This window comes from Bos indicus, chromosome 6, assembly GCF_029378745.1.
Source record: "Bos indicus isolate NIAB-ARS_2022 breed Sahiwal x Tharparkar chromosome 6, NIAB-ARS_B.indTharparkar_mat_pri_1.0, whole genome shotgun sequence".
In the NCBI taxonomy this organism is placed as follows: domain Eukaryota; kingdom Metazoa; phylum Chordata; class Mammalia; order Artiodactyla; family Bovidae; genus Bos; species Bos indicus.
Genome location: NC_091765.1, coordinates 95,190,060 through 95,478,417, shown reverse-complemented (window position 1 = coordinate 95,478,417; position 288,358 = coordinate 95,190,060). Strand labels below are relative to the sequence as shown.

General features: G+C 38.4%; 1 protein-coding gene across 1 annotated transcript; it reads left to right on the top strand.

Annotated features, from left to right (window-relative positions):
- Positions 1-58,499: 58,499 nt before the first annotated feature.
- On the top strand, positions 58,500-238,831 carry ANTXR2 (ANTXR cell adhesion molecule 2). Its single transcript, XM_019962996.2, has 17 exons — positions 58,500-59,441; positions 60,099-60,170; positions 62,283-62,354; positions 81,436-81,517; positions 82,231-82,338; positions 82,462-82,530; positions 83,900-83,980; positions 102,040-102,100; positions 104,179-104,277; positions 106,272-106,341; positions 122,132-122,210; positions 134,337-134,432; positions 151,140-151,184; positions 152,625-152,717; positions 158,907-159,074; positions 159,369-159,449; positions 235,304-238,831. Exons 1-17 carry the CDS (start codon positions 59,290-59,292, stop codon positions 235,340-235,342), a joined length of 1,467 nt encoding a protein of 488 aa, XP_019818555.2. The 5' UTR covers positions 58,500-59,289; the 3' UTR covers positions 235,343-238,831.
- Positions 238,832-288,358: the final 49,527 nt, after the last annotated feature.

The following is a 288,358-nucleotide window of genomic DNA, read 5'->3' as shown; positions in this document are numbered from 1 at the left end:
CAGGTAGGACAGGCATCAGGGGCCAAAGCAGTAATCAAAGGCAGAATGAACAAGACACTCAGCATTGGCTAGTGAGGACAGTAGGTAGCAAATTTCTTAGGCATTCCTGACCTAGAAATTATACTGGAAACATAATATGAGCTTTATAGAATTTAGATTATCTCACTGTGTGTGCATGTGTGTGTGTGTGTGTGTGTGTGTGTGTGTTAGTTGCTCAGTTGTATCCAACTCTTTGGGACCCCATGGGCTGTAGCCACCAGGCTCCTCTGTCTTTGGGATTTCCCAGGCAAGAATACTGGAGTGGGGAACCATTCCTTTCTCCAGGGGATCTTCCCCATCCAAGGATTGAAACCAGGTCTCCTGAATTGCAGGCTGATTCTTTACCATCTGAGCCACCCGGGGGCCTGAGTTCAGTCCTTGGTCAGGAAACTAGATCCCACATGCTGCAACTAAGGGAGACAAATAAATAAATAAATTATATATATATATATATATATATATATATATAGTATGTGTGTATGTGTGAAAGTCAATGGAAAGTCCTACTTACATGTGAAAAACCATTTTTTTCATTTTGTAAAAACTGAAAAAATAATGGTTTATCTCAAAACCAAGTTTCTTAACTGCAGTTCATTTCCTTTTCTATAATATACACATTGTCTTCCATTTCCTGAATTCTTTCCTGCCCCAGCTTACTGTAAGATGACAGCATCAGATGATGGTGAAAAGGAAAGCATTCAGGTTCTTCAATCATTAGGTGTCTGTTAATAAAAGCTTGAAAATCTGTCACTGGGCTGTGAGTATTTTCTGAAGTTTATAATTTTTTCAATTTAATGTGAGATATTTTATAGGGGAGGGTTGAGTAGGAGAAGCTGATCTAACTGCATTTTCTATTGGTTGTAATCATGCTTGTCACTCACCTGCTTGAACTGCTATCACCCTCCAGGAGCCTGATTACTGAAGCCTCTTGTTAAGTGGGGGAAAGTCTTCTCTGCCTCTTAGCAAATCATTGTAAACATGTCAACACATTATGGAATGTGGTAAACTTGAATATGTGAACATCTGATGAGGAGATCTTTTTGATCGGAACTTTTATGTTGGTTCAATAGGCAGGGCTAGTTATCTGCTTTGTTTATGTTCAGGTATCTGAGACAGTTACACACACATGCTGGAATTTGAGGTCAGCTTCCTGTGAAATGAATAGAAACACATTTAATGCATGGGCTTTCAAGTCTCCTGCACCCCTCCTGGTATTTTTAAGTGGGAGGTCCTGCCTCTAGGATGGTGCCTAGATATTCTAAAATAGAGACAAAAAATCTAGTACAAATGTGGTTAGATTTTTTTTTTATGGGTGTTTGTAGCACATTTGTACAAGTTGTGAAAAGACTTGTTTTGCTGAATTTTCATTAGCACATTCTTAGTGAGACAGTAACATTCAATATCCACTGACAAATATACTGGGCATCTCTAGTAAGAGTTTTTCTAATTATTGGATTTGTAGAGATCAAGGTGTTGGCAGAAATTCTAAATGCTGATAATTTACAGAATCCAACTATTATTGTGATGACCCTAATATTTCAACTAATATGAAAACCCCAGCTACACTTTTTTTTAGGATTTCTTATATTCTAGGAATTGTTCACAGTGTTTTCCATATGTTACCTTAGTAGTCACAACAACCCTATGAGACAGTTGCTACTATTATCCCCATTTAAAAGATGAGGAAGCTGAGGCACTGAGGGATAACTACTTTGCTCTAAGTTTCATACCTGGTAAGTGGCAAAACTGTAATGTGAATGCAATCAGGCTCTATAACCAGTATTCTTAACCACCCTGTTAATTATATCCCACTTTCTTTATTCTTCATTTCATTTTTAAGACATTTTTAGAGCAGTTTTATGTTCACAGTAAAACTGAAAGTACAGAGATTTTCTACCCCAACATGTGTATAACCTCCTTTATCAATATACCTCACCAGATAATACATCTGTTACCGACTGATGAAGCTATATTGACACATCATAATCACCCAAAGTCCATAGCTTACATTAGGGCTCATTCTTGCTGTTGTACATTATATGGGTTTGGACAAATATATAATTACATGTGTCCATCATAATCATATTATTCAAACTGCTTTCGCGGTGCTAAAGATTGTATTCATGCCTTTACCGTCAACCCCTAGCCACTGATTACTTTAACTGTCTTCATAGTTTTCTCTTTTCCAGAATGTCGTATAATTGGAATTATACAGGATGTAGCCTTTTCAGGTGGGCTTCTTTCACTTAGTGATATGCATTGAATGTTCCTACATGTCTTTTTAGGGCTTGATAACTCATTTCCTTTTTAGCACTGAATAACAGTCCGTTGTCTGAATGTACTACACTCTATTTACTCATTCATTTATTAAAAGACAACTTTGTTGCTTCCAAGTTTTAGCAGTTATGAAGAGAGCTTCTGTGAACATCCATGTGCAGGTTTTAGTGTGAACATAGTTTCAAGTCCTTGGGGTGAATATCAAGAAGCACTATTAATTTTGTGAGAAATCACAAAACTGTCTTCTAAAGTGTCTGTACCATTTTGCTTTCCCATCAGTGATGAGTTCTTGTTGCTCCACATTGTTATCAGTATTTGGCTTTGTCAGTTTTCCAGAATTTGGCCAATCTAGTAAGTGTAGTAGATTGGGAGTATCTCATTTTAATTTATATTCCTCTGATATAATATATATATATATATATATATATATGGAACATCTTTTTGTATGTTTATTTGCCATCTGTATATCTTCTTTGGTGAAGTGTCTGTTAAGATCTTCGGCCCATTTTTAAAAATTGGGTTGTTTTCTTATCACTGAATTTTAAGGGTTCTTTCTAAATTTTTGGATAACACTCTTATTCTGTAGTTTATCTTCTCATTCCCTTGACATTGCCTTTTGCAGAGAGAAGTTTTTTATTTTAATGAAGTCCAACTTATCAATTATTTCTTTCATGGATCATGCCTTTGGTATTGAATTTAAAAAGTTATTATCTCATCTAGGGTTGTCTAGATTTTCTCCTATATTATCTTTTAGGATTTTTATAGTTTTTATAGTTTTGTACTTTACATTCGGAGAATGCAATGGCAACCCACTCCAGTATCCTTGCCTGGAAAATCCCATGGATGGAGGAGCCTGATGGGCTGCAGTCCATGGGGTCTCGACAAGTCGGACACCACTGAGCGACTTACACCACTGAGTGTATGTTGTGCCTAGATTCACTTTTTTTCATGTGAATGGCCAATTACTTCAGACTATCTTTGCTCCATTACATTGTCTTTTCTCTTTTGTCAAAGATCAGTTCACTCTACTAATATGGATCTATTTTGGGGCTTGCTATTCTGTTCCATTGATCTATTTGTCTAGTCTTTCACAAATACCACCATCTTAACTACTGTAGCTTTATACTAAGTCTTTTTTCCCTCAATGCTTTATGAAAGGAGGAAATTTGAACTTGAGGAAGGTTAGAATATGAAACTAATATTACACTCCTCCTTCTTTCCTGCAATATTTCTAAGTCTTCTTCTTGAAGGGACTTTAGAACACTGTGGATATCTAATGAGAAAACTGTCCTGAGGTTTACCAACATAAAACTCACTGTTTTGAGGCTACTCAAAGTAGTTTTTTCACCAATATCTTTCCATCAGTGGAGAACTTAGATTCTGAGTCTCAGTCAATGGCTGGGCCAATGATGCTCTCAGAATTCCACAAAGTTTTAACTGGATTAAACATAGAGTTAAACTCCATCCAATTTTCAAGAACATCTTGGTGATAATCTCATCTTCACCTGATGCTGAGAACAGATGCTATCTAGAACTTATATGTGCTCAAAAGAGCTTTCTGAATTTTTCTTCTCAACACTTAAAATACTATTTTCTTGTTTATTTCTTTATCTAGATTTAAACTCTCTGAAGTTCAGTTCAGTTCAGTTGCTCAGTTGTGTCCGACTTTTTGCAACCCCATGAATTGCAGCATGCCAGGCCTCCCTGTCCATCACCAACTCCCGGAGTTCACTCAAACTCATGTCCATAGAGTTGGTGATGCAATCCAGCCATCTCATCCTCTGTCGTCCCCTTCTCCTCCTGCCCTCAATCCCTCCCAGCATCAGAGTCTTTTCCAATGAGTCAACTCTTCGCATGAGGTGGCCAAAGTATTGGAGTTTCAGCTTCAGCATCAGTCCTTCCAATGAACACCCAGGACTGATCTCCTTTAGAATGGACTGGTTGGATCTCCTTGAAGTCCAAGGGACTCTCAAGAGTCTTCTCCAACACCACAGTTCAAATGCATCAATTCTTTGGTGCTCAGCTTTCTTCATAGTCCAAGTCTCACATCCACACATGACCACTGGAAAAACCATAGCCTTGACTAGAAGGACCTTTGTTGGCAAAGTAATGTCTCTGCTTTTGAATACACTATCTAGGTTGGTCATAACTTTCCTTCCAAGGAGTAAGCGTCTTTTAATTTCATGGCTGCAATCACCATCTGCAGTGATTTTGGAGCCCAGACAAATAAAGTCTGACACTGTTTCCACCGTTTCCCCATCTATTTGCCATGAAGTGATGGGACCAGATGCCATGATCTTCGTTTTCTGAATGTTGAGCTTTAAGCCAACTTTTTCACTCTTCTCTTTCACTTTTATCAGGAGGCTCTTTAGTTCCTCTTCACTTTCTGCCATAAGGGTGGTGTTATCTGCATATCTGAGGTTATTGATATTTCTCCCGGCAATCTTGATTCCAGCTTGTGCTTCAGTTAGAAGTAGTATATTTTTGTGATTGTATATCTAATACCTAGTCATATTAGTTGTCTAAAATGAAGGCCTTTATCAGGTAAGATTCCTTCAGTTGCTAATAACTGAAAATCCGACCAAGGAAATCCTTAAGGAAAACTAAAACACACCTCCACCCTCCTCCGCCAAACTCTTATCACCTTACTAGTTTATAAATAACAATCAATACATATGCACGATAATTTTAAGTTGGTTTCTTAAATTCAAATTCAGTTTAACAACCATGCACTTTAATTTCTCCATGCAACATTTATTGTGTTTATTTATTTATCATGCCACACAACTTATGGGAATCTTAGTTCTATGACCAGGAATTGAATATGGGCCCTGGGAAGTGAAAGCACAGAGTCCTAACCACTGGACCACCTGGTAATTCCCTGTTTATAGTTTTTGGCATCATATTTTACATCTTTACATTTTGTATATTCTTTAACTGCTTATGATGATTTTACTACTTTTGTATTTTCACATTCTTGCTTTGTAAATAAGTGGTTCATCTACTACCTTTACTGTTTATTTTTATCAATAAAGGTTTTTCCTTTTGTATATTTCAAATTTTTGTTGTGGTCTTTTCTTTTCCACTTAGAGAAGTCCCTTTAATATTTCTTGTGCAGCTGGCTTAGTAGTGCTGAATTCTTTTTAGTGTCTGCTTATTTATAAAACTGTCTCTCCTTCAGACTTGAATGATAGCCTTACCAGGTGAAGTAATTCTGATTTTAGATTTCTCCTTTTTTTTTTTTTTTTCTAATTTTATTTTATTTTTAAACTTTACATAATTGTATTAGTTTTGCCAAATATCAAAATGAATCCGCCACAGGTATACATGTGTTCCCCATCCCGAACCCTCCTCCCTCCTCCCTCCCCACACACAACTAGAGAGTAACCCCTGCTCACCATGAGTAGAGAAAACCCATGTGCACCAACAAAGACAGCACAGCCAGAAATTAATAAATAATTTTTGTTTAAAAAAAAAAGGAGAAACCTGATTGTAAAGGAGAAACCTGATTGTAGGTTTCTCCTTTTTTTTTTAAACAAAAATTATTTATTAATTTCTGGCTGTGCTGTCTTTGTTGGTGCACATGGGTTTTCTCTACTCGTGGTGAGCAGGGGTTACTCTCTAGTTGTGGTGTGCAGTCTTCTCACTGCTGTGGCTTCTCTTGTGGAGCATGGACTCTAGAGCACACAGGCGCAGTGGCTGCCGCTCAGGGACTCTGGAGCCTGGGCTCAGTAGTTGTGGCACACTAGCTTAGTAGCCCTGTAACATGTGGAATCTTGCCTGACCAGAGGTTGAATCTGTGTACCCTGCACTGGAGAAGTCCTAGTTTTTTTCCTGTTATCATTTCAAATATATCATGCAATTCCCTCTGGTCTGCAAAGTTTCTGCTGAAAATGCTTATGTTCATGTTATTATAACTCCCTTGTATGTAACTAGTTGCTTTTCTCTTTTTGTTTTTAAGATTTTCTTTTTATCTTTGGGCTTCCTTGGTGCCTCAGCAGTAAAGAATCTGTCTATAATGCAGGAGATGTGAGCAATGCAGGAGATGTGGGTATGATTCCTGGGTCTGGAAGATCCCCTGGAGAACAAAAATGGCATTTTTTGCCATTTCAATTATACTGTATCCTAGTGTGGTTCTCTTTGGATTTATTTTGTTTGGGACTCTGTTCTTCTGGACCTGGATATTTACTTTCTTAGGTTAGGGAAGTTTTCAGTATTATTTCTTTAAATAAATTCTTTGCTCCTTTCTCTCTTTCTTTTCCTTCTGGGTCTCCTATAATGTAATTGTTAGTGTGCTTGATTTTATTCCAGAGGCCTCCTAAGTTTTCTTCATTTTTAAAATTCTTTTTTCTGTTAGCTTAGATGATTTCTACTATTATGTTTTCCAGTTTACTGATCTGTTCCTTTTTATCATCTAATCCACTTTTGATTCATACTGTTGTATTTTTTATAATTTCAATTATTGTATTCTTTAAATATCTTTGGTTTTTCTTTATATTTTCTAACTTTCTGCTAAATTCTTCTCACAAGGTTATTGAGCATCTTTACTATCTTTACCTTGAAGTCTATATGAGGTAGGTTGCTTTTCACCCCTTTGCTTAGTTCTTCCTCTGGGGTTTTACCTTGTTACTCCATTTGGAACACAGTTGTTCATCTCATTTTGCCTAATTCTCTGTTTTTATTTCAATATATTAGTTAGGTGTATTACATTTCCAAGTCTTGAAGAAGTGGCCTTATGTATGTGATTTTCAATGGGGCCTAGCAGCACATCCTGCTCCAGTCACCACAGCTGTATGCTCTAGAGATACCTTTTATGTGGGCTGTGTGGGCCCTTGTGTTGTGGCAAGGCCACACTGGGTACATTGGTAGGTATATAGGTATGACTTTCTCTTGACCTGGTTTTTGTCAGGCTCTTCCTCATGCAGAGGCTGCCAGCCCACTGGTGGGTGGGTGGGACTGAGCCCCCATATGCCTGGCTGCTTGGTTTTGGGGCTTTTGTTAGTGGTACCAACCACCGGTTGGGTATGGAAGGCCCTGGTGCTGATAGGCTAGAGAGAGGATTTCAGAATTGTGTTTGTTGGCACCAGTATCCTCATGGTAGAACAAGCTCCCCCAAATGTGTGCTGCCAGCCTCTATGCCCCTAGAAGGAATTCCCATTGCTTCTTGCCTTGCTGGAAGGCTCTCAAGATCAACAAGTGGATCTGACCCAGGGTTCCAAATTACCTCCTCTGTGTTGGGTCTCAGATTGTGTAAGATTTTGCGTGTGCCTTTTAAAACCAGCATCTCTTTTCCTGTAGCTCTCCACCTCTCCCATAAGCAAAGCCCTGCTGGCTTTCAGTGACATTCATTCTGGGTCCTTATCTTGCTGGTGTAGGACCCCTGAGTTGGGGAGTCTAATGTGGGACTTGGACCCCCCACTCCTTGAGGAGAACCTCTGCAAGTGACTGTCCTCTTACATGGTTCACACTCCAGGGCCGTGGGTCTTAAATATATCCCACAACCTCCCATTTCACCCATCTTGTCTTTATTCCTTCTTTATATCTTTAGTTCTGAAAAATCTCTGTATTGGTCTTTGGGTTGCTCTTATTGATAAATGGGCTTCTCTGATAGCTCAAGTTTTTAATTATGGTGTGCCTGTAGGACGTGGCTAGTTCAAAGTCTTCTTACTCAGCCATCTTGGAAACTCCCCCCGTTTGCTTTTTATTTTTGATGATTCTATTGATATATTCTCTAGAACGGAGAGTCTTTTTTCAGCCATGTCCAGTCTGCTAATAAGCTCATCAAAGGCACTTTTCATTTTTGCTGCAGTGTTTTTATCTCTAGAACTTTTTTTCCCCCTTTAGGATTTCATCTCTCTGTTTACATGGATCGTCTGTTCTTGTATGCTGACTATTTTATCTATTAGAGTTCTTAGCATGCAAATCATAGTTGTTTTAAATTCTCAGTCTGATAATTCCAATATGCCTGTCATGTCTGGTTTGGGTGGTTGGTCTGTCTTTAAAAAAAAAAAAAAAAACAGAGTTCTCTGGCATATTTCAAAATGGTTCCTTTTCCCCTCCCCTTTCTAGAAGCACAAAAAAATTTTCTCTGATATTTATTGGCTTCCTTGGTAACTCAGCTGGTAAAGAATCCCTCTGCAATGCAGGAGACCCCAATTCAATTCCTGGGTTGGGAAGATCCCCTGGAGAAGGGAACAGCTCCCACTCCAGTATTCTGGACTGGAGAATTCCGTGGACAGAGGAACGTGGCAGGCTACAGTCCATGGGGTCACAAAGAGACGAACATGGCTGAGCAACTTTCACTTTTACTTTCATGGGAGCCTGGTAAGCTTCCGCAGGTAACTCTCATCAATATTTGGGGACCTCTCCCTAACACTCCCTCTGGAGTTTTAGCTGCCCTCACTGAGCCTCCAGCAAATTTATCAATTCAGCTCAGGTTTTCCTACTCCAGCACTTGTTCTCAAGGTGGTTTCTACTTGTGAGTCTGCTCTTGTTAAGCCATGAATCCCTATATCCACCTGTTTCTCCACTTTTGGGGGCAATGGTTTTCCCTGTGCCTTCCTCTCTCTTATGGACCCAAGAAGAGTTGTTGATTTTTCAGTCTGTTCAATGTTTTACTTGTTAGAACAGAGGTACATCTTCTAAGCTCCTTATACATGGACTTAGACACCAGAAGTCTAGTCTTTATTTTTGTTTTCCACTTTTCACTAATCATCCCTAATTTTCTTTGATATTCTGTTTCTCTTTTTTCTACATCCTCATCATCCCCTTTCTTCCTTTTTACTGGCTCCTTTTTCTTCTCATCTTCCCCTTTTCTTTCTTTCTTCTTTTTCTTCACCCCACTTCTTCTGTTAAAGGTTACATTTTCCAAAGTATTCTCCATGTATACAGTGTATCACTAAACAAATGTAAATATTGGTACCAAAGGTTTAAATTAGAAATTTTAGAGAATAGATTAAAACTGTGAGTTCTAACATTGGGAGATGCAGAGGAGGAGGTGTTTTACCATTTGGGTTGAGACTCCATTCATTTGAGGCCTTGAATTTCCATAGGTATCCACGTTTCTGGTCTTCCCTGATGGCTCAGCAAGTAAAGAATCTGCCTGCAATGCAGGAGACACAAAAGACACTGGTTCAATCCCTGGGTTGGGAAGATCCTCTGGAGAAGGAAATGGCAACCCATTCCAATATTCTTGCCTGGGAAATTCCATAGACAGAGGAGCCTGGTGGGCTGCAGTCCAAAGGGTTATAAAGAGTTGGACACAACTGAGCGACTGAGCACACACACCATTTTTTAGTCACGAATGGCTTTTTTTTCCCCTGTTTTTTTCCCCCCCTCCAGGGAATTATGAGGGTAAAAAGCAAGTGATAAGGAAGGATATATAGGTGATTCATTAACCATAGTGTGGTTTAAAATATGAAATAGACTGGGAGTAGGGAATGACTCAGTGAGAAGCAACCCAGGGAAAATCTCCCATGAGAGAAAGAAGAAAAGTACTTGAAAAATGGGTGTCCTTTAGGAAAGTTGTAAAAGTAAGGTATTTAATAGACAGGATACCTGGAGGCTTGAATAATAGCTCTCTTGTTCATGCCTAAAGTTTCTTTATTAGTGGTTCTCTTCCCTATTTCAAGATACAGAAATAAGCTGTAAGAAATAAGTAGGTAATATTCATCTAGAATATCTTACTTTGACTTACCTTCAAGTTCATTAATCTTCTATTTACCTTATCTAATATGCTCGCAAACCCCTATATTAAGTTCCTAATTTTGGTTATTATATTTTTATTTTCTAAAGTGTATTTTATTTAAAAATAAATTTTAATTCTCTGTCAAAATTCTTTTATTTCCTTGAGCATATAAGGCATAGTTATTTTTAAATTATTGCTGACATCTATATGGCTCTCTTTTTAATTTCTCGTGTTTTTCTTGTTTTTAATCAGGTTCTTATTTTGTCTTCTCTTATACTGCTTTAATTTGGATTGCATGTCTGACGTTGTATATGAAACATTGTCAAGATAATTTGAGGCCTAAGAAATGGTATCTTTTGCCAAGAGATTTTATATTGACTTCTTGGATTTAAGGACATTTTTCTATGGTTTTAATTCATTTGGGGGTTAAGATAATTTGAAGCTGAACTACAAAAAGACCTATTTTTTTCTTCAGCCATCAGTGACATTGCTCTAGTATTCTGAAAACAATCTTCAATCCTTGCTCCATCACCTGCTCCAAATCTTCTGGCTATCGATTGACCCAGAGCTGAAAATTTCAAATTACAGTGGTGGTATTCACAGTTCTCTTAATTATGGCCCTATTTACCTTCCAATCTTACCCTCCACTGTTCTTCAAGGTGTACTTCAATTTTGTGAAATAATTTGTTTTGCGCTGAAGTCATGCACCCTTCCACTTTCTCATTTCTGAGCTAGCATTCTGCCTGAAAAGCTTTCTCTGTTATCCAAAGTCTCATCCTTTTCACCCACTAGGACTTCTCCAAATTTCATCCTATTTATGAAGCCCCTTTTTACAACCAAGCTCATGTCATTGTCTGCCTCCTATAGGTTTTGTCCACACCTTTTATTTAGTAAATATAACGCACTGTGCTGTGCTTAGTTGCTTAGTGGCTCAGTAGTGTCTGACTCTTTGTGAGCCCATGGACTGTAGCCCACCAGGCTCCTCTGTCCATGGGATGCTCCAGGCAAGAATACTGGAGTGGGTTACCATATCCTCCTCCAGGGGATCTTCCCAACCCAGGGATCAAACCCAGGTTTCCTTCATTGCAGGCAGATTCTTTACCATCTGAGTTACCAGGGAAGCCCTGATTGTGTTATTAGGACAATAGTGATTAATTTTTCCAGCTAAGTGCTGATTTCGTGATAGCAATGCTTTGACTCTCCAACTTCGTTATTTCTGCAGCATCTGAAGTGTTCTGTGTATATATTACGCATATAATAGGTGCTCAAACTATTTTAACTCTTGGAGGTTTTTATAAAATCTTGTGCTGCTGCTAAGTTGCTTCAGTCATGTCCGACTCTGTGCGACCCCATAGACGGCAGCCCACCAGGCTCCGCCGTCCCTGGGATTCTCCAGGCAAGAACAGTGGAATGGGTTGCCATTTCCTTCTCCAGTGCATGAAAGTGAAAAGTCAAAGTGAAGTCGCTCAGCTGTGTCTGACTCTTCGTGACCCCATGGGCTGCACCCTACCAGGTTCCTCCGCCCATGGGATTTTCCAGGCAAGAGTACTGGAGTGGGGTGCCATTGCCTTCTCTATAAAATCTTGTAGAGACATTCATTTCGGGTATACTTTATAGCCTGAGTCAACCTTTCTAAGATTTAAGTCATGTGGGGATTCCTTCTGAAAGGACCCTTATGGACCCTGAAAGGGTCTTCCCAGGTAGCCTAGTGGTAAAGATCTGCCTGCCAATGTAGAAGATGTAGGAGACACGAGTTTGATCCCTGGGTCGTGAAGACCTCCTGGAAGAGGAGATGGCAACCCACTCCACATTCTTTCCTGGAAAATCCCATGCACAGGGAAGACTGGCTGGCTGCAGTCCATGGGGTCACAAAAAGTCAGACACAACTTAGCAACTGGGCATGCACGTGCAGATCCTGAGAGGTGAATTAAATTACTTTATTGTAGTAATTCTTAACTAGTTAAAACAGAAATGTTGGGAATAAATTCTCTATGCTTATTGTTCTTATATTAATAAAAGCAGATTTGCCAATCAGGAAAAAAGTTAGAAAGTCAGTAACATTAATTTAATATAGCAGATGACATTGTTTTTCTAAGACGGACTCTTTGGTACAGATTTCTATGGAGCAGGGTTTTATGGAGTTGAGAGTGCTTACACTACATTATATTTGAGATGTCTCAATTTTCTATCACTTTGTTTTTACTCAAACTTACAAACACTTTTTAGAGCATCCTGTAACATAACATGACTTTCACTTGTCAAAAATATTAATATTTTTGATTTTTTAACTTGTTAACTTTGTACTTGTCATTCAAACAGGATTTGAATTTTTAAATTTAAAATTTTAAATATGAAAGATGATTTTATGCTTTGGGCATCTCTATAAGAAAGTGGTCATCAAGATGATTCAGAATATATTTACTATGGAAACAGTGTCAGACTTTATTTTTCTGGGCTCTAAAATCACTACAGATGGTGACTGCAGCCATGAAATTAAAAGATGCTTACTCCTTGGAAGGAAAGTTATGACCAACCTAGATAGCATATTCAAAAGCAGAGACATTACTTTGCCAACAAAGGTTCATCTAGTCAAGGCTATGGTTTTTCCTGTGGTCATGTATGGATGTGAGAGTTGGATTGTGAAGAAGGCTGAGCGCCAAAGAATTGCTGCTTTTGAACTGTGGTGTTGGAGAAGACTCTTGAGAGTCCCTTGGACTGCAAGGAGATCCAACCAGTCCATTCTGAAGGAGATCAGCCCTGGGATTTCTTTGGAAGGAATGATGCTAAAGCTGAAACTCCAGTACTTTGGCTACCTCATGCGAAGAGTTGACTCATTGGAAAAGACTCTGATGCTGGGAAGGATTGGGGGCAGGAGGAGAAGGGGACGACAGAGGATGAGATGGCTGGATGGCATCACTGACTCGATGGACGTGAGTCTGAGTGAACTCCGGGCATTGGTGATGGACAGGGAGGCCTGGCGTGCTGTGATTCATGGGGTCGCAAAGAGTCGGACACGACTGAGCGACTGATCTGATCCGATCTGATATAGCATATACATGTATATTATATATGTGTATGTGTGTATATAATATATATAATATACATATATCCTTCAACCTGTGAATTCCCCCAAATCATGTCATTAGACTTTGAGAAGATTAAGTCTAGAGATTCAACTTGAGAAACACTTGCCTCTTCCTTTTGTATCAAAATGTCACACATTTTCAATCCTTTATAAAAAGCTATACCGGATTGCATTCCTACAAATTATGATTTTAGATTTAAAATCTTAATTATTCCTAAATTCTTATTTCAGTCTTCAGGTGGAAGTTAATTTAACGATATACTCTGGGCTTCTCTTTTCTATTTGAGCATATGGTTTAAGAATCTTATCATTCAACTTGTGGCATCTCTGTATTTGAACTGATGTTCGGTGTCTTTCAACTTTGTTGCATAACTGAAAGAGGACTTGCTGCACTTGAGACCTTTTTCAAGCTATCAGAACATGATCTTCTTCCCAGATTTCCAAAATTTCAGAAATTCTTCCAGTTTTAGAAATTAGGAGAATAAATGCCATGAACTTCTCTTTCTTTTGTGTTGGTGGAGCAGATGTTTTGGTTCTTTGTTTCACATCCTCTCTTTTCACGCCTAATTTTAGCTGTTGTTATCATGTTTAGTTTCCTGTAAGCTCAGGCTCACCTCATCTTGCTAGCATCTACCAGCCTGTATCTTTCTAGTTTCTTCTTCAAGGCTTTCTCCAAAGCTATGTGAACCTACTTGTGCTTTTTGGAAGTGTAGGGATATTGACACTCCCAGGGTGGCCCTCTATCAACATAGCCCACAGATAAACGCTCCAGTATCCTGTTTCTTAGGTGGACCCTTCTGTGAGTGTTCTAGGGAAGTTGAGCTCCTACTACCTAGAGGGCAAACCTGATTCTTAAATGTTATATTGGCTTTTCTCCTCCCTTAATTTATTTCTCTTTCTCCCTCATGCCTATTTCCAGGGATCATCTTCCATAAAAATGGCTTGGAATTAAGTCCTTATCTGATGTTCTGCTTTGGGGGAATCCAAATTCAGGAAGTATATCCTAAAGGAAACCAACCCTGAATATTCAGAAAGGACTGATGCTGAAGCTGAAACTCCAATACTTTGACCACCTGATGCAAAATGCCAACTCATTGGAAAAGACCCTGATGCTGGGAAATATTGAGGGCAGGAGAAGAAGGGGACAGCAGAGGATGAGATAGTTGGATGGCATCACTGACTTAATGGACATGAGCTTGAGAAAACTCTGAAAGATAGTGAAGGACAAGGAAGCCTGGCATGCTGCAGTCCATGGGATTGGAAAGAGTCAGACACGACTTAGCAAGTGAACAACAACAACAAAATTTAGACAGTTAGATGGTTCCTTTATGAGTTTAAGGATGTAATACAACCATATGCATTTAACAAATATTTAGTGATGCCTACCGGAGAAGGCAATGGCACCCCACTCCAGTACTCTTGCCTGGAAAATCCCATGGAGGGAGGAGCCTGGTAGGCTGCAGTCCATGCTAAGGGTTGGACATGACTGAGCGACTTCCCTTTCACTTTTAACTTTCCTGCATTGGAGAAGGAAATGGCAACCCATTCCAGTGTTCTTGCCTGGAGAATCCCAGGGACAGGGGAGCCTGGTGGGCTGCTGTCTATGGGGTCGCACAGTCGGACACAACTGAAGTGACTTAGCAGCAGCAGCAGTGATGCCTACAGTGTTCCAGGCACCACTTAATATTCTGCTGGAAATGCAGAATGAAAAAATTAGACTAAGAATCCTTCTTCTTTGGAAGACTCCTTTGTAGCGCAAATTAGATAAGTCTCAAAGTTTCTCGGTAGTGAATGAATCTGGATTAGGTTTGTAAAGTGGTAGATTAGGTAGTGTCAGGAAGCATTCAACAGGAGGCTTCCTGTGTGCTGTTTTGGATCTGTCAGGAATCCTCTGTTCCTTATTAATTCCTGAATATTCAGGAATTAAGAATATTCAGGAATTAAGAGGAGAGGCAAGCCTCTCCCAGGCTGAGGGATCCAGGCATTTCCTTCTTTAGTTTTTCTATATGGTGATAAGTACCCTCTTTTTTCTTGTGAACCATATGGTAAAAGTGATTATTTACAACTCTCTCTCTCTCTTTAATATGGATCGCCTATGTTTTGTAAGTCTGGAGTTTTAATCTTTATCTTTGCTGAAAATAACTACAGTATATATGCCCACACCATGTTGATTAAAACACCTTTGCTCCATCAGAGCTCTGGTCCCCATGGCTTTCTTTCTCTTTTTTTCTTTCTCTCTCTCAGGCTATTTCTTTGGAGCACAGAGGCCCCCTGAGTTCACTTTACTGCCCGGGCTTTTAAGACCCTCTCGAGAAGGCACTCTGTGCCTTCACCTCATCGAGAGGGTGCCTGAGGCTTCCATGAACAGAGCAAACCCCATGCCAGGGGCTTTATTGGCTTTCTACGTAAACCAAGGAATATCGACCTCTTTCTCTCCTTTACTTTCTTATTGTTGATTCTGGAACACCAGGTTCCGGTCAATTAAAGATCCTCAACAAGGTAGGACTTGAGAGAAGACAGGAAAGAAAGATCTAGAACTTGGGATAGAGGTGCCTAAGTCTGTTCTTCATACACAGAAAAATAGGAAGCCACTAGTTTCCTGGAGTGAGACACAGTCTCAATTTGTTAGATGTTTGAGATGGGGAGGGGCCAAACTCAAGCTTTGCTCTGTCATTACCTTTCATAAGGATCAAGCCTAATTAATTCAGTTCAGTTCAGTTTACTCTCTCAGCTATGTCCAACTCTTTGCAACCCCATGAACTGCAGCATGCCAGGACTCCCTGTCTATCACCAACTCCTGGAATCCACACAAACCCATGTCCATTGAATTGGTGATGCCATCCAACCGTCTCATTCTCTGTCGTCCCCTTCTTCTCTTGCCCTCAATCTTTCCCAGCATCAGGGTCTTTTCAAATGAGTCAGCTCTTCGCATCAGGTGGCCAAAGTATTGGAGTTTCAGCTTCAACATCAGTCCTTCCAAAGAACACCCAGGACTGATCTCCTTTAGGATGGACTGGTTGGATTTCCTTGCAGTCCAAGGGACTCTGAAGAGTCTTCTCCAACACCACAGTTCAAAAGCATCAGTTCTTCAGTGCTAAGCTTTCTTCACAGTCCAACTCTCACATCCATACATGACCACTGGAAAAACCATAGCCTTGACTAGATGAACTTTTGTTGGCAAAGTAATGTCTCTGCTTTTGAATATGCTATCTAGGTTGGTCATAACTCTCCTTCCAAGGACTAAGTGTCTTTTAATTTCATGGCTGCAATAACCATCTGCAGTGATTTGGGAGCCTAGAAGAATAAAGTCTGACACTGTTTCCACTGTTTCCCCATCTATTTGCCATGAAGTGATGGGACCAGATGCCATGATCTTCGTTTTCTGAATGTTGAGCTTTAAGCCAACTTTTTCACTCTCCTCTTTCACTTTCATCAAGAGGCTTTTGAGTTCCTCTTCACTTTCTGCCATAAGGGTGGTGTCGTCTGCATATCTGAGGTTATTGATATTTCTCCTGGCAATCTTTATTCCAGCTTGTGCTTCCTCCAGCCCAGCATTTCTCATGATGTACTGTGCATATAAGTTAAATAAGCAGAATGACAATATACAGCCTTGATGTATTCCTCTTCCTATTTGGAACCAGTCTGTTGTTCCACGTCCAGTTCTAACTGTTGCTTCCTGACCTGCATACAGATTTCACAAGAGGCAGGTCAGGTGGTCTGGTATTCCCATCTCTTTAAGAATTTTCCACAGTTTATTGTGATCCACACAGTCAAAGGCTTTGGCACAGTCAATAAAAGCAGGAATAGATGACAGAATGTGATCCACTAGAGAAGGGAACGGCAAATCACTTCAGTATTCTTGTCTTGAGAACCCCATGAACAATATGAAAAGGAAAAAAGATAGGACACTGAAAGATGAATCCCCTAGGTCGGTAGGTGCCCAGTATGCTACTGGAGAATAGTGGAGAAATAACTCCAGAAAGAATGAACGGATAGAGCCAAAACAAAAACAACACCCAGTTGTGAATGGGACTGGTGATGGAAGCAAGGTTCGATGCTGTAAAGAGCAATATTGCATAGGAACCTGGAATATTAGGTCCATGAATCAAAGCAAATTGGAAGTGGTCAAATAGAAGATGACAAGAGTGAACATTGACATTCTAGAAATCAGCAAACTAAGATGGACTGGAATGGGTGAATTTAACTCAGATGACCATTATATCTACTATTATGGGCAGGAATCCCTTAGAAGAAATGGAGTAGCCATCATAGTCAACAAGAGTCCAAAATGCAGTACTTGTATGCAATCTCAAAAATGACAGAATGATCTCTATTGATTTCCAAGGCAAACCATTCAATATCACGGTAATCCAAGTCTATGCCCCAACCAGTAATGCTGAAGAAGCTGAAGTTGAACAGTTCTATGAAGACCTACAAGACCTTCTAGAACTAACATCCAAAAAAGATGTCCTTTTCATTATAGGGGACTGGAATGCAAAAGTAGGAAGTCAAGAAACACCTGGAGTAACAGGCAAATTTGGCCTTGGAGTACAGAATCAAGCAGAGCAAGGGCTAATAGAGATCTGCCAAGAGAACGCACTGGTCATAGCAAACGCCCCCTTCCAACAACACAAGAGAAGACTCTACACATGGACATCACCAGATGGTTGACACCAAAATCAGATTGATTATATTCTTTACAGCCAAGGATGGAGAAGCTCTATACAGTCAGCAAAAACAAGACCGGGAGCTGACTGTGGCTTGGATCATGAACTCCTTATTGCCAAATTCAGACTGAAATTGAAGAAAGTGGAGAATACCACTAGACCATTCAGGTATGACCTAAATCATACCTGACTCTATGACTCTTATGACTCTTATGAGACCCTTATGACTCTACAGTGGAAGTGAGAAATAGATTTAAGGGACTGGATCTGATAGATAGAGTGCCTGATCAACTATGGATGGAGATTCGTGACATTGTATAGGAGGCAGGAATCAAGACCATCCCCAAGAAAAAGAACTGCAAAAAGCAAAATGGCTGCCTGAGGAGGCCTTATAAATAGCTGTGAAAAGAAGGGAAGGGAAAAGCAAATGAGAAAAGGAAAGATATTCCCATTTGAATGCAGTTCCAAAGAATAGCAAGGAGAGATAAGAAAGCCTTCCTCAATGATCAATGCAAAGAAATAGAGGAAATCAGTAGAATGGGAAACACTAGAGATCTCTTCAAGAAAATTAGAGATACCAAGGGAACATTTTATGCAAATATGAGCTCAATAAAGGACAGAAATGGTAGGGACCTAAGAGAAGCAGAAGATATTAAGAAGAGGTGGCAAGAATACACAGAAGAACTGGTTCTTTGAAAGGATAAATAAAATTGACAAACCATTAGCCAGACTCATCAAGAAACAAAGGGAGAAAAATCAAATCAATAAAATTAGAAATGAAAATGAAGAGATCACAACAGACAACACAGAAATACAAAGGATCATAAGAGACTACTATCAACAATTATATGCCAATAAAATGGACAACGTGGAAGAAATGGACAAATTCTTAGAAAAGTGCAACTTTCCAAAACTCAACCAGGAAGAAATAGAAAATCTTAACAGACCCATCACAAGCACGGAAATTGAAACTGTAATCAAAAATCTTCCAGCAAACAAAAGCCCATGTCCAGAAAGCTTCACAGCTGAATTCTACCAAAAATTTAGAGAAGAGCTAACACCTATCCTGCTCAAACTCTTCCAGAAAATTGCAGAGGAAGGTAAACTTCCAAACTCATTCTATGAGGCCACCATCACCCTAATACCAAAACCTGACAAAGATCCCACAAAAAAAGAAAACTACAGGCCAATATGACTGATGAACATAGATGCAAAAATCCTTAACAAAATTCTAGCAGTCAGAATCCAACAACACATTAAAAAGATCATACACCATGACCAAGTGGGCTTTATCCCAGGGATGCAAGGATTCTTCAATATCTGCAAATCAATCAATGTAATACACCACATTAACAAATTGAAAAATAAAAACCATATGATTATCTCAATAGATGCAGAGAAAGCCTTTGACAAAATTCAACACCCATTTATGATAAGAACTCTCCAGAAAGCAGGAATAGAAGGAACATACCTCAACATAACAAAAGCTATATATGACAAACCCACAGCAAACATTATCCTCAATGGTGAAAAATTGAAAGCATTTCCTCTAAAGTCAGGAACAAGACAAGGGTGCCCACTTTCACCATTACTCTTCAACATAGTTTTGGAAGTTTTGGTCACAGCAATCAGAGCAGAAAAAGAAATAAAAGGAATCCAAATTGGAAAAGAAGAAGTAAAACTCTCACTATTTGCAGATGACATGATCCTCTACATAGAAAACCCTAAAGACTCCACCAGAAAATTACTAGAACTAATCAATGACTATAGTAAAGTTGCAGGATATAAAATCAACACACAGAAATCCCTTGCATTCCTATACACTAATAATGAGAAAACAGAAAGAGAAATTAAGGAAACAATTCCATTCACCATTGCAACAGAAAGAATAAAATACTTAGGAATATATCTACCTAAAGAAACTAAAGACCTATATATAGAAAACTATAAAACACTGGTGAAAGAAATCAAAGAGGACACTAATAGATGGAGAAATATACCATGTTCATGGATTGGAAGAATCAATATAGTGAAAATGAGTATACTACCCAAAGCAATTTATAGATTCAATGCAATCCCTATCAAGCTACCAACGGTATTCTTCACAGAGCTAGAACAAATAATTTCACAATTTGTATGGAAATACAAAAAACCTCGAATAGCCAAAGCGATCTTGAGAAAGAAGAATGGAACTGGAGGAATCAACCTGCCTGACTTCAGGCTCTATTACAAAGCCACAGTTATCAAGACAGTATGGTACTGGCACAAAGACAGAAATATTGATCAATGGAACATAATAGAAAGCCCAGAGATAAATCCACGCACATATGGACACCTTATCTTTGACAAAGGAGGCAAGAATATATGATGGATTAAAGACAATCTCTTTAACAAGTGGTGCTGGGAAAACTGGTCAACCACTTGTAAAAGAATGAAACTAGAACACTTTCTAACACCATACACAAAAATAAACTCAAAATGGATTAAAGATCTCAACGTAAGACCAGAAACTATAAAACTCCTAGAGGAGAACATAGGCAAAACACTCTCCGATATACATCACAGCAGGATCCTCTATGACCCACCTCCCAGAATATTGGAAATAAAAGCAAAAATAAACAAATGGGACCTAATAAAACTTAAAAGCTTCTGCACAACAAAGGAAACTATTAGCAAGGTGAAAAGGCAGCCTTCAGAATGGGAGAAAATAATAGCAAATGAAGCAACTGACAAACAACTAATCTCAAAAATATACAAGCAACTCCTACAGCTCAACTCCAGAAAAATAAATGACCCAATCAAAAAATGGGCCAAAGAACTAAATAGACATTTCTCCAAAGAAGACATACAGAGGGCTAACAAACACATGAAAAGATGCTCAACATCACTCATTATCAGAGAAATGCAAATCAAAACCACTATGAGGTACCATTTCAAGCCAGTCAGAATGGCTGCGATCCAAAAGTCTACAAATAATAAATGCTGGAGAGGGTGTGGAGAAAAGGGAACTCTCTTACACTGTTGGTGGGAATGCAAACTAGTACAGCCACTATGGAGAACAGTGTGGAGATTCCTTAAAAAACTGGAAATAGAACTGCCTTATGATCCAGCAATCCCACTGCTGGGCATACACACTGAGGAAACCAGAAGGGAAAGAGACACGTGTACCCCAGTGTTCATCGCAGCACTGTGTATAATAGCCAGGACATGGAAGCAACCTAGATGCCCATCAGCAGATGAATGGATAAGAAAACAGTGGTGCATATACACAATGGAGTATTACTCAGCCATTAAAAAGAATACATTTGAATCCGTTCTAATGAGGTGGATGAAACTGGAACCTATTATACAGAGTGAAGTAAGCCAGAAAGAAAAACACCAATACAGTATACTAACGCATATATATGGAATTTAGAAATATGGTAACAATAATCCTGTGTACGAGACAGCAAAAGGGACACTGATGTATAGATCAGTCTTATGGACTCTGTGGGAGAGGGAGAGGGTGGGGAGATTTGGGCGAATGGCATTGAAACATGTGTAATACCATGTATGAGACGAGTCGCCAGTCCAAGTTCGATGCAAGATGCTGGATGCTTGGGGCTGGTGCACTGGGATGGCCCAGAGGGAGGGTATGGGGAGGGAGGAGGGAGGAGGGTTCAGGATGGGGAGCACGGGTATACCTGTGGTGGATTCATTTCGATGTTGGGCAAAACTAATACAATATTGTAAAGTTTAAAAATAAAATAAAATAAAAAAAAAAAAAAAGATTTTCATGATGCAGATAATCACGATGGTGTGATCACTCACCTAGAGCCAGAAATCCTGGAATGTGAAGTCAAGTGGGCCTTAGGAAGCATCAGTTCAGTTCAGTTCAGTCGCTCAGTCGTGTCCGACTCTTTTCTACCCCATGAATAGTAGCACGCCAGGCCTCCCTGTCCATCACCAACTCCCGGAGTTCACTGAGACTCACGTCCATCAAGTCAGTGATGCCATCCAGCCATCTCATCCTCTGTCGTTCCCTTCTCCTCCTTACCCAATCCCTCCCAGCATCAGAGTCTTTTCCAATGAGTCAACGCTTCGCATCAGGTGGCCAAAGTACTGGAGTTGCAGCTTTAGCATCATTCCTTCCAAAGAAATCCCAGGGCTGATCTTCTTCAGAATGGACTGGTTGGATCTCCTTGCAGTCCAAGGGACTCTCAAGAGCCTTCTCCAACACCACAGTTCAAAAGCAGCAATTCTTTGGCGTTCAGCTTTCTTCACAGTCCAACTCTCACATTCATACATGACCACTGGAAAAACCATAGCCTTGACTAGTCACACTATGGAGCAAAGCTAGTGGAGGTGATGGAATTCCAGTTCAGCTATTTCAAATCCTGAAAAATGATGCTGTGAAAGTGCTGTACTCAATATGCCAGCAAATTTGGTAAATTCAGCAGTGGCTACAGGACTGGAAAAGGTCAGTTTTCATTCCAATCCCAAAGAAAGGCAATGCCAAAGAATGCTCAAACTACCGCACAATTGCACTCATCTCACACGCTAGTAAAGTAATGGTCAAAATCTCCAAGCCAGGCTTCAGCAATACGTGAACTGTGAACTTCCAGATGTTCAAGCTGGTTTTAGAAAAGGCAGAGAGGAACCAGAGATCAAATTGCCAACATCTGCTGGATCATCGAAAAAGCCTAATTAATAAATGGATACTTAAAAAATAATTGTTGATTTACATACAAATTGTCATTTAAGTCCCTGGTGGCTCAGCAGTAAAGAATCCACCTGCTAATGCAGGGGCCTCGGATTGGATCCCTGGGTTGGGAAGAATCCCTGGAGAAGGAAATGGCAACCCACTCCAGTATTCCTGCCTGGAGAATTCCATGGACAGAAGAGCCTGGTGGGCTACAGTCCATGGGGTCGAAAAAGTCAGACATAACTTAGCGACTAAACCACCACCACCAGGGTAAGTGCTCTGCTATTTACTTTGAACGTGTAATTTAGCATCTATGTACTTTCTACATCTATAAATAAGGATAATAACACTGACCTCATAGGATTATTGTGCAGTGTAAATGAAGGATTATAAGTAAAAAGCACATTTTAAATTGAAAAGCAAACATGAATATCAATTGTGGGGTGAGAAATGTAAATAAGTGTACTTATTAAAATCCAGGTTAGTAAATATCCCTTTAGTTGTGCCAGAAAAGTTCAAGGCCTCACATGGAAGGCTCTATGACTATTGAGCTGGTCATGTTTTGCTTTATCCCTTCCAACTATCATACCATTCGATCTAAGCACCTCAGTGGTCAAGCTCTTTGTTAATTTTTTTTTTTTTATTGGAATACAATAACTTTACAATGTTGTGTTAGTTTCTGCTGCACAAGGAAGTGAATCAAGCATATGCATATATATATCCCCTTCTGCTTGGACCTCCCTCCCATTGCACTCCCACCCACCTCTCTAGATCGTCACAGAGCACCGAGCAGCTGAGCTCCCTGTGCTTTATAGCAAGTTCCCACTAGCGATCCATTTTACACATGGTAGTATATTTTGTCAATCGCAATCTCCCAATTCATTCCACCCCTTCCCCCCTTGTCCAAGTATCTCTTCACATCTGCTTACTATAGCTTATAATCCGTGCCTAATCATAAAGGTTGCTGTTTTTTGTTGACTGGAACTTAAATACAGCGCCAGAAAACTGCCCTTTCAAGAAACAACTGTATACCGGTTATTTTCATTTGTAGACTGTGGTGGAAAAACCTTGTTAATGTTAAACAGCACGACTCTATCACAAGGCCTATTTTCTTTCTTTTTCCCCCTGCGTGTTTGATAATGCCCAATGAAAAAAGAAAACAGCATTCTCGTGAGCCATTGTCCTCAGAACTATTCGGCCCACGAATGAGTATTTCACAGACTTAACGCGACAATGAATTACACATCCAAAGCAGGTTGTGTGTGTGGTTTAGCAAAACAAAATTAAGAGTCATTGGAGGGAAGGACATTGCCACAGCTTTGGCATAATTAGGAATCATCATAATCAAATACAGGAAATTGGCACATCTGCTTTTCAGGCTGTTGATCCAACTGTGAGGCTGCCTGTGCGCACTGGCACAAGCGGTTCCGATGTAGCTCACTGTGTTCTGAAAAGCTGTCTTTGCATAAATATTTACATAATTTTCTCCAAACACCACGATAAGCAGTTGTTTTTTTTATCACTTTTTTCTCCCTTGGGTGATGATTTCTTCCCGTCCCTACTCCTGGTGAAGGAGTGATCACTTGTTATTCTAAGGGTTTCTCTTTCTTCAGGGGAATTTTGGGGAAACAACTTGGAGCCTGAGAATTTTATAAAAAGACAGTGAGATGGAAGAGTCCCTTTCATTTGGTATATTTCCCTAGGAGTACAAGAAGAAAAACTGCACTCCAGCCAGATGTGGGAAACACAAAGCAGAGAATAACAGGGAGAGGAGAGCCGGAGAGGGAATCCACTCGGGGTTTGAGATTGATGGAGAACAGAAAGTCAGATGAGGTGAGGAGGACTAGCAGGGCCTTAAAGAAGCCATTGTCTCCACCCCACCCTCTATTTCCTCCGTTGTTAAAAAGGTCTCTTACAGAAGCAGTGGTTGAGTTCTTTGACTTCTAGTTACTTAATAATTCCCATAGTTTCCTTTTCCTTAAAATGATCTAAAAGATCTCTCTTGTCTCTTCCAGTTTTGACGTTCTATTCTGCATTGTTGAAACTACTGCATGTTTTAAAACGAAACATATTTCATGCTTTAAGAAATCCCATTTGAAAATCTAACATCTCCTTTATTTCAAAGCATTGTTTTGCCCACCAGTGTGCATGTGTCCTATTTTTAGTAATAGCATATAAACTGCAACAAAATATTTTATAATGTTCTAAATATTTACAAAAAACATTCCTTCAGTGTGTAAGGCATATTTGTTCTATTTAAATATGAACTCCTTGATTCTCATGCAGACTCTTGCTGACACATTCCAGTGAGTATGGGATTTGTACATTGGAGGGTGGTTTAGGATACGTTTTTATAATAAAATAATTGGAGAGTTTACACAGGGAAATATGTGTTCGCTTTTCCTTACAACATTATTATAAAGAGGCTACTTTTCAACTATTTGCAAATAGGAAAAGAAAAAAGATTCTAAGCAGGAAGAGGTAAGAAATCTCCCTCAATCATATCCCCAGCTACAACTTACAGTAATATATAAATTACGAGGTATCACTAGTCATCAGTTGTGTGGTTAGTTGTGTGTATATGAATGCTAGATTGTGAATGGGGTGCTTGTGTTAGTTGCTTATTTTATTTAATAAACTTTTTAGTGAGTTTTGCGTACTTTAAATACAGAGTATAAATAACTTTTTTCAATGAATCGTTCTTTTATTTTAGATCATATTGAACCATAAGAATCTTTTCAATAATACTAAGCAGGCATTTTCCGCTTTCCCTTCTGCCCTTCTTAAAGCACAGTTTTCGTTCCATTGCGTGTTTCCTCACAGATCCCAGATAACTTCTGCAGCACCAAAAAACACAAGGGAGATGAAGGGTGAGAAGTAGGCTCTTTGATGCCCACACTCCTGCTGAGAACCCATTTCTGCTCTTTTACTCTCTTTTCTCCTAGTATCTGTCGTACTATCATCACCCACATCCCATACTTGTCCTCCCTTTAGTTTTCCAGATGCATTGATCACAGCTCCCTGTCAATAAATGGGACCATGGGGTGCTTTCATTTTGCCTGCAGAAGATTCTGGGAGTATAAATACTCAAAATGATCCAATGAATCAGATTTAGTCAACTTAATCAGATTTAGGAATAAAATCATGTGTCCACTGTTTGATTCATAGTTATCTTATACTGATAACTCATTCAATTTTTTTTATTAGAGTTTAACTGGACAGAATGTTTTTGTATGATGTACATGAACACCTGTGGATATTTTTGAAACCTTAAAACCCCTCACATATGTATGGTGGTGGTCACTGTGTGTGTGGTAGTGTATGTGTGTTTACAAATCATTTTTATCCTTCTATCAATGGCATGCTTAAAGTTTTAAATGTTCTCTTTCCTCCTAAGTCTGATAACTCTGGATTTTTCCTCATTTCTTGTCGAGTCCTGGATTAAACACCTATATTGTCTTTAACTGATCGTGATTATGATCTGATTTAACAGCTAAGGAATTGACAACAGTTTTTTTGACCATATCTAATCTCACTGTCAGCTAGCAATTGAATCTTTTTCTGCTTGTATTATCTATGGCAAGAATTTTAAAAATTCCATGTATGTCTTATTTGTATTCCATAATATAGTTATAATCATCTCTATCTCTACTCATAGTTATTCTGATAATATATAGTTTATTATATTAAGTTTGAGTAACAGTGTTGAGGGGGAAAAGGGGTCTTTCCTGGAAGTCTAATGTTCGTATTCAAGAGCTCCAGTTTCTTATCTGTAAAGTAAGGAAGTTGGACGAGAGAAAATTTTAGTTGGCATTTATTGAGCAACTGTCATGTGCCAGCAACTCTTGTAGGTAGGTGCTTGTGAGAAAAAGAGATTCCCAGTTCAAGCTTATGACATTATTTGGAGAAGAATCAATTAATAAGTCATTAGAAAGAATTATAAAAAGTCTCTATTAGGAGATGCATAGAGGATTAAGGTACACAGAGGGTGCGTTCATCTTCCTCCAGAGGGAGTTAGGGAGAACTTCTGGGAGTAAATTATGTTTAAGTTGAAAACAGAAAATAAGTCGCACTAAGATCAAAACCTGGACTGGGTATTAAAAAACAGAGACATCACTTTGCTGAGAAAGGTTCATAGAGTCAAAGCTATGGTTTTTCCAGCAGTCTTGTATGGCTGTGAGAGTTGGATCATAAAGAAGGCTGAGTGCCAAAGAACTGATGCTTTTGAGCTGTGGTGCTGGAGAAGACTCCTGAGAGTCCCTTGGACTGCAAGGATATCAAACCAGTCAATCCTAAAGAAAATCAGTCCTGAATATTCATTGGAAGGACTGATGCTGAAGCTGAAGCTCCAGTACTTTGGCCACCTGATGCAAAGATCTCACCTATTGGATGAGACCCTGATGCTGGGAAAGATTGAGGGAAAGAGGAGAAGGGAGCAGTTAAATTTTTTTCTGGAGAAGGGAGTGACAGAGTATGAGATGGTTGGATGACATTACCACCTCAATGGACATGAGTTTGAGCAAACTCTGGGAGACAGTGAAGGACTGAGAAGCCTGGCGTGCTACAGTCTATGGTGCTGCAAAGAGTTGGACATGACTTTTCAACTGAACAACACCAACCTTTTAGAAATGGAATTTGGGGCTTGATTTGTAATGAGAGATCCTTAATTATTTTTAATTTCATGTTATATTTGTCTTCTCCAAGTCCTCCGTCTGGGCCTGCTAGCTCAGAAAAGAAATTTTTATAGCAGGAACTAAATAACTGATATAATAGAATGTTCAAGCTGGAAATAATCTGAAAGTTTATTCAGACCAGCATCATTCTGGAGACTGTTTCTCTAAGGTAGAGAGATCAAGCAACTCATCTAAATTTTCATAGCTGATTAGTGGTTGAGTTCACATTAAATGTAGTCTTATTCCTGGTTTAGTGATGGTTCTACTAGCTCCTGTTATGACAGAAGGATAAATAAATGTACATTTCCATAGTATTTTATATCCAAGTACCAGGAGAAGAAAATCATAAAAGAAGAGGGGTGAAAATAAATTAACAGTTTTTTGGGTTCATTTATTTTGGTTCAGTTTCTGTTCTCTGGTTAGTGGTTTCACTGTTGTGATGTTATAAATTGTCTCCAAAGTTTAAAAAATGGACCTATTCACTGCTGCTTTCTTCAGGATACATTTTGGTGTTAATTATATATCTGTGTGAGAATTTTAATTGAGAAATAAATATTTTAACCTAGAAGAGTTAGCATAAGTCTAAATTTCTCCTTTCCTCATGATACCTAATTTTCTGTTGCTATCTGTATCTGTAGTTTGAAACTACATATACATTCTTACATCACTTTGGTTGGTCAAAGATGGTAAAGTTCAGATTCTGATAAAACTCTTAATTCTGGACTTGGTATTTATATAACTTAAGGCAAGTAATGTAACTACCCTCTATGATTCTGTTTCTTTAACTGTAAAATGTAGATGAGATTGTGATGAGGATTTAGTGAGATAGTTCATGTAAAACATTTAACCTAAGTTTAGAACTGTATGTCAGTTGCTATTATTGTTATGATTCATAAAAGTCAAGTTCTTGGTACAGAACATGGTTGGAGGTGGTCTCCAGAAATACTGCTTGCAGGAGTACTTGTCAAAGCAAATAAAAAAACAAAATTTTACATTTGTGGAATGGAGCAAACTAATTTTGATACTGATGTTCCCACTGCTGTTGCTGGAAACCAGATTTAGTTTCTGGGTCTTGGCTGCCAGATGAATGAAGCAGAGAGCCAGTTTTCTGTAAGTGGGCCCCACATGGTTCCTGGGAGTGTCCGGAATGTGAGGAAGACGCAGTGTGTTACTGCTGCAAACCTCTCTTCCTGCCAGCAGGACATTATCCGGATAGCCTGGCTTAGCGTGGTCATCCCACCCTACTGGCAGCAGGACAGCTGTGAGACACAAACAAAAAGCCTGGGCCAGGCAAAGTAAGCCCCTGGGGAATGTGGGGATGGGGAGGGAATGCAGACAACTTGTGGGAGGATAAGAACCAGAAAGAGGTTTGGGTAAGGATGTGATCAAATAAAAACTGGAGTAGATCAACCCCATGGGATTCCAACTGGGAAAGATGGAATAATATTTTTGAGATATTAATCAAATTTTTCTTGGCATTTTCCATTTCCACTGTCTTTCCTCTTAAGCTCATCTTCCCCCTCTTCCCCTTTGCAGATTGAAGCTTGTCGATGCATGCCATGGGGACATGACACTTAGGATGAGATTCTATCTGTCCATCCTCCACTATTTCTGCATGTGTAAATACCTTGGTACTGAAGATGTCCTTTTGATTGTAGATGTACCCTGCAAAGGGAGTGAGGAGTCACAAAGATTGACCAAGATTGTTTAATTACTTTCTACCCTAGTAGGAATTTAGTAGCTAGAACAACAGAAATAATATTAAATTTCTTCAACATCTAGATTTTGGGATGAAATTCAAATGTGAAACATATGTGCAATTTATATATTTTCCTCTTAAATTTCCAGTTTCTATCCAAAATAGACATTAGGTATAAATGCCTTAAGAAGGATTCTTATTTGTGCTATACTTGTGAACAAGGAAATATGAGGATGTTTCTCATGAGGATTTCACTGTGTTCTCTATAATCATGAAACCAATATTGATGCAAAATAAATCTATTTGAAAATAACAATGACGATAAGCCTTAAAACTTTCTTGCTGTGCTGAACTAAAATTCTCTCTGTTATCTATCCTAACACAGGTCTTTGTGTTCATTCTCTCAACAAACATTTATTGAAGCACTAATTTGTGGTTAGGCACATGCTTGGCACTGGAGATTTACTGACAAGGATCATAGATGGTCCAGGGAGAGGGATGTTTGCAAGCAGATCAGCTAAGATTTTATGTGACATTGTGATGAGAGTATGTTCTTACAAGCAATTTTCACATAAGATTATTTAATCATAGACTTAAGTGGAAACTGTATAATCTATAATTTCTTCTCTCAACCAACATTCTCATTCCCTAAATTGCTTTAGAAAAGGCCAGGATACTGAGAACACTATGGGTAAGTGTGTTCTCATTGGTTGATCTGGCATGTATAAGACCTCACCTCTCAATTACTCACTTAACATTCCAGTATATTTTTGGAACAACAGATAATTTTGGAGGCTGCCAAGCAGATGGATAAATGGTAAGGGACTCAGCAGATCTAGGAAAGCTGAAATCTAAGCCTACCAATAAGCTAATTCAGTCTGCTGAACCCTGGAAATGTTCCTGCATTGAAATCACCAGGTGCTTCTGAAGGTGAGAATGCAGGGTGGGGCTCAAAGCAGGAGACTAGGTCGACAGTGCTGTGTTATGAGGAGGGGCTCCCATTCCCCCTCTTCCATCTCCTCCCCAAGCAATAGCCTGCAGGTTAGCTGGTTGAACCAAGGATGTTTTGCTCATAGAGATTCCAGACACAGTTGAGAGTGAAGGAATTTCCCGAGTGATCCAGTGGTTAAAAGACTTAGCCTTCCAATGCGTGAGAGTGCAGGGTCGATTCTTGGTTGAGGAGCTAAGACCTCACATGCCTCTCAGCCAAAAAACTAAAACATAAAACAGAAGCAATATTGTAACAAATTCAATAAAGACCTTAAAGTAGCCCATATCGAAAAAATATTTCAAATAGTGGATATGGAGAGCTGATACCATAATAAAGATGGGGAAAATGTGAAAGCCTGCAGTACGAAAAATGAGACCCTCAGAACACTCTTCCATGGGGTTCTTAACATCTAGAATATTGGAGGCTAAATTTATATTCCTCAGGTATTAGATTGTAGGGTTCCTTGGAAAAACACAGCCTATGAAAAAAGACCTAAGGATATTATAGCTCTTTTGTAAAGGTGGGAGCAAGGAGGGAAATGGCTACATGCAAGGCAGTGGTATAAGGGAGTCAAGGCTCATCTTTTATAGCATGTAGTCATTTGTGATAAATCAGAACATAATGAAATAAGTATGTTATTTGCTATTACAGAGTATTGGAAATATACAGACAGTACCAGAATCTGCTGCTAAAGTATTTGAAAGTGAATTTTTCCATTTTTCTCTTCTTAGCAAGAATTAGAAGTGGGTTAAGAAAATGAGAAATGTATTACTTCACAATGATAAAAGATAAAAAAATATATCTAATCTGTATGGACCTAGAGAATATTATGCTTACTGAAATAAGTCAGAGAAAGACAAATACTGTATGATATCATTTATATGTGGAATCTAAAAAAATATTACAAATGAATGTATGTGCAAAACAGATTAACAGATGTGGAAAATAAACTAGTGATTACCAAATAAGGAAACAGTATAAAGTGAAAGTGAAGTCACTTAGTCGTGTCCGACTCTTTGCGACCCCATGGACTGTAGCCTACCAGGTTCCTCCATCCATGGGATTTTCCAGGCAAGAATACTGGAGTGGGTTGCCATTTCCTTCTTCAAAGGAAACAGTAAGGGGAGGGGCAAATGAGAGGTAAAGGATTAAGAGATACAAACTGCTATGCATAAAATAGATAAGCAACAATGGTATATCGTATAGCTCAAGGAATTATAAGCATTTTCTTAATAACTTTTAATGGAACGTTATCTATAAGAATATTAAACCTCTGTGCTGTACACCTGAAACTAGTATAACATTATAGATTGCTATACTTCAATTAAAAAATGAATTAAAAAAAGAGAAATCAGTGGAGTTAAACATAGCATATTTCAGCTTCTCTGTCCATGAGTTCCATGACTTTGGCCGTGTTGCTTAAATTTTCTGAACTTCAGTTCTCTCTTTGATAAATCAAAAATTAGGACCAAGCAAGCATAGAGTGAGCAATAAATAAATAATATCTGTATCTTAGGATTTTTTTGAATATTAAATGAGATAATATATTTAGATACTTAGTGTAGTATCCAATGGGCTTCCCCAGTGGCTCAGCAGTAAAAAATCTTCTTCCAATGCAGGAGACATGGGTTCAGTCCCTGATTTGGGAAGATCCCCTGGAGCAGGGCATGGCAACCTACTCCAGTATTCTTGCCTGGAAAATCCCATGGACAGAGGAGCCTGGCAGCTACAGTCCAGTGGGCCAAAAAGAGATGGATGGACATGACTGAAGCGACTGAACACTCACCACATATAGTATTCAGTGAAGCTTAACGAACACTATTATGACAATGCCTTTGAAAGATGGGAAGAAAAATCAATCCAGTGTAAGGAGAGGAATAAATATTTGGCTTTCAGTACACACACACACATGCATGAAGTATATAAAAAGGGGAGTTGAGTGAGGGGTAGACACAGTGAAGACAATTATATTTTTCCTTTATGTTTAAATTAAAAGGGACAGATTAAAACAAAGAGTGCCAATTGTAGGGAAGAAGAAGAAAGATAACTTTCCTAACTAATCTTTGATTGACTTACCTTAATTTTTTATGTGGAACTAAGTGGCAAACAAATAAATATAAAGATTTGATAAGTACCTATAATGTGCAAGGTACTCATTTCAATTATAAAACCACATAGTTGCTACATTTAATAAAAGTTGTTGTTGTTATTTAATTGCTAAGTCATGTCCCACTCTTTTGCTGCCCCATGGACTGTAGCCTGCCAGACTCCTCTGTCCGTGGGATTTCCCAGGCAAGAGTACTGGAGTTGGCTGCTGTTTCCTTCTCCAGGGGATCTTCCCAACCCAGGGATTGAAAAGTACCTTAATTTATATTCTTTCACTTACAATTTTCATAATTACCCTATAGAACAGGTAGGATAACCTGTTACAGTTGATTTTGTTAGGAGGCGAGAAAGGGAAGAAACAATAGGAGTTGCTTAAACACTAGCATAGCTATAGAAGCAAAGTTAGAGATAATAATTTTGTTATGGGTGCCTCAATGTGACCATTTATTAATTTTCAGTGGAAAGTACAACTGCCAAGTGAATCAACATACTGATATCACCCAATATGCACATTCTCTCCTTTGTAAAAAAATATTTCCATGGAAATTCAAATTAGTTGGTAGAAATGCAATCACAGCACCGCTATGGGATGGTTTTCATGCCTGATATCATCAAATGATACCACTTGATGTCCCCCAACACCCGGTAAGGCAATATTTGCCAAGCAACCAGAATGTCCATGTCAGCTGGCCAAGTCACCTTCATCTCTGGGTGATGCTGAAACTACAGAATTGTGTTATTTGACTTCATGCAGACCATCTGGTGACACTAATTCTTCAGTGATCTTTCCGTACAGTTGGTTAAGTTGAAGCCTTCTCTTATATCAAGCCACATTCCAGTCATGCCTTCTTGATGAGTATCACATATTAAATGACAATTAGAAAGCCCAGTTTGTGCATAGATTAAGAATGAGTAATGTATCCATATGGTTTTCAAATATCCTTATGAGTGCCTTATAAGAAAACCCAATAGTTAATGAAAATGAACTCAAGTTCATTTTGATAAGAATGAAGCTAAAGCTGATTATTGGATTAAACAAATATGGCATTAGAAACATAGGTGCTAGTGTCAGAATATAGAATGCACAGTCTGTGTTCTTCTTTATATTGTGTACATTTAAGATGCTATCAAACTCTTTTAATCACTACCCTTATGTTAGAAGCTTTGTTTGTCTTAGCTAGTGAAATGTCACTTCAACAAAACCAAAAGAATTTTTAAAAATACCCACATGGTTGGAAAGCAGAAAATAGCAAAATGTGGGAAAAAAGTCATCTTTGCAAGGAAAGGTCAGCAGAAACATATGGATCCCAAGTGAAATTGAAATAAGGTTTCTGTACAGACTAGATACTGTGGCAGATAATGGTGCCACAGGCCAGACAGAAGGTTCCCAAGGCCCCAGGCTGCTTTCTTACTTCTGCTCGGCTCAAGACTTCATCCAACATTATTTTAGTGATAACACTTGTTATACATCCTCTGGGTCCTCAGATGGTAAATCATCCTATAATAGACTTCATCCAGGAAACCTAAAGGCCAGCCATATTTCATCATTTTTAAAGTTCCAGTGATTATAAAACAGCCATCTGTACATGTCTGGAAGCATATTTTTATTTGGGCTATTATTTGATAATGTACAGACCATCCAACCTTCAATCCTCTCTAATGTGTCTGTTTTTTTAAAATCCCATAAGAAATTTTTAGTTACATATTTTTAATTTATATTTTATTTAGCTGAAATGCACGAAAGACTTCTTTTATCCATATTCAATAGGAAAAGAATAATTACATGGAATAACAAAGAATATGTTCATTGAAAATTATTTGACTATATTATCTCATTGAAAAAAAAACTGTTTTTGATTGAGCCAACTGCCTATGTGATAAGAGTTGGCGATCATACATAGTCATCCTATATATAGAAAGCCCCCTGGAACTTTCCATCTATAGCACACTCTTTTGCTCTTGTTTAATATTAATGTATTACTTACCAATTTTTATCTATTAGATGCTCTTATCACCAACCAAATTCAATGCAGGGAGAGAATGAGTTAGATGCTGCAAAAATAACTTTGAAACTCAGCTCTATCCAATAGTCCCTCCACTTAACTATGGTCCTTTGAGCCTACATGGTTTAAAAAAAAATCTGACCCTAAGCCACCTGCAACAGATGGCTGGCATTCTGCCATTAGATATTTATTCTTTGAGATTAATGCAAATATGCAAATATTGTTGGTCAGCTTAGAGACAGGGTAGAAGGAAAGGTAATACATTAAATATTTATTAGTGCTGCATATATTAGTGTGAATTTTTTTTTTACCAGATTATTTTGTCTTTATGAAGAAAGCCTGAAGAACCTGTTTGTTTTGAACAAGAATTGCAGCAAGGGATACTTTAAAGGAAGCAAGTCAGAGAGTAGTTGAGATGGACCTGGTAGAAATGGGAGAGGGGTTGGTCATTGGAGAGTTCTCTTTAGGGGTGAGCCATATCAATCAGGTTCCCAGCAGGAAATAGACTAAAAACATTCCAATTGGATAATCTAATGGAGAGGTGATTTACAAAGGGGAAGGCAGGAATAGATCAGGAAGCAGTTATACCTAGAGCTGTGCAGAGAAAGTTGTCTGACAAAAGCTATGCCCTTTGATGGGGAGACCCTGCAGAAGAAGGGCCAAGGTATCGTAGAAAGAAAAGTACACAGAACATCCATCAAAAGATCCGCCCTTAAATCTCCGCCCTTCAGTGTACTAGCTACCTCTCAGCTCTCTATGCATCAATTTTCTCATCCAGAGGATACCGTACCTTTTCCAGAAATTCATTGTCAGATGACATTATTTACATAAAAACTCCAAATATAGAGCCCTACAGAGAAGGAAGGTTGGAAGAAACGAATGTTTACTCTGGGGAGTGTAGTCATTAAAGGCACAGGTAAAAGGAAAGGAAGACCTTCCTCACCTGAGATAAATCTTAAGGTTAATATATGGAAGGTGATTAATATACATATATCATTCACGGACAATGTTTCAGAGCTATCTGTGTGTAAATATGGGATCAATTGAATCAGCAAGTTCGAATCAGTGAGAAATAAATTAAAGGTGGGTGAACAGAGTGAGAAAGGGAAAATACCAAAAAACAGTCAAACCTTTTACCTGAATCATCAGGCTCAAGAATATTAGCTATGTGTTTTCTAGTGGAAGTCTGACTAAAGAGAAAGTCGATAACGCAGACACAATCGAAAGGTTCATTTCTCCATATATTGGAAACGGAATAGCCCATAAATTTTAACAAAAGGGTGATCGCAAACATTTTGTCATATTTCTTTAGAAATTTATTTGATACTCATGTGCACACTTTGAGTTTGCACCGTTAACTTACTTAGTAAGCCACAGTAAGGAGACTTGGAAAGGCTCTTTTTCTCCTTTCCCTATGGAACTAGCTTTCACTTTAAATCCAAGTGTAAAGTAATGTATGAAGAATGTCAATGCACTTTACCTCTTACAAGATACTCTTGTAAGAAAAATTACTAGTTAAAAAGGATGATACACTTCTCAAGTCTGCATCAGGGAAAAGAGAAATTATTTGATCTCATGAGTTTGGTATTGTGTTTTGATACCATCTAACATGAATGCAGTTTAAAATTCTATGTGAAGTCCCTCTGTTTTGACTGTCAATTCAGGGTGGAAAACCATTTTGTTAGAAGTGTCAAGGATAAGATGAATGGTGAAGATATCAACTTTGTTAGCTTATTTTTTTGACTGCCGCATGATTCTTCTTGTACTATATCATGTATACACAAAAAAGGCATTAATTCAAAGACTAGAAATTCAATGAGCTTTAAACTAATCACCTCAAGGTGCAATGAATTTATCTGCGCTATCCTTCACATATTGATGTTTGTGCCTACCCAGGCTCCCTTGGTTTATATTCAGTATTAGTGCCACAGAAGGGAAATCATTAATGAGTGTCTTTAAAATGCAAATTTGTCAAGGTCAGAGTTTCAAAAACAGAAGCTTGTTGGCTGAACCATGCATTGCATTTTATTTCTTTTTAATAGTTGGTCAGGTTATCAATCAAAATGTTGACTGTAATTGTTTGAAAATTAATTTATAAAAGTCATTTTCAGACTTTTCTTTGTTTAATTGAGCTTTGTGTGAGAGAAAAATCTTTTGGACAGAAAAGAGATGACCGCTATAAGCAATACAGACACTGTACTGTGTGGAACTGAAGTCTCCCAAAGAACTTGCCATTAAGCAGAATTTTTGTAAAGTGAATCTTGCTCCCTCGATGACTCTCTTTATAAAAGAGGGGCTCCTCTTCTTGCAGAAGACACCTTTTAAGGTATCTTCCTGGTGTGTCGTCTCTAGAAAATGTCCTCTCACCACCAGGGTGGGGCCCTGTCTGCCGTGTGTCAGGTGTGTCAGTTACATGCTCCTGCCTCTGCATTTGAGTTTCAGTCAAGGGTGGACATCTGGACCAAATGACGTCAATGCAACAAAGCCTTTCTTTCTGGAAATGTGAAATTGGAACCTGGATCTTCAAGTTTAGACTCTAGTCCCATCCCTAAGTGCCATTACAGTCTGCTCTGGAGTTTCTATAAGACACTCTGTAGCTAAATGATACTTCTTTTTGTCTCTACCTGGTTTACCTCGCAGAGAAGGCAATGGCACCCCACTCCAGTACTCTTGCCTGGTAAATCCCATGGACGGAGGAGCCTGGTGGGCTGCAGTCCATGGGGTCGCGAAGAGTCGGACACGATTGAGCGACTTCACTTTAACTTTTCACTTTCCTGCATTGGAGAAGGAAATGGCAACCCACTCCAGTGTTCTTGCCTGGAGAATCCCAGGGACGGGGGAGCCTGGTGGGCTGCCGTCTATGGGGTCACACAGAGTCGGATACGACTGAAGCGACTTAGCAGCAGCAGCAGCAGCAGCAGTTTACTTTGGAATCTGTTACTCTAATCAAATTTACTTCTTCCTTGGGGTGAACCCTATGGATGGAATTGAAGACTTTGGTTTAGAAATGGCAGGCTTACTACCTACCATGGAGACTTTCCAGGACTGAATTCCAGCAGTGCGATTTGCCACGTGTTGTTTCCTCAGAGCCTTCTCAGCCACAGTCCTACACAGTGCTGCTCACTCCCCAGCTTCTTTCCAGGCAAAGCTTACATCCTGACTACATGTATTTCTCTAAGGCATAGAAATTTCTATACCTTTCCATTCTTTTGTTTGTTTGTTTAAGATTTTTTTTAATGTGGACCATTTTTAAAGCTTTTATTAAACTTTTTATAATATTGCTTTTGTTTTATGTTTTACAATATTGGCCACGAAGCATGTGAGATCTCAGCTCCTTGACCAGGGATCGAACCCACACCCTCTGAAATGGAAGGTTAAGTGCTAACCACTGGACCACCAAGGAAGTCCCATACCTTGTCATTCTTAAAAGTGTCATTCTTCTGATTTTACTGCCAACTTTGCAGCTTTGAATCAGTCTAGGCCTTAGTATTTCATTGAATACAAGATAAAAAGCAAGAAAAGAATACCAGATTTTATCTCTTTTGAAAACAGTTTTAAGTGTTCTCAGCTCTTTTGCACCTTTCCTCTCTAATTTGTCTTGCCAAAAGCAACCTGGTTATCCTTCTAAATGCAAAGCTTTGTTTGAACTCCTCTGGTGTTTAAAAGTTACTATTATCTACACTTTGTCTACTGAAAAGTTCATACATTAAAAGTTTTTTAAAACAAAGGTTGGACTTTTTTTCATAAAAATCCAGTAAATATTTTAGGCTTGTAGGCCATATGTTTTCTGTCTTAACTACTCAGATATACTATTGTAGCACAAAAGTAGCCACAGACAATATGTAAACAATTGGGCATGACTGTGTCCAATAAAACTTTATTTACAAAAACAGATGGTGGACAGTATTAACCTAAAGCCTTCTACATATTGGACCTTACCTAGCTCAGTCAGCTTTATTTTCTACCCTCTCCCTTCATACTCTCAGGACTCAGAACACTGACATTTTTTCCATGCCTATTATGTACTCTGTACATGCACTACTCTATGCTTCTGTTCCCTTGGATGGAGGCTGGAGTAGGGCTCAGGAGGACTATTGTATCTCCAAGCATGTTTTCCATTACAGGTGTCTTAACATTAAGTTTAAGGTATCATGTAGTCATACTACTTGTTAAGAGTATGATGACAATACTCTGGAGAAAGCATTATTAGGTTTTGCACGATTAAAACACAATACAAATCCTGTGAAACAGGTAAAGAAAGTAATCAAAGGATCGTGCCTTAAAAAACACATGCTTGTTCTTCTACACATGGTTTTTTTTAATTTACTTATTTTTAAATAAAGAATAATTGCTTTACAATATTGTATTGGTTTCTGCCAAACAACAACGTGAATCAGCCATAGGTATATGTTCCCTCCCTCTAGAACCTTCCTCCCACCTCCCACCCCATCCCACCCCATCCCACTTCTCTAGGTTGTCACAAAGCCCCAGTTTGAGTTCCCTGAGTCATACGGCAAATTCCTACTGGCTATCTGTTTTACACATGATAGCTATATGTTTCCATGCCATTCTCTCCATTTGTCCCATACTCTCCTTCCCTCCACCCCATGTCCATAAGTCTGTTCTCATGTCTGTGTCTCTATTGCTGCCCTGCAAATAGGTTCATCAGTACTATCTTTCTAGATTCCATACATATGTGTTAATATACGATATTTGTTTTTCTCTTTCCGACTCTGTCTAATAGGCTCTAGATTCATCCACCTCATTAGTACGGACTCACATCCCTTCCTTTTTATGGCTGAAGAGTATTCCATTGTGGGCTTCCCTGGTAGCTCAGCTGGTAAACAATCTCCCTGCAATTCAGCAGACCTGGGTTTGATCCCTGTGTCGAGAAGATCCCCTGGAGGGGGGCATGGCAACCCACTTCAGTATTCTTGCCTTGAGAATCCCCACAGACAGAGGAGCCTGGTGGGCTACAGTCCATGGAGTTGCAAAGAATCAGACACAACTGAGCATCTAAGCACAGTAATCCGTTGTATATATGTACCACAACTTCTTTATCCATTCATCTATCTATAGACATCTAGTTTGCTTCCATGTCCTGGCTATTGTAAATAGCACTGCAGTGAACACTGGGGTACATGTGTCTTTTTCAGTTATGGTTTTCTCAGGGTGTATGCCCAGTAGTGAGATTGTTGGGTCATATGGTAGTTTTATTCCTAGTTTTTTAAGGAGTCTCCATACTGTCTTGCATAGTGATTGTATCAATTTCCATTCCCACCACCAGTGCAAAAGGATTCCCTTTTCTCCACTTCCTCTCCAGCATTTATTGCTTGGAGATTTTTTGATGATGGCTATTCTGACTAGTGTTAGGTGATAGTCAGACAGGTGACAGTCAAAACTACCTCACTGCAGTTTTGATTTGCATTTCTCTAATAATGAGTGATGTTGAACATCTTTTCATATGTTTATTAGCTATTTGCATGTCTTTTTTTTTGAGAAATGTCTGTTCAGGTCTCTTGCCCACTTTTTGATTGGGTTGCTTGCTTTTCTGGTATTGAGTTGCATGAGCTGCTTATTTTATACATTTTGGAAATTAACTCTTTGTCAGTTGCTTCATTTTCTGTTATTTTCTTCCATTATGAGGGCTGTCTTTTCACTTTATTTATAGTTTCCTTTGCTGTACAAAATCTTTTAAGTTTAATTAGGTCCCACTTGTATATTTTTGTTTTTATTTCCATTACTCTAGGAAGTGGGTCATAGTGTATATTGCTTTGGTTTTTCTGGTCTTACATTTGGGTCTTCAATCCATTTTGAGTTCATCTTTGTATATGGTGTTAGGAAGTGTTTTAATTATTTTACTTGTAACTGTCTAGTTTTCCCAGCATCCCTTATTGAAGAGATTATCTTTGTACCATTGTATATTCTTACATCCTTTGTCAAAGATAAGGTGCCCATAGGTGTGTGAGTTTAACTCCAGGCTTTCTATATTGTTCCATTGGTCTATATTTCTGTTTTTGTGCCAGTATCATGCTGTCTGGTGACTGTAGCTTTGTAGATGATCTCAAGTCAGAAAGGGTGATTCCTCCAGCTCAATTCTTTTTTCTCAAGATCATTTTGGATATTCGGGGACTTTTGTGTTTCCATACAAACTGTGAAATTTTTTCTTCTAGTTCTGTGAAAAATGCCATTGGTAATTTGATAGAGATCACACTGAATCTGTAGATTGCATTTGGTAGTATAGTCATTTTCACAGTATCGATTCTTCCAATGCAGGAACATGGACTATCTCTCCGTCTATTTATAGTCTCTGAGTTCTTTCATTAGTGTTTTATAGTTTTCTGCATATAGCTCTTTTGTCTCTTTCAGTTCAGTTCAGTTCAGTCGCTCAGTCATGTCCGACTCTTTGCGGCCGCATGAATCACAGCACGCCAGGCCTCCCTGTCCATCACCAACTCCCGGAGTTCACTGAGACTAAAGTCCATCGAGTCAGTGATGCCATCCAGCCATCTCATCCTCTGTCGTCCCCTTCTCCTCCTGCCCCCAATCCCTCCCAGCATCAGAGTCTTTTCCAATGAGTCAACTCTTCACATGAAGTGGCCAAAGTACTGGAGTTTCAGCTTTAGCATCATTCCTTCCAAAGAAATCCCAGGGCTGATCTCCTTCAGAATGGACTGGTTGGATCTCCTTGCGGTCCAAGGGACTCTCAAGAGTCTTCTCCAACACCACAGTTCAAAAGCATCAAATCTTCGGTGCTCAGCTTTCTTCACAGTCCAACTCTTGCATCTATACATAACCACTGGACGTAGCCTTGACTAGACAGACCTTTGTTGGCAAAGTAATGTCTCTACTTTTGAATATGCTATCTAGGTTGGTCATCACTTTTCCTCCAAGGAGTAAGGGTCTTTTAATTTCATGGCTGCAGTAACCATCTGCAGTGATTTTGGAGCCCCCCAAAATAAAGTCTGACACTGTTTCCACTCTTTAGGTATGTTTATTTCTAGGTTTTTAAACTTCTTTTTGTGGTAATGGTAAATAAGACTGATTTCTTAATTTTTCTTTCTGATTTTTTGTTAGTAGTGTATAGGAATGCAAGCAATTTCTGTGTACTGATTTTGTATCCTGTGACTTTACTAAATTCAGCTTTAGTAATTTTCTGATAATATCATTACAGTTTTCTATGTATAGTATACTGCCCTTTGCAAACAGTGAGAGTTTTACCTCTTTTCCAAATTGGATTTCTATAATTACTTTTTCTTCTCTGATTGCCGTAGTAAGGACTTCTAAAATATGTTGAATAATAGTGGCAAGAGTGGGCTTGCTTGCCTTGTTCCTGATCATAAAGGAAATGCTTTCAGTTTTTCAGCATTTAGGATAATGTTTGCTGTGGGTTTATCATGTATGGCCTTTATTATGTTGAGGTAGGTCCCTTGTGTGCCCATTATTTGAAGAGTTTTTATAAATGGGTACTGAATTTTGTCAAAAGCTTTTTTTTTTTGTCTATGGAATATTATGCGGTTTTTATCTTTCAGTTTCTTAATATGGTGCATCACATATATTTGCATATATTGAAGAATCTTTGCATCCCTGGGATAAACCTGACTTCATCATGGTGTATGATCTTTTTAATGTGTTGTTGAATTCTTTTTGCTAGAATTTTGTTAAGGATTTTTGCATCTATGTTCATCAGTGATATTGGCCTGTAATTTTCTTTTTTTGTGTGATGCCTTTGTCTGGTTTTGGTATCAGGGTGATGGTTGCCTTGTAGAATGAGTTTGATAGTGTTCCTTCCTCTGCAAGTTTTTGAAAGAGTTTCAGAAATATAGGCATTAACTCATCTCTAAATGTTTGACAGAATTCACCTGTGAAGCCATCTGGCTCTGGGCTTTTGTTTCTTGGGAGATTTTTGATTATAGTTTCTATTTCAGTGCTTGTAATTGGTTGCTCATAATTTCTTTTTCTTCCTGGTTCCGTTGCAGAAGGTTGAACTTTTCTAAGAATCTATCCATTTCTTCCAGGTTATCCATTTTATTGACATATAGTTGCTAATAATAGTCTCTTATGATCCTTTGTATTTCTGCATTGTCTGTTGTAACCTCTCCTTTTTCATTTCTAATTTTGTTGATTTGATTATTTTCCCTTTTTTCTTGATAAGTCTGGCTAATGTTTTGTCAATTTTGGTTTATCCTCTAGAAGAACCAACTTTTAGTTTTACTGATCTTTACTATTGTTTCCTTCATTTTTTCCCCCATTTATTTCTGCTCTGATCTTTATGACTTCTTTCCTTATACTAATTCTGGGGATTTTTTAGTTGTTTTTCTTTTTCCAGTTTTAGATATAAATTTAGGTTGTCAATTTGATGTTTTTATTTTTTCTTGAAGTAAGATTGTGTTGCTCTAAACTTTCCTCTTAGAACTGCTTTCGCTGCATCCCATAGGTTTTAGGTTGTCGTTTTTTTTTGGGGGGGGGGGTCATCTTTCTAGAAACTTTTTTATTTCCCTTTAATTTCTTCTATAACCTGTTCTTTATTTAGAAACATATTGTTTAATCTCTATGCTTTTGTGTTTTTTGCAGTTTTTTCCCCCTGTAGTTGATATAGTCTCATAGCATTGTGGTCAGAAAAGATGTTTGATACAATTTCAATTTTCTTAAATTTACTGAGGCTTGATTTGTGACCCAAGATGTGGTCTATCCTGGATAATGTTCCATGTACACTAGAGAAGATAGTGTATTATTCTGCATTTGACAGACTGTCCTGAAGATATCAATTAGGTTTATCTGGTCTGATGTGTCATTTAACGCTTATGTTTCCTTATTAATTTTCTGTTTTAATGATCTGTTCATTGGTATAAGTGGGGTGTTAAAGTCCCTTATTATTATTGTGTTATTGTCAATTTCTTCTTTTATGAGCCTTATGTGTTGAGGTTCTCCTATGCTGGGTGCATAGATATTTACAACTGTTATGTCTTCCTCTTGGATTGACCCCTTGATCATTATGTAATGTCCTTCCTTATCTCTTGTAATGGTCTTTATTTTAAGGTCTATTTTGATTGATATGAGAATTGTTACTCCAGTTTCTTTTGATTTCCATTTGCATGGACTATCTTTTCCACCTTCTAACTTTTGGTCTGTATGTGCTTCTAGATCTGAAGTGGGTCTCCTGTAGATAGTATATATATGTGTCTTATTTTTGTATCTATTCAGACAGTCTGTGTCTTTTGATTGGAGCATGTAATACATTTACATTTAAAGTAATTATTAATATATATGTTCATTTTGGCATTTTCTTAATTGTTTTGGCTTTGTTTTTGTAGGTCTTTTCCTTCTCTTGTGTTTCCTGTCTATAGAAGTCCCTTTAACATTTGTTGTAAAGCTGGTTTAGTGGTGCTAACTTCTCTTAACTTTTGCTTGTCTGTGAAGCTTTTGATTTCTTCCTAGATTTTGAATGAGTTCCTTGCTGTTCAGTACCTTAAATATATCCTGCCATTTTCTTCTGGCCTATAGAGTTTCTGTTGACAGATCATCTATTAATCATATGGGATTTTTCTTGTATGTTACTTGTTGCTTTTCCCTTGCTGTTTTTAATAGTCTTTCTTTAACACAAAACACTTTCTTTGTATTTAATCTTTGTTAGTTTGATTATATGTATCTTAGCATGTTTCTCCTTAAGTTTATCCTGTATGGGACTCTTTGTGCTTCTTGGACTTGATTGACTATTTCCTTTGTTGGGGATATTTTTGACTATCAGATCAGATCAGATCAGTCGCTCAGTCGTGTCCGACTCTTTGCGACCCCATGAATCACAGCATGCCAGGCCTCCCTGTCCATCACCAACTCCTGGAGTTCACCCAGACTCACATTCATCGAGTCAGTGATGCCATCCAGCCATCTCATCCTCTGTCGTCCCCTTCTCCTCCTGCCCCCAATCCCTCCTAGCATCACAGTCTTTTCCAATGAGTCAACTCTTCACATGAGGTGGCCAAAGTACTGCAGTTTCAGCTTTAGCATCATTCCTTCCAAAGAAATCCCAGGGCTGATCTCCTTCAGAATGGACTGGTTGGATCTCCTTGCAGTCCAAGGGACTCTCAAGAGTCTTCTCCAACACCACAGTTCAAAAGCAGCAATTCTTCGGCACTCAGCCTTCTTCACAGTCCAACTCTCACATCCATACATGACCACAGGAAAAACCATAGCCTTGACTAGATGGACCTTTGTTGGCAAAGTAATGTCCCTGCTTTTGAATATGCTATCTAGGTTGGTCATAACTTTCCTTCCAAGGAGTAAGCGTCTTTTAATTTCATGGCTGCAGTCACCATCTGTAGTGATTTTGGAGCCCAGAAAAATAAAGTCTGACACTGTTTCCACTGTTTCCCCATCTATTTCCCATGAAGTGGTGGGACCAGGTGCCATGATCTTTGTTTTCTGAATGTTGAGCTTTAAGCCAACTTTTTCACTCTCCACTTTCACTTTCATCAAGAGGCTTTTGAGTTCCTCTTCACTTTCTGCCATAAGGGTGGGGTCATCTGCATATCTGAGGTTATTGATATTTCTCCCGGCAATCTTGATTCCAGTTTGTGTTTCTTCCAGTCCAGCGTTTCTCATGATGTACTCTGCGTATAAGTTAAATAAACATGGTGACAATACACAGCCTCTATAGTCTCTTCAAAAATTTTCTCAGATCGTTTCTTTTTCTCTTCTTCTAGGACCACTATAATTAGAAGGTTGGTGTGTTTACTATTTTATCAGAGGTCTCTGAGACTATCCTTAATACTCTTCATTCTTTTTCCTTTATTCTGCTCTTCACTTATTTCCACCATACTATCTTCCAGCTCACTTATCCATTCTTCTGCCTCAATTATTCTGCTATTGATTCCTTGTAGAGTATTTTTAATTTCAGTAATTGTGTTGTTCGTCTCTGTTTGTTTCTTCTTTATGTCTTCTAGGTCCTTATTAAATGTGTTACTTGATTCTTGCACTTTCTCCATTCTGCTTTTGAGGCTTTGGATCATCTTTACTATAATTATTCTGCATTGTTTTTCAGGTAGTTTGCCTATTTCCTCTTCCAAATAAATTTGCCTATTTCCTCTTCCAAATAAATTTGGCCTTGTAAGTTTCTACCTTGTTCCTTCATTTGTGGAATATTTACGTCTTTTAATTTTTTTCTAAGTTACTGTGCTTGAGGTCACCTTTCCCCTGGTTTTAGGGTAGTTTTCCTCCTTTCTTTTGGTTTAAGCCTTTGGTGGATAAGGTTGGTCCAGTGATTTGTGTAGGCTTTGTGTTGGGAGTGACTTGTGCCTACATTCTGGTGGGAGAAAGTAAGTTAGTTTTTGTTCCTCCTCTGATGTGCAAGCCTGGGTGAGGTGGTATGTTTTGGAATGTCTGTGGGAATCCAGTCTGCTGATGATTTGACTTGGTTTTTGTCTTGCTTGTTGTTTGGGTGAGGCATCCTGTACTGTGTTGCTGGCAGTTGGGTGATGCTGGGTCTTGTATACAGTTGGAAGCCTTCATGGGAATTCTCACTAATTAATACTCACTGAGGTTAGGAGTTCTCTGGTGGTTTAGGGTCCTGGACTCAGGTCTCCCACCCCAAAGGCTCAGGCCTGCTCTCTGGCTGGGGAACCAAGATTCCACAAGTAGTTTTTATGGCATTACAGGGGATTAAAACAAACACACAAAAACACGATAAGAAATAAAGATGAATCCCAGACAAATGGTAAATACAAAACCAGACAAATAAGAACAGAAACTATGGAATATACACATACACACAAACAAACAAAATCAAAATACTTCAAAGAAAAGAAAACAAGAGAGTGACCCAGCAAACAAAGAAAACCAAAAATGATATCAACCAATTAAAAACGGACTAAAGCACAAACTGGAAAACAAAACCGAAGTAGGGTGCCAACTGGCAAATAAGATAGAGAAAAGAAACAAACGTTGTGAAAAAAGGAAGAAAAGAAAAAAGTAGAAAAGCAAAGTTAAATAAAAGTATATAAAAAAAGATTTATATATTTTAAAGAGTAACTACAGCAGAAAGGAACAGAAAAACAAACAAAAGATAAGAAAATCAAAGAAAAATGAAAAAATGAAGAAACCAAAACCAAACCCCTACCCAACCACAAAAGGCTAATGTAGAGGTAGTCACATATGAACGAAATAAAAAGTGTGATTCTTAAAAAAAAGCCTTCTCAAAAGCTTAAATATAGTTAATAGTAATAATAAAACCAACAGTCACAGCTACAGAGGAAATAAAAAGAAGAAAAAAAATCTAGAACCAACTACAGAGCAAATCAAAATATAAGAATAATAATAAATGTTTTTCTCAAATCTCAGCTCACTGAGTCACAGTCCACCTCCACATCCCTAGGATGTCCTCCAATACTCGGTTGGTTTCTGGACCTGCTGTGGGGACAGCTCAGACTCTAATCTGGTCTTACTCTTGCTTGTTCTTGCCTCCAATGTCTACAGCTGCCAGAGCTAGTGTGTTTTCTTTTGTGGGACCTCTCAATGTCCTTTCATAGACACAGAGTTTGCCTACTTGATTATGTGGATTTAATCTGAAGCTTGTACAGCTGGTAGGAAGGTTTTCAATCCTCTTCCTTAGCCACACTGCCTCTGGATTTCAACTGTGGTTTTATCTCCACATCTGCGTGTTGATCATCCACAGGAATTTGCTCCTGAGGCTGCCCTGGAGGACTTAGGTCTGCCTCAGTGAGGTCTGGGTGTGGAGGTGGCACAGTTGCTTGGATTGCAAGGACCCTGACAGTGCCAGGTATTCAGGGGAGCCCACAACCAAGAGACGCAGGAGATATGGTGCTTTTAGGGTTTTTTTCTAGTCTCTGGCAGCTCTGCCCCAGTGAAGACTGAGCATGGAAGTGGCACAGCTGCTTGGATCGTGGGGACCCTGGTGGTATCAAGTGTGCAGCAATGAGCTATGGTACTATCAGAGTCTTTTTCTAGCCTCTGGCAGCTGGCATTCAAAGGTCCTCTTTGGCTGGTCTTTCTCTGTTGCTTGGTGTGTTTAGGTACTTAAAGCACCCCCCTGATTGGAGTCCTTCTCTATTCTCAGTGTGTCAGGGACTTAAAGGGCCATCTTCTTTGGGTCTTTCTATATTGGCACTGGTGTGTGGGGAGACAAAGGCTACAGTGATGACTCCACCCACTGTGCGTGACTCAGCAGTATTGCCTTGCCTCCATGGCTGCATAGTTTTCCTTTAAAGTCATTTCCCACTGCAATCTCCTCCTTCGTGTCCCCTCAGGTCATCTCCCCGCAATCGACAACAGACCTCACCCTGGGATTTCTCTCCAACCCCTATGCTCCAGCTTCCATCCATTGTGTGTTCCAGGGGACTTGTGTCCCTGTCCTGGATATGTAGAGCTGTGGCAAAGATTGTCTGTGTGGATCTCATTCCATTCTGACTGTCACAGACCTGCCGCTGCACTCTCCAGCAGCCTCAAATGCTTCTCCTCTGTCCCAAACAACTCCCCAGTGTGGGGATCTGACCCTGCTTCAGCTCCCCCACTCCTGGGTGCAGGTGCAGTCCTGCTCCTTTCCTCTCCTTCCTTTGTTCTACTGAGTTTTGCATGGGTCTGTACATTTCTTTCCGGTGGTCAGGGATTCCTTCTTGTACTCAGCTGGTGTTCTATGTGGTCTTCTGTGTCTAAAGGTGTAATCCAAGTACATCCGTGGAGAGAGATTTTTCTCCACATCCACCTACTCCTCCACCATCTTCCTTCTACACATCTTAATTGATAATGCCATCTTTTACCAACCCACCCCCATCGTCAGACACGAGCTGGTTATGCTTTTTTTTCTGCAGACATTTCTTCCCTTCATCTGGGCTAAACTAAAAAGACTATCCTTCTCTCAAAATGCAGATTAGATGCTCTGTCCTCCATTGATCCTGATCTTTCCAGCTATGAGTAACTTCTCAGTCTTTGGAATTCCTATTACACTCCATCACATAATTTTAATCTTGGTATTATGGGTATTTAATTATCTTAGTTCAGTAACTAGAATATCTCACTAGAGTATCTCTTACTAGACTCCATCTTCCAAAGAGCAGAGATCAGTGCTTAGCAGAAAGTGGGCATTAAACATTTGCTTGATTAATAAATTTTAAAAATTTGTAAAAATGAATTTCTTCAAATTAAGACCCTTCCTTTATTTGATGAACAAGTGTTAACTCTGTATAAATATAAGGGTCAAAAGCAAACCTCTGGTTTAGTAAACTTTGAAAAATATCCTCAGGCACTTGTGGTCCAGTGTTGGTGAATACCAATGTTAAGCTGGTATTTTTGCTAGCCAAATTTGCTACATATGAAACCCATTGGCCATTTGGGGATTGACAACTTTCCTACTGCTCCTTTCAAAGAACTTCCCAAGAAAACTGGGATGGATAATCTATGTGCCATATGTGCTGTTAAAATAAAGTTGGATATGCACCCATCAAGTGGTTTCCATGAGAAACGCAAGGACTCCAGAATATGAAAAATCTTTTTAATTGTAGTACTTATGGTAGGCACTCCAAATAGAAGAATTACATTTCAAACTTTTTTATCTTAAAAAAAATAGTTTATACCACAGCTTAAATATCTTGGAGCAGAAACAATGTGGCTGTTTAAAATGTTATATAAACAAGTTTGGAAGAAGCAAAAAAAAAAGTTTCTTTTTCTTTTTCATGTTGCCTACAAAGTCTTTAAATATAGTGCTTAGCTTAAAAGAGGGACTTTTTTTTTTTTTGCTTCTTGAAAATGGTGGAGACATAGGTATGGGGACCCCTTCTCCCACAATGATTTAAGGTAAGGGAAAATGGGCAACCAAACTTGAATTCCCTCAACTGAATGGATGGGCTAAGAAGACCTTCATTTGGTATCATCCACAGGATAAACCTGGGGGTTTATTTGTCTGTCTCTTTTGAGGAAGGTGTTGTTCTTAACTGTAACTTGTTTTGTCTCCCTTCTGAGTTGTCTGTTTCTATCTATAGCCACTTCCATTCTTTGAATTTTGTTATTTAAAATTTCTGCTTCTGTGTTCTTAAGAAAGCTAAAGAAATTTGTACTTGTCTTATGATATCCTCAAAGAAGTAGATTGGGTCTTCTTCTTCTACTTTTTAAAAGAATATTTTCCAGTATGTAAAAATTTATTGATTTTGCTTACTGTGAAGGTTACTTTTAAAAAATGTAAGTTAATGTTTTTGGTTGTGCTGGGTCTTCATTCCTGCATGGTCGTTTCTCTAGAGTGGGGGCTGCTCTATAGTTGTAGTCTGCGGGCTTCCCATTGCAATGGCTTCTCTTGTTGCAGAACACAGGCCGTGTGCTGTGTAGGCTTCTGTAGTTGCAGATCCTGGTCTCTGGAGCATAGACTCAGTAGCTGTGATGCCTGGGCTTAGTTGTCCCAGGGCTTGTGGAATTTTCCCAGACCAGCGATTGAACCTGTGTCTCCTGCATTGGCAGGTAGATTCTTTACCACTGAGCCACCAGGGAAGTGCTATATATATATTTTTTTTTTGAATGAAAGATTCTTTAAATTCTATAGTGCTTTACAATGTTCAATTTTATGCCAAGTGGAATAAGTCAGACAAAGACAAACACTGCATGATATCATTTATATGTAGAATCTAAAAAATACAACAAACTAGTGAATAAAATCAAAAAGAAGCAGACTGACAGAGTGACTGACCAATGGGGAGAAGGATGGGAGGGGCAATATAGGAGTAGATTTTTCAGTAAGTGTTATTAGGGGATTATATGAAATCATGTGTGTGAAACTTTTGAAGAGTGTAAACCCCTTTTGAAAACCTTTCTCTTTAAAAAAAAAAAATTAGGGCTTCCCTGATGGCTCAGTTGGTAAAGAATCTGCCTGCTAATGCAGGAGGCACAGGTTCAATCCCTGGTCTGGGAAGATCCCACATGCCTTGGAGCGACCAAGCCCATGTGCCGCAATTATTGAGCCTGTACTCTAGAGCCCGAGAACTGCAATTGCTGAGCCCACACACCGCAACTACTGAAGCCTGAATGTTCTAGAGCCTGTGCTCTAGACAAGAGAAGCCACCACAATGAGAAGTGTGACCACCGCAACTGGAGAGCGGCCCCCACTCTTTACAACTAGAAAAAAGCCCGTGCAGCAACGAAGATCTAGTACAGCCAAAAATAAATCAATAAAATTATTTAAAAAACATTTAAAATTTCCCATTTCCTTCAGAATTACTTTACCAACAAAGATCTGTCTAGTCAAAGTTATGGTTTGAAGAATTGATGCTTTCAAACTGTGGTGTTGGATAAGACTCCTGAGAGCCCCTAGGACTGCAAGGAGATCAAAGCAGTCAATCCTAAAGGAAATCAGTCCTGAATATTCATTGGAAGGACTGATGCTGAAGCTGAAATTCCAATCCTTTGGCCACCTGATCTGAAGAACTAACTCATTGGAAAAGACCTCGATGCTGAGAAAGATTGAAGGCAGGAGGAGAAGGGGACAACAGAGGATGAGATGGCTGGATGGCATCACTGACTCAATGGACATGAATTTGAGCAAGCTCTGGGAGCTGGACAGGCAAGCGTGGCATGCTGTAGTTCATGGGGTCGAAAAGAGTCAGACATGACTGTAACTGAACTGAACTGAACTTCCTGCAGAATATTTGCATTTACCAAGGAGAGGAATAATATCAAATGAGTGCAAAGGATAATTTAAAATTTCACAATTTCTTATCTCTTTTCTTCCACTTACAATCTTTTATCGTAATTATAAATGCCAGCAAAATGACTAATGTAAGATTCACAGAGATTATAGAATGTTAGGACTTGTCTGTGTGCTTGAAAACAGAATTGCGGCTAAGAGAAAGGGATTTATTAAGAAGTATAAAGAGCTCACAGAGTCATTTGAATTGCTGAAGAAGGAGGATGAAGGCCAAGCATTCAGGGACAACTCCCCAAATACACCCAGCATAGGGGTGCAAGGGAGCTGCTCACTCTACTGAGATTAAGGTAGTTAATCCTGAAGCCACTAAATGAGGTCCAGATGCTGCCTCCTGCACACAGCCTCTGTCATGACCTGCACCAACAAAAGGACACTGCAGGGACTTCCCTGGTGGTCCAAGTGCTAAGACTCTGAACTTCCAATGCAGGGGTCCTGGGTTCGATCCTTGGTCGGAGAACTAGATCCCTCATGCCCCAATGAAGACTGAAGATTCTGTCTATTGCAACTAGGACCCAGCACAGCTAATTAATTAAACAAATGACACTGCATGCTCTGTTTGTCTCCTCATAGAACTTAGTTCTGATCCGAAGTCCAGCCTGAGCATATATGGGTGGATTCTAAACCATGAGGAAAACCTGTAAGGGAGTTTAGGAAATGTCCATTTTTAGCTTTTTCTAGCATGCAAAAGACACACTGGAGGGGAGTTGGATCAGTGTTGAGTGAGTTCAATTAGGGTCCACCATTTTAGGCAGCTTTTCTATTTTCCTTGATTTCCACCACTCCCTGAGCTGGGATGTTGAAAAACAGCAAAATGACTAGAATTTGAAAACTGGCGTGTGAATCAGGTTGTGTCAAGATGTATCACAGACCTATGAGAAGAGTAATTACTTTCTCATTTCCTTATTTGTAACTTCCTTCTCAGACGGTGAAAAGTGTGTTATCTGTGTACTCAATCTATCTATCCCTCTGCACGTAGCTGCTTTCTCATCACCACTGTGACCGGCCCCCAGGACTGCTGCCCTCGTCCTGCGGGAGTTCTGACACTGTCACCATCTGCTGCTCCCACTAAGGCAGTGACACACTCTGAACATGGCTGCCACCCTGCCCTGGGGTGGCTCTTTCTATAACCCTTCTGGGCTCTGAAATCCTATGGAGGTGACTCCTGAATAAAAGCCTCCATGTGCTATTAATACTTAGGCTTCAATATATCCAGCCAGGTGCTCCCCAATCTGAAACTTTCCCTGCTCTGCTTTGGTCCAGTCCCACAGCAGGCTGGCTCCCTTGTGCAGAATTCCTTTACACACTTCTCAGGCTTGGAGAAGGAAATGGCAACCCACTCCAGTATTCTTGCCTGGAGAATCCCAGAGACAGAGGAGCCTGGTGGGCTGCTGTCTATGGGGTTGCACAGAGTTGGACACGACTGAAGTGACTTAGCAGCAGCAGCAGCAGCAAGCTCTTACACTCAGCTCTGCACTGCCCCACCCTCGGCTTGTCTCCCTCATGCTTCAACATTCTGGACAGCTGGTGTTCCAGTTTAGTCTCTCTTCATGCTCTATCTGTGCTCTGACATCCTGCACTGGGGGACTTCCCTGCATGGGAGTCTGTGTGTAGGCTCCAACTGCTCCACGGTGGGCTTCCTTCCCTGAACAGAAGTCTTCTTGTCCTCGCTTAGGCTCAGAAACCACACATCGGGTAGTGCCCCCTACACACACACACACACACACACACACACACACACACGGGTAACCTCCTCACCTGGCTGATTCTTTGACGCCTCATGCTGGGCCACTGCCCTCCCATGTGGAAATCTCCCTCACCATTTTTGGTTCAATATTCCGTGCCAGGCTGCCCCTCCCTGCACCTGGGAAATTCCTTACTCTGCTTGGCCTCTGATATCCTGCCTTCGAGTACTATAGATCCTCTCCACCAGAACACTGTTTGCTTGGCCTCGTCTAATGGCTTTTGACCTGAATTGTTCAGTAACAGAATGGAAGGGAAGTGAAAGAGGAAATAGAATCTGAAACCTGAAATATGGTGTCAGGGAAATGGAAATACAAAATGAGGCAAGTCCCAAAGGCATATTTGTGTATATGGGGGCATGGTGATTACCATGGTTTCTCTGGAGCATAGAGTACATGAGGGGGCTTAACTTATTCGAGGTAAAGATATGGAGCTAATCTGTGATGCTATTGTGGAGGGCCTTAAGTAACTAGGAGATGGTATCTCACTGGCAATTATTACTTAGGTGATTAGCATGATTGGTTTGCACTTCAGAAAAATAATTCACCCTGAAGTGTGTAGGAGGTATGGGAAGACAGGACATAATTAGAATAATTTCACTAAGCATTGAGAAACTGGCCTGGACCAGGTCTGCTCTAGAGTGAGTGAGAAGAAAGGGTGTCATCACAGGGCATTATCACTCCAGGATGCCATTCAGAGCCTGCGTTGGTTTGTGAACATCTGACATTTCACACGAGATATGACTTTCATCAAACAAGCTGCCAGGTGTTTATCTTTTTATGGATGTTCTGGATGCTGTGGTCCTCCTTCAGGATTGAGGTACTCATTTCCACAGCCAGGAGTTTTGACTGCTGGCAGCTCACATCTCCTTCTTATAAACGTCCTAAGTCAGAGGAAGCTGTCTTGCCCAAGGTTACACTTATTTTTAAAGGGGTGTCCACAGGGACACAAAACTCTGACTTCATTCAATTCAGGACAGCTGTGAAAGGCCATTCCAGCTCCAGACTACCACTGGGGTGGGCTGAGACTGCCTCTGCAATTGTGTTATGTTTCAATTTTTCCTCTGACTAGTTCTGCTTCTTCACTCTTCAGAGGTTTTGCTTCTGAGAGCATGACCCAATATACCTCCTGCAGGAAGATCTCAGAGTCTCAGCTCTGTTTCTGGGAAACTGGATTTAAGACACACCCAGTCCCAAGCAGCTTCCCTAATAGCTCAGTTGGTAAAGAATCCGTCTGCAATGTAGGAAACCCTGGTTAGATTCCTGGGTTGGGAAGATCTGCCGGAGAATGGATAAGCTACCCACTCTGGCTTCCTTTGTGGCTCAGCTGGTAAAGAATCCTCCCACAGTGTAGGAGACCTGGGTTCAATGCCTGGGTTGGGAAGATCCCCTGGAGAAGGGAAAGGCTACCCACTCCAGTATTCTGGCCTGGAGAATTCCATGGACTGTATAGTCCATGGGGTTGCAAAGAGTTGGACACGACTGAGCAACTTTCACTTTCTTTCAGTCCCAAACGCAGATGTTAGTAACCATTTTCTGCCATTGGTTGACATCCCCTGTTGTCACACACAGAGATATTAACTTAGAAGTAATCGGCACCTTCAAAAAGCATTTTGTTCACTGTCAGGAACTAGTTCAGACATTGGGGAAATCTAGCTCTTTAGTGACTATACTGATAAAAGTTTGAATAAACTCTGTCATCTATAGGTACTTATTGTCTTCCTGTGAATCATGGTAGTTATATAATGAATCACTCTACAGGTACTGTGGATATGAATCACTTCCGTTGTGGTACTTTATTTACATGTCATAAAAAGTTATCAACTTGTAAATAATATAGATTATATGACTTTTTACACATAAAGGATACATTCATTTCTATTTTCCTGTGTTTATTATTGTAGCTTATTTGTCTCTTCTGTTTATTCTTTGCTGGCGTCAGAGGAGACAGAAATAAATTAATGATAGGATATTGGAAAGATGAACTCCTGAAAGCATAAGTTATATGCTTAGAATATTACCAAATACCTAGTGGGTATTGATAAATACTTGTTAAATAAAAATTAGTAAATAAATAAATAAAATTTAACATAAAATCCATAGGAGCTCTGTGGGTGTAAGAGATGGGATGTGACCAAAGGCCTAGTGGATACTTTTAATCAGGTGTCAATGTCAAGCTACTCTAAGTGCCTTAAACTGAGTTTAAAATGTTCTTGGATTTATTAGTATGTTTTACAATAAGGTAATAAACTCTAATGTTGAACTAGAACTTCAGTTTGATACAAAGAATAACTTTCAAAGAGTGGGGGCTTATATGGATTATGAAGCAAACTACTTCAGCAGAAATGCAGATAATTTGATCAAAAAGAAGTATTTTAGATTTATTTATCTAAATCATTCAGTTTAAGTGTCCCTCCTCTGCTAAAAATCTGCATTTCTTATCTCATTTTTGATTTAAAATAGAAAGTTAGGGTCTTCCCTGGTGGTCCAGTGGCTAAGACTCTGTGCTCCCAATGCAAAGGGCCTGGGTTCAACCCCCTATTGGTGAACTAGATCCCACATGCTCTAACACCTGAAGAAGCAAAATAAAAATAATAAATTAAAATAAATAAAAGAGTTAAACAGTGTGCCAGAATGTTTGTAATGGTGAAGTGAAGTGAAGTCACTCAGTTGTGTCCGACTCTTTGCGACCCTATGGGCTATATCCTCTGTCCATGGGATTTTCCAGGCAATAGTCTTGGAGTGGATTGCCATTTCCTTCTCCAGGGGATCTTCCCAACCCAGGGATCGAACCTGGGTCTACCCATATTGTAGACAGATGCTTTACTGTCTGAGCCACCAGGGAAGTCCGTTTGTAATGGTACAGAAGTCAATTTGAAGCTCTACCTGGCTAGTATCCAGCTGACATAAGGCCTGAGTCCTCTCTCCCCCGAGTGGGGGAAGAGAAAGTTTTACTGTTGTGACCTCTCCTACTTCATGGCTTGTTGCGATTCCTGTCTGCCCTCGCTGTCACCTTCCCTCATTATTTCTTGGAAATAGTGTGACTAACAGCCCTCTTTAGGGACCACCCCAGCGTCTGCCCCAGTTTCAGCACTGAAAGTTGCATGTCCCTGGACACTCTTCAGTCTGGGACAAATTGGGACAGTTGGTTGCCCCAGCAAATTAATGACCTTCCCACTCATTTATATTAGATGAAAATGATTCCATTAATTATTGGCCTGTGCTAGATGAAGCCACATCCTTGCTGCAATGATAAAAATTTCAGAACTGGGCTGGATTAATTACTCAAGTAAATCAACAAGGATTAATCTTTCCTTCTTTATCAGGAAAGAAGAACTGAATGAGAGAAGTCTAGGAGGGCCTAGGAATTTGGAGGAAGAACGAGTTTTAATTGCAAAGTATTTTGCTTTAGTTTGTTCCTAGCACAAGATGGATCCTTAAACTAGTTTGTGGAGTCCCAGAAATTGAACAGAAATGGGTGAAGGAACCTGGGGAAAAGAAGCCAGTGTATGTGAATTTAAAATACTTCATCATGAGGATAGAGTGCATGAGACACTTAACTTCTGTCATCTTCTAACTTGAAAGCAATGGTTATTGCTTTTTGGCAATCCCCCACAACCCTGATTTTATTCAGTCATGTACTAATATGATATTCATTGCTAAAGATATATGGTATCTCGGATTCTATCTTGATTAAAATGAAAGTTGAAAATGGAGATCAGTTTTGACCAACAGTAAATGATAAAAACCTTTAACAAGCTGTTAATATAAGTTTCCTGAAAGTCAACCTGTGTCAATTCTGCTATGGGAAGTCAAAGAGATGAATGTATCCATTACAACCCCATGGACTGTAGCCCACCAGCCTCTACTACCCACTGAATTCTCCAGGCAAGGATACTGGCATGCGTTGCTATTCCCTTCTCCAGGGGATCTTCTGACCCAGGGAATGAACCCAGGTCTCCTGCATTGCAGGCGGATTCTTTAGAGTCTGAGCCACGGGATTTCCAGTGTATCCACAACAGGGCCTAAATCTGAAATGAGAGGTGGCAGCATATTCCTGGAGGCCTTATGGCTGCAGAAAAATCAGAATTTCAGAAACTTAAGAGAAGATGAGACCAAGGAGCACAGAATTAGGATTCTGATAATATAGCCATCCCTCTCATTGGACTTTTTTTTTTTTTTCCCCCTGGAGCTCACTTACTTGAAAACAATGGAGGATTTGTATTTCTTTCTAACAAAAGTGTTATCTTCTACTCAATCAGCCACTTGGCCCATCAGTACCTGCCTTACCCTATCAGGTAAGAAGTGGTAGGTCCGGTGGATGATAGTGGAATTTCCATCTCTAAGTGGCAGACATTTCCGAACTGGGGATCCACCTGTATTTAACGAAGTTCTTACCTGTTTCTATCTTTATGTTCAGACACTACAGAGATGCTGGTCCAAGGTACCATTTTATTGTGCCCTGGTACTGCACTAGTCTGCTAACTGGTTTTCTTGCTTTCATTCTTGCTGTCTTCAAATTCATTGTATCATATCAGCTATAACGATCTATAAAAAACATAGATCATAACAATTGATCCCCTTCCCCACCCCTAGAACTCCTTGAATGGGCTTTAGTCGCACAATATAAAATATTTGAATTCTTTACCACAGTTTATGAAACATATACTAGCTAGCCCCTGTCTGGCTCTCTTCCTCTTTCTCATAAAACTCCAGTTACACTGTTTTTCTTTCTGTTTCTTGAATGTGCTAAGCTAATACTTCTGGAAAGATGCAGTCACGGGAAATGTTTCCTCCTCTAGCTCTTGGAATGGCTACCTTCTTGTTAGTCCTTTAGTTGGTCTTTCTCTATCATATGACCATATTTTAAATCTCTGTGAGCTACCTTCTATATAGACATTTACTTATGTATTTCTGCCTGCTTTTCCTCCTCATCCAGACTGCAAGCTTCATGGAAACTGGGGCTTGTCATCTTATTCTGAGCTTTAACTCTAGGTCCTAGAACAGTGCGAGGCATATTGTCGTTGTTTTAGGCGCTAAGTTGCGTCCCACTCTTTTGCAACATGGATTTATAGCCTGCCAGGCTTCTCTGTCCATGGAATTTCCCAGGCAAGAATACTGAAGTGGGTTGCTATTTCCTTCTCCAGGGGTCTTCCCGACCGAGAGACTGAACTGAGTTTCTTGCATGGGCAGGCAGATTTTTTACCTAAAGTAGATACTAAGGTGATAGATTTCAGTCTTCAAACAGCTTGCAAATCTGGTTGTAGTCAAAGACAATGTAAACGAAAAGTTAAATGTGCACCACAACTATTCAAACTGCTGAGACAACATGTAATGTAGTACTATATGAACTTTTTATCATAAAGCCTTGACTTGATTCAAATGAAGAGGAGGTGACACTGAATGTTACTCTCAATCACTGGTGTGTATACCAGTGGGATTCCCTGTTGGCTCAGTGGTAAAGAATCCGCCTGCCAATACTGAAAACTCAGGAGAGGAGGGTTCAATCCAGGGTGGGGAAGATTCCCTGGAGGAGGAAATGGCAACCCACTCCAGTATTCTTGCCTGGGAAATCCCATGGACAAAGGAGCCTGAGGTGGTACAGTTCATGGGGTCACAAAGAGGTGGACACGGCTGAGCGACTAACATACCGGTCAGATGGTTAGTCTCTAAAAGCCAGTTTCCACCGGGGGAAGGCATGTTGCGGTGGGGGCAGAGAGAGGTTGAGTGCAGAATGGGTAAGCAGAGAATCCAAAATGCATGCAAACTCTCGCTCCTGTGCAAGTTTGCTCCGAGATGAAATTCTTAATATCTGGAGCTTGAGATCAATGTCAGTGGGATGCAATGTTTTGAGGTACAACTGTTCACTCCTGAAGAGTTTCCCACCCTTACTCCCCCCAACACCCCACACAGAGAAGTTTCTAGTCTGTGAGATGAAACAATGAAGTAGGTTTATTTAAAAAAAAAAAAAAAAAAGAGGAAGTTGCCTTCCTTAGATACCAGAGCAGCAAGTGCGCTTGTGATAATGGGGGTGAGGCAGAGAGAGGGGGTCATGCCCTTTCTCGAGACCGCTAGACCTCAGTCTCCCAACCTCGCCACGGGCTGCTCTGCACAGCTGCTGCAACAGGCCGAGTCTGCAGGGTACAGGAAGGGGGGTTGTTTAGTTTCTAGAGGACATCTGTTTTTCTAAACTACTTCTCTCCTTTCCAAAAGCTGGCAAGCCTTAGTCATCTCGGCTCGGCACGAACCCACAAGTGTGCGTGTGTGGCTCGGCTCAGGCCCCGCCCTCGGGCGCACACTGCCACCGCGGAGACCCGGCCGGATTGCGGTTCTGGCCTTGGCTGCGAGTGGCTTCTCCGGAGCCGCCCGGCCTCCTCCCCTAAAGAGGACCGCCCGGCCGCCGCGCGGTGCCAGAGCCGAGTACGAGGAAGAAAAGTTTGCAGTGCCCGGCGGAGGCGGGGAACCCGAACCGAGCGGTCCTCCGTTTTTAAGTGTACGCGGCGGCGGCCGCGTCCCGGGCGGCCCTCCTGGAGGACCCGAGCTCCGTAGCGGAGGCTGGAGGCTCGACCCAACGCGGCGGAGGAACTTCTCCTGCGAGCAGTCGCCGCGGGCCACGGTCATCTGCAGGAACTCTCCGGAATCGGGAGGGGGAGGGCCGGATCGCTCTTCCACGGGGATTCGTCAAGAGTTCCGGCGGCAGCTGCGGCGGCGGCGGAGTCTCCCTTTGTCCTCCTAGGACCTCCCTCCTTCCCTGTCTCCCTCCCTCTGTCAGTCAGTGGGTCCCTCTGACCCAGGCGCCGGCGCCCTAAGGGACTCGCTAACCCCCACCTCAGGGTGCGTCCCTGGTCACTCCCACCACCCTAGCGTCGCCCCCGAGTGGAGTCTAGCCGAGCCGAGGGGGGCTGCGAGCAGGAGGGAGCCGCAGACCCCCGGCCGCAGGATGGTGGCGGGGCTCTCCCCGGCCCGCTGTCCCGGGCGCTGGCTGGTCCCTGGGCTGTGGCTGCTAGCTCTCAGCGGTCCCGGGGGGCTGCTGAGCGCCCAGGAGCAGCCCTCCTGCCACGGAGCCTTTGATCTCTACTTCGTCTTAGACAAGTGAGTGCGGGAAAAGGGATCCAGGGTCTCCTGGGGAGAGTGGCCCTGGGTGGTGAGCTGTGGTGGGGGGAGGCTGAGATGTCTGTGTGACCTGGGGAGGGGTGAGGGGTAACTCCGGTGATGGGCGCCCTGTTGCTATCTCTGTCCGAAAGGCGAGCGCTTTCGGATCTGTGCGGGCTGCGGGGTAATAGGAGGAGCCCGGAGCTGCTAGGCTCTCTAGGGAGATGGGCAGTCACTGCTGGCCAGTGGCGGGGTTTCTTAGGAAATGGGAGTGCGGTCACTTGGGGTAACCTTCTGCGACCCTGGGACCCACATAAGACTCCTTCTGAGTCCCCCAGTCCTCAACGCCTCACGCTGGCTAAAGTTTGCCGGGTTTTACCCTGAGCACAGCACTTTCATTGTAGCTTGGCAGTCTAAAGTTAACGTACTCAACTGTGGATTGCATTTCCTTCTAAGGAAGGCTGTGTTTATTTGAAGAGCTGGGATCTTACTCCAGACAATTAGCAGGCAGGTGATCCTTGAAGATGGGTAGACTTCCTAGGTTCTTGTAGCACCTACCTTTCAGTTGCTAATACTGTTAACTTGGCTTGAAGAAGAGGTCAGCTTACACCCCTGTAAATGTGTTGTTTTTCTGATTCGTTCAATTTTCTTTTTCAGGTCTGGGAGTGTGGCAAATAACTGGATTGAAATTTACAATTTTGTCCAGCAACTTACAGAGAGATTTGTAAGGTATTTCTCCTACTTTTCTTTCCTAAGCAGGGGACTTTGAGTTGGAGGCAAGTAGACCAAAGGCTAGATAGGGTATCCTTTTTTGGAAACCATTTGCAAGGAAAGCCTTTACTGAAGTGTTGATTTTTAAGTGCCTCAAGGTCTTATCACACACATGCTGTTATTAGGACAGCCCTTCAGTTGTTGAGGCCTTATTTCATCTGGATCCCAGAAACTTGGCTCAGGCTCTGGGGAAGTATCTTCAGACATGATTCCAAATGTCTTTTCCTTTCTGAGTTTTCATCTGTTTTGAATTTCACTTATGCTTTCTCAAAATTTATCACTTTAAAAGTTTATGCTAATAATACCCATAATATATTTGCCATTCCACACAATTCTTAGCATTATTGAGGTCCTCATTAAGAAAAAAAAGTGTTGGTAAACTTCAAATGAGCATGTGTTAATAACCCACTACCAGAAAAGGCACTTGTGTGTGTGTGCCTTTAAAGAAATGACTTGTGTTTACACAATGTGTGGGTGTGTGGCTGGTTTAAAATTTAACTGTTCTATATATGCAATAAGCCTTACTAGGAAAGATTGGTTTGTCTCCTATAAAAAGCATAACTGCTATGATAGCCAGCTTACTCTCTTATTTAGAGGTAACCAGAAATTAGTGGCTTTCTTATTTAAAAGTGACCCTAGGACACTAGGCTTTTGAGGCTTTTTTCCTCCTCCTCTTTTTTTTTTTTTTTTCTTTTTAAAGAAGAAAAAATGCAACGAGGAAATGCAAGTTTATCAAGATAATGGAAAGGACATGAAAAGGAGCTGTATCATTAAATATTGCTTCTTTCAGTCGTGTTAGCCCAAATGTTTTCTTTAAAACAGGCTTGGATGATCAAAACATTTTGAAAGTCATGTTGCAAGTAACTTCAAACAATCTGTAGAGGCCTAGGAAATCCTTGCTTTCAGTTATTGGCAGCAGTAAGCTTATCCCTATAAAAATGTATGCTTGTCCATGTTCAGTCATCAGTCTCCTGTTTAAGAAGCCAAGTATAACACTCATTTCTGGACAGGGTCTAAGGTAAGCTTGTCTAGGAAAGAAAAGTAAATGAGGCTCTATATCGTTAAGTGTCAAAGGCAGGAGAGAGAGTTGTTGATAAATTTTCTGATTTAATCCAAGAGTGTGCAGAGTGTCTCATAGATTTTGATCAAACGCAGTGGGTCATTTCAGTAGATTTCCAAGAAGTAGGGCTCTTCTTTGGTCTGGTTTACAAATTGGAATTCTATAGTAAACAGTTCTCTGGCACAAGTTTAGTTGTTCAGTTGCTAACCCATAATATATTGTAGGAAATGAGTAAAGGGTGACTACTGAAGTGAATGACTTTTCAAATATGTGTAACCCTTGGGCATCATTCTGCTCTTCAGTTTATAGAGCTGAGTGTTACAGCCTCAGGTTCAGATCTTAAGAAACATTGCATAGGGTGTCTTTGAAACAGGAATCATTCTGTGAGATCAAGGCTTAGAGCTTAAAAGGTGTAGCTAACTAGGGCAGTTGTTGCCAGTCGGAAGTATGATGCTAAAGACTTAGAGAACTGAGCATGTCTAATCAAAATGTGATTTGTTCTTCTCTTTAACATTGTCCTTGACACTCCTTAAGTAATCCTACCTCAGGATAACTTGTATGAACTCCTCTCATAGTTGTGGTAATTAAATCAAACCTGCTTGTCTCCAGCCCTAAACTTGCTATGATAATCATTCTGAAGGGATTGGCCTCCTTGAAGAAGATGAGGTAGAAGGCCAAAGAAAGAGCTTTCTACAAAAAAAAAAAAAAAAGAAAGAAAGAAAACTTTCCACTGGCCTGGGATTTATCTTTCTAGGTAATTTGTTCCTAAAGTGGCCCTGTGGGTCAGAGAGGAGTGCCTGAGTGCTGAGCAGCACTGACTAAATCCAGAATGACTTATGTGATAATGGTAATGTTGAGCAGAGTTCATGTATCTACTTAGGGGTTCCATTTAAAAGAAGACTGGACTGTTCAGTGAGACTGATTTTAAATGAGATTCCCTAGCTATACATCTGTATTATATCAATATTTCTTTTAAAAATGTTTTAACTGCCTCTTTTCTTGTTTTGCAGCCCTCAAATGAGATTATCTTTCATTGTGTTTTCTTCTCAAGCCACCATTATTTTGCCATTAACCGGAGACAGGTTAGTGCATTATCACTTTGCTGCAGGCTTTTAGTAGAGACTAATCTTAAAGGAATGATGGATATTTCCAAGTGGTGATTCAGGCCTCTCAGTGGAATCAAGCAAGTACGCAGACAGTTTAGTTCTCTTCACTAATAGAGGGAAAAGGAGGTATGAATAATAAAAAAGAGTAGCTAATCTGAAAATCAATATCATTCACATTGCTGTGGAATGTACAATGAGACCCAGATCTCCGCCTTAGTTGTGTGTTTACTGCCTCCCACCTTTCCCCCTCTCTGTTACTGTAAGTAGTTCTACATCTTTCTTGTTTCGATGTAATATATTAATCAACTAGGAATTTGAAGAACATTAAGGAGGAGAAAGATATGGATCTATTTGGATAATTTACTAGATGGAGCAGACATCCTGCATCTTCAGACTTACTCTGAGGTCCACTGATGCAGAATAGGTTTACCTTTATGAAAGAACTCGCTTTTGATTTCATAAATATATATATTTATGAATTTGAATTTAATTTCATATATATATATATATATATAAATTTCCCCCAAATCAATGTCATAATACTTTATATGACCATTTTGGTGTCGTTTGAACTAATCATTGTGGCAAGTTAGAAGTAGTCATTGATGTTAGGTGGCAGCCTGCATGGGAGGGGAGATTGGGGAAGAATGGATACATGTATATGTATGGCTGAGTCCCTTTGTTTTCCATCTGAAGCTATCACAACATGGTTAATCAGCTATACTCCATCATAGAATAAAAAGTTAAAAAAATAAGTAGTCATTGACATTTTAAAGAGTGGTACTTTCCATAGTGGGAAGGGAGATTTTCTACTTCATTTAACATGAAGTACACAAGGTAGTTCTTAATCAATTCTTGAATAAATGAGTGGGTTAGTTTTATTGTGAAATCCAATTTCTCCAAACTGTAGTGTCAGCAAAGAAGGCTGTTGTACCTTGTTCAGTGTAATATGTGGATTTCTGAGGAGTTTTGTGTTTATAGTTCCTTTAAATAAAGTATTTTTTTTTTACTTTAAAAATGTCGAGAACACATAATTTTTAAAAGAGCTTACAGAGGTAACTTATTTAAAATTCCCAGAATTGATTTGGAAAATCCATCAAACTTCTAACATATTTGTGCTTTAAGTTTTACTTTTCCTGGAGAGGAAATCTCTCTGTAGGTGGGGAGTCCAGCTTATGACCTCAGTCTCCTCTCTGATACTTCGTTTCATACTTTCTCATGTGCATCTGGGTCTCATCAAAGGCCGGGGCAACAGTAGTCCCTAACAACCCAAATACAACAGCTGTTTATTCCCATTGATATAACAGTCCTTGCCTTCATGAAAAGAATTTTTTCCATTGCCTAGCTTAATTTCCAAAGAAACAGCTTTTGATTCACCCCAGGTCACTCAGTGGTAAAGAATCCACCTGCCAATGCAGGAGCTGCAGGTTTGATCCTGGATTGGGAAGATCCCCTGGGAGAGGAAATGGCAACCCACTCCTGTATTCTTGCCTGGGAAGTCCCATGGACAGAGGAGCCTGGGGGGCTACAGTTCATGGGGTCGCAAAGAACTGGACACGACTGAGCAACTGAGCATATACATAGCATGTAGCACAAAAAGAGAACCATGCTAACATTTGTGGAGTGCATATGTAGAGAAAAGCATTTAGAATATTGCCAGACACACTATAGACTCTCAGTAATTGTTAACTGCCTACTTTGTGCTAGGTTCTCTGTTAGGTACTTTATATGTGAGTTCTCCAGCACTTTGATAAACTGTAATCACAGGTCAGCAAGATTGGTATTGCATCAGCAGGCATGGAAAGGGTTTAAATTGTGTTAATCTCACTAACACAATTTTTACTATTACTATACACTATAATAATAGTAAATTTATATTATTGTACACAACCTCACTAACACAATTTTAACCCAGGAGTTGGTGATGGACAGGTTAAAGCCTGGCGTGCTGCTGTTCATGGGGTCACAAAGAGTTGGACAGGACTGAGAGAATGAACTAAACTGAATCTCACTAAAGATTTTCTGTTATCATTGGTTGAATCTGATAAGGCAGAGGTTGGGATAAAGAGGCTTCTGTTTCCAGAGGCAGCAGAATATTGCAGCTGAAAGTTGCTGAACCAATTTCCTAGCCAAATGGTCACAGACAAGTGACAACCTCTTTATGCTTCACTTTTTTCCATCTGAATAATGATGATGATGATGGTCATAATAATAATACCTACCTCATAAGACTGCTGTAAAAATTGAAGTCAGTGCGTGTGGACAATGTAGGACAGAGTCTGGCATATATGTATCAAGAGAAGAGAGCTTTGTTGTTGTTAGTATCTGCAGTTAGGCAGTGTGCAGTATTTTAATCATGGGGAGGCATTATCCTTATATAAAGGGATTATTGTACTGCTTGAAAGGATTTATAATAGTTCAGGAGGAATTTTAGTATAATGCTATTTGCAACTTAAAACATAGTTGGCTCTTCTTTCTCTTTTTAAATAGAAATAAATTTAGTTTTAACAAATTTCCCTGTTTGCCAAATTGCATTAGTTTGGGGTAGCAGAATGTACACTAACAAGGCCTGGGTTAGAGTTCCAGTTTTGCTACTTATTGGTTAGAGATGGGATAAATCATCTTCTCATTCTGTCAGTATTTATGTCTATAAACTGCAGGCATAATCTACTGTGTTTTCCTTCTTTCTTTCTTTCTTTTTTTTTTTAACTGTGTTTCCTTAAGAGATTTGTGGGGATCAAAAATAAGACAATGCATACAAAAGTATTTTGTATATTACAGAACAGTTTCCATTAAAGGATTAAATTCTGAACCTAGTTGTTCTTTTACCAATTTTATTTAATTAGTAACTTTTCAAATTTCTGTGGTCCTCTATATTTGGATATAAGGTCACTTTTCATTCATTATACCCCCCCTTTTAAAAAAAAAATTGGGGTATTCTTGCTTTACAGTGTTGTATGTTTCTGCTGTACAACAAAGTAAGTGAGCTATATGTATGCATATAACCCCTCCCTCTTGGACCTCCCTTTCCTTGCAACCCCTTCCCCCTCCTCCCCTCCTTCCACCCACCTCCTGCCCCAGCATCTCACCCCTCTAGGTCACCACAGAGTATCGAGCTGAGCTCCATATACTATACAGCAGCTTCCCACCAGCTATCTATTTTACACATGGGTGATATGTTTATGTCAAGCCTAATCTCTCAATTCAACCCACTCTCTCCATGTCCACATGTCCATTTTCTACATCTGCATCTCTATTCCTGCCTTTTAAGTGTGTAGAAATCATTCACATATTTAGATGCAAGATCACTGAACGAATGTTGCCACAGCTATTGGGGATCCTTGTTTCAAAGTCTAGAAAGGGGAATTCTACTCATGAATTTTCTTGATGTCACACTTAGAGGTCTGAGCGCATAGGAAAAGCAAAGGTCAAACACATCAGGTTTCACAATTTTGTTTCTATGTCTCATAATTCTTCTGTAGCTTGGTAAATATGAGAAGTACCTCTTTCGTGTTTCAAAGTGTTGCTAAATATCTTCAGTAGAGAGGAAGCAAGATTAGAAGGCAGTAAGTCCTTACAGTTGGACTGTGTCTTCTGTTAGGGTTTCATCATGAAGTCTGGTACTATGTAAATGCATAAACAGAATAATAAACATGGCAAGAAATGATCAGTTATCCATTTTATATGCTCATGATTTAAAACCATTATTTTTTAAAAAATGTATTTATTGGCTGCATTGGGTTTTCGTCGCTGCACGTGGGCTTTCTCTAGTTAAGGTGAGTGGGGCTACTCTCTAGTCACCGTGTGAGGGCTTCTCATTGTAGTGGCTTCTCTCATTGTGGAGCATGGGCCCTAGAGCCCACAGGCTTCAGTAGTTGTGACACATGGGCTTAGTTGCCCTGTGGCGTGTGGAATCTGCCTGGATGAGGGATCAAACCTCTGTCCCCTGCATTGGCAGGTCCAGGCAGACTTTCCTGGACCACCAGGAAAGTCCTAAAACGTTATTATTTTGAATATTTCAATTTGAAACATTCTCTTCTTTTGCCCTCATGATTTTTATTTTATTTTATTTTCATTGTTGTTGTTAAGTTGCTGCGTCCTGTCTGACTCTTTGCGACCCCATGAACTGTAGCATGCCAGCTTCTTCTGTCTTCCACTGTCTCCGGCTCAGATTCGTGTCCATTGAGTTGGAGGTGTTATCTAACCATCTCATATTCTGCTGCCTGCTTCTCCTTTTGCCTTCAGTCTTTTCCATCAGAATCTTTTCCAATGAATTGGCTCTTTGCATCGTGTGGCCAAAGTATTGGAGCTTCAGCTTTAGCATCAGTCCTTCCAATGAATATTCAGGCTTGATTTCCTGTAGAATTGACTGGTTTGATCTTCTTGGAGTCCAAGGGACTCTCAAGAGTCTTCTCTTTTATCCTCCCTATCTGGTAATCCCTCCACTCACCTACCCACCATCCTGCTCTGGCTACCCTGTATACCATGTTTTGAGCATTATGTGCTCTGGAGGTAACACAAGGATGGATAATCTTGTGTGTGATAGTGAGGAGTGTATACAAACACATATAACTCAGGGCTGTATTATAGGATCCAGTAAGAGGAAAGTGCTGAGTGTTGACTCAATATGGAAATATCCAGCCTCTCGGTGTTAGAGAATTTGAATCAAGACTCATTTAAAAGGATATTTTTAGTTATTGTGTTGAATAATTGGTGATAGTGAATTATGCTTAGTTCTGTTCAGTGTAATCTTAATGAGGTAAAAGCGATTTAGTTGGAAACATTTAGTGAACATTTTTATGTGCTAGATACTGTGCAAAATGCTTTCCATTCATTATTTAACCCTTATATCAACTCCATGTCATAGATACTATTATCTCAAGTTTATAAATGAGGAAACTGAAGCTGAGAAAGGAAATGTAGCTTGTCCAAGGACACACAGTTAATCAGTGATGAGGAGTATATTAGCCAGAATGGTCTCTTGAAATGTAGAATAGATCATGCCACTCTTGCTCTTAAGACAATCTGATGGCTTAGAGTAGAAAGCATTTCCCAGTGGCCTAAAAGCCCTACCTGACTGCTCACCCAATCCTGTCCTAACACTGCATGCCCCAGTCTCGCCCACTCGCCACCTTTCCCTTCCCTGAACGGGCCGAGTGTGTTTCTATACTAGCAGTTTTGCCCTTTGTCTTCCCCATGTCTTGCCTGGCCTCATCCCATGCGTCACCTCCCTGGAGAGGCCTTGCCTTGGTATCAGGTGTGAAGCAATCCTACCCCACCTTCCCAGTAGTGTCTCACAATTCTCTATTTGGTTATCACTTTTTGAAATTGTTCTGATAATTAATCGATTTATTTTATCTCCATAACCCTAATGTAAACTGCATGAGAGCAGAGGGGTCTTCTTTGTCTCGTTTACCTTCACCTCCAAATCTTAACACCTATAACAGAGCTTGAAACATAGTAGATGCTCAGGAAGTATATGTTGAATGAACGATTGGGTTGGTCTGACTCTAGAACCTGAGTTATTAACTGCTATCAAATGTTTTCTCTCCTTAAGAAATAATAAAAACATGATTTATATTTGCTAATCTTTTCATTCCTATTGTTATAGATCAGTTACGAACATTTCCAACTCTCTTTTTGATATACTTGTCCCCAACTTGAAAAAGTCATATAATTGTTTGACCTGAGAATAATAATCAATTACTTAGGAAAAAATATTCTGTAGACAAACTTAGTCTAGGAAATTAAAAATAAGTTATTTGATTAAATTTATATAAAAAGTGTAAGTAATATATACATTTCTGTTATTTGAAAGGATTTCTTTTAATTCCTTTGAATCCAAGTTAAAAGTTTACTTGTGATAAGATAGTTGGTAATTTATAAATTGGTTCATTCATTTTGCAGGCAGGGAAATTTGCCAGTATTTGTAAATGTTTAGAAGTCTTCTATCAGCAATTTTACTTTTTAGGACTATGCCCTACTGAAATAGTAGCACCGGTGTGCAAAGATAGGTATATGTGAGATTAAACCCTGAAGCATTGTTCATAATTTGAAAATGGTAGTAAATCTAAATGCTCATCAGTTGATGATACTGTAATTAAATTAGAGTATATACATAGAATTGGATACTATGCAGTCATTCAAAGAACTGGAAAATCTATATATATTGCTATGAAAATATGTCTAAGATATACTAGTTGAGAAAAGCAAGTTGCAGAATACTCTGTTAAAGATGATAAAAACAAAAATTTTAATGATTTTTATGGTATGTGTGTGTGATAATGAATGCATGGAAAAAAGTCTGGAAAATGAGCAACAAATTGCTAACAACAATATTGTCTTAGCAATGAGATTCAGGGTGGGGGTTCCTTTAGTGAGATTCAAGGTGGGGGCTCCTTCATGTTTTAGTTTCTATACATTTAGGTTATTCAATTTTATTTGAATAATATACTATTTATAAAAAACAAATGCTTAGGTTTAAAGGAAATATGACTGACTTATGTAGCCAGAGACAACTCTCTTGGTATCAGAATGGAACTCAGGAGTTAGAAAGTATAAACATTAGGAGTAGAGCATTGTTGTTGTTCAATCACTCAGTCCTGTCTGACTCTTTGCGAACCCATAGACTGCAGCACGCCAGGCTCTCCTGTCCTCCACCATCTCTTGGAGTTTGCTCAAATTCATGTCCATTGAGTTAGTGGTATGCTGTGCTTGGTCGCTCAGTCATGTCCGACTCTTTTTGACCCCATGAACTGTAGCCTGCCAGGCTTCTTTGTCCATGGAGATTTTCCTGGAAAGAATACTGGAGTGGGTTGCCATGCCCTCCTCCAGGGGATCTTCCCAACCAAGGGATTGAACACAGGTCTCCTGCCTTGCAGGCAGATTCTTTATGGTCTGAGCCACCAGGGAAGCTCAAGAATACTGGAGTGGGTAGCCTATGCTTTCTCCAGGGGAACTTCCTGACCCAGGAATCGAACTGGGGTTTCCTGCATTGCAGGTGGATTCTTTACCAGCTGAACTACTAGGGAAACCCATTGAATCAGTGATGCTATCTAACCATCTCGTCCTCTGCTGCCGCTTCTCCTTTTGCCTTCGATTTTTCCTAGTGTCATAGCCTTTTCCAATGAGTTGGCTCTTTATGTCAGGTGGCCAAAGCATTGGAGCTTCAGTTTCAGCAACAGTCCTTCCAATGACTATTCAGTGTTAATTTCCTGAATAGGAATAGAACATATTCAGCTGTTAACCTGGGGAGTGCTGAAGTGAAATGAAATGAAAGTTGCTTAGTTATGTCCAACTCTTTGGGATCCCATGGACTATATAATCCATGGAATTCTCCAGGCCAGAATACCGGAATGAATAGCCTTTCCCTTCTCCAGGGTATCTTTCCAATCCAGGGATCGAACCCAGGTCTCCCACATTGCAGGTGGATTCTTTACCAGCTGAGCCAGAAGGGAAGCCTGGCGGAGGGGCGCAGATCCTGAAGGTTGCTTGTTAAATGTAAACATCAGGACTGGACTCTGGGTCAGAAAAACATAGGCGCTGTATACGAGCTGTGTAACTTTGGACAAGTTATTTCACCTCTTGCTACCCAATTGTCTTGTCTGTTATAAGGAGCTAATCATTCTTACTGTGTAGAAGTGTTGGGGTAATATTGGGATGATTAAGTGCACATAATGCATGAGGAGGCCTAATTAATGACTAGGTGGGAAGGAGGCTGAGGCTGAGATGAGATCTGGGTCTTATCACTGTACCGCCTCGTCACCGTTATGTGCCCAGATTCAAGCAGAAGCTTGAAGTCAAGTGACTTTGCTCAAAGTGACATGGCTATGTCAGAGCCAGAATTCACCCCTGTGTATAGCTCTTGAGCATGAGCACCTAACCATTCCACTGCCTCAGAATCTTTGTTCCCCTTTCTCCAGCTGGTTTCCAGAATTGGTCAGAGTTGTCATAATTCAAAGATATATTCATCCTCTGAATTTCTTCTGTGCTCTTACAAACCAGTGACGTGGTGAGAGGAAGTGACTAGTTGTTTTTGTTTAGATTCTAACAGGGAAGTAATTTTTCCTGTTGAGAAAAGTCAGTGCTGGTCACACATTGTGCTAATTCTGAGAGGTCTGAGCATGGCAGCAACTCAGACTCCAGTCGTGGATGTGGGAATAGCCGTTTTCAGTGAAGTCCCATATTTGCTTTGTGGATGTGTTCTAGAAAATGAAATGCATTGTTACTCATGTCTGGAAGACACACCTGGCACACTCAGGTGGTAAAATGCAGAGGTCATTTTTTCATGGCCCAGGGAGGTGTTGAATGAGGAAATGGGGTATAAACACACAAGATACAGCAGATACAGACTTTAGGTGTCATCTGGGTACCTCACTTAGGTAAGTGTAGACTAAATTAGAGACGAATTTTCACAAACCCATATTGTATGGGGCATTTTGTAAGCAGATATTTTTGAATCTAGGACTCTGACTTTGGATTCATTGGTCTGGAATCTGTACCACAGAGACCTTGACATATATTGGCCTTACCATGACATGTTAAATAAAAAGTAAACAAGTTTTTATATAAAGTATGAGTTCCTAAGATAATGTATTAGCAATGTTTGTGCCTGAAAAATCATCTTTCATTCTTTTGAAACCCTTTAAAATCTTTTAAGTTGAGCTAATAGGGAACAATTTTTTTTTTTTGCAGTTTATTCTTCACACTGTATGCCATGTAACAGTATATAATGGCATAATTAAATAGATAGCTAGGATGGTCCCACATTTGAATGAGTGAGCAGATTTTCCCTCCTGTAATTTTTCTAATTTTGTCAGACTGATTATATAATATTGTGGTTTATTAATGGAAGGAGATAGAAGTAGTAAAGTTTATTGAGCACTTACTATGTATCAGACATTTTGCTAAATGCTTTATTTGTAATTGCTCAGGTAAAGTACAGTGCTAAGTGGATTATAAATCATTAGTAATTTTGTATGGACATGAATAACATCTTGAGAAGATTGTCTTGTCTCATATTCTACTCAGTCTACTAAGTTTTATTTTCCAAGAGCAATATTTAATTATGTTATGTAACTGTACTTCAGCCACCTGATGCGAAGAGCTAACTCATTGGAAAAGACCCTGATGCTGGGAAAGATTGAGGGCAGGAGGAGAAGGGGACAACAGAGGATGAGATGCTTGGATGGCATCATTGACTCAAGGGACATGAGTTTGGGTAAACTCTGGGAGTTGGTGATGGACAGGGAGGCCCGGCATGCTGCGGTCCATGGGGTTGCAAAGAGTCGGACACAACTGAGCAACTGAACTGAATTGAAATCTTTATAAAGTTTCTGTGTATTACTACATTTTGTTTGCAGTTTTGTTCATTTCATATCCCTGGCTGATAATCTCTTAAGGATAAAGTACAGTTCAGTTCAGTTCAGTCACTCAGTCGAGTCTGACTCTTCATGACCCCATGGGCTGCAGCATGCCAGGCTTCCCTGTTCATCATCAACTCCAAGAGCTTGCTCAAACTCATGTCCATCGAGTGTGTGATGCCATCCAACCATATCATCCTTTGTCATCCCCTTCTCCTCCTGCCTTCAATCTTTCCCAGCATCACGGTCTTTTCCAGTGAGTCAGTTCTTCCCATCAGGTGGCCAAAGTATTGGAGTTTCAGCTTCAGCATCCGTCCTTCCAATGAATATTCAGGACTGATTTCCTTTAGGATGGACTGGTTGGATCTCCTTGCAGTCCAAGGGACTCTGAAGAGTCTTCTCCAACACCACAGTTCAAAAGCATCAATTCTTCTGTGGTCAGCTTTCTTTATAGTCCAACTCTCACATCCATACATGACTACTGGAAAAACCATAGCTTTGACTAGATAGACCTTTGTCAGCAAAGTAATATCTCTGCTTTTTAATGTGCTGTCTAGGTTGGTCATAACTTTTCTTCCAAGGAGCAAGCGTCTTTTAATTTCATGGCTGCAGTCACTATCTGCAGTGATTTTGGAGCCCAATAAAATAAAGTCTCTCACTTGTTTCCATTGTTTCCCCATCTATTTGCCATGAAGTGATGGGACCAGATGCATAATCTTAGTTTTCTGAATGTTGAGTTTTAAGCCAGCTTTTTCACTCTCCTCTTTCACTTTAATCAAGAGACTCTTTAGTTCTTCTTCACTTTCTTCCATAAGGGTGGTGTCATCTGTGTATCTGAGGTTATTGATATTTCTCCTGGCAATCTTGATTCCAGCTTGTACTTCATCCAGCCCGGCATTTTTCATGATGTACTCTGCATATAAGTTAAATAAGCAGGGTGACAATATACAGCTTGATGTACTCCTTTCCCAATCTGGAGCCAGTCTGTTGTTCCATTTCCAGTTCTAACTGTTGCTTCTTGATCTGCATACAGATTTCTCAGGAGGGAGGTCAGATGGTCTGGTATTCCCATCTCTTGAAGAATTTTCCACAGTTTGTTGTGGTTCACACAGTCAAAGCCTTTGGTGTAGTTAATAAAGCAGAAGTAGATGTTTTTTGGAACTCTCTTCCTTTTTCCATGATCCAGTGGATGTTGGCAGTTTGATCTCTGGTTCCTCTACCTCCATACCTATAACACTTATGCTTATAGGGTTATCTAAACTGGCATTTGGTAGCATAGATGTATGAGGCTTTTAGTTTTTGTGATAGGTTGCTCCTTTGTGACCTCCAATGAAACACAGAATACATACAACATATATGCATACGTGTGTGCACGTGCACACACTCAGTTGTGTCTGACACTTTGTGACCCCATGGACTGTAGCGTGTCAGGCTCCTCTGTCCAAGGAATTTTCCAAGTGAGAATACTGGAGTGGGTTTCCATGTCCTCCTCCAGGGGATCTTCCCGACCTAGGGGTTGAACCCTATTCTCTGGCATCTCCTGCATTGACAGGCAGATTTACCACTGAGACAAATATGATTATATATGTAATAGGTATAATATATGTGTGTATAAGTATTTTTATATATTTATATATGTATTTAAGTACACACATATTTATATATTATATATATTTATATATACACATGTATTTACATATGTTTATATAAGTATTTTAATTTAAATATATAATTTAAAAAATGTGGGCTGGGGCTATGGCTCACTTTAACCAATGGAATGCAACAGATATGAATGAGCATGAAACTGAGCCTCCAGTAACAATTTGCTCACTGCCTTTCCAGTCTTTACTATCCATCTCTTCAAGGTCATTTACCTTTTACTTTAGTCACAACTTTAATTTTTGAATATCTGTTGCTGCATAATAAACTACTCTAAAATTAGTGATATAAATACAACTAGTCATTTCTCATGATATTGTGCATTGAATGGGCAGTTCTTATGCTTTGCCTGTTGTCAGCTAGAAAGCTGGAATGGCTAGAAGGGTTGAAATGACCGCACCCACATTGTTCGAAAGTTCGTGCTGGTGCTGGCTGTTGTCTAGGAGCTCAGCTAGGACTGTTGACCTGAGTCTTCATTCTGCTACACATGACTTCAACTCATGGCTAGGTTAAGTCTCCTCCTACCATGGTGATTTCAGGGTAATCAAAGTTTTTGTATGGCAGCTAGCTACCAAGGGTATATAAAGGGAAAAGTCCTGTGCCTCATTTAGAATTAGTCCTGGAACAGGCATAGTGATCATGAAAAACCACCCCAACATTTAGTGGCTTAAGCAATGATTTTGTTATCTCTCACTATTCTGTGATGGATGGCTCAAATGGAAGCTTCTCTGTCCCACATGATATTATCTGGTGCTATAATCATAGAAGGTGGTTACTGTTATGGAGCATAGCTAGGGCTGTTTACTGGAATAACGTTTTCCTCCATGGGACCTCGGCTTGTGGCCTGGGCTTCTCAAGGCATGATGACTGGGTCCAAGAGCGAGTACTATGAGATGAAGGAAGCAGTGTCTCCATTTCTTTTAAGGGTTGGACGTCTAAGAATATCGCTTCTACCTTGTTCTAGTGCCAGGTAGTAACAGGGCTGGGCCAGAATCAAGAGGATGGGGGATAAATTCCAACTTTTGATGGGAAAATGGGTGCATATAGAGTGGGAAGAAATTGATAGAGGTCATATTTAGAGATTCTGTACCATAGTTTATACTGAAAGTAATAATGAAACTCCAAAGATGAATCGCTTTCAGAAATAAACATGCCAGCTAAATGGAAAAAAAAAAACCTTGTGTGTAACCAAAATAGTAAATTAGACTGGTAATTTTGGCACTAGTCTTTAGATTCTGCTGTAACCCATAACCCATGTCAGCAAATTTTGAATGATGTGTTATTTACTTTTATTTTTTATTATTAGCCTCTCACTCTCATTCCTTTGTATGAATTAAAGCTGTTTATTAACAACATTAATACTTTATTTTTGTATTATTTTAATATTATCATTATTTCCTTCTTGGGTTGGAATAGATGGGCACATTTCCTTTTACTTTCATGACTTTGAATAGTTTTTTCAATTCAAACTCTCAGTCTTAAGAATTAATAGGTAAGGTATAAATGTGAGAATTGAAGTTTTATTTATTAGAAATGATAATTTTCCTAAAATAGTTTAATATTGTGCTGTGATAGAAGTACATTTTGGGATTTTGATATTCACCTATTCAAGAGCAATACTGAACACATGCATATGAGTTGGAGTTTGTATAACTTAATATAAAGTTTAAAAATTCTATGTGTTTTTGCACTAGTGAAGAGAAGTTCTCAAATAAGGCTCCCAAACTGTGAAAAACAAAGGTGATAATTCCTATTTACATTACCGTCAACGGTTGGCACAGTACAGTGAATTGATGGGCTTCTCTGGTGGCTCAGATGTAAGGCATCTGCCTGCAATGCGATCTTCCTTAGCAACTAACACTGTGCTTCCCTGGTGGCTCAGCAGTAAAGAATCCAATGCAGGAGCCACAGGAGACGCAGGTTCGATCCCTAGAAGATCCCCTAGAGGAGGGCATGGTGACCCACTCCAGTATGCTTCCCTGGAGAATCCCGTGGATAGAGGAGCCTGGGGGGGTTACAGTCCATGGGATCGCAAAGAGTTGGACATGAGTGAAGTAACTTAGCACGCATGCACAGAAAATTGATATAAACAGTTGGTATTGATTATTGAACACTTAGGTGCCATGCATTGTACTAACTGTTTACAAGTAATAAGTGAAAGTTGCTCAGTCGTGTCTGACTCTTTGCGATCCCATGGACTGTATCAGATCAGATCAGATCAGTCACTCAGTCGTGTCCGACTCTTTGCGACCCCATGAATCGCAGCACACCCAGGCCTCCCTGTCCATCACCAACTCCCGGAGTTTACTGAGACTCACGTCCATCGAGTCAGTGATGCCATCCAGCCATCTCATCCTCTGTCGTCCCCTTCTCCTCTTGCCCCCAATCCCTCCCAGCATCAGAGTCTTTTCCAATGAGTCAACTCTTCGCATGAGGTGGCCAAAGTATTGGAGTTTCAGCTTTAGCATCATTCCTTCCAAAGAAATCCTAGGGCTGATCTCCTTCAGAATGGACTGGTTGGATCTCCTTGCAGTCCAAGGGACTCTCAAGAGTCTTCTCCAACACCACAGTTCAAAAGCATCAATGGACTGTATAGTCCATGGAATTCTCCAGGCCAGAATACTGGAGTGTGTAGCCTTTCCCTTCCCTAGGGGATCTTCCCAACCCAGGGATCAAACCCAGGTCTCCTGCATTGCAGGTGGATTCTTTACCAGCTCAGCCACAAGAGAAGCCCAAGAATACTGGAATGGGTAGCCTATTCCTACTCCAGTGGATATTCCCAAACCAGGAATTGAACCAGGGTCTCCTGCATTGCAGGTGGATTCTTTACCAACTGAGCCATCAAGGAAGCCCTGATAGTAATAGTCCCTTTAAATTTTATAACAACTCTGCTATATAAGTACTATCAATGTTCCCATTTTCACAGGGGAGAAATGCAAGCTCAGAGAGGACACAACTTAGCAAAGTCACAAAATTACTAAGACTAGTGAGTTTTAGAGCTGGGAATTAAGGTGGCCAGTGCACCATGTTTGACCTGTGGGTTGCGTTCATGGTATGATGCAGGGTGGCATGATGAAAGAATGAGGTCTGGCTGCAGATGACCCTGCTCAGTTCCTGACACATCATGTGATAAAAGAATAATGACTAATGTCTGTGTGACACTGACTTTGTACCGAATTCTTTATATGCATCAACTCTTTGATTTTTCACAGCAACCCTGTGGAGTTATGTTGGTGTTACTTTTGCTTAACATGAAACAACTGAAGGATGCGGTGGTAGATAATTAGCTGGAGCAGTCTGGACTGCTATCCGTTGTGCCATCTGTCACCTCAAATTCAGCTTGCCACCATTTGTAGGTTTTGTAGAAGAGCAACATGGCAATGCAAAGGAGAAGCTGTAGTAAAGAGGGTTCGTTTAGGGCACTAACCATTTCCTTTCTCTCGTCTATCTCCTCTAATAGCTCTTCTGTCCAGATCCGACAGCTTTCTGAATTGTTCAAAGCTGCCAAATATAATAACATTATATTAAAAAGATGATGGGCTTCCTGGTGCCTCACATGGTAAAGAATCTGCCTGCAATGCGGGAGACCGGGGTTCGATCCCTGGGTCGGGAAGATCCCCTGGAGAAGGGAGTGGCTACCCACTGCAGTGTTCTTTCCTGGAGAATTCCATGGACAGAGGAACCTGGTGGGCTTCAGTCCATGGGGTCGCTGAGCAACTAACATTTTCATAAATGTGATAGTAGTCACCTAATAAATGTCTGTGGAATGAGTGAATGAAGACGTCATTGGGTCAGCCATTCTTATTTACACTTTATGGATATGGGAACTGAGCTGCAGGAAATTAAACAACTGCCAGTGCTTACACTAGTTGCAGAACCCAAGTTTTAGTTCGTTTCTGATTTACTCCAAACCTGAGTCTTCCCACCTCATTCTATAGCTTTCCATATCATTTGTTCTCACTAAAGCTTCAGCATAAACTTTCTTTCCTCTATTCCTTTCCCTCCTCCTTTTTGGGTATTTATCAAATTTTTTCAACCTTCAGTTTGCTGAGTGAGCTCTCCTTAGAATCAAGAAGCAAGTAAACTGGGTGAACAAAATCCTACGAACAGAGGAATGACCAGTGTCAATAACAACCATAGTAGCTTTTCTTGGCCATGCTGCATGGCCTGTGCGATCTTAGTTTCCTGACCAGGGATTGAACCCACACCCCCTGCATTGAAAGTGTGGAGTCTTAACCCCTGGACAGCTAGCGAAGTGGCCTAGCGCAGTACTTATTATATGTTATATTATATGTTATATTATATTAATCCTCACAATGGCCCTGTAGTACAGGTATTTTCCTCTTTGTTTTATAGTTGAGAAAATGAGACTGGGCTTGGAATTAATCCATGTTCTCTCTGGCTATAAGTCATCCATCCCAGAAACTGCATTTTACATTTTAAAAGATTATCCTAGTTACCTCCAAAACCCCTTTAGTAGAAGAACTGACTGGCAAAATAGGTAAGGAAAAGAGCATTCCAACAACATTCCATGGAATTCTCCAGGCAAGATTACTAGAGTGGGTTGCCATTTCCTTCTCCGGGGTATTTTCCCAACCCAGGGATTGAACCCGAGTCTCCCGCATTGCAGGCAGATTCTTTACCAACTGAGCCACTAGGGAAGCCCTTTCCAACAACATGGAAAGGTTTTAAAATTAGATTAAATCAGAGTTTCATAATTCTTGGCCGCACTATAGAATGCTCTGGAGAATTTCCAAGAAATACCCTGACCCCAGCACACATCAAGTAAATTATAATTTTTTCCATTAGTGTCCAGAAGATGTTTTTTTTTTTTTTTTAAAAGCCTTTTAGGCGATCCCAGTGTCCAGCCAGGGTGGAGAACGACATTGCACCTGTAAATGGGTGAGAGGGTAGCCATAGACTAGGCGTAAATTGTTGTCATATCGTGGTGTAAGATCACAGTGTTCACATGTGTGGGTGCTCAGCCAATGTGTGTAGACTGATTGACTGAAACCTAGAAAGAGCTTTGAAGTCTGGAGAGTTAAGGCAGTGCACATTGAAAAGTTCAGGTTAAGTATAGAGATACATTTATAAATGTATATCTTTAGTCACAAGTAGAAAGGACTTAAAATTATGGCTGAATTGTGCTAGTTGGGCAAGTCAGAATTTTCTGCCAACTATTTTATTATGCCACTATTTATCAAATATATCTTCACCTTAGTTGTGACCTCATGCACACCTTCCATAGTTGCGGTGTCTTATGGCTGGAGAAAGGCCACTGAGGCGGCACAGTGCCTAGCAGTTGTGGTTGCTGTGTTTCCTTCCTTTCCCTTCTCTTGTCTGCTTATCTTTCCTCTTCCCTTCTTATCTCTTCTTTCCTTTACTCAGCAGAGAAATTTGAAGGATACTAACAGAGCTGAGAGTGTTAATTTTTTAGATTAAAAAATGAGTCAATATGTTTTTGCCTCTGCCACCCCCCACCTCTCTGCCTCATCCCCTCTTTTCAATCAACATAGTTATAAAGTCAAGAAGAAAGAGTTGATTATAGATTTTGATACCCTGATGCCCAACAACAACAACAAAAACAAAAGTAGCAACATCAATCAAACAGAGGTTTCATATCCCGCTTTATTTAAATTCTGCCTCTTTCCAAGAAGTATTTGAAGTCACACAGAATACAATAACATTGCAGAAAATTAGTAACATCTGAAAAGAAAAGCTAAGATCTTAGAAAACAGGATATAGCAATATGATAACCATTGAGCTTAACAGAATTTTCTGAATGAGGAAGACATTTACCATGCAGTTCCTGATAGTCGGGGCAAGAAATAGCTGTAGTTAGCAGAAAAGAGGAAGTGTGTAGCGATTACTCAGGGATGGCAAAGAAGCTTCTGCCCTGTGAGCTCATAGGGGACTTTGTGTGTCTTGCATCCTTGGCTACAGAACCACAACAAACTCCAAAGTAGTTTCGGTATTGCTGTTTGTTGCGGTTGAAGACAACGTTAAAGCCAAGCTCAGTGAATCTGATATTGACTTGAGCTGATCTTCATAACATACACATTTTTTCTTCTCTTACTTTTAAACATTTTCTCCCTTGCTTTCCTTTGGAACTTTAAGTCATGGTATAAATGGATGAGTTGTGTTTTTTACCTACTACATGGTTTTTTTCTCCCTCAGTTTACCATTTACTAATAAAAAAAATTTAAACTTATTTTTAGTTACTTGGAATCCCTCAAAGGCCCTGTCTTGTTTTGACTTCCATTTCCCTTTTAGTGACACTTTTTTTTTTCCGTTGAAAAACTTTTTTGTTTATCTGTTGTATCAGGTCTTAGTCGTGGTGCACGAGCCTAGTTGCCCCATGGCATGTGGGATCTTAGTTCCCCAACCAGGGATCAAACCAGCACCCCCTGCATTGGAAGGCGAACTCTTTATCACTGGACCCCCTGGGAAGTCCCAGTGATACTTGTTGATAGAGGAGAGGCTGACAGAGTATGTAGTTACTCTGGGAAGTGACAGACCAGGGCTCATGAATGTTGATGTTGTTGGATATGGCCAAGGAACACTTTTCCTCTTATGACTCTGTAGCTGCAAAAGTAATGAAGCAGTTCAGAGTAACTTAGAATGTCACAGAGGCTGGTATGGGATACAGGTAAGAGTGCTGTGCTTCTTCCAGCGAAATAAGCAGGCAGAGACCCACCTTCCCACTCTGAACCCCACATTTGGCAAGTTCTTTCTGCTTAGAGTCTTCTACTAGGGTTGTCTAGTCCTCAGAAGTAATGATGATTAGAATCTGAACTAAATGGAGAAGGCGATTTTTACCAGGCAAAAGCTGTTTGTGTAAACTTGGATTTCAGTTGTCTTTTTTCATTTCTCTTTTGGCAGCAAACATTAATGCTTGAGGACACGCTGCCACTCATTTCTGGGAAGCACCAAATATTTGGTTTTTATCTGCATTCAGATTGAGTCAGTTTCAAGTTGTTTCTGTAGATATTAAAACATAAATATTTAGATAAAACAAGTTTATAAATTATGTAATTTACTCCATCATCTGTGGAACTACGAATTTTTTTCCTAGGGTAGATTGAAAAATTTATTGAACATTTACTTTGTAAAAGACATTATAGTAAGTAACTAGGGCAAAGTTGGGGGATGCATTATAAATAATAGACATGGTGATAGCCCACTGTAGGCTTCTAGTCTGCTGCTAAGTCGCTTCAGTCATGTCCGACTCTGTGCGACCCCATAGACGGCAGCCCACCAGGCTCCCCTGTCCCTGGGATTCTCCAGGCAAGAACACTGGAGTGGGTTGCCATTTCCTTCTCCAATGCATGAAAGTGAAAAGTGAAAGAGAAGTCGCTCAGTCGTGTCCGACCCTCAGCGACCCCATGGACTGCAGCCTACCAGGCTCCTCCATCCATGGGATTTTCCAGGCAAGAGTACTGGAGTGGGGTGCCATCGCCTTCTCCAGGCTTCTAGTCTAGTTAAGTGAAAATGTTAAATCCGTGAAATTATTTTAAAGTAGAATATTTTTAAGATACAGAATTGTTCATTGCAGTAAAAGTTGAACATGAATATATTTGGGGCATCTTAGAAAAAAGAGTGTACTGAAGTTAGTTAGGTTCAGAATAGGTAGATTTTAAAACAAGTATTAAAAGAGACAGTCAAAATGGGTTGGTGGAGGTGACTGAGTTACAAAGAAGGAAGATTAGGATTATACTTTGAAAGTTGTGTTTTCTGGAAACTTCCTGAGATGAACTTGTCTGATAATAATTTTCACTACAATATTAAAATAGAATCCTTAAAATTAAAATAAAGTAAGTTATTTTTAAATGTGGGTGAGACTCTGGTGAATGATTTTATGCTTAAAATACGGACATTATTAAATACTCATTAAAATGACAGTATGAGGAGTTGTTTGCCCTCAAAACCTGGGACAAAACTGCCTTAATTGCAAAACTGCCTCATTTTTTGAAAAGTGCTTATTGTGATCTTTCCTCATTTTTCTTTTGTTTAATTTTGTACTGTATTATTTTCAGAGGCAAAATCAGTGAAGGCTTGGACAATTTGAAACATGTTAGTCCCGTAGGAGAGACATACATCCATGAAGGACTAAAGCTAGTAAGTTCTTTTATACTTGTAAGTATGGGAAAGAACGTTTCCTTACTCTGTAATGAAATAAATTATAACTCCCTAGTAAAACTCAAAGATGCCATTACATGCTTACCTTAAAATTAAAAAAAAAAATTCTTTTAGTTGTTCTAGGGATAAGACTGATAGAAAGAATTTACCATGGTGATAAAAGAAGTTTGGATGACAGTTTGCCTTTTAAGGAATTTTCCATTTTCTCTGCAACTATATTCAGAGAACCACATTTTCTCCGTGGTTATAGTCAGCCAAGGCTAAAAACCTTTGTCATTTACACCCAATAGTAATTATTCTATAATGTGAATATATGTATATTTCAAATTAAAATAGTTAATATAAAATACCCTGTTTTAAAGAAAGAAGAAAGAAAGTGAAGTCGCTCAGTCGTGTCTGACTCTTTGTGACCCATGGTCTGTAGCCTACCAGGCTCCTCTGTCCATGGAATTTTTCAGGAGTGGGTTGCTATTTCCTTCTCCAGGGGATCTTCCCAACCTAGGGATCGAACCCAGGTCTCCCACATCGCAGGCAAACGCTTTACCACCTGAGCCATCAGGCAAGCCCTATGCTGTTTTAAAAGCTAGTCCAAAATAGTTCGATTTTACCAGACTTAAAATACAGCTTGATGGAACATGCTGGTTAAAAGTTAAGATTAACTTGTGAGTTGGACAGTTTTTCTTCATTTTCAGGCAAATGAGCAAATTGAGAAAGCAAGAGACTTAAAAACCTCCAGTATCATAATTGCTCTGACAGATGGTAAATTGGACGGTCTGGTGCCATCATATGCAGAGAAAGAGGTGAGTATTGAACTGAAACTGTCTTTACACCCCAGTGTATTTTGCTGTATGTCTCTGCATGTGTAGCCTGATGTTTGAATAATTTACCTGTCTCCCTCTCTCTGTCTCTCTCTCTCTCAATAGGCAAAGATATCCAGGTCACTTGGGGCTAGAGTTTATTGTGTTGGTGTCCTTGACTTTGAACAAGCTCAAGTAAGTACAGCAGATCTGCAGCCTTGAATCTAAATCACATAATAATCTTAAGGAGAGTTGATCAGATTTTTCAATAATGACTTGCATGCATGCTTCCTTGGTGGCTCAGACAGTAAAGAATCTGCTAGGAATGTGGGAGACCCAGGTTCAATTCCTGGGTTGGGAAGATCCCCTGAAGAAGAAAATGGCTACCCACCCCAGTATTCTTGCCTGGAAAATCCCACGGACAGAAGAGCCTGGCAAGCTCCAGCCCATGGGGTCACGAAGAGTCAGACACGACTGAGCAACTAACACTTCTATGTATGCTAAGTCGTTTCAGTTGGGTCTGATTCTTTGCAGCCCTGTGGACTAAAGTCTGCCAGGCTTCTCTGTCCATGGGATTCTCCAGGCAAGAATACTGGAGTGAGTTTCCATGCCTTACTCCAGGGGATCTTCCTGACCGAAACCCACGTCTCTTATTATGTCTTCTGCGTTGGCAGGTGGGTTCTTTACCACTAGTCCCACCTGAGAAGCACAGTGTTTGTCACTCCTGGGGTCTGACTCTTTGCAACCCCATGGAATATACCCTGTCAGATTCCTCTATCCATGGAATTCTCCAGGCAAGAATATTGAATTGGGTTGCCATTCCATTCTCTAGGGGAAATCTTCCCAACCCAGGGGTCAAACCTGGGTCTCCTGCACTGCAGCAGAATTCTTTGTCATCTGAGCAACCACAGAAACCCACTTAATTGTTAAAGATCTGCTATAAAAATGGCCTCCTGTCTTGAACTCTGTGTTAGTAATGTTTGATTTTGATGGGTTTCATTACCTAATTAAACTGAAGACAAAACCCTATTTTTCTTGAACATTAATAAAATAATATGCATGCTCCTCTTTAATCAGCTGACGAGGTTATCATGACAAGTCTTGTTTAGATGTTTTAGTTTGAAAATTTGATGCTTAGGAGCTTAGAATTTGAGAAGTCTGTTGGAAAAATCTTTAATGATTTTCCTTAAAAAATGTGTTTTTTTTTTTCATGAAGTTTACAGGGTTTATGTATTAAATTTTTTTTTCCCACTCACAAAATGTTTTTACATTTAAATGTCTGGTTGAGTGTGAGCGAAGCTTCTGTGTCTCATGACATTTGCAGCTCGTAGAGCTCTGCACTCTTTTGAAATTGTGACTTGAGGCCGGTTGTAAAGGGGCTGTGCCTGATCTCAGTTCTTGTTGTGCTGCATTTAGAGTACACCAGTTACTCCAGTCAATTCCTGACAAGGAATTAATCCTCTGGTGTAATTTTTCAGATGAATGTAACTAACAAGTAAGGAAGGGTATAAAAGGTTGTATGTCTCAACCACCCCCCAGTGAACTTTTCCTCCTTTTCCTAAAGCTCGAAAGAATCGCTGATTCCAAGGAACAAGTGTTTCCCGTCAAAGGTGGATTTCAAGCTCTTAGAGGAATCATTAATTCTGTGAGTATTTCTTTGTGGGTAGGAAAGGCTCATCAATTTTAAATTAAAAGAATTAAAAAATTTTTTTATTTTGTTTGGGGATATAGCTGATTCACAATGTTATGATAGTTTCAGGTGAACAGAGAAGGGACTCAGCCATATGTATACATGTATCCATTCTCTCTCAAACTGCCCTCCCACCCAGGCTGCCACATAACACTGAGCAGAGTTGCTGTGTTATACATAAAGTAGGTCCTCATTGGTTATCCATTTTAAGTATAGCAGTGAATAGATATCAATCCCAACCTCCTTAACCATCCCTTCTCCCCGTTCTTTCCTCTGGCAAAACGTTGTCCCCATAAGTTTCTCTAAATCACAGTCTCTGAATCTGTGAGTCTCTTTCTGTTTTATAAGTTCATTTGTGTGATTTCTTTTTAGATTCTACATATAAGGGGCATCCCTTAGATATATTTTAAACTATAGGGAGTAATCTTGTTATCTTGAAGAGAGAATTTAAGAAGGAAATTTGTTGAGTATTGCACATGCAGGGAAATTCTAGAGATACGGATTTTGTTTGTGAGATTTGGAATTAACTCTTAACAAATTGAGTGCTGTGAGCCTGGGTTTGTGATTTGAAGTTTAAGATTGTCATCACCAGTCTCAGAGTGCCCTTTGAGCATGGAGTTCCTCACTGACTCGCTATCTTGAAAGTTTTATAGGCTTTGAAGAAGTATAAAATAAAAATTTGGATTGGAATGTGTGATTGCTTCCTGCTCCAAATATGGGTATTTCTTAGCTATCAGTCAGGCAACTCGAACCAGCAGCAGAGTATTTGACTGCAGTTGTTGTTCTTTCCATTTTAATGATTAATAGTTTCACTGGAACTCATAATATTTCTGTTTGGAATTCAGTTGAGCTGTCTCTGGTGATTGTTAGAATCCGGGCCATCCTAAGCAGGGGAAGGGGAAGTGGAGTGATGAAATGCAAAGCAAAACTCCTGGGCTTTCACAGCTGAGGTTTATGTTTCATTTTACTGCCTTTTGCTAGAAGCAGTAGGAACAGTTGCTATTAAGTATTTATTATATTTTGGTAAACAACATCCTAAAATGGAAGTGAATAATATATATATATGTTCTCTAAGCCAAAGTTTTTCCTTTAATCTTTGGATGTTTATTGAAGGGAAAAAAAAATCTCAGTTTTTTTCTGACATTTGGTTTTGGTATTTAAAATTTCTTTTTAAAGATCATGTTTTTTTCAGAAACATAGGGTGAAATTAAAAAAAAAAAACTTGTTTTTGATAGCGTGTATGCTTTTTTTCCTCATGATAAACAGGGCTTTTCAGGGAAAACATGCAATTTAGTTCTATCACATATAAGAATAGCCAGTGGAAAGGCCAAAACTAAGTGCAGAATGGAACAGAGATATAAGTATTTTAGGAGTTTTACATATGTATTTATTTTCAGGAAAAAATTTCAATGTAAAATTAGTAAATATTTTTAGAGATGGATTCAAGGTACATATTGCACAACTGTAATTTGTTTTAAAATATAGGAAAATGTATTGACAATGCAAAAGGGAGGACAATTTGACCCTGTAAAAAAAGTGTGCTGTGCTGTGGTTAGTTGCTCAGTCATGTCTGATTCTTTGTGACCCCATGGACTGTAGCCCGCCAGTCTCCTCTGCCATGGGAATTCTCCAGGCAAGAATACTGGAGGGGGTTGCCATAACCTCCTCCAGGGGATCTTCCCAACTCAGGGATGGAACCCACATCTACTGCATTACAGGAAGATTCTTCACCGTCTGAGTCACCAGGGGAGCCCAAGAATATTGGAGTGTGTACCTCCACTCCTTTCTCCAGGGGAACTTTCTGACCCAGGATCGAACTGGTGTTCCCTGCATTGCAGGCGGATTCTTTACCAGCTAAGCTACTAGTGAAGCCCGTGAAAAAAAGTGTATTGTATTTTAAATAGAATTTTATTGTACTTGGGAATTTTCAGTTATTTTTATAATTATACTGAAGGAGAGAAGACCTCTGTGGGTTTAGCCCCTTTGGAATTATTTTCTTTCTATCAAAGTATTAATTCAAAATTCTCCTGGTGATTAATTGGCATCTGAAAACTCTCTTTTTGTGGGTTATGACTACAGATTTCTCCTTCAAGAAATTGAGTAGTTGATTATAGGAGGAGATAAAGTTGTTGTTATATTTATTTATTCAGTTTCATTTTTAAAATTTGTATTAAGGAAACTTTTGAATGGGGTTCTCCAGGCAGGAATACTGGAGTCAGTTGCCATGATTATGTTCTTTGCAGTCAAAGATGAGAAGTTCTATATAGTCAGCAAAAACAAACCTGGATCTGACTGTGGCTCAGATCCTGAGCTCCTTATTGAAAAATTCAGGCTTAAATCAAAGAAAGTAGGGAAAACCCTTAGGCCATTCAGATATGACCTAAATCAAATCCCTTATGATTATATAGTGGAAGTGACAGATGGATTCAAGGGATTACATCTGGTAGACAGAATGCCTGAAGAGCTATGGATGGAGGTTCATAACATTGTACAGGAGACTGAGCCAAATCCAAGAGAAAAAAAAAAAAAAAACACAAAGAAATGCAAGAAGGCATTGTGGTTGTCTGGGGAGACTTTACAAATTGCTGAGGAAAGAAGAGAAGTGAAAGGCAAAGGAGAAAGGGAAAGATATGCTTAATTGAATACAGAGTTCCAGAGAATAGAAAGGAGAGACAAGAAGCCCTTCTTAAACGAACAATGCAAAGAAATGGAAGAAAACAATAGAATGGGAAAGACTAGAGATGTCTTCAAGAAAATTGGAGATATCAAGGGAACATTTCATATAAGGATAGAAGCAGAAGAGATTAAGAAGAGGTGGCAAGAATATACAGAACTATACAAGAAAGGTCTTCAGGACCCAGAAGGTCTCACTCACCTAGAGCCAGACATCCTGGAGTGTGAAGTCAGGTGGGCTTTAGGAAACATTACTATGAACAAAGCTAGTGGAGGTGATGGAATTCCGACTGAGCTATTTCATGTTCTAAAAGATGATGCTGTTAAAGTGTGGCACTCAATAGGTCAGCAAATTTGGAAAACTCAGCAGTGGCCACAAAACTGGAAAAGATCAGTTTTTCTTCCAATCCCAAAGAAGGACAATGCAAAAGAATGTTCAAATTACCATACAATTGTGCTCATTTCACATGTCATCAAGGCAATGCTCAAAATCCTTCAAGCTAGGCTTCGACAGTTTGTGAACCGAGAACTTCCGGATATAAAAGCTGAGTTTAGAAAAGGCAGAGGAACCAGAGATCAAATTGCCAACATTTGTTGGATCATGAAGAAAGCAAGAGAATTCCAGAAAAACGTCTACTTCTGCTTCATTGAGTACACTGAAGCCTTTGACTGTGTGGATTGCAACAAACTGTGGAAAATTCTTAAAAGAGATGGGAGTACCAGGCAACCTTACCTGTCTTCTGAGAAACCTGTATGTGACTCAAGAAGCAACAGTTAGGAACGGAAATGGAACAATTGACTGGTTCCAAATTGGGAAAGGAGTATGTCAAGGCTGTATATTGTCACCCTGCTTATTTAACTTATATGCAGAGTACATTTTGCTTAATGCTGGGCTGGATGAATCACAAGCTGGAATCCAGATTGCTGAGAGAAATATTAACAACCTCAGATATGCAGATGATACCACTCTAGTGGCAGAAAGTAAAAAGCAATTAAAGAGCCTCTTGATGAGGTTGAAAGAGAAGAGCGAAAAAGTTGGCTTGAAACTCAGCCAAGAGTTTCAGAATACTGAGATTGTGACATCGGGTCCCATTGTATATGCGTGTGCATGCTTGCTAAGTTGCTTCAGTCATGTCCAACTCTTTGTGACCCTATGGAGTGTAGCCTGCCAGGCTCCTCTGTCCATGGGATTCTCCAGGCAAGAACACTGGAGTGGGCTGCCATTTCCTTCTCCAGGAGATCTTCCCGACCCAGGGATTGAACCTGTGTTTCTTAGGTCTTCTGCATTGACAGTCGGGTTCTTTCCCATTACTTCATGGCAAATAGAAGGGGAAAAAGTGGAAGCAATGACAGGTTTTCTTTTCTTGGATTCCAAAATCACAATAGACAATGACTGCTGCCATGAAATTAAAAGATGCTTTCTCCTTGCAAGGAAAGATGTGACAGACCTAGACAGAATATTAAAAAGCAGACTTCAATTTGCTGACAAAGGTGCATATAGTTAAAGCTCTGGTTTTTCCAGTAATCATGTATGGATGTGAGAGTTGGACCATGAAGAAGGCTGAGCACTGAAAAATTGATGCTTTCAAATTGTGGTGCTAGACAAGACTCTTGAGAGTCTGTTGGACTGCAAGAAGATCAAACCACTCAGTTCTAAAGGAAATCAACCCTGAATATTCATTGGAAATACTGATGCTGAAGCTGAAGCTCCAGTACTTTGGCCACCTGATGGGAAGAGCCAGCTTATTGGAAAATACCAAAAATACTGAGAAAGATCGAAGGCAAAAGAACAGGATGGCAGAAGATGAGATGGTTAGATAGCATCACCAACTCCGTGGACATGAATTTGAGCAAAATCTGGAAAACAATGGAAGACAGAGGAGCCTGGTGTGTTACAGTCCATCGGGTTGCAGAGTCAGATGTGACTTAGTGACTGAACAACAACAAAGTTATGTCGAAAGACTTAGCTTGAAGTTAGAAAAATTTGGGTTATTTTAGCCACCAATCATGAACGAAGCCACTTGTGTTTCATCTGGAGGGAGCTGATGGATATAGTTATCATCTCATTGTAGTTAAACTTCAGCTCTTTTGTCACCAAAGGAGGAGTAAGTGATCCTCAGGGAAGTCAGCATCTGGGGAAACCTTGGTGGTGACTTGGCAGAGGAGGCACGTAGACAGAGCATTGCAATCAAAGTTGCTCATACTAATGGTTGAGATTTTTATCATCATGATGGTAACTTGGGATTTATGCCTGTTTTGTAGAAACTTAAAGCAATTAAAGTACTTTCTGTCTCTTCAAGGCAGAGACTGCACCACCTCTGATATTATACAAAAGCTGTATATTGGCCTCAAATTTGAATTATCCTTTATATTTAGAATACCATCTTATCTTTAAAAATTGTATATGGTATTTAAAACAAATATAATGTATCTATTTCAGGGTACAGAACAGAGAGAAGAGAATTTCTGTCTGTTCTTTATGGTTTACCAAACTAACAGATTACACTCTACTGTGGAATGTTTTACACAAAGCGGAGCAGGAGACATGAAAGATGTGGGTTTGATCCCTGGGTAGGGAAGATCCCTTAGGGGAGGAAATGGCAACCCACTCCAGTATTCTTGCCTAGAGAATTCCATGGACAGAGGAGCCTGGTGGGCTACAGTCCATGGGGTCTCAAGGAGTCAGACATGACTGAGCCACCAACACTAATTAAATGGAAGAAATCAGAAAATTTAAATTGTTTAAATGTTTGGTGCACTGAAGGCAGAATATTCGCTAAATGGATTGATAATTTATTTTTCCTGTAGAATTTATTTAAATCCATCTGGACTTATTAATTGTCAGTATATTAATTTCCATGAAGTTAATCTTTATGTGAGAAAAATTGATAACATGAATTTCTTGTTTACTTTTCCTCCTTTCCCTGCCCACCAAAATCCAATGACTTAATTGGCCTGGTTCCCTTACTATATAAGATATCACCTTTTGTTAATGTATAGTTTGTTTATAATTGACTTCTTAATCAGCAAGGATAGGAGTTTAATTTTGGAGCCTTCATTATAGTTTTTTTTTCATTTGTCTACAATTTTTAATGTTAATTTATATACAGTGTAAAGAAACAATTGCATGAAATAAACTACACAAATCTTACGCATTCAGTGAGTTCTGACAAAGGCATGTACTTGTGTTCAAAAGCCCGATCAAGATATAGAACATTACTTTCATCCTAGAAAGTTCCTTCATGGTTCCTCTTAGTCAGTCTTTGCCCTCTCCACCCCCGAGGCAGCTGCTGTTCTATTTTTTTCCAGCAGAGTTTAGTTAAGCCTGTTGTAGAACTTCATATAAATGAAATCATATAGTATATACTCATCTATATAAGGCTCCTTTCACTTAGCAGAGTATTTCTGAGATTCATCTGCCCATTATGTACACTTGGAGTTTATTACTTTTTATTCCATTGTATGACTGTAGCACAGCTTGCTAAATTGTTCTCCTATAGATAGACACCTAAACTGTTTCTGTTTGGGGGTATTGTGAATCAAGCTGCTGATAACATTCATGTAGAATTCTTTTTGTGGGCACATATTTTCATTTTTCTCAGGCAAATACCTAGGAGTGAAGTTTCTGGCCTGCCTATAGGATAGCCATATGTTTAGTTGTGTAATGTGCACATAAAAAGAATTTTTTTAAGCAGCATTAGTCATCAAGGAGGCGTAGTTTAAAATCACAAGAAGATACCACTACATTCCCACCAAAATGGATAAAGTTTAAAAGACTGACAACACAAATGTTGGTGAGGATGTAGAACAACAGGAAGTTTCATGTATTATTGGAGCGACTCCAACAATTTAATCACTCTGGAAAAAGTTCTAACAGTTTTCATTATAGTTTTTATAAAAAGAAGAAACACAGTAGTAGTTATAACTTTTATAACCTTGAAAACAAGGAACTGTAAAAGGCCTTTGTTATGAACATATTAACAAATAACAAATTTTCTAAAATTTGATTCAGAAAATCATTTTAATGTTCTATTTTAATTTGGAGGGAAATGCATCATCAAAATTTTTGGATTTCTATCCAGGGAAATGATACGTAACTTTTTTTTTTTTTTTTTTGCATAACATTTTTTATACCATTGGTTTAACCTCCACTCTTAATTAACATATATGAAGGTTTAGAATTCATTACCTCCAGGTGGTACTAGTGAAAAATTTTTTGTCGTTTTCACCCTTCTTCTCCTAAATCTAATGTATTCTTTATGTTAGGGCATCGTGTTAAGCTTGGAAGAGGGGACACAAACTTAAATAAGACAAATTCTCTGTCCTAAAGGGGCTGGAGAGTGACAATTCAGGTTTTTGGATTATGGTGGCGCCCTCCAAGAATTATAAAGTATGAGAATTTGGAAAAGGGAAATTTCAGTGAGTCACCCTGTATGATAAAAGTAATTCTATAATGCAATTTGTGGTAAAATGCCAATATGATTAAAATTGACAGAAGGGTGAAATAAGTTGGGTTATGTAAAGTCATGGGAGGCTCTTTATGGTGGGATCTGAACTGCACTGACAATTGGAATAGATTAATTAATTAATAGAATTAATTAGAACCTCAGAAACAACTTAGGCTGAGTGGCTGAAGCACAGGAGGGTTTGGCCTGGATTATGGAGTGATGTCAGGGATAAACATTGATAGGTAGGCTGGATCCAGATTATGGAGATCATCCAATGTTTGGCTGGTGAATTGGCACTTTTTGCATAAATAATTGAGGAACCATGGAAAGTTCATTTAGAGCCTGAAATTTATAAGAAAGCAGTGGAAATTCAGGTAGGATATTCCTATGGTAATATATGGGATGATTTGGAAGATGAAAAGCTGTATTATAAGTCTCTTGCAGTAATGCTTGTGAGACACGGTGTAAGGAAACCCAGTATAGAGAAGACAAAATGAGACTGGAAACAGAACCTGAGTGCGAGTTCCAGCTCTGCCGGTGTCTAGCCATGTGACCTTCTGTGTGTCCTATAATGTAATCTTTATAATGTCCTACAATGTAATCTTTCTCTTTACTCAAATGAGGATAATGACGTCTACGTCATTCGGTTGTTTTGTGAATTACATGAGATAATGATTAAGAATGATCTAACTCAGAAGGGCTGGATTTTATAGCATGTGATAGGAAGCTAGGAATGGCAAGAAGCTAGGACCATGTGGGATGGAGTTATTGATCCTTCTGTAGGGCAGTCCACTTAGAGAGATTGTCAGTGTTCTAAGTGATCAATGACTTTAGATCTAAAGAGGAGTGGTATTAGATGTGCAAGGATCACATCTAGCAAAGGGTCAAAACAACAAGGACTTCAAGATGGTATAGCTTCCCAAAGTCAAGATCTGACTGTGCCGTAGTTCTGAATTCTCAGGATTCAGGTCTAGGGTTTCCCAGGTGGCACTAGTGGCAAAGAACCTGCCTGCCAGTGCAGGAATTGCAAGAAATGTGGGTTTGATCCCTGGGTCAGGAAGATCCCCTGGCGTAGGAAATGGCACCCCATTCCAGTATTCTTGGCTTCCCAGGTGGCGCTTCCCAGTGGTAAAGAACTCACCTGTCAGTGCAGGAGAGACAAGAGACTTGGATTTGATCCCTGGGTAGGGAAAATCTGCTGGAGGAGGGCATGGAAACCCACTCCAGTATTCATGCCTGGAGAATCCCTTGGACTGAGGAGCCTGGCAGGCTATAGTGCATAGGGTTGCAGAGGGTCAGACATGACTGAAGCAACTCAGCACAGCCAGTATTCTTGCCTGGGAAATCCTGTGGACAGAGGAGCCTAGCAAGCTAAACAAAGAATCAGACATGACTCAGTGAGCACAGGTCTAGGACCCAGGGAACAGCTGAAAAAGTAGATTAAGAATTCCCATGACAAAAGCTATGTAGAACCTCAAGATTCTCCATTCTTGTTGGGGAACTCATGGTGCTATTTAGTGATTCAGAGTAGAAACCTTACTTGGTTAAGGGGGAACCACACCCCAGGGGAGCACAGGTCCTTAGGGCTTATTTCAGGCACTAGGATTGTAGGTCTTTCCCAGTAAAACTAGGTCAAGGATGTCAAGGGAAGTGCCTGATAGATTCACGGCCTGGTCAGAACTATGTCAGGAACAAGGTGGGGCTGAACCACTAGGTATAAAACTGTTGGCTCTTTCTGAGCCAGGCTCTGAAGGCTCCAATGAATGTTACCTGGCAATTAGTTGCTGCTGTTAAAACTGTGATGGCAGTGAAACTAGAAATAAAATGGTAAACGTGGGAAGCTTTAAAAAATTAATAGAACCTGGGAGCTCACTGGATATAGGATGAAAAGGACAGAGGGGGAGTCAAATACAACTTCCACTCCTGATAATGTGGCCGAGCGTCTAGAAGCATTGAAAGTGAAAATTGTTTTCGCAGAAGGGCCAGAGTGTTAGAGGACAGAGTGAAATTGGGCCTGGGAAGAAATCCCAGTGGGGAATGTCACTGAGGGAAGTGGAAATCCAGAGAAATGTTCAAGCCAGAAAACTGTAGACTTGAGTCGTTCTCCAGCCTCTTGATCTATCTACTCTCCCACTGCCCACAGACACAAGGATTTTATTCTGTTTTTCACTTTAGGTTAACTTTAAAATCTTAGAATGTTACATATTTATTTTTGGCTTATTGGAAAGGCAATTATAGGACTTTTATTTGAAGATGAAAGTTTATTCAAACTAGGATAGGTCAGACTAGCCTGTGAATACCACGTACTTTCCAATGCAGTGTTTCATTATGCAGTGCTGGGGAAGAGAACATTGAAAATAGAACAAAACCATGATTAGTGAATAATAGGGGAAGAATAAAAAGCAAAATAATCTGTGCAAAACCTCCCTCCCCCCTTTTTTTTTCTCTAAAAACAAGGCCATGAGATGTCTTTTTATTTGCAGTTGGTTCCACAAATTTTTTTGATACAGTACCTCAGAAAGTATTAAGCAGAAGAGATGAATCAGTTGTGGAGCTGGCTTTATAAATAACACCTGATCCAGAAGAATTAAGAACACTGCATCCTAGGTGATGGCAGCAAATGCTAAAGTTCCTAAGTACATAATGGGAAAATAAGAGAGCCTAAACAGGAAGAACATGGTCACTCAGACGTGTAGAAAATTTAAATGAAACTGTAATAGATTGTTTATAAAGGGAAAAAAGTGCAATATACATTTCAAAAGGTAACTTCATTCCTAGTGCTGGGAATATAAGCTTCATTTGACCTTTGGAGCCAAGTTGTTTTTCTCAGCCATATCTGTTGTTGTTATTGTTATTTTTAAAAAGTATCTAAGAAAGCTGTCTGAACTATGTTTGAATGGAATGAGAAGACATTGCAAAATCATTTTCTCTACAGGAAAATCGAAGCGGATGCCTAATAGACTACCCGATAAGACTTTAGCTTAAATACTTTTGGCAGGTTCCGCTACAGATGTTGACTGCTTAATTGTGGAATCTCTATTTGTAAAATCATGGCCGGATGAAAAACCTAAAGTCTGAGCTAACTATGAAGATATATTCATAGGAAAACAACCTGAACTGGTACAACTTATGCAAAATTGGAAGTCAGTTTCTAGGACTCCCTTTAAAAAGGGACAGGCTGTAATGTGAGGCCCACTGTATGCCAGATTCTCCTGGGCTTCAGTTTATCCAAGAATCGTTAGTATTAAATGTAGATGAGGTGTCTCTTTTCATAACATCCTTCACATTAATGATAGAAATGTTGGGACTGTATTTCCCTCTGCCTCCTTTTTTTTGTCTAGTACCTAATACAGTATTGGGTAAGTAGACACTGCCCAATTCCCATTTATTAGTGAATGAATAAATAAAATCTATGCTCCTTGAAAATATTTTTATAATATAGTTATGGTGTATTTAAGCATCAGAAAAATCAACTCATCTTTTTTTTTTAACCAGAGAATATTTTGAATTGTCTTTTGATTCTGCATTATTTCATCCTTTTGTTTATATTCTGCTGTATTAAGACTTTTGGTTACAAGTGACGAAAACCAAGTGTATAGTAGCTTAAGGGAAAGGAAAAGAAAGTTATTGGCTTATCTAAATAACTGGTGGTCCAGAGGAGGAAATTACCCCAGGTGCTGTTGGATCCAGGGTACCAATCCACTCCTAAGGTCTTCTCCCTTTCTAAGTTTTGCCTATGATTCTGTTTGTCTCTGGAGAAGGCAGTGGCAACCCACTCCAGTACTCTTGCCTAGAAAATCCCATGGACAGAGGGGCCTGGTAGGCTGCAGTCCATGGGGTCGCTAAGGGTCGGATTGAGCGACTTCACTTTCACTTTTTATTTTCATGCATTGGAGAAAGGAATGGCAGCCCGCTCCAGTGTTCTTGCCTGGAGAATCCCAGGGATGGGGGAGCCTAGTGGGCTGCCATCTATGAGGTCGCACAGAGTCAGACATGAGTGAAGCGACTTAGCAGCAGCAGCATCTGTTTGCCTCATTCACTCCTTGCTTTGTTGATCATCAGAGGAAAGTTAATTGCCAAAGGTTTCAGCTTCCATGGGCCTCAATTAGCAAGCCCATTGTCTCAGCATCAGTTTATTCTATCCCAGTTAAGGACTCTGATTGACTCAGCTGGGTCAAGTGCTCATTCTTATAACAGATAACATAGTCAACAGACATATTTGGACCAGCCTGAATAACATGCTCACTCCCATGGTGGAAGGTTGGGAACAAGGTGCGCAAAGAGAAGGTATCATGATTGACAGCCTCACCGGAACCACATGGAATAAAGAACAATTTTCCCAGTAGAAAGGCAACACTGTTTATAGATATGTAAGGATGAAAAAATGTTAAGGATAGGGAAGAAAAATCAATAGCTATGACAGTCCACTATATTAAAATATATTTAAAATATTTTTCACATATTCTAATAAGGTACTTCATTTCTTCCTAATTCCAATTAACTAAAAAATACCAATAGAAAGTTCACTTTAAAATACTCATTTAATTTACTGAAATTTTATAATCTTGACATCTTTTGTCCAATGGTCTATTTGTATTTGCATGATAATTTTACTTAATATTATTCTTTCCTTTTTCATTATTTGGTGGGGATTGTAGTATAAGGAAATAAAATCCATTTTTGATAAATGATTACAACTGTGATATTTTGTGAGAAAACTTCAGTGGTAGTATTAGGTTGCATTGCCAAAGTTAAGTGTCAAATGTTTATTTCTTAACATTAATCTTTTGGGCTGCAAAACAAGATAAACTTTTAGAGGCTCACTTGTTTGTGAAAGTAAATTCGGTTAAGTAGGACATTGAAAAGGGGGATAAAATGGTAAGATTTATGATTAAATGTACCATCAGTGTAAATCCCATAATTTTAATGCACTTTTAATGTAAAGTCTGTTATTCATCCATTAAGAAAGCATTAAATGATTATTCTGAGTTTGTGCTGAACAAAAGAAAAAGAAGGAGAGACATATAAATTTTTGTTTTGTATCACAATCCAGTTTGGGGCATATTTTTATGTTATAGTGAGAAAGGAAGACCTGCTAATATGATTTGTTATGAAAATTACAATTATAACAGGAGGAAGAACTTTAAATGTCATTTCAGTGTTTTGTTTCACAATTTGTGATATGGGCATAATTTTACTAACATTATACTCAGAACCGCTCATCTGTTATGTTTGGAGCAGAGAAGAGTAGAAGGCAATGATTGTAACTTACATTCTTCCCTAGATTTATTAGAGTAGAAGTTTGTTTAGAATTTATCACTTGTGCTTATATTACCCAAAGGGAGAAAGAATCCATATTTAGAAATGGGTCATGCTGTATTGAGCAACTGGCATTTTGAAGCTCCAAGCATTAAAAAAAAACAAACACAACCAAACATGTGACTACAAGTTATAATTGTTTTCATTGAATCATTACCTCTTAAAGAAAAATATATTTGGTAGGATGTTTTACAGCTAGAGAGAAAATAAAAATTGTATCTAAATATTAAAAGGTAAAAAGCAAACAAGAAAAGATTGTGAGAAACATCTTTCCATTTGTTTTAGTTGCTTATTTTGTGTACATGTGTAGCTAATTACTAAAGCTTTATTTTTTGGGGAACTCTTTTTGGGAACTAATATTCTTCACTGATTTTTCCTTATGAGATTTAAACTTGGACTCCTTCATATTTGGGATGAACTCCTGCTGTGCTTAAAGACTCTCAGTGAGTCAGAAAAAAACAGATTATATTTTTCAGACCTTTTTATTATCCTTACTGATATTTTCTGGCATGCTGTATGTCATGCAAATTAACAGTTTCTATTTGTTAAGGGTACACTGAGGGTACTTGTAAATTATCTATAATGTTCTGTTGTATGTGATGTTATTTACTCAAAGTCAGTATTAGAAAATTATTGCTAGAATAAATATTTTGAATTTTGAATAACGTTGAAAATGTTCGAGATGTTTGGGTAGCATATTGAATTTAAGGGTGAAGAAATAATCCAGTTTGGGGGAAAATTTTTTTTATTTAGAACTGACCTTTAAAAAGGAAGTCACAGAGGAAACCATTCAATGGGATTTAATCTCATTTTTCTCTTCCACATATCCTATCTAAAAATTAACCCTCTTTTTAAAAGAAGGTGCGTATCTTAAATTTCTTTCTTTTTTGTGTTTGGCTCAATGCCTTATTAGTGCCATTGGTTACCACAATTTAAACTATACAAATAAGTTTTCCTTTCCTTGTATGTGACCAAAGATGTGATTTGAAAAGCTCTTTAATTTTAAATATGTTTAACTGTCCATTGTTACACACCCTGTTTATTTGTCTTATAGTCAAGATGCTTGTTTTTTACTAGAAAGTTTTGCATTTACTCAGTTAATTCAATAAATATTAACTGAGCAGCTGCTGTTTATAACATTGTGCTGTATACTTTTTATATTAGATTGGTTTTAAATATGAGGTGTTATCATTCATTAAAAAAAGTGTTTGCCTAGTTTCATGTGGAATGGGCTCTATTCTATTTTCTAAATATAGTATCCTTACCATTACCATTTAGAAATTGGAAAAAATATAGATTTAAAAAATCTGTCTTGATGTATATTAGTTGTAGGAAGTGGGCTTTTGTTTGTTTATTTAAACTGGATGTTTGGTCTTCAAATCATTAGACCTAGATATTGCTCCCAAATTCAGTATAAACTTCCAAGACACTGTAGGTGCTGAGTAATATTTTGACTTTGTTACCTCATCTTAACTAATTTCATGCTAAATTTTATCTTGGATGCAGCCCAACTACAATTCTCCACTAATTAATCTCATTTTATCTTCAATGCCAGGAGAAAAAGGCCAAAGCTATATTCATTGTATGCAGTTTTGGGGGCTATAATATGATTTACACTACTTCCTACATATTCGATATTTGTTATTATAGCATGTATTCATTATGTAAACATATTCAGGAACTTACAGATCTCAATCAAAATGTGGTTTCATATGTATCTTAAAATAGCTAAGAAAGAAGAAATCAAGTCTGATGCTTTCTGGTTATTTCTGCTGTAAATGCTTCCTAGATTAATACTGTTAATTTACGTAGTTATTATTCAATACTTTTAAAGATCTGATCCTAACACTATGGATAAGCAAGATAAGAAATTGCCTTGTGGCCACTGGGATTCTTGGAAGAGTTGTGTCTCTGACTTAGCAGTGGTTCTTACATGGCCATAAGTCTTGCCAATTCTAGCTCCAATGTACATGTCTGCCCCCTTGGTGCTCTGTATGCAAATCTGGCCTCTAGTGAAATCCTGCAACCTAAGTACATGATGCTAGATGCAGAGTCAATTGAAATTAATTTGGACTATGCCTGGAATACCCAGGGTGAAACACTATTCTGGTACTTCATTCAAGTTCAACTTCAGGCAAGGGACAGCACAATGGAATCTACTTTCATCTCCTGCCAAACATCTGTAAGAGGCCAGCTGGCAGTGTGGTTGGAGTTGACCCCTAAGGCTACATCCTGTCTTTCGGCTCACCGAAACCAACTCAGAGGAGGGCGTAAATAACCTTATCTTATCCTACCCTACTCCCTTGCCAAATAGAGAAATTCCATGTATCCATGTTTACAGAGTTCACTGAACTATTGAGAGTATTCTGATGGTCCAAATAGTGCAAATAACATATCAAAATTGTATGCAACCAGTTAGAAACAACAGAAAATAAGTAATTATAATCTGTAAGGCTGAATGCTCTTGTTCTCCCTGTAGTTTTATTCCAAACAACTCAGAAGAGGGGGATTACTTGGATTTTCATTTTCTTGTGATAATGTGTTTCAGGCTTTTTACCTTACATTTTTACAGTAATTTTATTTATTTATAGTTGTGCTGGGTCTTTTTTGCCACACGAGTGCTTTCTCTAGTTGCAGTGAACAGAGGCAATCTGTTGTGGTGTGTGGGCTTCTCATCGTAGTGGCTTCTCCTGTTGGGGAGCATGGTCTCTAGGTGCATGGGCTTCAGGAGTTGCAGAACTTGGTCTGAGTGGTTGCAGCCTGCCGACTCTAGAGCACAGGCTCGGTAGTTGTAACACACCGGCTTAGTTGCTGCACGGGATGTGGACTCTTCCCGGACCAGGGTTCAAACCCCTGTCCCCTGCATTGGGAAGTCCTATCATACGTTTCAAAGGCAGCATTCAAAACAAATACATTTTAAATAGGACAGAAAGTTTTGATAATGAGAAAGGACAATGACTGTTATTATAGAGATTAAATATATCAAACCATCTTTAGGCATTTCACAATTTGGGATAATGAGCTGAAACATAGATCTTTTACACAAAGTAACAAAATTTAGAATTCTATATCTTTCGGCCTCTTTTTTTATTATAGATTTTTTTTTACTGATTTATAAACACAGGTCTTGCAGACAGTCTTGGATATACCATCAACCTCTCTGCCCAGACCTCTCCCCACTGGAAGGTCACACTTTTACCTCCAACCCAATCTGTACCCTGTGGGCTCAACTGTTGGTTAAAAACCTTTAACAACCCTGTGGTTCACAAATACAGGAGGGAAAGAAACTAAGAAAAACAGTCACAGAGGGACAGCCCTCCCTCAGGAAGACATGTAGGCAGAGACATTATTTTCCAACATTGGCATCTCATTTATGTAAAAACATAAATTCACTTTATTGTGCTTTATCTTAGTCCTTTTATGATTGTTGATTTGCTTACTAGACATTTTTAGTATTCTCATTAATCAGTACGTTTGGTCTTTATTCTCTAAGCAGTTTTTTTTTTTTTTTTTTGGTTGTACTGCGAGTACAAAACAATGTGGTCCTCCTGGAAGGCTTGCACAGTATGAGATCCCATGTCTATGCTCTAAGAGTTTGTGTGCTAATAGAGGGGGTGATTCAACACTCAAAACATTTTTCTGTAATGCTTATAAAGGTGTGCCTAAAATAACTAGAATAGTAAAAGGATTATCAGCTCTAAGATCAGTCAGTCTTCTCAATAGGATTTAGTTTCAAGTAAATTCTTTGAAGAATTGTTGCCAGCCAAAATAGATTTGGGGGGTTTATGCTGTCTTTGGAAGGAATGATGCTAAAGCTGAAACTCCAGTACTTTGGCTACCTCATGTGAAGAGTTGACTCATTGGAAAAGACTGTGATGCTGGGAGGGATTGCGGGCAGGAGAAGAAGGGGACGACAGAGGATGAGATGGCTGGATGGCATCACTGACTTGATGGACGTGAGTCTGAGTGGACTCTGAGAGTTGGTGCTGGACAGGGAGGCCTGGCGTGCTGCAATTCATGGGGTTGCAAAGAGTCGGACACGACTGAGTGACTGGACTGAACTGAACTGAACTGATGCTTTCTTTTGACCTTCCATTTTTATGGCTCAGTTCTCACTTTTATCTCAGACTGGTCAAACCTGGAGCAATAATGCACCTATTTTGTTAACTGGAAGCTTTTTAGCTTCTTACTCTTTTGGCAAAACTTTTGTATTCTATTCCCTTCAGAGTCTTGTTATCTGAATTATGTCAAACAGTTTAAAGATGTTAGTGATTTGAGATTCTTTCTTTCCAAGAGGGCACATTAACTTTTGAGAGTGATCCTCAATTCTTAAATGAACAAAGGTACTTGCTCTTCAAAGGAGTGAGTGCTGATTATCAGAGATAGAATAGCAGACCAAGAGTTGTTGAGGCCCTGACAGTCTTTGGGTGACGGTGGAATCTCTTTGATCATTTCGGAGTTTAAATAGATCTCACTCAGAATTTCTCAGTTATAGTATTTTACTCCTCAATCAGTATGTGAAGAGTGGATTCTCTGGGAAATGACCCTAAAAAGTACAAATGTACCCTCTTTCCGAGGGGCATATTCAGCAACAAAAATCCCATGATTTGACCCGCTGATTTTTAGAGTCTGACAATTTATATTTCTACTGTTATTAAAGAAAGCAGGGAAAGCATTTCTGTATCCTGCCACAGTCCTTCCTTCCTGTTTTAGTTATGAACAGGAGACGCTAGAAACTACTGTACATCGTCTGTCCTTAACTTCCAGCAAGAAAGGAATGTCTTTCAAAGATCATCTGGAACTTGTCTGCCTTTGCTAATGTAGTGCAGAGCAGTTCTAAAAATAAAGACAGGATTGTTGAGTCCATGAGGAGCAGCTTATTTCATCACTGTTGTTTTTCACTTGTAGCCTTGTGCCTTGTATGGTGGTTTCTGTCTCTCAGATCACGCTAAGAAGAGCTGTTCTGTTCCTGTGCTCTGGGAATGCTAGAGTAGAGAGTCTGTGCTTTTGAGAATAATATTTGGCTCATACAAGGGGCCTGTGTTCTGCAAGTGTAATGTTTGATGCATATAAGGAGGATTAGCATCCATGGGAATTGAGGCAGAGAAATTGAATAGAAATGCCAGAGTCAAATAAAGAAGTGTTTATTTATTGATATTATGTTGAATCTTTTAATAGAAAATGTTAAATTAGCATAATTAAATAGGAGGTCTGATTTTGCTATCTTGTTTTTGCTTGATGGGAAAGTTAGCGTTGATTTTATGGCTATTGAGAAATTTTAGTTATCTTTTCATATCCAAGGCTCCCAGACTTTAGAGCAACAATTCCTTTTATCTGTGCTTATCTGTATTTATTCTAATCAAATAAGCATTCCTACAGAATGCAGTCTTGAAATATATACTAAAAGATGACACAGAAATTTCATAAGAGCTTGGTAGCTGTGTATGTGGCTAATAATTTTTCTCTGCCATTTATTGTAAAGGGAGGACCGCAGATTATTAGTAATCTTATGATTCGTTTTGCATATTATGATTAAGTTACATATCTTGGTCTTCTTTTTTATTTCCTTTTTAGATACTAGCTCAGTCATGCACTGAAATCCTGGAATTGCGGCCCTCGAGTGTCTGTGTGGGGCGTAAGTAGTTTGAATTTAAAAATACCTTGTAAGAAATTGTACTTTTTTTCCTAGTTAAAATATATGATTTGAAACTCATGTTGGAAAGAGAATAGCAAAATTAATTTTTTGGCATCTTTTTCTGCAAGAATTTTTAAATAATTCCTTGAAATATTTCTATTTTAAATTCAAATTTTTAAGATTGGAGTGTTATTTTAAATAATGAACATATTGTGTGACAGGCTTTTAAAATCTTCTGTATATTTAGTTCATGTTTGAGACCTTTCTTATGACAAGTAAAATAAAATAGGAAATTTTCTCTTTTATCTGATTATACAAACAGGCATGTATCTGTAGACTGAGCTCCATGCTCTTATGACCTGGCCAAAGTACGTCCCTGCCAGCTCACGGTGGATGGCAGGAAAGAAGCAGGTGGCTTGATCAGCTGGTGCTAAGAAACAGACTCAGGTTTTAGCACTTTCAAGCCATCCAACCCAAAGAGAGTGGGATTCTCTGTGGCCTATATAATTTCTTCAAGTTTTAACCTGGAGTTCATTTTAACCCAACTTTTCTTTCAAAAGTTAAATATTGGCTCTGGTGGCCTCCCACCTGCTGGACATGGGATGAGGTTCTACATCTTTTAGTGTTCTTTGCTCTTAGTCGCTCAGTCATGTCTGACTCTTTGCGATCCCATGGACTGTAGCCTGCCAAGCTCCTCTGTCCATGGCCATTCTCCAGGCAAGAATACTTGAGTGGGTAGCCATGCCCTCTTCTAGGGGATTTTCCCAACCCAGGGATTGAACCCATGTCTCCCGCATTTCAGGCTGATTCTTTACCGGCTGAGCTGCTAGGGAAGCCCAAGAATACTGGAGTGGGTAGCCTATCCCTTCTCCAGGGGATCTTCCTGACATATGAATCAAACCAGGGACTCCTGCATTGCAGGTATCTTTTAGACCCACCCTTCCTTAATGATTACTGAGATGTTTAAGAGGAATAGTGCATTTGAACATTCTAGAGTGGGATGGTGGTCTTTGCATTTATAATTTGGCCTAATCCTTACAACACTATTCAGCAGTTTTATAATCCTGGATTCACAGATGGGGAAACTGAGACAGAAATATATTCAGTAGTTGCTATTAGTAAATGTCCTGTTAGATTCTTGTCTGTCTGACTCCAAAAGCTCATGTTCTTTTTCTGAGTCACATTTTACATTTCACTTGCACTTTATTGTAACTTATAAGAACATTCTTTATATTCAATAACACACTGAATGAAGAGTGGCATGGCAGCATTTTCTTCCACAGTTAATTATTAGATATGTGTTAGATTATCTTGGGTAGGGGGTCTCTGAAGAGGATTGAAAGTTAATTACTATTAAAAGAATTGACATATCTTCTTACAGCTAAGCAGCAAAGATATAAACATTTAAACTTTTCTTCTAGCATATTATTTCACTCTCTAACATTTAGTGACTGCTCCTCTTACACAGAGTATGAGTCAAATCAACTTCTTTTACTAATTGGCCACAGATTATTATTAGTCCAAAATGCCTGACTTTTGAAGAGTTACAAGTCTGTATGCAACAAATTAAAAGTAGGATTAGATATGTGAAGAAGCTGTTAAAGAAGAACCTCTGTATGGGGTGTCATAGGTTAAAGAAATTACAACACGCGACTGTTCTAAGAACCAGGTAAAATGAGGCATTAACTTCTTCACATTCTCATACCTCAGTACCTAAGACATCCCTACAGATATTTTCCTCAGGATAGAATTTGGGCAAGTTTGTACAGTATCTGTCTGGGATGACTGTTGTGCTTCAATTCTATTGGTCAATTACACTTCAGTTCTTTTTGGTTATTATTGGAAAACACTTTGTTCAAAATGTAAAATAATGCATCTCTACCTGGCAGTGAAGGGCATCTCCACTGTATTTCCTTGGAAGGTCTAAGAAAACTAGTAAGACCATGTCTTTTGTTATTAGTTGACCGAATAGTATTAAAAAATTCGTTGCACCTTGATGCTTTTGATTCAAGTGATGCTTTTTGTTGTTGTTCTTGAAAAGTAGCATTTACATTTTGTATTCTTCCTTTTACTTCTAGAGGAATTTCAAGTTGTTTTGAATGGAAGAGGATTCAACCTGGGGAGTCGGAAAGGCAGTGTTCTCTGTACTTACACTGTAAATGAAACATACACGATAAGTATGTCTCCATAATTTCCGTATTGCTTTAATATCTGTGCAGTATTTCAGCATGAAGTATTTTTGTCAGCTGAAACCAGCAGTGCTATATTTTTTTTAATCAGTAAAGAAAGGAAGTGCAATAATAATGCAAGTAGTAATAATAGTTACTTAATAGTTATTTAATAATGGCAACAGTTGTTCATAACTTATTAAATGCTGGACTGTATCTGAAGTATCCTCATTATACAATTTATGGCCTTGTGGCTGAAAGAGTCGTATAACTTGTCTGTGATTACGCAACTAATACTGGGCAGAGCTGAGAGTTGAACCCAGTTTTCTCTGTGTGGACTATACCCACCCCCTGATTTAATTGTCTCTTTCTCCACATTTGTTTCTTGTCACTCTTGCTTGAAAGTCTACCAGTCTTGGACTACTTTACTACTTATTACCTCATTTTATTGTCACTTTCTGTCTTTGTCTAATTTGCAAATAAGTTGTCAGCCAGTTTCCTGAGGACAGACTTCTTGCCTTAAAGATATGTCTGTAATGTCTCCCTGGTACAGTATTTGTTGGTGATTATCATATTTAAGGAATTAAATTTCACTTTGCCTAGCTTGACTTTCAAAAAAGCAGATGAGTGCAACATTTTTAATCTTTATTCTGAGAAAAACTTCTCTTTAAATAAATAGATCTTAATATTCTGGGCTTTTTGGGTCTCTTTTAAGACTTTTCTCCTCGTTGGTGATTATATTGTCTTCTAAAATTTTATACTGTAAGGCAGATGCTGCAACTCTGTGAACTCTGGTAGAAATATTTTTTGAAAGGATCATCTACAATTTTGTTTATCTGATTGTTATAAACTCTCCGTTTAGCACAATTTTGTCTGCATGCAAAGTAACTGCTCAATATGTTTGTTGAATTACAGTGTTAAGGGTCTCAGCATGGTAAATGATATCATTAATTCCTATCTTTTCTATTAAAATCATCATTTTAGTAAGGAAAGGCAATAATATTTGTAATGAACTCTCTTGTTAGTAGGTTCTACAACTGAAGAGGAAAAATTATTTTAGTATTTTTATTTAGTAGTCATCTATATCTAAGCATTAACTTTACCTAACTTCTTTTGATTATGGGTTGGAGTTTATTATAATAGAAATATATTTTATGTTTAGCTATATGAGATTAAATTTACTAAAATAAATCTCAAGTAAATTGAGTCAGATTGTATTTTCATAATTTGCATTCTAAGATTATCTATCTGATCATGTAGCTTTTCTGAATATTTATAGTCTAGATTATTTTTTTCATATCTATGAAAATTGCAAGGCAACTTAAGTATTCTATAAAATGTATTTATATATTATTTGTTGTTGTTTAGTTGCTAAGTCGTGTCTGACTGTTTTGCAACCCCATGGACTTTAGCCCACCAGGCTCCTCTGTCTGTGGAATTTTCCAGGCAAGAGTACCGAAGTGGGTTGCCATTCCCTTATCCAGAGGATCTTCAGAGGATCCAGGGATCAAACCCTCATCTCCTGCATTGGCAGGTGTATTCTTCACCACTAAGCCACCTAGGAAGCCTGTTTATATGTTATAGACCCAATTATTTTATTAAGCTCTTGAAATAAATTTATTATCCTTTGGATATTTATCTTTATCATTTTAAAATTCTGCTTTTAAAATATATATCATTGTTTCTTGAATGTCTAATATATTGACAAAGTTGAGGGAGAAAAGGTGATAATTTTATAGTATCTACAAACTATATGTGAATGTTATATAAAAAATCATAATTTATGATTTACCAGTACTGTATATCAATAAGGCATATAATCTCTATTTTTCATTCTGTGTTCCTTCTCTTATTTCTTTAGATGAGTATCTTTTTGTTTTTTCATGCTGATGTATCTAATGCCCCACACTTGAACACTGATTGCTGTATCTCTTTATATCATTAATAAAACTGCATGAGATACATAAAGCCCCTTATTAATTCAATGGCATCTTATTTTCTAGATGAAAAGCCAGTAAGTGTGGAACAGAATTCTATGCTTTGTCCTGCTCCTACCCTGCATGAAGTTGGAGAGTAAGTGCTTCATTAAAACATTTAAAAACTTTTTAGCTACAAATTATAAGGAAATTGTGACCCAATACGCAGTAGTTGTTTTGTCTATTGTTGATATACAGATTGAACATGGAATAGTAAAACCTAGGCAGATCACTCTGGTTAGTACTTTATATGTTTCTTAGTAGATTTGAAATTGGTAAAGTCTTTTTTATTTTGTTTCTTAAATATTGATTAAAAGACTCTATAAATATTTATCTGGGTAGGTTGGAGATCTGTTGTTAGAGTCTTTAAACAGTAAAGCCATGGCCAGTGTTTTGAATTTTAGTGTATTGAATTTACACACACACACACACACACAAATTTCAAAAATGGGATTTTGACTAATTACTATAGTATTTAAATATTAAGATTGAAGAGCAAAAGGAATGTGGCTCAGTAAGGCACAACTTAGACTAGGAAATATTTGTTCTTTAAGTTGTGTCCCAGTCCTGTTAAGGTCTATATTCATATGTTCTTTGGTATGGCAATAAACCATGATACCTGGATAAACTAAAAGCTATTTAGTTTAGAGGAAGGGCTATTATTTTAGTCACCTAAAATAAACAGATAATTTTATCAGTATCTTAATATTTTCATCTGTGACTTTTCCCCCTGCTCTCTTTATTGTGCAGAAAATGACTGTGAATAGTTCACATGTTCTCTTGTTCAACAGTTCAGTTCAGTTCAGTAGCTCAGTCGTGTCCGACCCTTTGAGACCCCATGAATTGCAGCACGCCAGGCCTCCCTGTCCATCACCAACTCTCGGAGTTCACTCAGACTCACGTCCATCGAGTCAGCGATGCCATCTGGCCATCTCATTCTCTGTCGTCCTCTTCTCTTCCTGCCCTCAATCCCTCCCAGCATCAGAGTCTTTTCCAGTGAGTCAACTCTTCACATGAGGTGGCCAAAGTACTGGAGTTTCAGCTTTAGCATCATTCCTTCCAAAGAAATCCCAGGGCTGATCTCCTTTAGAATGGACTGGTTGGGTCTCCTTGCAGTCCGAGGGACTCTCAAGAGTCTTCTTCAACATTTAGGATAATGAATAGGATACAGTTCAGAGAGGGAGGATTATATTTTCCTTTGTGGAACGTAAGAAAATTATTTTAGCAGTTTGAAGTTGACTTGAGCACTTGAATTATGTGGGTGCTTAAATATGCAGGATATCTATTGGACATTGGTTCTGGTCAACTGAGTGAACTGGAGTGGTATCAACTTTCTATTTTAAATTGGTTATAAAGGGCTGTATAACTTATAAAAGCAAGACTATCAGAATCTTTATTCTTTCTATAAAAAAGTATTTGTTTTCTTTGTCATATAATAATTTAGCAGTATTGGTAACGTGCTTATATCAAATTAGACTGCTTTGGGATTTAAGGCCTGTCCATTTTACATTGAGCCATCTTTACCCCAGGGGCACAGTGGGGCTCAATGTCTTTCTGAACAATACTGTCCTGTATTAACAATAGTAAATCTATTGACTTAAAGTTTGGTCTTATTTTATTGAATCTCTGACTCCATATTGATTCCCCTGATTGTTCCCCCAGTCTGCTTTCAGAGCTGTCTTCTCTATCTTAGTCATTGGCAGCTCCATCCTTTTTGTTTGTTGTTCAGGTAAAAAAAAAAAACTTTGAGTCATTATTGATTTCTTTGGAGAAGACTCTTGAGAGTCCCTTGGACTGCAAGGAGATCCAACCAGTCCACTCTGAAGGAGATCAGCCCTGGGATTTCTTTGGAAGGAATGATGCTAAAGCTGAAACTCCAGTACTTTGGCCACCTCATGCGAAGTGTTGACTCATTGGAAAAGACTCTGATGCTGGGAGGGATTGGGGGCAGGAGGAGAAGGGGATGACAGAGGATGAGATGGCTGGATGGCATCACTGACTCGATGGATGTGAGTCTGAGTGAACTCCGGGAGTTGGTGATGGACAGGGAGGCCTGGCGTGCTGCAATTCATGGGGTCGCAAAGAGTCGGACATGACTGAGCGACTGAACTGAACTGAACTGATGTAGGCCATCAGCAAATCTCAGCTCTGATTTCAAAATATATTCAGAATCCAGTCCTTCCCCACCACCTCCACTGATACATCCTAAACCAAGCCACTGTCAGTTCTTGGTTAGGTTATTAGCCTCTCAGATACTCTTTCTGCTTCTGTCTTTGGCAACAGTGATTCTATTAAGACAGATCAATTTATATCACCCCTTCATTTATCCTTGATAATGAGTTCTCCATTATACTGAAAGTCTAATCACTGCAGTCAGTGTTCTACAAGGTTCTACAGGATCTGGCCCTTGCTGCATCTCTGACTTATCCTCTTTTGCCCCTTTGTTATGGGCACCCTGGCCTGTTTGCTCTTCATTAACCATGTGAGCTTACTCCCACTCCAGCATCTTTTACACTTGCTGTTCTCTCTGCTTAAGAGACTCCTCCCCTCTTGTCTCAGTTGCTCAACTTCTTCAAGTTTTGTTTATATATCATCTTCTCAGTAAGCCCTTCCCAGTTACCCTATTTAATCATACATAAAGTCTACTCCCTCCTTTGAGTCTAACACTCTCTATTTCCTTTTCTTGGTTTACTTTTTCTCCAAAGCATTTGTTTGTTTGTTATTGTGTCTCCTTCCTGCTGGAATGAATTTGTTTTGTTTCTTGGTGGACATGATTCTGGACACATAATAAATTTGTGAAATATTTGTTACATGTTTCTCAAACGTTTTGATTCATTATTTATATATAGACTAAAATGGTGCATTTGGTTACTGGGTATTTTAAGTAGGAGAAAGATGGTCAGAATTCTGTTTTGGGGGTCATCCCATTTAAGAGAGCAGAAAACTAAGTTGGATTTTTCATAGTAATGACTAGTAAGGTAAGACAGCTTACTTTCTTCTCCAAAGTACTTATAAAATGCAATATGCCTGTTCTGTCCAACACTGAATTCGTTTTCTGTAGAACTTGCCTTGGGGCACAGTCCCCTTTTGAATAGGCTGCCACACATACCGCTTGAATTTTTTAGTGATTTGTAGACAAATCCTCTTCTCAGCTTGCTGGTGGGTGAAATATTAACGTCAAAAACCAGACAAATGATGGTTTCTCGTGCCTGATATTTATTATGTCTTATATGATTTTTAAACAATATCAGGCACAAGAAATCATCCTTTGTTTGGCTTTTGGATGTTACTATTTCACCTATAAGCTAGCTGAGAGTGTTTTGGAAGGAGATCTGTCTAAAATAATTTTGCTTTCCTCTTTTTTGTATCAAGTACATGATACCACTGAGGCAAAATTGGAGAAGATTTTGTTTGTTACTGTGTTGGACATTTGGCGACATCATTATATGTTCCACTGAGTACTTTGCAAGTCATTTGGACCTTTCCTCTGCCTTGCATTTCCTTCAGATATTTTTGTAGGTGATGAGGCCTCTTATGAGATTGGATTAAAATCAACACCACTGAAACAGTTTAGCCTTGTAAGGTGACTGATGCTTTACTGTGTTTGTCTAATTAGCTTTTGGCTAAGGATTCAAACCCATTAAGTCGCTAGTTAGTCTGTGTTTCAAATAAACACATCTGGCCTAACAATGAATGAAGGTTTTTCCTGTGTGAGGGTGACAGATGTGGTGATGGTTCCCCCTGTTCTCTCACTTAAATAATTAACAACATGCTGGTGAAGTAACCCTAGACAGACAGCCTCAAAGCCAGATGCACAGTCTCAGAGCTGGAGCCACAGACATGTGCCTCATCTCATTAGAGTGCTCGCTCAGTCCCTTTCTTATCTTTATGTTACTTCCTGAAATACATTTTCTTTGAGGATGATCCCTTTAAAAATCCAGGGCTCATGAATTTTGGTTTGAAAGAGGCTTCATATGAAGATGTTTTCTTGGAGATGGGAATTAAGAATGCAGCAGGGTAGCTAGGACATAAGTTTGCATTTGGAAATTGATGTCATAGAGAATCCTGTGCATAGAGTAGCCTGGTGGGCTTACAGTCCATGGGGTTGCAACTGATGTGACTTTGCATGCATGTACAGCAGCATGTCAGGGAGAAACCAAAAGTTAAAGCTATCTGGGCCAATCTTTTCCGGGTATATCATTGCTTAGTATTGCTGGAATGGATCTTTGGAGTCCTTTCTTTGAGGGGATATCTGTGTATTACATTTCTTTGTTTGGTAGAGAATTTTACACCAAAATGCACAGATTCTTAGTCATTAAACAGAAAGAATGTAAAGGAGGTAGTTCTTTTCTATTTTTTTTTTCCCATTGGACACAATTTAATTTTAAAAAATGTCCTATGGTTAAACATATTGTCTTACCCAGAAAGATGTACAGATTGGAAGGTAGTTTCTGCCAGTGGTTTATTTGTACCAAAACGTCTTAAGTAGGAAGGACTCTGTGAAGCCCTGCGGATCCCACCCTTTCGAGGGCAGTCGCCTTTCGAGTGGAATGTGCAGGTGTCCCCATTCTCGCGAAACGGGCTCATTTGCTGACCCTCGTTTGGTGAGACACCAACAGTAGCACAGCTGCTCTGCACTAGTTGAGATCTCAAACCTGTAATTTGGCAGGAAGAACAGAGCAAGTTGGGTAAATATACATAAACACATTGTGAAGAAAGAAAACCAGAACAGAATGAACCAGAGCCTTATCCTACAGCTTGTTTGATAGAGATGATTTAAGGAGGCATATGGTATAGTTAAATGTGCTTTCAAAAACATTGGCCAGAGTCTTCTGGCAAATATGAAATAAATATCTCAATCAGATGAAACTGATAGTATTAGTCCTCTTAAAAGGCTGTGTGGAAAGACAGTTGACAGAGTGTTTTGAGTAAGAGGAGGTGGGACATCAAGTGTATGTGGAAAATTTGAAGCAGCTGATACTGAAGGATCATGGAGATGCATGTGTGGCAGACTTGGGGTTAGAGCCTGACTTGGTGATAGAATCTTATTTTCTTCAGTGTTGTTATTTTTTTCAGTATAATGAATTTTGCCTGGAATAAAATTGATTCCATTTCCCTTTCCTGGTTTGACAAATTCTGCCTTTAGCCTAGCTTCTCACATGAACAGTTTTAATATATTTGTATGGTTAGGTGAATTTCATCTTGTCAGGTTTTTTTTTTTTTTTTTTTTTTTTGAGAAGGAGACTTGACACAATTTTTTAATCAGAAAAACTCTTTAAAAAGCACTCAAAAACTGAGGTGATGAATTGATCCTCAGCAGGTGACATGCTGGATGAGGCTGCTTTGCTGCACTGGTTTCCCACTTCCCCCCTTGTTCAGGGTCCAATCAGAGCCGTGCCATAGCTGCAGGGCCCCTGCTGAGCTCATGGTTGGACCGAAGACCTGAATTGTGTGACCTGTGAGCCTAGCCACCTTGGCCATGGTTGTTCTCAGTAGTGTACTGAATCACTTCAGTCGTGTTCAACTCTTTGCGACCGCGTGGACTGTAGCCCTCCAGGTGCCTCTGTCCATGGGATTCTCCAGGCAAGAATACCGGAGGGGGTTGCCATTCCCTTCTCCAGGGCATCTTCCCGACCCAGGGATTGAACCCATGTCTCCTGCATTGCAGGAGGAATCTTTACCGGCTGAGCCACCAGGGAAGGCCGTGGTTGAGTGCTTCCAAATAACAAGCTGCTTCTGAGCAAAGCCATGGCCTGAGATGAACTCCTTATAGTAGGGGACCAGCGGATGGAGCATGCCCAGAAGCATCCACAGCACTTAGGCCCCATAGCAGACATTCTAGATGTGAATGTGTCCATCATTGGGTTTCCTTTCAGTTGCCAGGACATTGGCCTGCCAGAGACACCAAGCTACAGCCTTGACAGCCTCTTGTGCTGGGGTGAATGTCTGGAGGGGAACTCAGCCACTCATTCCAAGACCACTAGGCCACAGGGTGGCCAAATGTTGTACATTTTTGTATATATGTTGTTGTTTTTAGTCACTAAGTCATGTTTGATTCTTTTGTGACCCCATGAACTGTAACCAGCCAATGTCCTCTGCCCAGGGGATTTCCAAGGCAAGAATACTGGAGTGAGTTCCCATTTCCTTAGGGGATCTTCCCAACCCAGGGATCGACCCGTATCTCCTGCATTGGCAGCCAGAGCCATAGGGAAGCCCTGTAAATGTGATAAATTCACCTAATCTGCATTGAATCTTGATCCTAAATATGATTTTCAGTTCTGGAAATTACCTTTTAAGAGAAACAATAATTAATTCACGTACATTCAGGGGTGGCTAATAGAATGTGGTCAAGTGTTAAAATGTTAAATAGGATGCAGTTAAAATACTGAAAAAGACATAATCTAGATGTGACACCTCAGCTTCCTTCAAACTTCAGGTCTGTTGTGTGAAAGATAGATTTGATTTATTCTGTATTGCTCCAAGAACAAGAGAAGAATGAAAGGTAAAGGGAGGCACATTTCAGCTCAGTATAAGGAAGAGATCTGTAGAAATTAGAACATTTAGTGAGTGTTTTGGTAACTAAAAGTGTTCCAGGAGGGACAGCCATGAGATGATACAGAAGATGTGGTAGTTCGGTTGCCAAGTCGTTTCCAACTCTTTCAACCCCATGGACTGTAGCCTGCCAGACTCCTCTGTCCATGGGATTCTCTAGGCAAAAATGTTGGAGTAGGTTGCCATTTCCTTCTCCAAGGGATCTTCCTGACCCAGGGATCAAACCCAGGTCTCCTGCATTGCAGGCAGATTCTTTACCAACTAAGCCTCTGGGCAAGTAAATATGTATTTAAATCCTCTTATAGATCTATTTCTAAATGTTATATTATTAAAGATTTTACTGTTATTAAGACATATGACGTTTTTGGATGAAAGACACTAAAAATCGAGTGATCTTTTCCAAGCATCATTTGAACACTTTTGAAAAATACACAGTGCAGTTAAAAAGGGGTTATTTTCAGTGTAATACTGAAAACATTTCCAATACAACTTTAGATGTGATCCAGTACTTCTCTGATAAAGCATTTTTTTCTTCTAAAATCTAGCAGTCTTCCTGACTGCAGTGTATTTGTTTCAGTTTTATATAACTATATTGAGTATCTCAAAAAGAAATTATTTTATTTAATGATTTTATCCTTTTACCCTTTGAAGAAAATATTCTTAGATGAAACATTAATTTACATCTATATTCATAACTAGAAATTGAATCTTTATTCACAAATATGAAATTTGACTTTCAACTCATAATTTATTATGCATAAAGCTAACTTTTAAGAAACTCTTCAGAGTATTAAATAGTAGCACTTGGTTTCAAAATATCTTCAGTTGACATAATTTAAATAACTTTTTGAGTAGTTACCAGTTTAATTTTCAGTATATGCAAATTGGAGGTAAATTATTTATTTCAGCAAATGTCTTTCACAATTTTATTTAATTTTTTCATCTTTTTTAATGGATCATAAAATGGCAGTCTTTTATTGGTTATGCATAAAGTAAACAGCAAATGAATACTTTGCAAATAGGTTACTGTGGATTGTCAACCATATTTCATGGAGTATGAAATTTGTCAGATCAGAGTAACCATAACATATGGCACTGAGCTGTTCTCCTGTTTTGGAATTTTCATACATCTTTAACATTAAATAAAAGCACTGTGACTGTTAGTACCTTGAATTTTATTTACTTCATTAAATATCCCAATACTATTGAATAATTTGTCATGTGGAAAACATTTAGTACATTTGAATTTAGTTTTATTGCTATTAATTTGAGAAGCAATTGACATTAAAACGCACTTCCAACAGTCTTTTTGTTAAGATGTTTAGGTTTCTTCTATCCTTCTACTTAAAAATATTCTGAGGAAAAAAAAATATTCTGAGGATGGAGCAAAGAGAAAATGAACATTTGTATACAATTCTAAACAATGTAGCACCAATTTGTAGAAAACAAAGTTGAAAGAGTCGTGGGTTCTGAGCCCCACCTTCCCTTAACACCCAGAATTATCTGCATGGTGGGCCAGTCCTGTCTCAGAAAGTTCTCCCTTATCTTTCCCAACTTCGTAGTCCAGCCTCCCTGGCTGTTTCTTCTCTGATGTCACCTGTGCTTCCTCTTCTTGTGGTTCCTTGTCAGTTTTCACCATGACTGGATTCCTAACCCATAAACTCGCCTTCTCGAAGGCTTCCTTTTAGTGCTGATGAGCTCCCAATCTCCAAACAAGATCTTTCCCTTAGCTTTAAGCCAATTTTTCAGGTGTCTACTATCCAGATGTCAACTCACTCACTTGTATTTCCCCTAGGCACCTTAAACCTGAAGTTCCCAAATTAAACTCATGTACTTCCATTCAAACCTATTCCTTTCATGATTCCTATTCAGGATTACCCACCTTCCTGTGCAAGACAGAAACTCTGAAGTCATCTTTAACTACTCCCTTCTTCCTCACTTCCTGCATCCTATAAATGTCCAAGTCCTTTCTATTTTTAACTCCTTAATATCTCTCAGTTTTCATTTTTGCCCTACCCCCATTGACACTATTTGACTCAATTCTACTTTGGTTTTTATTTGAAATGTACTAAGAAATTCTTAAAAAAATTTTTTTTTAATTAAGATAACATTGGTTTATAATATTATATATGCTTCATGTGTGCAATGTTAACTTTTGACTTCTGTATACACTACAGCGTGTTTACCACCAGAAGCCTAGTTTCCATCCGAAGTAACTCCATTTATCCATTTCACCCCCTCTTCTCTGGGAGTCATCAGTCTGTTCTCTGTATCTATGTGCTGCTTTTGTTTTGTTTGCTTGCTTTTATATTCCACATATGAGTGAAATCATACATACTTGTTTTTCTCCATCTGATGTATTTCACTTAGTACTCTCAAGATCCATCCATGTTATCATGATAGCAAGATTCTGTCTCCTTTAGGCTAAATACTATTCCATTGTACATGTACACTGTACATCTTTAGCCATTCATCGATCAGTGGACGCTTAGGTTGCTTCTATATATTGGCAATTCTAAATAATGCTGCAGTTAACATCAAGGTACATAAATCTTTTGAGTTAGTGTTTTTGCATTCTTTAGATAAATACCCAGAAGTGGAATAACTGGATTTTATGGTAGTTCCATTCTTAACTTTTTAAAAAACCTCCATACTGTTTTTCAAAGTAGCTGCACCAATTTACATTCCTTCCAAGAGTGGAATACACCATGACTTTCTTAACTGGTCTTCTACTGTAGAAATTATTACTCTTCCAACCGTTACGATGCAACACATGTGATATTTGTAAAACACAATTATGACCAGATTTCTACCTGTCTTAGAAGTTCATAAGACTAATCCCAAACATCTAAATATAGCATCCTGGGTTCTTCATGATCCTTATCCTATTCTCCTTTTCAGCTTCAAACCATATATTCTCACTGTCATATTCTGTGTTGCTGCCATATTGAATGACTTTTTAGTTCCTTGACTATTCTGTGCCTTTCTTATCTTCTAGATTGTCAAATAGTGCTCCGTCTTCTTAGATTCCTTTCTAATCTCGTTTCCAACTAATTCTTGATCATTCTTCAGGATTCATCATAGAGATGACTTCCTGCAGGAAACCTTTGTTGATGCCCTCATGCAAGGCTGAGTTACTTGTATTTCATACATTGTGCTCTAGTACCTTTCTGCTGGTACCTATTTTAGTTAATATCACATTCTATTGTAATTGTTTTATGTGACTTTTTTTCAGTTACATTGTAATTCTGTGTTTTACTTGTTTTTGCAGCCCTATTACCAAGCACAGCCTTGCTTGGCCTGTTGTAGGTAATTTATAAATATTAGAACAATAGACTGGTTGAGCGATTGGTTGAACTTATTGGCAGACATTCAGAAACCAATTTGCAGTGTAGTTTTAAGTGTTAAGTTCAAGCACACAGTCAACACAGTTGTAATGTTGGGTTTTGTCAAGATAACATTTTGTAACAGGAAGGAAATAGCTCTGAAAATTTTCTTTAAATAAACTTGCGTGATATTATATTCTAGGCATTTTTCGAACAATTTAGCTTTCTCTATATGGAAGTAAGGGGAAGAGAAATTCTTTAAACAAAAAAGTATTGGGCAATTATCTCATTGCTGCAATACATTCTTCAGTATTATCTATGTTGCTTTTTAGCTTGGTATAAAAGTATTTTGATATTCTGAATAATTTTTTTGACAAGTAGTCTGATGTTACAGTAATGTATAGAGTATCTGCTGTGTTCTAAGCACTGTGTTGGACATTTTGAGGACATTATTTTATCAAGCTTTTTTCCCCCAAACTCTGAAGTAGGTACAAGTATCCCCATTTTACAGATTAAGGAATGCAAGATTGAGAGTATAGTGACTAGGGTTCAAACCTAGAACTCCTGATTCCCCAACATGTGGGCAGAATCTATCCTCTTTTACAATTTTATTTTATTCTTGGGACAAATAAAGATAAATTCTTGACTCACCTCTCACTGATGTGTGGAATTACATAAAAACAATGACTTTAATACATTTTTGTCCATAATTAAGTTTCTGTAACTGAGAGTATGAGTTCTACTGTTCTAAACATTACTAACCAGCAACAGAGGTTATATAGCGATCGGAATGAGAAATCCATAAATTCTAGCAGAATTACATAAAATATGACAAAACATGATATGCATATATTGGAGTCTCAGGGCAAAGAAAGGGCAAGTTAAAGGATGAGGTGGCTTTATCAATCTGTGTGCCATCAATGGAGGGGCAGAGCTTTGGACAAAGGTACCAACTCATAACAGTGCCATTCAGTTCAGTCGCTCAGTCACGTCCGACTCTTTGCGACCCCATGGACTGCAGCACTCCAGGCTTCCCTGTCCATCACCAGCTCCTGAAGCTTGCTCAAACTCATGTCCATCGAGTTGATGATGCCATCCGACCATCTCATCCTCTGTCGTCCCCTTCTCCTTCTGCCTTCAATCTTTCCCAGCATCATGGTCTTTTCCAATAAGTCAGTTCTTCATATCAGGTGGCCAAAATATTGGAGTTTCAGCTTTAGCATCAGTCCTTCCAATGAATATTCAAGACTGATTTCCTTTAGATTTGACTGGTTTGATCAAACAGTGCCATTCAGATCCAATTAGATCAGATCAGTTGCTCAGTCGTGTCCGACTCTTTGCGACCCCATGAATCGCAGCAGGCCAGGCCTCCCTGTCCATAACCAACTCCCAGAGTTCACTCAGACTCATGTCCATCGAGTCAGTGATGCCATCCAGCCATCTCATCCTCTGTCGTCCCCTTCTCCTCCTGCCCCCAATCCCTCCCAGCATCACAGTCTTTTCCAATGAGTCAACTCGTCGCACGAGGTGGCCAAAGTACTGAGTTTCAGCTTTAGCATCATTCCTTCCAAAGAAATCCCAGGGCTGATCTCCTTCAGAATGGACTGGTTGGATCTCCTTGCAGTCCAAGGGACTCTCAAGAGTCTTCTCCAACACCACAGTTCAAAAGCAGCAATTCTTTGGCGCTCAGCCTTCTTCACAGTCCAACTCTCACATCCATACGTGACCACAGGAAAAACCATAGCCTTGACTAGACGAACCTTTGTTGGCAAAGTAATGTCTCTGCTTTTGAATATGCTATCTAGGTTGGTCATAACCTTCCTTCCAAGGAGTAAGCGTCTTTTAATTTCATGGCTGCAGTCACCATCTGTAGTGATTTTGGAGCCCAGAAAAATAAAGTCTGACACTGTTTCCACTGTTTCCCCATCTATTTCACATGAAGTGGTGGGACCGGATGCCATGATCTTCGTTTTCTGAATGTTGAGCTTTAAGCCAACTTTTTCACTGTCCACTTTCACCTTCATCAAGAGGCTTTTGAGTTCCTCTTCACTTTCTGCCATAAGGGTGGTGTCATCTGCATATCTGAGGTTATTGATATTTCTCCCGGCAATCTTGATTCCAGCTTGTGTTTCTTCCAGCCCAGTGTTTCTCATGATGTACTCTGCATATAAGTTAAATAAGCAGGGTGACAATATACAGCCTTGATGAACTCCTTTTCCTATTTGGAACCAGTCTGTTGTTCCATGTCCAGTTCTAACTGTTGCTTCCTGACCTGCATACAGGTTTCTCAAGAGGCAGATCAGGTGGTCTGGTATTCCCATCTCTTTCAGAATTTTCCACAGTTTATTGTGATCCACACAGTGCCATTATCATACCAATAATCTCAAAATATTTTTCTAAAGAAACAACAAAATGTAAAAGCAGAAATAACTTTTAGAGTATGTTTTTAAGGCTTGCAACGTTTCTGAAAAAACTACCAGCAAATATATATCCATATAAAAATATACAGATATATTCACAAATAAGTATTTTATATAGTAACAGTTAGTTGCTCAGTCATGTCTGACTCTTTGTGACCACATGTACTATAGCCCTCCCAGGCTCCTCTGTCCATGGGATTCTCTAGGCAAGAATACTGGAGTGGGTTGCCATTTCCCTCTTCATTGTATAGTAAATGCCAATGTAATTAACCACGAGCAATAACATGAATGTTGTAAAAAGTTGGAGGAGTGACAGTTTTGCCAGTGAACAAAAATTAGATATCAGACCCTAAAGCATTTATCGAGGATTAAGGTAATGTGCAATAGAAGTGAGAGCCTTTGACTACAGAGTCAAGAGAAGTCCAGTTTGGGGCAGGTTACCTTTTTAAGCTTTATGTTCCTTATTTGGAAAATGCAGATAATAGTATAGCCTCCCTCAGTGGATTGTTGTGAGAATTAAATGAGAAGATGCGTAATGCATTGGGTTTGACAGCTTATGGTGAACAATGTCAGATTCACGATCTCCGAAGATTTAGCTTCGGGGCCAGGGACGAGGCTTGATCACTCAAGAGCTTTTGTATAGCAGAGTTTTATTAAAGTATAAAAAGGTATATAGAAAGCCTCTGACATATATATCGGAAGGGGGATGGAGAGTGCCCCCCTTGCTAGTCTAATGGAGGTCTTACATACTTTTACCAGACCCACTCCCACAGCATAGATCTTGACCCTCTTCCACAGCATACATCTAAAGATAACAAGATTAGTCAGAAGGTCCTTGTTAAAAGGGAGAAGCATGTCGTTGAGCAAGATACATCCTTAGTAATTATTGTTATATAATCCTTAGTACAGAGCTTAAGGAAAAACATACCCTTGAGCCATTAACTCTGGGCTTAAAGAAAAAAACATTTTATGTGACTAAGATGAAGGAATGTAGAAAAAACCGATTTGTCCTCTTCTCCTCCTGGAGAACTCCAGACCCCTTTCTCCTCCCCAATGGCTTTGGACCCCTTTCTCCTCCTTGAGGGCCCCAGACTCCTTATCAACCTACCTAAGAATTAACTCTCTCAGGTTCATAGTAAGGAATTGACAAATGCCATCATTATTAATATTGTTGTTAATGGTAATAGTTTGATAATGCTACTACTGCTCTCAGGAAGGGGAAGGTTATATTGTTTCAACTGAATCCATGTATCCAAAGAATCATCAGGTGGATTTCCATGTCTGTGGAGACTTAACTCAGTTTTATTTCACCAACCACATGATACTGGACAGATTTTAGGAATAATACGCAATTGTTTTGGTTGCCTACAAGAGCTCATCAGCATGCTATGGGGAACTATAGAAAAGAGTGAACTTTGTTGTAAAAATATCTTCTGTTTTTATTCCATTTGGATAATCATTAAATGTTTTGAATGTTTCCTTTGTTAATTAGAGAACTGGTTCATGTCTGGTGAGTTCTACCTGCCAGATTATGAACAATTTATGTCAATGTCTACTGAGCCCTTCAAAGTTGAATCAATAAGATTATCTGCAACAATCACGCAGTGTTATGACTCAAATAAATCTTGCCCAAAACCAAAACCATGCCTTCTGTGTCATATGCTTTCTGGTGCGTGCTTTAGAGTGGAGGAATTAAGATCTAGGAAACATTATTTTTGGATTCAACTATGCTTAGTCTTCAAAAAAGCAAAACAAAACAAGGCACTCAATTCTGCAGAATAAGCAAGTAATTTTAAATTTACCTTCCTAAATAAGCCACTTCTCATTCTGTGTTGGAAGTTCACAGAAGTTCAGTAAAGTTGACATAAACACCCTAAGTTCTTGCTTGTTTCTGGATTTAGTTAAACATATTTTTAAAAACAAAATGTTTTGAAGGGAATAATTTACAGGGAATATTTTTAATAGGAGTTATCCTGAATTTTGAAGAAGAGTTTAGCTAGAAGTTTACTAGTTTTATCTTTCCTGGAGACTCTAGCACTGTAAAAACCCAAGCTACATATCACATTGAGAGAATAATAAAAAAGAAAAACACAATAAGAACTTTCATTTCTTCAAGCCTCAGTGGTATTATGGAAAGAACTCGAAATTTGTAAGAATCCTGTCTTTACCACTTTGGACAAGGTAATTAGCATTTTGGGGCCTTATGTTCCTCAGCTATAAAACTGTGAAACTCCTTACTTTAAGAGTTATAAGAATTAAATGAGATAATATCATAAAATGCCCAGGATAGCATCTGGCAGGAACTGAATAATATTTGTCATCTCTGCCATCATTATTGGAAATCTTACCAGTGGCTTGAGATTGCTTCTGTTTTATTCTGTCTATAACTAATAGTGTTTGACACACAATTCAAGGCCTAGAGTAGAACTCTAATAAATTTAATAAGATTCTACTAATCCAGAGTAATTAAGGCAAAGTTTCTGGCTCTTAATTCTTGGACCTTATAATATTTTGTGAACACTGGGGCATGGTGTGGTATAGAAGCTAGATTAACAAAATGTTGCCTATTTCACTTTAGTGAATGGATAGCTTTGTTTTCTTGGTATATTGATTATTATAGGTAATATACTTTGTAAACTCTTTTGGAAAAGAGCTGTTTCCTTTAAAAATCTCCTTGTCACTATTCCCTCTTTGCTATCTTCTGTGGTGGTTTAGTCGCTAAGTCCTGTCTGGCTTTTGCGAACCCATGGACTTTAACCCACCAGGTTTCTTTGTCCATGGGATTTCTCAGACAAGAATACAGGAGTGGGTTGCCATTTTCTTAAAGCTATGAAAAAAAAAATTACCAACTGATCCCAATTAACGAATTACTATAATAAAACCTGAATTAATGAAATTTTAATTATTTTAAATTATAATTTGAAATCATATTTTCAAAATGAGAGCTGTATTTTAATTATAGTAGTTCTCAGTAATGGACAAAAATTATTCTCTCTTTTCTCTGCCTTTTTCAGGATATGTTAAAATCTTGGGTATTTACAACAAATGCCTACAGATATTTACATGTATTATTTTTTTCCATTCAGCTTATCTCTGTCTTTCATTATCACTTTCTCTGTATTTTATCTTTGAATGGTTGGTTATTTTTATATTCTTAAACAAAGATCTTATAATAATTGTAATATCTACAGACAGGGAAAAGCGAAATGGGATGGAACGATTTTTCTCCTTTTTATAAAGATTTTTGTGAACCTGAAAAATCTCAGCATTTTTCTGCATTAAGGAATTCTTCTAAATTAAATTTTTGTCCGAAAGATAGCATTTTTAAACTAAAAGGACGACTATAGGAATTTTTCCTGTTTCTATTTACATTAGTGCCTCTTTTGGAAACAATTGAATCACTTAAGGAATTTGCCTCTAGCTACTGAGTAAGGGCTGGAACTAAGAAAGAAAAAAGCTAACTGACCAGACACTTGACTTCTAAAGTAGACTTTCTGGTTACTTTTGAATTATTTAAAGAAAGAAAAATCTCCCACAAAGCTCTACTTTTTAATTCATTGTTAATTATTGTTTCTTCATTTTCTTTCAGAACTCTTCATGTTTCAGTGAGTTTTAATGAAGGCAAGTCTGTCATCTCGAGTTCACTAATAGTCACAGCCACGGAATGTGTAAGTCACAGTTTGCATAAAGTTACCTTTTAAAAATAACTCTACGCAGAAATAATTTATGGTCTTTCGGTGTCGCTGCACACTACAGTGAAGTACAAGGATGACACTGAAGACCGTCTCGAGGAAACACTTGCACTTGTAGACTGTTCTGCATTTTCCTTTAGTTTCATTTTAAAAGGGATTTTAAGCGAGTATAGGTTGTGTTTTGACATTTATAAAATTGGAAAGTCATATCAGAATAAGGTAGGAGAATGATTTCCAAATGAAGATATTTTTTTTATTAAAACAATAACTATAAAGAAAGTAATGTCTTCTCTTAATGAAGGTTGCATTGTAGTATCTAAGACATTTATCATGGTTTTGAAATTATTAGTGCATCTTAATGAGTGAGCTTATTATTTTGTCCATTTTAATGTTGGTATTTTTGCATGAGTAAGGAATTTGATTTTGAAAGCTTGATAATATCTTGGCTTAAAACTATATTGAAGTTATAATTTAATTGAGGTGATAGGTTTGTATCATAGATCATAGTGGACCTAAAATGCAGTATTTTTAGATGTAAACTCCATTGATAAGACAATGTTTTCCTTAATTTTGGGGGTTTAAGTCTTGATATTAGATTGTTGAACATGAAAACACAAAGCATTAAAAGGAACTGATAACATGGCTATTAGTCTTATGATTGCGTTTTCTTTGTAAAAAATAAATAAATCAGAGCAAAAAAAAAAAAAAAAAATTCCTGCCCTTCAAAAGACCAAAATCCCAAACCTAAACATTGTCCCACATCTCATGATTTCATGAGATGGTTTTACATTTTGATCTTTTACTTTGAGAGACATCCTTCCTCCAGAAAAAAAAAAAAAAAGGCAACTCAATATTATCTGTATAGAGATAGTTTATTTCTTCTTGTAAGAAAACATTGCAGGGAAAACAGCATCCATATGGACTCTTGGGTCATTATTGAATTCCCTGGATACCTCTTTTTCAACACTTGTTTTCATTTTTTTATTTTAAAAATAGCTAGGCCCTCCCCACCCCAACTCGGCGTTTTCATCTTCAATTCATGTTGCAATTTGTAGATTTTGTGAATGTTGCAGTTTGTATATTTTCTGGTCCCTCAGGATGTGGTTGAGATTACAAACATTTGTGGTTTATGGTTTCTCAGTGTTCCCTCACTGATATGGCATTCTTTCTCCATCCCTCCTATTCTGTACCTCTAGCTGTTTTTGTTTTGTTTTGTTTTGTTTTTTACCTCTCTTCCACTCAAGTGTGGTTATAGGATCTTTATCTGGATCTTATAACCAGACACAGTTTCCATGTACAGGGATGCTGAAGTTATATTACCCGTTTGTAATTTATAGGTTGTATATTTCCTAGAAAGAGGAAGTCTTTCTAGGTCTTGCTTGTTTTCAGGAGAGTCAAGATCATGGCATCTGGTCCCATCACTTCATGGCAAATAGATGGGGAAAGAGTGGAAACAGTGATAGACTCTATTTTTTTAGGTTCCAAAATCACTGCAGATGGTGACTGCAGTCATGAAATTAAAAGACACTTGCTCCTTGGAAGAAAAGTTATGACTAACCTAGACAGCATATTCAAAAGCAGAGACATTACTTTGCCAACCAATGTCTGTCTAGTCAAGGCTATGGTTTTTCAAGTAGTCATGTATGGATGTGAAAGTTGGACTATAAAGAAAGATGAGCGCTGAAGAATTGATGCTTTTGAACTGTGGTGTTGGAGAAGACTCTTGAGAGTCCCTGGAGATCCAACCAGTCCATCCTAAAGGAAATCAGTCCTGAACATTCACTGGAAGGATTGATGCTGAAGCTGAAACTCCAATACTTTGGCCACCTGATGTGAAGAACTGACTCATTGGAAAAGACCCTGATTCTGGGAAAGATTGAAGGTGGGAGGAGAAGGGGACAACAGAGGATGAGATGGTTGGATGGCATCACCGACTCAATGGAGATGAATTTGAGTAAACTCCAGGAATTGGTGATGGACAGGGAGGCCTGGTGTGCTGCAGTCCATGGGGTCGCAAAGAGCTGGACATGACTGAGCGACTGAACTGAATGTGACTAGAGGTGGTTTAACAGTAAGGTGATTTCAGAAAAAAGGGACATTAGTTGTATCAAAGATGGAGAGAGAGTGTGGGGACATGTTGTAATATTAAACAAGGGATCTCAGTCATTTCCAATGAGAAGAGATTTGAGGGAAAACTTGAGGAAGGTGAGGGAGTAAGCCCTGAAGACCATGTAAGGGAACAGTGTTTATGTGGAGGGAGCAGCTAAAACAGAGCCTAAGGTGGGACTGTACCTGGCTGGCTTAAAGAGGAACAGGCAGCCAATGTGTAGGGTAAAGGCAGCTAGGGGAGGAGGAGGATTGAGATGAGTAGAGGAGAGTAGAGGGAGGGGAGAGATCATAGTGGGTTTTATAAGTCATTGTAAGGACTTGAGTTTCTCTTCTAAATGAAACAGGGAGCCATTGGAAGGTGACATGGTTGTTGTTGTTCAATGCCAAGTCTTTCTGAGTCTTTGTGACCCCATGGACTACAGCATGGCAGGCTACCCCATCCCTCACCATCTGCCCAAGTTTATGTCCATTGAATCAGTGATACCATCCAATCATCTCATCCTCTGTCTCCATCTTCTCCTTCTGCCTTCCATCTTTCCCAGCATCAGGTTCTTCTCCAGTGAATCGGGTGTTTACATCAGGTGGCCAGAGTATTGGAACTTCAGCTTCAATGTCAGTCCTTCCAAAGAATATTCAGGATTGATTTCCTTTAGGATTGACTGATTTGATCTTGCTGTCCAAGGGGCTCTCAAGAGTATTCTCCAGCATCACAGTTCAAAAGCATCAATTCTTTGGAACTCTGCCTTCTTTATGATCCAACTCTCACATCTGTACATGCCTACTGGAAAGACCATAGCTTTGATTATATGGACCTTTGTTGTCAAAGTGATGTCTTTGCTTTTTAATACATTCATTTTGCATAGCTTGCCTTCCAAGAAGTAATCGTCTTCTAATTTCATGGCTACAGTCACCATCCGCAGTGATGACATTGTATGACAGTGTGTTAAAAGGATTATTACCTACCAGGGTTCTTGGCCTCCTTCATCAATAGAAATTGATCAGAGGCTAGACAAGAAATTCAGGCAAGATTTTACTGGGGCCCTTGTTGTAGCAAGGGAGAATGAGAACACACAAGAAGTTCCTCTGCTTTCCTGCTTGCTGGGCAGGGAGTTTGTCCCTTTTATGGGGTGAGGGTATTGGTGTGTCCAGGGCTTGGGCCAGTGGGGTGGCTTAGGTGGTTGCCCACCCCTTAGGTGGTGTTGTGTGCAGCAGGCTTGGGCAATACCCTGCTTTTGTTCCAACTCTTCAGAAGTGGCAGTTTGGTTTTTTGGTATCTTTGTATCTTTTGTCCAAAATTTGCCCTAACTGTGCATGCATACATGTATTTTTAGTCCCTTACAGTTTCTTTGTATTTTGTTGTTGGAGGAGAGGCTTGCTGCTGCTGCTAAGTCGCTTCAGTCGTGTCCGACTCTGTGCGACCCCATAGACGGCAGCCCATCAGGCTCCCCCATCCCTGGGATTCTCCAGGCAAGAACACTGGAGTGGGTTGCCATTTCCTTCTCCAATGCACGAAAGTGAAAAGTGAAAGTGAAGTCGTTCAGTCATGCCTGACTCTTAGCGAGCTCATGGACTGCAGCCCACCAGGCTCCTCCATCCATGGGATTTTCCAGGCAAGAGTACTGGAGTGGGGCGCCACTGCCTTCTCCGGAGGAGAGGCTTAGGTATGAGCATTGCAGCACTGTGCAGCAGAGGGTCTTGGGATCCATGTCTGTCTCAGGATCATTCTGGTTGGAGTAAAAACAGTGGAAGGAAAGCTTGAAAATAGAACATTTAGATCAGATTATCAACAACCTGGAAAAAAAAGAGCTTAGAGTTCATCCTACAAGTCTGTGATTCCTCAGCTTTAGTACACAGAGCTGTCATATTAAAAATGAATGAAGGAAAGAAAATCTGTGTTCATGAGAGGTTGAGCTTAACTCTGTGGAGACAAAGTTTAGAGAGTTTTTTCTTTCCAGTTTTATTTATATAATTGACATATAGCACTGTATAAGTTTAAGATGTACAACATAAGTATTTACTTACATAACCATGGGATGATTCTTTTTTTCCTCATTAGATTTAGTCATTATTTTTATTCAAGCTCAAATATGTCTGGTTTTGTTGTTACTAAGTCATGTCCGACTCTTTGCAACCCCACGGACTGCAGCACGCCAGCCTCCCCTGTCCTTCACTCTCTCCCGGAGTTTGCTCATATTCATGTCCATTGAGTCAGTAATGCTATCTAACCATCTTATCCTCTGCTGCCCTCTTCTCCTTGTGGATGGTAGTAATATTACCCTTTTATCGATATGGAAAGTGAGACTGGAGCTGATGAGAAAGGACCAGTGGATGTGTGCATTACATCTCTATTCAGAATAGAAGAGGACAGTGGGTAATACTATGATATAAAAAATAGTGGGCATTGTATTTATGTGATACCTAGCCTTTCAGGCATATTTGGATATGATAATTAGGGAATGTTTTGAAATATTCAGATATTGGTAATTAGGTTAGTAATCTTATTCATTCTAGGATGATGTTTTTGGCTCTTCATAGGCATTTGAAAGTCACACCAAATAAAATACCATTGCCTTAGCAGTTGATTAATCCTTTGTGGAAATCCCACAAATAAAGAATCCCCTCTGTTCTCCAGGAGCATCTGGGCTCAGTCCTACTAAGGCACTTATGTCACTGGTCTGTAATTTCCTGTTTACTTCTCTGCCTCTCTGCAGTCTGGGGCTTGCTCACTGCCTCCCTTTTGGTGCCTGGTGCTCACACAAGGCAGGTGCTCCAAATTCTTTGTTAAAGGAATGAATGACAGTACCTATATATTTGAAGTGGGGATACTAAGGTTTAGATTTAAGAGATTTAAGTTTAGGGTCTGAGGAGGGCTTAGACTTAGGCTGTCTGTTCTCTCTCTCTCTTTCTCTTTTCTTTTTAATTTTGGCCATGAACAGGCAGCATGTGGGACTTTAGTTCCCTGACTAGGGATCAAACCCATGTCCCCTGCTTTGGAAGCACAGAGTCTTAACTACTGGACAGCCAGGGAAGCCCTCAGGGAGTCCATTCTCTTCATTTGTCCCTTCAGAAGGTCTCTTAAATGTGTCTCTGTTTATAAAAATGCAGTGAGAGATATTTGTTCTCCCCTTTGGAACCACTGCTTTTCTGATTCTTTTAGAATAATACACTAAGAATGTATTTTCTAGCAAGAGATACATTCCAGACACTGCTAAGCCTTGCACATGTGCTCAGCACTTTATGATGTAATTCTCACCACTGAAGAGAAGGCTGTTATTATGATCTTAATTTTACAGATGAGAAAACTTAGGAACACAGAGAGCCACCTCCAATCTTTAGTGCCTGTCTATGCAAACACAGTAGAAGGTGCTTCCTCTCGTAAGTGGATCTAACTCTCAGTAGGGTACACACAGCTTAATGCACAGAATATTAAATGATTTCAGCCTTCACTGCCCCCAAGAAAGGGGAGACTGGGAGCCTGGAGAGTCTGGAGGTTAAATTATTTGCTCAGTTTCATAGTCGAGTAAATGCTAGAATTGAGAATTGAACCTGTCTGTCTGTCCCTGTTGCACAATCTTCCATTCATTACCAGGTCCTGATCTGATTTATGTAAGATAAAGGTTGGCATTTTTTTTTTTTTTTGTAAAAGGTCAGATAGTAATTATTTTCAGCTTTGGTGGCAATACAGTTGCACTCCCCAACTCTTCCATTAGCGCAAAGGCAGCTATAGATATATAAACAAATGGGCATGGCTATGTTCAACCAACTATGTACACTAACCTTTGAATTTCATGTAATATATTTTTATTTCAATTTTCCCAGCTGTATAGTAATGTAAAATATTTGTTTTAGCTTGCTAGGTATCTTATGAAATTGATGAGCTGATTTGGCCTGATATGGAATATTTCAAAAGAATCCAGTAAATGAAATCATCACTTATTTTATGACTGTTTTTTTTCTTTCCCAAGCTCTCAACTCATGGAAATGGAGTTATGGAGATCTAGTTCTCCTTTTCTGTTTCTATTTTATTCTAATGTGGTTGTTGTGATTAATTATTTTCTAGATAAATTGCAACATGCTAGTCACAAAGTTTTGAAACTTTTGAGTGATTCATCTTTTCTTGTAGTTATTTTGCAAGTACAGTAGTAACTCTGATTTGTTTTTATACTTCTTTAATGACTAGAAGTTCACTAGAAGTTCACATCTGTTTGGCAGAGTACAGTTTTTCATTGTTACCCTATAGCTTGCTTTGAATAAAGAAAAGGAAGTTAGATGCAGGTGAAGTTCGAAGACTGAATGCGTCCAGGACAACTAGAAAATATATTCCTTTTACCCCCAAATCAAGCTCAGGGTTCTGTCTCCAACTGAAACTTTAAAAAGTTTTGGCTTCACAGCCTTGACCAACACCTGAGTTAGTTAGTTAGTGTTAGTCGCTCGGTTGTGTTCAACTCTTTTTGACCCTATGGACTGTGGCCAGCCAGGCTCCTCTCTTCATGGAATTCTCCAGGCAATGATACTGGAGTGGATTGCCATTCATTTCTGCAGGGGATCTTCCCAACTCAGGGATCAAACCTGGGTCTCCTGCACTGCAAACTGATTTCTTACCATCTGAGCCACCAGGGAAGCCCCAAGGTACTGTCTCTAATTGGTCTCCTCGGCTAACTTGTCTTTATAGACATCTGAAAATGCTACTTGTTCAGAACTATAGTTAGGAAGAATTGATCCAACAGATGGCTACTTGGAAGGTCGTCCAACAAATTTGTTAGGTATTAACCCAAACAACCCAACAACCCAGTTCTCTGTGTAATAAAGAGGATTCCTGCTTTCCAGAAATTTGTGTTTCATTAGTTTCTTCAGTTGCTTCAGGTTCCCTCAGATTCTGTTTTCCAGCCAAAAGTTGTCTTTTCTTGTGCTTGCAAGAAGCCACTCGTTAGACCCGCACTTCTTCCCGGGCTTTCTTATACTTCCCCAGGAGGTCCTCTGAGAACCCCAGTGCAGGCTAGTTCCTTCTTTGCCCCGTTTCTGTGGTACCATCTTTCCATCCTCCTCACATTTTTGATTGTGTGTTCAAGGGTTGTCCCTCTAACTAACCTGTGGGCTTCATGAAGACTTGCACAACATAGCTTTGGCAGCTTTTTAACTCTCTACTGTTTAAAGAGTATCACACCTAAACAGAAGTGAGAGGCTTTTAGTTTCTCCCTATGATACAGATCTCTGTGTAATCAGATCTGGTTTCATCTGACTTTGAAGTTTGCACTTTGCAGCACAGTGTCTGCTCATAGAACTGAAGTCTATGTGTTTGGCCTTTTTTCTTAATTTGTTTATAAAGTTATCTGAATTATGAAATTATTTCCCTTTCATTGCTGAGGTCTTTCATGTTCTGATAATGGCTCTGGCAAATCAAAACAAAGGAACTGTGGAAGCCTGGATTTGTATCCAGCTAACTGAGCTAATGTCTGGGACTGGGGCATCCAGGGAAGTGTTTATGGCAAGTTCCAGTTGCTTTCAATTCTTTGTTTACTGTGACCTGTTCTCCACCATGCTTAACTTAAATATGATCAAGAGTAAGTCTGTAGGTCTGTGGAAAGTGTATGTTTTCATAGTTTTCTTGTATACTAATCTTCAGAATCAGTTGAGATGATAATATTATTGTACAAAATGATATTTACATCTGGATGTGCACAGTGTTTTGTGAGTATTCCTCACAGGGACATTTTTGAAAGAAAATGCAAGAATTTTGACTGCCTGTCATGGCTAGCCCATCTACTTTATATTCTGTCAGTATGATTTTCTGAATTTCCTGCTCATGACACATTTGTGGGAAGAAGAAAAAAAAAACACTAACCACTAAACTTGTAGCATATTCACACCCTCTAGTTTCGTGTCTTTATTTCTGAACATAGGATTTGAATTCTAAGAAAAGGGGAAAACAAATGTTCATAGTACCCTTTTGGAATTTGTGAGCAGAGCCAAATGGTGAGCCATTTCCATGGACACTGTGGCTCGATCCTCCTGTGGGAAAGGTCTGGGGGGAACGTTGTGTTCACTCCATACATGAACAGTCACAGATCAGGGGTGTCTTATGTAAGAGCTTAAAGGTGGGATCATGAATTTAACACATTTGACAACATTTCTCCCATAGGATATCATAGTTTTCTATGTATTCCGTTGACACTCTTTTCCTGTTGTATTCTTGTTTGATTTCAGAGCTTAGTGTAATCATTGCATGATTTGTTCATGAATGTTTGGAATTCCATGTAGAAAGATGCCCTTTGAGTGCTTTCATAAGAATCTTGATGTGTGCTCTGAATTACTTCCTTTGGTTTTGAGGACACAGAACTTAGATAATTACCTGAACATTTTCTATAATGTATTTATCTTCTCTCTCTCACTGATACACACACATATACACAAACAAATTTCTATCTGCAAGACACTGACTTAGATGTTTAGGCTACATCAATAAATACATTTTGAGTTTACACTTTAATTATATTAAACTGTAATGAAGAAGTTGCTAGATGACTGCATGTCTTTTCATTTCTTAAAATTAATGTTTTATGGTAAATACCATGTAGTAGCATTTTCAAGTGCCTTAAGAGTGAGCTAATAGTAAATAATAGAGCTTTATGAAGATTGTATGTGTGTGTTAAGTTTTTATACTTATTTTTGTTGTCTTCTGAAAATAGATTACAGGACAGGGCAAAGATTCTAGGTAATATTTTGGTGCTGTATGTTTTGGTTAATTTGCAACCTTCACTTTCACTTTTCACTTTCATGCATTGGAGAACGAAATGGCAACCCACTCCAGTGTTCTTGCCTGGAGAATCCCAGGGACAGGGGAGCCTGGTGGGCTGCTGTCTATGGGGTCGCACAGAGTTGGACACAACTGAAGCGACTTAGCAGCAGCAGCAGCAGCAACATGAGTTATATAAATAGCTTGTATGGTTATTCCCTCTTATATCCAGATGCAAAATTAGAAAGCAAAGGATGGCTTTCATTATTCATGTATATACTTGATTGTTAATCTTCTTCTAAAATTTCTGAAGTCAGTGCATGTTTTATGGTCTATGTTGCCCTGAGAATTATTTTAAAAGTTATTTTTAGTGGATTTATTAAAATTGAAATGCAGTTAATAATCAATGTTTTTGAAAACTGATTTGTTTGGAGATAGTTTCCAAGTCACTGTATGGTAATCTCTCTTTTTTTTTTACACTGTGATATACTAACAGATGATACAGGGAAACTATGACTCACATTTCAAGATTTTTCTGATAAGCTGTACAAAGAATATTTTGCTAACGCTCCTTAAACTAATACTTTTGAAACCTACCTTCTCTTCTTCAGTTATTTACAAATAACTATCTACATAAAGAGGCTTCTCTGGTGGCTCAGTGGTAAAGAACCCACCTAGCAATGCAGGAGACCTAAGTTTAATCCCTAGGTCAGGAATATCCCCTGGAGTAGGAAATGGCAACCCATTCCAGTATTCTTTTGCCTGGAAACTTCGATGGAGAGAGGAGCCTGGAAGACTACACTCTATGGGGTTGCAAAGAATCAGACACGACTGAGGGAGTGAGCAGTCAAGCATGTCTACATAAAAATCATTATCTCTTTGTGCATAAGTTATTATGTATTACAATTCAAATTCCATCATAAAATGTTCTAATTACTAAGAAAAATTGTTACTTCAACATCCAAAAGTCTTTTAGCTTTTTGATCAATTCTAACATTTCCCCAAATGGATACTGGGGGATCCTAGTTCTGTAGGATATTGATAATGTTATGAGACAAAAATTGATTTGTGCTGATGTAAGTTGGACTTTTTTTTTCCTACTACAAAACCATTCAGAGCTTTAAAAATATGTTAATGTGCACAGTGCTTTTCTAAGAGAGATATCCTGGTTATCACTTTGCCGCAAATAATTTCATGCTTTGGGAACAACTGACTTTATTATTGTATAGATTAGAAAACAGAGTCCCCTAAGAATTAAACAGCTTGCTTAAAATTAGACATCCAGACTAACACTTGTAAGGCAAGGCCATTTTAAGATGAGTATTGGTAGGTTCTTTCAGCTCCAGGCTCTCTCTCTATCCGCTCTTGGGATAAATGTGACTCTTGTCTTGATTTCTGGGCTTGTACTTCTTATTTGTTTTGAATGATAGGGTGTGTATCTCTGAAAACCTACCTTTGAAGACCCAAATTCCCACCCAGAGATAATGTATTGATTTATTTTCCCTTCCTTGAAGTCTTTTCTTAAAAAAAAATAAAAACACAAACAAAACATGATTACTGGGGATATCAGAGAGTAAGCCTTTGAAAGAGACACCTTGTTCTCTTGGAAAATTGATCTCTATGCTAAAAATTAAGTATTCTTCTTTGTGTCATAGCTCAGTTGGTAAAGAATTTGCCCGCAATGCAGGAGACCCTGGTTCGATTCCTGAGTTGGCGAGATCTGCTGGAGAAGGGATAGGCTACCCACTCCAGTATTCTTGGGCTTCCCTGTGGCTCAGCTGGTAAAGAATCTGCCTGCAATGTGGGAGACCTGGGTTCGATTCCTGGGTTGGGAAGATCCCCTGGAGAAGGGAAAGGCTACCCGCTCCAGTATTCTGGCCTGGAGAATTCCAAGGACTGTATTCCATGGGGTCCCATGGGGTTGCAAAGAGTCGGAAACACTGAGCGACTTTCACTTTGTGTTTGTGGCTCTTGCCATCTCATTTCTTTGGAGTTCATTCTCTTAGTAAATAGTTTTACATACCTGGCCTGGAATATACCTGGATAAGTAGATTGGGAATAGGCCCTGTCTTCTAGAACTCATAGTGAATACAGAAAAGACAAATTAAATCATTGTAGTTCATCATAATTAAATAAGCAAACCAAATAAATAAATTGTGCTAAGTGCTAAAGTTTAAGGTTCAGAGAACTATGCCATGTACAGTAAGAAGGGGTATTTTCTAGCCAGAAGGTATGAGGAAGGCTTCCTGAGGAAGTGGCTTTAGCTACGCCCTGTAGGATGAATAGGTAGTTGGTAGATGAAGCAGGTAGAGGCTGAGCCCAGGACAGAGGTGTTAGGGCTGGAGGAGCTTGTCATTACGAAGTGAAAGAACACCAGTGTGGTTTGTGGTTGAGAGTGGGTAGCACTTGAACTGGCATGGGTGATGCTCTGATATACGAATGCATAAAATTGCATCCTTTCATTGATACCTGTGTACCACTTGCCAACAAGAACTGTTGTTGGTTTGTCACCTATTTGGTGAGTTTTGGTATTCATCTTGTCCTACCATTTAAGTATATGAAGAAATAATGCCCATCATCAAAAAGTCTGGGGAAATTCTGCATAAATTCTGCCTAGAGGTAATCATGCTTGTAGCCACAATAATCTTTTCCCAGAGACGAAAGATGGGGACCATAGGGACTGTTCATGGGGCTTCCCAGGTGATACTAGTGGCAGAGAACCTGCCTGCCAAGGCAAGAGAGGAAAGTACGTGGTTTGATCCCTGGAGTAGGAAAAGGCAACCCACTCCAATGTTCTTGCCTGGAGAATCCCATGGACAGAGGAGCCTGGTGGGTCGCAAAGAGTTGGACACAAATGAAGTGACTTAGCACACACAGCACAGGACCATTCGCACAACTCCAAATTGTGATTTTTTTCCCCTATTTTTCTTTAAGGTGTAATTTCAGACACTTTGGGAGGGTTTTATACTTATCCTTGCCTGTCTTAACATAATATATATGAGGTATAATGAGGGAATTTAATACAAATAGATTATATTTAGTATATTATATAAATATAATAAAATGGAATATAATATAGGTAGTATATAAGTAGTAAGATAATTTATACAATTTAAGAATGTAAAGGAATATATTAGCAATCTGGTTTAACATTATTATGCTTCCTATCATTTTTTCTGGTGTTTCCTTAAAAAGTACATATTTGGGATTTGACTGTCAACTTTGCTGACTGCCTTGTTTTTGTTTTCGGCTTCCTCCAGTCTACTGGGATTGCAGCCCTCATTGCTATTTTGGTGTTACTGCTGCTCTTGGGTATTGGACTGATGTGGTGGTTTTGGCCCCTTTGCTGCAAAGTGGTAAGTAAGAAGGATTTGCAGTCCTCTCTTTTTTTTTTTTTTTAAACATCAAGGTGTAAATTAAGGCTGAAATACGAATCAGTGGCACATTGCTCAACAACAGCAAAGTTTCAATTAGAAAATTGAATTTTAATAGTTATATGTTTTAATCATTGTAAGAAATTCTGTTCATGCCTGCTAATAAATGTTTACTATAAAACTTAATCTAGAAAGTACTTCAAAATCAGGTTTAGGGGAAGAAGAGAAGAAGGTAGGAATAATGATAGGGATAAAGGGTTTCCCACTCAAGTACAAAAGAATTTCAAGTAAATTGAATGATATGTTCTACTGGATTCATTGACAGGGATTGATAATCTGTCAGGTTTGGGGTTTGTTTTGTTTTCATTGCTTATTGAATGTTTCATTATCTCTTTGAAAGATACACTATTTCAGGACTTTTTCTGTTTGCCTCTTGGGGAAATCATTTTAGAAATAAGTCACATGCAAATGTTAGGTATCTGAAACAGTCACTTTGAAGTTATGACAGTTGGTTTGAGGTTGTGTCCTTTTTCATGCTTGAGTAAAAGCTCTGAAAGAACATGGATAGACACAAGCTCTCTGGTGCTACTGTAGCAAATTGCCACACATTTGCTGGCTTAAAGCAACACAAATTTTTTACCTAACAGTTATGTAATCCCAGATCCAACATGGGTCTTGCTGGGCTAAACTAAGCTGAAAAGTATCGACAGTGATACATTCCTCTCTTAATGCTCTAGAGGAGAATCTGCTCCCTTACTTTTTGCAGCTTGCAGGGGCTCCTTCCATTCTTGCCTAGTAAGCCCTTCCTCCAGCTTCAGAGCCAGGCATGTTGCATCTCTGTCACCATTCTTCTGTAGTCACTTGTCTTTCTGACTCCAAACCCAGCTGGGAAAAGACCTCCAGTATCAAGGAACCATGTGATTAGGTTGGACCCACCTTGATGCACGCATGCATGCATAATCTCTCATCTCAAGATCCTTCATGCTAATCACATCTACAAGGTCTCTTTGGTCCTGGAAGACAGGTTATTCACAGTTCCAGGGAATTAGAGTGTGGGTATCCATGTATGTGTGTGTGTGCTCAGTTGTGTGTGACTCTCTGTGACACCATGGACTGTAGCCTTCCAGGCACCTCTGTCTATGGGGTTCTCCAGGCAAATATACTGGAGTGGGTTGCCATATCCTTCACCAATGGACCATCCTGTCCCAGGGATTGAACCTGTATCTCTTGCATCTCCTGCTTTGGCAGGTGGACATCTTTATGGGGCCATTATTCTGCCTGTCACAAGGTGGAACTCTGAGTAACAAACATCAGCACAGTTCAAGCAATATAACTTGGATTGTTCAGGCTTCATAGAAAAGGTTATTCTGAAGAAGCACTCCTTCAAAGCATGCCTACCACCTATTTTGATATCCTCTTATCAGCACCTTATATTGAATTTTATGTTTTGTGGATCACAGTAGTGTTTTACGTAATATTACTAGACTGACTCTTTTCCCCTCTCACCCTTGCTGACTGATTTCCACTCCTTGCAACTTCAGGCAGTGCTTTGTATTACTTCTGCATTTATTATTCATTGTACTTCAGTCCACTTTCATGAGGCAACTTTGCAGTCCTTTATCTCAGAGCAGTTGGCCACGGAGGAGGCACGGAATTAATTTAGACAACAGCAGAGACATGAAGCATCCTGTCTCTTTGCTGAACTAATCAGTTTCCTGCATAGCAATTTCTGCTCAGTTTCCTGTTGTAACCTTGATTATCTTAGATATGGTGATTTTTAGACGAGCTAACTTTCTTGAGTCTCAAATTAAAAAGCAAAAAGGTGCCTTAATGTGATTTGTACTCCTTACTTTTTTAATTTAAAATTCACAGGGGTGGTTTTCATTCTTTTGTTACTTTGCATTTTCATCTACTATTGACCAGAGGGCTCAAAAGTGTCAAAGTATATGGTTTTTTAAAAGGACACTTGCGAAGAATGAACTGGGCTTCTTTGTGAGGTTGCTGCATGCCTGCTCAGTTGCTAAGTTGTGTCTGACTCTTTTGTAACCCCCTGGACTGTATGTAGCCTGCCAGGCTCCTCTGTCGGTGGAATTTCCCAGGCAAGAACACTGGAGTGGGTTGCCATTTCCTTCTCCAGAGGATTTTCCTAACCCAGGGATCAAACCCAAGTCTCCTGCTTGGCAGGCAGTTTCTTTACCACAACAGTTGATGTAATCAAATGAAGTCTTCCCCGTCACATGGATTCGATCATCAGGTAGTGAGAATAGATCCATTCCATCCCTGAAACTCTGCAGATTGGAAATCAGGAATTATATTTCTTTATGCAGGGTGCAGAGGGACACCATTAAGGTGTGTTTTTAGGCTGTCAGGAGGGCTTCCTATTTACAGAAACATCATGAATGCTTACTAATTTCTGCAACTTATTTAATAGAGAGAATCATCCATATTTTACATTTAGAAATATAGACTACATAGCCTTGAGTATGAACTTACATTTAGATCTAAAAATAAATGAATTGGGCTTTCCAGGTGGTGCTAGTAGTAAATAACCCATGTGCCAATGCAGGAGATATAAGAGATGCTGCTTCAATCCCTGGGTCAGTAAGAAAATGTAAGAAATGGCAACCCACTCCAGTATTCTTGCCTGGAAAATCCTATGGACAGAGGAATCTGGTGGGCTACAGTCCACAGGGCCACAAAGAATCAGACATTACTGAGCGACTGAGCACATAAATGAATCAGAACAAATGTTCCCTAAAAACACAGATTTAAAAGCAGAGAGAAAGTAGAGGCAACATTCTGCATTCAGCCCTTAGTAATCTGAGCCAGTGCTGGGCTTGGAATTAGGGGTTCAGAAATGACTACCATATGATATGGAAACTCATATTTTAGCATGAAGCACAGAATGGTAGAGAAACTGAGAATGGAGGTTCATGAGTACGCCAGGAGCAACACATGTCAGGAACACAAAGGAAAGAGGGATTTGCCAGAATTGAGGGATTGTTTCAGGGAAACTGGGTGGAGCTGCCGATTCCAAACTGATTTTGAATATTGAACAAGACTTTGGCAGTTGATGAGGGACATTTCCTATGAGGTGTGTGTGGAATTACAAGTTATTCAGATGGGCTTTGAGATGTCCTAGGCTGAGGTCTAACATGCCAGGGAGGGGAGTGGTGAAAGATGGTTTAGGATCTAGGCATGAACCTCCTATGTCTTTGAGGACGTTTGAACTCACCCCAGGGGTGAGGAGAATACACTGGAAAGATTTGATCACTGATCCCCTGAAAGAAGCTTTACTTGCTGTACATGGTGCTGAGATCTGGTCCCGGTGGGGATTAAGTCTTATCCAACTGAGACCCATCAGTTATTGAAATACAAGCCAGTAATAGACAGTGAGCCTTAGACATGGCAGTGGGCAGGGGAGGGGCAACGTAGGGATTGGGGGAGTGGGGAGTACAAACTATTGGGTATAAGTTAGGCTACAAGGATGTATTACACAACTCAAGAAATATGGCCATTATTTTGTAATAACTGTTAGTGGAGTGTAACCTTTAACATTTGTATTTAAAAAAAAGATATAGCCTGAGCAAAGTATCTCTAACGAAGTATAGAGAGTTGGAATATAACAAGTAAGCTAAATCAGTTAGAGAAAGATGAGAAGGTGATGTGAAAAGGAAGGGTCAAAGGAAACCATAACCTTATGAAAAACAAGATCTTGAGTATAACAGAAGGTGTACCATGATGGTACAATTGCAGGATATTTATTTATTTGATTATGTTTAGAGAACATATTTCCACAATGCTGGTATTAGAATATGATTAGTTAATTGTTAACAGCGTTCATTATTAGGGATTATTTTGAACTTTGACTATCAGCTATTACCGGTAATAATTCTTTTTAATAGGAAATGAAATGCATTTATTTCAGCTTAGTGTTAGTCACTCAGTTGTGTTTAACTCTTTGCAACTCCATGGACTGTAGCCTCTGTCCATGGAATTCTCCAAGCAAGAATACTAGAGTGAGTTGCAATTCCCTCCTCCAGAGGATCTTCCCAACCTAGGGATAGAACTTGGGTTTCCCTTATTGCCGGTTGATTCTTTACTGTCTGAGTCACCAGAGAAGTCCTTATTTCAGCTTGGTGTTGTGTAAATTTCTTTTGTTTGAGTGTCTTTTAAGTACTGGGACAAACATTTAGTCTTTCAACTGAAATATGATTAAACAGCTTAAAATGTCTGTTTTCAGGCACATTTAGACTATGTCAGCCATCACCTCCTTGGGAATCATATGCTTAGAAGCTCTTATCGAGATAGAAATCCTGGAATGGAAAAAAAAACCCTGAACAGAGGGTTCTTCATTGAATCATTTCATATTTTTAAAAAATATCTTGTGAAATAATGTAACCATTCATGTTTCAGAGATTAAAATTTCACAGATATCTAATTAATGACTCAGCAATGACAGTGTTACCTATGTCTTAGCCTGGATTTTTTTTTCTGCTCCTAGTAACTGGAAGGCTTTCAGAGTAGCTGCTCTCAGATTTCCATCTGTGGTGTCTCTCTCACACCAGGGGAAAGGGTAGTTGGGTGAAACATCTCCAAGGATCAGTGTGGTTTAGGATAGCCCCTATGGTAAGGTGTCCGTGATCGTTGTCTTCTATGGCAAAAGAGACTTTACAGATATGATTAAATTCAGGATCTTGAAATAGGGAGATCATCCAGAATGACCTGCTGCTGCTAAGTCACTTCAGTCCTGTCCGACTCTGTGTGACCCCATAGACGTCAGCCCACCAGGCTCTCCCGTCCCTGGGATTCTCCAGGCAAGAACACTGGAGTGGGTTGCCATTTCCTTCTCCAATGCATGAAAGTGAAAAGTGAAAGTGAAGTCGCTCAGTCGTGTCCGACTCTTAGCGACCCCATGGACTGCAGCCTACTAGGCTCCTCCGTCCATGGGATTCTCCAGGCAAGAGTACCGGAGTGGGATGCCATTGCCTTCTCCCCAGAATGACCTAGCTGGCTCTAAATACCATCACTATGCCCATATAAGAGGGTGACAGAGGAGATAAGACCATAGATGGGGAGAAGGCAATGTGACCATGGAGGCAGAGACCAAAGTGATGCAGCTTCTAGGTAAGGAATGCTGGTCACCAGGAGCTGGAGAGGCAAGGAGTGATAAACCTCTGGAGTCTGCAGAAGGAACCGGCTCTGATGACACCAGACTTTAATTATAAGACTCAGTTTGGACTCCTGGCATCTAGAACTGTAGGAATATAAATTTCTGTTGTGTTAAGCCACTAAGTGTGTGCTAATTTGTTATTGCAGCATTAAAGATCTAACAGATTCCCTACATGATTCTGATATTCTCCAGAGCTGGGGATCACTGTTCAGGGCTATTGATTTGGGGGAATTCTTATGGAATATGTTTTTGGATCAACTCATTACAAAACCTGCCTATGGAGTACAGGAAGTTGTAAGATGGGAGACAAGGAAATATTCTTAAAATATTTGCAGTGATTCTGTGGCAGTTAAAACCCATGTGCGTTCTTTAAAATTAGAGTTACCATTCTGTTTTGTTTTGGGTCAACTGTCAAGTAAATACGTGTAATGCTTTATATACGGAGTAGAATTTACTCACTGTTTCAGAGTGACAGGGATTTGTCGAAGAAAGAGGTTTCCTATTTTAAGAAGTATCCAAGACATATATGATATTAGAACCCATTGACAGCAAAGATCCGTGGTCAGCTTTCTCAGGGTGCTTGTTATTTGATGGTAGAAACCAGTACAGTCCCATTCATATTCAGATATCCACTATTTCAAAATTATGAGAGAGAAAGACAAATACTATATGTTTCCACTTATTTGTGCAACCTAGAAAACAAAACAAAGGAACAAATATAACCAAACAGAAGACATGGATACAGAGAACACACAAGTGGTTGCCAGAGGGGAAGGGATGAGGGATGGGTGAAGGGGATTAAGACGTCCAGAATACAAGTTATAAGATAAATTAGTCATGAGGATATAATGTATGGAACAGACACAATAGTTGTATTGTTATAACTGTCTATGATATAAAAATATTGAACCACTATGCTATACATGCAAAACTATTGTAAGTCAATGAAACTTTAAGAAATCATGATAGTTCCTAGACCTACTATTATATTTCATTATTTGATGAATTAATAAAGAAGCACATAGTATTTCTGTTTCACAGATCTGGTTTCTTGTTTTTAAAAGTAGATTTGACAGTTACATTTCAGTACAATTGGGTTCCTTTTAATCCTGTGTATTTTAATTTAGCTTGTTTAGTCTAGGAAGGGGTTTATTGGTCCCCTATAATCAGATTGCCAAAGAGGAACATAGAATAAAAAAGGTTAGAAAAAAACTCCCCAAATAGAATCTCTGGCTACCAATGATGCTTTTAATATGAGCTTATTTTGAAATGTTAAATCTTTCGATTCATTTAATGAGTATATTCAAGGATAAAAGAGACAGGTGATATCATTAAAGACAGATTAAAATGTTGCAGATTTGTGTCCTCTGTGTGCCTAGGTTTTCCATGGCAAATAGGATCTAAATCAATGATCTTTGGAGAACTTTATCTTGTAGTAATAGTAGTAATAATAGTGGAACCCTTATGCAAAGCTGGAACTTTTAGGCACTATCATTGGTGAACTGTAGAGTATGTTGAATTTGCAAACTATTCCATCAAGGGGGAAGTTCTCATTTTTGTCTAAAGTAATTTCTCACAACCTGTTTATGATTCTGTTTCCTACTCATTGAATAACCTCACACCCATCCTTTACAACTGCTTTTCTATAACAAAGATGTCAGCAGCATCCTTCCTTTTCCTTAGATTAAAAAAGGGGAGAAGTTAAAAACAATCAGGTATTGAATCATGAGGGAAATATGAGAAGATACGGCTCTTTGCATCATTGTTTAACTCATAAGATGTGTGGAGTTTACGGCAGGTTTGTTTCACTACCAGGATAGCAGAACTGACCGTCCTTCAGTTGCATCATTTGGAAGAACTGGGCATTCTGCAAAATTACAGATGTAAGGCTAATGAGGTGGCAAACAAAGACTTTCTGGAGTGTTGTCAGTTAGAGTGTGTTATCCAGCTGCAAATAAATATCTGAATATGCCGGAAATGATAAATGTTCACTTTGCTCTAGTGTCCTTGGCCAAAGTTCTCCATCCACAAGGGAAAACCGCAAGCTCATTTTTCCTCAGTCCATTTAAGACATTGCATAAAGATCTCATAAATCTGTTTAAAAAACCGTTTTAAAAACTTATCTTTTTAAAGCCCAATTTACTAACAAGTAAGCTGGGCTTTCATGATGAGGATATATCTGACTAGAGCTATATAGAATCGTTTTCTTAGCCAGCAACAGCTGTGCTGTTCTTTCTAAATAGTAATAATGCTTCTACATTGCACTTGTTTTTTATTGTTGAGGAGGGCTCTTGGTGCCTTTATTGAGTTACTTTGAGAGCAGCCTGATTTTTTTTTTTTAAAGAATGCACAATAAAACAGAAGGAATTTAAATTTTAATATGCCTTCCTTGCACCATTAATTAAAATGATTTATGTTTGGTTGCCCCTTTGAAATAGAGTGTGATGTTAGTACTTATTGGTTCTATGGTGATGTTTTCCAACACAGCATCATTACAAAACAGGTTATCACACTCTTCCCAGTCTTAGTTTATTTATCTTGACGGCAGTACCTTTACTTAACTCCAGGAGAATACACTCTCACGGGGCTTCCCAGGTGGCCCAGTAGTACAGAATATGCTTGCTGATAGAGAAGACGCAGGTTCGATCCCTGGGTCGGGAAGATGTCCTGGAGGAGGAAATGGCAAATTCTTGCCTGGAGAATTCCATGGACAGAGGAGTCTGGCTGGCTACAGTCCATGGGGTTGCAAAAGAGTCAGACAGGACTGAGCATGCGTGCTCCCCAACCCTTCAAAGCACACTCTCACATCGTTCTTCCCAGTCCTCATTAGGCATTTAAAATTATATTTATTGTCCAGACTTCCCACTATTATTTGTTTATTCAAAGCAGTCTCTTTGAACATTGGTGAGTCTGTCAGGGAGGAAAGGAAAGGGAGGCAGATAACCTGACCATATCTTGGTCTCATTGTTGAAAGCAACTCACTTTGTGGGATTTGGAAAGGACTTCCCAAACACTAATGTCAGAGAACTTTGTATTCATGAGAGGAAAGGCATTGCACTTGTTCTGTGATCTTATCCAAAAAGAAAGGGAAGAGTGAAAGGAAATCCCACATGTATTTTAAACAAGTTTTTGTACACTCTAAGAATGAGTTCTTGAAGTCTGTGGACCCTTAGGTACTTAGATGACATTGCTGAAATATTGGGCATTTGTTTCTGTCACTGGCAAGAGTCACTTCTGAAATACTACTTGACCTACAGTCATTACACAGTATCTTTTTTTTCAATCTAAGGCAGTTCACTGTTGACAGTTCTTTTCACTCTTTTCTGAATATCGGAACATATGATCGCATCAAGCTGGCTGCAGGCTCCAGTGCTGACATTTTCTAGCGCAAAGAATGCCCACATCACTCGAACATTTGAAAAGTGTTAATGAGCAGATCAAAAGGACTGTTGCCTGAAGCAGCTAACTTTTTCTTTTTTTTAAAATCGGCTCTCCTCCAAACTGAAATCTTCATTCTAGCAGCTAAGTAGATGAGATATAATCCTCTCTGATGATGATAATAACAAATGAAAAAAAAAATTGGAGAAGAATCAAACTCTGCATATGGTTCATAAAGTGGTGAAAGTGTTTTCCAGAATCTTCAATATCGAGTTGAAGGATGCTAAGTAGAAAAAATCCTGGCAACTAGGCAATATTATGCCTTTTAAAATCTGCAAATTCTCATAAAATATGGTGCATACGAATACATCCTTTTCTGAGATGAGTGTTCTTGCACTATTTAATACAAGAATGGGATTCTCATGACTGTTATTTTTAATGTATTTGGACAACAATCAGGTTTCCTTTTCTCCTGCACTAATTTTACTGAAATGTAGGGACATCAGTGGACACAGACTTTCGCCATTTTTGGCTTTTGGACTGAATGACTTCAGATTATTTTCACTCTCCTTTGTTACTTATGAGCCTGTGTGGTACAATGGCCAGACGGAGCATTTACAAACATCAAATACACACAACATTTATTTCCTGTTCCAACATTTCTAGGGCAATGATGTTGGGCATATGAATTAATATGTTATATCCCTATAAAATGAGGATGATAGCATCTGTCTCATACAGTTACCATAAATATTGATTTATATCTGTTTGTCTATCTCTATCTATCTCATCTACCTATTCATCTATCTAACCATCCATCCATCCCACCAAGTAATGTACTTCTCAACACATCTTAAACTTTTTCTCCTGTACCCTTTGCCTTGGCAATCCAAACTTTATTTTAAGAGAATGTCATGTGCCAGAGAAAGTTGAACCCAGAGTTTGGAGGTAGGTGGACCAGCGTTCTGAGTTTAAATACTAATTCTAATGTTTTCTCTGTATATCCTTGGACAAGTTACTGAATTCAGAGCCTCCCTTTCCTTATATTTAAAATAAACATAGTAACTGCATAGCATTATTATGAAAATGGAAGCAATATGGAGTGTGTGGCATATGCCAGCACCAATAAAATGTGGTTATTGTTAATAGTATTAACAGCACACAGATGAGCCTTGGGTCTGTTTCAGTTTCTGAAAGTGCTGTTATTTGTTGTGGTGGTGGTTGTGTCTCTTAATCTACAAGATCAAATTTTTATTTATGCAGAATTTTAAGGGTTTTTTTTTCCATTGTTAACAATGTAGAAAGTATACTTGCCAGGATTTCAAAATCAATTTAAATTTATAATAAGTCATGCATTTAGTCATACATACAATTAATTACACATTATTGGAAAAACAAACCCTAATGTTCTTTTCTGAAATAAGGTGAACACAAATACATGTAGACATATGGCCTACTTAATTACGTAAAGGCATAGAAGCAAAAGACCTGTTGGAAATATTGTGATACATATTTTGTCTTTATCATTCTATTAGAATTTTCATTTTGGAAAGGACCTATAGTGAATCAAGTTTATTTCCCAGATGAAGAAACTTAGCATGGGCTTATATTTTCCCATCTGTCTTTGAGTTCATTAGCTCTTGGACTTTATTGGTCAAAAGAGACATTTGATACTTCATTTTCTTTGGAACTAGCAATATTTTATTTTCATGGAAATCTTTATCAGTCATCATTTACATCTTTTTTCTCCATTAAAAAAATAAATTTAGAGGTTGGCTATGAGCCTTTGCAAACATTCTCAACTAGTTCCTTCAACTCACTTTCAATCATGTCTTTAGTATCTGTTGTTTTCACAGCACTGTATTAGGCACTATGATATTTTTAAAGAGGGAGAAATGATATTGCCCCTAAGAAATCAACACTTCTGAGGGGTAGTTGAAAAATTCCAAAATAAACATATAAACCCAAATTGATGAAGCATGAATGGTTCAACTGGGTGGTAATGTTTATATTGTTAAAAGTTTTAAAGTTTCTAGATAATGGAATGGAAAGTTGGTAGACTACTCTATGAAGGATGGAAGGGACTTAATATGGAAATGGTCATTTTATCCGGGGTAGCAAAGGGGTCTTCAGTCAATCTGGAGTTAGAGGTACACAAACAGAGATTTTGTAGATAGAGTGTTGAATTGAGGGCCATGCTAAGGCATTTGAACAATGAGAGTGCAAGAGGACTCATGCACTGAAAAAGGACTTTTTGTTTTCTGGGTTGTGGCTTATGATAACAGATAGCGTCTCTGATAAAGAAGGTAAAAATGCCTCTCATTATCCTGTTGTGAGGTTGTCAGCAGCGTCAGATGAGGATTTTAAACTGAAACTTGATTTGCCCATATCCATGCTAAAACTCGATGCTATGCAGGATAATGAGCATGATAAATATGACATAAAAAAGAGGTGTTATGGAGGTGGATGTTCAGTAATTCTCAAGGGGGTATAGGCGGCACTGGTGTGAAGAACCTGCCTGCCAATGCAGGAGACATGAGAGATGCGGGTTGCATCCCTGGGTTGGGAAGATCCCCTGGAGGGGGGCATGACAACCCAGTCCAGTATTCTGGCCTGGAGAATCCCATGGACAGAGGAGCCTGGTGGGCTACAGTCCATGGGGTCGCGAAGAGACACAGCTGAAGCAACTGAGTGTGCACATGCACATAGTCTAATATAGGACTGGGGATGCTGTTTCAGTTCTCAGAGATTCATACACCCTACAAGGTGTACATGTAGTAACCAGAGTAAATTTAAAATCCTCACAAGGAAATGAAAATGAGTACCATATATTAAATTAGACTTGGTGGAATGGAGGTACCTTAGCTTCTTCCCAGTGAAAGAACTCTAGAGCACTTTATGATAATTTGCAAAACTGAATAGAAGCATGATGTGTAAGGTTCTTCCCCAAATTCAGTAATTCCTTGATTTCAGTTGTGGTCACTGGAACATTTGATCCATTTTGACTAGAGAAATGATCAATTAAGCTCCTATTGCAATCAATTAAACTTCTTGAGAGTCCCTTGAACTGCAAGAAGATCACACCAGTCAATTCTAAAGGAAATCAACCCTGAATATTCATTATAAGGAATGATGCTGAAGCTGAAGCTCAAATACTTTGGCCACCTGATGTGAAGAACTGACTCACTGGAAAAGACCCTGACGCTGGGAAAGATTGAAGGCTAGAGGAGAAGAGGGCAGCGGAGGATGAGATGATTGAATAGCAGCACCGACTCAATGGACACGAATCTAAGCAAACTCTGGGAGATGGGGAAGGAAAGAGGAGCAGTCCACGGGGTTGCAAAGAGTTGGACACAACTTAAGAGACTGAACAGCAAACAACAACAAGCTTAGAAAAATATTGACCTGGATGCATAGATTAGAATGATGGATGAGTTAGAGATAGAGAAGCAAGCTGCATGTATAATTTAGCTACAAGTAAAACATGTAGGGGCTTCCCAAGTGGCTCTAGTGGTAAAGAACCTGCCTGCCAATGCAGGAGACATAATGAGACGGGTTCCATCCCTGTGTCAGGAAGATCCTCTGGAGGAGAGCATGGCAATCCACTGCAGTATTCTTTCTTGGAGAATCCCATGGACAGAGGAGCCTAGCAGGCTGCCGTTCATAGGGTTGCAAAGAGTCGGACACTATTAAAGCGACTTTACACACACACACATGCAAAGCTGTAGACATTAATGCCAAAATAAAGCGATGGTAATTATAGATCAATCCTAGTTTTCAATATGTTATTAATTAAAATGCATGGAATGAAGGTGAGGACTGCCAGGGGTGCATCTGTTTTTCCTGAGTACCATGCCTTTAATTAATGGCTTGGTCACACTTAAAATACTATTTATCAGTTCTAGAATCCACACTTTGAGATATTGTACAAATGAATACATACTAAAGAAACTGACCAAGATTACCCAATATCTCAGACCATTACATGAAAAATGATTGTGAGGTTTAGCTGTCAGATGATATATGGTTCGTATTCAAAAACAGGAAACCCTCTCTTCTGGAATTAAAAATAGTTGTCTCTGTGTGTGTGTATACATTTCACACTGTAGGATCAGGGCTAAAAAGTGGAAACTACGAAGAGGGAGGTTTTGGCTTCATTTAGGGGAAAATTTTTCAAATGATGTGGGTTCCTTGCCAGGGGAATGAATTGCTTAGTGAAGTAGTGAATTTCTCTTTATTGCAGGAATTCAGACATAGTTGGATGACAACTAGGTGGGGATTTTTCAGAATAATGAAGTTCTGGTTGGATGCATTGGGGAAGTTGAAAAATATTGTACTAGATATTTTTAAGGTCTAAAGACTCTCGAGTTCATGATTTTAGGTAGTGATAATGGGAATGGATGTGAGAGTTGGATTATAAAGAAAGCTGAGTGCCAAATAATTAATACTTTTGAACTGTGGTGTTGGAGAAGACTCTTGAGAGTCCCTTGGACAGCAAGGAGATCCAACCAATCCATCCTAAAGGAAATCAGTCCTGAATATTCATTGGAAGGACTGATGCTGAAGCTGAAGCTCCAATACTTTGGCCACCAGATGCGAAGAACTGAGTCATTGGAAAAGACCCTGATGCTGGGAAAGATTGAAGGCAGGAGGAGAAGGGGACGACAGAGGATGAGATGGTTGGATGGCATCACCGACTCAATGGACATGAGTTTGAGCAGGCTCTAAGAGTTGGTGATGGACAGGAAGGCCTGGCATACTGCAGTCCATGGTGTTGCAGAGAGTTGGACATGACTGAGTAACTGAACTGAAATGAATGGCAATGGAATGTAAAGAATCCTTCCTTCTTCCTGTCATCTTTCTGTCCTCCTGCCCTCCCTCCTTCCTTTCCCCTCGCTTCCTTCCTTTACCTCCCTCCTTCCTTCCTCTTCTCCTCTCTCCTTCCTTCCTTCCCTTTCCTCCTTCCTTCCTTCCTTTCTTTCTTCCCTTCTTCCTTCCTCATTCTATCTTCTTCCATTTTCTTTTCTCTTTCCTGCCTTACTCCCTTTTCTCTCTTTCTAACTTCCTTTCTTCCCTGCTTTTCTGCTAGACACTTTGCTAGGTTCTGGGAATATAATTAGGAACAAAGCAGACATAAAATTCATTCTCATAGAAGTTACAGTGCTTTGGAGTTGGATAAAATTATCAATTGTGATCAATGCTAGGGGAGAACAAACAGGCATCCATGCATATTAAGGAAATCTGAACTACTTTGAGAAGACTGGGGAATTCATGGTGGGGAAAGGAGAGGAAAAGATAGGAATGTGGGGAGAAAGAGAGACAGACACACACATGCACACTGCAGAGACTAGAATATTTCAAAAAGTCTGTTGGACATGGTAAATGATTTGGTGACATCATTCAGAGGTGGGAATAAATTATAGATTATGAGAAAATTTTAAGGCTGCAATTTTAAAGAAAATGATTTACTTGAAAGAAACAGGGAAGACAGGAAGAAGAATTAGCTTTTAAATGAAGGTAATTAGGTTGGTTTTGACTCTGTTGAGTGTGAAATATTGACTGATCTGGTTTTCATTTATTTTGGACATGCATGTTGATAATGACATGCGTGCTTTTTTTTTTTTTTGATTTGCCATATTTTTATTTATTTTCTAGATTACTGTTATTTTTAAATTTTGTTTTATTATTGAAGTATAAGTGCTTTACAGTGTTGTGCTAGTTTCTGCTGTACAGCAAAGTGAATCAGCTCCATGTACACATATATCCCCCTTCTCTTGAGCTTCCCTTCCACCCTCCACTCCCATCCCACCCCTCTAGGTCATCACAGAGCAGTGAGCTTAGCTCCCGGTGCGTCTCCCACTAGCTATCTATTTTACACATGCCAGTTACATACGTCAATGCCACTCTCTCAGTTCGCCCCACTCTCTCCTTTCCCCTCACCTTGTCCACATATCCATTCTCTACATTTGCATCTCTATTCCTGCCCTGCAAATAAGCTGAGTGCTTCCTTTTTATAAAGGAAATGCATCTGTAGCATGATAACCTTTGCCTTATTTTACTACAGTATTATTTTAAATCTTTATCCTCTCTTGGCATTTATTTCTGGGCTAAATCTCAAAATTCACAGATTTCTATCCTTCAATATTACCAAAATGAACTGGAATTTTATGTTCATTGATAAAATGAACTTGGATAATAAAAGGGTTAAGTAAAAATAACAGCATTTCTTGTAGCATTCAAATGCTACGATGAATTAGTTTTGAGATTCAATCAAATTAAATTACTGTCCATTTATATCCATGTGATTGTGGTTACTATCTTTTTTTTCTTCCTGAGATTTAGATCTAAACCAAAATTAGAATGATGAAAATAATTATAAAAAAGATTATGAGTCAGTCTCTAAATATTTTTTAAAAGCCTTTCATTATGGAAAATTTCAAACATATGCAAAGAGAAAGAGTAAAATAATGAATCCTCCATGTCTTCTTCACACAGCTTCAGTGATTCTCAATTATGGCTAATCTTATTTCATCTGTAACCCTATTCACTTCCCACCTCAAATTATTTTGGTGAAAATATCAGAATTATATCATTAACCTGGAAGTGATTTGGTATATATCTTTAAAATATAAGCATTCTGTAAAAAACATATTCAGGGATAGTTAGGGAGTTTGGGATGGACCATGTACGCACCGCTATATTTAAATTGGATAACCAACAAGGACTTACTGCATAGCACATGGAACTCTCCTCAGTGTTATGTGGCAGCTTGGATGGGAGGAGAGTTTGGGGGGAAATGGATACATGTATATGCATGATTGAGTCCCTTCACTGTTCACCTAAAACTATTATAACATTGTTTGTTAGTTGGCTATACCCCAATACAAAATAAAAAGTTAAAAAAAAATAAAAACATATTCATGATAATAGATAACGGTACAGTAAAAGAATTCTTTGATGATATTTATTTTCAAAGCTACTCTTTTAAAATTTTAAGCATCTAATAACAGAATTGAAACATTTGACCTTAAATGAAGTGGAGCAGTTATATTTTCAAAGTTTTCCTTCTTAGTATACAGACTTGGATGTGTACCCAAATTATCAGAAGCCATTGGCACTTGGTCCGTCATTTTCTATCAGGATGGTATGAAAGTCCAGACACCCCAATACCAGTGAAGATCATTTAAATCAGATTTCAGTCTATATTCCTCTCACATAAAGAATTAACCATATCAGACTTCATGAAATAATCCACTGAGGAAAGGAATCTTAGCTAAGAGGTTGATTTGTTTCTAGAAAAAAAAAAAGGTGAGGAAAGAGAGTATGTTCATCTCCCTTATCTCATCCAATGCAAACTGATTTTTATATCATCAATTTGAAAAGAATCAGTGAATCACAGCAGGAAGACTTTGCTAGTAAATACCCTCTCCATTTGAGGGAACAAGCTGTAATCTAGTGAAAAATGTTTGCATTTTAACATTAGAAGAAACACCTAGTGAAAGGTATTTGACAGTTTTCTTGTTATTCACCTGAAAAATGAAGCTATAATGTATCTATATCCTAAAGATAAAATGAGTGAATGTGCTGGTTGGTTAGCTAGTTAGTTTAAAAAAAAATGACTAGTAGTTACTGGTTAGTCAAAAGCTAGTTAAAAAAAAAAACGCAGTTTTAAAGGGCGATAGGAGGGAGAGGGTGCGAAGATTTGGGAGAATGGCATTGAAACATGTATACTATCATGTATGAAACAAGTCGCTAGTCCAGGTTTGATGCACGATACTGGATGCTTGGGGCTGGTGCACTCGGACGACCCAGAGGGATGGTATGGGGAGGGAGGAGGGAGGAGGGTTCAGGATGGGGAACATGTGTATACCTGTGGCGGATTCATTTCGATATTTGGCAAAACCAATACAATATTTTAAAGTTTAAAAATAAAATAAAATAAATAAATAAATAAAAACAAAAAAAAAATAAAAAAAATAAAGGGCGATAGGGGGATAAGTATTGAGAAGCTAAGTTGATCAGGGACATCTTTGGCACCATCACAGTATTTTACTAATCTAATTATTTTATACATTCTTATTGTCTCTTCTCGATGTCACTGAAGTTCCTACATTTAAATTTTTTTTTTTTTGGTACAGGTTATCAAGGATCCTCCTCCACCACCACCTTCTGCACCAAAAGAGGTAAATGAGTGCTTAATAAGTGATGTGGGTATTTTTTTTTTTGTATTTAGATATTATGCCAGATCTGATCAATTATGCTGTTGTTAGGTAACTCTGATATATTGACTTTGAGTTTAGACTAAGTCACTTGTTATTTTTCAAACCTTGTGGTTTCTTTTACATGTTAGAAGATAGGACCTTCATACATTGATAAACATAGACTTGCTATCAGGAGCAATAGTACATAGAGATTTAATTTACTTTTTATACCAATATGTGAATAATTTGCTGTTACTTACCTTATTTACAAAAAGTTGGAAGATCTAAGCTTGAAGTTTAAAGATATTATTACTTTCTTCAAAATTAGTATTACTTTTATATTACTGCTATATGCTGTATTATCATACTATTAATATAGTATATATTAAATATCATATTACTAGTATATACCATATACTAGTAATATTGTGTTAGCAAGAAGAAACATGGCATTGTGCATTTTCAAAGCTTCTCAACTACCTTTTTAGTACCAATTTTGCAGGGTTCAAATTTACACACATGTTGAGACTTTCAGTTCAGTTCACTTCAGTCGCTCAGTCGTATCCGACTCTTTGCGACCCCATGAATCGCAGCACGCCAGGCCTCCCTGTCCATCACCAACTCCTGGAGTTCACCCAGACTCACGTACATCGAGTCAGTGATGCCATCCAGCCATCTCATCCTCTGTTGTCCCCTTCTCCTCCTGCCCCCAATCCCTCCCAGCATCAGAGTCTTTTCCAATGAGTCAACTCTTTGCATGAGGTGGCCAAAGTACTGGAGTTTCAGCTTCAGCATAATTCCCTCCAAGGAAATCCCAGGGTTGATCTCCTTCAGAATGGACTAGTTGGATCTCCTTGCAGTCCAAGGGACTCTCAAGAGTCTTCTCCAACACCACAGTTCAAAAGCATCAATTCTTCGGTGTTCAGCCTTCTTCACAGTTCAACTCTCACATCCATACCTGACCACAGGAAAAACCATAGCCTTGACTAGGCGAACCTTTGTTGGCAAAGTAATGTCTCTGCTTTTCAATATGCTATCTAGGTTGGTCATAACTTTCCTTCCAAGGAGTAAGCGTCTTTTAATTTCATGGCTGCAGTCACCATCTGCAGTGATTTTGGAGCCCAGAAAAATAAAGTCTGACACTGTTTCCACTGTTTCCCCATCTATTTCCCATGAAATGATGGGAAAATAAGGTAGATTCCATGAATTGTGGAATGAAAGAAGCCCTTATATTCTGTAGAGCTTCACTAGAAATTTATACACGTAAGCAGAAGTACATACACTTGTGCTATGTGCAATTTTTACTATATTTCTTCCATATCAGTGGTATTATTCAGAAAAATATCTAAATGTGAGCCAGTTCTGACTAAGTAACATTTTAAGAAATTATTAAACACCTTTTTAAAACTTGTATCTGCGTAGGAGGAAGAAGAACCTCTGCCTACCAAGAAATGGCCAACTGTGGATGCTTCCTATTATGGTGGTCGAGGTGTTGGAGGAATTAAAAGAATGGAGGTTGGTATCTCTTAAAAAAAATAGAAGCTGCTAGTCTGGAATATATATTTTTAGAACTATTAAGCCATGGAAACTACTTTTCACAGCTCAATTTCCTAATACCATCCAATTTTTCTTAACATGTAGTATTTTGGGGGGCAATTTTTTTTTCCATGGAATAATTCTAGCCATTTCAAAACTGTGCAAGAACTGACTTCATTAGCCAATGGATTGCATTGATAAGACGCCTGAATTCTAAAGGGCAAAACAAAATTAGGGATTTTCCTCACTGTTTTGGAAAAAATGACTACAGAGAACATCAACTTTGAAGAAGCCAACTACTTAAAGTTGTAACAATGATTGTCTTTGAAAAGATTCAGTAGTTAAGTACTGTTTGGGGAGAAAAAAATGTTAAACTATTCAGTAGAGTGGATATGACCCTATCAAAAATGTAGAGGAAGTACCTTTAAGGCTTTTTAAAAATAGGTTTTGTATTATAAAGTAATTAGCCTCCAATTAAAATAAACATATTAAAAACATGAAAATAAAAATAGGTTTTAGTTGCCACTTATGAATAATCATAATTAATATTAAATATCATTTATAGAATGTATTAAATTTTTAGACTGGCAAAAAGTGTGGATTAAAACAGAACTTAAATATTATATCTTAAATATCAAATGAGGTCTTCTTATCACCACAGACATATTTTTCAATGTGGTGGAATAATTAATAATAAGCAAGCCCTGTCAGCACTGACCCCTTAACAGTGGCAGAGATAAGCCAGCCTCCCACCCAAGGGAGCAATTGGAGGGATTTTCTCATTGGTATCATGACTTTATTATTAATCACAGATCCTGGCAAAGCATGTATATAAGAAGATGTATGCAGGGGGAAAGCGGTTAGACAGGAATTAGCACAACGTGTTAGTAGTTGTCTTTGAATGGAGTGATTTTCAATTTGTGTTATGTATTTCCCTGCTTGTTCATGACCTATTTGTCAGTGAGCATGTACTAATTTATATCAGAATAATAAGCCTGATTCCACTTTGAAATCCACACATCTAGAATGCCACATGACAGTGGGGTTCAAATACACTACACGCATGCTCAGTTGCTCAGTCGTGTCCAACTTTTTGCGACCCTATGGACTGTAGCCCACCGGGCAACTTTGTCTATGGGATTCTCCAGGCAAGAGTAGTGAAGTAGGTAGCCACTCCCTTCTCCAGGGGATCTTCTCAACCCAGTGATGAAATCCAGGTCTCCTGCATTGCAGGTGGTCCTTTACCATCTGAGCCACCTGGTATATTTGTTCTTATTGAAAACACCAGGAATTGTGGCAGATTTTTGTTATTCCAATATTCTAGTATTCCAGAGATTAGGAGTCTCTTTCTACAGAAAATAAAAGCATATGCATGAGCTCCTGAATGGGTTCCAAGTTAAAAGGCATATTACTGGAATATGGTCAGGAAAGCCATGGGGCCATGAACATCCCTGAGTAACTCACATTTCAAGTTTTAAGAGTTATTGACTCTTTTATTTAAAATTTAGTCAAATTGAAATTTATTAATTTGTGTTTTAGTTTTGACTTAAACCATCTGAGCCACTAGGGAAGCCCTAATATGAAATTACATTGCCCTTTCTTTTTAGCTGAAGAAAATTTATGAGAAGGACTCACTCACTGTTAATAAATCAGAGTCCATTTTGGTCATAGACAATTTTTTAAAAAGTGTTTTCTTTAATGTGGACCATTTTTAAAGTCTTTATTAAATTTGTTCAATTTGTTTTACATTTTGGTTTTTCAAAACAATATTGTTTGTTTCTATTTTACATTTTGGTTTTTTTGGCTACGAGGCATGTGGGATCTTAACTTCCCGGACAAGGGATCACATCCACTCCCCCTGCATTGGAAGGCAAAGTCTTAACCAATGGACCACTGGGGAAGTTCCCTAACCATGGATAATTTGGGCTACATTTTATGGACTACTCCATCAGTGAGGAGGAAATAAGGATGGGAATGATAAAAAAAATGAGCAAGTAAATATGGGCATCACAAAGGGGAAACACAATACGTAAAAATACACAATACAAATATACTGAGAATTAAGCACCATTGGACTTTTTCAAGCGTGAATTTATTTAAACTTGGAGAGGAAAAATAGAAAACATACCTTGTTTTAAAATCATGCCTATTCAAATCTGGAAAGTATTTTCCTTAAAAAAAATAAATACCTTAAAGGGAAAGTAAATGGAATTATAGAAATCATGGTACATCTGAATTAAAAAATAAGTCTTTGTAACTAAATGTTGTTTTAAGCCAGGATAGGAATTTTAGTAGAAAGTCCTTTCTTCCTTCTCCTTTACATTAAATACTTAAACACTATAGTAATGGTTATTTGCAGAAAGCTGGAGCTGAACTGATGTTAATAATAGCTGTTAGCACAACTGAGCCACAGTACCTGATGACTTCACATGTGTGTTTCTGGCAGTTCAGCAGGAAACTGTTTTTGTTTCTTTTCTCAGTTCTAAAATTGCTCCTTTATGATACAACCTCTGAATATGCTCAGAAATTATGGAATTTCATTGTTTATCATGAAAACCAAATAGAATTGGAAACATTTAGCTATAAAATTTGCACTTTTTATTTTTTTTTTTTATTTTTTTATTTTTTTTTAAATTTTATTTTATTTTTAAACTTTACATAATTGTATTAGTTTTGCCAAACATCAAAATGAATCCACCACAGGTATACATGTGTTCCCCATCCTGAACCCTCCTCCCTCCTCCCTCCGCATACCATCCCTCTGGGTCATCCCAGTGCACTAGCCCCAAGCATCCAGTATCGTGCATCGAACCTGGACTGGCAACTCGTTTCTTACATGATATTTTACATGTTACAATGTCATTCTCCCAAATCTTCCCACCCTCTCCCTCTCCCACAGAGTCCATAAGACTGTTCTATACATCAGTGTCTCTTTTGCTGTCTCGTACACAGGGTTATTGTTACCATCTTTCTAAATTCCATATATATGCGTTAGAATACTGTATTTATGTTTTTCCTTCTGGCTTACTTCACTCTGTATAATAGGCTCCAGTTTCATCCACCTCATTAGAACTGATTCAAATGTATTCTTTTTAATGGCTGAGTAATACTCCATTGTGTATATGTACCACAGCTTTCTTATCCATTCATCTGCTGATGGACATCTAGGTTGCTTCCATGTCTTGGCTATTATAAACAGTGCTGCGATGAACATTGGGGTACACGTGTCTCTTTCCCTTCTGGTTTCCTCAGTGTGTATGCCCAGCAGTGGGGTTGCTGCAACAGAAAGAATAAAATACTTAGGAATATATCTACCTAAAGAAACTAAAGACCTATATATAGAAAACTATAAAACACTGGTGAAAGAAATCAAAGAGGACACTAATAGATGGAGAAATATACCATGTTCATGGATTGGAAGAATCAATATAGTGAAAATGAGTATACTACCCAAAGCAATTTATAGATTCAACGCAATCCCTATCAAGCTACCAACAGTATTCTTCACAGAGCTAGAACAAATAATTTCACAATTTGTATGGAAATACAAAAAACCTCGAATAGCCAAAGCGATCTTGAGAAAGAAGAATGGAACTGGAGGAATCAACCTACCTGACTTCAGGCTCTACTACAAAGCCACAGTTATCAAGACAGTATGGTACTGGCACAAAGACAGAAATATTGATCAATGGAAAAAATAGAAAGCCCAGAGATAAATCCACGCACATATGGACACCTTATCTTTGACAAAGGAGGCAAGAATATACAATGGATTAAAGACAATCTCTTTAACAAGTGGTGCTGGGAAATCTGGTCAACCACTTGTAAAAAAGAATGAAACTGGACCACTTTCTAACACCATACACAAAAATAAACTCAAATGATGAAACAGCTATGATGAACTAAGAATAATGGATTTATGTAATGCATTTATTTTAGAACTCAGCAACTATAATTGGGGCTTCCCTGGTGGCTCAGAGGTAAAGAATCTGCCTGCCAGTGGAGACATGGGTTCATTCCCTGGCTCGGGAAGATTCCCTGGAGAAGGAAACAGCAACCCACTCCAGTGTTCTTGCCTAGAAAATCCCATGGACAGGGAGGTTGGCAGGCTACAATCCATGGGTCGCAAAAGAATTGGATGCAATTTAGTGATTAAACAACAGCAACAACAATTATATATTGTGTTGGCCAAAAAGTTCATTCAGTTTTTTCCATAAGATGTTGTAAAATGGACTTTTCCACTAATCTAGTATCATACATTTAGTTGTTTAATAGTTGAGTCCTTAGAAATGCCATGTTGGGTGAGAACTCAAGTTCAGCTATCTTCGTGTTCTTTATCTGAGAATGGTGCCAATGTTATTTAGAGGAAGGATACAATTACCATCACCTCTGTGATATCAACTGTGAATGCTGCACTAGCTAAAATCTGACTTAAAAATCTATAACTTCTGGATGGTCCTAAATTTTACCTACTTATACTTCTACTCTGAATTACTTCTCTATGTTATGATACTATTTGACTATGTATCTTATTTTTTGTTTGTTTGTTTGTTTTTCTCTTAGAATTGAGACTTTATAACTGCAGGAGATGGGTCCTGGTTTTAGAATTTTTGAGTTCAATTTAGATATATCTAAAGATTTTTAAAGTTTTAATTAATCTAGGCGAAGACACTGATTTGAAAGAGAAGGTCATTTCTCTGGAAAGAAAGCCAACTATCTAGCTCTAAAGGTTTAATGGTGTTTAAAACAATTTTAACAACCTCATAAAGAACATTCTAGTACCACTGATCACACTGAAAGATACAGATACATTTTAATGACTCAACAGGGTCCACTTGAAATTGAAAACCTATTCTAAAATTGTAGTTAAAAAAAGGTAAAAATATCTAAGTAAGCCTTATCAAAAAGCTATGAATAGATCTTTCTATGAACGGTAATCATCTGTATTCCTGTCCACTAATTCAGGTCATTAAAATGCTTTTAAAAAGCTTATTAATCATTTTTTCTTTGTAGAAATTACCTAACACTGGTGAGTTGCTGTGTGCCCAGGACAGGCCTTCCTGTTTCTTTTTAGAGCTTCACTTATCTTTGTCTTCTTTGGGAACATCCTTGTTTTTTAGACTTCTATGCTGCTCTTGGATGAACAAAACCTTCCTCCAGGGGCCGCATCCTCTTCACATCCCCACACTGGAAAAAAATTTGGCTCAGATTTAGCCAATTTTCATTGAAAAATAAAGAAAACATCACTTGACCTTGCAGTTGTTTTCAGTATCCAGGGTTTTCAGAGGAAGGAATTCCCCCAAATTTGTGGAAATCTCTCATGTCTCTGAATTCTTCTCTTCAGAGTCTTTTCAGATTTGTCTTCCTTAATGAAAAATGTGTATGTCAAATAACCATATCCATATGAGCAGAGGAACTGAAGACTGAGAACTGCTTTACAAAATGAAGATAAAACATACATAATTATTTTTACTTCCAAAGGTGAAAGTTTAATCACACTTTTGTCCTTAGTCAAACTTGATGGGAATTTTGGAAGGAAAAATTAACTTCTTTTATAAAATATATTTGTAAAATTCGAACCTAGTTGAAACATCTTGTCCACTTCAGACTAACATGTTCAAATCCCTGTCTTGCTACTTACTGTGTGGCTTTGGGCTCATCACTTAACCTCTCTGTATCTTTGTTTCCTCCATGGGAAGCAAAAAACACAGTATCTACCTCATAGCATTTTTTGTATGGATTAAATGCAGCTTGGCACATGATAATTATTCAGTAAATGCTAATTATCATCATCATTACCATCTATTTCAACCATTGTCATCAGTATAGGGGTGTGTTTAGCTAGAAGGAGAACATACCTAGAGAATAGAATTACACATTTCCCTTGTAAAATACAAATTAACTCCTTATTTGAAACAATGGAGAAATGGTTGGTTGTATCAAATTTTATCGATGCCAAAATTTTATAAAGGGTTTTTATTTCTAGGATCTTGATATTAAATACATAAGGAGTGGTGAAAAATCTGTTAAATCGCAGAAGAGAAATTTGGAGTTAGGTTACTTACTCATCTTTTGACTCTGAGGTGATGAGCCAAGAACCAGCTGAACAAGAGTCTGTTCTCCTAGGCCACTGTATGTCTGATAGCAATATTTCCCTTTGTTTTAAAGGTTCGTTGGGGTGATAAAGGATCTACAGAAGAAGGTGCGAGGCTGGAGAAAGCCAAAAATGCTGTGGTAACCCTTCCTGAAGAACCAGAGGAACCCGTCAGACCGAGACCACCGCCATCTAAACCCACACACCAGCCTCCTCAGACAAAGTGGTACACGCCAATTAAGGTGACTGTTCAAACTTTATGGGATTTAACTGCAGCTTCCTAAAGTGTAATCCTTTTAGTCTCCCTGAAGGAGGACCAAGGTATATCAAACAGCAGACATTCAATTTACCTTCTAATGACTGACCGAGTCATTTCTCAGCAACAAGAAACTCTGTTTTTGTTATTTATTCATTTAATTTATGAAAGAAATGAGAGTAGAGGAAAAGACTTTATCTTCTTCATTTTAGCTCATTTATCTAGCAAGCAGAGGTTTGAGTACATTTCCCAGAGATTTACAGATCATGTTTCCCTTTAGGGTCGTCTGGACGCGCTCTGGGCTTTGTTGCGGAGGCAGTACGACCGAGTTTCCTTGATGCGACCTCAGGAAGGAGATGAGGTTTGTACCTGGGATGTGTTGGGAAAAAGCTAGATTATTCTTTTAAGGATGAAATAATTGATGAGATTAATATTTTAAGTTCCAAGCTATTTTTAATGTTATATGATTCTGGCATGGTGTTTAAACTATCAAAACATCTAAATCTTAAGATTTTACTTCTATGAGATGGAGATAATTTTAAAAACATCTGAGTTCAACCATTTAGAAAACCAATTTGAGAAAATATTCCTGGAATATCCCTAACAGATAATTTACCCTTTGCTGTGACCACAGGTAGAGAGAATTAGGTGGTTTGTGAAGCAGGCTTTTTCATTACCAAACCACTGTGGTTAATACAAACTTCTTGTATTTAAGAAGTTTGTGCCTCTGTTCAAATTAATGCATAATATAAAGTTCTGCTTCTCAAATGACATGTAACAACTCTCTTCTTCAATATGCTAGACTTTCACTTTTTAGGTTTTAAAATTGTTTTCATGCATCATCTTAGTTTTCTGTCCCCCAACTTAGACATTAATTTTCAACATTTTAAGTGTTGGGTATAGTGGTAGCACTGAGATGTATTAGCAAAAACAAGACAGTGGTTCCAATACTCTTGTCAGTAACCTTTTATATTCCTTTAACTCTCATGATTAAAATTTAGTTTTATGGCCTTTTCTCATTTGTACTAATTTTGAGTTAATTCAATAATTTGTAGATTATAAATATGCACAAGTAATAGCATCTGGTAATATTGAGGGGTACAGATGATAGCCTTGCCCTTAAGAAATCTAAACTTTGGGATACACACAAAAATAAAATTTATTCCAGAACATGATCTAAGCCATATATAGATAAGCATCAAGTACTCTTGAGTACATGGAGGAAGAGATATTAACTCTTCCTGGAGGAATCTGGGAATGTTTCATCAAAAATAGAGGCCTTCTAGTTTTGAAAATGCATAACATTTCATCAGGTGGAGCTAGGTGGAATGAGTATTTCCACAGATGAAGCGTCATGAGCAAAATCTCTGAGGTAGCCGAGAACAGTGATGTGTGGATTAAAAGATAGTCTGGGGGTTGGGGATTCAAGCCAGAATGATGAATTGGGAATAGAAGAAATCTTTGAGTTTGGATAAATTGATATATTTGTGCTTCTGAATGATGCATTATAATCATTCTTCCATTAATTCAAACAAATATCTATCTAATGTCTAAAATGTACCAAACACTTTGTTAGATACCAAGTAAATCTAACGTTCTTCTTAGATTATAGTGCTAGAATAGTTTACACATTGCCCCAGCAGGTTGAAGCATCATTTATTTTTCCATGATTGCAGAATAATGCTTTCATTATTTTGACCAAAATTTCCTTTGTTTTTTTGAGAATTTGCTCATTCTTCTGTCTGATATAGTCCTAGAATCTTTATCCTAACTCTTGAGGTTAAATTGTTTCAAAACTCAGAATTTTTCAGATTTTAGGACTCTGATACAGTCCATATATCTGTTTATATACTGTGGAAAGCATCATCTCTTGAGCTCAGTGTTGAGACATTCTGTTACAGAAATATTGATTAGTACAGGTGGATAATAATAGACCATAAATACTCTTCAGTTAGTTCAGGTCAGTTTTTTCTTCCAAATGTATTTTAGTGACACAGTTAACACAAAACTTTCAGTTTTAAAAGATTTTGTATTTAAAAAATATAGACAAAAGGTAGGAAACTCTCTGTTTCCCAGTTTTTTGTTTACCACTTTTTTCACTCTTCACCTATATATGTGACTTATGATTTTTAAATTTGTTTTTTTTTTAAATGCAGGACTTTAAACTTAGTAAATATCAATTGTTGGTTCAGTTAATTGATTTGCTTTTCATCAGATATATATTATGATTCTATGTGTGTCTGACACAGCCTGATTTAATCTTTATTCATAATACCTATTCTTGATGGCTTTGCTGCTTCCAAAATTTTGTCAACTGCAAATTTTTGTCACTTATTTCAAATTCAGACCTCAGTGGGGTACTCCATGAGCACCTTCCGCACAGATTGACACTCCACACTGTTAATTGAAATGAATATGGTAAAGGTAGAAGCCCACCAATAGTATTAACTCAGTTTACCATCTTATTCACAAGGATATTTAATAAATGTTATTAGTTTTCTGTATTTAAGGTATAACGTATATTTATGTATTCACCCATTCAACCGAATCAGTGATGCAGAATTATTTGGTTCTGGAAATCAAGTAATTGTGACATATTTTTTTCTTGCTTCTAGTTCTTGCTATGATCTTTTATAATATTTATTTTTTTAGACTAGGGTTTGATGTCGGACCTATAGTTTACAGCATATAACTTTTTCCCTTTAGACAGCCTGGGAAATCTTTGCCTTCCCCTCTTTTTATTCCTCATTTCCCCATTTTTCATGTTTCACAAAGATTATTGAGAATATCTGAGTTTCTGTCACCTTTGTATCATCTACCAGGACCTCTTTGATAGAGTTAATAGAGTTAATTTGATAGAGTTAATTCCAATATTAACTTCCCATCCTCCATATGCTAATTTCTTATACTAGTTTATGCATTTCTTATACACTATGCTAATTTTCTTTCTGGCTTCTTCTTCTTCTGAAGTCTTTTAATTGCTCTATTCTTTTCCTCATGAGCATAGTAAATACTGTTATTGATAACAGTTATTGATAACAGTAAATACTGTTATTGATAACAGCCCACTCATGGGACTTTGGTACTTATGCCCCAAAGAATCTGCATCAAACATAGGACACTTAATCTTAGTAAATGTTTGGTGGGTTTTATTTTTAAAAACTTTACAATGACTGGAATACATCAAATATTATTATCCAAAAAGTAATATTTAATTATTTCTCTAAATAAAATTGTTTGCATGGTACATGGGGTAATCTGTGCTGATATGCCAGCGTCCCACAAATTTTGTTTTTAAAAAAGACCATATAATATTTTTAAATTTCCAGTACTCTTCTTTTGCTTTAGAATAGCTTTCATTTGAGAAACTTAATTTACCTAGTAAGAAATTGAGGACCCAGAGATAGGGTAATAAGTGATACAGAACATATTTGGCACAGCTAATTTTTATGTACGTTAGTAAGATGGGATGCTTTGCTTTCATAATTATCTAAGCAGGAGAAGAAGACCATGGCTCCCTGTTACCTTCTATTTATTGTGGCTAGTTAGGTAAGCTCTCAGAAATTAAACTGTCTGAACCCCAAGGTTTTTATCAACTTAGTTTATATAGATATGGTTTATCTCATAGGATTACATGGAGTAGAGGAAAATTTAAATTTAGAAGACAAAGATGTCCAAGTAGCAGTGTCCTCTAGTTCTCTGCCTATTCTTTGTTTTGGATTTCCTAGGCAAGCTGGGGCATAATCACCTAATGAGAAAATTAGTCTTGGAGGGTTTTTTTGGACACATTTAGATAGCCAGATTTACCTATGACTAGGCTCCGCCAGCGTAAGGAAGGATAAAATTCTAACTTCAACTTGACTCCCCTGAAACCAATCAGTAATTGATAAAACTAAGTTAAAATATAGATCTCTGACTACTCAGACAACTGATGAAAGATTTCTTAAACATGTGTGTACTGAACTGACTGAACTGAACTGAACATATACAGTGTATATAGGTATATATATGTATCAATATTGATTCCCACTAAAAAGATTTGTCTCTGCATATCAAATAGTTCATTGGAATATATGTTACTAGCTGTTCAAGGCCAGTTCTTTTTAAGAAAAACTTAATCTTATGAACAAACTGGTGAATAAATTTTGCAAATAATTTTGTTATTTTTCTGTGCTTGTAAAGGCTTGAGTGTATTTACTTTTGACTATGCTTCTTGTGAAATGTGTGCATAATGGTATGAGGTGTGTGTGTGTGTGTGTGTGTGTGTTTAAAGCAATTTGTACATTGCAGAGATTAGGAGAACTTTTGCAAACATTTTCATTTCGTTGGGCATGGATGCAGTTTTGCTGTATATTGTCAAGAAACAAATGAGAACGCTTTCTCATTTGTCAATTTTAAAGAAAGTAATAGTCATGCTGTTTCTTTGGGGGCGGGGGAGACACAACAAAACTGCTTGAGAGACAATAAAACATCATGTTTTCAGATTGTGGCTTATGGTTCCAAAATAACACCACCTCCCCTTAGTCAACAGCGCCGTTTTCCACCTCGAAAACCCATCCTGTCATGGCTTTATACATTGTTTACTGCAGATTCTGCCTCTTGAGAGTCTAGTTTCATAAACACATCAGCGTCCATAGAACCAAACCCGGAGTCACGCACATTTCCCCTGCAAGGCCCGTCACGCTGAATTTCCAGCCAAATGGCTCTCCTTTCATGGCTCCGAGGCCGCAGCGGGCTCAATGGCAGCATCCGCGGCCGAACTGAAGTCCTTGATCAAGTAACTGAAGTTCAGGCATCAAGTATCAAAGCGACGCCAGACACCTCTTGCTCGGCCTCCGCCCTCCGGCTACCTGTGGGCGCCGCCAGCCCCCGCCAGGCGGCGGGACGGCGGGGCTGCGGGGCTGCGGGCGGCCGGGGCGCCGGGCTTTGATGGCGGCCGCCGGTCCTCGGAGTCATGAATGTTTCAGCGCGCGGGCGCGAGGTGCGGGCGGCGCGTCCAGGTGTGAGCTCGCAGGTTGTCGCCGACATCTGTTCGCCGCGGCGGCGGCGGCCTCCCCCGGCCCGCAGCGAGCGGCCGGATTGTCAGCGGAGGTAGTTGAGAGCGGCAGGACCGTTTTGGTCTCCCTCTCGCTGCCTGGAGGCCTGAAACACCAAAGGTAGGAGCAGGGGGTGGACACAGCTGCGCTCCCGAACTTGCCTTAGGCGCGAATAAAGAGATCTAATGCAGTTTGACTCCGTGGCGGTGGGGAGACGAGGACGGAAAGCCACTTCAGAGACAACTTAACGCGGCAACATCTGCCGCCAAGTTTCCAGGGAGTGACGGGGGACAGCAGGTACCCATCGAAGTCTCCACATAAACAGCCTCCGTGAAGCCGGGGACTCTTTTGAAGGGTCTCCATCAAACGGGCTGGGGTCTGCAGCAGGCGATTGTTTGGTTTTCAAAGCGGTGTTTTGTTTTTGCCATAACAAGGTAATTTATAAATGATGCATTAGCAGGCGTTCTCTCTCTCTCTCTCTTTTCTTTTTCTATTTGAAAAGAGAGTTAGAGAAGCAGCAAAGCAAAGAAGAAAGCGCAGCCCTGGTTAGGGAGCTGTTCCACAAACCCAATCTCCAAGGAGCTTCTTGTCTGTCATCGAGGTTATGTTAACCTTCAGACCGCAGTCCCTCCTTCACCAATAAGCAGACAGAAATTGAAACACGGCCAGAAAAGAATGCTGGTGGTAGTAACACCCGTGGTGAAGTATGCACACTATGTCTTTGTTTTTTAAACTTAGGGCTTTTTATTACACGGAGATGAAAGAGAATTAGGTTTCTTGCCAGATGTGTTTAAATTTTAGTAAGACGAAATTGAGAAAATTGCACTGACTTTAATTTTCTTCTCATTTATAAAGGCTGCGTAGCGATAGTTGGGTATTAAAAATCAAAAGTAAGAATAACATGTTAATGGAAGCGTTTTTTTTTTTCCTTTTAAAGAAGTTTTCTCCTCTTCTACCTAGATTGAGCCAGAAAAAAATCCTAAGGATTTGTATAATTCGCTGAGATTATTGCAACAACTTATAATTGTGCACACACAGTATTGGCACAACAGATTTGTTAAAATATTAGTCTGACAAGTAAAGCTTCGGGGTATGGTAAGGTAATAAGGATTCTATGGTAATATAAACTGTTATGGTTAATAATATTTAGGCAGCCTCACCTGAGGAAGTAGTTGGGCAGCCACGAAGATAAAGGAAAGGAGCTGATCCAAAGTGGCCTTTGGAGTGAGGGCAGCCAGGGTGCAATGACCTGAGGAGAAATGCTAGCACTTGGCAAAGTTTTCATCAGTCGGTGGTGAAATAAACAATATAGGTGCATAGCCAGTTTGCAGTTAAGCTAAGTTTATTACATGGAGAGGACTTCCATTAATTGTGCAGATATTTTCATTTTTAAAAATGATTGATGGTAGCTGCTTAAAAGAAAAAAGTTCATTATAACAGAACTCAGTGCTAGTCCTCTGATTTAAAAAAAAAATCTACAAACTCTCCCACCAAAACCCAGTCTGAAAACATAGGTTTATTTAGAAGGCACCAGAGAAGCCTGTGGAGAAGGCAATGGCACCCCACTCCGGTACTCTTGCCTGGACGGAGGAGCCTGGTAGGCTGCAGTCCATGGGATTGCTTTGAGTCAGACATGACTGAGAGACTTCACTTTCACTTTTCACTTTCATACATTGGAGAAGGAAATGGCAGCCCACTCCAGTGTTCTTGCCTGGAGAATCCCAGGGATGGGGGAGCCTGGTGGGCTGTCCTCTATGCGGTCGCACAGAGTTGGACACGACTGAAGTGATTTAGCAGCAGCAGCAGCAGAGAAGCCTGAGAACCTCAGTGGTAGATGATTCGGGCTGGACCTCTGGCTTCCATCTCCAGATCTAGATTTAGGTTCAGTCCTTTGTCAGTCCTGCTTCTGAATTCTCGAGCTCCAAACTAACGGCCTCACCTCTTCAGTGGTGGCTTTTTCAAGGATTCTTAACCCTCCCAAGGATCACTCTGAACACTCATGCTTTCAAAGCAGCACTCTGAACTATCAAACCACTTCATCTTCAGATTGAAGAAGCATCTGGAAGGCAGCGATTTCGTACGAGGATGCCTTTAAATTCTGCATCACATTTGCAAGACGTAAACCACTTGTGGATGTTTCTGAGCAGATTGAAGCTTTCACTCAGACGATTTGATGTGTAAGATGTCTTCAGTGCTTGGAACTATGCGGCTAATAACTGCGTTCTTAAACTTCGTTTTTAGATTCCATGTAAATACTTTGTGTCATATAGCCAAACGTAGATTTTAGGGACTCTACTTTAGCTTTATTGAGTCAGTCCTACTGAACACAAAATGCCTGCAATGCTTTCACTTTTCCCTTTTTATACTTAAATGAAAGAGTAGATAAAAATATCATTTGTAAAAACTCTTAAGTGATTGCTTGCATTTTGTTTCTATAAGATCTGAAATTTTGTATGGTCCTTTAGGCCAAGTATGATTGGACAACACTTGGAAAGAGTACCCGTAGATGTTTCTATCCTTTTTATTACCACCAGTATCTTTCCATTCTTACTATCTTTCTCTCCCGTTCTCCACCCCCACCCCAGAAAACAGCCTTAGTAGGCAGATTTATTTATTTAATCTTTTGGCTGTACCGCATGGCATACATGAGGATCTTAATTCCCTGACTAGGGATTGAACTTGGAGAAGGCAATGGCAGCCCACTCCAGTGCTCTTTCCTGGAAAATCCCATGAATGGAGGAGCCTAGAAGGCTGCAGTCCATGGGGTCGCAAAGAGTCGGATATGACTGAGTGACTTCACTTTCTTTCACTTTTCACTTTCATGCATTGGGGAAGGAAATGGCAACCCACTCCAGTGTTCTTTCCTGGAGAATCCCAGGGACCTCAGAGCCTGGTGGGCTGCTGTCTATGGGGTCACATAGAGTTGGGCACAACTGAAGTGACTTAGCAGCAGCAGCAGCAGGGATTGAACTCTTACCCCATGTACTGGCAGCATGGAGTCTTAACCACTGGAGCATCAGGAAAGCCCCAGTTCTTATTACTTCTTGTCATTACATTTCAGGGCATCCTTAAAATACATTAAATATCCCACTTAAATTAGCAGAAAGAATTAACTTCGGTTTACACATATTTGAAAGACAAATTTTTAGTAGAATAACTCATGTCGTGAACATGCCATTGTTACAGTTTCCACTGTCTGATTTATGCCTGTGTGCGTGTGTGTATATATATGTGTGTGTATAATGTTTAATATAAATGTATGTGTATATATAGTCCTACAGAACATATTTTTCAGTGTATATGTCTTTGACTAATGTCTGTTTCAGTGGAAAATAGCAAGTTCAGAAAATAGAGTGCTTTTTTGATACTATTTCATAGCTTAAATAAAATTGTTGCTTAATTATGCATATAAGCTGGCAAAAGTGTTGACTCAATTTGGTTCCCCAAAGTGAAAAACAGAATATGCAAATTTTAATCATTTAAATTACCCAAAAAGGTTTATTTTTTCAACCAAAGTATAAGTAGAACTTAGATATTTAATTGGCTTCTTACCCCTCTGATCCAGAATGTATTTAGTGGCCTCATATATATGTTATATATTAATTTGTAAGTTTAGGTAGAGATATTTTTTTGTTAGAATTGATCAGCAACCTTTAGAAAATCACGAGACAAAAATTATTAAATTAACATAAATATCCTCTTCTTGAATTAATGCACTGAGTTTAAAAATAAGTCTCTGTCTCTGTGTGTGTGTTTTTTTTTTTGTCACCAGTGAGCTTTTGGCACACTAAAAGAATACTTTAAAAATATCAACTTTGTTAACATTGGTTCCATGGCCAAATGCATTATTGTATTTGTGGGGAGGCTGGCGATCTCCCCGTCTTACTCTTCCACCATCTTCTTCTGCTCCCCCTCTGGCCAAGTACATTATTTTCTTAGGCTCATATACAATTTTGTTGTTAAGCACCTGGAGAACATTAATTAAATCATCCAATTGGGAGTAGAAATGTCAGCAAAGGTAGATTTTTAACCTTTCTTTTTCTGTGTTTACTTTTTCTGTAGCCCTTATGTAATCTTAATTACGATAGATTAAATTTATATTTATTTAAATGTCACCTTACAATTTCTGATAATTTATAGAAATTTATATTATTCTGTATATCTTAAATTTTGCTTTCAATTTAGAGCCCGAAGGATATAGTCTAATGAGGGGGAAAAGTACATTGTTTGGTAGACAGTTTATTACTTTAACAGAGAGCCTAATGATGGTGCCTTTATGTCTACCAGGCCCCTATTTATAAGTTCAGTTTAAGGAAACCTTTGTAACTCAGTTAAGGAAATTGGCTTGAGTAGGAAGCTTTCATTGTCCCCTTCTTTTAAAAATGAATTTATACTAATACATTGTATAAATGTATACTTTTAAGGAGAAATAAGTGACATTTTTGGCTAAATGGCTTTCATTTCTTTTTCTACTCCTAAATAAAACACTATAATTTTTATAATATACATTTATAATCTAAGTAAATCATCTTTAAAATTGCTTCATATAATCTTACATTCTTCCCTAATTCCACTCTGAATCAAATCACAGCCTCTAGTATATGAGGAATTTGAAACTGTTGTAAACTTTGTGGTAAAAAATAAAAATGATTTACTATTCAGACTTTGCAAAAATTATGTTTAAGAATGCCAACGGCCATTTACTTGTTTACCATTTTTATTTATCTGACTTTGGATTAAAAATTAACTCCTTTTATTTCAAAGACTTAAAAGGAATTTTTTTCTCCTAATGCTTTTCTTTTTTCAGTTAATGAAATTGGAATAGTTTACAAACTCTTTCCCATTTCAAAATAATTTTGTTCACTGATATACTTCATATTTCTCACCCTAGAGAACTCTTTTCACTTAGAAAATATGTGGGGAAAAGGTGGTTCTAATTTTCTAAACTTTAGATTCCCATAATGCTTCTTCAAAGCAGGTTACTGTATTGAAAATAATATATATTATATATATTTTTCATAATCCTGACCAGCATTAAGCACAGTTTGGTTTGCAATCACACACACATACATCATATCATATCAATATTATATCCTATCTTGATTGACAGTAAATCTGTAACATACTTCAATAAAAAATTCAAATAACACATCTATATACATAGTAAACAGATTAGAGGTCAATAGTAAAGAATGATTACTCTCCAATTACCTTTGCCTGACACTTTCATTTCTCTCCCTTCTCCTATCGCCTAACATTGGTTGATTCTTACAGTTTAACCTTTGATCTTAAGTTTTCTCTCTTCCTATAGAGAAAACTTTCTTTTTTCTACGTGGCCTTTCTCTAGAGACCATGTAGATTTTCACTGCTTTGCTCTCATCACGATACACACCATTTTAGACAGTTCTGGCCTCCTTCCTCAATTCCTCTTCCTTGTCTCTGAAAACATGTATAATGTTGTCTTATTACCACACTCTCTGTGTTTAACTGGATTAGCATATTCCTATGTATGTTTTTCATATATTAACTTTATTTCCGTTATTCTAGCTACCCTTCCCCTGCTGTACCTAAGCTGAAGCTGAACAGACCTCATGGTTCCCACAATTCAGTGAGCAGAGACAAGACCTTAACTTATTCTGAGTGTGATGTCTCATGCCAAAAAATCACTATATTACCCTATAATGTATACAAGGTACTGATTGAATGAACAGAATTATGTGATTTAATGTCCCCTTTAGCTTTATTGTAATTGATTAAAATGAATTCTTGATGAATTTATGTAGTAAACTCTACTGATTCTGGAGAGATACATATTTTGATTTTGTGGAACTTAAAAAGGTTTTTGTAAGCAGGACTTATAATTTTACCTTCATGTTTCCACCCTGAAACTAAGCTACTGAGAAAATTATGACATCAGAGCAATTCTTAAATTTGACAAATATGAATTGTCTCTTATAATAGTATGACTGAGGATGCTGATACATAAACATGCTATTTCTCTGGAGCTAAGGTTTATCATTTGGGGATGATGATTAATTTTTAATTCATAATTAAATCTGTTGAACATTTTCTGAGTTATAAGAGCATGATACAATTATTTCTCCTCAGGTTGAATTCTGAATAGATGAAGGCTTATAATTTTTATTAATTCTCTTTATTGGGATATGTTTATTTTTTTCTTGTTTGCAGTTGCATTGTTCTTTTTTTTTTTTTAAAAACAGATTTAGTCTTTGTTTCATATTTGATCCAAGAAAAATTTTCAATGACTGGAATTCTTGTAGGATGTATGTTTATCCCAGTGAAATCATACATTACGATGTCAGTCTCTTGCATTATTATCATCTTCTCTGCAAGCATACATGCAGCTTATGCTAGCTCTGAGTCTCATTAGTCCAGTTTATAGAAACACTGGCTCTTCTCAACAAATGACCAGAAAGCTGACAACTGAACTCAGTCCCTACTCTCCAGAAGAAGCATGATGGCTTTATCTATTCTCTGAATCCAGATTTATGAACTAGTCCTATGCTCTTAACTAGATTAGTTCCTTTTCCATTAACTGCTTAAAGTAGGGCAGCTGTCTGAGCTGTTGGTTGTAAATTTGCTAATGTCTACTTCGTTAATCTCAGGTAAAAAGGCAGCACATAACAGGATCAGAGTTTCAGGACCTGAGGTTTTCACAGCCTGAAATGAGCATGGAAGGGTCAGTGGAGTGGAGAATTGAAGAGATGGGAGGAAGTGTTACATTAGGAAGAAAGGGATGACTTCTGTCATTAATCTTAATTAATTGCCAAGTTTTAAATCTGAGTTATTAATACTGAAATTAAGCCCTTAATATACTGTTCATGCTTTGGCATCAGATGCTCTTTTATAAGATAAAAGGTTTAGGAGGGAGAGAAGTGTGTGTGTGTGTGTGTGTGTGTGTGTGTGTGTGTATCTTACATAAATATTTTCATTTACATCTTTCAAAGATTTCCCTGGGTTAATATTCAGGCCTTCACCTTTTGACAGTTACTGTAGGGCAGTTAGGAATTATAGACAAGTAACAGTAAATCCAAATAAAATTTCTAGGTATAGCAACAGCAGTAAATCTGAATAATATTACTTTCATGTTTACCAGCATACAAAATACTTCACTGAAGAGGAAATGTCAGATTATAGGCTGAAGTAGAAGGAGGAAAGATCGTGAGCAGAAGTGGGAAAAGAAGCAAATGAAAAAGAAATGAATGAGAAAGAGATTATTCTTCTGAAAATCTTGCAGGCAACAGAATTAGTGTTTACTTAAATATTAAACTACAAATTATACATTTGTATAGTTCCATATTCCTCTATTGCAGCCCTAATCAATTAGAATTAAACAAATTGAACCTTGAAATGACTAAGCAGCCTTTCCTTTAAAATTCTTTTTTTCTCCCCACTTGGCTGTTCTACTCATGTTTGCCAGGTTTACCCTACTTTGCTATTAAACCTCCATTATTATTCCATGATACTTTTCAGTGTGAAATTGCAACTAACTGTATTAATTGTTAATATTTTGGCCAAGGAGGCTATGGAATAAGGCTTGCAGTACTTCCAGGGAAAATCACTAAAAAGCAGGTATGGCTTAAAGCTTCTGAATTATGAATTCAGAATTACATTTCAAATTCTCCATGTATTTGGACAAATGAAAAGGTCTATAACGAAAGTATATAACGTACTAAGTTAATTTTTACACGTGTATCTTTCTTCTGATGACTCTGAACTGAATTGCAGTAGCAGGTTATAGCCAGTGACTTGAATACTGTTGTCCATGAATTTAAAATCCCAAATTAGGTTTTGATATATATAATGTTTATTCTTTACAGAAGTGTTTTCTTCCTTTTATTATTAGCTTTAAATATAAATAAGATAAAACATAGTATTTATCTGTCTACCTATTTTGCACACTAATTATTGGAGAGACAATGCAAAAATCTGAAGATATCAAGAGTTTAGATTTTAATTTAATTTATAGGTAGTGGAGAGCCAGTAAAGTTTTGGAGCTGCCTAATAATGTGACCAAATGAAATTTGGGACAGGAGTGGAGGTAATTTTTTTGTGTGTGATAATCTAGTATCAATGCTTTTATATTTATGTGTAGTCTTTCATCATGAGTTGTAGAAAGAATCACATGAACATTATAATATAGGAGACCTGATGGATTGTCAAATGACTAAGTGGCTTTTGGATAAAATAACACTTTTTTTCTAATAGACATCGCATTTTTTAAAAATACCAACTTAGGTTAATTAGCTAAAAATCTGATATTTCATGGCTTTCATATATTTTTCGTGATTTGTCAGAGGTCTAGAGGTCTTTCTTGCTTCTTAGTAATATTTAGATAGATAATTAAAGCTCAGACTAGCAGATCAGATGTACATGAATACATATATTTTTTCATATGTGCATGCAGGCATGCATGTGGAGTGTGTTTATGCATCTGATGGGGGTGACAACAGGGCATCATGGTTGTTGAGGGCACTCATAATTTCAGGAAAGAGGGCACACTTTCTCTTGATGGGAAGGATTTAGGACTCAATTTCAGCTAATCGCTGAGCACTTACTATGTCTTAGGTGTTTCCCTGGTGGCTCAGTGGTTCAGTGGTAAAGAATCTGCCAATTCAGGAGACAAAGGTTTGATCCCTGAGTCAGGAAGATCCCCTGGAGAAGGAAATGGCCAGTCAATCCACTATTCTTGCCTGGGAAATCCCATGGACAGAGGAGCCTAGAGGGTTATGGTCCAGATGGTTACAAAAGAGTCAGACATGATTTAGCGACTAAACTACTGCAAATGTCTTAGGTATGTTCAGTTAGGTGTGTTCAGCTATTAGTGCTTAGAATTAGGTGTCATTTCATTTCCATTTTATACATGAAGAACATGGGACTCAGAGAAATTTATTGCATTTGCCAAGGTTACATTGCTGAAAAATAACAGAGCCTAGATTCAAACCCAGGTTTTATTTATTTCCAGTTCAGTGAGTGCCCCATTATGCCATACTATCATTGTCCAGTGCTGCTCTTTATTCTTCTTCCTATTCAGTCAATAACTCAGTGAACTAGGGCTTTTATACACGTAGAGAAGTGCTTTTTAAAATTTCCAATTTTGAGTCTGATTCTCTTGGGCCAAAATGATCAAGTTTGTATCTGTGTCTGTATTCATAAATTTTTTTAGCATGTAGAGTTGAAATTGAGTCCACTATTGGTTGAATCTGTGGATGTGGAAACAGTGGGTAGAACCATTTCAGATGAAGGACTTGAGCGTCAGTGGATTGTAGTATCATGAGAGGTCTTGGAGTCAATCCACTGTGGATACTGAGGACAGAGAGACTGTGTATTCAGAATGCATCAGTTCAGTTCAGTTCAGTTGCTCAGTTGTGTCCAACTCATAGTGACCCCATGGACTGCAGCATGCCAGGCCTCCCTGTTCATCACCAACTCTTGGAGTTTACTCAGACTTACGTCCATTTAGTCGGTGATGCTATCCAACCATCTCATCCTCTGTCATCCCCTTCTCCTTTCGCCTTCAGTCTTTCCCAGCATCAGGGTCTTTTCCAGTGAGTCAGTTCTTCACATCAGGTGGCCAAAGTATTGGACTTTCAGCTTCAGCATCAGTCCTTCCAATGAATGTTCAGGACTGATCTCCTTTAGGATGGACTGGTTGGACCTCCTTGCAATCCAAGGGACTCTCAAGAGTCTTCTCTAACACCATAGTTCAAAAGCATCAATTCTTCGGCACTCAGCTTTTATTTATAGTCCAACTCTCACATCCTTACATGACTACTGGAAAAAACATTGCTTTGACTAGACGGACCTTTGTTGGCAAAGTAATGTCTCTGCTTCTTAATATGCTGTCTGTGTTGGTCATAACTTTTCTTCCAAGGAGCAAGCGTCTTTTAATTTCATGGCTGTAGTCACCATCTTCAGTGATTTTGGAGCCCCAAAAAATAAAGTCTCTCACTTGTTTCCATTGTTTCCCCAACTATTTGCCACGAAGTGATGGGACCAGATGCCATGATCTTAGTTTTCTGAATGTTGAGTTTTAAGCCAACTTTTTCACTCTCTTTTTTCACTTTCATCAAGAGCCTCTTTAGTTCTTCTTCACTTTCTGCCATAAGGGTGGTGTCATCTGCATATCTGAGGTTATTGACATTTCTGCTGGCAGTCTTGATTCCGGCTTGTGCTTCATCCAGCCCTGCGTTTCTCATGATGTATTCTGCATAGAAGTTAAATAAACAGGGTGACAGTATACAGCCTTGATGTACTCCTTTCCTGATTTGGAACCAGTCTGTTGTTCCATGTCCAGTTCTAACTGTTGGTTCTTGATCTGCACACAGATTTCTCAGGAGGTAGGTCAGGTGGTCTGGTATTCCCATCTTTCAGAATTTTCCACAGTTTGTTGTGATCCACACAGTCAAAGGCTTTGGCATAGTCAATAAAGCAGAAGTAGATGTTTTTCTGGAACTCTCTTGCTTTTTCAATAGTCCATTGGATGTTGGCAATTTGATCTCTGGTTCCTCTGCCTTTTCTGAATCCAGCTTGACCATCTGAAAGTTCACAGTTCACATACTGTTGAAGCCTGGCTTGGAGAATTTTGAGCATTACTTTACTAGCATGTGAGATGAGTGAAATTGTGTGGTAGTTTGAGCATTCTTTGCATGCATATTACCCTATTACGTATATATATATAAATAAGTTAACTTTGCATACATCTATAAATAAAAGCTGATATTAGAAGTGGCAGTAAACTGTACAGAAATTTTATGAGCTGCGTGGAATACAGAACTTTTGCATCATAAAGGACCTCAGAAGTTACGTAATTCAATACCTTCTTACACTGCAACTTCTACTGCTATCTCAATTCTGGGCTCCAAAGGAAGAGGATGTTCAAAGGCACAAGGGATGAAATAACTTTTATATTCCAGGAATTGCAGGTAGTTTCCTTGGCTGGAGCAACAAACTGGGAGACGGAGAGATAAGTTCCGAGAGGAGGGCAGAGTTATAGCAATTCCTAAAGCCCTTGGTGGCATATTGGAAAGATCACTGCGTTAGGAGTCAGAAGACATTGTCTTGAAAACTGCCACAAATTTCCTCATCTGTCTGGTCCTCAGTTTTCTCATTTGTATTAAAGAGAAATAAATGATCACAAAGGTAACTTTGAATTCTCAAAATCTTGATTTTTGTTTAATTCCAACCAAGCCAGCTCCGCATGAACATGTCACTTGTCCTGTCCTGCTCACTAGTACAACCCCAGGAGCTTATGCACTGGCTCTCGGACAGCAGGCTTTGCTAATCTTTGAGGAAGGAAAAAATTTATGTTGGTAGAATGTTTTGTTTGTTGTTTACAAAGCTGTTAAATTCATACATTTTTAGTAATTAGACCTTTCATGATATCATCAATAATTAATACATATAGCCATATTACAGGTTACTACAAGAATTAAAAGTGGCATATGTATCTCAATATTCTGAAATACACTTGAATAACTATGACAATGCTATGATTCTAGATCCATAACGGATATTTTACTACTATTATGCTTTAAATAAATTGGTAATAAGTGCACATGGAAGAAAGTAAAGAGAATACAGATTTAAGAGAGCAGTATATTTAAATTTTATGCCAGTTTTCTGTCTTTCTATAAGACATCTATTTTTTGCTGCTTATTTCAAAACAAAGAGAGAAGATATTAATGTGTGATCTTGGATTTATCTCCATTGTCATTTTGATATGTGGCAGTTTTCTGTCTTGTGTCACAACTACAGAATAATTTAAACACAAAAGTTTCTTTTATTTAATACTATTATAAGCATTGAAGTACTAATGTGTTTTTGTCATTAAATATATATAGCTACATGGGACTGTTCTCCCATTGGGTCATTCTGAAATTGATTTTCTACCTTAGGCTAACAACAGTGGACAAATGTTAAATGAAAATCAATCACTTTGTTTTAAATCAGCTAAATACACTCCTTTTATTAAGTGGTCTTTTCCCCTACAGCTAACTAGAAGACAAATAACATTTGTTTTGATCTTTAGCCTTTGAACACTTTTAACATAAAGCTCTGAGGACAATGGTTTGATTGCAGTTTTATTCTAATATTAAAATTATCTTATTCTTGATTAGTTAAAAGTTTTAGATATTTATAAATAGAAAATTCTTAATTAATATTACTTAACCACCAATTTCTTAGACTTTTAATATTTCAAATCTATATCAGAAATATCTCATTATGAACACAACATGGATATAAATAGTAACATGTTAATGGGAAATACTAGGATGTAGCAAGACATGATTTTTCCAGTAGTCATGTATGGATATGAGAGCTGGATCATAAAGAAGGCTGAGTGCTGAAGAATTGATGCTTTTGAACTGTGGTGTTGAATAAGACTCTTGAGAGTCCCTTGGACTGCAAGGAGATCAAACCAGTCCATCCTAAAGGATATCAGTCCTGAATATTCATTGGAAGGACTGATGCTGAAGCTTAAGCTCCAATACTTTGGCCACTTGATGTGAAGAACTGACCCACTGGAAAAGACCCTGATGCTGGGATAATTGAAGGTAGGAGGAGAAGGGGACGACAGAGGATAAGATGGTTGTATGGCATCACCAACTCGATAGACATGAGTTTGAGCAAGCTTTGGTTGTTGGTGATGGACAAGGAGGCGTGCCATGCTGCAGTCCATAGGGTCACAAAGAGTTGGACACAACTGAGCTACTGAACTGAACTGACTGAGAAGACTTGGAAACAGTAATTTTTAATTTCATATTTGCAACTAGAAAAGATAAATCAGGAAAGACCCCAATGTAACATATGCCTTAGATTGTCTACATTGATGTTGGGACAGTGTCAGGATCCAAAACTGTGATGGCTGGTATAGAAAGTCAAAACTTGAAGAATATACTTCACTAAAAAATTAAGCTAGGTCTATGGAAGTCAGTGTACATGGCCATCATTTCTAATGTCATCATCAGTAATGAAAAAACAGCATAATCTATAGAGAAGCAGCTAATGTGCCAGGCACTGTGCTAGTGACCTTGTGTGTGTCACCACAATTCTCAAAGCAACTCACTTTCCTTATCCCCATGCTTATGGATAGGGAAACTGAGGATCAGAAATGTCAGATGAGTTGTTAGCATCACACAGAGGAGTAGTGAGTGCGGAGTGTTGAATTTGTTTGAACTTTAGGTTATAGGAAAAATGAGTGTGCCATTTAAATTCTACTTTATGTTTTAAAGTTAATTGGCCAGTTATATAGACATGCATTCAGTGTTTTGATTACAATTTATAGACCCATGCGTTGAAATTAAATTGCAAAGTCCAATATAGAAATGGGAATTTCTAGTCAACTGTTTAAATAACATAGAAATCACTAGTGACTATTTAGATACTGTATACCCAGCATGTATATGTAAAGTATTTTAATCACATTTTTTAAATATTTGGGTCAGAAAATTATGTGTGGATTTATTTGGGGGCACTTGCAAGAAGGAAATGGCAACCCACTCCAGTGGTCTTGCCTGGAGAATCCCAGGGACGGGGGAGCCTGGTTGGCTGCCGTCTATGGGGTCGCACAGAGTCGGACACGACTGAAGCGACTTAGCAGCAGCAGCAGGTATTATGGAGGGGCCAAGAATAAGGAATAATTATAAAACATTTTCTTTTCAAAAAGAAGTGAGATATAATTAATGGTAGAAAATATATTGACAGGTTAATCTTAAACTTTTACAAATCAATGGTTATTTCTAATCTATAAAATCAAACTAAAAAGAAAAGTTCCATCCAGAGATTATGACACAATTCCAAGTTATGTTTTCCAAATGTGCTTCATATCAAAACTCATATTCACTAAAGAAAGGACATAATTTTTAGTTTAGGATGCTGTTGGCACAGTCGTATAATTTATTGTTTAGAGTCCCTCTTAAAATCTTGTTTTCAGAATATTTCATCATCATTTTCGACTTCAGTTAAATATTTATTGAGTCTACTGTTTATTTCCTCAATCATTTTCTCTTGCTTGAGCTCTCATTTTGATCTATGGAGCAACTGATTCCACTTGTCAAATTTATCCCTTGATCTAGCTGCAAATAGCATGCCCCAAATCATCCTACAAGAGCCCACTGAAATGGTTTTTAAAGTGTCTTCTAAGGTACATTAGTGAAAATTGAAGCAAACAGGCTGTCAACCATTACTTTTAAGGCAGATCCCTAGCGTGTAAGTAGCAGGAACTGAAGGTTGACGTTTGTAGGTTGAGAGCTACAGTGTAATGGTGTAAGTGGTTTTTACGTACCTTCCACTTCACACGGTGAGGCCAGGGTTTCCTTGTCATAAAACTGTCTTTGATGAGGCACCTAGAAAGACTTTCATGACATGGCTTGCTGACATTATCATTACAACCGTTGTTGTTGTTATTTTGCTGAGAAAATACCTTTTTAACAAATTACGAGAAATACTGTTTCCCTTATTTCCCAGATACCATTCTATGTGCTCCCTCTCTTATAAACTACGAATATTAAAATTAATAGTAATGATAATTTATGTAACTGAAGGCATGAGAACAATGTCCTTATAAACTATGTTTTTAAAAAAAATAATTGTATTTATTTATTTTTGGCTGTGCTGGGTCTTCATTGCTGCTCAGGCCTTTCTCCAGTTGCAGAGAGCAGGGGCTACTCTTGTGGTGCACGGGCTTCTCACTGCGGTGACTCTTGTGGAGCACAGGCTCTAGGGCACGTGGACTTCAGTGGTTGCAGCACGTGGGCTCTTTAGTTGTGGCTCCTGGGCTCTAAGCACAGGCTCAGTAGTTGTGGCTCCTGAGTGTAGTTGCTCTATGGCATGTGACATCTTCCCAGATGAGGGATCGAACCCCTGTCTTCTGCCTTAACAGGCAAATTCTTTCCCACCGAGCCACCAGGGAAGCCCTAAACTGTGTTTTAAAGCCTAGTTTATTATATTTATAGTAAACAGTTCTTCTAATGCTTTATAAACATTTACTGATTTGTTTTTAAAATCTTTTTTTAGGAATAAGAAATATGGAAAACAATGGAATAGTTAATGGCATTGCATTAATGAAACTATATGGTCTATAAGATTGCTGGTGGATATCTTTGAATTTAAAAATTATTAATGCTAGAATTTTTCTTTTTTATGTGTTGGAAAACATACATTTAAACATGTTTCTCATTTTTGGTTGAAATGCTTTTCAGTAAAATTAGGCTGAAAGGAAAATGAACTATAATATTGTCAATAGACTCTTTTATCTTAATTAAGAGAAACATTAAAAAAAAATAATGATGACTTAAAAAATTACTTCTTGTCCCTAACCTTCTAGAAATTTATGATCTATTTGGAGTAGAGGATAAAGTAAAGCCTCAAACATTATAATTCAAAGCAAAGCAAGCAAAATTCAGTTAAAAACAAATATAAAAAAATAAAGCCCATTGTACATTCTGGATGGATTCTAATTTCTACTCCAGCTTTCTACTCCAATTTTTGTATGGCCTTGAGATATATGATAGTGATGCTTTTTATAAATACTATATTTGGAGAATTAATATTGCTGCTTTAATTCTTAGTAATACATGCACAAAGATATTACAGATAATCTATACTATATATTAATGCAGCAAATAAAAGAGTAAAATATATATCAGTTCAGTTCTGTCGCTCAGACGTGTCTAATTATTTGCAACCCCATGGACTGCAGCACGCCAGGCTTTCCTGTCCATCACCATCTCCCAGAGCTTGCTCACACTCATGTCCATCAAGTCGGTGATGCCATCCAACCATCTCATCCTCTGTCGTCCCCTTCTCCTCCTGCCTTCAGTCTTTCCCAGCATCAGCGTCTTTATATCCACACAGTTATAATTTCACATCAAATGGTAGTTTGATAAAATGAGCTAGAATTAGAATGTAAGAGGCATAAAAATAGTAACTTTTTTCTTGAGCACTTTGTGTTTTTAAGCAGTCTTTGAGCTCCCAAAATATTGGGTACATAGTCTTCAGTAAATTTTTGATCTATTCAACGAATCAAGAATACATATATAGAAAATAAAATACTGAGGTATTTAAATATCAGTTCAAGGCAGTAACAAGAGATGTAGCTAATGTGTTGCCTAATTAATTTCCAAATGAATGGTCTAGACGTTAATTGCTATTTGAGTTATCAGGGAAGAGCACTTCAGATGAGGAGCTAAGATGACAGTTTATAGAGGAAGAGAGGTTTGAATTAACCTTGAAGGATTTGTACAGGTAGAGAAGACAAAAAAGTTCACATGTGTTCCAGGACAGTGGCTCAACTATATGCTTTAGTCACTTCCAAGTTACATGGTGGGAAATGATGGGGACTAAATATATGTCATATCCATTTCTGAGGGTTCCAGTATATTAGATTAACATTTAGCACTCAGTATCCAGCAAGTATTTCATTGTGCTGTTTCTTAAGCTTTTCATTTTTACATTTTTTTTAGATTTTTTTTTTATGTGGACCATATGAAATCCCATAGAGAGAGGAGCCTGGTGGACTACAGTCCATGGAGTCTCAAAGAGTTGGACAGGACTGAGCACACGTGTGTGTGCACACACACACGTACACACGCACACACATCTTAAGTCTTTACTGAATTTGTCTCAATATTGCTTCTTTTTTATGTTTTAGTTTTTCGACCCCAAGGCATAGGGGATCTTAGCTCCCCAACCAGGGTCTGAACCCACAACTTTGTCTTAATCACTGGACTTCCAGGGAAATCCCCTTAAGCTTTTTAAAGTTTTACCCCTCCAGATAAAAATGTTTTTATTGAATTTTGCTTTCCAGTTCTGTATTAGGACCTCATGGAAACATTTTTTTTTTAAAGAGGATTAGCTTCACAACTGAAATATTCATTGACAGATGAATGGATAAAGAAGATGGGGACTGTGATGGAATATTACTCAGTCATAAAAAGGAACACAAATGGGTCATTTGTAGGGATGTGGATGGACCTAGAGTCTGTCATACCCAGTGAAGTAAGTCAGAAAGAGAAAAACAAATATTATATATTAATACATATATATATGGAATCTAGAAAAATGGTACAGATGAACTTATTTGCAGGGAAGAAATAGAGATAGAAAACAGATGTGCAGATACAGGGGAAGGGGCAGGTGGGACTAATTGGGAAAGTGGTACTGACATATATACACTACCATGATAAAATAGACAGCTAGTGGGAAGCTGCTGAATAGCACAAGGAGCTCAGCTCCATACCCTGTGATGACCTACAGGGGAGGTATCAGGGGGTTGGGGGAGAAAGTGGAGATAAACACACACACACACACACACCTATGTGGTTCACTTCATTGTGTAGCAGAAACTAACACAACATTGTAAAGAAATTCGACTTATTTTTTTTAATAAAGAGTATTAGGTTCATGACAGATAGTATACTCTTGGATAGATTGAGGGAAAGATCAGGAGGCTTGACTAATGCAGGAACCACCAAGTGAGGGCAGCAACCAGGGGAAGGGACAGTGGGATTCCAAAGGAATGGAAATAGAGTGGAAAATGGGCTTCTGGCAGGACTTGATTACTAGGGGAGCTAGATGTGTGGAGAATAAAGAAAAGAGGAAGGCCCTGAGGATGGTGCCATGGAACTGAGCTTGAATAAAGAGTTGGAAATGCCAGTGGAAGGTTAGAAATACTGGTTTGGGAAAAAAAAATCAGACCTGGGCATGAAGATTGGAGAGGTTCCTTAAATAGTTGAAACTATGTTTAAGAGACTGAGAATTGGTTTTCTCCTCCTTTAATATTGGGTATTTTCTTTCTTGTGAATCAAAACTGGCATCTGGTTTAATTTTAAAAATTAGAATTAGCATCCCAACCTCTCCTTGGTTTAGGTTTGTATTTTCCAAATCTTCAGCATTTTGATAACATGAAATATACAGAAACTGAGGTACTGTTGGAATAATTTATAGTGGAGGGTAGGTCAGCAAAAGGAATGAGAGAAAAAGGAGAAGAAATATGAGATTTGGTTTGAAAAATTCTGAAGCAATTAACTTGCTCCAGCTATTTTCAGCAGCTTAGTTCTTTTTTATTATTAATTTTTATTGGAGTGTAGTTTCTTTACAATGCTGTGTTACTTTCTACTGTACTGGCAGAATGAATCAGACGTACATATACCCTTTTGGACTTCCCATTCAGGTCACCACAGTGCATTAAGTAGAGTTCCCTGTGCTACCGAGTGTGTTCTCATTAGTTATCAAGACATATGTCAATAGATTTGTAGCTACTGGCTATGTAACCCTTTTTCTCTGAAGCAGTGGGAGTTTCATAAATCAATGAGGAAATAACTGAGAGATGAGAGTCTGTGGGTTCTTGTAAACCAATGTATCTGAAAGTAGTGTTAAAGAATGATGTGAATGATGATATTGGATGTTTTGAAAGGAATAGTGCAGGTAGTAACTTCTGAAGTCTTAGAGTAGGGGAAGAGTATGAATGAAGATATAATAATGGAATTTTTTATTATTTTCTGCAACTGTTTCTAAGATTGATGATCCAACAGAGAGTTTTAGGATGATCATTTAGCTTAAAAGAATGTGAAGTGATACTGAATAAAGTAATGAATATTGAGTGGGGATTTTTTAAGAATGGAAGTTTTCTAGTAGTTTTACAGACTTAGTTGTAATCATGCATATTCAGAGAACAGCAGTGATATGATAGCTGTTCTAGTCATTTCCTTGTCCTAGAATTTTGAATATAATCATCAGTGTTGTGCCTCATTTTTAAATATCAGACCATAATTCATAAATTACAGTGTGTGTAAAATTGATGTCTTTTCATCAAATCTTCATAGGAATGATACATGTTCACTAACAGAAAGCAATTTAGACTTGACCAACTTGTTTGATGGCTTAGGAGATGACTAACACTTCATTTCTCCTGTCTTGTGCCTACTACGGAGAAGGCGATGGCACCCCACTCCAGTACTCCTGCCTGGAAAATCCCATGGACGGAGGAGCCTGGTGGGCTGCAGTCCATGGGGTCGCAAAGAGTCGGACACGACTGAGCGACTTCACTTTCACTTTTCGCTTTCATGCATTGGAGGAGGAAATGGCAACCCACTCCAGTGTTCTTGCCTGGAGAATCCCAGGGACGGGGGCGCCTGGTAGGCTGCAGTCCATGGGGTCGCTAAGGGTTGGGCATGACTGAGCGACTTCACTTTCACTTTTCACTTTCATGCATTGGAGAAGGCAATGGCAACCCACTCCAGTGTTCTTGCCTGGAGAATCCCAGAGACGGGGGCGCCTGGTGGGCTGCCGTCTATGGGGTCGCACAGAGTCGGACACGACTGAAGCGAGGCAGCAGCAGCAGCAGCAGTGCCTACTATGTAACATGCATTTTTCACTATAGTCCTCATAAAAAGTAAATTCTCCATTATGCACACACACAGGATGTTAAAAACAGATTAAACAGCTGGCAAGTGGTAAAGTTTAAACTCAGAGTTTGACAATATCAAAGCTCTCATGTAAATTACACTGGAGTTAGTGACTTGTAGAGGTATAATCTACCAAGAAGTAAATTCTTGGGGATACTAAGGACACTGAGATTTTATGTGCATGTTACTGTATATATTATTACTTGTATTTTTTAACCTGCAGTATTGGCTTGTACTTTCCCAGGAAGGACCTCTGTAGAGACAGGGATTATGGCAGTATGGTCACCCACCTGGGACAGTGACAGCTGCTGCAGCTGAATCCAGCCCTTGTCATCATTAATGACCAGCATTTGACACTTTATCCCAGCCATCCTTGTTTAGTGTACAATGTATTGCATTAGAATAATTACTACCTGTCATCCTCTATTTAACAGACAGCTCTTAGTCATCGCAGACATCTAAGTGTCATGTGATAATATGCCAAACCCGTCTTAGCTCCTGTGTTCTCATCTTGTTTGTGGATACCTGTGTCCTCTGTATTTCCTTTTTCCTCATGATATTTAAATACATTTTATACCTCAATTGAAGTATTTTCATTCTTTCACTCATATGGAAAGGATTCATCTCCTTCGTTTTTAAATACTAGCCAGACATTAGTGAAGGGATAATATTTCCTGAACATAAAACATGGCCAAAGGATTTAGAGTGGCTATTTGTCCTACTAAAAATACCGGAGAGCTAGAGTAGAAGTCAGAGAAAGGAATGGTAGTGCTGACTCAAAGAAAGGATGATGACCAAACTTAAAGGGTATAGATCATGTACAGAAGGTATTATAGTGCCTATATTAAAAACTTTGCTTTAAAGATCTGAGTTGCTTGCAAGGATAGTTTCTTCCCTCTCTTCCTTCCTTTTGTCTTCGCATTTAGTTTGAGAACACACGGGAGATTCACTATCTTACTGAAATGGAAAGGTTTTCCATCATGATTTTATGTCATCAAAATATTATTACGTATTTATTTGAATATGTTTAGAAATTCTTTTTTCTCAGAGATTGAAGACTGTTACTTTCTTTTTTCGACTTGTATTATCTTTGTTTTGCTTTAGACGCATAGGCATCTGTTTTGGCTTATTTTACTTAGGAGGGTTAATCTAAAATGTACTTCTGAATTTTTATGTATCTTAACTTGACTTAAAGAAAGCAAAATGTCATGCCTGAAATTTGGAATAACACATGTCTTATATTCATTATATGATGTGCCCCAGCTTATCGTCAAAAGACCAGGTTCAAATATCAGCTTTTGAATTTACCAACTGATTGGCCCTCAGCAAGTTGTATAATCTCTGAACCTTTTTATTAATAGAACTTTTCAACTGAAGGTTTTTATCTGAATCAGAGAACAGAGAAAATAATTTAAAGAATTATTTTCTCATTCTTCCAAGGATGCTACACAACTCACATCAGGCTCAGGTGAAAAGTTAGCTTATTGTATACAATAGATGCCTCCAAAGGTGTTAATGCACTTACAGAATCCTGGTTGAGAAAGGCCAACAAAGATAAAAAATAAATTGCACTCTACATATTTTCGCCACTACTTTTCTCACTAATTGAGAAAAAAGCTGAGGATTTGTAAGCTAGAGGTGAATGCAGTCAAGTAGCAATTTATTTTCTTTAATTCCCAGATTACCACTCAATGAAAAGGAGATTTCTCTGAAGCTAAAATTAATTCCTCAAATATGTACTTTCTGAATAAAGTATAACTGTGTAGCAATAATAAACAAAAAGGACAGGACAGATACCTGTTTTTAGATGGTCTTATATTTTGATATATTAGTGATACCAAGGTTATGTATACATTATATTAAGTTTGGAAAGCAACAGTGTTGAGAGCTTTGTAATATTTGCTGAGAAGATATTTAAATAATTATTGTGCATGCCTATACATTTTTGCAGTAAGTGTATCATCACTCAAAAGTGACCTTGTTAGGTGAGGGGGAAGGCAAGAGAGACATCCAGTGCCTCTTGAGAACAAGTGGAGTGATGCGTATCAGGAGCAGACACTAAAGATTTATTGTCTGTGGCAAAGGAAACACAGATCTCTGCTTGTGCAATAAGTGTTTTTGACATCGCCCACAGTAAAAGGTGATTGGAAGTTGTAGGTTAGAAAATGTTCTGCTGGAGCACAATAATAAATATTTTTAGGTCATTGTTTTTATTATGAGTTTGTCTTCCTATTTAGTCTCTGTGGCACTGAAAACATGAATGATGGTCATGCTGAACCAATCCTTGTTTTAAATAGGACCTTGCTACCTACATAATCAGATTTACCTAATTGAATCAATATGCTGGAGCAGATTGGGTTATGAGAGGAGGTAGCAATGCAGAGCAGTGTGATTATTATTTTTTCTTCCAATTTCATATTTTGCTTATGAGTACATTCTTCCCTGTTTACATATGCTAGTTTAAAATAAGACAAATGTGGACAGCTGCAAGTAAAAGAAGGAAATCAGAGCATTCTCTAATACAAAAAAATAAACTCAAAATGGATTAAAAACCTAAATGTAAGACTAAAATTCCTAGAGGAAAACATAGAATACTCTTTGACATAAACCGTAGCAATATTTTTTGGATCTGTCTCCTAAAGCAAAGTAAATAAAAGCAAAAATAAACAAATGGGACTAATTATACTTAAAAACTTTTGCACAGCAAAGGAGAGTATCGATAAAATGAAAAGACAACCTACTGAATGAGAGAAAATACTTGCAAATTATATGACCAATAAAGGGTTAATATCATATATATATATATATATATATATATATATATATATACACACACACACACACACACACACACACATACAATAAACAAACTCAATATCAAAAAAACCAAACAACCCAATTAAAAAATGGACTGAAAAACTGAATAAACATTTTTCCAAAGAGGAAACGCAGATAGCCAACAGGCACATGAAAAGATACCAAATGCCACTAATCAACAGGGAAATGCAAATCAGAACCACAAAGAAATGTCATTTCACACCTGTCAGAATAGCTGTTGTCAAAAAGAACACAAATAACAAACGTTGGTGAGGATGTAGAATAAAGAAACTCTTGTACACTGTTGGTGGGAATGTAAATTGGTACAGCCATTGTGGAAAACAGTATGAAAATTTCTCAAAAAAACTAAAAGTAGAACTACTATATGAGCCAGCAATTCCACTCCTAGGTATAAATCTGGAAAAAAAAAAACTAATTTGAAAAGATATACGTACCCCAGTGTTCATAGAAGCACTGTTTACAATTTCCAAGATGTGGAAGCAACCTAAATGTGCATCAACAGATGAATGGATAAAAATGTGGTGTGTATATCCAGTGAAATACTACTCAGCCATAAAAAAGAATGGAATTTTGCATATGCAGCAACATGAAGAGACTTGGAGGGGTGTTGTACTAAGTGAAATAAGTCAGAGAACGGCAAATACTGTATGATATCACTTATATGTGGAATCTAAAAGACAATAGCCTAGTGAATATAATACAAAGTTAGCTGACTCACAGAAATAGAGAACAAACTAGTGGTTACAGTGGGGAGATGGAAAGAGCAATATTGGGGTAGGAAATTAAGAGGCGCGAACTACTGTGTATAAAATAAATAAGGTATAAAGACATATTATACAACATTTTATAATAACTTAAAGGGACTAAATAACCTTAAAAATTGTGAATCACTATATTTTGCACACCTGCAGTATATAATATTATACATTGACTATATTTCAATAGAGAAATTTTAAATAAAAATAGAATAAAACAAACGTGAATAATCTACTTGGCCTGAAATTTGGAGAGAGAACAATTCTAATGGGAAGAACCACTTTACTTTAGGGTGGCCATTCTCAGTAGTCTTAAAATAGCCCCATCTAGCTGAGAAGTAGAGATTACAAGTCAGTTATAGTTGGTTCCTATTTGCTTCTGGCGGAATAAGTAGGCATCTCACATATAGAAGAGGCTCATAGCAATTTCAAATATTGTCTCATATGGCTATATAAATCCTTACTTTACTGAGAAAAGAGAGAAAGCATTGTGCCTTTTTAATTTTATATGATATCTAGATCCTAAGGTTTAGGGATAAGGACTTTTGCTGACAGGACATAAACTGTCTGATATAGATCTTCAGATAGTATTAATATTCTAAAAAAGGAATGCCTTCAATTAAAAAACAAAAACGGAGGTTGGTTATGCTTATTACCATTTCACAATCTTTATTTACTTATTAATTTTTGGCTGCGTTGGATCTGTGCTGCTACTCAGGGCTTTCTCTAGTTGCTGTGTGTGGGCTTGTCGTGGTAGTAGCTTCTCTCCTCGCCAAGCATAGCTCTAGGCACGCGAGCTTATTAGCTGCTTGGCCTGTGAAATCTTCCCAGACAAGGGACTGAACCCACGTCCGCTGCATTGGCACGCAGATTCTTAACAACTGGACCACCAGGGAAGGCACTCTTTTTTTTTGTTTTAAATGATGGACAGTTCATGAGGACTGGATTTCCTCTGAAGTTTCCATAGTAATAGGACAGCCCACATTCAGTGATCTGGGTGGGCAAAGGCTTTTTAACCTGAAGCTCCAGAAATTTCATGGAATTGGTTGAGGCCTCTGTTTAAACTGAAACACAAAACAAATTCTCTCTTTGTCCAATCCTGTGTTCTTCAACAGAAGCAAGGGTTGTTTCTGACAGTGCTGGCCAGTAAACGTTTTGCACACAGATGTTCATCTTAGTCTGTTCACAGGGGCATATGACTTAACTGATTTATGATACCTGGGTTCCATTCTTGGTTGTATGGTTTACTCTGTGCCCTTAAGCACATTATTGGGCTCTCTAAAGCTCATTTTCCTTTTAAAAAAATATTTAAAACAAAAATTATTTCATAATAGCACTTACCACCCCTGGTTACTGAAGATTAGATGAGATAGTGAAGCACATAGCCCAGTCACTGAAATCCAGGAAGTTCTTAATAAATATTTGCTGTTATATACTTATTATATTTCCAAATTTGGCAGCCTCTGCTTCTCAGTTTCATTCTCACTCTACATTTTTACCACTTCATATATTCTGCTCTAGAAGAGCTTACTTTCCCTGCTTTCGGCTTTTAGAATTTTTATTTTTAAAAATTGTAGTCGATAAATCTGAGTATATATTTATATGTAAGAACAAATATGTTAAGATAGGGCCTGTTTGTGATGATCAAAATAAATTAGGCTCCAGTCGGTATAATTCAGACTTTGCTGACTGCATGGGGCTTCTTCACTCATTCTCCTTCTACCAGAAGTTTGATGGCTGAGGCTCCTGGAAGAGTGCCAGGTGAGCTCCACAAAAGCGAGTCTGAAGTGGCTGTGATTCAAAGGGATCTAGTGAAAACTGAGTATTTTGATTTCAACTTGTATTGAGAATCTCAGATCAATAGATAGTAGGTTTATTAAGATGAAAAACATCAAGACTCCAATATAAAATAAGAATTTGAAAGGAAAATAAAAACAAATCTCCCCTACAAAATATTTTCCAAACATTAAAGATAGCTGTATTAAAATCTTTCTATATAGTTACAGAATTCAGATGGTAAATTTTCTTATGTTAATTGCTATCAAATAATCATATTTTGATTTGCTAAATGGATAAGCAGAAGGACCTAAGCACTTCTTTCTTGGCCTTTAAAAAATTTATAATTCAGTGTATAGTATAAGCTTAGAAATAACATATTCTTTTCTGGACAAATCCAAAATATCTGTCTGTGTTACATCAAACTAGTAGCAGAAGTAGTGTGTTAGTCGTTCAGTCATGTCCTGCTTTTTGCAATCCCATGGACTGTAGCCCACCAGTCTCCTCTGTCCCTGTGATTCTCCAGGCAAGAATACTGGAGTGAGTTGCCATTTCTTCTCCAGGGGATCTTCCTGACCTAGGGACTGAACCAAGGTCTCCTGCATTGCAGACAGATTCTTTACTGTTTGAACCACCAGGGAAGCCCATCAAATTAAGTACTTCTCAAATGCTGAATAAAGGTTTCTACATTTCCATAAATGCCCCAGGGTTCTTAAATAAGCAGTATCTTTCTTCATAAAAAGGAAAACATAAAATTGCCTCCTTGGCATTCAGTCATATAAATACCCTGATTAATTTTGTGAAGACTGTACGAGTTATTACATGTAAAACACTTAGAACATTGCCTGGCATGAAGTCAGTGTTCAATCAGTGTTAACATGTGTTTGAGCCATTAGTAACAGTAACAGTACATAGGAAATCAGTGCACTTCTCCCAATAAAATGATATAAGATGGATGGTGGTTGACTTACAAATCTGGAAGTCTAAACTGTAATGGGAATTTTGAGGAATATGATTATTCCTTATTGAGGTTAACAACTACTATGTAAAGTAATTGGGGAGGATATTCCTAAAGAAGGGATTGTCATTTTGGACTTTTGTACATATTTTTTAACATACCGAGTTTTCTCATTGGGCAAGAAATCACCACCTGTTTGCTTTCTCATCTTTCCTTACTGTGGGCAATTCTCTGTAGTATAAATGTGAAGGGGGCCGAGGGAACCCCACACTCCTCACCAAGGTAGCTCTTGTCGTGGATGAATCTGTCTCCAATGAAGCTGCTTGAAACTAAGCCTAGATTTGAGTTCAAACAATTCAAGTCATGTTTGTAAAAACCAGCATTATCTATTTGAAAAGCACTTGGGCTTCATTTTATGAAGTTTAAGAATAGAAAATTATAGTGTCACTAGGCAATTTCAAAACAACTCTGTAATTTTAAATGAACTTCTCTGCCTTCCTGTTGGCAGGAGTCACTCTGCTGAAACCTCCAGATCCAGGGCAAAAACCCTGAGCTAGAAGGAAGGAGAATCGGAGGGGCAGGAGACCCTGGCAGCAGGGTTGGTCATGCTTAATGTATTTAAAAGATTAATAGCCTATTGAAATTAAAATGGCCAACACAAAGCATGCTGTTCCAAACTCACAAATGTATGTGTGACAACCATATGGGCACCAGCATTAGGCCAGTGGCTTGCTTTTCTGTTGTGACAGCCATAGAGTAGGACTTTTTAATTCCGAAGGCTGGAAGAAATACCTTTTATTTGTCACACAAATTAGAAATATACACGTAAGTACCAGAACTCATGTTCACATTTTTTTTTTTGTATCTCCCAAGTAGTACAGTACATCATTTTTTTTGGTGTGGTGCCAGAATTGGATACTGTAAAAATCTGAACGTTTTTCTCCTACTGCAGCAGTTTAAAATGGTCTTGTGATTTAGTGGCTTTTAATGAGTATAACTGTAGTAATTATTCCTATATATAATACAATATATTAACCACCATGAATAACAAAGTAGCAAGCCTTAAGATAATGTCCTCCTTTTTCAGCATCATTCGCATTTTTCTGTAGGGACTGAATTGCTTATAGAGAGCTTGGCATGAAAAGGCAGAAACATTTTGGATACATTTAATGAGCTTGAATTCTAGACTTCTCTTGTCTTTCTTGCTTTTCTGTTACTGTTCTGTGGCTCACAGAGATATCCTCTGGAGTGAAATATTTTGTAATTTGTATGAGTAGCACTAGCGGTGGTAGGCTTTGCAAAGCCTCTGGCAGGTTTTAATTGACTTGACTGAAACTCAGAAGTGAATGACACTCTGCTTTCATACTTAGCAAGAGAACTTAACATTTTGTTCAGTGTTCTTTCCTTCTGGTAGTTTGAGCATTCTTTGGCATTGCCTTTCTTTGGGATTGGAATGAAAACTGACCTTTTCCAGTCCTGTGGCCACTGCTGAGTTTTCCAAATTTGCATATTGAGTGCAGCACTTTCACAGCATCATCTTTCAGGATCTGAAATAGCTCAACTGGAATTCCATCACTTCCATTAGCTTTGTTTGTAGTGATGCTTCCTAAAGCCCACTTCACTTCACATTCCAGGATGTCTGGCTCTAGGTGAGTGATCACACCATTGTGATTATCTGGGTCGTGAAGATCTTTTTTGTACATTTCTTCTGTGTATTCTTGCCACCTCTTCTTAATATCTTCTGCTTCTATTAGGTCCATACCCTTTCTGTCCTTTATCAAGCCCATCTTTGCATGAAATGTTCCCTTGGTATCTCTAAATTTCTTGAAGAGATCTCTAGTTTTTCCCATTCTATTGTTTTCCTCTATTTCTTTGGATTGATCGCTGAAGAAGGTGTTCTTATCTCTCCTTGCTATTCTTTGGAACTCTGCATTCAAATAGGTATATCTTTCCTTTGCTTCTTTGCTTTTCACTTCCCTTCTTTTCACAGCTATTTGTAAGGCCATCCTTATGGCAGAAAGTAAAGAAGAACTAAAGAGCCTCTTGATGAAAGTGAAAGAGGAGAGTGAAAAAGTTGGCTTAAAACTCAGCATTAAAAAACTAAGATCATGGCATCCGGTCCCATCACTTCATGGGAAATAGATGGGGAAACAGTGGAGACAGTGGCTGACTTTATTTTTCTGGGCTTCAAAATCACTGCAGATGGTGATTGCAGCCATGAAATTAAAAGACACTTACTCCTTGGAAGGAAAGTTATGACCAACCTAGATAGCATATTAAAAAGCAGAGACATTACTTTGCCAACAAAGGTATGTCTAGTCAAGGCCTATGGTTTTTCCTGTGGTCATGTATGGATGTGAGAGTTGGACTGTGAAGAAAGCTGAGTGCCAAAGAAAAATTGATGCTTTTGAACTGTGGTGTTGGAGAAGGCTCTTGAGAGTCCCTTGGACTGCAAGGAGATCCAACCAGTCCATCCTAAAGGAAATCAGTCCTGGGTGTTCATTGGAAGGACTGATGTTTAAGCTGAAACCCCAATACTTTGGCCAACTGATGTGAAGAGCTGACTCATTTGAAAAGACCCTGATGCTGGGAAAGATTAGGGGCAGGAAGAGAAGGGGACGACAGAGGATGAGATGGTTGGATGGCATCACCTACTCGATGGACATGGGTTTGGGTGAACTCTGGGAGTTGGTGATGGACAGGGAGGCCTTGCGTGCTGCTGTTCATGGGGTCGCAAAGAGTCAGACACGACTGAGTGACTGAACTGAACTTTCCTTCTGACCATCTCTAAGTAGACAGCAATAATGTGTGTTACCAACCTCATGAAATTTTTTTGTGAGATGTTGAAGCAACAAATTCCTAAAAATAAGGAATGGATAAGGCATCATTGTTTAGTGAAGACTAGAATAAAATAGTAACTAGCTGTCAAATATCATTTCTTGTTTTCACTCAAAAGCAATGAACTATTCAAAAGTATTAGGCATTTTTGAAACACCAACACAAGGCTAGGCAGCATGGTTGATGTTCAGTACAAATATTTGGCTTAATAGATACTTAAGTCCTCAAGTTGTACTTTGTCATTGATTTTGAGATTTCTTGATTTCTGGTTCAGATAGTGAAACAGATATCTGTTGTTTAAGAATGTCACATTCCAGGCAGTATCTCTGTCAGGGTAAATATGAGTTGCAAATTAGAATTGGAAAAAAGTGGCCCAAGTGAATGGCAAAAAATCACTTGCAGATAGACAGTTTTCTATGAATTTACTATAGTGAGGTTGTCGATAAAGATATGTCTGAACACATATAATCAGAAACTGGCTGCCTTAGCCTAAACTTTTATGGATATTGCAAATAATCTTCCAGAGAATTTATTCTGCTTTGCTTTGTGCTATTTTAGATGGTTATATGAGATTAGTTTTCAAGGAATTTAATTGAGCCAAATCTGAATCTTTTGAGCTTTTCCTATTACTGGTAATTGCCTCATTAAGGAACTGAAATGGGCACCTTGTTTTCTTAATACTACTGTTGAGACTATAGTGATTGATTCCTATTCTTTATCACTGAATTAAAAGCTTAATTAAATTTCTGATGTTTTTAAGTTTTATAAAATTAAGGCTTCTCCATTTATTAATTTTTTTAAATAAAGAAAAAAGTCACCAACACACTTTTTCTACTTTGTAACAAAGATTTAAGTGAGAACTGCCTCCAAATGATTGAATGAGTGCATAGTGAAGTTATTCATTACTTGCTGACTTTGTGTCTAGAATTGTGCAAGAGACAGAAAAATAGAAAATAGAAAGGTAGCTCTTATTCTTGTATAGTAGTGGGTAGGAATGTGTGTAAGTGCAAAAGCCATTATATGTCAGAGTGCAATAAATAACCAGAGCTTAAAGTGAATTATTTTAAATATTGTGCAATAATTTTTAAATTAATTGCCCTCTGATTATTTCACATGTTAGTTTTTTTCTTCACTATCTTTTAGTTTTAATATGAGATTTTTATTTCTTTTGCATCATTCTCCAATCCCTGAGACCAATTTGAATACTGTTGAAATATTTCTTACTTCTTTCCATCAGCAGTTATGCTTGAACTTTTATGAGAAAATACATTTTCTTAAAAAGAAAAGAAGCATTTGTTGAATTAGAAAAATGTGAGAACATTTTGGCTGTTCGTTTAAGTTTTAGACATGTGATTAAGGGGAAAACACAAGTGGGACTCATCAAAGCAGGATTTTAAGTACATTTGTCCCCCAGTATCCAGTATCCAGAGCATTGGTTCCAGAACACAAAATCCGTGGATGCTCAAGTCTTTAATGTAAAATGGTAGTAGTGTTTGCATATAGCCTACACATCCTCCTGTGTATCTTAAATCATCTCCAGGTTCCTTATTATACCTAATACAATGTAAGTGCTATCTAAATAGCTGCCAGTGCATGGAAAATTCAAGTTTCAGTTTTTGGAAATTTCTGGATTTTTTCCCCAAATATTTTCAGTCTGAGGTTGGTTGAATTTGCCAATGCAGAACCCATAGATAGAGAAATTGTAGGTAGGGAAGGTTGATTACAATGCTACCAATTATAGTACTAATTTAGGAAAGAGAATGGTAGTAGTTTTGAAAGAGAATAGCCAAGTTTTGATGACAGAAGATCTGAAAATAGCAGTTGAATAGCATTGTGTCATTTAAAAATGTATCTGAATGTTGTCGTTCAGTCGCTCAGTCATGTCCAACTCTTTGTGATCCCATGGACTGCAACATGCCAGGTTCCTGTCCTTCACTGTCTCCTGTCCTTCATGAGTTTGCTCAGACTCATGTTCACCAAGTTGGTGATGCCATCCAACCATCTCGCCCTCTGTCATTCCCTTCTCCTGCCTTCAATCTTTCCCAGCATTAGGGTCTTTTCCAATGAGTCAGCTCTTCGCATCAGGTGCCCAAAGTATTGGAACTTCAGTCTCAGCATTAGTCCCTCCAATATTTATTCAGAGTTGACTTCCTTTAGGATTAACTTGTTTGATCTCCATGCAGTCCAAGAGACTCTAAAGAGTCTTCTCCAACACCACAGTTCAAAAGCTTCAGTATTCATCTTCGATGATCAGCTTTCTTTATGATCCAACTCTCACATCCATACATGACTACTGGAAAAGCCATAGCTTTGACTAGATGGACCTTTGTTAGCAAAATAATGTGTCTCCTTTTTAATATGCTGTCTATGTTAGTCATAGCTTTTCTTCCAAGGAGCAAGCATCTTTCAATTTCATGACTCAACTCACCATCTGCAGTGATTTTGGAGCCCAATGCTACTGTTTCCATTATTTCCCCATCTGTTTGCCATGAAGTGATGGGACTGGATGCCATGAACTTCGTTTTTTGAAAGTTGGGTTTTAAGCCAGCTTTTTCACTCTCATCTTTCACCTCATCAAGAGGCTCTTTAGTTCCTGTTTTCTTTCTGCCATAAGGGTGGTGTCATCTGCATATCTGAGGTTATTGATATTTCTCCTAGAAATCTTGATTCCAGCTTGTGCTTCATCCAGCCCAGGATTTCTCATGATGTACTCTGCATGTAAGTAAATAAGCAGGGTAACAACATACAGCCTTGACGTACTCCTTTCCCAATTTGGAACTAGTCTGTTGCTCCGTGTCCAGTTCTGTACCTGAAATGTATCTGAATAGAGATCAATTAAAAATCCAGCAAAGAATGAGACTCTGACTAAATAATTAAGTCATTTATTGTATACTTGTTTAAGAGCAATGATTGAAACAACTTTCAGTTCAGTCCAGTTGCTCAGTCGTGTCCAACTCTTTGCGACCCCATGGATCGCAGCACTCCAGGCCTCCCTGTCCATCTCCAACTCCTGGAGTTCACCCAGACTCACGTCCATCGAGTCAGTGATGCCATCCAGCCATCTCATCCTCTGCCGTCCCCTTCTCCTCCTGCCCTCAATCCCACCCAGCATCAGAGTCTTTTCCAATGAGTCAACTCTTCGCATGAGGTGGCCAAAGTACTGAGTTTCAGCTTTAGCATCATTCCTTCCAAAGAAATCCCAGGGCTGATCTCCTTCAGAATGGACTGGTTGGATCTCCTTGCAGTCCAAGGGACTCTCAAGAGTCTTCTCCAACACCACAGTTCAAAAGCATCAATTCTTCGGCCCTCAGCCTTCTTCACAGTCCAACTCTCACATCCATACGTCACCACTGGAAAAACCATAGCCTTCACTAGATGAACCTTTGTTGGCAAAGTAATGTCTCTGCTTTTGAATATGCTATCTAGGTTGGTCATAACTTCCCTTCCAAGGAGTAAGCATCTTTTAATTTCATGGCTGCAGTCACCATCTGCAGTGATTTTGGAGCCCAAAAATATAAAGTCTGACACTGGTTCCACTGTTTCCCCATCTATTTCCCATGAAGTGATGGGACCGGATGCTATGATCTTCATTTTCTGAATGTTGAGCTTTAAGCCAACTTTTTCACTCTCCACTTTCACTTTCATCAAGAGGCTTTTGAGTTCCTCTTCACTTTCTGCCATAAGGGTGGTGTCATCTCCATATCTGAGGTTATTGATATTTCTCCCCGCAATCTTGATTCCAGCTTGTGCTTCTTCCAGTCCAGCATTTCTCATCATGTACTCTGCATATAAGTTAAATAAGCAGGGTGACAATATACAGCCTTGACGTACTCCTTTTCCTATTTGAAACCAGTCTGTTGTTCCATGTCCAGTTCTAACTGTTGCTTCCTAACCTGCATACAGATTTCTCAAGAGGCAGATCAGGTGGTCTGTATTCCCATCTCTTTCAGAATTTTCCACAGTTTATTGTGATCCACACAGTTAAAGAGAAGAATCATAATGGTTCTGACAATGGTATGATTACTCCCTACCTTTAGGACTATGAATAATATTTTAGTTTTAGAATATATGGCCTGTAATTAGGTTGTGCGTGTGTGTGTGCTAAGTCACTTCAGTTGTGTTGCACTCTTTGAGACCTTATGGACTGTAGCCACCAGGCTCCTCTGTCATGGAATTTTCCTGGCAAGAATACTGGAGTGGGTTGCTATGCCGTCTTGCAGGGGATCTTCCCAACCCAGAAACTGAACCCGCATCTCTTACCTCTCCTGCATTGGCACGTTCTTTCCCACTGGCACCACCGGGAAGTCTGTAATCAGGTTGTACATATGTCAAATACTGATAAGTCCCAATTTCTTACAACTTTAGAATGAGATCATAGTTCTTGGTGCTTTTATTTTTTTTTTCAAAACGTTCATTTATCATTTAAGAAGGTAGATTCTGCTAGAAGCCAAGTCATCTCCTACAAGTAGTTTAACTCAGGTGTCACTCTTCAGCGTGGTTCTACAACAACTATACAGCTGTTGAAACGTACCACCTACTAACACAGTGAATGTGAAATAGCAAATGTGCCTTCCAAAAACAGGTGGCCAGCATACACAAGGGTGGACACAGCATCTTCACTCTAAGTCACCTTAGAGCTGGTCTTTTGATTGAATTGCAGACATCTTGAAATTTCTTCATGTTACAATTTCTGCAGCCAAGGGAAAGAAGACTTCCTTCCCATTTTGTGCCACACATCATAGGCATGTAAGCCTAAATAATTGATGTGGTGTCTTGCTCTTTGGTTTCTACTTTGCTTCCTCATATTCGTGTTTGACCTCACCCTCACCCAAGTTACTGATCCTTGTGGCATTTCCTCCAGTTTTAGATCCAGTCCAGCTCACTTTTGAGCTCTTCTTTTTGTGTTCAGTGTTTCTCCTGAAACAGTGTGCCTCCTGCATTGTCACCCCTTGCCACTACTTCATTTTTATATTTGTGGTTCATGTTGTATTACCATGAGCTATGTATAATTTCAGCAGTGCTGTTTCTAGTTGAGTAAATTATGTCCTGGGGATTCCCTGGTGATGCAGTCAGTGAAGAATGCACCTGCAGTGCAGGAGATGTGGTTTGATCCCTGGATTGGGAAGATCCCTGGAGAAGAAAATGGCAACCCACTCCAGTATTCTTGCCTGGGAAACTCCGTGGGCAGAGGAACCTGGTGGGCTACTCTCCATAGAGTCACAAAGAATTGGACACACCTTAGCCACTGAACCACCAACACCAAGTCGTATCTTGTGTAAAGGTGAAAACTGAGGGAAGAATGAGGTGTGGCCACTGAAATCCAGCCCATTTGTGCTGAGAAGTTGGGTTAGCATGGAGGAGACGGTGCTTGTTTTGACTGGCAGATGCAGTGCCATTTTTTTTTTTTTTTTCAAAAAAAGGAACATAAAAATTTTAAACTCTCCACATTGGTAGAGGGCATGCATTTTAATCTTAGGAGCATATTACAAACCTGTCTGTCCTTAGCTATGTCTGACAGTATATAGTTGTTTTCTTAATAGAATGTCCAGAGTCAATCCCCTGAAAGCAGACAGGATCTCACTCTGATGACTGTGTTCTTGATGTTCTTCATGAAAGAACCGCTGAATAGATAGTATTTCTTTGGATTAGAACTTGACTAATGAAGACTTTTTTTTTGCTCCAATATCTGCTTTGAAGTTTTATTTAAAACAATTTTATGCACCATACTATTTGCCAGTTCCTCTCTGTTAGATGGAAACAGTGGTAGGAACACATGGCATTTATTAGTAGTCATCCTGCGTCAGGCATTGAACTTCAGGGAATGCCTACGGTTCTCCCACTTACTCCATGAGGCCATGCTGTTGTCCAAAATTTATAAATGAGGACATTATAGTGGAAAAGACACATTACTCCAAAAAAACAGATACATTACTCCAAGTCAAGTGACTCTCATTGTAGACTTGGTTTTCAAAGATAGAAAGAGCCCACCTACTCCTTTCATCTTCCTCAGAAGCATTGATGGTCATTTATTGATATTCTTTGTTCCAAAAATTCTGTTCTACTGTTTTTTGTACACATTTTTCATACGCCACAATTTGTATCTGAGAGAACACTCAAAATATTAACAGCTACTTAGTTTCTTCCAGTAATTTGATTCAAGGTGAGATTAGAGTTTACAGTTAACTTCAATTTGTGTGTGTGCGTGTGTGTGTGTGTGTGTGTGTGTGTGTGTGTGTGTGTGGAATAAGGTGGGGTAAAATACGTAAGTAACTAAAGTGGTAAGTTATCTTTCAACTCTTTGTTATTATAAAGCAAGCAGTTACTAAAGAAAAACTGCAAAAGTTTTAGGAAGAGAAGAAAACAGTATCTTCTTATGGAAAAAAGTGAAAGTGAAATCTGCTCAGTCGTCCGACTCTTTGCTACCCCATGGACTGTAGCCCACCAGGCTGCTCTGTAGCCCACCAGGCAGGAATATAATAGTGAGTAGCCGTTCCCTTCTCCATAGAATCTTCTTAACCCAGGGATCGAATCCAGGTCTCCGTCATTGCAAGCAGATTCTTTACTGTCTGAGCCACCAGGGAAGCCCAAAAATCTTCTTTTAAGTATCACAGAAAACAAAACTATTAAAGAAAATATTACTTCAAAATTTTTCTGAACTTCTTTTTTAAATATAGGTGAAATCATACTATGTAAATACTAATTTCCATTCTGCTTTAAAATTATATCATTTTTGTTTTTTATATTGTTACACAGATTTTATGATAACATTCACATAACATTTTACCAAGCATTTTCCCATGGTAAATGTAGGCACACCCTGAGTTGGCATCAGTTCAGTTCAGTTGCTTAGTCATGTCCAACTCTTTGCAAACCTGTGGACTACAGCACGCCAGGCCTCCCTGTCCATCACCAACTCCCGGATCTTGCTCATACTCATGTCCATGAGGTCAGTGATGCCATCCAACCATCTCATCCTCTGTCGTCCCCTTCTCCTGCCTTCAGTCTTTCCCAGCATCAGGGTCTTTCCCAATGAGTTAGTTCTTCACATCAGGCGGCCAAAGTATTGGAGTTTCAGCTTCAGCATCAGTCCTTCCAATGACTATTTAGGACTGATTTCCTTTAGAATGGACTGCTTGGATCTCTTTGCAGTCCAAGGGACTCTCAAGAGTCTTCTCCATCACCGTAGTTCAAAAGCATCAATTCTTTGATACTCAGCTTTCTTTATAGTCCAACTCTCACATCCATACATGACTACTGGAAAAACCATAGCTTTGATTAGATGGACCTTTGTTGGCAAAGTAATGTCTCTGCTTTTTAATATGCTGTCTAGGTTAGTCATAACTTTCCTTCCAAGGAGCAAGTGTCTTTTAATTCATGGCTTGCAGTCACTGTCTGCAGTGATTTTGGAGCCCAAGAAAATAAAGTCTGTCACTGCATATAAGTTTAATAAGCAGGGTGATAATATATAGCTTTGACGTACTCCTTTTCCTATTTGGAACCAGTCTGTTGTTCCATGTCCAGTTCTAACTGTTGCTTCCTGACCTGCATACATATTTCTCAAGAGGCAGGTCAGGTGCTCTGGTATTCCCATCTCTTTAAGAAGTTTCCATAGTTTGTTGTGATCCACACAGTCAAAGGATTTAGCATAGTCAATAAAGCAGAAGTAGATGTTTTTCGGGAACTCTCTGGCTTCTTCAGTGATCCAATGGATGTTGGCAATTTGATGTCTGGTTCCTCTGCCTTTTCTAAATCCATCTTGAACATCTGGAAGTTCAGGGTTCATGTACTGTTGAAGCCTGGCTTGAGAATTTTGAGAATTACTTTACTCTTGTGTGAGATGAGTACAGATGTGCAGTAGTTTGAGCATTCTTTGGCATTGCCTTTCTTTGGGACTGGAATGAAAACTGATGTTTTCCAGTCCTGTGGCCACTCCTGAGTTTTCCAAATTTGCTGGTATATTGAGTGCAGCACTTTCACAGCATTAGCTTCTAGGATTTAAAACAGCTCAATTGGAATTCCGTCACCTCCACCAGCTTTGTTTGTAGTGATGTTTCCTAATGCCCACTTGACTTCACATTCCAGGATGTCTGGCACCATCTTGATTATCTGGGTTGTGAAGATCTTTTTTGTACAGTTCTTCTGTGTATCCTTGCCATCTCTTCTTAGTATCTTCTGCTCCTGTTAGGTCCATACTGTTTCTGTGCTTTATTGTACCCATCTTTGCATGAAATGTTCCCTTTGTATCTCTAATTTTCTTGAAGAGATCCCTAGTTTTTCCCATTCTATTGTTTTTCTCTATTTCTTTGCACTGATCACAGAGGAGGCTTTTTCTTATCTCTCCTTGCTGTTCTTTGGAATTCAGCATTCAAATGGGTATATCTTTCCTTTTCTCCTTTGCCTTTCACTTGTCTTCTTTTCTCAGCTATTTGTAAGACCTCCTCAGGCAACCATTTTGCCTTTTTGCATTTATTTTCTTGAGGATTGTCTTGATCCCTGTCTCCTGTACAATGTCATGAACCTCCGTCTGTAGTTCTTCAGGCACTCTGTCTATCAGATCTAATCCCTTAAATCTATTTCTTACTTCCACTGTATAATAGTAAGGGATTTGATTTAGGTCATACCTGAATGGTCTAGTGATTTTCCTGACTATTTGGCAATAAGGAGTTCATAATCCAAGCCACTGTCAGCTCCTGGTCTTGTTTTTGCTGACTGTATAGAGTTTCTCCATCTTTGGCTGCAAAGAATATAATCAATCTGATTTCAGTGTTGACCATCTGGTAATGTCCATGTGTAGTCTTCTCTTGTGTTGTTGGAAGAGGGTGTTTGCTATGACCAGTGCGTTCTCTTGGCAAAACTCTATTAGCCTTTGCCCTGCTTCATTCTGTACTCCAAGGCCAAATTTGTCTGTTACTCCAGGTGTTTCTTAACTTTCTACTTTTACATTCCAGTCCCCTATAATGAAAAGGACATCTTTTTTGGGTGTGAGTTCTGGAAGGTCTTGTAGGTCTTCATAGAACCGTTCAGCTTCTTCAGCATTACTGGTCGGGGCATAGACTTGGATTATTGTGATATTGAGTGGTTAGCCTTGGAAACGAACAGAGATCACTCTGTTGTTTTTGAGATTGCTTCCAAGTACTGCATTTCAGACTCTTGTTGACTGTGATGGCTACTCCATTTCTTCTAGGAGATTCTTGCCCACAGTAGTAGATATAATGGTCATCTGAGTTAAATTCACCCATTCCAGTCCATTTTAGTTTACTGATTCCTAAGATGTCACTGTTCACTCTTGCCATCTCCTGTTTGACCACTCCAATTTGCCTTGATTCATGGACCTGACACTCCTAGGTTCCTATGCAATATGCTTTTTACAGCATCGGACTTTACTTTTATGGCCAGTCACATCCACAACTGGGTGTTGATTTTGCTTTGGCTCCATCTCTTCATTCTTTCTGGAGTTATTTCTCCACTGATCTCCAGTAGCATATCGGGCACCTACCAACCTGGGGAGTTCCTCTTTCAGTGTCCTACCTTTTTGCCTTTTCATACTGTTCATGCGTTTGAATACTTAATAGTTTTTCATGATGTGAATGGTAGCATTATAACTAATGCAGCAATGATTGATTTTATTGCAAGCTGGGTATTTTTGAGAAGAAAATAAATAGGTCTATAATGAAGAACTCAGAAGCAGTATCTTTTGCTAAGGAAGCACATCATTCCTTTATTGAGAGTTATTGTAAACCATTTTAATCACGATACAAGGAAATCCTTTCTGCCCTGATGTCGCTCTTCTCCTAGAATGTCTCCTTCACTCATCTTCCTGCTTTTCCTAGACTAGACAATCAGGTGGCATTTTTCATGAAATAAACAGAACTCTTAAGTAGGCAGCAGTGGGATTACTAAACACAGTTAATATTATTATATTAATGTTTTGCTCATATTTAATACTTACCCAAGTATGAATATTGATGGCCTTAGTTAATTTACAAAATAATGAATATTTTGTGAGCATTCTAAATTTATAGTATGGTGAGATGACTTGGTTTTGAGGGAAAAAAAAGAGAAACTATCCTCAGAGTAGCATTATATCAGCAGTTTACAGTAAGTTTGAATGGACATCAGAATACTGTTACTTAACATGTAAGCATGTGTTACACGTGAGTGCCTTTATTCACCCCTTTTTAACATTCAGTCAACAGTTTATTACTTTGCACTGAGAGAGGTAAACAAAGCAGATCAAGACTCTCTTCCGGTGGAGTTGAGTTCAGGGGACAGACAGGAAATAAAGTTAATCATGAAACGTGAAATCCTTTGAAGAATGATTGAGTGAAAGTAACTAGGGGAGGCATATGTCGGTATATTAATAGGCAAAATATAATTTCAGGTAGCAAGAGCTATAAAGAAAACAAAATGAGTTAAGCAAATAGAGGGTGGCTGTAAAGAGTCTACAGATACTCAGATGGACATGAATCTATGAATATGTTCAGTTGCAGGAATTAGATGATCCTCATTTAGTGTTATTTGTAAAGCTATATCACTTATCTAAATACCATCTAAATTAATACTTTGGTGGCAAATAAAACAAATTAAACATGCTCATTTGCTCAAGAGTATCTATTGTTGATCTGGGAGCAAATAGTGAGCTCTCACAGTTGCAGCTTTAACCTTGCCAATCACAGACTTCCTGTAAGTGCACTGCAGTTCTTTGGAACCTTTTCTGGGTTGGCGTTGGCATTCTTTTGCTAGATTACATTTATGCATTAGTGCCATCTGTGCCTGCTGCACCTTCTGTGAGTGAGCCCTGGCCAAATGACTGGCATTTATCTGAAAGTGGAAAGACAGAGAGAGAGGGAGAGGAAGAGGAGGAGAGAGGCAGAAGAGAGAGAAAGAGAGATCTTAGGGCATTAATTTACTCACCATTGGCACAAATGCAATTTAGAAAAGGATAAAATATTTGCAGCTGTTGTCCCTGACTGCAACCCTTATAAAATAAACTATTAATTTGCTTTCTCTTAAAAAAAGATATATACTTATCTTTTTTTTAGAGAAAGTATATATATATATACACACACACATACGTATATATATATGAAATAGCTATTTACTTTCAGCCTGTAATATGCAAATGAGATTAAAACCAAGCATTTAAATAATGAAATATAACAAAGCACATTTGCAAAATTTTCAAGTTGAGAGAAATTATGTACAATTCGAATATATGTGCACTTCTTCTATGACGGTGAATATACATAAAGTAAGTTTGGTTTTGTTGATTAGATCTGGTAGGCTTCTTGATTTCAACTCTATTTTGGTAAATGTGTTGAAATTGAGACTTAAGAATATTACTGTCATATGTAGGGAAAGTATGGCTCTGTACTAAACATATAATCAACTGAATTTATTTTGTAGAATCTTTGTGAAATTATATATATTAAAATATATGGTATTGCAAAACAGATCAGCAACTTTCATACCTAGAGCATACTCTAGAGCTCTAAATGGATAAATAATTCTCCAATCAGTAAAAATAGATTTTGAAGAGTCCCAGCTCTTTACACTATTATCTACTTTTATCTTATACCTGCTTTTAGTGGGCTTCACTATCTGGTTTCCATACCTGTGGCAAGTTAGAAGCAATATAATAAAATTGAAGTGCAAAAGATACATATATCACAGTAATGAGAGGTAAGATTTGCAAGAAAGAGAATGAAAAAAGGAATGGACACAAGACTCAGATGCTGCAATCTGGAGTTGTTTAATGTATTAAGAAACTTCATATTCCCCAGAATGCCCTAAGGATCTTGCTGGACTACATCCTAGTATAATTATCAACTTCCATCATTGCAAAGCTTTGTCTTGAATATGAGAACATGTCAGACAACTGAGTCTAGGAAGATAGAGTGTGAGTATGTTATTTACTGAAAAGAGTTCCATTCTAAATGGAAAGTATGTAAAGTCTGGGGACTTAATGTAGTCGATTCACACTTATCCTTACATACTAGTTGGTGTGCTAATACTGAGTTCATTTTATTTGGCTGTAAATAGGTAAGGTCTCTCTCATGTACGTTCCTTTTATAAATTTTATAATTCTTTTCATAACATTCTGCAGATTTAATTTATAATGTATTTAATAATTTCTGAATTCTCACTAGATGTAAGTTTCATGTGTGCCAAGTCCTTCAGTCAGACTCTTTGGGACCCTTTGGTCTGTAGCCCACCATGCCGTTTTCTCCATGGGATTTCCCAGGAAAGAATACTGGAGTGGTTTCCATGACGTCCTCCAGGGTATATTCCTGACCCAGGGATTGAACCAGCATCTCTTAGCACTCCTGCATTGGCAGGCGGGTTCTTTACCACTAGTGCCACCTGATAGGCATTTTCCTATATTCCCATCCAGTAATATTTTATCATCTCTAATGTAATTAAAAAAAAAATATATATATATGTATATATATATATATACACATACACCAGAGAAAGCAATGGCAGCCCACTCCAGTACTCTTGCCTGGAAAATCCCATGGACAGAGGAGCCTGGTAGGCTGCAGTCCATGGGGTCTTGAAGAGTCGGGCACAACTTGAGCAACTTACTTTCACTTTTCACTTTCATGCATTGGAGAAGGAAATGGCAACCCACTCCAGTGTTCTTGGCTGGAGAATCCCAGGGACGGGGGAGCCTGGTGGGCTGCCGTCTATGGGATCAGAGTCGGACATGACAGAAGTGACTTAGCAGCAGCAGTAGCATACATATATACAAAATAAAGAATTTTATTTATTCATAATCAACACCCATGATGATTATGGGTGTTGGAGGTTGACTCTCCTAGGTCCATATCCTGGAGCTGTTGCTCACTTGTAATGAACTTTTTTGAGTAAAGGATTTGCTTTCTCCAAGCATCAGTTTCCGCATCGTAAATTCAGGATGTCAATACGCACCACATAGAAGTGATGGGTAAACAACCCCAATTCAGTTCAGTTTAGTCGCTCAGTCTTGTCTGACTCTTTGCGACCCCACAAACCACAGCACAGCAGGCCTCCCTGTCCATCACCAACTCCTGGAGTCCACCCAAACCCATGTCCATTGTGTCCGTGATGCCATCCAACCATCTCATCCTCTGTCATCCCCTTCTCCTCCTGTCCTCAATCTTTCCCAGCATCAGGGTCTTTTCCAATGAGTCAGCTCTCTGCATCAGGTGGCCAAAGTATTGGAGTTTCAGCTTCAACATCAGTCCCTCCAATGAACACCCAGGACTAGTCTCCTCTAGGATGGATTGGTTGGATCTCCTTGCAGTCCGAGGGACTCTCAAGAGTCTTCTCCAACACCACAGTTCAAAAGCATCAATTCTTTGGCACTCAGCTTTCTTTATAGTCCAACTCTCACATCCATACATCAGATCAGATCAGATCAGATCAGTCGCTCAGTCGTGTCCGACTCTTTGCGACCCATGAATCGCAGCACGCCAGGCCTCCCTGTCCATCACCAACTCCCGGAGTTCACCCAGACTCACGTCCATCGAATCAGTGATGCCATCCAGCTATCTCATCCTCTGTCGTCCCCTTCTCCTCTTGCCCCCAATCCCTCCCAGCATCAGAGTCTTTTCCAATGAGTCAACTCTTCCATACATGACTACTGGAAAAACCATAGCCTTGACAAGACAGACCTTTGTTGGCAAAGTAATGTCTCTACTTTTGAATATATTGTCTAGGTTGGTCATAACTTTGCTTCCAAGGAGCAAGTGTCTTTTAATTTCATGGCTGCAATCACCATCTGCAGTGATTTTGGAGCCCCAAAAAATAAAGTCAGCCACTGTCTCCACTATTTCCCCATCTATTTGCCATGAAGTGATGGGAACGGATGCCATGATCTTAGTTTTCTAAATGTTGAGCTTTAAGCCAACTTTTTCACTCTCCTCTTTCACTTTCATCAACAGACTCTTTAGTTTCTTCTTTACTTTCTGCCATAAGGGTGGTGTCATCTGCTTATCTGAGGTTATCGATATTTCTCCCAGCAATCTTGATTCCAGCTTGTGCTTCCTCCGGCCCAGCATTTCTCATGATGTACTCTGCATATAAGTTAAATAAGCAGGGTGACAGTATACAGCCTTGATGTACTCCTTTTCCTATTTGGAACCACTCTGTTGTTCCATGTCCAGTTCTAACTGTTGCTTCCCTGACCTGTATACAGGTTTCTCAAGAGGCAGGTCAGGTGGTCTGGTATTCCCATCTCTTTCAGAATTTTCCACAGTTTATTGTTATGCACACAGTCAAGTCCTTACATAACCCTTAGAAAAGCACTTGATATATATGGACTGAATTGTATAATGGTTGGTCATAATTATTATTGCTGTTGTTGTCAGAAAACTATTGGTTGTATTCCTGAGGAATATAGTGGGTTATGGCTCAAATCATTTTATTAAAAGTGATTGTAACTGGTTTCTCTGATAATTTTGCATATGTTTAACCATGTATCAGTTTGGAAAGATCCTCAGAATCACAGCGGTATTGCCAAGTTAGCACTAGAAGAGAGAAATGCCGTAATGTTTGCTCTTCTCCTAGGCCCTGGGTCCTGTCTTATTTAGAGAAAATAGTGGTGGCAGAAACATGAAGGAAAACTCACAAAAAGTTTATTTGTCCATTATTAGTTAGAATCTTTACATTTTTGTCTTTGGTTGCTGAGTCTATGAGCCCAGTGGTTGTCACCTATGTCCACCAGATGATAGTAAATAGGGGAGAGGACTCCTGTTAGGGCCTACTTGAATGACTGAAGGAAGAGAACGGAGGCTGGGGGAAAGCCAGCAGCTTTTTTGCCTTTCGTTTTCAATTATCATGATAGTTTTTCCACTCTGAATTACTTATTCCAAACTACTGCATACAGTCAAGACTTTATTTGACTCTGTTACTATGTTACTGAGATTAAGATAGTAAATTATATTTAAAATAGAATTTTGAGTTAACTTTTGACATATCAGATATTTTCTTGGCTATGTGTCTTACAAAATACTTATTAAGCAATAATTATTTTTTCATGCTGTCATTGGTTTTATTACATTAAAGTAAATTGACTATCATGACATAAAATAATTATGATTAATATATATATAGATAGATAGATAACCACACATGAGTAATATATGGTGGTGGTTTAGTTGCTAAGTCATGTCTGACTCTTACAACCGCATGGAGTGTAGCCTGCCAGGCTCCTCTATCCATGGGATTCTCCAGGCAAAAGTACTACTGGAGTGGGTTGCCATTTCCTTCTCCAGTGGATCTTCCTAACCCAGGAATTGAACCTGCGTCTCCTGCGTTGCAGGCAGATTCTTTACCCAATGAGCTATGAGGAATATGAGTAATGTATAAAAGTCTGTTATATCTTTTAGAATAAATGAAATATTTTTCTTTAAATATAACATGTCTTCCAAAATATTCCTAACTTAATCATTACTGGTATATGAGAACTTTTGACTTTTTAGATCTCAAGTTCATCTATCATGAATTAAATTCTACAGTTTAACTAATCTGTAAATTATGGTAATAATCTCAGTTGACTTTTAAATTCTGTAAATAATAATTCTTTATTGTGGTAAAATACGTACCACATAAGATTCACAGTTTTAACCATTTTTAAGTGTCCAGTTCAGTAGCGTGAAGTGCGTCAAGATTGTTGTGCAGCCATTATCACTTCATCTCTGGAACTTTTTGGCAAAGCAAACTGAAACTGTGTACCTATTAGACAATGACTCTCTGTTTCCTCTCCTCTAGTCCCTGAGAACCATTATTTATTATTCTATCTTTATTAATTTGACTATTCTAGGTACCACATACAAGTGAAATCATACAATGTTGTTGCTGTTGTTCAGTCACTAAGATGTATCCAACTCTTTGAAACTCATGGACTGCAGCATGTCAGGCTCCTCTGTCCTCTACTATCTACCAGAGTTTGCTCAAAATTCATGTTCATTGTGTCAGTTGATGCTATCTAACCATCTCATCTGCTGCCACCACCTTCTTTTGCCTCCAATCTTTCCCAGCATCAGAGTCTTTTCCAGTGAGTCGCTCTTTGAATCACATGTCCTAAGTATTGGAGCTTAGGCTTCAGCAATAGTCCTTCCAATGAATATTCAGGGTTGATTTCCTTTCAGACTGACTGGTTTGATCTCCTTGCTGTCCAAGGGACTCTGAAGAGTCTTCTCTTGCACCACAATTTGAAGGCATTAATTCTTTGGCTCTGTCTTCTTTATGGTCCCCCTCTCACATCCAAACATGAGTACTTTGTAGACAAAGTGATGTCTCTGCTTTGTACATTTTTCTACTGACTTCTTCATGGGCATCACTTCTGTAATAATGCAGTTAAGTGAATAGATTGAAGTTGTTACACTAGAAGTACTCACTGGTTGCTGCTAATTAATTTATTCACTGGCTGATTTGTAAAGGTGTTATTTTTAATATTGCTCAGTAAGAAATGACCCCAAGTCACACGAAGGGAAGAACTCTCTTGGTTTCATCCTTTTAAAATCTAGGATGAATTCTGTAGAATCTGAACAATGAGATACTAACCATGGAAATTTTAATTCCTGTAGGTTCGTATGATTATAGCGAAGAGATTATATTTTTGTTGTTTCTGAGTCTCAGTAACCTGCATGATTTGAAATGACTATGAAGTAATATTTGTGCCTGGATTTCAGATTTACTTTTTCTTATTTCCATATGCTCTGTCTTAAACATATGTTAAGCTGTATATTTAAATCTAGAAGTACTAAAAAACCCACATAAAAATATGTTTTGTTCATTATCAAAGGCTTCAATGCCATCATCATTTGGAAAAAAAAGAGAAACAGTGAATATAATTTAAGTCTTAAAACAGACTTTTAATAGCACTGAGTGGAAGGAACATCTGGCTTTCTTTTTGCAAGGTGCATTGGTGTTGTCAGAAGAGACTGAATAAAAATACTGATACAATTGTCCAGGTTTGGGTTTTGCCAGTACAAGCATATTTTATTCATTCAGTTTTCTCTGCATCCCAAAGATAGATGTTGACTTTGATGAAAAAATACAATGATATATATTTAGTATGACCCATCTTCCACATTTAAATCTAAAAATGTGCTGCTGCAGTTGGATTTTTCTCAGGGATGCCATTCAAACCACACATTACATTGTCATCTTACATAGCCTTTCTATCTGTGGTGATGGGATGCTAGGTTAGAATATGACAGCTCGGCACAGCTTTCATTGTGGTGTTATACTGATGCACGACTACACCTCTCTTCATTTCAGTCAAAGAGACATTTTCCAGTGGCAAGTTTTTGGAATTGAATTTTCATTGTCATATTTTAAAAGTGTGACGAAAGACTGAATTCAAAGAAAGCAAGCTTTATGAACACTATATATATATATATATTTTTTTTTTGCAATTGCAAAAGGCAGTTTCTGGCCTTTTTCTTTCATGTTCCTGACTTGGAAAAATGTTCTGAGTACCAGACCTGCCACAGAATTGATACTTTTCTAATAATGTTTTATCAAAGAGAGGACAACTGCAATAATGCATTGTAGATTAAACACTCTTTCATTTTAAATAAGGAGTCACCGGAATTGATTTATCAAGTTATATTTTATTCCTTTTAAGCAGGTTTTCATTCTTTTTAAGCTCAAATCTTTACTTTTTTGATAGAGTTAGTGTAGCTCAACTGGTAAAGAATCTGCCTGCAATGCAGAAGACCCTGGTTCAATTCCTGGGTTGGGAAGAACCCCTCAGTCAGTTCAGTTCAGTCACTCAGTCATGTCTGACTTTTGCATCCCCATGGAGTGCAACACACCAGGCTTCCCTGTCCATCACCAACTCTCAGAGCTTGCTCAAACTCATGTCCATTGAGTCGGTGATGCCATCCAACCACCTCATCCTCTGTTGTCCCCTTCTCCTCTTGCCTTCAATCTTTCCCAGCATCAGGGTCTTTTCCAGTGAGTCAGTTCATCTCATCAGGTGGCCAAAGTTTCATCAGGCTGGAGTTTCAGCTTCAGCATCAGTCCTTCTAATGAATATTCAGGACTGATTTCCTTTAGAATGGACTAGTTGGATCTCCTTACAGTCAAGGTACTCAAGCGTCTTCTCCAACACCACAGTTCGAAAGCATCAATTCTTCTGTGCTCAGCTTTCTTTATAGTCCAACTCTCACATCCATACATGCTACTGGAAAAACCATAGCTTTGACCTTTGTTGGCAAAGTAATGTCTTTGCTTTTTAAATGCTGTCTAGGTTGGTCATAGCTTTTCTTCCAAGGAGCAAGCGTCTTTTAATTTCATGGCTGCACTCACCATCTGCAGTGATTTTGGAGCCCAAGAAAATAAAGTCTGTCACTGTTTCCATTGTTTCCCATCTATCTGCTATGAAGTGATGGGACCAGATGCCATGATCTTAAGTTTTCTGAATGTTGAGTTTTAAGCCAGCTTTTTCACTCTCCTCTTTCACCTTCATCAAGAGGCTTTTGAGTTCCTCTTCACTTTCTGCCATAAGGGTGGTGTCATCTGTGTATCTGAGGTTATTGATATTTCTCCCCGCAGTCTTGATTACAGCTTGTGCTTCATTCAGCCGGCATTCCACATGATATATTCTGCATATAAATTAAATAAGCAGGGTGACAATGTACAGCCTTGATGTACTCCTTTCCTGATTTGGAACCATTTGGTTGTTCCATGTCCAGTGCTAATTATTGCTTCCTGACTTGCATACAGATTTCTCAGGAGGCAGGTCAGGTGGTCTGGTATTCCTGTGTCTTTAAGAATTTTCCAGTTTGTTGTGGTCCACACAGTTAAAGGCTTTGGTTAATCAATAAAGCAGAAGTAGATGTTTTTCTGGAACTCTCTTGCTTTTTCGATGAGAGCAAGATCCACCCCATGGATGTTGGCAATTTGATCTCTGGTTCCTCTGCCTTTTCTAAATCCAGCTTGAACATCTGAAAGTTCACAGTTCACATACTGTCAGAGCCTGGCTTGGAGAATTTTGAGTATTACTTTGCTAGCATGTGAGATGAGTGCAGTTGTATGGTAGTTTGCACATTCTTTGGCATTGCCTTTCTTTGAGATTGGAATGAAAACTGAAAAAACTTTTCCAGTCCTTTTGCCACTGCTGAGTTCTCCAAATTTGCTGGCATATTGAGTGTAGCACTTTCACAGCATCATCTTTTAGGATTTGAAATAGTTCAACTGGAATTCCATCACCTCCGCTAGCTTTTTTCGTAGTGATGTTTCCTAAAACCCACTTGACTTTGCATTCCAGGATGTCTGGCTCTGGGTGAGTAATCACACCACCTATGGACAGAACTATGAACTCTGGATGGAGGTTCATGACATTGTTCAGGAGGCAGTGATCAAGACCATCCCCAAGAAAAAGAAATCCTAAAAGGCAAAATGGTTGTCTGAGGAGGCCATACAAATAGCTGAGAAAAGAAGAGAAGCTAAAGACAAAGGGGAAAGGGAAAGATATACCCATTTGAGTGCAGAATTCCAATGAATTGCATGGCGAGGTATGAAAGCCTTCCTCAGTGATCAGTGCAAAGAAATAGAGGAAAACAGTAGAATGGGAAAGACTAGAGATCTCCTCAAGAAAATTAGAGATACCAAAGGAACACTTCATGCAAAAATGGAGACAATAAAGGAAAGAAATGATATGGACCTAACAGAAGCAGAAGATATTAAGAAAAGATGGCAAGAATACACAGAAGAACTATTCAAAAAAAGATCTTCATGACCCAGAAGATCCCCTAGAGAAGGGATAGGCTACCCACTCCAGTATTCTTGGGCTTTCCTGGTGGCTCAGATGGTAAAGAATCCACCTATAATATGGCAGATCTGGGTTTGACACCTGAGTTGGGAAGATCTCCTAGACAAAGGCTTGGCAACCCGCTCCAGTATTCTTACCTGGAGAATCCCCATGAACAGTGGAGCCTGGTGGGCTACAGTCCATGGGGTTGTGGACAGTTGGACATGACTGGACAACTAACCGCAGCACAGTATATATTAAATATTAAACTTTCACATTTGTCAGCAAATGTCTTTAATTTTAAGAGAGTTTTGAAAAAATATGTTTTGGGAAGTCTGCATGAATTATGCTATATTGTTTTCAAATCTCATGATGTTAACAATAGAAAATATAGAATAATTTTTCCTGATGCATGACTTGGTCTCTGGAATTTTTATTGACATACATCAAGACATGCCCCTTATATTAAGAAGTACCATGTTTCTTCAAATATTGATTTCTTTGACAGGGAATAGCAGAGTCATAAAGGAAAATAAACACCCACAAAATTGATTAATTGGGCACAGGTTTAATATTTCAGTACTTCATGACATGTTTACATGTGGTTCGGTTGCTCGTAATGACCACTTCCTGCTTGTCAAACATGTGTTGTATTTAGATCTAAGTATCATAATGGATTTGGAATATGTACGATTATCTTCTCTGTCTGTTGGTGATTTCAAGCCTGAAGCAGACCTCACTTCCTACCATCTGTTCTCTATTTAAAATTGACATCAAGTTCAGTTCCTCCCTGATGCCTACTTGCTTTCCAGCTTAGAATACTTCTGTCCTCCAGTTCAGCTCTTTCTCTATTATGCCTAGCACTGGGCTGACACATAGGAAAGGAGACCTCTAAGGATTGCTTTGAATATCCACATCACAAAAAAAGCCAGGAAGACTTTGGCCATGGAACAATGCCACTATTGTTTAATTATAAGTCAGCAAAAATTGAAATGTAGTTTCATAGTTTTGTGTTTGTGCATTATATGCAAGTGAGCCACTGTCTTTTATTTTATAGCTTCCTAATCATTGTGTGGTTAGATTGACCTACCTCAATATTCACATGAATATCTATATCAATATCAATTATATGTTTTAGAGAGACAGCAGCTGCATAGATCAAATTTAATATTTCATACTCAGTAGTTATCAGTAATTCAGCAAATATATTTTAAACATAGACTGTAGGGTGAACACTGTTTTAAGCATTTACAAAATGGTAGTAAAAAAAAAAGATCATGAAGCTCTTGTGTGTTAGTTGCTCAATTGTGTCCAACTCTTTGCAATCCTATGGACTGTAGCCCGCCAGGCTCTTCTGTCCATGGAATTCTCCAGGCAAGAATACTGGAGTGGGTTGCCATTTCCTTCTTCAGGGTATCTTCCTGACCTAGGTATCAAACCCAGGTCTTCTGCATAACAAGTAGATGCTTTACCATCCAAGACACCAGGGAAGCCCTCGTGAAACTTAAAGTCTGGGAAGGAAGATAGAGTTTAAACAAATTTTTTTTGTTGTTAAAAAATTAGAAGAGTTGTTATACTGCTGAACAAACTTTGCTATCATCTGAAATCTAATTATATCTTTCGTAGTTGAATATGAGTATTAGTTACTCAGTCATGTCCAACTCTCTGTAACCCCATGGGCTGTAGACCACCAGGCTCCTCTGTCCTTGAGATTCTGCAGGCAAGAATACTGGGGTGGGTTGCCATTTCCTTCTCCAAGTAGAATATTAGGCCTATTATATTATTTTTGGTTTAGAAAATCATTTTGGCTTAGAATAACAGAATTTGTTTTTCTGAACTAACTGAAAATTGGTTTTTATATCCACATCTGACTACCTATATATCTTCCTATTTATTTATCAATATGTGTATCAATATCTATCTTTCTGTGTATCCATCCATCCATCTATCCATCCATCCATAAATCATCTATTTACACTAACACTAGACCCAGTATTTCAGTTGTTCAGTTCAGTTCAGTCGCTCAGTTGTGTCCGACTCTTTGCGACCCATGAATCGCAGCACGCCAGGCCTTGCTGTCCATCACCAACTCCCAGAGTTCACTCATACTCATGTCCATCGAGTCAGTGATGCCATCCAGCCATCTCATCCTCTGTCGTCCCCTTCTCCTCCTGCCCCCAATCCCTCCCAGCATCAGAGACTTTTCCAATGAGTCAACTCTTCACATGAGGTGGCCAAAGTACTGGAGTTTCAGCTTCAGCATCATTCCTTCCAAAGAAATCCCAGGGCTGATCTCCTTCAGAATGGACTGGTTGGATCTCCTTGCAGTCCAAGGGACTCTCAAGAGTCTTCTCCAATACCACAATTCAAAAGCATCAATTCTTCGGCACTCAGCCTTCTTCACAGTCCAACTCTCACATCCATACATGACCACAGGAAAAACCATAGCCTGGACTAGATGGACCTTTGTTGGCAAAGTAATGTCTCTGCTTTTGAATATGCTATCTAGGTTGGTCATAACTTTCCTTCCAAGGAGTAAGCGTCTTTTAATTTCATGGCTGCAGTCACCATCTGCAGTGATTTTGGAGCCCAAAAAAATAAAGTCTGACACTGTTTCCACTGTTTCCCCATTTGAGTTGTAGATAGACCTAAACTCTAATTTCTGGTTTTGCGATTTATGTTGAATAATTACATGTAACAATCAAGTGGAGATTAAATAATCAAAGTCAATCACTTAATTATTTGACTCAAATGTGCATGTCTTCAGCATTTTTGAGTTCTATGGCTGAAGTATAAATGTCCTTTGTATATAGAGGTAAATGATTACACATGAGTAGGTCATTAGTATTCTGAAACAGTATCACAATCATGTTTGTCTCCTTATTTGAGTGTATGTATATGCTTATCTTTGTATAAATGTTTAAGCTTTGAAAGTCTGTCCTTTCCTTCTGAGGGAGATTATATCTCTTGGGATGGTTTAATATTACCTCAGTTATTTTAAGAGTTATCTTGTTAGTTGATATGTTATTTAAGCAAGGAATGCCTCTATTGATCAAGGGACAAAATTCATGTTTAGTTTCTTTTCATAATGTGAAAACCAAGGGTTTTCCATTAAGTGCCATTGTATACTCATTGACAAGTGAAGTGACATATGGGTCACAGTGGCATCTATCTTTGCGATATGAATCCCGGTAGCTGTATCTGAAAGGTCTGTTCAGACTTGCATCTGCACATAAAAGTGAGGATAGTCTTCATACTGTTATCAACCTAATTTTCATATCAACGATTTAAGGTGCCACTTGAAGTTTTGTTCTCCCTGGTATAAATTTAGCAGTAAATGTAATCATTTGGCTGCTGCTCTGGCAGTTTAGAATGTTTAAGTGTATTGTGAATAATTTTAATCCATATTACTTATGTGTTATAAAACAGTATATATCATTTCATGTCTTAATATTAGTCAGTAATAAATGTTCAAAATGAAATCCTGACTTTGGGGATTTGGATACCATTTTTAAATGGAGAAGGCAGTGGGAACCCACTCCAGTACTCTTGCCTGGAAAATCCCATGGATGGAGGAGCCTGGTAGGCTGCAGTCCATGGGGTTGCTAACAGCTGGACACAACTGAGCATTGTCACTTTCATTTTCCTGCATTGGAGAAGGAAATGGCAACCCACTCCAGTGTTCTTGCCTGGAGAACCCCAGGGACGGGGGAGCCTGGTGGGCTGCCGTCTGTGGGGTCACACAGAGTCGGACACGACTGAAGCGACTTAGCAGCCGCAGCAGCAGCATTAAATATAAAAATGACTTTAGCAATTGTTCAAAATTGTTTTTCCCAAATGTAATAAAAATATCTAAAGCATAATTTTTTTTGTCCATAAATTGAAGATATACTTATGTCCTGTGTTCAAATTGAATGTCTGGAATGAGTTCATTAAATATTTGCAGCACTGAAGGGAAACAGCATAAGAGTGACTAATTTTCCAGCTAAAGCTTTAGGAACATTTTTCCATAAAATTTTTTTCATTTATCATCTAGAAAGTAATTTATAATTTCCCTTCAGAATGAAGCTTTAAAACTGTAAATCTTTTAAGGTATTTTTAATTGGTATTATCCATTAAGTATTGATTTTAAAACTTAAAGTGCAGTTTTTAATGTTTGTTTTTCTTTGAAAGAACCTGTTAAATCATTGGAGTTTGTCTCAGATTAGCTGGGAATTTAGCTCTCTGACAAATGACCCGAAGAGCTGTGAATACTTTAAAGCAGAGACAGCTAATGAAACCATTTCCTATTTCAGGGGATCGTTCTGATAGGCTGAATTCATCAACACATTTTTAGTTATTAATCTTTTTAAATGGGACAACGTACACTGTCCCAAAAGTGAGGATGTAATTCTTAGAATCTAAACTTAGCTAGAAAGAAATCATTGTATTACTAGGATTGTATACATTAACAAAATCTCCCAATAAATGTTTTTCAGTGACAATGGTGTATAAGCATTTGGGGTTTCTCTTTTAATGTGCCAAAATCAATTTGATAAGACAAATGAATTATCTTGATGCCTAATTTTCTAGGAAAAAAATACAAAAATTGCATGTAAAAGTTTTGCTCTGTGATATTAACAACTAGAGGTTAAAATTTTAAGTCTATAAATACTCAGGTGAAAATTAATATTTTCATGCATCATTCTTCCACACTGACTGAATTAATTTATTTTATTCCCCCACTTGATTGAAGAGTTGTGATATAACATACTTTTCATTTGGATTTGTTTAACATTTATATAAATACATAATTCAAATGTGGGTTGAGTTTTCAATTAGCTATTATTTGACAGAGTGGTTGGAGTTTGGGGTTTTTATCCTGATGTTGTTTGTTGAGTGTATGTGGAAGAGAGAGTAAGTATGTGTGTGTGTGTGTGTGTGTATTGGTCTTAAAAACTTTGAAAAGGAAATCACTTAACATAGGCTCAGTCTATTGTAAAAGAGATGAGGAATACAGGTGTTCAGTCAGTTCAGTTCAGTTCATTTGCTCAGTCCTGTCCAACTCTTTGTGACCCCATGGACTGCAGCACGCCAGGCTTCCCTGTCCATCACCAACTCCTAGAGCATACTCAAACTCATGTCCACTGAGCCGGTGATGCCATCCAACCATCTCATCCTCTGTCATCCCCTTCTCTTCCCACTTTCAATCTTTCCCAGCATTAGGGTCTTTTCACATGAGTCAGTTCTTCGCATCAGGTAGCCAATATTGGAGTTTCAGCTTCAGCATCAGTCCTTCTAATGAATATTCAGGACTGATCTCCTTTAGGATGGACTGGTTAGATCTTCTTGCTGTCCAAGGGACTCTCAAGAGTCTTCTCCAACACCACAGTTCAAAAGCATCAATTCTTTGATACTCAGCTTTCTTTATGGTCTAACTCTCACATCCATACATGACTACTGGAAAAACCATAGCTTTGACTAGATGGACCTTTCTTGGCAAAGAAATGTCTCTGCTTTTTAATAAGCTGTCTAGGTTGGTCATAACTTTTCTTCCAAGGAGCAGGCACCTTTTAATTTCATGGCTGCAATCATCATCTGCAGTGATTTTGGAGCCCAAGAAAATCAAGTCTGTCACTGTTTCCATTGTTTCCCCATCTATTTGCCATGAAGTAATGGAACCAGATGCCATGATCTTAGTTTTCTGAATGTTGAGTTTTAAGCCAACTTTTTCACTCTTCTCTTTCACTTTCATCAAAAGGCTCATTAGTTCCTCTTCACTTTCTGCCATAAGTGTGGTGTAATTTGCATACCTGAGGTTATTGATATTTCTCTTGGCATTCTTAATTCCAGCTTGTTCTTCATCCAGTCCAGTGTTTCTCATGATGTACTCTGCATAACAGTTAAATAAGCAGGGTGACAATATACAGGCTTGACATAACTCCTCTCCCAATTTGGAACCATGTCCAAATTGGGACATGTTGTTGTTCCATTTCCAGTTCTAACTGTTGCTTCTTGACCTGCATACAGATTTCTTAGGAGGCAGGTCAGGTGGTCTGGTATTCCCATCTTTTTAAGATTTTCCCACAGTTTGTTGTGATCCACACAGTCAAAGGCTTTGGGTGTTAACTTTGTGTAATTAGTAACTTGGCTTTTAAAAAAGAGAATTTATAACTGTTACTGCTACAGGACTTTACATCATAAGGTCTCTGCTTTCCTCTCTGACCTCATCTTCCTCCCTTCATTGCTCAGTCTGCTCTTGCCATGCTGTCTGTATTACTTTTCTGTGGAAATGCCAGTTACACTTTCCACTTGTTGATTTCTCTACCAGAATTTTTCTTCCCCAGGTAGTCATAGTTTCATTGACTTCCTTAGAATCTCTGTGCCATCTGAACATTTCTATAAAGTACAGCTCCTCCAGCACTGGTCTGCAACACACACGCTTATATATACTGGCACTCTGTAACCATTTACTGCAATTCAAATTCATATTTTTATGGCATGGATTATTAATAAGTGGTGCTATGCACTTGGTAATATACCATATCAATTGTTCTACTATTTGTGATGAGAAGTTTGATCAGAGAAACCATATTGTAAAAACCTAATTCATGTTGATTATTATATCTTTTTGACATCTGATACATTCAGATCAGATCAGTCGCTCAGTCATGTCTGACTCTTTGCAACCCCATGAATCACAGCACTCCAGGCCTCTCTGTCCATCACCAACTCCTGGAGTTCACTCAGACTCACGTTCATTGAGTCAGTGATGCCATCCAGCCATCTCATCCTCTGTCGTCCCCTTCACCTCTCTCCCCCAATCCCTCCCAGCATCAGAGTCTTTTCCAATGAGTCAACTCTTCGCATGAGGTGGCCAAAGTACTGGAGTTTCAGCTTTAGCATCATTCCTTCCAGAGAAATCCCAGGGCTGATCTCCTTTAGAATTGACTGGTTGGATCTCCTTGCAGTCCAAGGGACTCTCAAGAGTCTTCTCCAACACCACAGTTCAAAAGCATCAATTCTTCGGCACTCAGCCTTCTTCACAGTTCAACTCTCACATCCATACATGACCACAGGAAAAACCATAGCCTTAACTAGACAGACCTTTGTTGGCAAAGTAATGTCTCTGCTTTTGAATATGCTATCTAGGTTGGTCATAACTTTCCTTCCAAGGAGTAAGCGTCCTTTAATTTCATGGCTGCAGTCACCATCTGCAGTGATTTTGGAACCCAGAAAAAAAAAGTCTGACACTGTTTCCACTGTTTCCCCATCTATTTCCTATGAAGTGATGGGATCGGATGCCATGATCTTCGTTTTCTGAATGTTGAGCTTTAAGCCAACTTTTTCACTCTCCACTTTCACCTTCATCAAGAGGGTTTTTAGTTCCTCTTCACTTTTTACCATAAGGGTGGTGTCATCTGCATATCTGAGTTTATTGATATTTCTCCCGGCAATCTTGATTCCAGCTTGTGTTTCTTCCAGTCCAGCATTTCTCATGATGTACTCTGCATAGAAGTTAAATAAGCAGGGTGACAATATACAGCCTTGATGTACTCCTTTTCCTATTTGGAACCAGTCTGTTGTTCCATGTCCAGTTCTAACTGTTGCTTCCTGACCTGCATACGAATTTCTCAAGAGGCAGATCAGGTGGTCTGGTATTCCCATCTCTTTCAGAATTTTCCACAATTTGTTGTGATCCACACAGTCAAAGGCTTTGGCATAGTCAATAAAGCAGAAATAGATGTTTTTCTGGAACTCTCTTGCTTTTTCCATGATCCAGCGGATGTTGGCAATTTGACCTCTCGTTCCTCTGCCTTTTCTAAAACCAGCTTGAACATCAGGAAGTTTGCCATTCACATATTGCTAAAGCCTGGCTTGGAGAATTTTGAGCATTACTTTACTAGCGTGTGAGATGAGTGCAATTGTGCGGTAGTTTGAGCATTCTTTGGCATTGCCTTTCTTTGGGATTGGAATGAAAACTGACCTTTTCCAGTCCTGTGGCCACTGCTGAGTTTTCCAAATTTGCTGGCATATTGAGTGCAGCACTTTCACAGCATCATCTTTCAGGATTTGGAATAGCTCAACTGGAATTCTATCACCTCCACTAGCTTTGTTCAGTGATGCTTTCCAAGGCCCACTTGACTTCACATTCCAGGATGTCTGGCTCTAGGTGAGTGATCACACCATTGTGATTATCTGGGTCGTGAAGATCTTTTTTGTACAGTTGTTCTGTGTATTCTTGCCATCTCTTCTTAATATCTTCTGCTTCTGTTAGGTCCATACGATTTCTGTCCTTTATCGAGCCCAGCTTTGCATGAAATGTTCCTTTGGTATCTCTGATTTTCTTGAAGAGATCGCTAGTCTTTCCCGTTCTGTTGTTTTCCTCTATTTCTTTGCGTTGATCGCTCAAGAAGGCTTTCTTATCTCTTCTTGCTATTCTTTGAAACTCTGCATTCAGATGTTTATATCTTTCCTTTTCTCCTTTGCTTTTCGCTTCTCTTCTTTTCACAGCTATTTATAAGGCCTCCCCAGACAGCCGTTTTGCTTTTTTGCATTTCTTTTCCATGGGGATGGTCTTGATCCCTGTCTCCTGTACAATGTCACAAACCTCATTCCATAGCTCATCAGGCACTCTATCTATCAGATCTAGGCCCTTAAATCTATTTCTCACTTCCACTGTATAATCATAAGGGATTTGATTTAGGTCATACCTGAATGGTCTAGTGGTTTTCCCAACTTTCTTCAATTTAAGTCTGAATTTGGCAATAAGGCCTACATTAGTCTTTGATAAATTTTCTTTAGTTTTGTCAAAATATGTCCCATACTCATCTTTTATATTTTTGTTTCAAAACTGTAATAAATCATTCAATTCCAAGATGATTTAGATGTTTTTAATAAATAATATTATTTAGATAAAGCACGTTTGTATATGGGGGTGTTAGTTGTTTTGCGTATTCATTGCTTCTAAGCGTTTTCAGCAGGTAGAACTAGAAAATCAATAGTTTTGAGAAAATCATGAGTTTATGGAATTAAAGGCTCTTACTAAGTATTTGTGAATTCATACTTGTACCTCTTTTCTCTTACATTAAAAACCTTGGCCTTACCAATATTTAAATACTTATCTGCCCTGTGCTATAATATACATTAACTACAAATTAATAATAAAGTAGCATTAGCAAAATTAAGACTGATGAATGAAATAAAACATTTTTTGTTGGTCTGTTTATTCTTAAATTATTTTCTGTAGTAGATACACAAAGAAAATACTGTGTTAAGTCACCTGAGATAGTTGTTTTGTAAGTGTGATTATGTATCCAGTTCATTGGTTTCCATTTATTTTCAGTTCTTGCATCTACTGCATTTTATTTGTATTTGTCCTATCCATTCTTTATTCCTCTGTTTCTCTTTTTCTGACCTCTTTTGGATTAATATAGTATTTTATGTAAAATATTAAGGTATACCTCTGTGCTATTTTTCAGTGGTTGCTCTAGAGACAACTTTTCTTAATCTATAATCTAATAATTGTATACAAATTTAAAGTCATATATAAACATTACCATGGCCTAACTTTCATTTATTAACTTCTATTTCTATATGTTCTTATTAGCATATATTGTACTTTTACAGATGTTATGAATTCAATAATATGTTCTTATTATTTTTGCTGTAAGTAATCAATAGTGTCACAAAATTTTTATTTTTTATATATTTATATTTTACACTTATGCACATATGTACTCCTGTTTTTCTCTGTTTCTTCCTGCACATCCAGGCTTCCATCTAGTGTCTTTTCTTTCAGTTTCAAGAAATTTCATTTAACACTTGTGGTTTTTGCAGTCTGTTGTAGATAAATTATGTCAGGTTTTGCTTGTCTTAAAATGTCTTTATTTTGCTTACCTTCCTGAGGTTGACTTTTTTCCTCCCCATTTAGCATTTGAGAGAATTCTGCTGTCTTATATTTTCCATTGTTTCTGATAAAATGTTAGTTGTTGGGCTTACAAATGTTTTCTCTATATAGACTATATTTGGCTGGAGTGATGAGGGGCAGAGAGGTATACGCTTATGATATTCTTTGATTTTTGTAAGTTTCATTATATATTCTCTGGTAAAGTTTCCCATGTATTTATCCGGCTTGAAGATCACTAAGTTTCTTTGATATGTAGGTTCATGCCTTTCATCAAGTCTAGGAAATTCTTAGCCATTATTTTTGTTTCAAATTTTTCTGCCCCATTTCTTCTCCTCTCTTCTGAGACACCAATTACTCATGTGACAGACCATTAGATATTGTCCCAATGGTCTCAGATTATCTTTAGTTATTTTTTTCTCTTTTTTTTCAATTTGCACAATTTATATTCTCTTACCTTCAAGTTCAATGCATTTTTCTTGTTATTTTAGCCTACTTTTACATGAATCAAAAACATTCTTTATATCTGCTACTACTTTGTTATTTCTAGTTTTTCCATTTTGCTCTCATTGAGAGTTTGCATATTTATTCTGAATTTCACCATATTTTTATGCATGCTATCCATCTTTCTCACTAGAAATTTTATTAATATTTTATCGTACATATTTTAAAGTCCTTGTGTCTTAAGCATAGATTTGCCTGTATTAACTGTATTTTCTGTTGCAGGAAATATGACCTGTATTTTCAGATCATATTCTCCTACTTCCTTGTGAATACCATAATTTGTGATTTTATGCTGGACACTGTCATTAAAAAATAAAAAAAAAACCTAGATAATATTTACCTCTGGAAATGTGTATACAGTTCCTCTGTCATGTTGCTGATTTAAGGTTGAGCTGGTCTCAGTTTGTTGCCATCTTAGATTTAGTGTACTACTGGCTTCCAGACATTTGAGGGCAGGTTCAAGGATTTTCCTTTAGTAGATCTCTCCTTCCACCCCACCCCAGCTCCATCTCATATCTATCTCTGTCTCTCTCCTTTACCACCTACCTGTGAGCTTCCTAGTTTTTGGGGAGTTCTCTTTGCTCTCCAGCGTCCAGGACCACACCTCTCCTATCCCCACCAATTATCACTTTCTGTACTGAAAGACCCATTTCCATATTGATTCCTTGCTCTACATCCTTTGATTGGCCATATTCCCTGCACTGTCAGAAGGCCCCATGAATCCTGGAGGGATCTTTCTCAGTTCTCCTCTTCCAGGTTTCAACAGGTTATTGCCATGTAGATCAAGAATGTCCTGAGTCCCTCAGGGCTGTTTTTCCCCTTCCTTTTCCCATTCCCCAAACCTTCAAGGGCTGCTTCCTTTTTCTTAGGGAAAGCCCTGTGTGTCTTTGAAAAGGTAATTATTTCACTCCCCTCCTGTTTTTCTCCCTAGCTTTCACTTGATTCCTTTGCTTTCAAGGAAAATGTTATGTACTCTGTAGGGATCTCTCTCAGGTTTCCTGCTATGTCCCCAGCTTTTGGTAGGGTTCTGCCTTGCATTTAGTGAAGGCTATGTTAGCTTCGTGTCTTACTATTATGAGGTATGAATTAGTTGTTTCATTAACTGCCAGCTATATGCCTGAATCTCAGAAAAATAAAGATACATAGGTATTTGCAAAAGTAAATGTTACCAGTACATGTAGAGTCACTAAAAGTTTGCAGGTGCCATAACAGAATAAAGAGAAAAAAATTGAAAGGTGAATTCATCAGGCAAACTCAATACTTCCCTTCATGACGTTAACTGAATCTCTATATAGTGTGTTGTCTCCACTATAAATGGAACATATGGTATAGGTTGGGCTTCTGTTAGAACAAAAGTATTTGGAACGTACATTTTGGCTCAGTATATTTCAGTTTTTTTTAAAGCAGGATAACACAGATTTTAAAGAGGATAACACAGATTCTTACATATATAGTATATATCATAATATATAAATACTATATTTACATGTATAATTATGTATACATTTTATACATATACATTTATGTATATACTGGAGAAGGAAATGGCAACCCCCACCAGTATTCTTGCCTGGAGAATGAATCCCTTGGACAGAGGAGCCTGACAGGCTACACTCATGGGGTTGCAAAGAGTCAGACACAACTGAGCAACTAACACTTAACTATGTGTATATATATTTTTCTCATTATGTGTGTCTATAGCGTATAGATGTATATGTTTTTATATACATATATAGTGTGTATATATACCTGATAGTTGAATGTAGTCTTATTATACTATTAGTATTAGAATTTAGAAAGATGGTAACAATAACCCTGTGTACGAGACAGCAAAAGAGACACTGATGTATAGAACAGTCTTATTGACTCTATGGGAGAGGGAGAGGGTGGGAAGATTTGGGAGAATGGCATTGAAACATGTAAAATATCATGTATGAAACGAGATGCCAGTCCAGGTTCGATGCACGATACTGGATGCTTGGGGCTGGTGCACTGGGACGACCCAGAGGGATGGTATGGGGAGGGAGGAGGGAAGAGGGTTCAGGATGGGGAACACATGTATACCTGTGGTGGATTCATTTTGATATTTGGCAAAACTAATACAATTATGTAAAGTTTAAAAATAAAATAAAATTAAAAAAAAAAAGATATGTAAGCTTCACTAACTTGCCCTTTTACTAAAAAAATGAAATAAAGCTCTCAGGAAGTTCTGACATTTAGACAGAGAGAGAATACTAGGTGCCCTTTCCTTACTCTGTACCTCCTGTTGCTACAGGAAATTTTCACTCAAAGAGCCTATTGTGTTCTCAAGCCCACATTCTTTCCTGACCTTTGTGATTTCCTAGACCTCTTCAGTTGTCTTGGGTCTGTTTCCTTGTGTATCTCTGCTTTGTACACAATTTTAAATTTGAGTCACTGTTCACTGTTGCACAAAGCATGAAGGTTTAGTAAAGTCTTTTTTGAAGTGCAGATATAAATAAATCAGCTATCTGTGTTTGAAAAGTCTAAACTAAAGTGCAGTTGTATGCTTCAGCTTGTCAATGGATATTTATGAGGTGAGCATAATACTATAACGGTTATAACAGTGAAATATATCCTGTGCAGATAGCTAGTAAAGGAGCTTGCAGGTGTTAATGCCAGCAGAATTTTAATGCTCAAGAGATGGGAAATGTGGCACTTGCTCTGCTTAATGCTACTCTGGTCACAGTAACAATCGATTGGCAAAATCAATTTTCAAATATTGCAACAGAGTTGGGGTCTATGTACTTGCTGCTAAGTCACTTCAGTCGTGTCCGACTCTGTGCGACCCCATAGACGGCAGCCCACCAGGCTCCCCCGTCCCTGGGATTCTCCAGGCAAGAACACTGGAGTGGGTTGCCATTTCCTTCTCCAATGCATGAAAGTGAAAAGTGAAAGTGAAGTCGCTCAGTCGTGTCTGACCCTCAGCGACCCCATGGACTGCAGCCTTCCAGGCTCCTCCATCCAGGGGATTTTCCAGGCAAGAGTACTGGAGTAACCAACAGTAAATATATTGGTTCCTACTGTTATCTAATTTTAATCTCCTGGTTTCATTAGCTGAAGAACAGTAATGGCACTGGACATTTTTATTTTGAGTCTCAACTTTCTACTCCTACTTATTATGTGACCTAAGAGAAGGTATTGCCAACGATGAAATGTCAATGAACTTCTTACTCTAATAGATACTTGGTGTTTCCTGAAAATCACCTAAATGGAGTTAAGGGATATGCTGGTTTGTAATATATCCGTGGTACATTCTGTTCCTTCTTATACTGAGGGAAATTGAGTAACAGAGTAAAGCCTCTGCACAGACCTGAGCTCTAAGAGATGAATTGGCATATAAGTACGTTTAAAGTTTATAAAGCATCATATTGTGCTTATTTTTTCTAGCAATCAAAGAAAAGGAAGTTAAGCGTTTAGTCTTTAGACCTAGGAGATTTATTTTTGTAGAAGAATTTTTGGAATTTTATGGAATAGTATAGTTTCAACATGTTTGCATGTTTAAGCTTCAAATTCATATTAGTTAAGATTAAATTGACATCAGCCATCTCCATGGTACTTCAATAAGTCATACCAGAATAAGAAAAGGCAACAAAGAAGGGAATTAGACAAGATTTGATCTTTTGTGTAAGATAGAGGTTGGGGTGTAATACATTTGTTGGAGGGTTTTAAAGGTTTAGAGGAGTGTGGAGTCTGCATAATTAAGAAAGTTGAGAATTAAGAGAGAAATATATTAGTTTACAATTACTTATACCTAATCCACTTGTAAAGAAATATTGAGGAAAATGTGTTAAAAAACTTAAGGATAAAAATAGAGAAATAATCATGGGCCAAAGTGTTAGCTATACCAGAAAATGTACACTAAGAATAGCAGTGCCTTAGAACATGATGTAAGTCTGAGCTTTTGGAAGTCAAGGCGCAAAGAGAAAGGCTGAGTTATACAGTTGGCATTACATAATACAAGGGAAACGCATGAGCTTACCAGAAATGACAGGCTTTTTCCTACCTAGCTCTGAACTCCAAAAATTGACCCCTTAATATCATCATCCTCGATAGCAATTTTCCAAAATGCGAAATTCTCTATATATGATCAAAGTTTATATGGGGTCTTGATATGACCAAATGTTGAAGGGATAATGCTTTAATGTTGTCATAAATATATTTAGGAAGGCATTGTATTTCTAAAGAGAAGTAAAGACGCCAAGTCCATATATATTGATAGTTTACTGGTGATCTGGTTTTACATAGGTACGAATAGCTTGAATAATAGTTATCAAACTATAATTTTAGTTTAAGCAAAAACAAAATCTCATATGAATTGTAATTTTAAAGCATAGATAAGAGTACAGCTTCTTGATTTGAATTAGGAGAGCTTGTATGTGTCTGTTTCCTCCATTCTTGTGCACTATTCCAGCGGTAGTGACTCTTTTAGAACCCATGGGACATCATAGACTACAGTATGAGAAACCAGACTGACCTAGAGAAATCAGTGGCTAGCATTTCACTTAGAACCTCACTTTGAAAGATAGTTTTGCCCACAGATCTGGGGAGGAATGATTCCAAAATTATTATTGATGAGTCCCTGAAGTATACATATTCTGTGTTATTGACTGAGTGGATACACACACACACACACACACACACACACACACACACACCCTGCTTCTTTGTGCCTCAGTGATAAAGAATCTGCCTGCCAGTGCAGGAACCACAGGAGACATAGATTTGATCCCTGGGTCAGGAAGATCCCCTGGAGGAGGAGATGGCAACCCACTCCAGTGTTCTTGCCTGGATAATCCCATAGACAGAGGAGCCTGGCAAGCTACAGTCCCCGGGGTCACAAAAGAGTTGGACACAACTGCGTGACAGAGCACACATGCCTACATATACCCTGGATACTATGCATGTTATTGGAAAGTTTGATGTTGTATGAAAGTTTTATCTTATATTTTCATTTAAAGGTGATCAACTCCCGTATGCATAGGGTTTGACGTAGGCTATATGTGCACATGTACACACTCATGAGTGTGAACACGCACATACATACAGACATTTCAAGAAGTTAGATTGCTGATTGTGACCTGGACAAATGCTTGAACAGGCCTTTTATGGAAACTCTTAGTATTATATACCATAAAAATGAAAATACTGACTGTGGACTATAAAATTTATTAATCATCATCTTCTGCCATACTCAGTCCCTCTTGAGTAGAACTGCACTCACATGAGTTCATCAGGGTATTGACTGTAAAAGACAACCTTCAGGCAAGTAAATGAGGTGACCTATGGGAACATGAATGCTAAAGAACTTTGGCATAGATAGTAGATGATGGTGATTCCTGAGAGCAGTCAGTGGGTTCCTGGGCTGATTTTTAGAAACATAAATATAGATCGTTAGAAAGGATCACATTTTTGCTGATTGAATTTACTCTTTGAAAACTGTTTTTTTTAACTATCAAATGTATAAATATACAGAAAAGATATAAAATAGAATGTAAGAAATCATACAGTTCCACTCCTCATAGTATGTTTGGTATAGTCTGTTAGTCTTGTCTTTTGCTCTTTAGACATACACTGTTAGTTGCTCAGTTGTGTCTGACTCTTTGTGGCCCTATGGACTATATGAGCCCTCCAGACTCTTCTGTCCATGGAATTCTCCAGGCAAGAATACTGGAGTTGGTTAGCTGTTCCCTTCTCCAGGGGATCTTCCTGACCTGGGTCTCCTGCACTGCAGGCAGATTCTTTACCATCTGAACCACTAGGGAAGCCCGCCAGACATACTCATTGCATAATAATAAATATAGTAAGTAAGTGTTAGTCACTCAGTCATGCCCGACTCTTTGCAACCCCATGGACTGCAGCCCACCGAGCTCCTCTGTCCATGAGATTTTCCAGACAAGGATACTGGAGTGGGTTGCCATTTCCTTCTCCAGGGGATCTTCCCAACCCAGGGATCAAACCCAGGTCTCCTGCACTGCAGGCAGATTTTTACCGACTGAGCTACAAGGGAAGCCCAATAATAAATATATATATATGCAAATTGGAATTTTTTCACTTATTATTTCCCTACATCTTTAAATATTTTAAATTTTTCTATTTTAATGGCTACATATATGATAGATGAATCATAATTTAATTTTCCTCTGATAGAAATATAAATTAACTGTTATATTTTTCATATTGTAAAAACGCAATGGTAAACATTTTGAAATCTTTGCCTAGATACTTTACTGGGCTGAATTCCCAACATGAAATTACTGAGTCAAGGAATATAAGCTTTTAAAGACTTATTACACATGTGGCTTACTATATAATTTTTGCCAATTTATGCTTTCACTAGCAATGTGTGAGTTCTCTTGCCACAGAAGCTCACTAATTAGGTAATGTGCTCAATATAAAGTTGCATAAAACAGTTTTACGTTCAAAGTGAGGCAGTTTTATTCCTTTTAAGCCATAATTTTTATTAGGTAAATAAAATGTCATTCCCAGATCATAATACCATGGTTTCAATTATTAATATATAAATGCCTTTCTAATATACTACAACTTATTTTAAGTTGGTAAATATGCAAATAACAATATTGTTTATAGTTTATTTGCCTCATTGATTGTTTAGCATATTAAGAAGGTAAATTATAACCTGGCCAGTAATTATCTGAATTATCATAGTTTTGAAATTAATGTACTTTAAATGTATTTGGCTATAATCTAAAGTCAGTAGTTATTCTGTTTGTTCTACCTAACCTTAATTTTTTTAAATGTTTAAGTAGTTTTGCTCCTAATTTATGCAAAATGAATAAATTTAACAATTATTTCATTGCATCCAAAGAATTCTGTACTCCCAAGGCAAAAGAATAGAATATATTCATAGTTCATTTTTAAACAAATGTAGTCCTAAGGATACTATTTTAATTCAGTTTCATATTGACTATATGTTGTTACTGTTGAAACTTATGAACTAGTGATTTAAAAAGCATGGTACAACATTCAGATTGGTTGTAGTGATTGACTAATTGAATAAATAATATGGTGTTACCTAAATCATCACAACAACAGTATACTTTGATTTCACCCATTATTTAGATGCATGATTAGAGCATGATTTTAAGTCAGGAAAATTATTTTTTAAATATTCAATAAAAATTTGGAAATATAGAGAAAATTAATGTGTTTTTTTTTTTCTGCCTACAATGCAAGAGACCCAGGTTCAATCCCTGGGTCAGGACGATCCCCTGGAGAAGGACAGGGCATGGCAACCCACTCCAATATTCTTGTCTGGAGAGGAGCCTGGTGGGGTCCATAGAGTCTCAAAGTCAGGCACAGCTGAAGCAACTTAGCATGCATGCATAATACAATATTACATGTTATTATATATTATTCTCTAAATACTGTATCACCTGAATTCAAGCTTCTTTTATTATGTTGTAAAATATAGCATAAATATAATATAGCATGCTCATTTGTGTCCAACTCTGCAGCCCCGTGGATTGTAGCTCCTCTGTCCGTGAAATTTTCCAGGCAAGAATACTGGAGTGGATTGCCATTTCCTACTCCAGAGGATCTTCCTGACCCAGGGATTAAACTCGCATCTCTTGCGTCTCTTGCATTGGCAGGCAGATTCTTTATCATTGAGCCGCCTCAGGAAGCCACATCTGTTTTAACTCTTGCTAGCAGAAACCTTGTGTTCATTTGTTTTAGCATATTACAATTTTAGTGGTTTATTTTAGAGAGTCTATAGTCCTTTCCCTGGTACTAGTATTAACCTCTATTTAGAGAATAAAGTATTAAAAGTATGTATCTATGTATATTTCTGTATATTTAGATTAGTTCAACTAACTTTTAAAAAATTTTTCAGAGCTTGATGGTTTATAATTACAGTGAAATAGGGGGGCTTCCCTGGTGGCTTAGCAGTAAAGAATCTGCCCACAATGCAGAAGATGCATGTTCAATCCTTGGGTCAGGAAGATCCCTGGAGGTGGAAGTGGCAACCCACTCCAGTATTCTTGCCTGGAAAATTCCACAAACAGAGGAGCCTGCCAGGCTACAGTCTATAGAGTTGCAAACAGTCGCGCACGACTGAGAGACTGAACACGCACATGCACGCTAAGTGAAATAGTCTCAGGAAAAGAATCGCTGTTTACTACTAGTATTTTCCATTCCGAACCATTCAGTGATGAGTCATTTGCTCAAGCTATTTTATACTGCTTTCCTTGTTACCTTGGTAACAAACCTTTATTGTATAGGCATTGTAAGCATGAGGATATAGCAGACCTATAAGCCCTGTCATATCCCATTTCCTGTGAACAAAAATTGCTCTGCAGTGTTCTGGCCTAGAGTGCTTGCTTTGCCATGATATCAATGGCAGCCCAAATATTCTTGACCTTAAATGTAATTAGCATGATATTGACAGGTTTTGTAATCTTAGTATTGAGTAGTATTTGAAGGCCCACAGACTCTTAATTACAGCCACTTGCAACCAGGGTATGTTGCCTTGATTTTAGAACATTCTGGTAAGTGAATGGTAGTAGCTAGCATGAAATAATCCCCTGGGAGTAAGATAACTGATGGAATACTAAATAAAAATTTCCTTTGGCCAATAGTTTCTTTTTTTCTTGATTATTCTTTATCTGTCTTTTCTTTTTAGAACTACTGTATTCTATGTTTTTCCATATTATCTTCTCTCCTTTACACTGTTGTATTTTTCTCCTTTGTAGTTCATTTTTTTTCTCTCTCAAATTCGTACTTTTTCTGTCTTCCCATTTTCAAGGTCTTCTCATCCCCAAGTAGAGGTATTCTTTTTTTAATACACCATCCATTTGTCCAGTTGTTTCTAAGCAAGTATTTATTACATGTCTGTTCTGTGTTAGACATTGTGCAATAACATCATAGACAGGAGATGGATAGTGACTGTTTTTTAAATGAGAGTTTACTATATGCCAGGTACTATTCTAAGTGCTTTACAGATATATATTAACAGACTTAATAATATAAACATTCAACTTTTAATCCCCATTTTATTGATGAAGAAATCATAAGTTGTTCATGATCCCACAGTTAATAAATAACAGAACTGGGATACATATTCAAGCTTTGGAGCACTAGGATTTGAGCACTATCTTTTCTTTTGGTCTTGGAGCAAGCAATTATGGTGCAATGTGGTTTGGCCATTATAGAGATGGAATTTCAGGGAAAGAGCCACATGACTGGGTGAGCTGAGGAAGGCTTAAACAGAGGAAGTAACTTCTGAACAAAACTCCTTTAAGTTACCAACTTCTCAATTCCTATAAATTAAAACGTGATCAGATCTTGATAAAAGTGAAAAACACTGAGTCCATGATTAGAAGTAGAGGAGGTATTTGGTTGTTTTTATCAATGTGTGTGCTAAAATCCAGGGTATATATGGTATTCAGCAGAGTTTTGAGGTACTTAAATCAATAGACTGATGATCAGTACTTAATCCCAAGGTTGGGAAGAGTTGGAGTAAGGACCTCAGGGTGAAAATCAATATGGCTTTCTTCATTTTAGTTTCTAGGTCTTTAATTAAACCACACCAAATGAAATAGAAAATAATTTAGTCTGGAATAGTTTAGATGATAACATGATTTTGAAAATTCCAGTGTACTGTGAATTTCTCTGTTTAAACCCTTCAATTGCTTAAAATAAATGAGTCAGCATCACTAAGGTTAATCTGATTTGTAGAATAGAAATGGTCAGAGAAAGAACTTTACACTTAAATCTAGGAATTGGAGAAGGCAATGGCACTCCACTCCAATACTCTTGCCTGGAAAATCCCATGGACGGAGGAGCCTGGAAGGCTGCAGTCCATGGGGTCGCTGAGGGTCAGACACGACTGAGCGACTTCACTTTCACTTTTCATTTTCATGCATTGGAGAAGGAAATGGCAACCCACTCCAGTGTTCTTGCCTGGAGAATCCCATGGACGGAGGAGCCTGGAAGGCTGCAGTCCATGGGGTCGCTAAGGGTCAGACACGACTGAGCGACTTCACTTTCACTTTTCACTTTCATGCATTGGAGAAGGAAATGGCAACCCACTCCAGTGTTCTTGCCTGGAGAATCCCAGGGACGGGGGAGCCTGGTGGGCTGCCGTCTATGGGGTCTCGCAGAGTCGGACACAACTGAAGTGACTTAGCAGCAGTGATGAAATGCAAATAAAAGTAGAAATTCATGATAACTTCTTTTTCAAAATGATATAGAAGAGAGAAAACTTTTACATTTTGTGTCCAATAAATACACAAGAAAAGATGTCATTAACTTGTATCTTTGCTCTCTGAATGCCATTCCTCATATATTTCCTTTTGTTTGGTTTTGGAAAACTGCCAGAAAGTAATATTTTTAATATACATCATTGTTTTAATATGCACGGTTAAAATCTATTTCTCATTGTATGTATTTATACTATTTATACTGTCATGGCTCAGAAGGACTGATTTACTGCTTTGCCCAAATATTTATTAATTATGTCATTTTTCTTCCTACCCCCCTGGAAAAATTTTTTTCAAAAGGGATATATCATGAAAATAACATTTAAAAATGTTTTTCTTGGCACTTGATGACAAATGTAGCTAATCTGGAGAAAAGCATCTTTTCCCTTAATATTCATTCTGAAAATCTTGTTTGAAGGTTCTAGAAAAAAAATAAATACAGTCTAAGTACATGACCTGTGATCATTTCATTATCAAGGAGTTTTGATCTCATTCTAAAGTAGTCTTCTCCATGATTTTCTCCCACTTCCTTTTGCACAGATATTATCTGTAGACATTAGGCACAAAGTAAGGAATAAAATTGACAATTGTAGTAATAACGTTACTTCCAAAATTATTTAGAAGGCAGGTAATTTGATGAATATTTGCCTCTTCAGTTCAGTTCAGTTCAGTCGCTCAGTCATGTCTGATTCTTTGCAACCCCGTGAATCGCAGCACGCCAGGCCTCCCTGTCTATCACCATCTCCTGGAGTTCACTCAAACGCACATCCATCGAGTTGGTGATGCCATCCAGCCATCTCATCCTCTGTTGTCCCCTTTTTCTCCTGCCCCCAAACCCCCCAGCATCAGAGTCTTTTCCAATGAGTCAACTCTTCGCATGAGGTAGCCAAAGTACTGGAGTTTCAGCTTTAGCATCATTCTTTCCAAAGAACACCCAGGACTGATCTCCTTTAGAATGGACTGGTTGGATCTCCTTGCAGTCCAAGGGACTCTCAAGAGTCTTCTCCAACACCACAGTTCAAAAGCATCAATTCTTCGGTGCTCAGTCTTCTTCACAGTCCAACTCTCGCATCCATACATGACCACAGGAAAAACCATAGGCAAGAGCAAATGTAAACTACCTTGCTTTAATATTTCTTCATTGATTTCTGAAATTGCCAACTTGTTGTACAGTGATTTTTGAGAGGAAAACAGACCAAAATCTTGTTTCCTTTTTAATATACCATGTACAAAGGATGTACACTTGAAATAAATGTATTTTTAACATTTAGAGGGAAATGAAAAGACAGTCTAAAATATGAAGTTAGAGAGCAGATATTAAGAGAAATAGGACAATCTCCATAAGATGATGATCTGAACCCTAAAGTAGAAAGCAGTGTGGTAGCTTTGGACTAAGGAATCTGGATATGATTTAGACAGTACAAGACATCAGCACTGTCACACCAAGGAGGGGAAGAAGGGGATCTTTTATTACTAACTGGAAATTTATTTTCAACTAATTCTTGGATTATTTATAGTTACGTATGAAACAATGTTTCTCTATAAGCTTTATTGAAGTGCCAAGGAACTAGAATGGCAGACTCTCTTTGGAAATGTGGAGTGCAAATAGAGTGACTACGTGTAGAGGCCATGTAACAGTGGTGTGCACTTGTGAGAGATGGTTGAGAGTAGTGGACAGGAATGCTAATAAGTCTCTTGTGAAAGCCTATTATAAAATGGAATCACAAAGAAATGGCATCTCTCCCTTTCTCCCTGACTTCTTATTCTCAATCTCTTCTATACAGTCCTCATGTATACATTTTTGAAGCACCAATTTTATATTAGCTTTAAAAACACCAGCTTGCATAAAGGGATACTTTTATTTCATTATAGAAAATATGAGTTTGTGGCTTTGATATTTTTATTGCTAGGGTAGTAATACTGTTCTTTAAATAACAATATCAAAGTTCTATTTCTCATAGTTGTTTTTTTTTTTTTCCCACTCTAATTCTATCATGCCATCGTGTAGATGAACTTGCTATGGTAAAGATCTGAATAAACCGTCATGCTTTGACCCAGGGGGAAATAATTATGACCATGTTTCATCTTAATGTTGACCTTACCTTGGGTAATTGTTTGTTATATCATGGTAGAAAAACTAGGTGTTCTCAGGTTTTAAAAATAATTATTTCAGTATTTCAATGAGTATTTGTTTCTTTCCTAGGGCCGGTGCATAAACTTCTCTCGAGTTCCATCTCAGTAAAAGGAAAACGAGAAGGCCAAGAGGTACGAAGATGGCACACGTTCAGAACGCCGATTTCCAACCAAATGAAAAAAGTGCATTTCAGAAGTTTTTGGAAGAGCAGCTTTATTCCTCTCAGTCAGGAAATGTTTTCTCTGCCTTCTGCTTTGCTTGCACCAAACATTTTCAAACACTTGTTCTGCCATCTACATGGGAGTTGATGAAACTCAATGGTAACTCATGATTCAGGACATTGAAAATAAAGAGGAACATTAATGGACATGCTGTGGTTTATACAAGAAAGTCTGCTTGAATGTGTAGAAGAGGAAAAAGTGAAAACAAAAGTGTGAGGATGATGTCAAAATAGAGAGGAAAAAAAAAAACAATTGGCCGTGGTGGATCCTGAATGGAGAAAGGAGTGTTTTACATGGAAACATGGCACTTGTGTGTTTACATGGCAAGATTGTTAGCCAAAGGCAGAGTGCGAAATCTCCCACCAGGCTCAGCAAATAATGGAGTCTATTGCCTTATAGCTATGTCAGATCACGGAAGCCTTCCAAGTCCCCCTACCACAGTGTGCCTTCCGGGAAGCTTCTGACTGGAAAATCTTGTCATTCTAACACTGAAAAGTGCACACGCATGACAAAGTGTAGACAGGATGCCTCAAGGTATTGGTAGCAAGCAAGATTTTGCCCTTTAGTTTTTGAAGACACCTTCCTTTCATTATGCGCTTGGGAAAAGAAGAAAATTAATAGTGCGTTATTCCACAGGAAGACAGCCTCTCACCAGAGATCTTGAGTGGAGTTTAATGGACTCATGATTTGAGAACTTGTCCCTGTGATGGGTCGATTTACCCCTCTTGCTATGTTTAGGGCTTAGTAGTGCATAAAGCATTAATATCTGCAAACATACCTAGGAGTTTGTTTTGCTTTTAATTTAAAGGAAGCAGTAACCACAAAGCTTCCGCTCAGGGTTTTTTTCTTCCTCCAAGTCTCCAAGGGCTCTTCAGCGTCACAAGCCAGCAACTCTCTTTGCATGAAAATTTCAAAGTTTAATTAATATAATTAAAGGCAACAGCAAGCAGCAGCCTGTGAAGATTTTGCTCATCTTTTTTATGCCTTTTGACATTGAATGACCTATTACTGTATGCATATTTCTTGGATTTTTGAGGGGCACTCTACCTTGGTTGTGATTCAGTTGAGAAAAAACAAAAAGACCTCCTCTCATCAAATTATAAATGAAAATATCAGGAGGGCCGACCACCTCGAAACATCGAAAATGTCTGTATTATAATTTTTTTTTTTTTAGAAAAACCACCATCGTGTCACGTCGACGATGCCAAATTATGTTAGCGTGAGCGGAAAGACTGTGGGGGAGGAAGGAGGCAGCAGCTGAAGAAAAAGCTCAAATGATCTAGTCACTTTCGATACTGTACTTCAGATGCGAAATGGATATTCGACTGGAAACCTGACAAAGCGCGCCTGCTTTGATGTGAACTGGTATAGACAATGACCAGTGGCCGGGTCAGTGGGATGTCTCTCTGCGAGCACAAAGGCTTATCAAATGACACTAAAAATAAGTTCAACAACCATCATGTTGGAAGGGAGAAGGCGAACATTTCATGTTTGGCGGGCATGTGAGTGCACAAGATGGAAACAGCGATTTGGAGCATCCCAGTATAATTACCCCCATTGTGCTCTTAATGGAAATTTCAAAGGACGGGAGTGATTCTGATGGTTGGTGTTCAGATTTGTGGCACTGTTCCAAGAAGCCTTACTCAGACACACAAATTTTTATATATAGATATACATATATATCCTCTAGCTTGAATCTTTTGCTCGAGTTTATTTATGTCACTGGCTGGCTGGATCCAAAGTCATGTGTCTCCATATTCATAAATAAAATTTTACCTGTGCTTTGGCTACCATTTTCTTTAAGCCCACATACACTCAAGCCTTGTTTGGTTGCATATTGAATTGTCTTGGCTAGTTGCAGGGACAGAATTGTATCCAGTTCCAAAATGTCTGTTATGTTCACAAATGATAGTGTTGGTAGTAATTATCCATGTGTGCAAGTGTAACTTGGAAACCACATACATCCCCACCGAGTTCTTGTAGACCATTGTTCTACATTTGCATCTGGGGCAGATGCTGTTTTCTTAATTTGGCATTTCATTTCTGATCAGTTGTTGTTTAGTCACTAAGTCATGTCCAACTCTTGGGACCCCATGGACTGTAGTCCATCAGGGTCCCCTGTCTACGGGATTTCCCAGGCCAGGATACTTGAGTGGGTTGTCATTTTCTTCTCCAGGGGATCTTCAGACCCAGGGATTGAACCCATTCTTCCTGCATTGGCAGGTGGATTCTTTACCACTGAACTATCAGGGAAGCCCTTCTGATCAGTGCACACCCCTAAATGGTATTGAAGAGCATCAAGGGTACATGCAGAAGCTAAGTCTGCTTCTTTGGTAGTTCCTTTGAATTCGTCTAGTATCATATGGCATTTCTATGACACTTTTATTTTTTATCTGAGCAACGTAAGTACACCTTTGCCCTTACGTGGCAAAGTAGGTTTCTGTAGAGTGTAAGGAAAATGCATTTCTGGTTCTAATATCACTATGAAGAACTTTCAGTGAAGAGGAAGAGGCAGTGGTCTATATACAGACTAAAAACGTATTGTTCATAAAGTTCAAAGACAGATGGAATTTTATTGCACTTGAAGATACAAACTAGATTGAGGTTAATGATTTTCTCTGATTTTGCTAACTAGCAAATTGAGAATAATTTGCTTAAGGAGTGTTGTTTTCTCACAAAAGGACAAAATTGAAAACCTCTATGCCTTTCAATTAAGAATATAAAAGGTTAAAATAAAGCCATTTCTTTAAGTTTAATAGTGTTTTATATTGAGAAACAGTTCCTGTTTAATTTTCTGGACATAATGTCAGTCAAGATCTATTTTCTGTGAATAAGCCAGTTTAAGTCTTTATCCACAATCCATTTGTGTTGCATAAGGTTGCAAAAACAATTAAGTGGGAAATGACTCCTAACTTATGTGTCTACTCTGCCTGGAAAGAAAGTTTTGAAGGCATCTATATGTATTTCATAACAATGTCTGTTCTTTATGGATTTGATCCATAAATATTTATCTATCTGAAAACTTTGATACTTGGAATGTTTTCCTTAAAGCATTTGGTGCTCCAAGAAGAAACATTTGGTGCTAAGAGTTACAGCACTGATGTCTTTCCCCAAGTTAATTCTATTTTAAATTTTTAAATTTCCTTCCCAATGAGATGCAGAGTAAAATTTGAGACCCTCCATTAAGTGGGGAGCAGCATCTGTCATCTATGGATAATTACTATTTTGGCAAAAATATATAAGGTTTGAACGTTCTACATTTTAAATTGTTAGAAAGGAAATGACTTGCTTATATTTTTCCTGAATTATATTCTAACCATTTAAAATAATAAATTATTCAATATTTGTTTTTCTAATAAATCCTTACTGGATACGAGATCTGGGTGTCTCTGTGAACTTAACTTTATTATCTAGATATCACTGACCATTGTTTACTGCTCAGAGGCATTTAATTAGATTATTTTAAAAATTAAAACAGCCTGTATTGTGGCCAAGAAGGTTATTAAAGTGTTTTTTTTCAATTGAACTGCTTACATATATTATTTTTCAATTTTAAGAGGGTAAAATATAAATGAGTAACATTTACAAATATTGTAAATATTATAACTTCCTCTATCACAAAGCCTTATGGTTAACTTTTACTAGATTTTGTTCAGCATCACATTACTTTAGGAAGTTTATCACTTCTCTGTTGCTACTGGAAAAATGTTAGTATTCCACAGGAGAAAATACATAATTTTAATATGAAAGGAAATACCTATCCTAGAATCATCGAATAACTCTGATTCATCTCTTGGATGTTTAAGTAAAGAAACAAGCAGGTGAGACTGGAGCATGTTGTCTATTTGCAGGTGATTAAGTGAGTGCGGCCACGTACTCTAGGCTCAGAGTTAGATTAATATTTTACCAAGTGAATTTCTATGGCTTATTTCAGAGAACACTTCAATTTGGGGATATTTCTACTCTTACCAGGATCTAATTCAGTCAATTTGACAAAAGATAGAAAAACTTCTTTCTCATAGTGTAGCAAGCTCTGTGCTGGGTTTTTTTTATGCATTTTATTTTGGGACTCTTCTGCCAAAAGAAAATGCTGATAAGAAAGTACAGAGTATAATATGCAAATTTATATTAAAATGTGCTTGTTCAGATTGCTTTGCAAGAACTATATTGAGGTAAAGTGTGTGTGTGTGCATGAAGCAGGGGAGGAAGAGAGACATGGAGAGAGGTGGAGATTGACTCAGAGTGCATGCATGCTCAGTTGCTCAGTCGTGTCTGACTCTAGCCCTCCAGGTTTCTCTGTCCATTGGATTTTTCAAGGGAAGAATACCAGGGAGGTTTACCATTTCCTCATCCAGGAAATCTTTCCGATCCAGAGATCAAACCCACATTTCCTATCCTCATTCTTTGCAGGTGGATCCTTTACCACTGATCCATCGGGGGAGCCCAAATGTACTACAAATTGTCTTGGCTTAAGAATCAGATGATGGAGGTTCTGGACCTAGATCTAGCCACAAGTAGCTTGATGAAATTGAACAGATTAGCTTCTCAACCACAGAGTGAAAATGGATGAACTGGAAATACCTAAATTTCCTTCCAACTCTGACATTTTTATGAATATACATCTTATTTAATGTTTTAGTATTTATGTATATCATATTTTAATAACTGGCTTCATTTGTAGAATGTGATAATATTAGCTCTGTAAACTGCCATTTCATTATAAAAAAGGCATTGAACTATATAGTACAAAATCTGGTAATTAGCTATGATAGAGTAATTTCTCAGTAAATTTCTTTTAACTATGCTTTGTCAAAGACACAACTGATAATAAACTTTATATCTCCTGAAATCTCTCAAAAGTTGTGTAAAATATTGGAAAATATATTCATGTGTTTCACTTAGACTTTACAGTCTTAAGTGTCTCAAAGGCATATATAAATATAAACAGAAATCGTTAGGAGATATTTATGCTACAGTTGTAATGATTGAGCTACTTCATACCCTGCAGAAAGTTAATTTCTTCTTTGCTTAGTCAAAATTGGAAAAAAACATCTTAATTGATGATAACTGTGCTTGTGCGTCCCACAACAAGTATTCATTGGAAAACATTTTATTGAATAATGTGAACACAGCTGAGTATATGTGCTGTGTTAAAATTGCTAACCTTTTACAACGTCACCACTGTCTTATAGTAAAAGAAAACTGGTAAAGAACCAGGCTGCCTAATGCAGGAAATATGGAATGAGGGTTTGATTGCTGGAGAAAGAAATGACAATCCACTCCAGTATTCTTGGCTGGAGAACCCCATGGACAGAGGAGCCTGGCAGGCTATGGTCCATAGGGTCGCAAAGCATCAGACATGACTGAAGCAAGTTAGCACAGCATGTACAAACCCTTAACATTGTCTCCTAATTACTGTAAAATTATTTGTATCTTAGGTGAATTGTATTTTCAAGATCATAAGTGTCACTGGGTAATCCAAAATAAATTGAAAAGTTACTGAAATGTGCATCGAAGTAGTTTGGTTAGAAACCTTGAGTTAATTTTCAAGAATGTAGACTATTAAAAAGATATGCATTGCCTTTATGTACTAAAAGGAAAGGCAATTTTAAATAATTTAGATGCAAAACAAAGGATCTGGGAGCTTTCAAAGTCATAGATGATAGAAAAAGGAAGTTGTTACATCATGTGCTAAATTAGAAGCAAATCTAAACCTCTCCGCATGATTTTGTACTCCACCATCTGATTTGTATAAGTAACTAGGGAAAGAAAAGCTCACATTATGAAAGAAGATTGACTAGTTCGAGCAGATGACACCTGTAAATAGAATTTTTACGAGTTGAAATTCTGATGTGAAATGAAACGATTATCATTATCACACTAAGTTTTCTTCTGCATTCTTTTTTTAACATTCTCTAATTCTAAAAGTCTCTTGTTAATTAAACAGAGCAATGACAGACCTTCATCTTCTTTAAATACTTTGTTTGTGTGAGGCTGTCACATGGAAAGAAAGATTATATTTTAAACAATATGTTCAAGTGTGAAAAATCTTCAATAAATTCTTAATGTTTAAAAAAATGGGAGAAAGTTCCAGGGCTTCTGCAATTAAAGTCTTGGGTCTCTTCCGAGGGTGCTGGATATTATAGAAAATTTAAAAAGATTTAGAATAATCTTTATAAAGGATATCAAGATTAAGTGATGACTTGGAATAGTCAATGTACTTTTTCTGATACGAAAAATAGTAGGGCACAGCAGTAAAAACAAAAGAAAATTATGTTGGCATTGAAAATACTCAGTCTCTCTGTATTCCTCTCATTCTCAGAAAGCACTAAAATGCTGTAGTGGTAGCCATGGTTTTTTAAATTCTCATTCAAAATGATAAAGGCCAATTCGTGAGTGATTTCAGAACCACTGAATCTATTGATCTGGTGGAAGAACAATAGTATACTCCTCGAAATATTTCTTCATGGATAAAATGGAAGGGATGACTCTGATTTTTGTTCATTTATTTTTGGCTGTGCTGGGTCTTGGTTGCTGCACAGGCTTTTCTTTAGTTGCAGCTTCTCCTGTTCTGGAGCATGGGCTCTAGAGCACGCGGACTTCAGTAGTCGGGGTACATGGGCTCATTAGTTGCGGTGCCCAGGCTGTAGAACACAGTCTCAGTTGTGGTGTGTGGGCTTATTTGCTTCTCGGCATACAGGAACTTCCTGGACCAGGGACAGAACCTGGGTCTCCTGCATTAGCAGGCAGGTTCTTCACCACTGAGGTACCAGGGAAGCCCCTGACTCTGCTTTTAAAAATATTTCCCTCAACCTCTTTAAAAATCAGTCCAATAATTCTCAACCCAAGGTCTGCATATGTTTATAACTTCTAACTTTGAAAAAGACACTTTTAGTATCAATTCAATTGAGAAGAGAAGGCTTATATTAGTTTTCTAATGCTGCTGTCCCAAATTACCACAAACTTAGTGTCTTAACACAGACTTATTCTCTGACTGGTCTGGAGGTCAAAAGTCCAAAATCAGATTCATTGAACTAAAAAATTAAGGTTTGATTGGGGTTAGTTCCTTTTGGAGGCTGTTTCCTTGCCCTTTTCAGCTTCGAGTGGCTACCTGTATTCCTTGGATGGTGCACCCTTCTTTCATTTTCAAAGTGTATCACTTCAGCCTCTGCTTCAGTCATCACCTCTTGTCTCTAGTCTCCTTCTTCTTTTTTAAAAGGACTACTGTGATTACATCGGACTCACCTGGATATCCAGATAACTTGGTCATCTCAAAATCCTTAACATAGTCACATCTTCAGAGTTCCTTTTGCCATATAAGGTAACAATCACGGGTTCTGGGATTGACCATGGACACCTTGTGCTGTGTGCTTCGGTGCTCAGTCCTGTTCTGCTTCTTACGACCCCTTGGACTGTAGCCCACCAGGCTCCTCTGTCTGTGGGATTCTCCAGGCAAGAATACTGGAGTGGATAGCCATTCCCATGGACACCTTGGGAGGCTGTTATTCAACATACCATGAAGTTTATATTTTTCCTTTTGTAAATATTTTCCTTCTGACACCATAAGAAAATATATATTAACTTTAATTTTGTTTTTTTTTTTTTTACATTTTGTTTTTTCAGTCCAGTTTAGTTCAGTTCATTTGCTCAGTCACGTTCAACTCTTTGCACCCCGTGGAATACAGCACTCCAGGCCTCCCTGTCCATCACCAACTCCCGGAGTTTACTCAGACTCAGGTCCATTGAGTTGGTGATGCCATCCAACCATCTCATCTTCTGTCATCCCCTTCTCCTCCCGTCTTCAACCTTTCCCAGCATCAGGGTCTTTTCCAATGAGTCAGTTCTTAGAATCAGGTGGCCAAAGTATTAGAGTTTCAGTTTCAGTATCAGTCCTTCCAATGAATATTCAGGACTGATTTGCTTAAGGATGGACTGGTTGGATCTCCTTGCAGTCCAAGGGACTCTCAAGAGTCTTCTCCAACACCAGAGTTCAAAAGCATCAATTCTTCGGCGCTCAGCTTTCTTTGGAGTCCATCTCTCATATCCATACATGACTGTTGGAAAAACCATAGCTTTGACTAGACGGACCTTTGTTGGCAAAGTAATGTCTCTGCTTTTTAATATGCTGTCTAGGTTGGTCATAACTTTTCTTCCAAGGAGTAAGTGTCTTTTAATTTCATGGCTTCAATCACCATGTGCAGTGATTTTGGAGCCCAAAAAAATAAAGTCTGTCACTGTTTCCACTCTTTTCCCCATCTATTTCCCACGAAGTGATGGGACCAGATGTCATGATCTTGGTTTCCTGAATGTTGAGTTTTAAGCCAACTTTTTCACTCTCCTCTTTCACTTTCATCAAGAGGGCCTTTAGTTCTTCTTTGCTTTCTGCTATAATGGTGGTGTCTTCTGCATATCTAAGGTTTGATATTTCTCTCGACAATCTTGATTCATTCCAGTTTGTGCTTTATCCAGTCCAGCATTTCTCATGATTGTACTCTGCATATAAGTTAAATAAGCAGGATGACAGTATACAGCCTTGATGTATTCCTTTCCCGATTTGGACCCAGTCGGTTGTTCCTTGTCCAGTTCTAACTGTTGCTTCCTGATCTGCAAAACAGATTTCTCAAGAAATCTGTCAGGTGGTCTGGTATTCCCATCTCTTGAAGAATTTTCCACAGTTTGTTGTGATCCACACAGTCAAAGGCTTTGGCATAGTCAATAAAGCAGTAGCCAATATTTTTCTGGAACTCTCTTGCTTTTTTGATGATCCAACAGATGTTGGCAATTTGATCTCTGGCTCCTCAGCCTTTTCTAAAACCAGCTTAAATGTCTGGAAGTTCACCATTCACATACTGTTGAAGCCTGTCTTGGAGAGTTTTGAGCATTACTTTACAAGTGTGTGAGATGAGTGCAATTGTGTGGTAGTTTGAGCATTCTTTGGCATTGCCTTTCTTTGGAATTGAGTGAAAACTGACCTTTTCCAGTCCTGTGGCCACTGCTGAGCTTTCCAAATTTGCTGGAATATTGAGTGCAGCACTTTCACAGCACCATCTTTCAGGATTTGAAATAGCTCAACTGGAATTCCATCACCTCCACTAGCTTTGTTCGTAGTGATGCTTTCTAAGGCCCACTTGACTTCACATTCTAAGATGTCTGGTTCTAGGTAAGTGATTACACCATCGTGATTATATGGGTCATGAAGATCTTTTTTGTACAGTTCTTCTGTGTATTCTTGCCACCTCTTCTTAATATCTTCTGCTTCTGTTAGATCCATATAATTTCCATCCTTTATTGTGCCCATCTTTGCATGAAATATTCCCTTGCTATCTCTAATTTTCTTGAAGAGATCTCTAGTGTTTCCCATTCTATTGTTTTCCTCTATTTCTTTGCCCTGATCACTGAGGAAGTCTTTCTTGTGTGTCTTTGCTATTCTTTGGAACTCAGCATTCAAATGGGTATATCTTTCCTTTTCTCCTTGGCTTTTCACTTCTCTTCTTTTCCCAGCTATTTGTAAGGCCGCCTCAGACAGCCATTTTGCTTTTTTGCATTTCTTTTTCTTGGGGATGGTCTTGATCCCTGTCTCCAGTACAATGTCACGAACCTCCATCCATACTTCTTCAGGCACTCTGTCTATCAGAGTTTATGTTTTTATTGGAGTGTAATTACTTCACAATATTGTGTTAGTTTCTGCTGCACCATGAGGTGAATCAGCTATATGTATACATATACCCTCTCCCTCTTGAACTTCCCTCCCACCCATGCATCACACCCCTCTAGGTCATCACAGAGCCCTGAGCTGAGCTCCTTGTGCTATGCAGCAGCTTCTCACTAGCTATCTACTTTATACATGGTGGTATATATATATGCCAAACCTACAACTTTCTACATTAGATCTTTGCCTGCCCAAATTATTTAGATCTTGTCATCACATGAGTGGTTTTGTTTTTGGAGGAATTCCATTTGTCCTCATTTTGTAGCTTTGTATTTTACTTGAGATTTTGCTCATAAAAGGAAAAATGCCAGGGGATAAATTCTTGGAAGATTCTTGCCAGATGATAAACTTCACACAAGGCTGAGAAGTATATGAGCAGGTTTTTGTTGCCTCCGGAGTATTTACCTGATCTATCTGGCATAAGCCCCAAAGTTAACCTAGATTTAGTTCCTGTAATACTTTCTGCTGTCATACTGAAAGTATTGAAAGATCACTAGAGGCAAAGAACAAAAATATGTTGACATTCTAATGCCAACATGAGCAACAAATGAGGGATAAGCAATATTCAGATTAGTAGGGAATAAGTTAAGGAATAAGTAAGTTAGGAATAATTAGTAAGGAATAAGTTAAGCCCACATTCTGGTGGAGAAAAAAAATAACCACTTTAAGTAAATGGGTAACAAGTGGGACAGGCATTTTGAATGTGTGTGAGCTTTGGTCTAGGGTTTCAGGGGAAAATTGAAAGAAGCAGAAACTTTGAAGGATAAAGACACAAAGAGAGGAGGAAAGAAGAATCTTGTAGACAGTGGACAAGTGTGCCCCAGAAGTAATAAAAACTAAGGCTATCTTTGAGGATGGAGAGTTGGGAATTACAAATAGAGAGCCAGGAAGAGTGGGAAAAGATGAGGCAGGATGATTTAGAAAGAAATCAGATTTTCATTTTTCTAATGATGAGCAATGTTGAGCATCTTTTCATGTATTTGTTGGCCATCTGCGTGTCTTCTTTGGAGCGATGTCTACTTAGGTCTTCCTCCCAATTTTTGATTAGGATGTTTGTTTTTTTAATATTGAGCTGCATGAGCTGCTTGTGTATTTTGCAGATTAATCCTTTGTCAGTTGCTTCGTTTAAAATGCCATATTATATAGGGAACTCTAATTAATGCACTCTGGTGACCTGAATGGGAAGAAAGTCCAAAAGGGAGGGGACATATGTATATGCATAGCTGATTCTTTCTAATGATTATTCATTCGTTCAGAGTAGAAACTAACACAACACTATAAAGCAACTATATGCCAATAAAAATTAACTTAAAACCAAACAGAAAGAAATCAGAAAGCATAGAACCATGTTCACTATTTTTCACTGTTATCTTCAGGATGAAAAGAAGCCATTCAACCAAGGTTTGAAGGTCTAAAGCAGGAAAGCAGTTTGTATGATCAGAATGACATTTTGAAGCAATCACAGATTACAGAGGAGACCATAAAGGAAAGGATGTATTGTAGATAATTCAATATCTCATCTCAAATATCACATCATTGTGCACTGTCCAGATATTACATTTCTGAATTTATCATAATTCAAAACTCCTTTGAATTATGGGAACATTTACCTTCTACTACTTCAGTTAAGACATATTCCCCCTTAGTTTTAAGCAGATGCCGTGTGTTTAAGGCTAGAACTAGCCATACACATTTCTATTTTTTTCTGTTACTTTTAAAGATTCAAATGAGTACTATTTTGAATAATTTTGTTACAGTACTTTGCCCTGCCCCTGTACCCGCTGTCTTTCCAGGGTGTCTCACTCCTATGCCTAGAGCTCTGGGGTCTGGCCTCTACCCAAGTCTCTCATTGCCAATCTGAATGCTTCAGCCTTACCCTCACATTCAGTTCAGTTCATTTCAGTTGCTCAGTCATGTCCATCTCTTTGCGACCCCATGGACTGCAGCATGCCAGGCCTCCTCGTCCATCACCAACTCCTGCGGTTTACTCAAACTCATGTCCATTGAGCCAGTGATGCCAACCAACCATCTCATCCTCTGTCATCCCCTTCTCCTCCTACCTTCAATCTTTCCCAGCATCAGGTATTGGAGGTATCCAATGTATTAGAGTTTCAGCTTTGGCATCAGTCCTTTCCAATGAATATTCAGGACTGATTTCCTTTAGGATGGACTGGTTTGATCTTGCTGTCCAAGGGACTCTCAAGAGTCTTCTCCAACACCACAGTTCAAAAGCATCAATTCTTCGGCACTCAGCTTTCTTTATAGTCCAACTCTCACATCCATACATGACTACTGGAAAAAACATAGCTTTGACTAGATGGACCTTTGTTGGCAAACTAATGTCTCTGCTTTTTAACATGCTGTCTAGGTATGATTAGCTAATGTCAGTATAATCGGCCCTTCATACTCACAGGTTCTCATTGGTTGAATCTGCAGATGCAGAAGTGCAGATGTAGAGGGTAAATGACAATACTGTGTCATTGTATAAGAAGAGTTTGGTATCCATGGGGGGTGGAGTGTCCTAGTATCAATTCCCCATGCATACCAAAGCATTCCCAGGTGGTGCTAGTGGTAAAGAACCTGTCTGGCAATGCAGGAGACATAAGAGATGCAAGTTTGATCCCTGGATCAGGGAGATCCCCTGGAGGAGAGCATGGCAACCCACTTCAATATTCTTGCCTGGAGAATCCCATGGACAGAGAAGCCTGGTGGGCTACAGTCCATAGGGTTGCAAAGAGTCAGACACAACTGAGCGACTTAGCATGGCACATACCAAAGGACTATTGTGCAACCAGTTTCACAATAGCAGTGTATCATGTCCAGAAGAGCTGCTATGATGCACACTAGGATGCTGTGCCTAGTGTTATTCTGAAGTCCTGAGGCTTCTGCTGCAACTGAAACCAAAAGAGCCCTGTATAATATTATGTTATAATTTATTAAAAGCCCATTCTGGGTGTTGGAGAAATAGAAGAGAAAGTTCCCTACTTTATATTCAAATGAGAAAATAGAAAATAAACAAGGGGACATCTAGAGAGATGCTCTCAGTGAAGTATCAAATATATATACATGATATATATCATATATAGATATGATATATAGATAGATATGATATATATCTATGTATATACATGTGTATATATATCATGTGCTGGGAAGAAAATAAAACAGAATGACACAAAAACAGTTAAAAAGATTTATAGTTGAGGTGGTCATTGAAAGTCTCTCTGAAGGGGTAAGGATTCCAGGCACAAGAAAGAGCACATTCCCAGGTCCTGAGACAGAAATGAGCTTGGTAAGAACAAGGACGAGATGGTTGGATGGCATCACCAACTCAATGGACATGAGTTTGAGCAAACTCTGGGAGATAGTGAAAGGCAGGGAAGCCCAATTTGCTGCTGTCCATGGGGTCACAAAGAGCTGGACATGACTTGGCTACTGAGCAATAACAAAGAACAAGAAGTTGAATGAAGAAAGGTAGAGGGGCTGAAGAGAGAGTGTGTGAGAGAAGAAGATGGGGGAGTGGGAAATCAGCATGCAGGGCTTGCAAGGACATGTATGGATGTATGATTATACTCTGTGATGGGAAGCCAGCTCTTGGAGGATTTGAGCAAAATAGTGATATGTTCCACTTTATACTTGAAAAAAAAAAGACTCTAGCTTCTTGATGGAGAGTAAGCTTCAGAAGGCAAAAATGGAAGGAGGTAGACCTGTGCAGAGTACAGAAAGAGCCTCTGTTCTTTAATCTGTGTAAGATTGTTCACATATTTTTCAAGGAACACTGATAAATAATATTGTCGTTCAGTTGCTGAGTCGTGTCTGACTCTTTGCAACCCTGTGTACTGTAGCATATCAGGCTTCCATGTGCTCCACTATCTCTGGGAGGTTGCTCAAACTTATGTCCATTGAATCGATATATTCCAAGTCAATCATAAGATTCTTAAAAGAAACACCAGGAAATTAAAAATATCTTATACTCATTTGCTTAGGTACCTGGGTAGCTGGAAAATTAAACTGCCTTTCCACCCCTCTTTGTAGAGAACTAAAGAGCATGACAGCCTTAGTCTAAGAATGTAATTCAACCAGAAGGGGCTCTTGCAAGTTACGCATTCATAGCTTCAGCTCAGTTCCTCCATGTGAAGTGAATCTCAGATCTCAGTTTTGCCATAGAGGCTGGACAACACTGAATTTCTCTGCCTAAATCAAATCTTGGTGGGAATCTCCACTTACCCCTCCCACCCCAAATTGAAGGGAAATAGAGAAAAAAGAAGAGAGAGAAGAGGCTGAGCAATTTTACAGGAGGTGAGAGGATCAATTGAGAAAATGACAGAGGAAGTTTTTATGTTTTTAAGAATGCTATTTTGAGAATCCTTCCTATTCCACTTTAAATGGCAGGCATTCCTGCAATGTAAACCCTTCCATTTCAAGTGTCTACTAACTCACATTTTCTGTCACTTGAGGAAGTTGGCCAAACTCAAGAAAAGCAAAGCGTTCCCTCAACTTAATATAAAAAATAGCCTCTGAAAATTAGCAGAAATATTGAGGAGTGGCCATTCCAAAACTGATGGATGGATTTGAGGTAATAGTATTAGGTTGGTGCAAAAGTAATTGCGGTTTTTGCACTGTTGAAATTTGCCTTTGATATTGGAATGCATTTTTAAATAAAGTGGTTATGTTGTACATGATTTTAATGCACATTTCTCAGTTTATGGTTTTTTTTTTTTTGCTAGTGATGTATTACTTGCTTTGTATTTTATATTTATTTTAGACTAGAGAATTCATGTTAGACAAAAGCAAATTCCAGCAATTTTCTTTTTCCAGTTAAAATGGGTCATAAAGCACCAGAGACAACTTGCAACATCAACAACACATTTGGCCCTGGAACTGCTAATGAATGTACAGTGCAGTGGTGGTTCAAGAAGTTTTGCAAAGGAGACAGGAGACTCGCAGACAAGGAGCATACTGACCATCAGAAGTTGACAATGTCCAACTGAGAGCAATCATTGAAGCTGATCCTCTTACAACTACATGAGAAGTTCCTGAAGAACTCATCATTGACCATTCTATGGTCATTTAGCATTTGAAGCAAATGGAAAGGTGAAAAAGCTTGATAAGTGAGTGCCTCATGAGCTGACTGAAAATTTAAAAAAAAAAAAATTTTGAAGTGTCTTCCCTTATTCTACACAATGAACCATTTCTCAACATGATTGTGACATGCAATGAAAAGTGGATTTTATACAACAAGTGGTGATGACCAGCTCAGTGACTGGACTAGAAGAAGCTCCAAAGCACTTCCTGAAGCCAAACTTGCACCAAAAAAAAAAAGGTTATGGTCATTGGTTGGTTGTCTGCTGCCCGTCTGATCCACTACAGCTTGCAGAATCCCAGTGAAACCATTACATCTGAGAAGTATGCTCAGCAAATCAATGAGATGTACCAAAAACTTCAGTACCTGCAGACGGCATTGGTCAACAGAAAGATGTCAATTCTTTTCCATGATAATGCCCAACCACACATGGCACATTCAACACTTCAGAAGTTGAACGAATTGGGTTACAAAGTTTTGTCTATTCTGCCATATTCACCTGACCTCTTGACAACCAACTACCACTTCTTCAAGAATCTCAAAAACTTTTTACAGGGAAAAAAAACACTTCCACAACCAGCAGAATGCAGAAAATGCTTTCCAAGAGTTCATCAAACCCTGAAGCACAGATTTTTATGCTGCAGGAATAAACAAACTTATTTCTCATTGGCAAAAATGTGTTGATTGCAATGGTTCCTATTTTGATTAATAAAGATATATTTGAGCCTAGTTATAATGATTTAAAATTCATGGTCTGAAACCAGAAATACATTTGCACCAACTTAAATATATTGGAGAAGGCAATGGCTACCCACTTGCCTGGAGAATCCCAGGGACAGAGGAGCCTGGTGGGACATGACTGAAGCAACTTAGCAGTAGCAGCAACCTAAATATATAGATCTTAATCTATAGATCTTAAATATATAGATATCCTCACCTGTTAGTTGTTTTCTTCACAGAATAAAAAAAATTTTTTAAGAAAGGAGAATGATTTTAATGTTATTAAAACTAATATCTACTTAAAATATTGTTCAAGTAGTAATCTTGAACATGACATCAATAAAATTGATAAACTCTAAAATATTAGAAATAAAAGGGATCAGATTTTCCAGCTGGATTTCCCCTAAAATACAACATTATATACCAATCAATCTTGAGTTTTTAGGAATAATTATGAAATTCTTTACATTAACTAGGAATAGTTTTCATGTTGCTCATAATTTTTGTTACTTTATGTAGTTATGCACGTACACAAACACACACCATCCTTTCTGGGGAAAGATGCTAAAAATGACTCATAATATGAACTCTTAAGTGCCCCACAGTCCTAAAGATATCCTTGATTATTCATGTGAAGCAATATGACATCAGACAATGATTTTTTCAGCGTGTTTAATGATAACCAGGCAAATCACCTGAAGACATTAATAATGTGTACTTACTACTTTATAATTTTCCGAAGCACTTTGACATGTGTTGTTCATTGTTTTTATTTAATAAATATGTACTGGCAGCACACAACATATTCAGTGCTAATTGGGCCAAAACTTAGCAAATTAAAGTGTGAAATTGAGGTGTAAGCAACTTGAGTGGAGAGAGATAGAGACAGCCTTCTCAGGATGCTCAGTAAAAAGCAGTCTTACCACATGAATCCTGAGTAGCCCATTGGAAAATAAACCCTGATCACATAAAATGAGATTTAATGCTAAATGAGGCCTGTTTTATATGGGCAACCCTAGATAAACTCTGTACCACGGAGAGTATCTCATTTTGCTGCCACACAATTTCCCATGTACATTAACGGCCTTCCTGAGGGAGCAAAATACTTTTAAATCATTCTATTTGTTGCAAAACACGACTTTAGTCTAAGTCACAGATAAGTGAAGCCACATAAAATTGTAATATCCTCTAAGTATAAACAAAACAAAACAAAATGACATAAAAATGATGAGGTTAAGAAGGTTGAGATGTTTCCTAGGGAAAAAAAAGGAGGTTTTCATAGGAAATTGCTTTCAGGGCCAGCTGAAGGACATTACGATAGAGATCATTGCTTTAACATAATTTCAGAGGCAGTTAATGTTGAACGAGAAAGGAAAGAAAACCCAACACAGTGAAAGGATAATTAATTCAGAGTCTTGGTTTTAATTTCTAAAGATTGTATGGTGAAGTGACCCTTCACAATGGAAAACTGAGCAACTAGATTTATATTTTACATTTTGACTCTGTGATAACGAAACTGTTCCAGGTATTTATTCTGTTTTGATATCCATGTTTTTCTCTTCACTGTACCCCTTGACTTACACAAAGCAGGTAAAGGACAGTGCTGTTTAGGGTGAAGCCAGACACTCATAACATCCTGATTTTCTGATAGCACCTGGAGAATAGTAGAAATGACATCGTGGAGTCCCTGGGAGTAGAGGAGGTTAGGTGCACTGAGCAGTCAGAAATGTAAAGACTTCCCCCTCCCTACCCCTTGCTAGATCAGTGCAAACCATGCCTGAGGTCAGGAGATCGTTCTGTTGCCAAGAGAAAGGAGCCAAAAACTGATCAGGAAAGTCAGAACTCCAACAGCAACTGTACCAGAGATGAAAAACAATGATAAGAACAAAGCCAGAGAGAAGGGAAATTGCACACTCATTAGCATAATTAATGAAGACGGGTAGGTGCCTACCTCGTGCTGGCCTCTCTGCTGGGTGATGGGATACTGCAGCGGGAAGGACAAATTGGTCTCAGCAATCTCATTGGCAAGAGGAGACAGGTCTGAACAAAATGATGCAAGTCATGAGTCATATAAAGTGCTGGAAGAGTTTGTAATGGGAAGGGGCTAACCTAGGCTGGAAATGGCAGCCCACTCCAGTTTTTTTGCCTGGGAAGTCCCAAGGGCTGGTGGGCTACAGTCCATGAAGTTTCAAAGAGTCAGACACAAGTAAACAACAACAAACCTAGGCTGAGTCGTTAGGGAAAGCTGTGAAGTTCTTGCAGAGACTCGGAAGATGAGTAGTATCCTCCCTCCATCCCTACCCTTCTTCCCTCCTTCTCTTCCTCCCTCCCTTTCTCCCTCCTTTCTTCTTCAGTCCTAATTGCTTAGCAACAAAGTACTGAGCATTAGTCCCTCAGTCCTGTCTGACTCTTTGTGACCCCGTGGACTGTAGCCCACCAGGCTCCTCTGCCCAAGGAATTCTCCAGGACAGAATACTGGAGTGGTTTGCCATTCCTTCTCCAGGGAATCTTCCCAACCCAGGGATTGAACCCAGGTCTCCTGCATTGCAGGTGGATTCTTTACTGTCTGAGCCACCATAAGTAGAACATAAAATAACAGAGTGTCTGGCAAATAATAGGCTCTTGTAAGGATTATTCAGACTTCTAGCTCCTTTAAGACTGAGTGGTCCCATTTCTCCCATGTTCCCCTTATCACAAACCCCTGGACCTAACAAACAGCAATAACAGCAACAACAACAAAGAAAACCTCTGAAAGCCTCTGAAAGGTGGAAAGAAGGCAGACTGCTTAGAACGTGAAAAGCTTGCAGGTGAGTCTCCTGGGTTTCTCTGTTGCCTTATCACAAAGAGGGTGCCTCAGGGAGAGACCCGCCGTCTTGGCAGACTGTCCGCCACTGAGGCCGATCTTGCTCTCTCTCTTCTCTGTAAGTAGAGTTATTTCACCCAGCACTCGACTGCATTGTATTTTCCTTGGCATCTCCAATATCAAAATGCAATGGGCAGAGTGTTTAAGAATCCTCCAGTGGGACTGCTAACAGGTACTCTACTCCACATATATTTTCAATTATTTTTTATTGTGCTAAAATACACATAAGATAAAGTTTACCATCTTAAGTATTTTAAAGTATATAATTCACTGGTATTAAATACATTCATAATGTTGTGCTACCATCACCAACATCCATCTTCCAAATCACACAGTTGAGCATTTTTGGAATTGCTGCAACATTCAAGTGGCTTGACTACTTTTAGCATTTTTACAAATTGACTGATGTGCCATTTCCTTTTTTTATTCTGATTGTAGCACAAAGGTTAAGCTTTCCTCTGCAAGAGTGTAATTATCATACTTATGAGTGTGTGTGTGTGTGTGTGTGTGTGTGTGTGCATGTGAATGAGCATTCTTTTAAACTACTTTAACTTGTTCATTCAGGTTCAACCTTAAAAGACCTCAAGGCCATAGTTACAATGAGATTCACAGTTTAGAGGCTACATTAGTATAGTAATGCATTTCATGCTGTTTCATAATTTTCCTAATCAAATAAAATGAGATAAAACATTACATTGGAAGGGTCCAACCTTCCCATTCATACAGTTATATTTAGCTAATTACATAAGAAATTACTTTTTTTCCAAGGTTTTATTTGCATTTTTTAAGCTAGTTAGAGTCAGAATTTAATCAGTAAATTCTATTTCTCTCCTAAAATTGAGTGAGATGATTTCCCTTACTGAGTAAAGCCAAAATACATGAGAATAATGTATGGGGTTTAATTAGTTAAATCTATAGATATTTGCTGACTACTGTCTACATACCAGGCATTTGGTTGGCCTCTTATTTGCTGCACTGAAAAAGACAGAAACATTATCCTCACCTTTCATGAAGCTTATCTCCCTAATTTTCTGATGCTATTGTAACAAATTACAACTCTCTCGTCTTTAAGCAGTACAAATGTACTAACATCATCTTACTGTTCGGGGGCATCAGAAGTCTGACTGCATTCCTAAGGAGAGTATAGGAGAGAATCCGTTTCTCTGAAGTTACAGGACTGAGGTCTCGTTTATTCCTGGCGTGTCGGCTGATGTCATTCCCAGTTTCTATGGGCCTCCCACATTCCCTGGTTCATGGCTCCCTTCTTCCATCTTCAAAGCCAGCAATGGCAGGTCAGAGTTTTCTCACTTTGCATCTCTTGACCTACTTTTTGCCTTTCTCTTCCATTTTAATGAATGATTAGACCAGGCCACCTAGAAAATGCAAAATAATCTCATTTCAAAGATCTAAGTCTTAAATGATATTTATAATTTTTTTGACATGTAGGGTACTATATTCATTCATTCCCAGATATCTGTGGGTGAGGAGAGCACTATTCTTCTTCCGTCCATAACATACGGAATGAATTTAGGAATTAGGCCTATGAAAATATTTTCTCAAAATAAATCTATTTCAAGTAACTGCTTAAACTAAAAAGATTCTGATGCTGGGAACAATTGAGGCAGGAGGAGAAGGGGTCAACAGAGGGTGAGATACTTGGATGGGATCACCAATTCAATGGACACGAGTTTGAGCAAACTCTGGGAGATAGTGAAGGACAGGGAAGCCTGGTGTGCGGCAGTCCATGGGGTTGCAGAGTTAGAAACGACTGAGTGACTGAGCAACAACACACTATGAGAATGGAACTAAATTGAAATTACACTAATTCTCATGATGGCATTTGAAAACTTCTATTTTAATTTCAGATAAATCCAATTTATTGAAACACATGTGAAAAAATTCTGTTTTCCTCATCTCAATAGAGATCTCTTTTCTAATAATTTTGAATGGCTGAACGTTCTCAGATTCTTTGTCTCTAGTCAATTGGCCACACCCACCATACAAATTCCTAATTCTAAACTGTAGAGCGACTTCACTTTCACTTTTCACTTTCATGCACTGGAGAAGGAAATGGCAACCCACTCCAGTGTTCTTGCCTGGAGAATCCCAGGGACGGGGGAGCCTGGTGGGCTTCCGTCTATGGGGTCGCACAGAGTCAGACACGACTGAAGTGACTTAGCAGCAGCAGCAGCAGCAGCAGCTTTCAAGTTTCCCATTGCAAGTCTGAAGGACACTGCTAGAGGATTTTGAGTCAATCACTAATTGGCACTATATATATATATATATATATATATTTTGTGTATATACACATATACTTTTGTGTATATCAAGTATACACAAGTATATACACAAGTATACACAAGTATATACACAAGTATATACATAAGTATACACAAGTATATACACATATATATACATATATATATGTATTTGTTGTAAAACGTTAGGTTATAAAATGTACATACACTATGATTTTCATCATAGAAATAAAAATAGAAATAAATGCACATAAAGATTCACAAACATACAATTTAGATACCAATACAGATATACACAAAAAGGTTGAGTTGAACATGCAAATCCTTGGGGCCACCTTCAGACCTACTGAAACAAAAATAGAAATTCTGAAAGTGGACCCAGCAACCTGTGTTTTAATAAGCCCTCCCATAGATTTTTGATATATGAATATATTTGAGAATCAGTTCCTTACTTTCAGTGGTATTTACACAGGTGTAACAAATCATCAATAAACCAAGGTTTAGAAACTTTTGTATCTGATTAAATTATGCTCATTAAAATAATCAAAAGACTCACTGTCTCCCAAAAAACAATGACATAAATTTGGGGATGAAAATAAAAATAACACAAAAATAAAACCCACCAAACAATATAAATGCTACAAGAACATAAAAAATTACCAAAGAATCCAAAGAATGCATAAAGTTTTGTGAGGAAAACACAAGTGATAATAGAGGAGTAGATAGCCAGTAGATATCCACCTGAAGTTAAAGAAATCTGTTGTTCTATGACTAGTTAAAATTCTAAAACTTGAAGAAAAGTTAAATGGCTAAATATTTCAGAAAAATTTGTTGATTAGTATGTGATATGAGGTTAATATATAAAAGAGAAAAATGCAAGTCAGTTTTAAGTCATTGGACAGAATTCTGTATATTTAATGTTCTTGGGTGAACATGAGATATCAAAGATCTCTTAAAGTAGAGCTTTATTCAGTATCCTGCTCAAGGTTTTAGCATTAAAGCCAGGCTTAGTTGTATGGGAGAAGAACATCTTTATATTCATATGACCTAACTAGTCAATTACTGGACAAGTGCTAACAGCTGTACTCAATTAAAACAAAATATGAGCCCTAACAATCCATCACTCTTAATATATATATTTGTACAAGTCCCTGAATGACCATTTATAGTGTAAAGTATAGTGGTCTTACATGTACTGAAGCATTTAAGGAGACATTGCAGGCAGATTCTATACTGTCTGAGCCACCAGGGAAGCCCAGTTAAGGAGCAGTGTTGTTAAAGTGGGAGTCAGTGTCATATCATTCTAGGAGGAAATTTAAAATTCCTTGGATGTCTTTATGGGAAACATTTGAAAAATTCAAATGATTGATAACTTTTGTACATCTCCCCATTATCATTATGCTTCGTTCTTAGTGGTAAATTTAACCCACAGGGGGAAAACCCACTTTTAAATGGTGTAAAAAAAAAAAAACTATGGAAACAATTGATTTTCACAAAATTAATCTATTCTAATTATAAGGTAGCATAAAGAAAATAAGAATCCAACATTATTTAGAGCTATTCTTTAAATAGTTGCAGAAAAAGAAAAATTTATGAAGAAATATCTCCTGATATTAAATCAAGGTATGGAACAAAGTTTTTGATACTGTGGCAGTGACTTAAGAAATATTCTCTAGGATGTACCACTGTAAAATCTCACGCTCAACAGCATCAACACAACAGCAACAATTAATAATCTCTCATCTTGACCTCTGCATAGCTTGGCATTTCCTATAGCCATCAATTTATCAATTAATCGTTACATCTAGAAAACATAATGCAACTTCCTCCTCTCCTTTTGCTCCTATTTCTTACTAGAACTACCTTTTCCTTTCTCTTCTTTGCTATTCATATTCCTGTCAGTTTAATCTTAAGCAGTACTGTTTCATAGATCTCTCTTAGATCATGGAAAATGTCTATGAAGCTTCACTCTCCACTAGCCACATGTGGCTGTTGAACACTTGAAACATAGCTAGAAAGTCTGAGAAAATAAATGTTTAGTTTTACTTATTTTAATTCTAATCTAATTTATCTACAGGCTGTGAGTAGTGTCTATTATATCGGATGAAACAAACTGAAGACTTCATAACCTCAGCTCATCCATACATGAGTTTAGTCATTTAAAAATACCTTTTGGAGAAAACCTCCTGTGTATTCAGGCATAGGGAAGATTCAAATTCCCAAAGGTCTAGAAAACAAAGTCACTTACACTTATATGTAAACTATATAAATGGAGATTTTAAGTAGAGTTTCAGATATATGATTTATAACTCGGGAGAGATACTTTTTGAAACCATGGGGATGGAAGAAAATAACTCAAAGAAAGTTTGGACAGTGGAAACAGAAGAGAGCCAAAGACAGAACCTCTTCTAGGAAATCTTTTGTAAGGAATACTTGCAGTAGGAAAATACTGATGGAAGTGGAGCCCAAAAATCATTCTAAAAACTAGTAATCAAACTGTGTGAGAATGAAGAAAGGGTGATAGTATTTTGAAAAGGAAGGATTGGCTAGAATATGTCACTTTAGGTTATATGTTACTCCTGGAGAGGAAGATTTGGGGAAAGGATGATAATTTTTAATTATCTCTTACATTTAATATTTTATTTATATTTTCAATAAGATAGCATTCAAGAAAACACGGCAAAATATATACATCTATATCTGTTTAATTCGGATAATAAGTAACAAATGTCTCATATCTTTATATGTGCTTTATATTTGAACACATATATTTGAAATACTTATATTAATACAATTCAAAGGAAGTGATTAACTTTGCCAAATCCAACAGAAGGTCAAGGGGAGCAAGTATTGAAAAAATGTCCGCTGGATTTAGTAATAAAGTGGTTAATAGGGTCCTTGATAAAATAATTTCAGTGAATCTAGTGGTGGTAGAAGCCAGTTTCCACTGGGATAAGAAGTTAATATAGAGAGGTTGCAGACTTCCCTGGTCCAATGGTTAAGACTCTGAGATTCCACTGCAGTGGGCATGGATTCTATCCCTCATTGGGGAACTAAGATTCCACATGCTACACAGTGTAGCCTATATATGTGTGTGTATATACATATATATATAGATAGAGAGAGAGAGAGAGAGAGGATGGCTGGAAAGGTCAGAAGTTGGTCTTTGTAGGATCAAAATTACAGAAGTTATTAACTTCTGTTACTGTTGCCTTCCAAAGCAAGGTAACTTAAATTTATTTATAGATTAAGGGGAAAAAGCAAAGAGGAAAGACTTGTAACACCAGACCAAACCCCCCAAAGAGCAGAACAAGATCCAGAAGGCAGATAGAAGCCATGTCATAAAAAGACATGCTTTCTCTTTGTGTGTTTGGTGGGGGAACACAAGGTTAGAGGTAAAATTAGAGGTTGCTGCCATAGCAAGAAAGGGAAGGAGACGCTGAGACAGAGACCGATGAGAATGGGTAGCTTGATGACAGTGATGGTGTCTGGTAACTGTTTTCACGAATCTGAAGCCCACTTGTTACCAAACTGTTCCTAGTACCTGGGAGCTACTGCCTGAGTTACACAGGCTGGTTTCTTAGAAGCGAGATGGAGCTTGGGATGTGAATGTTTATTCAGAATCACGACCTACAAAAGAGTGGAAACTATAGAGTGATTTTTTTTTGTGGGCCACTGAGTGAATAAGCTGTGGATCATTCATATAGTTAAAATAAGTGTATCAATATAGATCAATCCCAAGAATTTAGCATCGAGTGAAAAAAGCAACCAGCCGGAAGTTATCTAGCATATGATAAAATTACATCAATTATAAAAACAAAACAGTAATATATTTTATGTCATGGACAAATATAGAGAGTAAACGTATGACAACATTCCTGAAAATGATATTAATATAAATCAACTTGGTTACCTCTGGTACGGAGAAGGCGATGGCACCCTACTCCAGTACTCTTGCGTGGAAAATCCCATGGATGGAGGAGCCTGGTAGGCTGCAGTCCATGGGGTCGTGAAGAGTCGGACACGACGAGTGACTTACCTTTCACTTTTCATTTTCATGCATTGGAGAAGGAAATGGAAACCCACTCCATTGTTCTTGCCTGGAGAATCCCAGGGATGGGGGAGCCTGGTGGGCTGCTGTCTATGGGGTCGCACAGAGTCGGACACGACTGAAACGACTTAGCAGCAGCACCTCTGGTAGCTGATAAAATGTGAAGGAATAGGAGGTTATACGTGACAAATGAGTCAAGCCTTGTGATCGAGTCATAGTAAGCATGATGGGTGTTAGCTACTATAATAATAAAACATGTTGTTGTTCAGTTACTCAGTTGTGTCCAACTCTTTGCAACCCCATGGACTGCAGAACGCCAGGCTTCCCTGTCCTTCACTATCTCCTGGAGTTTGCTCAGACTCGTGTCCACTGAGTCAATGATGCCTTCCAACCTTCTCATCCTCTGTGTTAAGATATGTTTGTTCTTATTTTTGTACATACTGGTGTCTGTTATATAATTTCTTTTTGTTGTTGCTGTTGTATGTTTGAAAATATTCATACTAAATGTTTTTTTTTTTTAAGTAAACATCATTGGAGACCCTTTCCTAATTATAACAGGCCAGTATCCAACATAATATGTGACTTTTTTTTTACCTTTTTAATTGTTTTTCACTTTATTGCACTTCACAGCTACTGTGCATGTGACTTTAACTTTAACTTTCTGAGGGCCAAACCTATTTGAATTGGTGACCAAGTGAAAAAGTCAAGTTGGACATTGTCCAGTCTTTGGCTGGACACACACGGACGTGCACAGGCATATTCACACACGTGAGCGTGCTCTTGGTGTAACAGAAGCACCAATAACCTCATATAATGGGTAAGGCCAAGTGCTTTTGTCTTTTCTTTGTACCTGAGGAATTCTTCAAGGGCAGAATGGTGTCCCTTTATGCTCAGCCAGCCATCCCTGGCATACTGTGAGCAATCAATAAATAAAAATTAATTGAGTCCCTTAATAAATAAGCATGCATTTACTCACTAAATAATAATTAATGGTAAAATAACCGAAAAGGATGGCAAAATTTGAAAAAAAATGTTATAAATGAGCTACTGCTGCTAAGTCGCTTCAGTCGTGTCCGACTCTGTGCGACCCCATAGACGGCAGCCCACTAGGCTCCTCTGTCCCTGGGATTCTCCAGGCAAGAATACTGGAGTGGGTTTCCATTTCCTTCTCCAATGCATGAAAGTGAAAAGTGAAAGTGAAGTTGCTCAGTCATGCCTGACTCTTTGCGACTCCATGGACTACAGCCTACTAGGCTCCTCCATCCATGGGATTTTTTTTTTTATATTTTATTTTATTTTTTAACTTTACAATATTGTATTGGTTTTGCCATATATCAAAATTAATCTGCCACAGGTATACATGTGTTCCCCATTCTGAACCCTCCTCCCTCCCCATACCATCTCTCTGGGTCGTCCCAGTGCACCAGCCCCAAGCATCCAGTATTGTGCATTGAACCTGGACTGGTGACTCGTTTCATATATGATGCTTATATATGAAATATATATATATTGAATAGCATATTCAATGCTATTCTCCCAAATCGTCCCACCCTCTCCCTCTCCCACAGAGTCCATAAGACTGTTCTATACATCAGTGTCTCTTTTGCTGTCTCGTACACAGGGTTATTGTTACCATCTTTCTAAATTCCATACATATGCGTTAGTATACTGTATTGGTGTTTTTCTTTCTGGCTTACTTCACTCTGTATAATAGGTTCCAGTTTCATCCACCTCATTAGAACTGATTCAAATGTATTCTTTTTAATGGCTGAGTAATACTCCATTGTGTATATGTACCACAGCTTTCTTATCCATTCATCTGCTGATGGACATCTAGGTTGCTTCCATGTCCTGGCTATTATAAACAGGGCTGCGATGAACATTGGGGTACACGTGTCTGTTTCCCTTCTGGTTTCCTCAGTGTGTATGCCCAGCAGTGGGATTGCTGGATCATAAGGCAGTTCTATTTCCAGATTTTTAAGGAATCTCCACACTGTTCTCCATAGTGGCTGTACTAGTTTGCATTCCCACCAACAGTGTAAGAGGGTTCCCTTTTCTCCACATCCTCTCTGGCATTTATTGCTTGTAGACTTTTGGATCGCAGCCATTCTGACTGGCTTGAAATGGTACCTCATAGTGGTTTTGATTTGCATTTCTCTGATAATGAGTGATGTTGAGCATCTTTTCATGTGTTTGCCAGGCAAGAGTACTGGAGTGGGTTGCCATTTCCTTCTCCGTATAAATGAACTATACCTATTTAAACCTAATTAAATGTTATTTTGTGGAAGATGTACTCAGAACTTGAGTCTTAGGAATTTGTTATAGACTTATGTCTTAGGTTTTAGAACACTTGTTTTTTAGTCCACGTTGCCATCAGTGTCTCAACTATATTCACATCAGTTATATAAACCTGTGTTTTGTATGCCTGTATACATGTGTGTATGTACATATTCCTATACATGTATACATAGATATATTTGTACATGCATAGACATGTTTTTACATCTCACTCTACATGCCATTGACCATTGGCAAGTTGTGAAGCATTGCATTTTTCTTTGCGGGTGTGTATGTGGGGGGAAATCACTCCATCTTCTAATATTACTGGCCCTGTGGCGGCTTCCTTGTGCACCAGATCTTCTGTGCCCCGTTTCTCAACTATCATTTCAGTACATGTCTGTGTGTGCTCAGTTGTGTCTGACTCTTTGCAACCCCTGGACTATAGCCTGCCTGGCTCCTCTGTTGATGGGAATTCCCAGCAAGAATACTGGAGAGGGTTGCCATTTCCTCCTCCAGGGGATCTTCCCAACCCAGAGATCAAACCTGCGCCTCTTGCATCTCCTTCCTTGGCAGGCAGATTCTTTACCACTGAGCCACCTAGGGAGCCACTTTTTAACTATCATATGTGTTAGCTGCTAATATTACTGTCAGATTACTATTTAGGTAATCTCATAAACTAGTTTGTCATGAGGTTTTATATCTCAGTGAATTACTTTCTTATCCTAATAAGAACTATTGATACTTTCCTCTGAAAAAGTGAATGACTGCATGAATTCCAGAAATATCTGTAATAGAACTACAATTAAACAGGTATCCTTTGGATGCTACTTAAATTATGATGTATTCACATACTTTTGGTACTGAGTTCACATAGCAACAGGAAATAAATTTTCCCTGTCATTTGTTTTTAGAATCCAACTTTTTCATTTCCAATCAACTGGAAATATTGATTTTGCATTGTTATTTTACTTTCAGGTCATACATACATAGTCTTATTAAAATTTAAACCAAACTCAGGAAATTGTTTGGTAAACAGAGCAGCACATTAAAAATCACGTGACAAGTTGTAATTCAAACCAAGTTGACATGACCACCATCATTTACCAAATTTCCAGTTTATTTTTCACTTTCATGTTTTATCTAAGACTCTTTTATTTACTCCTTTCCTTTCACTAACTGCAATTAAAATTAAATACCGCTCATCTCATTCAGGATCCAGTATGTGCCTCTTAGAAAAACAAATGAATATCTGCTCTTTCTCAGTTAATTCCATAGAGCTGCGACCAAGAGTAAATACCACATTCAAAGAAATGTATAATTCAGACAAGGCTTTTACTGATGAGAACAATTTTGCTAAAGCATGAAAGCCTTTTTAAAAGAGGATAATGTAAGAAATAGACGTAATAAAAAGAATAAGCCCTTTAGATGACAATGGGGTGATAATAAGAATTTGATGCTATGCTTATGAGTTATTTGGTTATTTTAGTCTAATGATCAAAAAGGTCCTTTAAAAATCATCTAGGTGGATGGATACATATTATCCAGAGACAATAGTGTACATGGTTGTTTCTCTTTGACTTTAAAATAAACTTCACAAGTCAGAGAATTTTCTGTATCATGTTGGGGTGTCAAATTACATATTTTTGAAAGGGATGATTTTCATACACAAAATATCTTCCCAATGTGTGCCTATTTTAAAAAAGTTCTTTTACTTGAAATGTAAAAATACAAAAATAAATACTTTTATTTAACCAGGGAAATTGGTTGAAGCCTCTGAATGGATTAAGGAGTCAACTCTGCCCCCTTTAAATCTCACCTTTGTCTCCAATGCATGAGCCATCACTGAAGATTAAAGACAGGATTCAAAGAGGGCTATTCTTCATATTTTACCTGCTCATTAAATGCCAAGATAGTTTTTTATTCAATTATATATCTGCCAATGAAAATAGTGAACAAAGACAACTTCAAGGCCATGTTTTCATTTCGATCATTGTTCCCTAGTGAATTACAAGGTTGTGAGCTTTCCTACCACAATTTATATTGACCCAGGCTTCATAAATCTGGTATAGTAGACTGAGTTGCTGAGCTATATGTTGTGATCATGTCTTTCTACCAACAACATTAATCACCTGCTCAAGAGGAAGTAGCAGTTCAAGAGTGTTCTGTCTCATGCCCGCATCACAGAGGACATCTTAGGAGAAGCTTTAATGTTGCCCTTTTTCCCCAGGGATTTTAATACTCACTCCTCCCTATAGGTTTCCAAACTCTAACCTATCTTGTACTCTTTATCAGGCAATGTCAAAGTGAGCAAAATATATACAAAGACTTATATACCTGTAAGAAAAATATTTATTTGTAAGTTACAATTTCTCAAGTTGAAGATAATATTAAAAGTAAGCTAGATGCACTTGCCTCTGGAAAAAATCTTCCATGTCTAGAGTCAGTCAATGTTGGAAATGCATCTTAGATAAAATGGTTTTGATTTAATTTTCTCCTTCAGGAAATACTAAACTTAACTGGAAAATAGCCAACACATCTGTCTCTGAAATGCTCCAGGGCAAAGATACCAATAATAGGTCCAATAGGTTATACATCTGGCCACCAACATTTTAAGTGGAAAAAGGGAGAGCTATGACTAATACACAGGAAATGATGTTATTTGACACTGTACTGTATTAGAGAACAAAAACAGAACAAAAATTAAGCTAGTATGAAAGAGATGAAATAAACAAGATTGTTTTAGGTATCACATATTATCATCATGCCATTTCTTCCCATTAGTTTAGTGCATAAAAAGAGTCGTCACTCTATTTTTTTTAAACTCAAGAATCACTGAAAGTAGAGTGTGGAGAGAAGGAAAGTCTCTTATTCTGTTGGTGGGAATGTAAGTTGGTGCAGCCACGATGGAAAACAGTATGGAAGTTCCTCAGAAAAACCAAAAATAGAATTACCATATGATCCAGCAGTCTCACTCCTGGGAATATACTGAGGCAAAACTATAATTCAAAAAGATACATGCATCTCTATGTTCATAGCAACACCATTCACAATAGCCAAAACATGGAAACAACTTAAATGTCCATCAAGAGATGAATGAATAAAGAAGACATACGTATATAGGAGATGGTACATATATACAATGGAAAACTACTGAGCCATAAAAAGAACAAAAATAATGCCACTTGCAGCAACAAGGATGCAGCTAGAGATTATCATACTAAGTGAAGTAAGTCAAAATGAGAAAGACAAATCCCATACAATATCACTATATAGTGATATTAGTGGAATCTAAAATATGGTACAGATGAACCTATCTGCAAAATAGAAACAGACTCACAGACATAGAGAACAGACTTGTGGTTGCCAAGGAGGGGGTAGGGAAGGGAAGGAATATCCTGGGAGTTTGAAGTTGGTAGATGCAAACTATTACATATCGAATGGATGAACAGCAAGGTCCTAATGTATAGTACAGGGAGCTATATTTAATATCCTGTGATAAACCATAATGGAAAAGAATATAAAAAAATAATGTATATATGTGTATAACTGAGTCACTTTGCTGTACAGCAGAGACTGGCATGATTTTGTAAATAAACTATATTTCAATACAAAATTAAATTTAAAAAAAAGAAATCAGTAGAAGTAGATGAATTACACACCCTTTTACAATCTTGTAGTTGTTATTAGGTAACTCTTACAGGAGATTGCATTTCCTTTATGCGTAATGTAGTTTATATTCAAGCACTCAACAATTTTAAAATGGCACATTTTGTCAAACACTATCTACGGAGAAGGCAATGGCAATCCACTCCAGTACTCTTGCCTGGAAAATGCCATGGATGGAGAAGCTTGGTAGGCTACAGTCCATAAGGTTGCGAAGACTCAGACTTCATTTTCACTTTTCATTTTCATGCATTGGAGAAGGAAATGGCAACCCACTCCAGTGTTCTTGCCTGGAGAATCCCAGGGACGGGGGAGCCTGGTGGGCTACCGTCTATGGGGTCACACAGAGTCGGACACAACTGAAGGGACTTAGCAGCAGCAGCAGCAGCAGCAGCATTCTCCCTGACACTCCTGGCTAGTTTATAAAACATTTCTTTCTCTCTTTCTTTTATTCTCTTAAGAAAGAAAAAAATACTTCCATAAAGTACAAAGTATGTAGGAGACACTTAGTTTTAGTTCTTAAAGCAAATGTTATTGAGAAGAAACACAGAGAAGCATTCTCTGCATTTTTGTCTTACCAATGGGGAACACGTGTCCCACTTTCAGAAAAATGTCGTTCCTGTCTTTGGTTGCATCATTTGTGATAATTTGAGAAAAACATTTAAACAAGAGTTTAATTGTATACAATTTTTCTGATTTTTTTCATATTGCTGGCAGTTTTAATTACTGTTGATAATATTGATTTGCCAATTATACTGAGCCTGGAGATAGGAAGGTCAATTGAGTTGACTTTTTAAAATATATAAAGTGGTAATGATTTTTCCCAGCTTTTTGTGCAAAGGTCTAAAGTTTTAATCTCATTTCTGCCACTGACTGGCAGCTTGTAAAGCCATGGGTTCTCTCAGCTTTATCTGTATGATAAAAACCATTTTTAATACTACAATCTCATGATGGATATAGAACCAAATTGTTGAAAGATTTGTTCACTGCTTATTAAGTCATTTTTAAACCATCTGTACCTGGACTACATTTTGCTTATAATAAAATTAGAATTAGTCTGTAGGGAATAAAGACATTTAAAAAAATGTTGGATAATCAAATTCAAAATACTAAAAACAATACCAATACTAATATTATTTTGTACAAGTACAATGCAATATGGTAGTAAAACCATTGTAGCAATAGTATTTTTTTATGCTGTAAAATAAGCTTACACATTATGAAAGCACAAAAAAATGTAAAGGATAAAATCCTTCACAATCTTAGAGGATTAATATCATTTTAGAACATTTACTCTCACTTTTTTTTCTATTCACAGAGTATTTTTAATTGAATGCAAATTTATAAATTAGGATGTCTGTAGAATCCTAATGTATATTGAAGCAAAAACGTTTTTCATGATTAAGAAAATCTTCTTGCACACATGAAAATAATTTATATCCCATGAAAGAATGTTTTAAAAGGTTATTTCAAAAAGCAGATCTTTGACAGTCTCTCCTCAGCTGTGCATGTGCGCTAAGTCACTTCAGTCACGTCCGTCTCTTTGCAAGTCTATGGACAGTAGTCCGCCAGAGATGGAACCCACGTCTCTTATGTCTCCTGCATTAGCAGGTAGGTTCTTTACCACTAGTTTCACATGGGAAGCCCCCTCTTCAACTGTAAGCCTGGTTATTTCACAAAAATAAAATCAAGGTCCTTCAATACTGAAATAATAGCAGTTTCTAGGAATATCCCCAGAGAAATTAAGCAATAAAGGGAAGGATTGAGATTGTGATCGCCATTTTGTTTTCCTTGTATAAGATGATTTTAGATTTCTTTTTCTACACAGAAGTTACATGAAAAGAAATGAAAGTTGCCTCAAGCAATGCCATGGCAATTACCACAATACCAAGAAAATTGAGTCGCTCCATTTTCAAAGAGGTAGGCCAGTTAGAAAGTACAGAAAGAAAAACATACTAAAATCCTTGAGCCACATACTTCCTGGAAGCTTTTCCAGTATCATCCATGTGCTACAGAGTTCTACATCTTTTCCTACCGTGTGGGCTCTCTTCTCACTCCAGACTCGGGCACCCAACTGTCTCCTACCAACCTTTGGGAAGGTTTGGAGTCAGCTTATCTCCATCGTGCTCAAAACTGAACTGACACATCTTGCCTAAGCCAGCAACAAAGGGGGAAACCCTTTTCCCTTCAAACTCCGAATTCAAGCATCAGCCCTGTCATTGTATTATGTAAGCATCTCTTTGCACTGTCCCACTTCTATCACATGATGACCCCTCTCATTGACCATTGAGACCATTGTCTCTTATCTAAACACGCTACAGTAGCCTCCTAGCTGACCTCCTGCTTACCTTGTTCCTTGCCAGTCCACATTGCAGTAAGAGGGAGAGAAAGCCAGGGGGTGAAAAGAGAGGGAACTAAGTGAAATTCCGATTTAGACTCATCCTTGATAAAAATCTTTAAATATTTTCTGAGTCTAAACAGTGGAAAGTGGGCTCCAGTGGCTCGCTGACCTGGTTCTTGCTTTCCTCTCCAGCACCATCTCTCCAAACCTCTTGCTTTAAACTCAGAGTTACAGACTAACTGAAATATTATTCAATACAACATGCCCTTCTGTTCTTGAATCTCTGCATGTTTCTGCCTTTTCTTGAAAATGATATTCTTACCCTTTGCCTGGCTCATCTCTACTTATCTTTTCATATTCATCCCTAGATCACTTTCTAAATGTAGCCCTCACTGCCCTGAAGACTTGGCTAGATACTCCCTCCCATGTGCTTCCAAAGCACTTTGCTTTCCTCTCCAGAGGACCTACCATATTCCATTGAGATTCTTGGCTCCTTGGAAGGTATCACTGCTGTTGTTGAGTTGCTAAGGTGTGTCTGACTCTTTGCCACCCCATAGACCATAGCTGGCCAGGTTCCTCTTTCCACCGGATTTCCCAGGCAAGAATACTGGAGTGGGTTGCCATTTCCTTCTCCAGGGGATCTTCCCAACCCAGGGATGAACCCACGCCTCCTGTGTCTGTTGGCTGTTTTCAGGTTATTTCAAGGATATTTTGCCTCCTAAAGCAACTTGTGAGTTCTTGAGAGGTGCTTTCCAATAGGACTCTCTGCTGTAATAGAAATTTGGGCTCAGGGAGCCAGCATGGTCAAGTTCTGGTGAGAGTGCTCTCCCTGTCTTGCCCATGGCCATCTCCTCACTATATCTTCACATCATTTCCCCTTGGCATGTGTGCATAATGAGGGCAAGAGAATCTTCCTCTCTTCCTCTTCTTTATAACGGCACCAATCCTATCAGGTTAGGACCCCACACTATAACTTCATTTAAATTTACCCCCTCAGAGTCCTATTTAGGACTAGGGATAGGGCTTGGGGGCTTGGGCTATTGATATATTGGGCTTAAATATATCAATCGTGGAGATACACAGTACAGTCCATAGCAGGGAAATACTATAAAATAAAGGTAGAAAGAAAAGTGGACTATATCATGCATTACCTGTTAAGGAATTTAAATTTCTTTAAAGATCAAAGGGAAAGAATATAAAAATGGGGAAACCTTAGGTACTAACTCAGCTTTCTTTCAGCTTCTAGAAAATGTATTCATCCAGGGGACATTTATTACGTTTTTATATAAGAGAAACACTAGGCCAAATTCTAAGATTACAAGGATAAATCAATCATAGCTGACCTCTGAGAAGCTCACAGTTAAGGAAGCACACAGGTAAAAGATAAACTCATGAGTAAGGAGAATCTTTTCACCAAAGGGCTTGGGAACAACTTTGACCCCTATGTGTCAGCATATACCGCGGTGGCTCAGATGGTAAAGAAACTACCTGCAATGCAGGAGGCCTGGGTTCAGTCCCTGAGTTGGAAAGATTCCCTGGAGTAGGAACTGGCAACCCACTCAAGTATACTTGCCTGGAGAATTCCATGGGTAGAGGAGCCTGGGGTCACAAAGAGTCAGATATGACTAAGCGATTAACACTTTCACTTTCTCATCATATACAAAAATTAATTGGAGATAGATCATAGACCTCAATGTAAAGGCTAAAGCTGCCAAAGGCTTATAGAAGTAAACATTGGGCAATATCTTCATAACTTCGGAGTAGGCAAAGAGTTTTTAGTCCGGAAAAACATGTATAATATAATGCATAGTTAATCAATTATAATGCAATATACTACAATGTGTATTACAGTTCAAGACAATGTAGTATAATTAAAATATAATACAATAATTGAAAATTGTACTTTATTAAGATTAATAAAAATCTTTGCTTATGAAAAAACTCTGTTAGAAAATGAAAAGGTAAATGCAAACTCAGAGAATGCATTCACAATACAAACATTAATCTGGAAAAAGACTTATCTACCCAGCATCTACAAAATGCCTTACACTTGAATATTAAAAAGACAGCTTATAACAAATGGGCAAACAGATACTTCATTTAAAAAAAGATATGTGATATATGAATGATCAATAAGCACATGAGAGTATGTTCAACATCATTAGTATTCAAGGAAATGCAATTTAAAACCAGAAAGAGATACTACAGTACACTCTAGCATTGCTAAAACAAAACAAAACAAAATACAGGTGATACCAAATGTTGGTGTTAATATGGAGAAAGTCAACTTCCACATTACCAGTGAAATTGTAAAGTGGTATAGGGAACATTTCATGCAAAGATGGGCACAATAAAGGACAGAAATGATATGGACCTAACAGAAGCAGAAGATATTAAGAAGAGGTGGCAAGAATACACAGAAGAACTAAATAAAAAGATCTTCATGACCCAGATAACCACAATGGTGTGATCACTCACCTAGAGCCAGACATCCTGGAGTCTGAAGTCAAGTGAGCCTTAGGAATTTCAATCCCAAAGAAAGGCAATACCAAGGAATGTCCAAACTACTGCACAATTGCACTCATCTCACACCCTAGTAAAGTAATGCTCAAAACTCTCCAAGTCAGGCTTCAACAGTACATGAGCCATGAACTTCCAGATGTTCAAGCTGGATTTAGAAAAGGCAGAGGAATCAGAGATCAAATTTCCAACATCTGTAGGATCCTCAAAAAAGCAAGAGAGTTCCAGAAAAACATCTACTTTTGCTTTATTGACTACACAAAAGGCTTTGACAATGTGGATCACAACAAACTGTGGAAAATTCTGAAAGAGATGGGAATACCAGACCACCTTACCTGCCTCCTGAGAAATCTGTACACAGGTCAAGAAGCAACAGTTAGAACCAGACATGGAACAACAAACTGGTTCCATATAGGGAAAGGAATACATCAAGGTTGTATATTGTCATCCTGCTTATTTAACTTATATGCAGAGTACATCATGCAAAATGCCGGGCTGGATGAAGCATAAGCTGGAATGAAGATTGTCAGGAGAAATATCAATAACCTCAGATATGCAGATGACACCACCCTTATGGTAGAAAGTGAACAGGAACTCAAAAGCCTCTTGATGAAAGTGAACAAAGAGAGTGAAAAAGCTGGCTTAAAACTCAACATTCAGGAAACAAAGATCATGGCATCTGGTCCCATCACTTCATGGCAAATAGATGGGGAAACAATGAAAACAGTGAAAGACTTAATTTTTTCCTCTCCAAAATTATTGCAGATGGTGACGGCAGCCCTGAAATTAAAAGACACTTGCTCCTTGGAAGAAAAGCTGTGACCAACCTAGACAGCATATTAGAAAGCAGAGATATTGCTTTGCTATCAAAGGTCCATCTAGTCAAAGCTTTGTTTTTTCCAGTGATCATGTATGGATATGAGAGTTGGATTATAAAGGAAGCTGAGTGCCAAAGAGTTGATGCTTTTGAACTGAGGTGTTTGAGAAGACTCTTGAGAGTCCCTGGGACTGCAAGGAGATCCAACCAGTCATTCCTAAAGGAAATCAGTCCTGAATATTCTTTGGAAGTATTGGAAGGACTGATACTGTAGCTGAAGCTCCAAATCGTTGGCCACCTGATGCAAAGGACTGACTCATTTGAAAAGCCCCTGATGCTGGGAAAGATTGAAGGCAGGAGGAGAAGGGGATAACAGAGAATGAGATGGTTGGATGGCATCACCAACTCAATGGACATGAGTTTGAGCAAGCTTCAGGAGTTAGTGTTGGACAGGGAAGCCTGGTGTGGTTCAGTCCATGGGATCGCAGTGTCAGACACAAATGAGCGACTGAACTGAACTGAAATGAACTGATAACCATTTAGGAAAAACAGTTTAGTATATTCTGAGATGGTGGAATGGCATCACCAATTCAATGGACATGAACTTGGGCAGATTCTGGGAGATGGGGAGGGACAGGGATGCCTGACATGCTGCAATCCATGGGATTACAAAGAGTTGTACACAACTTGGTGACAACTTGAACAGCAACAATAGAGTTAAACTTATGCCTACTGCATGACCCTGCAATGCCACTCTTTGTATTTACCCAAGGTATATGATAACACACATCCAATAAACAGTTGTTCATGATGCCCATGGTAGCTTTATTTATAACAACCAATAAGTGGAAACAAATGTCCATCAACAACAACAAATAAATGGATATCTACTTGTGCTCTATTCTTTTTGATGGAAAAACAGCAATAAAAATGATGATACATTCACCATCATGAATGAATCACAAAAATTTTATACTGAACAATGCACATAGTTTGATTGTATTTATAGGAAGTTCAGGTGCAAGCAAAACTAGTCTATACTGATCAAAACGTAAAAATATGTTTCAGGGAGAAGTGTGGATAGGAGGTCAGTATTAACTGGAAAGGGATCTTTCAAGGGGTAAAAGAAAAAAATTCTTATATATCTTAACTGAGTGATGGTTACACAGGTGTCATTTATCAAAATTCATCCAACTCTACTCCTGTAAACTCTGCACCTTCTACTATGTGTAAAATATATAAAATAAAAACTAAAATAAATTTACTAGTAAAATGTGATGAGTAATAAGAGTAGTCATGTATGGATGTGAGAGTTGGACAATATGAGCGCCAAAGAATTGATGCTTTTTGAACTGTGGTATTGGAGAAGACTCTTGAGAGTCCCTTGGACTGCAAGGAGATCCAACCAGTCCATCCTAAAGAGAATCAACCCCAAATATTCATTGGAAGGACTGATGCTGAAGCTGAAACTCCAATACTTTGGCCACCTGATGGGAAGAACTGACTCATTTGAAAAGACCCTGATGCTGGGAAAGATTGAAGGCAGGAGGAGAAGGGGATGACAGAGGATGAGATGGCTGGATGGCATCACTGACTCAATGGACACAAGTTTGAGTAAACTCCAGGAGTTGGTGATGGACAGAAAAGCCTGGTGTGCTATATAGTCCATGGGGTTGCAAAGAGTTGGACACACTGAGCAACTGGACTGAACTGATGAATCCTCCCATTAGCAGAATCTATTGTTTTTATCAGGTCCTGAGTTTGAACACTGCTGGAAGGGTGGAGAATCTGCCACTTTGGAGCTTGTTTCTATTGTTATTCTGTTGCAGCTTGAAGAGTAGGAACCTTTGGGGCCTGGGGCAAGCCCCATCTGTTCAGCCTCATTACTAAGGGAAGGGCGTTTCAGTCCCTCTGGGATGGGTGGGGATGCAAATATTTTATTCTCTTACTTGTTAATTTTAAGTGCATGCGGAAGGCCAATGATTGAATACCGGCTTTAAAATCAAAATCAAAATGAGACAAATTAAAATTAATAAGTCCAAGACATGGAACTAAAAGATTTACAGCTTTTCTATAGCGATGTGGGAAGATAAAGATTAACTTTGCACAGACTCGGATAAAAATTTGAATAAGCACCTTCTTCTTAATACCATTTTACATTCCTTTTAAAGTCCCTTTTACCTTTACTTGTTTCCCTGACATGCTTCCCCTTCACCTACTATCTACTCAAAAATTCACAGCTGCTGTATCTCCAGCTCAGCACTCCATTTATTCAGCCTCAATACTAGCATTATATCTCTATGATATCATTAAATCTATATAATAACCTATAATGTATGTACTATTATTTTCCCTTATTTACAGATGAAAGAAAAGGCACAGAGAAGGTAAGTACCTTGCTTCAAATTACACAGCCTCTCAGATGGCATTTTAACTCAGACAACCTGATAGAGATGGGATGCTTAACCATCTAGGTAAGGGCTACTGCGGGATCAGTGGTAAAGAATCTGTCTGCAAAGCAGGAGTAAATGAATTCAATCCCTGGGTTGGGATTGATCCCCTGGAGAAGGAAACAGCAACCTACTCCAGTATTCTTGCCTGGAAAATCCTATAGACAGAGGAGCCTGGCGAGCTACAGTCCATGGGGTCACAAAGAGTCGAATAGGACTGAGCAACTAAACAACATACAAGCTACTGACATCTCCTCTTTGCTCCCCCTTCCTCCAGTATAACTTTGTGTTTTACATATAATATCTAATTTAATATTCACAATGACTTTCAAATGTAGGACTTAACATCTTCACAGTTTTTAGAAAAGAAAACCAAGAAACATTAAGTTCGAAAGGTTGATTAATTTGCTCAAGTTTGTGTGGCTAGAAGGTGTTGCTGACCCCTGTATTTGAAACGGTCTCTGCCTCAAGGGAGAAGGCAATGGCAACCCACTCCAGTACTCTTGCCTGGAAAATCCCATGTACGGACAGAGGCTGCAGTCCATGGGGTCTCGAAGAGTCGGACAAGACTAAGCAACTTCACTTTCACTTTTCACTTTCATGCATTGGAGAAGGAAATGGCAACCCACTCCAGTGTTCTTGCCTGGAGAATCGCAGGGACAGGGGAGCCTGGTGGCCTGCCGTCTATGGGGTCTCACAGAGTCGGACACGACTCAAGTGACTTAGCAGCTGCAGCAGCAGCAGCTGTGCCTCCAGGGCCATGAGTCTTTCGATCTGAGACAGAATTTTAGCAATAAAATTTCTTCCCAGGCCTGTTTGTATTTAGGTAAGTTTCTAACTCACAAACTGTGACTATTAGGGCTTCTGAGGAAATTATTGAGGAAGACAGTGTGGGGTGAAGACCCATACACGTGGGACAAAGGCCACCTGCTCCTCTTCTTTTTTTAAATATTTATTTATTTGGCTGCATCACGTCTTAGTTGTGGCTCGTGGGCTCTCTAGTTGAGGTGCATGGGCTTAGTTGCCCTTTGTCATGTGGAATCTTAGTTCCATGACCAGGGATCTAACCCACATCCCCTGTATTGGAATGAGGATTCCTAACCACCGAACCATCAGGGAGGTCTCTCTTTCCCCTTCTTGTAAGGCTGGTGCTGAGCTGAGATGTGGAGCAAAAGCAATGGAGACCTGGGGACCACCTCTGTCTTCTGTGCACACTGGCAGGTAGTCAGTGTCTGCTTGATATACAGGGGTTACTATCTACATTTGGCATTTGACATTTAATTGCCTGGTCACTTCATCACATTACCACTCCAACCACTTGAGATTTTCTAAATTTAACTCTTCCTTCCATTTGTTCTTGACAGTTCAAACAAGGTGGCTCATTGTGATCAGGCTTCAGCAAGTATTGTAGAGAAGGGATTTTAAATGTGTCTTTGGAATCCATTTTCATGTGATTTAATTAATTAGGTTTTACTTAAGCTAGTATTAAAATTGTATGCATTCTTTGGCAAAGAACACTGGAGTGGGTTGCCATTTCCTTCTCCAATGCATGAAAGGAACCCAGAAGTGACTTGGAGGTCCAGATAGAACCAGGCAGTATGGATATAATCAAAACAGTGTAGCATCCATACATATTAAATAGGTATTTTTCAAAATCTTGAAACCTCAATACTCTTCTAGTCAATTAATACATTAAATTTCCCTAAACCTTATTTTCCTTATCTTTAAAGTCAAGACATTGAATATATTAAATTTTAAGAAATGTTCCTGTAGCGCATTTATCTTCTCTCTATTATAATAAGCTGTGTCTATATACTTTTATTTTTGATTTATGAGAAAATTTTAGTTTTTAAGTATACATTCCACTCTTTTTGTTAGAGTATAATCGCTTTACAATGTTAGTTTCTGCTGTACAACAAAGTGAATCAGCTATATTTATACAGAGATCCCCTCCCTCTTGGAACTTCCTCCCACCCACCCACAATCCCACCCCTCTAGGTCACCACAGAGCACCGAGTTGAGCTCCCTGTGCTCTATAACAGCTTCCTACTAGCTATCTGTTTTGCACATGGTAGTCTTTGTATGTCAATCCCAGTCTCCCAATTCGTCCCACCTTCCCCTTCCCCACCAAGTCCACATGTCTGCTCTCTATGTCTGTCTCTATTCCTGCTCTGCAAATAAATTCATCTGTACCATTTTTTTCTAGATTAAACATACATACATGTAAGTTATCATTTCATGCATTCATCATTATTTCATGTATTCATCTTTTTTTTTCCATCTCCCCACATTTATTGAGAACCTATTAAGTGCCAGGAACTTTGTTGACTCAGGTGCAATAAAGATAAATAAAACACAGCGCCTGCCTTCAGAGAGATCTGTGCTTAGTATTGGATAAAACTATACAGAAGGCTAATGAAATTCTCATGGGTGACAAACTTCCCAGAGATGACAGATGACAACTGCTTTTCCTTCCATCACAAAAACATACAAAAGGTCCATTTATTTCATAAGCCAGAAGGCAGATGTCATTCTAGCAGCGTTTCTACCTTTTATGCAACTTCCTCAGGACCAGAAGGTTTTCTTTTTCTTTTTTTTTCTCGTGGTACATAAATGAATAATACAGGAGACAACCACTAGCCAGTTTATACTCCCTGCTGTCCTTCCAAAGCTTCATAGCCCAAAATAAAGGTGCTGCGGAGGTGGAGAACCCACTTTCCATTCTAAGTTTCACACAGTGGGTTTCAGTCAATTAAAATTTCTGTTCCTAAGATACAGTTGCTCGTGGAGGCAAGTAGCACCCACAGTTTTTGGAAACAGTGATCTTGGTCTAGAGGAACTATCTTCCTCCCAAACCTGCTGAGACCCCAGTCAAGGGAGCTTATTCAGTTGCTGTAGGGACGTTGTAAAGCTCATATCATCTCCTTTTCCAGGCATCAACGTCTTATTACCTGGGTTTTGACTCTGCTCAGCGACACAATAAACATCTTGGGGGTGGGGGAACACATGTTTGTCGTTCTTTTTATCCTCATGAATGCATTGGAACTAGGCCATCTGGCTGCCTTTTGGGTAAATCCATTTTATAACAAGATTTTTGTGTGTGCGATTCAGTAATTAAACCCCTTTGGAAAAAGTTCAAGATGGACCTGCCTTATGCTGAATTTTGTTCCATAGCAAACTGTTAGTCACAGGTGCCAGTGAATTTATAAATCAGGATGAAAAATCTCTTGTATATTTCAGAAAATTAGTCATCTCCCCAAGTTTCCTTTGACCTTAGATCCACTCTTCTTTAGAGGTGAGCAAAGTGAGAACATGCTTAAAATTAGCTGAGCCTAGCATCGTTAAGGTTGTTACCCACCACCTTTATCATGAGAGTCTCTTGGACAGCAAGAAGATCAAACCAGTGAATTCTAAAGGAAATCAACCTTGAATATTCTTTGGAAGGACTGATGCTGAAGCTGCAATACTTTGGCCACCTGATGCAATGAGCCGACTCATTGGAAAAGGCCCTGATGCTGGGAAAGATTGAGGGCAGGAGGAGAAGAGGGCAACAGAGAATGAGATGACATCATTGACTCAATGGACAGGAGTTTGAGCAAACTGGGAGATAGTAAAGGACAGGGAAGCCTGGCAAGCTGCAGTCTGTGGGTTTGCAAAGAGTCAGACATGACTGAGCAACTGAACAACTTTTTATCATAAATCTAACCAACTAGGGCTAAAATGTTGAGATTAAGACCAGAGAGCCTTGATGTTGTTACTCATTGCTAAAGTATAAACACCATCATAGTTTTAACTGTTCACTCATTCACTTAAAAAATGTTGAAAGATACTAGACTGGAGATCCAGAAATGACTAGAGAAACTCATGAGTACAGCCTTATGATTACAACAGGATTCAGTAGACACCCAATATTCCTTTCTTACTGTCATTGTTACATGGGGGCTTCAAACATCAAAATATGATTTGACATGATATTATCTTTGGAATGCTTTCCGAGAATAGTTTATTTTAAGCAAATTTGCCTTGTCTTAAATTCAAAAAGTATAAATCAATACACAAATGTTCGAAGTCGAGTAATCCGTCATGTTTTCATGACTGTCATCTCTGCTGGAGGTACCACCTGGACAAGATGTTTGGGGCACACTGTCCCCTCCAGTGAGGATTTCTGTGGGCAGCCCAATCTGGAGACATTGTCTAGCCTCTACTGCCCACTGGGCAGAGACATCTGGATACATTCCAGCCCTTTCCTGGGGCAACCAGTGGGCAGGTAGGTGGGGACATTTTTTTTTTTTCCCCTAGATAAGCATCCTTACCTCAGCTCCTAGCACCTCCAGCCCTTCAGCTCCACTATGGTGATGTGGTGAAGAGAGACCAATGTTAGAAGAAAGGGGGCTGTAGACCACCCCCCACCATTTCCCACTGCAAGGCCACAGGGCAGCTGGCAATAAGATCAGTATACATTGACCTCCATTCCCTGCATGAGGGCAGGGATACAACCCCCTGCTCTGCCCTCCATTGCATGGGGGAGACATAAAGAATTATTTATAAGCAAAAAGAAAAAAGTCAAGGAATCAGTCATGATATCCCACCAGAGGTAAATTTAAGGCATTCAGAGGAATGTAAAACTGTCTTCTGAGAAGAAGCAATGAAATCCAGCAAGACCTTTGTGGATTGTACCTAACTGGTGCTGGTGGAGGGGCCCAGTAAACACTCCGCCACCGACCTGTGTGGCCAGAATGACAGAAATCTTAAGGTGATCTTTCCTGATATAGAGATGGAATGTCACTAACTCTGGGCTCTGGGTCTTGCAGGGAAAATTTCCACTTCTCAGCTAGTTGTGCTCCCGATTTCTTTGGCCATGAGTCATTGAAAGTTATATTCAGTTTGAGTTTTCTTCTGGTCACTGATTCATAGGAAAATCCCTTTGCAAAATGTGATTAATTTGATTGGACTCTAGCTCTTTGGTTTTCTTCTTACTGTCTCCTTTGTACCAACTTTCTGATTGGAGAGATGAACCATATCTCAACAGGTCTGTGTGTTTTCTTAGCTAAAATACGGTTGTAATGTCATTCATATCAGCAGCACTGAGTGCTTGTTTGACAAGGAAAGCAACTCTGACATGACAGTTAATTAGGTAACAATTCACTTTTTTGTGAAGGTAAATCATTTGAATCTTTTAAATAGATAATGAACTTGGAACCTCTTCTCAGGCATAAGAGGAGCTCGCCTTGGGAGGAGTAGGCTATTTGAGTTCCGGCATTTTTCTGGCTTGGACATAGATTTGCTTTCCTTTTTGAGATCCTATGGATGGTTACTGTGGTTCAGCCTCCTTGAGGAGGGACAGAATGTTCCTAAAATTTGCTGGAAATTCACCAGATGGTAACAGATTTCAGAAAACAAGGTGACTTTGACCTCCTTGTGGCTCCTGTGTTGGCCAACATAAAATACACCCCCACGAATGGATAGCTGATGTCTGTAATTAGAGAGGAATATGCTATATGGTTGATGTCTTGACTCTGCAAGGACTAATAGGGTTACTTAATGGACTTGGGGCCCTACACCTATTACATTTTGGGATCACATTTGGGAAAGATTTTCATCTTGTTCTCACTGAGGTTCTTAAGGGCTGCTTATACAATTGTAATTCACTTTGAAACTTTTTTTTTTTTTTTGAAGCTTCTTAAAAACAAACTTCATCGAGAGATTTTTAAGACATTTTTAGTTCTGGTTGGGTCTCATATTCTAAGAGAAAATTATCTAAGTAGAAGCCAAGACATGCTGCCTTTCAGACATGCTCACAAAGAGGCAAATTACTGCAGGAGCAAAATCCTCTGAAGGGCTCACCGAGTTCAGATAAAATTAAAAGTCGGTCAGTCAGTTCAGTCACTCAGACATGTCCAACTCTTTGCGACCCCATGGACTGCATTATGCCAGGCTTCCCTGTCCATCACCAGCTCCCAGAACTTGCTCAAACTCATGTCCATCGAGTTGGTGATGCCATCTAACCATCTCATCTTCTGTTGTTCCCCTCTCCTCCTGCCTTCAATCTTTCCCAGCATCAGGGTCTTTTCAAATGAGTCAGTTCTTTGCATCAGATGGCCAAAGTATTGGAGCTTCAGCTTCAGCATCAGTCCTTCCAATGAATATTCAGGACTGATTTCCTTTAGGTTGGACTTGTTTGATTTCCTTGCAGTCCAAGGGACTCTCAGGAGTCTTCTCCAACACCATAGTTCAAAAGTATCAATTCTTTGGCACTCAGCTTTCTTTATGGTCCAACTCTCACAAACATTCATGACTACTGGAAAAATCATAGCTTTGACTAGACAGACTTTTGTTAGCTACAATATTGTGAAATGTATTTTTGTCACACATTCTTGTGAGTACTATGGCATAATCCTTTCAAAGAATTATCAAACTGATCTTATAATCATAGGATTTTTGTATGGGAGTGGTTTTTTGACTTGTAGGTTTTATTCTTCTTGGCCACAGTGGAAGGCTATAGGCATAATGTTAACTGGATGAATATTGGAAGGGATTAAAAAGTATATTGATGAACTTTACAACTTGCTAGTTGGAAGCCCTCCTTATTAGTGGAGGGGGTAAACTTCAAAGATTCTCCTGCTGAGAGTAAAGTCCTAAAAACTTGTGCTTCCCCCAGTGTTCAAGACGTATGTTTGATTCAGTGACTCAGAACTGATGAAGCCTCAGATGAGCTCAGTTAATATTTGGAATTGCAAACAGAAAACGTGCATCAAGAGGATTACCTGTGCTGGTCAAATTAGTGACCAAAGCAATGGCACGTGTCACTGTGTAAACAAATTACCCGTTTTTTGTTTTTTTTTTCTAGGTTTTTATTTTTTTTTTAATTAATTTTATTTTATTTTTAAACTTTACATAATTGTATTAGTTTTGCCAAATATCAAAATGAATCCGCCACAGGTATACATGTGTTCCCCATCCTGAACCCTCCTCCCTCCTCCCTCCCCATACCATCCCTCTGGGTCGTCCCAGTGCACCAGCCCCAAGCATCCAGTATCGTGCATTGAACCTGGACTGGCATCTCATTTCATACATGATATTTTACATGTTTCAATGCCATTCTCCCAAATCTTCCCACCCTCTCCCTCTCCCACAGAGTCCATAAGACTGTTCTATACATCAGTGTCTCTTTTGCTGTCTCGTACACAGGGTTATTGTTACCATCTTTCTAAATTCCATATATATGCGTTAGTATACTGTATTTGTGTTTTTCCTTCTGGCTTACTTCACTCTGTATAATAGGCTCCAGTTTCATCCACCTCATTAGAATTGATTCAAATGTATTCTTTTTAATGGCTGAGTAATACTCCATTGTGTATATGTACCATAGCTTTCTTATCCATTCATCTGCCGTTTTTTTAAGGAGTCAAACCTGTGATTATGAACCAGTAAGAGAATGGTGGGTAGGGTTTCGGGTAAAGGGGCAAACAAAACTCTTTTTCTCTCCAGTAAGAGTTGGCAAAAATTATGCCATTGTTGGAAAAGCCACTATTGCATGAAGAAGCTGGAAGTTTTTGAGGGTTCATAGAATTTTCAGCTTTATATTCCTTTTGATACATTAAGCTATTCATCTTAATTTTATTTGATTTCAACCATGTACAGAGATTTTAATTAAAACAAAAGTATTCACCTATCACACTCATTCCCCATTCCTGTGTTCTACTTCCCAACATGAACCCTTTCAGTTGTTTCTGATGAAATTTCTCCACATTTGTCCAAATAGCTAAATAATATTGTCATTTCTTGATTTAAAAATTTTAGAAATTATTGTTTTATTTCTTGCTGCAAACCATATTTATACCCAGCCCCCCCCTCAGGCATCTCAAACTATAGACATACATGTTTCTTTCTTCTCTCATTCTAATATAGTTGTTCTACCATTTTATTTAAGTCAATTTCAGTATTTACATTGCTCTTAACATAGATATGTCTACTGATGAGCCACTTGATGTAATAAAGTATCTTCCATTCTTGTATACTTTTTGTTATTCCTAGATTAATAATTATCTTTTATAATTTATTTACTTATAAATTATTAATTCATAAAACTATGAAATAATTGACTAAACACAGCTAATAAGCTATCAGTTAAATTATTTTTTCTTCTAGTCTTCTATATTTCTCCTGGTGTTTTCAATTTTCTTGTTCCCATCTTGACTACTAACCACTAGATTTACTGCCATTTTGTCCTTTTCTATCTTTGACCCCACATTACTGCTTCTCTCATGTTCTGTCTCATGACTCACTCACTCATTCTGTTAGACTACCTCCTCCAGTAGCTTTCTGAGAAAGGTTGCCTGAGATATTGATGTTTTGAAGCATTGCATGTCTGAAAATATTTCTATTTTACTTTTTCAATCATTGGTATGTTTGAATGCTATGTTGTAAATTCTATTTTTTTTAAATATTCTATTTCTCAGTGCTGCTGTTGAGAAATCTGATATTGTTCTGATTATTGATCCTTGTTGTATGACTTGTTTTTGTCTCTCTGAAAGCTTTTAAAATCTTTTATTTATTCCATTTTTTTCTTGGTATTCTCATTGAGATCTTTCACTTTGAATTCACAAACACATGTTCCCAAGTTTTAGAAAATAGGAAATATACTTGTATTCTTCCTTCAATAATTTCCTCTTTGATTTAAAATAAAAATTTTAGCACTCCTATGAACAGAATGTTAATCTCATGGATTGATTCTTTTCTCTGTTTTTTTCCCCATTTGTTTGTCTTTTGGTTCTACTTCCTGGGTCAATTCTTTAGCTTTATTTTACAACATTCCTATTGGTTGTGTATATTTCGTTTTTCATATTTTTAAATTCCAAAAGCACTTTCCCATTATCTGAATGTATTATATTTATTTTGATATTCTTATTACATAGCTGCAAACTCCATACTTACTTTTGTATGTTAATTGTAAAATTTTCTTTTCATCTATTTTTTGAGCCTCTACCTTTTATGTTAGAGTCTTTTCTCAAATTTCAGGTTTCTTTTTATATTAAAGAGATAATACACACACACTTCTTTCTAGAAATATGAAAGATTAGGTATTCTAAATGTTCATCTTAATTAAACAAATTCTGGATAAAATTTTAATTAAATTCATTTGGACCTTCACGAATGAGTATACAAGAGACCAAAGACAAAATGAAGAAGGAACCCTTGAAGATAAGACTCATTCAAGTATGCCTTTTTCTGAGGGATTCTAAAGAGAGGGAAGGAGACTTAATGAGACCACTGGATTGGACATAAGACTACAGAGGTCATTCCAGCCTTACTGCTCTTTGGATACACATTTAAAGATATATATGTCATATACTAGTGCATATATGTAGAATCTAGAAAAATGGTACAGATGAACCTATTTGCAAGGCAGGAAAGAGATGTAGACACAGAGAACAGATGTATGGACGCAGTGGGTAGATACAAAGCGGGAAGTAGAATGAATTGGGAGATTAGGATTGACAAACGTACACTACCATGTATAGAACAGGTAGGTAGTGGGAACCTGCTGTAAAGCACAGGAAGTTCAGCTCAGTTCTCTGTGATGACCTAGAGGGATGTAATTGGGGTGGGATGGGAGGGACATCCAAGAGGGAGGGGATATATGTATACATATTATATATAGCTGATTCATTTCATTGTACAGCAGAAACTAACATGACATTGGAAAGCAACTATACACAAATAAGACAATATTATTTCTCATTGTCTTAAATATGACTTAATTTTATATAAAGGATACCCCCACTCCCAAATTATAGCATTGTGTATGGATGGAGTGGAGGTTATGGAAGAGGAGCAATTCTACATCAGTAGAATTTTTGGTGAGTAGAGTTTCAGAAACTCTAAGTCTATTGAGAGCTAGGAAAAATTTCCTACCACTTACCAATGGAAACTGAGTAGAACTCTTCTTAAGGGTAAGCTGAGTCAGATTTTCCATAAGTGATAGCTTCTCTCATTTTCTAACTTGAATATGTCATGTTTTTCATGAATTTTTTGTTGTACAGTAAAAATCATGAGACATTCCTTTATCCAATATTCCACTAAGGCTCTCTGATGCTTGTTCAGACCATTCTTAGTAATTGACTATTTCATGCTTTCTGATTGGGATGACATGGCTAAATCTGGACACTTTTCTTTTCCCCATTTTTATCATAGATCCCTATTGAATTTCTCTTTTACTGTTTTGCTTTGAAACAAATTTTAAAATAGTATTTCACAAATGGGCCAAGAAAAAAAGAAATTATTCCTCATCCTTTGGGTGTAAAAGCAGAGTAATAATCTGATACTAAGAGTCTTTACAATATTGTCTAGCTTGAAAGTATTTCAGAAACACAAGTGTTAGAAGAGAGAGAAACATATGTCTCAGCAAGCAGGAGGCAGTACAAGAAAAGGATCTCTATAATGACTTGTCTTCATTTCTGGAAGCTTGAAATACTGCACAAGCACAGCCTTAAAATAACCACAACAGACAGCAGAGTGTGACTTAATGATCAAATAATAAATTTCAAAGAAAAAAATTAAGCTACAGGTGTTGTATGGTAAAGCATGAAATGGAACCCTGAACTATGGAGCAGAACTCAGTAATTTTAGCACTTCTACGAGATATAAAGATCTCTGGATTGAAATAAAATCCTTTTAAGAAGATAAACATTATATCTTTAAAACATATTTTTTTAATATGTATTCTGTCTATTATGGTAGAAATTATTTCCAGTTGGTGGAGGCTTCCTGGATGGCTCAGCAGGTAAAGAATCCACAGGAGACACAGGTTTGATCCCTGGGTCGAGAAAAATCCCCTGGAGGGGGAAAATGACAACCTATTGCAGTATTCTTGCCTGAAAAAATCCCATGGACAGAGGACCCTGGTGGGCTACAGTCTAAAGGCTCCCAAAGAGTCAGACATGACAGTGATTATGCATGCATTAAAAAATGAATACTCATTAATTCAGTCAGGCTGAAGGCTGAGCGCTAAAGAACTGATACTTTTGATTTGTGGTGCTAGAGAAGACTCTTGAGAGTCCCTTTGACTACAGGGAGATCAAACCAGTCAATCCTAAAGGATATTAACCCTGAATAGTCATTGGAAGAACTGATGCTAAAACTGAAGGTTCAATACTTTGGCCACCTGATGTGAAGAGCTGACTTATTGGGAAAGACCTTGATGCTGAGAAAGACTGAGGGCATGAGGAGAAGGGCGTGACAGAGGATGAGATGTTTACATATCATCATCAACTCAGTGGACATGAATTTGAGCAAACTCCTAGAGATTGTGGAGGGCAGAGGAGGAGGTGTTGGAGGGCTGTGCTGCAGTCTATGTGATCACAGAGTTGGATACGACTTAGTGACTAAACAACAACAACATTAATTCAGTCATGCCTTAAGCGAAGCACAACAGATGCAAAGATATCTCAAAGTTCATAGTCCAGAAGTACAGACAAATGGCAACTGTACAATTACACTACAGGGTGATGAGTTCTGTGATGAAGGAGGCAAAGGATGCTGTGTAAGGAGGGCTACCTAACAGCCTAGAAGACTCTAAGAGGGAGCTGATACCAAGGCTGAGTGAGACTAATTTTGAAGAATGATCGGGAGGGCCTTGGGGGAAAGGAAGAAGCATGTATAACAGCATGAGAGACTTGGGTCAAATAAGTCATTTTGAGTTGGATACACTGGTATACAAGGTACAAAGACTGGGTAGGTAAACTTAGATAAGTTCCATTGTGAAATTTAGAAAGATAAATTGATGATAGTGTGGCATGTAGGTTAAAAGGATTGCAAGTGGAGACAGAGAGCCGAAAGACTACTATAGTAAGTAGAGTAAAAACAAATAAGTTTCTAAACCAAGGTAATCACAGTTGATATATGCAGATATCAAGATTTCAGAAATATTTTAAAAAGTAGAATCAACTGAAAATCATGACATAAGGAATATGTCAGGATAAAGGAGTAGGAGAAGATGTGGGCCAAAGATGATGTGCAGGTCTCTGATATGAACCATGGGTTTGGTCCTGCCATTTCCTACTCCAGTACTCTTGCCTACAAAATTCCACATGCAAAGGAGCCTGGCGGGCTCCCATCCATGGGGCCACAAAGAGTCAGACACTCCTTAGTGACTGAGTACAACTCACCCAGATAGGGTAGTCTGGGAAGAGAAACAAATATGGAGGGAAACTGATGGGCTCAGTTTGAGAAGTGTTCTTTTTACAGTTTTTCTTTTAGGCATCCAAGTGGAAAGTCCCATAGTTGTTGTTTATGAAGCCTAGAGGTCAGGAGGGAAATCTGGGCTCGAAGAAGTATATTTGGGAGTTATTGTCAGAGAAGATGATGGTACCCCACTCCAGTACTCTTGCCTGGAAAACCCCATGGATGGAGGAGCCTGGCAGGCTGCAGTCCATGGGGTCGTGAAGGGTCGGACACTACTGAGCAACTTCACTTTCCCTTTTCACTTTCATGCATTGGAGAAGGAAATGGCAACCCACTCCAGTGTTATTGCCTGGAGAATCCCAGGGACGGGGGAGCCTGGTGGGCTGCCATCTATGGGGCTGGACACGACTGAAGCGACTTAGCAGCAGCAGCAGTATCATCATCATCATCATAATAGCTGATGCTATTATTATGAATATATAATCCAAGAGGATTGGTTTAAGGAGCAGATAGAGAAATTGGAAAGAGTGATGGTGTAAATTATTATTCAACATAGATTACATTTGAGAATTAAAGGGATTGTGATCCTTGGAAGAAAAGTTATGACCAAACTAGACAGCATATTCTTATTAAAATAAATAAATTTAAATTAAAAAAGAAATCAGAGGCATTGATTTGGCAACAAAGGTCCATCTAGTCTAATCTATAGTTTTTCCAGTAGTCATGTATGGATGTGAGAGTTGGGCTATAAATAAAGCTGAGTGCTGATAAATTGATGTTTTTGAACTGTGATGTTGAATAAGACTCTTGAGAGTCCCTTGGACTGCAAGGAGATCCAACCAGTCCATCCTAAATGAAATTAGTCCTGAATATTCATTGGAAGGACTGATGCTGAAGCTGAAACTCCAATAATTTGGCCACCTAATGAGAAGAACTGACTCATTTGAAAAGACCCTGATGATGGGAAAGATTGAGGGCAGGAGGAGAAGGGGAGGACAGAGAATGAGATGATTGGATGGCATCACCGACTTAATGGACATGAGTTTGGGTAAACTCAGGGAGTTGGTGATGGACAGGGAAGCCTGGCATGCTGCAGTCCATGGGGTCGCTAAGTGTCGGACACGACTGAGCGACTGAACTGAACTGAACTGATGGATAAGTGTATGTGTCAAGTTGACTGTGCCTAGTGTTTTGGATAAACATTCTGGATGTGTCTGTGAAGATATTTCTAGATGAAATTAGCATTTGAATCACTGGAGTGAGTAAAGGATATTGTTCTCACCAGGGGCATCATACAATCAATTGAAGGCCTGAGTGCAACAAAAAGGCAGAGGAAAAAGAATTTGCTCTTTCTCAGGTGGTGCTAATGGTAAAGAACCCACCTGCCAATGCAGGTAAGAGATGCAGGTTCAGTCTCTAAACCAGGAAGATTCTCTGGAGGAGAGCACGGCAATTCACTCCAGTATTCTTGCCTAGAGAATCCCATGGACAGAGGAGCCTGGAGGGCTATGGTCACAAAGAGTCAACACGATTGAAGCAACTTAGCATTTAGGATGCACACTCCCTGACTACTTGAGCTGCAACATCAGCCTCTCTGGCTTTCAGATTGGGACTTACAACATTGGCATTCTTGGTTCACAGCTCTTCAGACTTGGATTGTAATTTGCATCATCAGTTCTCCTGGTTCTCAGGACCCTGGATTTGGACTGAAACTATACCACCAGCTTTCTTCAGTCTCCACATTACAGATTACAGATCTTTTCAGCCTCTATAATCATATGAACTAAGTCCTTATAATAATACATTTCTTTCTCTATCTCTATCATCTATCTATCTGTCTATTTAGCACATATCTGGGGCTTTCCAGGCGGCACAGTTGGTAAAGATTTTGCCTGCCAATGCAGGAGATCCAAAAGATACAGCTTCAATCCTTGGGTCAGAAAGATCCCCTGGAGATAGGAATGG

What these genes read in the sequence shown, in the direction of transcription:
- ANTXR2 (XM_019962996.2), top strand. Translation starts at nt 59,290, where the DNA reads ATGGTGGCGGGGCTCTCCCCGGCCCGCTGTCCCGGGCGCTGGCTGGTC. An exon ending in CTTACAGAGAGATTTGTAAG is followed by an intron (nt 60,171 to 62,282) that starts GTATTTCTCCTA and finishes CTTGTTTTGCAG; the next exon opens with CCCTCAAATGAGATTATCTT. An exon ending in CACCTTCTGCACCAAAAGAG is followed by an intron (nt 151,185 to 152,624) that starts GTAAATGAGTGC and finishes GTATCTGCGTAG; the next exon opens with GAGGAAGAAGAACCTCTGCC.